This window comes from Lampetra fluviatilis, chromosome 3 (genome assembly GCF_964198595.1).
Source record: "Lampetra fluviatilis chromosome 3, kcLamFluv1.1, whole genome shotgun sequence".
In the NCBI taxonomy this organism is placed as follows: domain Eukaryota; kingdom Metazoa; phylum Chordata; class Hyperoartia; order Petromyzontiformes; family Petromyzontidae; genus Lampetra; species Lampetra fluviatilis.
The window spans coordinates 22,827,617-23,114,615 of NC_136277.1; the positions used below are offsets into that span (position 1 = coordinate 22,827,617).

Below are 286,999 nucleotides of genomic sequence, written 5' to 3' on the forward strand. Positions count from 1 at the left end.
CACACACAGTACACACACACGCAGTACACACACACGCAGTACACACACACATACACACAGAGACACACGCAGTACACACACACAGACACACAGACACCCGCAGTACACACACACACAGACACACGCAGTACACACACACAGTACACACACACAGACACCCACAGCACACACACACACGCAGTACACACACACACGCAGTACACACAGACACACACAGACACACGCGCGCGCGCTGCCCGCATCAATCTTTAATATCCACATTAGAGTCGGTATCGAACCGCTCCGCGCGAGTAATAAGGCTCCATGGATTTTATCGAGAACGAGTCGCGTCAATAGCGCGACTCGTGAATAATTTACATGCGCGTGTGTGTGTGTGTGCCTGGATGTGTGTGTGTGTGTGTGCCTGGATGTGTGTGTGTGTGTGCCTGGATGTGTGTGTGTGTGCCTGAATGTGTGTGTGTGTGCCTGAATGTGTGTGTGTGTGCCTGGATGTGTGTGTGTGTGCCTGGATGTGTGTGTGTGTGCCTGGATGTGTGTGTGCCTGGATGTGTGTGTGTGTGTGCCTGGATGTTTGTGTGTGTGTGCCTGGATGTGTGTGTGTGTGTATGTGTGGGGGGCAGTAGCGTAGTTGTTAGAGCGTTGCGCTACGAACTCTGCCAACCGAGTTCGATTCCCGCTCACGGCCAACACCAGCGACGATTATGTGAACCGGATCTGGGCCTCCTCGGGGTTAATTCAACCTCAAATAAGTAGCTGGTGCGGTGTGGAGTAAACATCGCCACTGAAGAGGCAAAGGCGGTCGGGCGTGTTGCTGGTCACTCATCCCTCCGTGTGCCGTGCCAGCCTTCATAGGTGCTCGCTCACAGCACTTGCCCCAACATTCTGTTACGGCTATACGGGGGATCTTTGTTTTTTGGGGAACGGTGGTGTAGCTACGAACCCGGCCACCCGAGTTCGATTCCCGCTCACGGCCACCAACACCAGTGACGATTATCTGAACCGGTCCTGGGCCTCCCCTTGGTCGACTCAGCCTCAAATAGGTACCTTATGCGGTGTGGAGTAATCATTGCACCTCGGCCTTCAAAGGTGCTCGCTAACAGCACTTGGCCCAACAGTCTGTTAAGGTTATACGGGGGGGGGGGTCTATTTTTTGTACACGCATGTGCCAAACGACTGCATATATGACGTGTACCGTGTACACGTGGGTAAGGTTAACCACACTCCACTCTGGTAGCTGACCATGGCCTGACCCTCCAACAGTTCACATTCTTCACGCTCTCCCCTCTCCCCTCCCTTCTCTCCCCACGCTCTCCGACTCTCACTTCGGTGTCAAATACTTGAGCACACACTGACTCTCAGATATGTTCTTGTTTTTAGACTCAACAAAGAAACTCCTTTTAGTCACAAATCGCGTGAAATTAAAATAAACTATAAACGTTTAAAAATAGACACTTCCAAAGTTGGCTTAGACACTCATACTTCCCCGAACACTAACTGCAACACTGACACAGCTACCACACTGACACCAGCTACCACACTGCTGATGATGATTATAACTACGATCGTGGTGCTGCTGCTACTGTTGATGTTGCTGATTATGATGTTGGTGAAGACGATGCTGCTGGTGCTGTTGCTGATGATGGTGATGATGATGATGGTGATGATGGTGATGATGATGGTGATGATGGTGATGATGATGATGGTGCTGCTGCTGCTGATGATGATGATGACGGTGGTGATGATGATGGTGCTGATGATGGTGATGATGATGATGGTGATGATGATGATGCTGATGATGATGATGATGGTGCTGCTGATGATGGTGATGATGATGATGATGACGACGACGACGCTGTTCCCACCGCGTAGACGGAGCTATGAGACCCCCCCCGTGTGCAGCAGCGAGATGGGTGGATGACGAGGGCTCTTCATCCAGCAGTGGGTAGACCCTGGCTAATGTCGACGACGACGATGATTATTACAGTGACGATGCTCTTAGGGATAGTGCCCTTCGCATTCCCCATGGTGGTGTTGGGTGTTTAATGCGCGACTTAAAATCGCTGCCCGAGAAATTATCAGACACTCGAGGAATTTGGGACTGAGGAGACAAGAGGAGACGCGGGCAGGGGGAGACATGGGGGGGAGGAAGGAGACGGGGGGAGGGAGACACGGGGAGCGGTGGAGACACGAGGAGGAGGGGGGTGGGAGACACGGGAAGAATGGAGACACGAGGTGGAGGGTGGGAGACACGGGAAGAAGGGAAACACGAGGAGGAGGGAGGGGACGGGGGGAGGGAGACATGGGTAGAAGGATGGAGACACGGGGAGCGGGGAGACACGAGGAGGAGGAAGGAGACGGGGGGAGGGAGACACGGGTAGGAGGAGGAGGGTGGGAGACACGGGAAGAATGGAGACACGAGGAGGAGACGGGGGTAGGGAGACATGGGTAGAAGGATGGAGACACGGAGAGAAGCATGGAGACACTGGTGAGAGGAAGGAGACACTGGGAAGAAGGAGACACGGGGAGAAATCAGGAGACACGGAGGGTTGGGGGAGGCACACCGCGATGGGAGGCACGGGAGAAGTGAGACACGGACAGAAGGAAGGAGACGCTGAATGGGGTAAGGGAGACATGGGTAGGAGAAGCGGGGAGAAAATAGGGGAGACGATGGAAGTGAGACACGGGACAGACACGGGACAGAGAAGGGAGACACTGGGGGAGAAGGGATCTTTAGGGAGGTTGAGGCAGATACGGGGAACAAGGATGGAGACACTTGGATGAGAGGGGGGGGGGTGAGAATGGAGGCGGAGGGAGCATGGGGGTTTGGTGGGAAGTCTGAAACACGTGGCTCTCTTCCTCCCCGCGACTCTGGACAAGCGTGGGGTGGCGCTCGTGTGAGCCAGATGTGGAAATTCCACATTCCTCTGGCGGGGGCAAGTCTGTGCAGAAGTACGATCAGTGTATCCAACAAGTGCGTGCAACATCCGTATGTAATACCAATGGCACAATACGCTGTGAAAAACACTTGTCACAAAGCAATAGCATCTGTTACGCCTGTCTATAACAATCTTCGTATGCCAACTCTCTCTCTATGTATCAACAAAAACCCTCCCTAGTCGTTCACGTCCCCATCGCGGACCTCAAACAGTCCCGATCATCTCTGAGCAAACCACCCGAAATGAGCGGATTCAGTTTGTTCACCCAGGCGACTGAAGAGCAGCACAGACTCAGTGTTTCTGACCTGGCATCAACAACTAACAATCACATACTCTTTGGAGCTGTGGGTAAAGTCACGTAGGTATAAAATAAAATAAATCACGACGTTTCCCACCTGATGACGGACGCTTGTGTTGCGCCCGAAACGTCGTGATTTATTGTATCTTATATCTACGTGACTTTACCGAAAGAACCAATAAGTATGGATTCCTGCAGTCACGAAAGCTTCAAATTAACAATAACATATTAAGAATCATAGTTAAGAGAAAAACAACAAATATGCTATTCAAGACATGAATTAAAATAAGGGGGTTTTGTTACGTTAAAAACTCATCAAATGGTCCTCGGACTACCCGGGACACTTTTCCAGTGAGCCCGATCTCGACAGATCTCGGAAGCTAAGCCGGTTTGAGCCTGGATAACACCCGCCACTCGCTACGAAGTGACGGCGACGGCACCACGGCGCCTGTGCCAGGCTAGGTGCACTTTGAGGCTGCCACGTAGAGTGTCGAAGTGCTCGCTGCTGGCAGGAGGTCTCGGGACAGACCCAGCAGGTGCCATGGGTTGGCTGACTGAGATGACCGGTAGATGCATCAGCTGTGCCCCCTACTGTGCCAGGCTAGGTGCAGGAGGTCTCGGGACAGACCCAGCAGGTGCCATGGGTTGGCTGACTGAGATGACCGGTAGATGCATCAGCTGTGCCCCCTACTGTGCCAGGCTAGGTGCAGGAGGTCTCGGGACAGACCCAGCAGGTGCCATGGGTTGGCTGACTGAGATGACCGGTAGATGCATCAGCTGTACCTTCTACTGTGCCAGGCTAGGTGCAGGAGGTCTCGGGTTGGCTGACTGAGATGACTGGAAGATGCACCAGCTGTACCCCCTACTGTGCCAGGCTAGGTGCAGGAGATCTCGGGACAGACCCAGCAGGTGCCATGGGTTGGCTGACTGAGACGACTGGCAGATGCACCATCTTTGCCCACTACTGTACCAACTTGCTGCATTGTATCCGTCCGTTGTTGTGAGCGTCGCTCCTCTGCCCTCCGTTGTTGTCGGAGGGCGACTGCCTCCATCTGCCCAGTAGCAGCGTCCTTCACGAGCCTCCTCCTCCTCCACCACCGCCACCGTGCGTATTAAAAGGTTGCGGTGGGCATTGTGAGCAGTAGAGGGCGGTGATGCCAAGAGCCCATTGCTCTCGTGCACTCCCTCCAACCTCGGCCACTCCGCACTGGCCAGCCTGGTGAAGTATGGGGGTCTACTGCGGGGCACGGCCCGCGACATCATCCAGCAGTAGATCGACAAAGACGACGGGCTGTGCATATGTCTGCAGGATAACGCCTGTGCGCGGGCGCTCTTTAAAGTTTTCAAAACTCCTCGCATTGTGACACAAATGGATGTTGAACTTCCTTCGCACCGTACGTAGGCAACCGCGCTAATCGGAGGTGCAGCATCCATCTCTCACGCCCAGATCTGTCACGCCTCTCTCTCTAACACACTTCGCATATAACGACCGTCTCTATCATCTTGCCACATCCTTGCCCGTAACATCTCCCTCCTGTGTATATCTCCAGCTTTTCCGTTGTCCTTCCCCCGCACCTACGATTAGCACGGTTGGCTACGTACGGTACGAAAGAAAGTCAACATACGTGCATCTCTGCGTGTAATATCTCACTGTAAGATATCCCCACGTATCATATCTCTCTTCCCTCTGTAACTCTCCTCTCTGTAACATTTTTCATACGCGTCTCCGTCTGTAATATTTCTGTGTCATTTCGATGAGATGCATCGATTTCTCATATCGTGCTGTTCTATCTGTGCAGCATCTTTGTGAGAATCATTTCTCTCCGTGACTCTCACCGCGGTCTAACATCTTGATCACACGTCTCTACATCTCTCTAACACAGTGCAACATCTCTGCGCGTAAGATCCCCACCGTAAGATCTCTTCCCCCCGCATCATCTCTCTCCGTGAGTCTCATCTCTGCGACATCTTTATTACACGTCTCCACATCTCTCTATCATCTCTGTAGGATCTCGCCGCGCGTCATCTGTATCTCTTATCTCTCTCTCTCGGCTCTCCGTAACTCCGGCGTGTCTCTGGGGAGTCGCGGTTTCGCTAAAGCCCCAGTGTTTCCCCTAAATCATCGCGAGCTGCGACCTGGGAAAGATGAGGCACAGCGCCCCTGACTCTCGCTACAAATTATAGCGAGAGCGGGGGAGAGAGGAGAGAGACACGGGGACAGAGAGAGAGAGGGAGAGCGGGGAACAAAGACAATGACAGAGCGAGGCGAGAGGGACATCGAGGCCGAGAAGCGAGACACACAGCGACAGGCGGACACACACACAAACTCGCACAAATCGCATGGAGACTTTAAAAATAAATTGTGCACACATAACACGTGTAAAGAAATGTGTTTGAACGTATGGTCAGATATTAACAGAAATTATTACTAACTTCACATAGTGCATCATTACCACCATCGTTGTCGGCAAGACCATCGTTAATGACCTCGTTGATTCGTCACGGGCACCTTACACAAAATTTGTTCATCGTCATCACCGTCATCCATCACCAATTCAATGCTGGATGAAGGCCTCCTCCCCCCCCAAGCCACCGCTACCTCCCACGATCCTGCGGTATAAATAATAGAATCCGTCCAGCACCCGATTTCATCGAACTCGATGTTGAATTTCCTTTGCGCCGTACGTAGCCAACCCTGCTCATCGGCGGTGCGGACTAATTTCATCGCTCCATCTCGTCGGTGGACGCCGCTTCGAGACGAGTTCCGTGCTTTGGCTGCCACTCGGTCGTTACCCCTGGACCCATCGGCCACCATCCCTCCCGTCTTAGCCTCCTGCACAAACCCACACTTGCTTCTCTTAAGTTGACATGATGTAAGGTTAAAGCTGCAGTGTGTTCTCTGCTCCACGTGATCCTCTTTCTGCCTCGCAGTGGAACTCCGAGCATGCTACGTGCGTCCTCTCTCCGCGCTTCTGTGCCCACTTTTTAGTGTTGGTTGCCGTCACTGCTGGATTAAGCTCATGCGGGGCCTGTAGCATGATGTTATTAAGGGGCCCTAAAATTTAAAAAATAACACAATTAAAACACAATGTTTTTTACTTGCATTGTATTTGATCATTTGCTATACAGCCAGATAATACGATAAATCGCTAACCTTACACACCCAGTCGTTCATAAAAGTTGAAGGCAGTATAGTACTATTGTAATAGAGCAAGTGCAGAATCACTGAACCGGAATTGACAGGTTGAAAGCATTTAGCGCGGGGCCCTTGAGGGTGCGTTGCCCGTAGCTACTACATGTGTAGTGGTGATACGCGCTGGGTGTATACGTCGTGTGCCAGCGCGTATGTACGGGTGTGTGTGTGGTGACGCGCGCTGACGGGGAGGAGCAGGCGTCAGTGCGCGGGTGGGGGTAGTGCTGCTGATTGGCTGTGTGCCGGTGACGCGCTGAGAGGGAGTGATCGGGTGGCAGCGCGGTGTGATTGGTCGGGGAGTGGAAACACGCGCTGGGCGGAAACGGATCGTAGAGATAGCGCGTGGTGATTGGGTAACTGAGGAGCGGTGCCGACGTTGAGGTCCGCATCCGCTCCGTCTCCCGGGAAGAAGAGATATATAAGGTGATGCACAGAGGAGTAGGGGGGCAGAAGTGGAACCATCTAAGAATGAAGACGAAGGTGCAGAGATAGAGCCCGGAGAGGAGAGTAATGGAGAGTAGAGGAGAGTAAGGTATAAGTGTGTAGCCAGAGAGAGAGAACGGTCTACACGAGCTGAGTAATGTATAGTGTGTAGCCAGAGAGAGAGAACGGTCTACACGAGCTGAGTAATGTATAGTGTGTAGCCAGAGAGAGAGAACGGTCTACACGAGCTGAGTAATGTATAGTGTGTAGCCAGAGAGAGAGAACGGTCTACACGAGTTGAGTAATGTATAGTGTGTAGCCAGAGAGAGAGAAAGGTCTACACGAGCCGAGTATGCATACGGTGTAGCCAGAGAGAGAGAAAGGTCTACACGAGCCGAGTATGCATACGGTGTAGCCAGAGAGAGATGCAAAGTCTACACGAGGCGAGTGGAGAGTGTAGCAGAGGCGCAGAGTCTACACGAGACGAGAGAAGAGTGTAGCCGAGGCGCGGAGTCTACACGAGGCACAGAGAGCCAGCAGCACAGAATCTAAGAGAGTCAAGAGAAGCGTAGGGCGGAGAGAAGAGGTCACGAGTTGTACCGTTGTATGGTGACCGCATTGTGAAGAAGAGAGGCCACGCGTTGTATCGTTACAAGTCAAGATTTAATAAAAGAAGTGTGTTCCCGTCAAGGAGTTTCCTGCCGTCATTTTCCAATACTTCATCTGGCGTCAGAAGTGAAACGGGCTTCCAAGCATGGAGACAAGGAAGACCCGTAGGACCCACGGGATTGACCGCGAGGAAAACCTGGACGACTCGGGGCCGCTGGTGGCGGGGGGTGAGGAGGAGGACTTGCCCACGCTACAGGATCCGTCGACGGCGCCGGCCGAGCGACCGGGGACCGACGCCGGGCTTCGTGAGGCGCACTCCCGACTGGCGGAGCTGCTGCTCGCCGCCGCGTCCATCTTGGCGGAGATCAGCTCGTCGGGAGGAGCGGGGACGGTGGGGGACATTTTACAAGGTCGCCCCGAAGATTCACGCCAAAACGAATGGGGGATTCCCGCCATTGCGCCTGGGCCTACTTTTGGCGGGAACGGCGAGCGCCACGTGGTGGTGGGTTCCCAAGCGCGCGCATCGACGTCATCAGCGCGCGAGGGGGTCCGCCATTTTACGTCTGCTGCTGGAGCCACCATCTTACACACCGACGGAGAGGCGGAGAGGAACCACGAGGCGGATGACTTCATTTTTCAGCAGCGCCTGCCCACGTTGTCAGCCTTCAAGGCGGAAGGCGGAGACTGGGGCCAATTTCAGCGAAGGTTTTTGGCGCATCAAGAGATGTCAGCGTGGTCCGATGCTACGGCGCTGCGGGCGTTGCCCGCCATGCTGGACGACGATGCGCTCGCGGCCTTCAGGGCTGCACGGAAGTCGGACCGCTCCACGCTGAAGGATGCGCTGGGTTTGTTGGCCAGGGTCTACGGACCTCCCTCGGCGTGCCGCCATCATTTCTACGCAAGACGGAAAGCGGCCACGGAGACCGCGCTGGCCTATCGCACGGCGTTGCTGGCTCTTGCTGATGCTGCGTTCCCTCGGATGGACGAGGAGGGCCAAGACGCGATGGTTTTGGAGCAGCTGCTTAAGTTGGCGCAGGACCTGGGGGTCCCTATCAACACAGCTGACGAGATTGATATTTCTTCTTTGAGAGTCGCCACGAGTATTCAAGCGCACGAGGCCCTACAACGGAAACAAGGCGTTGGTTGCAACGCTGCTGTCGTCGCAGCCCCGGGTTTGGTGGTCGCCGAACCCCAAGTCGTCAGCCCACGAGAGGAGGCGTTCGCCACGGGACGACCAGGGGACTGGAGGCCGGGGGCCCGGTCGCTTATGCGATCGGGCCGAAAGTCGGAGCAACCAAGATCTACTCCGACCCTCGTCACGTGCTATAACTGCGGCCTCCGGGGCCACGTGGCGTCCGGGTGCCGCGCTCCGCGGCAGCGCGCCATGGGAGCTCGGCTGGACGACGACCGAGAGCCCAAGTCATCTCTACAATCCCCGGCAAGTCGCGGCACCTCACACGCTCGGCCTGTTTATTCGGCACACATGGGACGCCGCGTTGCGGCGGAGGAGGGCCGGTTAAGGTTCGGGGATTCGGTTCGGCGAGGGGGGTTCGGCCGGGACCAGGGAGACATTGAATGGGCGGAATTGGGGCATAGAATTGTGGCTGCTTCGGCGGGTTCGTCCGTTGTTACGGGATCTATTGATGGGATTGAGATTAGGGTGTTAGTGGACACGGGGGCATCGGCAACTATTATATCGGACCTCATTTATAATATTCTTCCAGTCCAATGTCGTCCGCTGCTTCCAGTGGATGTGCCATTTTACGCCGCTAATGGGGGATCGTTGGGCATTATCGGTCAGGTTAGGGCGTCCATTTGCATTGGAGATATCAAATTGTCGGGACCCGTTTTCGTTTCGTCTTCTTTGGCAGTTCCGTGTCTTTTGGGCACTGATTTTTTGGCTAAAATGCCTATTAAAATTCTTATCGATCAACGATGCATTGAACTGCCATCGGGTCGCCGGATTTCATTTTTGACGGGCCCTACTGACATTCGGACGGCGTGCGCTACGATACAAGCGGTGGCGACGCAGACCGTGCAAGTGCCCCCGGGTTCACAGATGTTGATTCCCCTCCGGTTGCGGAAACCATGGGTGAGGGAGGCTTCGGGACAAAGTATGCTTTTGGGTCCTTCTAACAAGGCTGTCGGGGGTCTTGATTTATCGGTGGCTCACACTTTGGTGCGGGCTGACAGGGATCCGTTTGTGATGGTTTTGAACGCGGGGTCGCGACCAGCTGTCATTCCGCAGGGCACCGTGCTGGCTCACGCGGCGCGGGTCCCTGTGGATGATGGGTTGGTTGCGCAGGTGGGCTCGAGCCCCGCGCGGAACGTTGAGCCAAGGGAAGACCTTGAGTGGGTCCATTCGCTATGCGCCGCCTCGGACGATTTGTCGGCGGCGCAGTTGGGTGCGCTGCGCGAGTTGCTCATTGAATTCTCTGATGTATTCAGTAAACATAAGTATGACATTGGGTGCACGGATTTGTTGCACCATCACATTGAAACGGGCGATGCGGCGCCGGTCAGGCTAAATCCCTTCCGACTGAGTCCCGTGGAGAAGGAACATGTTCAGTCGGCTGTTAACGAAATGCTAGAAGCCGATATTATTTCGCCCTCCTCTAGCCCGTGGGGAGCGCCTATTGTGCTGGTTAAGAAGCAGGACGGGTCCCTGCGATTCTGCGTTGATTTCCGTCGCCTGAATAAGATCTCTGTGGCTGACGCGTATCCGCTCCCCAGGATGGATGAGTCCCTCGATGCATTGTCTGGTGCGCGATATTTTTCGACTCTTGATTTGTTATCGGGGTTTTGGCAGTTGCCGCTCGACGAAGAGTCGAAACCTAAGACAGCATTTCGGACTCCAGGGGGGCTGTTCCAGTTTAACCGGTTACCCATGGGACTTCACTCCTCTCCAGCGACGTTTCAGCGACTTATGGAGCTGGTTTTGTCGGGCTTGCAGTGGGATACATGCTTGATTTATATGGACGATGTCATTGTTTTCAGTAAAACGTTTGAAGAACACCTCCAGCGATTGAGAGGGGTGTTCTTGCGAATGCGATCGGCTAAGTTGAAATTTAAACCGGCCAAATGTCACCTCCTTCGTAGGTCGGTTAGATACTTGGGTCACATTGTCGATTCTTCGGGGATCTCCACCGATCCCGCGAAGACGGATTGTGTCGGTTCGTGGCCGACACCTACGTCCGTTTCCGACGTGCGTAGTTTCATCGGGTTTGCTTCTTATTATCGGCGGTTCGTTGAGCACTTCGCCACTATTGCAAAACCCTTGCACGCTCTAACGGCGAAGGGAGTGAAGTTCAAATGGGGACCGGAGGAGGAGGCCGCGTTTCGCTCCCTCCGGGACGCCTTGGTGGGTGCCCCACCCTTGTGTTATCCCGATTTTGCCAGTCCCTTTTTGCTGGACACGGATGCTAGCAACACGGGCATTGGGGGGGGTGCTATCCCAAGTCGTTGGGGGTGTCGAAAGAGTTGTCGCCTACGGTAGTAGGGTGTTGTCTCCGGCGGAGCAGCGCTACTGCGTCACCCGTCGCGAGCTGCTTGCCATTGTCTTTTTTGTGCAGCAGTTTAGGCCATATCTCTATGGTCGTCACTTTACGGTCCGAACGGACCACGCGGCGCTACAGTATTCATTGAGGGTCGCCCAGCCCTCGGGCCAGTTGTCGCGTTGGTTGGAAGTCCTCCAGGACTATCAGTTTACGACTACGTACCGTAAGGGGTTGCGACACACAAATGCCGATTGCTTGTCGCGGTTGTTGCCTTGTGATGAATGCGCGTGTTTGTCGGGATCGGCGCGCTGTAAACCGACGCTTGCGGGGGAGATGGGGGCACTGGCTGCGACAGCGGGCGCACCGATCGTGGATGATTCCACTGCCTCTCAGGGTCGGGACTCGCTGCTCTCGCTGTCGCTCAGCGAATGGGGCCGCCTCCAGATGGCGGACAGCTCGCTGCTAGCATTGCGCCGCAAGGTTGGGGGTCCCGAGGGGGACCAGGAGCGTACCGGCTCCTATGTACTTGAGCAGGGCATGTTATTGAGATGGGACAGTTTGTCCCGGCGGAACGCACTCGTGGTGCCTTCCGCTGTGAGGGGGAGGGTTGTCTTGGCGGCACACGAACGCCTCTTGCACTTGGGAGTTAACAAGACGCTTGCCCTGCTTCAGCGTGACTATTACTGGCCGGGAATGGGAAGTGATGTGGTAAATATTCTGAAGGGGTGCGTTGAGTGCGCCAGGCGTAAACCACCGCCCGTGGCAGCTAATCCACCGCTGCAATCTATTCAGGTCTCGCGTACCAACGAGCTCGTTGCACTCGATATTTTGGGGCCCTTCCCAGTCACGCCGAGAGGGAATAAATATTTGTTAGTGGGGGTCGAATACTTTACCCGATGGCCTATGGCGTGGCCTCTCGCTAACCAGTCGGCAGCGGCTGTGACGGATGCCTTCGTCCAGGGCTATGTCCTGGACAAGCGGGCTCCCGAACGCCTGCTGACCGACCAAGGTAAAAAAAATTCGAGTAAATTGTTGCAAGAGGTGTGCGATCTGTTGGGTACCAAGAAGGTGCGTACCTCCCCGTACCACCCGCAGACAGACGGGATGGTGGAGAGACTCCACAAAACTTTGACTTCCATGCTGTGCCAGCAGGTGTGCGAGGCACATGTAGATTGGGACCTGCAGGTCCCGGGAGTCCTTGCCGCGTATAGAATGGCCCCCCATGCAGCTACGGGGTTTTCCCCATTCTATTTGATGTACGGTCGGGAAGCTGACCCGCCAATGGAAACGCAACTTGGCCTGTCCGCTCCACGAACTAATTCTAATTTGGCAGAACATATTAAGTTTAATATTCACAAGCTGACAGAGGCGAGGGAGGCCGCACGGCTTAATTCGCGGGCTCGCCAAATTGCTAATGAACGGTTGCGGGCACGGAAGGTGTCCATGCACGAATGGAAACCAGGTGACAGGGCCTGGCTGCATTGCCCTCAGGCACCCTTGGCTACGTCGCCTAAATTGTTGAGACCGTGGAGGGGACCCGTGGAGGTCGTGCGCGTTGCACGGCCCCAGTGCGTTCAGATAAAGTGGGGAAAGCGCCGTTGGTACGTTCACCCCTCCCGACTGAAACCGTTCTCGCCTCCATATGGCCTCCCCTTGTGTCGTGATGGCCGGGCGTGTGACGTGACCGGCGACCCAGAGGGGGAAATGTCTCTGCCTGATCCACACGTATTTTCGCCTGATCTGCTCCCAGGTGTCTCGGAACTGACAGCTGCCGATCACCGGCGGCCGGATTTCCGCGGCGGGGCCGGCCCTTTCAGGCCCGTTCCGCGCCGTCTGGAGCAGCCGGAACCGCCGGACGGTCGTCAGTGTCCCGCCCCATACGACGGACCAGCCAGACGGACTCGCGCCAGGTCGTGCTACTTTGCATGACCTGCCTCGTGAGGAGTCGGGGCAGTTGGAGCGCCTCGTCACTGCGTGTAGTCGCAGGGACGTGGGGCGCGTTCGTTTTTTGGAATTTGCTTGTATCGTGTTATTGTTGACTTTTCGTGTTCATTGTCAATCTGTACATAGTTATTCTTGTTGTTGTTGTTGTTATGTTACGGGGCACACTGGGGGGGTTACGGGTTTTTTTTTGTTGGTTGTCGTCTTATCGTTGTGGTTGGTTGTTGTTAGCAGCCGGGCCGGCTGCGAGCTATGTGGGAGGGGGTGATGTAGTGGTGATACGCGCTGGGTGTATACGTCGTGTGCCAGCGCGTATGTACGGGTGTGTGTGTGGTGACGCGCGCTGACGGGGAGGAGCAGGCGTCAGTGCGCGGGTGGGGGTAGTGCTGCTGATTGGCTGTGTGCCGGTGACGCGCTGAGAGGGAGTGATCGGGTGGCAGCGCGGTGTGATTGGTCGGGGAGTGGAAACACGCGCTGGGCGGAAACGGATCGTAGAGATAGCGCGTGGTGATTGGGTAACTGAGGAGCGGTGCCGACGTTGAGGTCCGCATCCGCTCCGTCTCCCGGGAAGAAGAGATATATAAGGTGATGCACAGAGGAGTAGGGGGGCAGAAGTGGAACCATCTAAGAATGAAGACGAAGGTGCAGAGATAGAGCCCGGAGAGGAGAGTAATGGAGAGTAGAGGAGAGTAAGGTATAAGTGTGTAGCCAGAGAGAGAGAACGGTCTACACGAGCTGAGTAATGTATAGTGTGTAGCCAGAGAGAGAGAACGGTCTACACGAGCTGAGTAATGTATAGTGTGTAGCCAGAGAGAGAGAACGGTCTACACGAGCTGAGTAATGTATAGTGTGTAGCCAGAGAGAGAGAACGGTCTACACGAGTTGAGTAATGTATAGTGTGTAGCCAGAGAGAGAGAAAGGTCTACACGAGCCGAGTATGCATACGGTGTAGCCAGAGAGAGAGAAAGGTCTACACGAGCCGAGTATGCATACGGTGTAGCCAGAGAGAGATGCAAAGTCTACACGAGGCGAGTGGAGAGTGTAGCAGAGGCGCAGAGTCTACACGAGACGAGAGAAGAGTGTAGCCGAGGCGCGGAGTCTACACGAGGCACAGAGAGCCAGCAGCACAGAATCTAAGAGAGTCAAGAGAAGCGTAGGGCGGAGAGAAGAGGTCACGAGTTGTACCGTTGTATGGTGACCGCATTGTGAAGAAGAGAGGCCACGCGTTGTATCGTTACAAGTCAAGATTTAATAAAAGAAGTGTGTTCCCGTCAAGGAGTTTCCTGCCGTCATTTTCCAATACTTCACATGTGTAGCTACTTGTGCTACTGGGATAATCCGGCACTAGTTTCCGAACCTTTCGCGAGCGGCCACGTTTCGGACTTCCAGCAAGTGAGTTGCCGGTCCACGCGTTCTAATTTTCATCATCAAGTCCAGTTCCCCCTAAATAACTCCAACCCGCTCTCGCCCACCTCTTTGAAGTTAATCATTGTTCCATACTGTCACTCTCATCAATAGTGTCGCGCGAGTTTATTCTTTGTTGACGTTACTCGCAGACCCGTCTCTAACTGGACGTCTTGTAGAAGAAAATAGCTTCATAGCTCATCGGATTCCTCCAGGATAAATATTCTGATTCTGTGGTGGCGGGTTTAACGACACATTTATATTTACGCGATCTAACCCCCCCAAAAAATAACCAATATCGTGGATTCTGATTCGAACGTGGATATAGGGGGCTCACAATTAAACTGCGACCCGAATCGCGATCCGCGACTCTCACATCCCCGCGGAAACCCGCGCCCCCTTGCGGTAACAACGCGTCGTCGTTACTTTGCATATCTTTCCTCGCGGCTGACACATTAACCACGTTAAATTGCATATATATTCTTGGTTCTTTCGGTAAAGTCACGTAGAAGGGAAATAATACAATAATAAAAATAAAACAATACAATTCTCACGACGTTTCGATTGCAACACCAGCAATCATCATCAGGTGTGAAATCCACAGCAAGAAAATTTGTACTTTTAATAACTTCATTAACATGACCACTGAGATGTATTATCTCAAGTGATTGGCGTCCTTTAAACTAAATCAAAAAAATAGTTTAGTTTAGTATAGCGGTAATGCAACGCGCTGCAAACCCGGCGACCGGAATGATTTGACCCCAGGTCACTCTGCGACTCGACTGGCCACTCGAGTTACTCCCCTGGTCATGAACTCAAACAAATCATCTTGACCGAGAGGTTTCGATTCCCACTCACGGCCAACACCATTGGCCAATACCTTCACCAATATCTGTTCGACTCGGTCTTATATGGGTACCCGGTGTGATATGTAAACATCAGCAACCGGGGAGACAAAGGCGGCCGGGCGTGGTGTTTGTCCACACCGCTGCCTCTTGCGCGCCGTCTCCTCTCCTTCATAGGTGCTCGCTAACTGCACTTGCCCCTGCACTCTGTTAAAGGCTATACGGGAGATCTTTATCTTTACCTGTGCTTTATGTATCTGTATTATGCTGTAGTCTGCTTGTATGTACCCCGTACGTGTCTGTATCTCAGTCTGGGTATGTATATAGCCGTGTGTATTATATATATTGTAATAAGGTCGATGGCGCATGTGTGTGTGTGGATATTTGTGAAAAACAAAATATTTGGTGATGCTGCTGCTGCTGCTGCGTTGGCAGTAAGCGCACAAAGCGCAGCTAACAAAACCCGACACATCTGTCAACAACACCGCGCGTGTGTGTGGCCTTACGTGCTATGGATAAGGGACATTTTCCGAAACGTCATCTATTGAAAAAAATTCTTCCTTTTAAGGCTACACACGGGGTTATTGACGAATGTGTTAAAATCAGCCCGTGTGCAGGAACGAGACGGATCGTTACATCACAGGACGGCCTGGGGGAGCCGTTCATCCAGCAGTAGATTTACCAGGGCTGATGATGAATATCTGTTAATACACCACGCCGACAAAATAAATGTATGTGCATGTCTATCTATACTGTATACATGCTATGTGTACGCGTGTGTTTTGTCTTTGTGTGCATCGATGTCGTGTTTACTGCACACCCGGTGCGGTGTGTAGTAAACATCGTCACTGGGGAGACAAAGGCGGCCGGGCGTGGTTGCTGGCCACCCACCCACTCCTGTGCCATGCCGGCCTTCATAGGTGCTGGCTAACAGCACTTGCCCCAACAGTCTGTTAAGGTTGTAAGGTTTTTTTTGTATCGTTCACGTGTGTGTATTGTGTCTACACGTGTGTGTGTGTATTGTGTGTGTGTGCGTACACGTGTGTGTGTATTGTGTGTGTAGTGTGTGTGTAGTGTGTGTGTGTTGTTCACGTGTGTGATGCCGTGTCTACACGTGTGTATATTGTATGTGTGTACATGTGTGTGTGTGTGTATTGTGTGTGTGTATTGTGTGTGTATTGTGTGTATGTGTATTGTTGGCGTGTGGTGCTGTGTGTGTACACGTGTGTGTGTAGTGTGTGTGTGTATTGTGTGTGTATTGTATGTGTGTATTGTATGTGTGTATTATGTGTGTGTGTGTATTGTGTGTGTGTATTGTTGGCGTGTGGTGCTGTGTGTGTACACGTGCGTGTCTGTAACACACACGATCCGTCTTGTGCCGTTTCCCAGTGATCGTGTTCATTATTGCCATTGTTATTGTATATTTATTTATGAGTATTTTTGATGTGGTTTTGTTATATCTACAGCGTTCAGCCTCATTAAACTTTTATATTCAATTTATGTGGCACGGGTGGGCGGCATGGTGCGTGTGTGCGTCCCCATGTGAATGTGCCACTGCGTGGGGGGGAGCGGTGGTGCAGTGGTTATCGCTGCGCTGCGCTACGAACCCGGCCACCCGAGTTCGATTCCCGCTTCACGGCTAACAACTCAGTGACGATTATACGGCCCTGGGCCTCCCCTAGGTCGACTCGGCCTCAAATGAGTACCTGGTGCGGTGTGTAATCGTCGCCACGAGGGAGACAAAGGCGACCGGGCGTGGTGCCGTTCTTCATAACAGCACTTGTCCCAGCAGCTTGTTGAGGCTACACGAGAGGGTTCTTTTTTGCACGTGGAGTGTTCGAGTGTGGGGGGTGGTGGGGGAGCGGTGGCGCCGTGGTTAGCGCACCGCGCTGCCAACACGACCGATGACCCGAGTTCGATTCCCGCTCGCGGTCAACATTGCTGACGAATGATCCGAACCGATTCTGAGCGTCCCACGTCGTCAAACTTTAGAGAAAAAAAATGTAAGTAAACATTAGCACTGGGTAGACAAAGGCGGCCGGGTGTTGTGGTTTCGTTGGCCAGACACCTCATCGTGTGCCGTGCCCCTCGTGTTTCAGGGTATTTCCCGTCGTCGATACACCGATGTAGATCATGGCGACACGAGTTAAGATTCTCGGCCAAGGGACGAGTGAGTTTATGGGTGTGTACGTGTGGATTGTGTACACATATATAAGCACTGTACAGTGTTTGTGTACAAGTAGCGCTGACAGCACTTGCCCCAACAGTATGTGAATCCTATACGGGGGATCTTTGTCTTTGTAAACGTGTGTAATGTGGCTTGTATTTGAGGTTGTGTATATACCGTGTGTGTGTGTGAGCATGTGGATGTGTTAGTATATGGCCGCTGGATTACCTGCACGTGAATGAGCATGTATACGTGGGCATGCTGATATACACGAGAGGTGTGACAAGGGGTCGTCCATAAATGACGTCACGCACTTAGGGAGGGGGGGGTCAGACATTTGTGACGTAGTGTGACGAGGGGGGGTGAGAAATGTGACGTCACATCAAAATGCGCAACTTTAAATAAATAGACAACACGTTCTACTTCATTAAATAGACTTTTTGATAAATGTTTTCTCCTACAACATCAGAGTGCAGCGCCACATTAAATACGCACTACAATGCCAATAGTTTAAAGCGATTTGGAACATGTTTAAATTTTTTTTGGGGTGGGGCAGAGCTTTGTGACGTCATATTTGAGGGGGGGGTGTCCTTTTTGTGACGCCGTGTGACAAAGGGGGGAGGGTCAAAAATCGTTCTAAATCGCGTGACGTCATTTATGGACGGCCCCAATGAGTCAAGAGACATTGCCTGTTCACCTTCAGCATGTGACAAGGGATGCCCTGTGGCTCCTACACTATTTTAACATATTTTTGTTTTACTACCTCGTTCGAGAAACCTTTCAAACAGAATGTCCATGTGATATCGATACCTGGGTCTGTCCTGCGACTGCCTGCCAATAAGCCCTCACCCATTGGACGTGACCTTGAGTTGCACCTCGCCTGCCACAAACCCCCATTGCGATGTCAACATCACTTAATGGTGAATGGCAATTGCTGTTGTTTAGCGTGGTTTTTAAACATGTGTAGTGACATAGAATGGGTCACGACGGCGCGTTGCGCTGGTTACTGACAGAGAGACGGAATTTTGGCGTAACGACCGACCTGCCGGCAGAGCCGGGTGTGGCAGCCATTCTGCCAGCAGAGCATTGCAATGCCACGGAGTGGGTCACTCGGGCGTGTGGCGCTGGCTGCTGGCAGAAGGGGGCATGTGAGCACGTGATAGGCCGGGGTAAAGGATGTGGGGCAAAGATGACCGAGGGGACACGTGAGGGAAAGACCTTCTGGTGGGTTCCCGAAGGGGGCGGAGCCAGGCAGGGGACACATGGAAGGTGGCCCAGAACCTTCTGGTGGGTTCCAGGAGGGGGCGTAGCCAGGCAGGGGACACGTGGAAGGTGGCCCAGGTCCTTCTGGTGGGTTCCAGAAGGGGGCGTGGTCAGGCAGGGGACACGTGGAAGGTGGCCCAGAACCTTCTGGTAGGTTCCAGAAGGGGGCGTGGTCAGGCAGGGGACACGTGGAAGGTGGCCCAGAACCTTCTGGTGGGTTCCAGAAGGGGGCGGAGCCAGGCAGGGGACACGTGGAAGGTGGCCCAAAACCTTATGGTGGGTTCCAGAAGGGGGCGTGGCCAGGCAGGGGACACGTGGAAGGTGGCCCAGAACCTTCTGGTAGGTTCCAGGAGGGGGCGTAACCGAGGGCGGAGACAGGCCACGTCGGGGGGCATAAAAGGGAAGTCCCGAGGCTGGATAGGGGCTGTGGGTGGAATGGAACCCAACGTGCGACGTCTTCGTCTCCGGCGTCGTGGGTCAGACAGCGTGCCGGCTGCTCTGACCCGTTTATAGTCATCCCGCGGTGTGGACAGTGTTTAGAGTGTAGAATAGACGTTTTGCCTCCTACTATCACTGTCTCCGAAGTGACTCACTACACATGTATAATTTATGCTACTTTTCTGGTTAAATGACATTCCCATTGGCCACTTAACATAACAATTCCCAGAAGTCTTCTTGGTTCTTTCGGTAAAGTCACGTAGAAGGGAAGTAATAAAATAATAAAAATAAAACATAATAAAATGAAATAATTCTCACGACGTTTCGGCTACAACGCAAGCAGCCGTCTTCAGGTGAAGAATGAGACACTACCAAGCTAGGAGCTTATATATAAACTGGGTTGGAGGTGGAAGAGCGCCTTAACAAAAAGAATGTGCATATGAAGAGGAATTTAGCATATTCATGGAAATGCGTAGGAGGTGGGCGGGGGGGGGGGTTTCAAAGTCATATTATGCCCATGCATTATGCAGGATCAGCAGCACCAAGGGGGGGTGCAGGGAGTAGCATTAACAAAGGAAAGGAATGTTATTGATATGTAGCTGCAGTTACTAAACAACCACGTAGAAAACTGAAGTATAAACTACATAAAAAAAAAGTATAAACTGCATAGCACCATCAGTATACTTACTATACTCTACAATAAGCTGAGTTACTAACAGCAAGTAAAACATTACAATTCTACGTCGTAAAAATTATATAATATGCTTCCATCTAAACTTTATTCTCTTACATCACACGAGCATATACCGTACTATATACTGCCATAGATAAACCCAACATTAAATTATATACTGTATTACTATAAACCACCCTATACCTTATACATTTCAACATAACACTATGTATTATTCTACCCACCCTAATGTGTATCGAAATGGTTTATCACGTCCTTCCAATGATTGCTAAGCCAGAATCCATCTTCTCGGTTAAAATTGTCTCTGTGTTTGTATATGTGGATCGCCTCATGAACGAATCTCTCATGATAGCCAGATGGCTTGCAGAGAACCTCTGTCTTGGAGAAGTCAATGTCATGTGAGCCAACTGAGTTGTAACAGTGATCTGCAGAGGTGTGGACTCGAGTCATGTGACTTGGACTCGAGTCAGACTCGAGTCATGAATTTGATGACTTGCGACTCGACTTGGACTTGCATAACAATGACTTTGTCCCACCTATGAGATGTGGACTCGAGTCATGTGACTTGGACTCGAGTCAGACTCGAGTCATGAATTTGATGACTTGCGACTCGACTTGGACTTGCATAACAATGACTTTGTCCCACCTCTGGTGATCTGCCACGGCTGAGGTGTTTGTCCTACCGTGTTTCAGGTCAGCTTTATGTTCACGGATGCGGTTCCAGGAGGGGGCAGTATATAGTACGGTATATGCTCGTGTGATGTAAGAGAATAAAGTTTAGATGGAAGCATATTATATAATTTTTACGACGTAGAATTGTAATGTTTTACTTGCTGTTAGTAACTCAGGTTATTGTAGAGTATAGTAAGTATACTGATGGTGCTATGCAGTTTATACTTTTTTTTATGTAGTTTATACTTCAGTTTTCTACGTGGTTGTTTAGTAACTGCAGCTACATATCAATAACATTCCTTTCCTTTGTTAATGCTACTCCCTGCACCCCCCCTTGGTGCTGCTGATCCTGCATAATGCATGGGCATAATATGACTTTGAAACCCCCCCCCCCCGCCCACCTCCTACGCATTTTCCATGAATATGCTAAATTCCTCTTCATATGCACATTCTTTTTGTTAAGGCGCTCTTCCACCTCCAACCCAGTTTATATATAAGCTCCAAGCTTGGTAGTGTCTCATTCTTCACCTGAAGACGGCTGCTTGCGTTGTAGCCGAAACGTCGTGAGAATTATTTCATTTTATTGTTTTATTTTTATTATTTTATTACTTCCCTTCTACGTGACTTTACCGAAAGAACCAAGAAGATGAATCCCTGCAGTCACGAAAGCTTTAAATCGAAAATTCCCAGAAGCCTTCACTTGTATTGCCCTTATAAACAAATTATCAGAATGCTGAGGCACCAATTACCCTGGGCTCAAACTCAGCTTCTCCAATACGACCATTATGAACCTCAAGAGAGGGGGACACCCAGACACGGGGCTCCAACCCAGGATTGTCTGCATTGCTAAAATGGCCATGATGAACAACACCCAACTCGAGGGCCACCAAGAAGTTAACTACATCGCCTGGTATACAGGTCGTGGGTTCGATCCCGACGCCTGTATATTTGGAGTGTGCATGTCTCTCCCCGTGGTCATGTGGCTTTATCTGCGGGTCCTCCGAGGTTTTACCTCCACATTTAGAATCACCATGCATTTAGAGTATTTGGCTGGTAGAAATGTCCACGTGATAAGCCACGTTGTTGCCCTATCACTTATGACCAGGTCACTTCTGAAAAAGAGCTATAGCTCAGTGGGCCTTACCTGGTAAAATAAAAAATGTTTTAGTTTGTTTGACCTTGGGACCATCCGTGGTGCTGACCAAGTGTCTGCAATCGCCTCTGTGCTCTTCCTTGCTAAGCAATATTTGTAGTCATAAGGGACAGAATTAAAGAATTATATCAACTCTTTCTTTGCTGGACACAAACGCAGCTTTATTTAAATAGTCTCGGTTCCAGATTGAACAACGTAACTTCATACATTCAAACGCATGTGTAGAAACTGTTCACGTACAAACTCCCACGCACAGATCATAGCGTTTGGGTGCATAACCTGCAAGCGTTATTGCGAGCACCTATTTATGAGGGGGTGGGGATATTCACACACCATACCAGACATTCGCTGAGGGCTAAGCCAACATACAGGGCTGCCTAGTCCAGGTGCAGATATCGCTTGCCACCAATGGCCTCCACGGCAGGGAATCAAACCCCATTACTGGGTTCATAGCCCAATGTGTGAGCCATTGTAATAAACAAAATACACCCCTTGTAGCCGTACAGGCGGTTGGGGCAAGTGCTGTTAGCGTGCACTGATTGTGGCCGGGACAGCGTACGAGGGGATGGTGTGGTCAACACCATGCCAAACCGCCTTTGCCTCCCCAGTGCTGATATTTACATGTGGCACCAGGTACTCATTTAAGGTTTAGTCAACCTCGGGGAGCTCCAGGATTGGTTCAGATATTGAGAGGGAATCGAACTCGGGTCGCAGGGTTCGTAGCGCAATACGCTAACCGCTACACCACTTCTCCCCACACATGCACTCACAGACACAACCCCACCCACATACTCTTAGGTTTTTTCGGTGGTCAACACCCACATACACGTTATTAACATACACGCACGCACATGCGCACACACAAGCCATCCTCTTCTTAAATATTATTGGCTGAAAGCACTTTGCTGGCTCTCACTCCTGACTGGCCGGCACCGCACCACCCATCTGCCCACCGATACCCAGGATGCCTTGCTGCCTGAGTGCAGCTAGGAGGGTCATGTGATCGAAGTCAGAGGGGTTCTGATTTAGGCGACGCACGAGGCTGAACTTTGACTCTGTGCCCGGGTCGGCATAGAATATCTGCACTTGTGATGCCAGACACCTTGCCTCCAGAGAGGACTGTGGAGAGATGTCACACAGAGACACACACGTTTAATCACATATACATACATAAGCAATCGGGGAACATCGCAATGGATAGTGGACTGAAAGTTGGGGGCAAAAAAAATAAGCAACTGGAGAATAAGCTATCTTTCACAACAAAAGGTATGATGCAGAAAATAGAGATAAAATAGAGATGAAACAGATGAAAATGCCAGACAAATGATAAGAGAGAATACACAAACTCTGCAAAAATGGTTTGGGGAAAAAAGGTGAAAATAGATGGAAGAACAAAACACATATACCAGGAAAACCCTAACAGCAAGCAGCAAGGGCATGAAAGCAGCAAAAGAGGAAGATGATTATTGGCAAATCACAAATGGCCACCCTTAGGGAGACAAACGCAATGGTAAATCGCGAGATATAATTTTTACATTGAAAGATGTTATGCAAATCTATACAGCATAAAAATGCACGTAGCCCAGAAATCCAACCGACTCAGTTAAAGACATCGACTCTGCCCTTCGCAGAATGAAAAGAGGGAAAACTCCTGGACCAGATAGGGTAATGGTGGATATCAAAAAAGCATGCAAGTAAAGTTGTTGGAATACATTTGGCAGATCTTTTACTAAATGCTTACACAGAAGTGAATTGCAATCATGGAATGATGCATACTTCTTCTATTAAAAATGGGTAATACATATGACTCGAGGAATTACAGAGCAGGCCTGTCACTGGATTGGAAGGCTGATTGAGACCGGGCCTCAGGATAGGGAGTCTCTATTGAGTCTGGGTTTTGGGAAACCGGATCTCAGGATTGCAGCCTCGATTGAGTCTCGGTTTTAGGAGACAAGATCCCAGAATCGAAGTGTCGATTGAGTCTGCGTTTCAGGAGACCGGGTCCTTGAATTGGGATCTCGAATCCAAGCTGGTCTCACCAGTGTCTCTCCCAAGGTCTCCGACACCATGAGAACGAGTCCCTTGCTCTCCCGGAGCTCTGTGTAGTGGTGGATCACGAGCTGACTCTCGGCCAAGTCCCCTCGGGTCTACACACCAACGCCATCACACACACACACGGAGACGCCACCGACAGCGGTTCGCGTGTCTGTCGCGCGAGCACACGGACGTGTCGCCCCAAACCTCCACTGGATCCAGCGTCACAGCCTTCGATGACGTACCCGGAAAATGGAGATACCCACAAGATGTATGTGTGTATGAATATGAACCTTATGGCGGTACCCCGGGGTTCCATAGTACCCTGGCTCTTGCATAATGTCTGTAATGCAGTTATTCTTAGTCTGTTGATGGTCGGAGATACGGCATTCGACTCATCTCGACGAGATGTATACGATGCACTATTCAAAGTTGATTTTTTTATGAAAATTATGCCACATTAAGATTCAGCACCCTTCAAAACATCCACATGCTAAGTTTCCTAGGCCCAGGTTCAAGAACAAAAGTTCACAAATTCTTCCCAAATTGTGGGAGTCCTAATCAAAACATTTCGAATAAACATTTTTTTGCACTTATGAGCATAGAGTCCACTGTATTTGTACCAAAATCATCTTTCTAGATCCTCTAGAACATCTATAGAATGCATGTCAGTCACTCGCTTAGTAACTTACTCACACTTGGCTATATATATTGGATGTACAGTAGAAATGCAGTGTGTAGGAACACGCCTTACAAATATTGCCTTTTTTCCAAGTTAAACTGAATTTGAAGACTTTTTCAAGAGGGTCCTACACATTGGAATATTTGGCCAATTAAATTATTGAGTGCTTAATATGTAGGAGAAAACCCATGGATCATATGAGGAGATTATACTCAAACGCACCACAAAGATGGATTTAGAAATCCATATGCTGTAATGCCATATGCCTGTCACTACGCAGCCCGTCATGTTTTCGAGTTTCATGAATGGACATGCTATGCTAAACCTTGCCTCTGAAGTTCTGAATTGCAGTTATCAAGGTGATGTAGGTGGTGGCGATATTGGTAATGATGTTCATGATGATACTAATGATGGCAATAATGGTGATAATGATGGCGGTGGGTATGATGATGATAAATGTCGTGGTGATGATTGTGGAAGTGATGATGATTGTGAAGGTGATGATGATTGTGGGTGATGATGGTGGCGATGATGATTGTCGTGGTGATGATGATTGTGGTGATGATGATGGTGATGATGATGATGATGACGATGATGATTGTGAGTGATGATGATAGTGGTGATGATAGTGGTGGTGATGATGGTGATGATGATAATGATGATTGTGGGTGATGATGATAGTGGTGGTGGTGATGATGATGATGACGATAGTGGTGATGATAGTGGTGGTGATGATGATTGTGGTGGTGATGATGGTGATGATGATGGTGATGATGATGATGACGATGTGCCTCGTCACCTGGAAGTTAATGAGGGAGGTGAAGTGAATCGAGCTGCTCGCCCACTGCCCCATGAACATTTCGTGTCCATGTTCACGGGGGACAGCGTAGACAAACTACACGCGGGGACACACGCGGAGACACACGCGGGGACGGTGAGAAGACGTGGAGCGAGATATCGGAAGTCACAGGGACAAACGGGGACACCGAGGAGGACAAGCATGTGCACATCGGGAGATATGGGCAGACACAAATGAAGGAGACGTAGAAAAACGCACAGTGAGAAAGTACGGAGTAACTGTATGACCATACGGGAGACGCAGAAACACAAGAGGAGGCATGAAGGGAAACCGAGACAATTAAAGTGAGACATTGAAAAACTTAGGGAGACAAGAAGAAACACAGTGTCAGGGATATACAAAGACATTGGGAGATGCAGACCAACACATTAACACACAGATACAGAGAAACACACAATTACAAAGACACAAGTAACAGACACTTGTGCACAGAAAGCGATATGAACAAAGACACACACAAACACAGAGACACACATGCACACAAATAGATACACAGGGACACAGATGCAGAAAAAGAACACAACAGACATACAACAACACGGAGACATAATATGAAACATGGAGAGAAAAACAAAGACACACAGATAGATACACAAAGACACAAGACTCATGGAGGCAGACATAAAAATGCCAAGACAGACAGCCATGTGGACAGACACGGAGACACAAACTCACCGTGGGACACTCCTTCCCGCGTGAGGACATGAGGTCGTACGTGTCCCCCTGGAGACAAGACACGCAGATACACAGCCGTTTGTCTCTACAATGACACTTGCTGCCCTTCACTGCACACAGCGACAACGATGCCCCGTATAGCTATAGGCCACGCAGACCAGGTTGCTTCCACACAGTGTTACGCAACCGATGAAAAGATAATGCCGCTCAAGTGATTCGGAGCGAGACCTCTGCTGTCAAACCGGAGCCGGTCATGAGCACAGTGCCCAGGTATGGGAAACTCTCCACTCCTGCCCCATCACCAATTGGGAGTTGTGGGGGTGGAGTGCCCGATGGTACAAAGTACCCAGGCAGGTGCTTCGTTTTGGTGGGGCTGATGGTAAGGCCCCACCTCTTAGTGGAAAGCTCCAGGTTCAGCAGCAGCACCTCCAACTCCTCCTCTGAGTGAGCAGCAATTACCAGATCATTCATAATGTGGTTGACCATAGGGAGCCATCCCTTGACCGCACCCAGGCATCGATCAGCCTCCCATTGTATCTGTACCAGATGGAAAATCCTCCGGTACAGCCATCGAATGCTTCACAAAATACGTGGTTGAAAAAGATGTTAAATAATGTGGGAGCCAGAGGACATCCCTGTCGCACTCCAAGGTGAACAGGGAATGGCTCCGACTCCCAGCCACGTAGTTTTACCTGGGCCCGCGCACCATAATGAAGGTCCTTAATGATCGTGAGCAGAGGGTCAGGGACTCCGAAAGCACAAAGAATAACCCAGAGCCCAGGCCTACTGATGGTATCATAGGCCTTGACCACGTCAATAAAGCAGATATGTAGGTTTTATTGGAATTCCCTACACCTCTGCTGTAATAGACGGACAGAAAATATGGCATCTGTGAAGGACTGTCCTTTCCTGAAACTGCATTGGGGCTCCGCAAGCCTCTCCTCAGCGTGCCTAGCAAGGCGATGTTGAATAATCCTTGGCAGGACAATTCCCGGCACACTGAGGAGTGAGATGCCCCTGTAGTTGTTAGTCTGTGCGGTCCCCCTTCTTAAAGAGGGGGACCACCAGGGCATCCTTCAAATCCTGCGGAACCCGTCGAGTGGTCCAGACTGTTGTTATGATGTCATGTAGGGCAGTCTGTGCACAAACGCCACCCTCCCTCAGCATTTCGCTTGGGAGATCATCTCTGCCCGGTGCCTTTCCTGGTCTCAAGAGTCTGGATCACCTTCAGTACTTCCTCAAAAGAGGGAGGTGACTTCTTCCAATATTTGAGACACCGCAGCCTCAGCAAGGTCATCCCCACTTTGTCCCACGTTGTTTTCCAGGATGAGGGATTTTCCCTCCCCCAGGACCTCACAGAAATGCTCAGCAAATCTGCAAACCTGTTCCTGGGGGTCAGAGATTGGATCCCGTTTTTTTCCCCTAATGATTGTAATAGGTGTGGTGCTGCAGGTTACTTTTTTATGGAGTTAAATAGTGATTTGTGATCGCGGGCCATTGAGGCAGACTCCATCTCCTCAGCAACCCGCGACCACCACCCATCCTTGCAGCGCCTCACGGCTCTCCTAACCTCCGAGCGAAGGCTGCAGTAAGCCCCATTCTCTGACGTGGGATGCTGTAGCCGATGAGAGTGGGCCTGTTGCTTTTTCTCAGCCAGCTTGAACACCTCCTCTGTCTGCCAGGGTCTCTGGGGAGGTCTGGACCATGTACCCAAAGCAGCCATTGCGGCTGCATGAGCCACAGTCCTAAACCTTGCCCATTTCCCCTCGACATCTGGAGGATGGGTTTGAATGGGGTCCTGGGTGTACACCCACCACCCGAGTGGAAGAATGGCAGGCGAATCTTACAGATGACAGTCGATGGTCAGTGGGCAGATCAGCTCCACGGTATGTCCTGGTATCAAGGACATGGGCCCGCATCCGCTGTTCCGTCACTATGTAGCCCAGCAGATGTTCTTGCTTGGACCCGGCATGCATCCATGATGTTGCGTGGATGCGCCGATGCTGGAACAGCGTGTTGGTAATTACAAGTCCATGGGCTGCACAAAAATCTAGCAGCCTCCTACCATTGTTACTGAGCTGATCTGGCCCATGCCTTCCAATCAGTCCAGACCAGGTGCCAGCATCATGACCAACTCGGGCATTGAAGTCACCCAATAAGATGACTCAATCCTGAGGGGCCACTTTAGCTAGCACCTGTGACAGGAGGTCATAGAAGGCATCCGACTCATCGGCCTTGCCTGAATCAGTCCACGGATGTTCGTCTTCGGTGGGGGCATAAGTAACCACGACCACGACTCTTCGCCTCCGATGGGAAACCGCCACGTTCCCACGCCCCCTTCATTATTTTGTTCAGAAGAGCCACTCCCTGTTGTTGGCAGTCTCCTTCCCCGAGTAGAGGACTGTCCACCCCTCATGGTGGCAGGAGCCAGAGCCGGTCCACCGGACCTCCCGAATACCGGTCCAGCTCCCAACAGAGGAGTGGCAGCCTCTCCTCCGCAGTGAGCGTTCGAACATTTCACGTGGCCACCAGGAGTGATTTTTGTTGTTGTTGTTTCTGGAGGAGCCCCGAGGGTAAGGATTCAGTCTCCTGGCTCCGCCAAATGGGGTTTTGGCCAGGAGACATCATAAATGCCTGTCCCCCCGGGGACATGGGTTTGTGGTAATTGAAGGTAAAGGGGTTACCACATAGATACACACGGTCACACACACGGTCACTTGCACCCTCTTGCATACTCACACTGACGTGAGTTGACTCACCGGGATCACAGCGGAGATGACATTTTTGTTGCTGAAGTAGAGAGTCCAGATCTGCACACGGAGACAAAGATCCCCCATGTGGCCGACATCGACTGTTGGGGCAATTTCTATTGGTGGGCGCTGAACAAGTCCGGCATGGCACTCGAGGGGGTGGAGTGTCCAGCACCTAAACCCCAGTGCCAATGTTTACGCAACAATTCTGCGATAATAGAATTATAACATAGGCCCAAGAACCTGGTTGGAAGAACATTTAATTGAAGTGCCATTCAGGCTTTCACGGTTTCTATTTGGACTTGCACAGCAGGTTGTAGTGTTGTGTGAAAGAGCTCAAGTTCATTGCCGAGTCCAATTCACCTGCACTGATCCTGCAATTCTGTAACCGTGGACGTGAGCGCGTAAATATTTGACCACTCGCCCTGGGACCACGGGCGGCCGGTGGGGACCAAGGCCTACAAATCCACTCGGGTTGTCCGACCACACTTCACTGTGCCAGTCATTGCGGGTTGGTGAAGGAAGCACAATCGTGTGTGTGCGTGTGTAATATAGGTGCGCGCAAAAGTGTGCACGTAAATATATGTTATAGGGGTAGAGGCAGGGCTGTGTTAGCGGTAGGCGTAGAGGTGGGGCTGTATTAGTTGTTGAGGTGAAAATGGACTTGTGTTAGTGGTCGGGGTTGAGGGCTACGCTCTTACCTCCTCAATTTCATGAGGCGTTTTATCTTGAATGAGTTCGATTTTTATGATGGAGTCCAGACCCTGATTCAGCAAAGACACACACACATATTTACACACATAAAACAAACATCCACACACATACATACATAAATACACAGGCGCATATACACACCTGCTATATACGGATATACACACATGGCTCTCTAGACCTCCGAATGAAGGTGAGAGTAGGCCTCCTTGTTCTTGGGCATGGACGTTGTAGACGGTAAGCATGGCCCTGCCTCTTTATTTCAGCTGGTTGGAACACCTTATCCACTAGCCAGTGTCAGACCTAGACTGGGTTACCCAGTGCAACCATAGGCACTGCATGAAGTGTATTACCATCAGCTACAGTCCAGAGCCTCGCTCATTTTCCTTGGGCATTGGGAGCAGGGTGGAATATGCCGACAAAAGCTACAAGCGGTTACTGCATTTTTGGTTGCAGCCTCTACCAGCTTGCTGCGAACAGGCTGATGCAGATTTTAATGGGGTCCTTGGTAGATGCCCTCACACACAGTGAAAGAAAAAATGCATTTTACAGATGACACAATTCAATGATCAAGGGACAGATCGGCTCTAAGATAGGTTACGGTGTCAAAGACGGGGGCTCGCATTCGCCATTCCACCACTAAACAGTGCAGCACATGTTGCCGCTTGAACCTGGTATGCACGTATGCTATTGCGTGGAAGCACCAGTGATGGAAGCGCGTGTAGGTGATAACAAACCCACGGACTCTACAGACATCCAGCTGCCTCCTTACATTGCTATTGAGCTGATCTGGCCCATGCCTTCCAATCGCTTCCACACAAGTACCAGCGTCAGGACCCGCTCGGCCATTACTGTCACCTGATGAAAAATATCTCCCTCCCGAGGGGCCACTTTAGCCACCGTCTGGGAAAGGAGGTCACAGAAGGCATCTGACTCATCAGCTTTGCCTGTGTCCCTCTACAGATGTTCATTTTCAATGAGGGCAGAGATCACCACCACCATACCTCACCTACCGTTGATGGGGAGGCTAACTCACAACAGCATGGCACCCGAAGCTTCACTTCATTCTTTTATTCAGAATAAGATTCACTCCACGTCGTTCAATGTTATCCTGACCTAAACAGGTGACTGTGCACCCCCTCACAGGGGCGAGATGTTAACTAACTCGGATTGTATACAGGAGGTTGTGGGTTTGATCGCGACCCTGACGCCTGTATATTTGGAGTTTGCATGTTCTCCCGGTGATCACGTGGATTTTTCTTCGGGCCGTCCGGTTTTTCCCTCCACATTTAGAAACATGCGTTGAGAGTACATTACTGCTATAAATTTCCACGTGACAAGCCACTTGGCTGAGCTATTATTTGTGGCCAGGTCGCTTCTGAAAAAGAGCTACATAGCTCAGTGGGCCTTACCAGGTAAAATAAAAATAGATAGTAAATAAGTAAGAGGTCCTGGCGGTTCCAGTCAAGCTTCTGAGGAATGGCAATCTCTCCTCGCCAGTAAGGTTTGGAAAGGTTCTTACATGGTCGGCTCTAGCAATTGGCTGTTATATTCTGGAAAACCGTTTGATCCGTCTCATTGTCTTGCTTATACCGTTGCATTTATTCCGTCTCATCCGTACTGCCAGTCTTGTTGTTTTACCATCTTATTTGTACCCTTGTTTGCCTGATGTATAACGACCTCATTTGTACTATTTTGTTTGTACTGTCATTGTGTCTCATTTGTACTGTCTTATTTGTTCTGTTTAACCTGTACTGCAAGTCTTGTGTGGACTGTATAATTCGTTCCATTAGCTTAAAAGTAACATTTGAATCTGATTTGCATGGATAATACATAATCAATTTCTAAGACATGCTACCATTCATTTTACAAATTCATATTACTTAGTAGATCGTAACATGCCTACAGGTTATCCTTTTTCTACCAACCTCTTCCCTCTCTTCCTCACTCCCTCTATGTGTGTTGAACTTCGTTCGCACCGTACATAGCCAACCGTGATAATGGGAAGTGCAGTCTAATAGATCATCTTTATCTACAACTCTGTTCAGAGCTAAATGTGTGAACAGATTAGAGAGGATGACCACCACAGAGATGGAGCAATGAGAATGGCTCATGTGCAGGAGATGGATTGTTGCATTGTGAGACTGCCCAGGATTTCATCTAGCAGTGGATATAACAGCTGATAACGATAAAATCCCTCACACACACTCCTTAGCGATATGTTCTATTTGCACACACACTCACATTCACACTCTCAAATCTCTCTCACACACGCACACACTCTCTCTCCTGTCCCTCACCTTTCCGCTGTGCGCTTTGCTCTCTCTGCTGAATTCATTCGACTGAGAAATGACAGCGCAGGGGGGTGAGCATGGGGTTAATGAACGCAGTAAAGCACACTTACACACACTTATACAAAGATCCCCCGTTTAGCCATGCAGACTGTCGGGGCAGATGCTGTAAGCGAACACCTATTAAAATAAAAATGCCATGCGACGGGACGTTATGGAAAATGCCTGGCTTGGCCGCCTTTTTCTCCCCAGTGCTGGTGGATACACATCGCACCAGGTACGCATTTACGGCGGAGTCTACCTAAAACGCCACTGATCATTAGCCGTGGCCAGGAGTCCAACTCGGGTTGTTTGGTTTACACTGCAGTGCACTAAACCACTAAACCACCACTCCACCCAATTTACATGGTTATATGTGCACTCGTATAATATTCACACACAATACATACGGTATAATAAGAGTATATACATACTGAAAGATGCACGTACAGATAATGCATGTGCAGACCCTCTTCTGAGGAGACTCAAATAACTCAAAACTGATACAAAAATACAGCTGTCAAATGTTGGTTCAGGAGGCTGATGAATGTGAATGTTATTTTATTTCTGAATGGCGAGATAAGCTACTTTTTTGCTTATGTATTAATTTAAAGAAGCACAGCTGCCTTTGTCTCCACATTGCTGTTGTTTACACAGCCTGGCAGGTACTCATTTTAAGGCTCAATTGACCTAGGGCAGGCCCAGGACCAGTTATGATAATCACCATTGGTTGGAACTATGGCCAGAAATCGAAGTCAGGTTTCCGGGTTCGTAGGGTATGCCCTAACCACTGGGCAACAACCCCTCCCCATCATGCCTCATACATACACAAAACACACACACATTGTTCCGAAGATTAGGAGTGAGATGGCGCCTCCTATTGGACGGAAATGGATACAGAGAGACAACAACACAAAAAAGTACAGCAATAATAACATATTGAACTGACGAAGAGACAAACACACAAATACCGACAGATTGATACAGAGACAAAGGCAAACGCAAGGATATGGAGAATGTGAAAAATATAAGGAGACACACTGATACTGTATATTAATAGAGACACAGTGACCCAAATACAGATACTTATCTGAGAGATAGACACAGATACAAAAAGGCACAGACCTGATATATTGCCTATGTTAACTATTGGGGCATGCACACACGTATGTCACTGATAGCAATGAAACAACAGTTGATGAATAACAGATGACGATTTATGACATTTGAGTCGTTGTTTACACAAATACTTATATACTATACATTATTTCTGTTTTTATTTAAGTGACTTATTTACTTTTCCTATACTTTGCACTACTATCATGTTTTTGTATTGTTTGCAACTTTCTGACCCACCCCTACCGGAAACCTGTGAAAAAGAACTTCATAGCTCTTCAGATTATTACAGGATACATAAAGGTTTCAGATTCATGTTTGAGTTATACTTGCAGTAGTTTTACAATGTTAACTGGAATATCATGTGACAGGAGTTTAAGACATGTACACATGCAGACCCGCGGATAGACAAAGACATAAGTAGACACTAATAAATAAATATGGACATACAATAAAATATATATATGCACGAAGACAAAGATCCTCCGAATAGCCAACACAGACTGTTGGTGCAAGTGCTATTAGCAAGCACCTATGAAGGCCAACACAGCACATGAAGATGTGGGTGGCCAGAACCACACACGGCTGCCTTTGTCTCCCAAGTGCAGATATTTACACACTGCAGCAATTACTCATTTCAGGCCGAGTCCACTTATGAGAGGCCCAGAACCAGTTTGGATATTCGTCACAAATGTTGGCTGTGAGCAGATATCGAACCTGGGTCGCCAGTTTCATTGCGTAGAGCGCTAACCACTACACTATTGCTCCCCAAATATATACAAGACAAAGATCCCCCGAATAGTCTGAACAAACTTTTGGGGCAATTGCTGTTAGCGAGCACCTATGAAGCTCGGCAACGGCACACGAGGGGGCGATTGGCCAGCACCACGCCCGGCCGCCTTTGTCTTCCTAACTCGGGGCGCTGCGTTCCGAGTGCAGCGTGGTCACCGCTACACTACCGCTCCGCACAACACCCACATTATATGCACACGAATATTAAGAGATACACGTGGACGCACATGCACTTTTCGACACACACCTTCTCTCCCCTCTGTGTAGTCCCCTCGTGTTTTGGCGCCTCTTCCTTGGCCTCCCGCATCTGCTCCAGCCTCTGTAGTCGAGCATTGAAATCATCCGGGCGATTTCTAAAAACCACACGCCACCGATTTATGAGATTCATAATGGCTGGGGTCACAGACACTCAGCCAACACTGCTGGCTGAGAACCTTAGTTTGATTGAGCCCTGGGTTTCTGTCACTCTATTAAGAGGTTCATAATGGCCATATCAGATAAGCAGGGGGATGTTGCCGATGTCATCCTTGAAAAATTAACCACTTCTTTTAGCAACATGAACAAAGGGAAATATCCCTGACAAGAATAAACAACTGCGTGGGACATGCTGTTAGATCCTCCTGGACATCTGTGAAAAAGAGATGGATAGCTCATTGAATTCCTCGAGTATAAACAAATATTATGATAAAATTTGCAGATCGATTTACACGGAAATTGTCAGTTGGAGAATTTTGCCTGCAACATTCTTCTATTCAGAGAAAGACAAAAACTGCTCTTAAAAATGACAAACCCATTGGCCTCTTATCACATGTAAATAATTACATTGTTCACCAAGATCACAGAGACCCAAATATCGGACATCACCGGTAGGAACGAAAGGCACTTGAGGAGATGGGTGATGTAATGGCAGCTACGAGAGAGAACACACCAGAGGAAACAACTATCTAGGAGACGTAGCACCTCCGATTTGTATGGTTGGCTAAGTACGGTGGGAAAGAAGTTCAACATACATACAGAGGGATGAGAGTAGCTCGTGTGTAGAAACGCGATGGATTGTTGATATCAGAGGCCCCCCCACGTAAAGGTCACAAGGTGGACAGGCCTTCATCAGTGGATATATTATACCACTGTGTAACCAAAATATGTTCCTGGGTAGTGTTATTTCCTAATTGAATATGCCTCAAAAGTACAGAAAATGGCTTTATTCCCCACAAACTTTGCTTTTGTAACCAGGGCAGTGATATATTGAAATGTACCTATTTTCAATGCGAAAACGTGTGCATGTGTCATTCCTTCACAAAGTCCTGGTCACAAAAGCAAAGTTTGTGGGGAATAGCCATTTTCTATACTTTTAGGCATGAGCAAATAAAGAATAACACTTACTACCCAGGGACAAAAATCGTGTTACATAGTGTTATGGATGAAGAATCGTTAATAATTTAAGTATTATAAGTATTGCGATAATTGTCAATGAGATTATGACTACAATTATGTCCGAGGTTGTGATTAGTATTGACGTTATTGAGATTTTTGTATTAATTAAATATGACTAGGATGATGGATATAATTGGCATTATAAGGTATACGAATGAGTTAACGATTGGGAATAAAGACATGTCATTGTTGACAAGATAATTAGTGTAACATTATTATTGGAAATACCGCATGATTACAGCTATAAATATCTACATTCTAACCGGTATCTTTGACATCGCTCTTGAGAGTTCACTATTATGTCTGTTATTGAGATTATAACCACTGGAGTCATCTCTAACAATTCTTGACATTTTAGATTCAAATTATAAGACGTCCCCCCAACTTTTGCTTTAAAATACAAGGGGAAAAAGCGTCTTGTCCTGAGAACCCAGTAATGGTCCTAACACACACATATATGTTATTTTAGGGTAATGCTATTGAGGAATTGAGGATTTATTTTGTTCATATTAAAGAGTAAATTAAAGTGAGGCCTAGCCATTGATGAAGCCTCCCGCTTCACCTGAGCAGCCCTGCCGGCCGCATCGCTCCTCACCTCCGCAGCGCCTCAATCCTAGCGGCGTACTTCCCGTAGAAGGGGTTCCCCTCTATCGACGAAGCGGAGTCATGGGGCTGGTTGTTGTTGTTGTTTGTCGGGAGGGAAGAGGCGCGGAGGTTGTTGCTGTTTGTGGGTGATGGGAGGAAGAAGCTTCGCACGGCCCCGCACGGGACTCCCAGGGCGAGGGGCGACGGCGAAGGCCGCAGCCTCACGCGGCACAAGCGACCGGGCGCCCAGCACAGAGACGAGGCCGCCATGGTCAAGGAATCGATTCTCCTGGAAGCGGACGATTATCTAATCGATACGGCTGCAAACAGGATTGAAATTATTGTCAATATTGAGAGACACGTTCATCGCGGCAATTAGATGCTACGTTTCGGTCAGATGCAGCCTATTTGATCGATCGCAGATTCATGAGCGTGATTCGATAATGTAGTTGTAGTGTCTTAATCGAATCACCAAAGAACGATGGAGGTTTAGGAATCGATTCACAAGCCCAAGTTCAGCACGAGGTTAAAACGAATCGAACACCACAACGCAAATCGAAGTTTCGATTAATCCCGGCTTTAATCGAAGTGTACAAACGATGTTTACAATGATAATGAATCGATTCCGCGTGCGATGACCACGTTGTAGGTTTAGCATTGGGAATTGCGTTTGAATACGTAATTTCAGATGAGCATACTCTCTGGTTCTTTCGGTAAAGTCATGTATATTTTTTTGAATTTTATTTTATTTTATACCTACGTGACTTCACCGAAAGAACAAGAGAGTATTGAAAAAATATAATACTCCGATTGATGCTCCTGCTGTTGTGGAGTGACTCATGCAGCCAGCTATGGCTGCAGGGTTTTGGTAGTACATTTTCTTTATGTCATTTATTGTGAAAATTCCGTCACAGTTCCTATGATCACTGTTTCATTTGCTTTCATGGCTTTATTTTGGTGATTTCGAAAAGTTTTTGGTTTGGCCATGTTTGTTGTAGTACGGAGTTAGACTGATGACCTTAATCTAAGTTGTCTTGTGGTTGTTGTTGTTTGACTTGCATCCCACTGGGATTTTTGCACACAGCGTTGGTGTACGGTGCTTTTTCTGCAATATTTTGCTGTCTTTTCTTGGATTTTCTGTTTGCACATAGTCACTTTAAGATGTTTTCTTGTTCATGATTTTTGTTTGTTGCGGTTGCACCCGATTCAAGAGCCGAATGGCTCACAGGGCTCTACCTAATACATGAACTTGAACTTGAGTATGGATCATTGCAGTCACGAAAACTTCACATTCCGATGAGCAATTGAGGCTCAAGCACATACCGTATTCAACAGCGTGATTAGAAGTGGCCGTTTGGCTCAGGTCAGAGCGCTGAACCGGCACGGCTGGGTTACTGGGTTTGAGCTCAAAAACCATTTCAGAAGTGTCCTGAAAGTCATTAAGACCAATGGTAATGAACTACAGGAAATCTAGAAAAAGTTAAGAACACTGTAACATCTTCTTGGTTCTTTCGGTAAAGTCACGTAGAAGGGAAATAATAAAATAAAATACTATAATATAATTTTATTATGTTTTATTATTTTTTTCCCTTCTACGTGACTTTACCGAAAGAACCAAGAAGATGAATCCCTGCAGTCACGAAAGCTTTAAATCGAAACACTAACAATCTGGATTTGAAGCTGTTTCAGCAGTTTCCCTGCTGTGGTTGTCTCACCTGATGACGGTCGCTTATGTTGCGATCGAAACGTCGTGATCTTTCATTATTTTTTCTACCTACGTGACTTTACTGAAAGAACCAAAGAGTATGGCACACTGTGACAATTACGATACTGGCCGTCCCCGACTTAAAACACAAGATGACACAGTGGGGAGCACAGGCCGTACATCTGCCATTTACCTCAGTCAGTTAACCCACAAGACCTGGGCCTGTCCCATGACCTCCTGCCTTCGAAACTCCACCATGGCCTCAATGGCACAAGCTATGTGGTGACATTACCACCAGTTAGTGGTGTAGTGGTGAATGGCGGCTGTTGTTTATTCTACAGATTTGTTTTCATTGCTGTACTTTCCATCACGTGTATAATGGGTTCGCTTGAGGTGCACACTCAACTTGGAGGCATCACTATTCACTAACGCATAACAACCAACGGGAACGTTATACACAGGGTGGTGACCACCGTTCCTAATCTCACTAACACTCGGGGAAGGAATACTACGTAACGTGACCAGGGCAAGTTAACGGGCTGCCTGGTCACGGACGAAGGCCGGAGTCTGGAGGAGTGTTGATGGCATCTTCACCCCGGGGTCGAACAGCCCCGTTCTCTGTTCACACCCCGCTTATAACCGCTGTGGTGTGGCCGGCTCCGCCCCAGGCCACGCCCCCCTTCTCGATCCTTCGATACAGCAATCGTGCTGTGACGGTTCCACCTGAAGACGGAAGCTTGTGTTGCCTCCGAAACGTCGTGATTTTTTTATTTTACTTTTATTAATTTAAATTTTTTACCTACGTGACTTGACCGGAAAAAACCTAAGAATATTGAGAAAGATTGCCGTTGTTTTACGTTCCAAGGTGCTGGTTGGGTCTCGTTTAATTTTAAGGTAGGTACCTTCATCGATAAATCTCTGATTTTATTATCAGTCCTCACAGGGCATCACAACAGTCGATTGGCCCTTATCAGCAGCAATAATTTTGATATCTTTATTTTCTCTCAATTCTCTTAAGGCTTTTGCTTCACTAAAGTTAATATTTGTTTTTGGCAACCTCGTGCCTAGTCATCTCAGCTTGATTATGAACGAGATGTCTAACTGCTGATTCCACTTCAGCAATGATCTCATCGACAGGGATTTTACATGAGGCAACAGCAAAGTTAAGACCTTTAGACAGGACTGAAACTATATCGCTGGATAATTCAACGTTAGTCATGTTGATGACCGTTTTGTTTATTTACTCGATCTAACCCAAAAACCTCTACAGTATTATGGATTATATTGGTCGCGAAAGCAAACGTGTTAAACTGAAACGAGTTTGTTTCAATCAGGTGCCGTTTTATTGGTTTATCACAGCAACACACTCCATAAGGCCTGATATGATAGACTTTCGCTAAAACAAGACGCCACTCAAACACCACAGCTCTTCTCTAGTAGCCACACATCCGAGCTGTGTGACCTGGGCTGTTGTGTATGAATTAGTGAGGGAAGAAGACGTTAAAGTAACTTCCAGGAGCACTATAGTGAAGTCAATCGGGCACAGCAGCCTGACTTTTCATCCGCCACCTCGGTGACATCAATAGACTGCGCTTGAAATGAAATTGAAAGCGTTTTCTCCCCACAAAAAAGGTTTCAGATGCATGCGGGGCAGTGGCGGCTCCTGCAAAATCTCTCAGGGGGGGCAAATGTCTGGATGATTGATAAGGATAAGGTCCACCCATGCAATGGATAAATTAACAGCTTAAGCATGTAAAGGCAACTTCACTACTTTAATATTAATGAAAAATAAAGTGACTCTTACAATACATCCCCTTGTTTGTTTTTATACTCACTATTATTACAATCCACTCAGTTTCTTTTATTAAAGATTCCACTCGGTGGCGACAAATAATATTGTTGACTGAAACGTGCTTACGTATGATGACGTAAGCACGTTAGTGCGAGCCCTCCCGGAAGCCATAGAGAATGCATTGCAGCGCCTGCCGTTCGAAAAAAAACATCTTTGAATGTAAGTCTATGGGAACACTCTTGGCGATTCTCAGCCAGAGTGAAATCGCCCAAAAAGAGGCGGTACTCCACAGAACGTGACATGACGCTGATTGGACTATATCCAGACGCACAGTAACGGCGAGCGTAACTCTGTGGTTGAATGAGATTTTGAATGTGATTGAAAAAGTCCCTTTCACACTTTGGTGGTGCGTCGCCCAATCGCCCTAATGAAGAAACCGCCCCTGATGCGGGGTATAGTCCAGGTGACACAACCCAAGGGAGTAAGTTCGAGACAAGAGCTGCAAGTGTGTTTGAGTTGCATCATCAGATATATAACTATTTGTGTTTCTTAATTATGTGTTTCAATGTGTGTCACTTAAAAGCCTAAGCTACTAGGTTGATTGCATGCAACGACATACTACAACACTCCACCATAAATTCAACCGTCAGTAAACCTTTAAAATCCGATACGCCATTACATTTGAAGAGGCTCATGTTGGAAGTTCACTGGTTTTGTATTCGGATGCGACGAAGGTTGTGATGTGATCCGTTGTGATGTTCCGTGTTGAATGAGATGAGACGGGTATTATGTAATGGACAAGTTAAAGCTTCTTCATTGGAAGAAACAAGGGTTCTGTATCAGCTTCGACATGATGATAGTTCTGTTTTGGATGAGATGAGTCTTCCATATCGAACAAGACAAGGGCATTGGATTTTCTAAGATAGGATGGGATTTCTCTATCTGATGAGATAAAACAAGGGTTATCAGATGAGTTATGAAACATCTGACATATTATCAATGATATTCTCAATAAAATAAAATCAATTTGGCATAAAAACTGAAATAAACTTTTAAGTCACCATTAGCAATTTGATTTTCAATTACTACCCACATTTGTTAAAATAAATAGTTATCTAAAAGCAGACTCGTTGATGAGCGACGCAACACAAAGCACACACAGGTCTGCTCCAGTAGCTATATGCCATGGCTGCGTGTACCGGGGCTCTCCCTCCTGAGTTCAAATTCTTAATTTGTGAGAAAAATACTTTAAATTTACTTAAAGGTTAGCATCAGTGACGCTTGATGACATGTTCTTCAGTTACATTGCAATGGCATCACAAGAGCGCTCATGAAGGTCACTTCGAAGTTTATTTTCCTCAATAACGCAGCTTCTGAAAGAATGTATGCTAGTTAGGAGACATCATATTTACTATTCTTGGTTCTTTCGGTAAAGTCACGTAGAAGGGAAAGAACCAAGAATATGAATCCCTGCAGTCACGAAAGCGTTAAATCAAAAATCATATTTACTGTTAAGAAAAGCAATTGGCCTTGGGCAGCACACACTGCTGGAGAATAACGACAAAGTGGCAGCCGAAGGAAGGGACATCCCCAAGACTTAGGTCCTATGCGGAGATGGAACAATGAAATCAGCTCGTGTGCAGGTGACTGAATGCATTGTTGCATTACGAGACCGTGAGATGTGGCGGCGACTTGATGAGGTCTTCATCCAGCAGTGGATGGATCATGGCTGCTACGAATGATGACGTTGCAGATTTGTGTGGGCAGACCCGAGGCACACAGCATGGATGAGTGGCTACTTGGGAAGAGCCGTATGGTGGTTTGGGGCTGGGTCTTTCTTTAAACGATCATTACAGGGGGGGAGCTAACATTTTATTTAGCAAGTTGAAAAGTGCTGAGTGGGCTACACATTTAATCTAAAATAGTTTTTTCCATTTAAAGTGAATTTTGTGCACTGATTTTGGTGGTACATTTTTTCACGTCATTTATTTCTTTAAACACACCATTGCAATATTATGTTGCTACACTCAATAGACTGAGCTATTTGCCTACTATTCCATTTATGTTTTTTAATTAACGGGCAATGCCCTGTGAAATGTGTTGACGCACCCTTTGAAATGTGTTTCAATGGGCCATGCCCCACTAATGCATTTAAATTGCCATGTCCTCTTGCAGTTCAATGGGCCATGTGGTTTGCAAGTGGTGCACTGCGATATACCCCTTTGTAATGTTTTTGAATGAGAAATGCCCTCTGTGAATTGGAAATGCCCTTCATGGTTCAATGAGCCCTCCTTCCCTGTAATGCTTCAATGGCCACGTGACACATGTGGCAATGGGCTATGCCTTTAATAGGACAGCCCTTAGCTGCTCTTGACCCTACTAAGGGCACAGCCTATGCAGCCATGCCCCCTCTAAAGCACCTCAATGAACGACGCCCATATAATGCATTTTAATAGGCCTTGCCCCTCTGATACATGACAATCAACCGTCCCTTTGTAATACACTTCAGTGGGCCAAGCCCCTTGCAATTGCCCACGATGGAGGGGCATCCGCTAAGCCACCTTGTTTCTGGTAATACACTTTAATGGGCCACGCCCCTCGCGAATGCACTTGAATCAGCCTTGCCAGTTGTGACAGGGGCATGCCTCGGTGGCCCAGCCTCCCAACGGAGGGCACGCCTAGGCGACCTAGGCATCCCTGCCCTCGTACAGAAGGCACGTCTATGCGACCATGCCCCCGGTGAGGGCATGCACGGCGTCGATGATGACGGCGTGGCTCCAGGCCTGGCTCTCGCAGCTGAATGGGCAGTGGCGGCCCGAGGCGTCGGTGAGCTCAGGGAGACCCTTCCAGGGGGACCTGTGACAGCGACATCATCATGCATCATCGTCGTGGATCATCTTCACCAGCATCGTGAGCAGGAGCATCGTTACGATGGGTAGAATCATCGGTAGCAACTTCAGGAGCAACGTTATCATCAGCATTATTACTGGAATCACAGTCAACATTATTATCGTCATAACAGTAGCAGCATCATTATAATCAGCAATATTATCATCATCAGAATTGTTATGATTAGTAGCAGCAGCAGCATCCACCCTATCATAATTAAAATGACCACCATTACTTCTTTCTCCACCACCACCACCTCTCCCTCACCTCTCAAGGTGAGTCTGGTGAGCTGCCAGTGTTTTCTTGACGAGAGCAATCGTCTCCTTCTGGATCTCCTCGCTCATGAAGCGACAGAAGAGAAGTTTTGCACGGAGGAAGTAGCCCACGGGCCAGAGCCACTCCTATCGGAGACACAGAGAGAGCCAAATGTCCAACGTTTGATATTTTAAAAATAAAGCATACCCATATTGATATATGTTAGGAATATGTTCCAGATTTTTGGAATGATCTTAAAAACCGTAAATCAACTTGAGAAACTAAAATTTGGATCATCTGTAAAAATGGTTTTGGGTTTATCTACCAAAGTGATGTCACTTCCATTTGCGAGAGGGGGGTGGGGAAGTGACATCATTGTGGTGTTATTTTTTTGTTCAAACATGGAACACCCGTGTGTGTAAGTGAAAGGGAGTGGTACCGCAGTGGTTATTGCACTGCGCCACGAACCCGGTGACCCCAGTTCCTGCTCAAAGCCTGGGCTTCCCCTAGGTCAACTCAACCTTAAATGAGCATCTGATGCAGTGTGTAAACATCACTTGGAAGCCAAAGGTGAATGGGTGTGGCGTTGGCCACCCATCCCCTTGTGTGTCGTGTCAGCCTTTAAAGGTCCATAATAGAGCCATCAAAGGTGCTCGCAAACAGCACTTGCCCCAACAATCTGTTAAAGGCGATATGGGGGATCTTTGTCTTTGTGTGAGCTCATGTACCGGTCCCTGGTGGTAGTTGAATCCCTTGGCTTTGTTGAAGTCGGTTCCATCATCGGCATTGTTATAGACTCCATTGTAAACCATATCACTGTGCATCAACGACAATACCATCAACACTATCAGCAACATCAGCACCACCAACAACGTCAACGTATTACATATCAAACCAGAATTTCACAAAGTTCAGTCTTACGCCAAAAAATAGTGACATTCTGGGGAATATTACATGTTGCATGCTTTGAACTAGCACTCTACCTTTGCTCATAGTCAGCTCCTACCTTGATGAACCATAATCAACTATTTTCACAAACCTTGCAAACTCCCTCATATTTGCAATACATCTATCATCAGGAGGTGGAACTGACCTCGGCTTCACCAAATCCCTCTAATGCAGCTGATGCTGATAATATTTCACTATTACTTTGAAGCTAAGTTATCCGGAGGAGAGAGAGAAGAACTGGATTGGCCGTACGCTGCGCGGGGACAGTTCAGCGGATCAGGACACTATCGCGGGAAGACTAGACGGGCAGAGAACGAGAGGAAGGCCGAGGATTGGGATGTTGGAGCAGCTGAAGGAAGGGGGCGTTTGGGGTAATGAAGCAGAGGAGAGACGGACAGAAACGAAGGCAGCCGAGGGCCTGTTCCGTTAAGGCAGGGCCCCAGAAAAAGGAGACTTTTGAAGTTAACGGTTTACTTTACTTAAATTTGAGATAGATTCCATTGTATACCGTAAAGCACTGGTTCTTAACCTAGAGTGCGCGCATTCCCTGGGGGTGCGAGATGCCCCTTCTGGAGGTGTGAGACATGCAGAGTTTTTTAGAAGGTAAATCAAAAGACAAATTAAGCTCGGGTCTGTAAGTACAACTACTTTGTTTCATTAAACCTGTGTATTTATTAACATTGTACATTGTTGGTACATTTGAGAACCAAAGGAATGTAAGGCTGCAGTAAAGGTTAAGAACCAGCGCCGTAACATAAACCGTATGTTGAACTTCTTTCACGCTGTACATCGCCAACCGTGCTAATCGGAGGTGCGTGGGTGTAAACTCTTGAGATCCCATCCCATTTAAAAACGGGGTCTTGGCAAGGTGGCAACGGTGGATAATTTTCACGTAAAATTTACCAAATTATGAACATTTATACACAAGATATACAAATATATAGCATAATAACATACGATGCATATTAATATTTCACAAATATTGATACTGCAATTCAAAAAGAATGTTACGTAACATTTTATTGTTATGAGATCTAATTCTTCTCCCTCCATCTCCTTAGATTTCCCCTGCTTTCCCGTGTCCTATTTCTCTGCACCATTTCTCCCATTATCACCTTGTGTCTCTCCCCCCTCTCCCCGTCTACCTCGCCTCCTAATATCTCATTTTCCCTCCCCGTGTCTCACTCTGGGTCCAGTGTCTTCATGCCGAGCGGGCCGAGAAGTTTTTTCTCGATAATTTCAAGTGTTTTCCAGGCTTTCTCTGGGGTGAAGAGTTCAGGAGCCTAAACACGGAGACAAGGGGACACATGGAAACATGGGAGATACAGGCAGAAGGGAGACACGGAAAAAAAAAGAGACGGAGAGAAACAATAACGGAGATATCGAGAGAAGGGACATGGGGACAACATGGGGAAGTGAAGAGAGACAGAGAGGAGAAACTAAATATCTTAATTGAATTGAAAGTCACCATTACGAACCGGATACGGCCATTATTAACCATTCACAACCATTATGAACCCGACTCAACCATTATGTATCCTTCACAACCATTATGAACCTGACATGGCCATTGAGAACCCATCGCTACAATGATGAACCCGACACAGCCATTATGAACCCTTCACGACCATTATGAAATTGACACGCCCATTATTAGCCCTTCACAACCATCAGTATCCCTTCACGATCATTATGAACTCAACACAGCCATTAAAAACCCTTCATGATCATTATAAACCCAACACTGCCATTATGAACCCTTCACGATCATTAGTATCCCTTCACAACCATTATGAACCCAACACAGCCATTATAAACCCTTCACGATCATTATAAACCCAACACTGCCATTATGAGCCCGACACGGCCATTACTAAACCGGATGCGACCATCGCAAGCATCTCACCACCACCATGGCGACGGTGAGGTTGGGCCTGAGCTGATAGTCGCACCAGGGCTGCGAGGCCCCATAGCTGTCCTTGTAGATGCCCGTCTTGTGCACGAGCTCGGGGTGGGGGTCCTGGCTCTGGGAATCGCTCTTGTCCTGGACGTAGAACTTGGGCTCAAAGGAGCGGAGGATCCGGTCCGCCCAGTCCGTGTAGGACAGGTGTGACACCGTACCTGGGGTGGGGGTTCAGGAAGAGAGTGGGGGTACGCCCTGAGTTGGGAGAGTCTCGCGACTCTTTTACAGGAGGGTCCTAGCAAGGTGTTGGCAGTAAAGGGAGATTATCGCAATGTATAATCTTAATTGAGTGATTTTCAGGTAATGTTTTCTGATTTGGACCACGACAACGGCACACAATGGGCCACTCTTGCGGATTGTCACGGGATCTTTAGCGTCAACTGTTAAAGCAGGCGGTGTATCGTATTATGGTTATCTCACCCGCAGTATTAACCAGGGCAGCCGCTGGATTTGAACCTTGAACCTCTGTAATAGGCGGCAAACGAGCTACTGCTGGGTCCCACGTCACCACAGGATAGAGAGAGCAGAGGTTGAGGACAGGGGAGGATGATACAAACTGCTGATGCTATTGCTGCTACAACTACTGCTACTAATGCTAACGATACTGCTAGTAGCAGTGCTATTACTACCATTATGGTATCTGCTGCTACTGTTGGTGATGTCAACCAATGTCAGCAACAGCACCAGTAGCAGTAGCAGCAGCAGCAGTGAGATCAGTAATACTATCAGTAATAGTAACAGCAGTAGTACCACTGAAATAGTAGCAGCAGCAGCAACAGTAGTAGTAGTAGCAGTCGCAGGAGTAGCAACGATACCAGCAGTAGCATCATCCGTATCATCATCACCATCATCATGAGTAGTAACAGAATCAAGGACAGACTGGACTCCAGCACAGGAATTTGAAATTCTTTAAATTCACACAGACAGAATCTGAGAGATGCCCAAACTCAGGGATGGAACCCATGACATAGGCGGGGCCGTCTCAGTGTCTCCGACACGGCGATCGTGAGCCTGTACCGTCGACGTCGATGCTGACGCCATCGTAGGGAAAGGCGCCCTTCCTGTGCAGCTCGGACAGCCACCGCACGGCCGAGCGGCACAGACCCACGATCTCCACCGCAGAGCCGTCCCTGTCAGACAACGGCACACCGGGGCAGGGCAAAGCGTTCACAACGCACCGCTCAGAACAATGGGGCCAGAGCACCACGTGTGATCAGTGCATCCACTGACTTCCTCCTCCTTCCTCTTCCCCCACGTATGTTACTCCTCCTCCCTGTCTCTCTCCTTGCACCCTGCATCCCTCCTGCAGCCTGTGCCTCCCACTCTTGCTCTGGTTCCCGTCCCCGTATCTCCTCCCCCTTCCGCCTCCTTCACCCTCCCACTTCTCTCCCTTATGTTTGCATCCTCCTCCCCATGTCTCCCTCCTCCTCCCCGTGTACCGTGGTGTGGCTGGCAGGCCCCGGTTTTCCGCCCGCTCACTCTCCCCCATCTTGTCCATCCATGTGCCACAGTTGTAGCGATTCCCGCCGTACACGAAGCCCGTCTTCAGGTCAACTCCCACAGAGACGTAGAACCCTACGCGGGGAGAAGGGAAAGACACGGTAAGAAGGGAGACAAATGGGGAGGGATAAAGGGAAGACAGGGAGAAGGGAGACACAGGAAGGCATATCGATGTGTGGCAATGCTGAGGAAGATGCTGGAGAGATGTTAAGGGTGGTGGGGATGTTGAGGGAGATGATGGACACGGCTGCACTCGTACCCTCCTCCTTCATGCAGCGGTCCAGGTTTGGCCCCGCGTTTCTCTCTCTGAACGCAATGCCCTGTGCGTGTCTCTGCATGGCCTCCTGGATCACCTCATACAGCGGCTGATCCTGCATCGACATCACCAACACCATCGTCAGCATCAGCAGCAGCAGCCGCAGGAAAATTATCAACATCGTGAACAAAAGTGGAGACAATATTACCATTTCTTTGTCACTGTTATCAGCAGTATCATTATCATCATCATCAACCCTGCCAACACCATCAACTCCACACCACCACCAACACTTCTGTCATCATTATCATCTTTAACTCCACCACCAACAGCAGTATCACCACCACCCCTACCCTCACCACCCTCACCATCATCATCACCACCACCCCCACCATCAACATCAAAGACAAAGATCCCCCCTATAGCCTTAACAAACTTGGGGCAAGTGCTGTTAGCAAGCACCTATGAAGGCCAGCATGGTACACGAGGGGATGGGTGACCAACACCATGCCTGGCCGCCTTTCTCTCCCCAGTGGCAATGTTTACACATCGCACCAGGTACTTATTTGAGGCTGAGTCGACCTCGGGGAGGCCCAGGACCCGTTCAGATAATCGTCACTGGTGTTGGCCGTAAGCAGGAATTGAACTCGGGTCGCCGGGTTCGTAGCGCAGCGCGCTAACAGTTGCACTCCACCACATCACCATCATTATCATCAGCATCATTTCCATCATGACCAACATCACACCCAGCAACACCACAACTGCCATCCTTCATGCTCTTACCACAGCTCCTGGCGGCTGTGGGTCGGATTCATCCGTGGGAAATATCCGTGAGACGGGCAGAGCCAGGATCTCCTTCCCCTTGTCGGCCAGCACACAGTAATCCTGGCGGTAACAGCAGCAGCAGCAACATGGAGAGCGGAGAGCAAAAGGCCCCGTTGGTGTTAAGCCACTCCGCCAACCATCAAACCAATGCCCTCAACTTACAGCCACAGCAGATAACACATTTCTGCTGCAGGGCAGAGCTGGGATGTGAACACAAGGTAAAGGTGCAATAAAGGGTTTTTTTGGGTTAGATTGCGTAAATGTAAATGTGTCGTTAACCCAGCAGCAGACAGCGCTGTGCGTCCCCACCTGCACACACTGCAGCCACCACCACACGGCGTCGCGGCAGTTGTAGCGCGCGTGCACTCCCTGGCCCAGGAGGTTGGGGATGAGGCCGTGTCTCAGGGTCCCGGCAAAAGCGAGAATGATGTTCCTTCACGCGCGCACGCGTCCACATGTATGGGTTACCGCTTGAGGGAACCTGCTACGGGATGGTCCCAGTGTAACAATACAAGAATTATGGCCCTTAATCTCACAAAAAATAATAAAGGCAAAGATCCCCCATCCAGCCCATAACAGACTGTTGGGGCAAGTGCTGTTGGCGAGCACCTATTAAGGCCGGCACGGCACAGGCGGAGATGGGGGGGTCAACAACACGCATGTACACATAAACACACGCATACGTGCACACAGACACACAACAACAACAACAGCAGCCGCTATTTACCAGGAACTGTCCGTCGGAGCCAACCTAGATGTTGGACAGTACCTGGCCTCAATGAATCTCCCCGTGAGCAGCAGGAGTCCCCTGAGAGCGATGAACGTGTCTCTGCCCCAGCAGCGGAAAATCCCCGTTGTGAAGTGAGGAAGACCTGGCAGGCGAAGACACAGGGAGGAGGGAGACACGGGGAGGAGGAGAGAGACACGGGGGGGGGGGGGAGGGAGACACGGGGGGGGAGGGAGACACGGGGGGAGGAGGGAGACACGGGAGGGGAGGGAGACACAGGGAGGAGGAGGGAGACACGGGGAGGAGGAGGGAGACACGGGGAGGAGGAGGGAGACACAGGGAGGAGGAGGGAGACACAGGGAGGAGGGAGACACGGGGGGAGGAGGGAGACACGGGGGGGGGGGTAGGGAGACATGGCAGGTGTGGGGGGAGAGTCGGGAGACACAGGGAGACACGGAGGGAGAACAAGAAGACACGGGGGGAGGAGGGAGACGTAATAATAGATGAGGACAGAGACATCAGGATCTTTATTCAGACTGGAGGAATCCGGTGAGCTATAAAGCTCTTTTTTCACAGATGTCCATGGGGAGATACATACAGGGAGATGACTCCGTGTCCACCTATTGATCAGTCCGTCTCTCTGTTGCACGTAACAATGTATCCAAATGTCTGTGACCCCCTGCTTGTCTCCCCCATCCCGACCCCATGTCTCCGTGCATCTCACCTGCGGCAATGGAGATGCAGCACTGCTCCCGTCTCCCCGTGTCCGCCTGCGTGCGCGTGGGGACGTCCCCGAGCAGCGGGGACAGCGGCGGCAGCGCGGGGACGCGGCCAATGCCGCAGAGCTGCACCGAGCCCAGGGCGAGCTCCCGCACGAACGACGAGCCCTGCTTCACGAAGCTGCACGTGCACGCACCATGGTACCACTCAGCTGTATCATAGCCGGGTCAGGTTAGTAATGGCTGTAAATGAGTGCGTGAGTGAGTATGTGAGTGAGTGTGTGTGTGAGTGTGTGAGTGTCTGCGTGAGTGAGTGTGTGAGTGAGTGTGTGAGTGTGTGAGTGAGTGTGTGAGTGTCTGCGTGAGTGAGTGAGTGAGTGTGTGAGTGTCTGCGTGAGTGTGTGGGTGAGTGTGTGAGTGTCTGCGTGAGTGTGTGAGTGAGTGTGTGAGTGAGTGTGTGAGTGTGTGAGTGAGTGTGTGAGTGAGTGTGTGAGTGAGTGTGTGAGTGTGTGAGTGTGTGCGTGAGTGAGTGTCTGCGTGAGTGTCTGTATGTCAGGATGGGGAGCGGTGGCGGAGTGTTAAACATGCTGTGTTACGAACCACGGGCAACCTGAGTTCGATTGCCACTCATGGCCAACACCAGTGAAGATTATCCGAATCGTTTCTGACTCAGCTTCAAATGAGTACTTGATGTGTGTTGGCGAGTAGCACATATGAAGGTCAGCCGTGCTGACCTTTATATGTGCTACTCGCTAACAGCCCTTTCCCCAACAGAATGTTTCGGCTGTGGAGGGATCTTTGTCTCTGTGTGCGAGTATCTGTGTGATCCGTACGGAGACATCTTCTCCCACACGATGTCCAGCGTTGTGGTGTAGGCCCCCAGCATGATGGCGTCAAAGTAGCATGGGACCAGGTACCGCGGGATCCTCCTCAGCAGCGCAAACATCGACTGGAACCAGCGTCCCACCTAGCAGAGACACGCAGAGACACGCAGAGACATGTAACTATGTATGTTGGCGACCGTACATAGCTAACCATGCTAGTCGGAGGTGCGGGGAAAGGATAACAAACTACGCACAAAAAGCAGTTCTTAAAAAAAATAGTTTTCAATTTAAAATACGGGGGGGACAAGGTGAGACACGGACACCCTGAGACACGCAGAGACATAGTGACGCAGAGTCACACAGGGACACACAGCGAGACATGAAGTGTGCAGTGACATGGAGATATACACAGAAACACAGGGAAACAAGAGGGCAAAGGTCACTGAAGAAGGGGGCGGCAGTCAATATCGGAGTTCCCGATTGGCCACAGATGAACCAATCAGTGCCCGCTCATTCACCTCGACGAGGGGCCCGTCCTTGGACAGGAGTCGTCCACTGATGTAGTCCAGCATCCAGTCACCCGCACGGAGGTTGTCACAGAATGGGTGGCCGAGGTCGTTCCGCGAACGAATCTCAGACAGGACGGACATAAAGCCTGGGGGGACACGGAGAGATAGAGAGCAGCGTTAACACAGTGTGATGGTGGTGGTGATAAAGATAATGGTGATGAAGGCAATATTGGTGATGATGGTGGCGTCAGCAGCAGTAATGGCAATGATAGTGGTGGTAGTGATCGTGATGCTGTTAGTGGTGAGCGTGTGGGTAGTGGCAATGACAGTGGTAATGGTTACTGACCTCTGGGTGCAACTCCAATGCCAGGTACCGTGGAAACCTAACCCTACCCAATTTTGCACAAGTGTCCACACATCACAACTTACTCTTCCTGATACATCTACTCAAGACTTTCCTTCCCGTCACTTTCTATTCCAAACATACGAATTGCTTATCCTATTCCGCTCGCATGCTTACCACAATATAAAACATGACATATATATTATAAAAAATCTGCACCCCCTAACCTTGCAGGCCAGAGTAGGTGAGGCCCCCAATCCCGGGGACGTTGTAGACGCCGCCTCCATCCTCCTTCTCCTCGGCGTCACAGCGGTACAGGAGGATGTTCATGTCGGCCAGGGACAGCTGAGACACGAGGCTTAAGACGTGCACGGGGAAGATGGGGGAGGGGAGACAGGAAAACATTCGTAAGATCGAAACTTGGCTCCGCGACGATGGGTCTCGGTACCAAAGACTCTGAGACTGAGACTCGGCTGCAGAAGATCTGGACTTAAGGACTGGAGTCGTGATTGAGATTCAACTCAATTACAATTAGGGGGGGGGGGTTTGGGGGGGACTGGTGGCCAGATGGCTCAGAGGTGAGAGTGCTGAAATAGCACTACTGACTACCTTGGGTTCAAATCCAGGCAACCACATGTGATTAAACTGGGTGCTCGACTGTAGTGCGTTGATGATGGTCTCAGTCCAGACAACGGTGCACAAGAAACCGTCATTTTCGTTTTGCTTCAGTTTTGATTTGGCTAATTTCCAGCTCTGAGAAATTACAAATATTGGGTTTGACTTTGGCAGGGCAGCTAGGGTTTGTGTTGTTGTCCCCTAATGGTCAATCAAAGAGATCTCTGATATGAGGGGGGCACACTCATCATGCCATCAGGATGCCGATAGCGACCACAGAATCGAAATGAAATTGAGAAACGTTTTTAAAAAGTGCCTAGTCAAGTCATAGTGTCATTGCTGCAGCGCGCATGAAAGTGGCTTTAAAGTATTTTTGTTCTTGTTAGCAAAGCCTTAGACTTGCGTGGCGGAGACCAGAAACCACACGGACTCTGCGTGCACCTCCCTAAACTAAAAAAAATAAACTCTGTTTTATTTTACTAGGTAAGGCTCACTGAGCTACATAGCTCTTTTTCAAAAGTGTTTTTTTTTTATATGGGGGAGGGGGGGAAGCCGGAAGACCCGGAGAAAAATACACGTGATCATGGGGAGAACATGCAAACTCCAAATATACAGGTATCAGGGTCGGGATCGAACCCACAACCTCCCGTATACCAGACGAGGTAGTTAACATCTCGCCACCGTGGGAGTCATTCACGTGCAATGTGCAGACTCACGCGCTGAAGTTCATGGCCGTCAAGGGTGGGTGACCTTCAACGGGACTGGAACTCCCCTTGCGGAAGTGCGGGCTGAACTGCACGAGGTGAGCGCGCAGAGACGAGACGGCCGCCTGGGCCTCGGGGTCCAGACTCACCCTGAAGGGTGAGATGGGTAAGAGGTGAGGAGTCGGGGGGTGGGGGGTGTAAGGTTCAATTACACTCGTATACACACTCTCTTTCCGTCTCTCAATGTCTCTATGTGAATTCTCATGTATCTCCCTCCCTGTTTCTCTATCTTTGTGACTGTCCCTGTGTGTCTCTCTCTCTCCATGTCTCCCGGTTTCTCTTCATGTCTCTATCTATGATTCGCTTTCTCTCTGTCTTCCATAATGACTGTGTCCTCTGTCACCCTCCAAGTTTCTGTTATCTCCACCGATCTCTCTCTTGGTGATTCTCCCTCTAGCACCTGCTCTCCCTGTGTTTCTCTCTCTCCCTCACTGTATCTTCCTGCGTATATGTCTCCCTCTCCCCCATATCTGTGTGTGTCTCTCTCCATATTTCTCTGCATCTATGTCTCCCTCTCTCTCTTCCCCATGTCTCTCTCTCACACTACGTCTCCCCCGTGTCTCTCCTCACGTCTCACAGTTTCAGTCACTCTCCATGTTTAACACGTTGGCTTTCACGACTAATATTATCCATAATAGAGGGGTTTTTTTTGGGTTAGAGAGCGTAAATATAAATGTGTCGTTAATCCCACCACCACGCGACACAGCCAATTAGTAAGGTCTGTCACGTGAACAAAACATGCCAATTCGTTAATAGTTCAGCACGCCAGTGTGTTGGAGAGTAAATCCGCAACATGTACTCTCCATGTGTTTCTTTCCCCGCGTCTCTCTGTCTCTCTGTCTCTCTCCATACCTCCCTGTGTCTGTCTCCTTCCCCCCCCCCCCTCCACTCCTCCCTCCTTTGTAAATCTCTCTCTACTCCGAAGCTTCTCTCTATCTCTTTCTCCGTGTCTCCCCGCGGCTGTGTCTCCCACTCCCTGTAGGTTCCCGCCCCACCCCCACCCCCCCCCGTGTCCCCACCGAACCTGAAAACGATGACGCTGCCGGGAGGGAAGGTGACGAACTCTATCTCCTGCACGTAGGCGCCACCCTTGCCCGAGCCAGCCTGGGAGAGCTCCACCATCTCGCTCTCCTTGAGCTGCTCGCCCATGGGACATGGGTCAGGGGGGGGATAATCATAATTACAAAATAAAATAATGTCGATGATGACGTAATCATTCATTCTCATAATCCGCTCCACATGTCAACCGACCCTCAGGGCGGGTTACGGAATGACGGCAAATCAGAAGCCTGCATGTATGTAGAATTCCTTTCCCCACATACGTAGCCAAGCATGCTCATAGGAGGTGCGGGATGAAGGCGGCGATGCAGGCAGCGCGGTCCGGAGTCTCGGCGAAGCGCATTTACACGACGCGACACCACCTCACCGTGGCGGGCTCCCTGGAGCCGCTGGCTTCACGCGGGGTTTTTAGCGGAGGGCTCCTGATTGGTTCGTGTAGCTTCAGCAGATCTTAGATGAATGAAGCCAATAAAACCATTGAGAGCCATGTTAAGTGGTCATGGCAACCCAGTAGAATATCTGGAGGCAGCAAGCTTGGAACACACAAAGACCTCCTGGAGACCCTCCTATACCTTTTGGTGGATATTCTTTACCTCCTGGACCACTGGAGGACATCCAATTGTACCTGGATGACCTTGAGGCCACTATGAGCCTGCTGGTTATACTCCAGGAGGCAAAAGTGGATAAAGTTCTCTGAAAAGAAAACTTAAGGAGCCATTAGATCTACTGAAGGACTCCCGAGGGCCCTATACGTCTCTAGATCACTCAAGGAATATATCCTCGACTTCCTGTAGAACAATGAGGTCCTCCTGGATCTGCTGGATGGCTTTGAGAATAGCCTACATCTACAAAGGAACCTGTAGTCCTCCACAAAGAGCATAAAGGACCAATGGACCTAATCAAAGACTTGGATGACCCAGTCGATGTACTAAAGAACCTCGAGTTACTTGTGATCCTCCCTATACCTCTTCTTGGTTCTTTTGGTAAAGTCACGTAGAAGGGAAATAATGAAATAATAAAAATAAAACATAATAAAATACAATTCTCATGACGTTTCGGCCACAACGCAAGCAGCCGTCCTCAGGTGAAGAACCGGTTTGTCGGAAAGAGGCACTTTTGAGACTAATGCAAGACCTAAAAGACCAACTGGAAAAGCACCGGAGAACCTCCCTCATCTTCTTGGTTCTTTTGGTAAAGTCACGTAGAATGGAAATAATAAAATAATAATAAAACATCATAATTATTATTTCCATTCTACGTGACTTTACCGAAAGAACCAAGAAGATGAATCCCTGCAGTCACGAAAGCTTTAAATCGAAATTTAACCTCCCTCGTCTCAATCTGTGTCTCCTTGCGGGGCACCGAGGACCCTGACCTCGTGCGCCGTGCCGTGGAGCCGTCACCTGGATGTGCTGGGTGATGTCCACCGTGTAGCGGAGGAGGCCATTGATGAATTTGTTGCTCTTAACGAACTCGGAGCCCTTGCGAGTGACGGTGCGAGCCTCCAGCACGATCTCCTCGATCTTACCTGCTCCCAGGAACCCCCCCCACCCGGCAACGCCATCATCAGTATCAGCAGCACCGTCGTTGACAACAGAAGCAGCAGTAGCATAAATATCAGCGGCAGTATAATCATAAATATCTACAGCACAATCATAAGCAGCAGCATCATAGACATCAGCAGCAATATCATAATCATGACCATTTGCAGCAGCAACACATCATAAACAGCAGCCTCAACAGCAGCAGTACCATTATGAACACAATAACACCAACATTATTGTCACCACAATCAATATCAACATGACCATTAGCACCACGATAATTATCATCATCATCATCACCATCCTTACTATCACCACCACAATCACCATCATCATTATCATTATTCACATAAACACCATAATCATGATCATCATTGTCATCATACAGAGGAGCAGGGTGGCTCACCCGGGATGCACATGGAGGGCACGTCGCGGGGGTAGTGCGCACTCTCAGGGTCGCGGAACGCCGTGCGCGCCACTGACACCACCGACTGGTGCGTGTGCGGACAGTGCCGCGTCACCGAAACGATGTCCGCATCCACCTGGTCTACGTATACCTGGGGGAGGAGACACGCGGACACACGTGGAGGAGGATGAGGGGGAGACACATGGGGAGGGGAAGGAGAGACACGAAGACACACGTTGAGGAGAACAGGGAGACACATGGGGAGGGGTAGAAGAGACACGAAGACACACGGGGAGGAGGAGAGGGAGACACATGGGGACAGATACGGAGAGGAGAAGGCCGATGGTTTCTGCGTAATCCACAGCGGCTGCGCGTGCGTGCGCTCTTGACGTGTGTTTGCGTGTTGTTTGAAACTTAAGCCCCCAATCCACATTTTCTCCGAGAGGTCGCTCATTCTCCATTGGCTATCCCCAGTTGTCCGGATGGAACTCCCTTACCACAGGAAGTCCAGGCATGGGAAGCCCTTCACCCAGTGTTGGACGTTCACAGGGGCCATGAACACACTGCACGCAGTGGCTGAGCGCGCGCAGTACCTGGGAGAAGCTGTGAAGCCCGAGCTGGTTGTGTAGCTGATTCAGAGCCAGCTTCCCAGCCAGGATCCCCGAGTGAAAGCCCACAGTCCCAGGGGAGCAGGGGTCACACCCGGCCTCCCACGACGCGTACAGCCGCTCCTCCGACACCACCGACACCTGCACTCACCACGCAACGAAGACAATGACCACCCGTACAGCTTTAACATACTGTAGAAGCAAGTGCTGTTCGCAATAATCTATGAAGGCCGGCACAACAAACTAGGGGGTGGGTGGGTGGCCAGCGTCACGCCCGCTGCCTTATCCCAGGATCCGGTTCATATCTTCGCCGCCAATATCAGCCGTGAGCGAGAATCAAACTCAGGTCACCGGGTTTGTAGTGCAGCGTACTCACCACTGAGCCACCGCTCCCTACAAACACACATATGTGCGTATCTCGGGCAGGTTCACAATGGCCATGTTGGACGTGCCCAGGGACAATCATGAACTTTATAGTTCATCGGATTCCTCCAATATGAATAAATATTCTGATTCTGATTCAATCAGAAAACTCAATCGACATTTTTACCCGTAGCGCGTATTCAAACATTTTCAAACATTGACAACTCATTGCTGTTCAGTGAGTCCACCAACCCGCCCAGCCGAGACTATATACGACGTCGTCTCTGCGAAACGCAACGGTTCCCGCAGATGGGCGATCTTCTGATCTCAGTGAGAGTTGAAATAAAGCTGTTAGTTTATGTATGTATGTACAACGATGCTATAAGTTAGCTTTGATACATAATAGTGTTCTTCTTGGTTCTTTCGGTAAAGTCACGTATTTCCCTTCTACGTGACTTTACCGAAAGAACCAAGAAGATGAATATTCTTAGGTTTTTTCGGTAAAGTCACGTAGGTAAAACATCAAAATTAATGAAAATAAAATAAAACAAAAATCACGACGTTTCGGAGGCAACACAAGTCTCCGTCATCAGGTGGGACCGTCACAGCCGAATTAGCTGCATCAAGTGAGGCAATGATTCAAGAAGTAATCCCTTATAAGCAAGTTGAAGGGGGGAGGAGAAGGGGGGGGAGCTCATCAGAATGTGGTAGCCAATGAAAAACAATGGACTACGGCTTGGACGAGGTTGCTGCTGTACACGCCAACACAATGGACAGAGAGGGGGGAGGGGAGGTCTGATACACATGATAGACAAAAGAACGAAAATGCCCATGTTTATACCAATGCTGGCTGAACAATGAAGAGAGCACTGCCAAAAAATAACTGGGGATGTTAACACTCGGTAAAGTAAAGTAAAATAGTGCCTGTCAAATAAGATGGTCCAAAAAAGTGTAATTAAGTCTTTTTTGCGTGGTTGATAACATCTTTCCAATGATTACTAAGTTTGTACCCATCATCACGGTTGAAATTATGTCTGTGTTTGTATATTTGTATGGCTTCGTGTACAAACCTTTGATGGTAGCCGGGAGGTTTGCAGAGAACCTTGGTCTCGGAAAAGACTTAATTACACTTTTTTGGACCATCTTATTTGACAGGCACTATTTTACTTTACTTTACCGAGTGTTAACATCCCCAGTTATTTTTTGGCAGTGCTCTCTTCATTGTTCAGCCAGCATTGGTATAAACATGGGCATTTTCGTTCTTTTGTCTATCATGTGTATCATACCTCCCCTCCCCCCTCTCTGTCCATTGTGTTGGCGTGTACAGCAGCAACCTCGTCCAAGCCGTAGTCCATTGTTTTTCATTGGCTACCACATTCTGATGAGGTCCCCCCCCCTTCTCCTCCCCCCTTCAACTTGCTTATAAGGGATTACTTCTTGAATCATTGCCTCACTTGATGCAGCTAATTCGGCTGTGACGGTCCCACCTGATGACGGAGACTTGTGTTGCCTCCGAAACGTCGTGATTTTTGTTTTATTTTATTTTCATTAATTTTGATGTTTTACCTACGTGACTTTACCGAAAAAACCTAAGAATATGATTCCTTGCAGTCACGAAAGCTTAAAATCTAGAAAGAAGATGAATCCCTGCAGTCACGAAAGCTTTAAATCGAAACATAATAGTGTTTTTTTGGGGTTAGATCGCATAAATATATAAATGTGTCGTTAAACCCTCCACCACCGACACAGCCAACTAGTCAGGGTTGTCACGTAAACAGAACGTGCCAATTCGTCCCTAGTACAGCACAGCCAAATCTTGCTGTTGCCTGATGAAGCTAGTTGTAATTACTGGCGAAACGTGGTACTCAGATTGTAAAAGTTGTGGCTTGGCTCTCCAACACACCGGTTAGTGCTGTACTAGTGACGAATTGGCCACGTTCTGTTTACGTGACAACCCTTACTAGTTGGCTGTGTCGGGTGGTGGCGGGTTTTAACGACACATTTATATATTTACGCGATCTAACCCAAAAAAACCCTCTTATGGATGATATTGGTCGAGAAAGCCTACGTGTTAAGTTAGCTTCGAGTTCGTTTATATACCACGACATTTTAGTTAGTTGACATACAAGTTCAACGAAGCAGCAACTTGACATGAATGAAAGCAGAGCACCGTCTCTCTCCGTTCCCTGTGGGAGCAATCGGGAGTGCTCGGAGAAAGCCCACCGTGTATAGCAAGAGGGGAAAACACGTTTGACACATTCTAGATTTGAAGCTTTCGTGACTGCAAGGATTCATACTCTTAGTTCTTTCGGTAAAGTCACATAGGTAAAAAATGAAATTAAAATTTATAAAAATAAAATAATAAAAAATAACGACGTTTCGGAGGCAACACAAGTCTCTGATACGGTCCCACCTGATGACGGAGACTGGTGTTGCCTCCGAAACGTCGTGATTTTTATGATTTTATTTTTATTAATTTTTATTTCATTTTTTACCTACGTGACTTTAGCGAAAGAACTAAGAGTACGTTTGACACAGGCAGATGCTCGTAGGCAACATCCTACTTGCTGTGCTGCCCACTCGCTCACCTGGTGGGGGATCAGCTCGTCGTAGCCCCTCGTGCTCCCAGTGGCACAGTTGGCCATGGCGACAATGGCAGCGCTGGCAAACGAGTCGTAGACGGAGCGCAGCTGTGTCGCAGACGCGCACGGGGACGCGCACGGGGACACGTGGGGATACACCGGAGCAGGGAAGGACACAAGGGGTTACACATGGGCACACAGGAAGATACGAGGAGACACATAAGGACATACATATGGTGACACGTCCAAATCAAGACTCCAATATTTAAGCCTGGGAGTCTCAATAACGACTGATGATGAAACCTGGTTTTTAAGAGTCTCAAAAAGACTGACATTTCAGCCCAGTCTGAGTCTTCTTCTTGGTTCTTTTGGTAAAGTCACGTAGAATGGAAATAATAAAATAATAAAAATAAAACATAATAAAATAATTCTCACGACGTTTCGGCCACAACGCAAGCAGCCGTCCTCAGGTGGAGAACAGGTCTGTCGAGAAGACAGAGTCTGTCAGAGTCTGTCTGTCTTCTCGACAGACCTGTTCTCCACCTGAGGACGGCTGCTTGCGTTGTGGCCGAAATGTCGCGAGAATAATTTAATAATGTTTTATTTGTATTATTTTATTATTTCCATTCTACGTGACTTTACCGAAAGAACCAAGAAGATGAATCCCTGCAGTCACGAAAGCTTTAAATCGAAATTCAGTCTCAGTCTCATAGAAAAGTCTCAATGGAGACTCTGACCCCGAATCCCGGTCTTGGTCTGGCTGGAGGGACGTGGGAGCCCGGGCACCTGGATGGGGCACTCGTTGTCGTGGGTGATGTCCATGAAGACGGCGTGGGCAATGCCGGGGGTGAGCGGGCGGAACCCCGGCTGGATGAAGGAACCCACGGGGTCGCCGCCGTAGCGGTAGACGAGGCGGCCCTCCTCGTGGCTGTTGCCGGCGCTCAAGGCCTCTGTGTCGACACATAATGCACGGGCATAACATGAGTTTAAAACCCCCCGCCCACCTCCTACGCATTTCACAAGTAGTACCAATCGCATATCTGCATTTCCCATAAATATGCTAAATTCCTTTTGATATGCACATTCTTTTGTCAAGGCGCTCTTCCCCCCTCCATCCCAGCTTAAATATACGCTCCAAGCCTGGGGTGTGTCATTCAGACGCTGTCTTCTCGACAGACCTGTTCTTCACCTGAGGACGGCTGCTTGCGTTGTGGCCGAAACGTCGTGAGAATTATTTTATTATGTTTGATTTTTATTATTTTATTATTTCCATTCTACGTGACTTTACCGAAAGAACCAAGAAGAGGCATCTCAGTGACTCGCGTAACGGTGGCACCGTTAAAGTCCACGGGGCTCCCCTCTCCTCCGCGTGTCTCTCAGCCTGGCCGATAACCTCCCCCGCATCTCTCACTTGCCCAAGAGTCCTTTGACATGCCGAGTTGTCCTACATTCCTTTTGTCTTTCCTTTTGTCATTCCTTTTGTCATTCACATCTCATCTCCCATGAATTTGTGTTCACGGTTACCTCGCCGTGTCCCCCTTTAACTTTCTGTCTCCTACAAGTATCTCGCTTAATCTTCATTAGTCGTCCATTGTCTCCCTTCTCCACATGCTTCCCTTACTCCTCCTTGTGTCTCTCTTTACCTTACCGTGTTGCCATTCACCTTCCCACGTCTCCATTATTCTCCCAGTGTCACCTTTCTCCTCTCCTGTGTTTCCCTCCTCCTCCTCTCCATGTGTCCCTCCTCCCTCCCATGTTTGTCCTTCCTCCCCCATGTGCCCCCCCCTCCTGCCCGAGTGTCCCTTCACCTCCCCTTGTGTCTTGACTTAAAGCTTTCGTGACTGCAGGGATTCATACTCTCTGAGTCTTTCGGTGAAGTCACGTAGATAGGTTTATTATTTTCTTTGAACCTATCTACGTGAGTAAAAAATAAAAAATAAATTAATTAAAGTTGATTAGAAATCACGACGTTTCGGAGGCAACACAAGCTTCCGTCTTCAGGTGGAACCGTCACAGCACGCTTGCTGTATCAAGTAAGCAATCGTGCTGTGATGGTTCCACCTGAAGACAGAAGCTTGTGTTGCCTCCGAAACGTCGTGATTTTTATTGTACTTTTATTCACTTTTTTTTACCTACGTGACTTTACCAAAAAAAAAAACCTAAGAGTATGAATCCTTGCAGTCACGAAAGCTTCAAATCTAGAACTATCTACGTGACTTTACCGAAAAACCCAGAGAGTATGGATCTCCGTGTGTCCCTCCTCCCCCACGTGTGTCCCTCGTCCTCCCCCACATGTCTCTCCCCCTCCCCGCGTGTCTCTCCTCCCCCTCCCCCACGTGCGTCTCTCCCCCTCCCCGCGTGTCTCTCCTCCCCCACGTGTGTCCCTCCCCCTCCCCGTGTGTCCCTTCACCTCGGACAAGGGATGTGATGCCGAGTCTCGTGACGAAGACGTTATCGAGGTCCTCACTGCCGGTGAAGAGCTCGGCCAGGAGGAAGAGGTCCGAGCGGACGGTGCGGGCCGCGTCCATCATGTACTGAGTCGCACACAGACGTGGGGAGACATGGTGAGACACAAGAAGACACGAGGAGACAAGCGCGGAGACACGTGCAGACACATGGGGAAACGGGTAGGGTCAAAGTCTCAGCATACATCCATTATACACTGAGACGTAAGAACAACACATTTAGATAAATGTACCTCCCTTCTACACTCCGTGTCTTCCTTTGCCTCCATGCATTTCCTTTCACCTCCTTGTGTCTCTGCTTCTCTTTTATAGTCTTTTGCCATGCTCATAATTTCTCCTCCTTATGTTGCTTTTCTCTGGATGCCTCTTCCTCTTCCCCCTATCTCCCTCGTCCATCGCTTCACCTCTCCGTCTCCCTCCTACTCCCTATGTATCAATTCTCTTCATGTCTCTGTTCTAGTCAGTTTCTCCCATCACTTCTTCATGTCTCCCTCCTCCTTCCCATGTCTCCTTCTTTCTTGGGTCCCCTTTTCCTCTCCATTTCTCCCTTCTCTAAATGTTTACCTTCACTGCCTTGGATAACCCCTCCCCACTCTCCTCATTCTTGCCTGCCTCCCACCTCGTCATTATGTCTTCATTCAACTCCCTTCTCTCTTTCTGCTCCTAATGTATCCATTCAATTCCCTGTGTGTCACTTCACCTCCCTGTTTACCTCCACCTCCCTGTATCTCTATTCACCTCTCTTCTCCTACTCGCTTCCTCTTCCCCCATGCGTCCCTGGTCCTCCCTGCGCCTCCTTGCTCCCCCTCACCTCTGCGACATGTAGGGGTGTCGAGTGGCAGTTGTCGAGCCTCATGCCATGGAAGATTTTGGCCGTGAGCTCCGTGTACGCGCGCATGTGTGCCCACAGGAAGGGGCAGTCGCTGGGGCCGCGTCCGTAGCGCAGCTTCACGCTGTCACCCCAGCAGACAAGCTCCCGTCTGATGTACACGTTAGAGCCTGGGGGTGACGGACCCGCGGCAAGAGGAGGGACACAAGGGGAGGATGAGGGATGCACGGGGGGGGGGGGGAGAATGGAGATACAGTGAAGAGAAAGGAGATGTAGGGTGGTCTGTTCGTTTGTGTGCAGACGATCAGTCTGTGTCTCTGTCTGTGTCTGTTCATCTTCCTGTCTGCCCGTGTGTCTATCAGTGTGTTTATCTATTTTTGTCTCTCTGCTTACCTGGTTTAGCAAAATACCTGAGTGGGTCCACACTCATGTCCGTCTGTCTTTCGGTTTATCCGTCTTGTCTGTAGCATAGCGGATTAACGCACTGCGCTACGAACTTGGCTATCCTGGTTCGATTCCCGCTCATGGCCAAAATTACTGACGATTATCTGAACCAGTCCTGGGCCTCCCCTAGGTCGATTCAGCCTCAAATGAGTACGTGGTGCGGTGTGTAAACTTCTCCACTCAGGAGACAAAGGTGGCCATGCACGGTGTTGGCCCACCCACCCCCTCATGTGCCATGCTGGCATTCATAGGTGCTCGCTAACAGCACGTGCTCTAACAGTCTGTTTGAGGCTATGCAGGGGATCTTTGTCTTTCTTGTCTCCCCTTACCTGGCTCAGCAAAGTTGCGGAGGGGGTCGTCGCCCATGACCCAGCCGTTGAAGGCGAGGAAGCGGCACGATTTTTTGGGGTCGAACATCATCTCCTCCTCCTCCCCCAGCAGAAACTCGTCCTTCATCGGGAACATGAAGTATCTGCAGCACAGGTCATAGGAACGTGGAATTTCCAGCAGCCACCGAGGTGCCTCCGAAAAACACCCAAACTAGCGCTGCCCCGCGCCACTCCTCCAACTTTAGAATTTGACGAGGGTCGGATGAAAACCAACGCAACAACGTGGCGAAAGAAGGAATTTACGAGGCAGTGGGTAACACCTGATGTATAAATGTATGTAGAACTTCTTTCACACTTTGCATAGCCAACCGGGCTGATCGGAGGTGCAGGGTAAGGACAACAAACTAAGCACAAAAATCAGTTGTCAAGAAATGAGTTTTCAATCTAGATGATTTAAGTGCAAGGCTCCAGTGGCTTCCGATGATTGGAACAAAGTGCGTTCCAAACGGCCACAGAAGAGCACCTGAAAGGGTTCAATGGCTCGCCAAGAGCCACTGCGAGGATGACCAGAGTTTGCGTGATGGTTTATACAACGTGGATCAGAAACACATGGGCACCACCAAAGAAAATGGAATGAAAACTTGAAAAGTGCGCAAAGAAGCCAGGGGGGGAGAGATGCATGCTTGGAACTGCACAGAGAGACAGGATTACGAGAACATACGAAGGATAAAGAGGTAATGTTTAACTGTTAAACAAAGTGAGTGTGGTGGCTTGGGTAGGACGATGGCCGGCGGGCGAGACGAATGACGGAGTGGCAGATGAAGGACGGAAATATGCCCGAGGTGAGACGTCCCCCGGCCGAGATGGAGCGAAGAGATCGCCTTGTGTCCAGGTGCTGGACAGATCATTGCATTGAGGGGGCCACGAGGGATGGCGGTGGTGGCGACAGCTTCATCCAGCAGCAGATAGATCATCACTGGCTGATGGTGATGGTTAAAGAGCAGGATAAAGAATAAATTAAAGAACTGATTAGAGGGCTGATTGAAGGGTTGATTTACCGGCTGATTAAAAGATCGGTGGGGGGGGGGAGAGGCAGGGTAGAGGGCTCGTTAAGAGGCTGCCAAGGAGCAGGCCGAGTAGGGGACTCACTGGGTCACGAGCGGGTGCTTGCGTGTGATGGCTCCGAGCTTGGGGCCCTGCTCCGCAATTCGCTCGTACCGAACGGTTCCCAAGATGCAGTTCACCGCCTGGGCGGGAGGGTGGGGAGGGATGCGAACATGCACACACACACAGAGACACACGTACATATGTCTTCAGCAGTGGATAGACCATAACTAATGATGACAATACACACACACTCATCAATATATACACTTCATGTAAACACGCACACGCATAATGCATGCCCATGGAAAAGACAAAGACACAGACCCCCACCCCCCCAGTATAGCCAGGACATATGAAGATAGGCATGGAGCACGAGGCGGTGGTGTGGTCAGGACCATGCCCGGCTGGCTTTGTCTCCACAGTGCTGAGGTTTACACACTGCACCAGGTACTTATTTAAGGCCGAGTCGACCTAGGGGAGACGCCAGGACCTATTTAGACACCACTGGCCGCTGACGTTAGCCGTGACCAGGAATCCAACTCGGGAAGTGACACCGGCACGGCAGCTGCGTTGACTAAAACTACACGGCAGTCCCGCCGCAATACCAATTCTGAAGTGCGTAAGAAAGTCACTTGAGTATTTTTATTACAATTCCCAAAGCTACAGATTTGTGTCAGAGAGTGGAAATGGTTGAGCAACGTCACCAGTTGTTCTAACAAGTTTTCGTGACTGCAAGGATTCATACTCTTTGCTTTTTTTCGGGAAGGTCACGTAGGTAAAACATTAAAATAAATTAAATCACGACGTTTCGGGCGCAACACAAGTGTCCTTCTTCAGGTGGGACAACTTAGCGAAAAGCACACCGCTTATGTGACTTAAGCGGTGTGCTTTCGCTAAGTGACTTAAGTGGAGTGCTTTCGCTAAGTTGTCCCCACCTGAAGAAGGACGCTTGTGTTGCACCCGAAACGTCGTGATTTAATTTATAAAAAATGTTTACCTACGTGACTTTACCGAAAAAACCAAAGAGTATAAATATATAAATGTGTCGTTAAACCCGCAGGGAAAGACGGAGGAGCGTCAGAGAGGGAGAATTCGAGAGAGACATGGAGAGGTAGGGAGGGAGAGGGTCACCTGTGCTTGATGATTTTCCACGAGAATCCGAGCCTCAGAGTTCAATGCCTCGAGGCGAGATCTCAGCCAACGGCATCCGTCATCACTCACAGTACCATCACTGTCATAAAAAAATCAACACCACCATCATCATGATAATTAACATCAGCATCACAATCAACACCATAATTACAAAAATTACATCATTATTTTCCGACCAGTTTTCATCGCCTACATCAACATGAGCATCGCATCAACATCATCATTAATATTACCAGGGTAATTTAAATCAATCTTCTCAATCAAGATTTCCGTTCTTAGAAAACAACCTCAATTGAGACGTGTTTGATATTTGATCTGATGACCCATTGAGAAGTTGACCCCCCTGACCTTCTCCGAGGGCAGAGTTTGAGCGCCAGGTTGAGGTCGACTGTGCAGCTGAGGCGGCGGAACGCAGGGTCCTGGATGATCTTCAGCTCCTCCGCAGAATGATCTCCACCCGCCTTCATGCCCTTGTCTGATAGCGGGCAGGGAACAGGGCAGTGTCAGTTAAACTACAAACTACAAACAATTTTTTATATTACCAGGAAAGGCCCACTGAGCTATATATCTCTTTTTCAAAAGCGAGCTGGCCACAAATGAGAGCCCAATGAAGTGGCTTATCACGTGGCAATTTACAACAGACAAATACTCTAAGTGCATGTTGATTCTAAATGTGGAGGAAAAATCCTGAGGATCCGGAGAAAGATCCGCGCAACCATGGGGAGAACATACAAACTCCCAAATATACAGGCGTCAGGGTCGGAATCGAACCCACGACCTCTTGTATACTCGGCAGGATAGTTAACATTTCTCAGGGTCAGGATCGAACCCACGACCTCCTGCATACCAGGCGAGGAAGTTAACATCTCGCGACCACGGCACGAGGAGATCGGTCAAACATCACCTGTTGACGTGACGACATCGAGACACATGGTGCATTGTGGGAGCCGGCACTGCAGCCAACGTCACCGCGCACGGCGCACGCTGGCAGTCGGCCATGCTGAGCCAATGTAGGTCGGGGCACAGTGCCTGCGGCACACTTGGGGGTTTTCATAATAGAAATAGCGGTGCTCGCTCTGGGAACCAATTAAACAAGTTTGTGGGGCGAGTGATAACGTTATTTATTTATTCATTTTTACAAGCGCACATTGTTTTTAAAGCTGGTGGCACAGTGGTTAATGTGCTACACCCTTGAGTCCGGCGATCCAAGTTCAATTACCGGCCATGGCTAACGTCAATGGCGAGGGGTATCTGAACCGGTCCTGGGCCCATCCCCTTTACTGTAACCCGCGCTGACCAGCACGGTGAAGTACGGTAAAACACCGCCATAACCAGCCTGCATCCAGCAGTAGATTGTGGCTGTGAAGTATTTAAAGGAAGATGAAGCCCAAACATGGCACACAGCTTCTGTAGATTCATAGCTAGGCTCTCCAACGAGGAGTTTCAAGCTTCATTAATGATTTTTTTTTTAAATTACAGCTCACCGCATCATCATGGCTCACTGCAGCGTAACTCTCATGAGTTTTAACGCAACGTAAATGCAGTGATGTCTTTAGAGCGCTATGGTAGCACCTGCCTCGCTATTACGTGAACATCTTTATTTATCATTAACAAAGCATTACATCATGTTGGATAGCCCAGGACAACACAGCCCGGGTGTGTAGCTGTTGATTCTAAATATCGAGGGAAAAACCAGAGGACCCGGAGAAAAATCCACACGACCACCAGGAGAGAGACATCGCAAACTCCAAATATAGAGGCGTCAGGATCAGGATCAAACCCACGACCTCCTATAGACCAGGCAAGGTAGTTAACATTCGCTACCACGGCACCAGTTGACGGGAAGGTGCAAGCATCACCACGGGGCGCCTGTTGCAGACGTTCACGGTTCGAATCCGGCAACTGCCCGGGGTGTGTTAACCATAACAGAGCTACGCTGCACAGCAGATGTTAGAATATCCTGTGACGTAATTTGCAAGAGTGGGCCCTTGTGTGCTGGCATCAGGGTCCAAACTTTACCAAATTCTAAACTTATGCCGCAAATTACTCAATACTCAATTGGGATTAAACAAAGCAATTGTTGCCGCCCCCTTCTGTGAAAACTTGTAAATGGTGGTGTGCATGGTCACGATGGTAATGGTGGAAACCATGGTACTGATGGTTATGGTGAAGTTACCTGCGCTGATTTTCTTGGCGAATGCCTCCAGTGCAGTGGTGTAGTCGACTTGGAAAAATTCCCACAGCTTAATCCGCGGATACACGTCCTCGTAGATTACCTCCCGTATGGCCTACATACCACCAACACCATCAACACCATCATCATTGTCATCATCGTCACCATGAATACTATCACCAAAAAAATCGTCTCACCAACCACCATCAACAACCCCTTCCCTTCAACACACTGTCAACATCATCAATACATACTAGGATCATCGTAATCATCACAAAAACTAACATCACAAAAAAATTATCAACACCATCACTACCATCAACAATATTACCATCATCGTCATAATCACTAAAATAATCAACACCATCATCAGTAGCAGCACGCAGACCTATTGTTTAAACCCAGTTCTTCAACAGTGCTGCCTCAGTGTCTCCTGAAACCGACCTCTATGAACCTGACATGGCCATTATGAACCCAGACAGAAAAACACAGGGACACACACACAAAATCCAGGCCCATGGCTCAAACCCCGGCCTCTCATCGCCTCCACTGATGCCATCTCGACTCGGCCATTATGAGCATGACGACGCGACCGTTATGAGGGCCGCACTCACATGCAGGTGTGCATCGGTGGTGATGGAGGGCGGCAGGCCTTTCCTGGTCCAGGCCCCGGCGGCCACCTCGACGGAGAGGTGCCAGAGCGCGCGGTCCAGCACAAAGGCCGGGCGCAGGTGTGGGGAGTTTAAAAGGTTGTATCCGCACTCCGGATGATCTTGGATCCAGTCACTGTTACTGGCTGAGGGCGGAGAGGAAGAGGAGGAGCAGAGAGAGAGAAACCCAGAGAGGGGGCTTGAACCTAGCACCGTCTACAGCACTGTCTTAGGGGCTGCAAGCCTTACACAGTCATGATGAATCTTCTGAGAGAGACACACACTCAGAAAATAAGACACTCAGACCCAGGGCTGGAACCCAGGTTCCTCCATGGCACTGTCTTAGGGGCTAAGAGCCTGACACAATAATAATGAGAGAGATAGGGCAATGGAGAGGGAGCGACACCGGGAGAGGAAGAAATACTGCAAGAATGACAAACAAAAAAACTCCCAAATAGCCTTTAGCAGACTGTGAAGTGCTGTTAACGAGCACCTATGAAAGCCGGCACGGCACACGAGGAGGTGGGTGGCCAGCACAACGCTCGGCCGCCTTTATCTCCCCAGTGGTGATGTTTCCACACCACACCGGGTACTGATTTGAGGCTGAGTCGACCTAGGGGAAGCCCAGAACCAGTTCAAATAATCGTCACTGGTGTTGGCTGTGAGCGGGCATCGAACTCGGGTTGTCGGGTTCGATGCGCCTTGCACGTGCTCGCTCTACTTGGTACCAATGAATTCCTGCCAGCCATTGTGCACACGAACAAGCTCACTAATGTTTGTGAAAGAGAGCCCGCTACTTTTTATTACTATATTGATGTCACCAATACTAACATGTAATATTAATAGTGTTTCTATAATGATTACTAGTTACTAATGCTTGAGGCAATGCTTATATCTTCTTGGTTCTTTCGGTAAAGTCACGTAGAAGGGAAGTAATAAAATAATAAAAATAAAACATAATAAAATAATTCTCACGACGTTTCGGCCACAACGCAAGCAGCCGTCCTCAGGTGAAAACCAGGTCTGTCGTGGAGACAGCGTCTGAACGGTTGGTTGCGTTGTGGCCGAAACGTCGTGAGAATTATTTTATTAAGTTTTATTTTTATTATTTTATTACTTCCCTTCTACGTGACTTTACCGAAAGAACCAAGAAGATGAATCCCTGCAGTCACGAAAGCTTTAAATCGCAATGCTTATATTTACGCAAGCGCTAACTTGTGCTCCAAAAAACCATCCCCATGCTTCTCCTTTCTTCCTCCGTCTCCGTTTTACTTTGCGTCTCTCCGCTCCCCTTCCACACCTCCCTCCTAACAGTGCGTACAATTGCCAATGCTTACCAAAGTGCTTAACAAGGTGTAACTGCAGCGCTTAAGTAAATAGCTTGTGTTGTGCTGACTCGCTCTTACTCGTGAGTGCTTCTGCAGTGAGCTCAAGTACCCAGTGTAAGTTCGCCAAACTCTAGATTTGAAGCTTTCGTGACTGCAAGGATTCATACTCTTAGGTTTTTTTCGGTAAAGTCACGTAGGTAAAAAAGGAAAAAAATAATAGATTTATTATTTTATTTCTATTATTATTTCTTTTATTTTTATTATTTATTTTTATTTTTTACCTACGTGACTTTACCGAACCTAAGAGTATTCACCAAACTCATTTATGTTTGTGTGCACTCACGCTTTTTAACGAGCATGTGTGTGTGCCATTTATTCATAAATCATTTACATTATCATCATTATCAATTTCAAAATTCCACCAGTTGCCTGTGGCACCACTAACAGCACTGCCAGCTATTTCCCTAGTCACCCGCACGTGTCCGATACAGAGATAGGCGTGAAGTTCCACCTCCTGCTGCTGCACCACACGCTGGAGTTCTTATGCCTAACTAAGGGGGCACTTTTCGATTTAAAGCTTTCGTGACTGCAGGGATTCATCTTCTTGATTCTTTCGGTAAAGTCACGTAGAAGGGAAATAATAAAATAATAAAAAAATATTCTCATATAATAAATTTATAAACATTTTTATTTTTATATAAGATAAACATTATTTTTCTTATTTTATTATTTCCCTTCTACGTGACTTTACCGAAAGAACCAAGAAGGGGGCACTGTTCACATTATTCCAGTCTGCCCAATGCTGCCCCCACGTTTTCTTCACATGCACGCATTGTAGCAGCATTAAAAGCGAATAGAAAAACGGCCAGGGGCACATCAAGTAAGGTACATATGCACGGACAAACAGACAAACTTACACAAAGATATAGAAAAAGATCCCCTGCAATAGCCTACACGGACTGTTGTGGAAAGTGCTGTTAGCGGGCAACAATAAAGGCCAACATGGAACGTGAGAGGGTGGTGTGGCTAGAACCCCGCTCAGCTGACTTTTGTACCCCCCACCAAGTGGTGATGTCTTTACACACAGTATTAGGTACTAATTTAAGGCTGAGACGACCTAGGGAAGGCCCCAGACTGATTCAGGTATTTGTCGCTGATGTTGGCCGTGAGCAGGAATCGAATTCATGTAGCCGAGTTTGTAGCGCAACGCACTAAGCGCTGCACACAAAGACACTCTCACACACACACACACAAGTGCTCACACGTACACAAGACATCCATGCATGCAGACAAGCACAGCCAGATACTTGCACGCAAATACAGTGCACTCATACATCCACACACACTCTAGCAACTTCACACACTACGCACTCACACACAGACGCAGCCGCGCACGCACGCACGCCCTCTCACAGATCCGTGCTATCTTTAAACGCTGGTAATTTTAGCTCAAGCATAGTCTAGAGTGACATTTTCACGGCTATTTTAAATCGTGGGTCAAATCTCAGGTGCTTCGCAAATGTCAGTCTTCAAACCATGTCTCTAATGTGTCTAAATTTTCTCTTCGCTTCTCTCTGTGCCTCCCCTCTCCCTCCACGTATCCACACCTCCACATGCTTCCCCATGTCTCCCTGCTCCTCTCCTTGACACCTTTCTCCTCTCCTCGTCGCCCTTCTAATTCCTGTGTCTCTCTTTGTCTCCCTTTCTCCATGCATCTCTCGTTTTCTCATGTCTTCTACTTCACGTATCTCTGCTTCTCTGCTTCTCTCCCTCCTCCTGTGCCTCCTCTCTCCCCATGGGTCTCTTCTACTCCGTTTGCCTACCTTCCGCTACGTGCGCCCCCTCCGCCCTGCGTCTCCCCCACTATTTTCTCCTCTCTGCTCACCATCGAGTCTCTCTCGCCGTGTCTCCCCTCTCCGTCTCCCCGTCTCTTCCCACGTGTCCACATCTCCTTCCTGTGTCTTCTCCTCCTGCTTTGTTCTCCCCTTCCCGCTTCTCCCCCCTCCCCGCCATGTCGCCATCTCTCCCTGCTCATCCCCGTGCCTTCCCCTCTCCTCCCTTTTGCTCTCATTTACTCTCCGTGTCTCTCCATGCCTTCCCTCTGTGTCTCCTCCTTCCCATGTATTTCCCTTTTCTCCACGTGTCTCCCTCTCATGTCTCCCGTATCACCCGGCATCCCACTGTGTCTCCCCCTCTCCCCCACCCATGCCTGCGACTCTTGGTCCCGTGTCCCCTGCTCCCTGTACGTCCCCATGGCATCCCCATCTCCCTCCACCCCCCCCCCCACGTGCGTGCCCCGGCGGACCTGTGTGGTTGTAGACGACGTCGCTGATGCTCAAGACACCCCAGTCTCTCCTCATGGCCTCCACAAGCGTCCCTACATCATCCCAGCTGGGTGCGTGCCCCTTGGCCGCTGACCCTGGTGACCCAGGTAATCCTGGTGTCGCCGCGAGTTCCGTGAAGTCGGGGTTCAGGCGGAGCTGGTTGGCGAGCGAGTAGCACGAGCGCGACTCGCCTAGCTCCTGCAGTGGCGTAAAGTGGATCATGTTGTAGCCTGGGGGAGAGGGGCAGCAGCAGAGTGGATGGGCAGTGAGGGGCAGCAAGCAGTAGGAAAGGTAATTTAATTGCAGACTTGTAATCATTCACCAATGCTCACATTTCAATAGGATGCGGCCTCTAGAGGCTGCAGACGCCATGTGACCTCCATTGGACACAACAGACACAAGTGAAACATAATCGATTCTTACACACGCACGAATCAATGCGCTCATGGTGAGCCTAAGAATGGATGCTAATGGATGAACTGATGCATCGTTAGGTGTCGACTGGAGAGACATTGGAGGGAGAGGGAGGGTAGAAATGGGGCACCGGAGCGCACTGAAGAGTCGAGCACTGAAGGACATTGGACAGGGGGAAAAGATATGGGAGGGCACCAGAGAAAATTGAGTATAGAACAGTGAATAACAAAGCTGGGCATTGGAGTGCATTTAGAGGACAGGCCTAGAAGAAAATGGAGGGCAGTGAAGGCCACTTAAGGCAATGGAGTGCGGAGATAGAAACAGGAGGGCATTTTAAGAAACTGAACAGAAGACAGACAATGAAGAGCAGTGGAAAAGATTAAAGGAAGACATGCCCCAACCATCACACGGCTCTTCGCTAGTAACCACACACTTAGCCTGCGCATCCTGGACTCATAATATTAATAAAATACTTTAAAAGTGACCTTCGGACATGTTCCAGTGGCTTTACGCAAATGCATATTACGAGAGGGCACCTTAAAATAAATTTGAAAGGTTTTTTTTTCACCGAAGAGCTGCAAACTCATGTAATGGCTACAAGAGAAGATCCGTATGTTTGAGATGAGTCTACCTTTAAATGCTCATCATGACCTCTTGAACCATGGGGACCCTCTATGAACCCTGACTTCACCTGTCTCCTTGGCGACCTGCAGCCTGCGCTCCCATTGGCTGAAGGGGCCCAGGCACTTGGCGAGAACGGTGTGGAGGGCGATGCAGTCGAGGGGCAGGGTGCGCTGAGAGTCGCTAGGCCCCACCGCAAGCTCGGGGTCGACGATGAGGTAACCGCGCGCTTTCACGCCCGCCCTGGAAGGAACGAGCACGGAATGCAGACTCCGTCGAGACTCCGTTCCCAAAACCCAGTTTCAAGACTCCGATCCGCAAACCCAGTCTCAATTAAGGCTCTGATCCTCTATCTATACTCAAATCCCAAAACCCAGTCTCAAGACTTCGATCCTTAAATCCACTCTCTCTTGGGGAAAATTCTCAATTAAGACTCCTAAAAACTGGTCTCAAGACTCTTATAATGAAATATGGTCTCCCCTGCAGTCAATTCTCAATGAAGACTCTGATTCAGAAACCAAATGTCTTGGATCTAAGTCTTGGTCGCCTCTCTACCGAGGCAGCTGCTCCGCGTGTCTCACCCGTAGACGTAGTGGAACTCGTAGGTTCCGGACATGTGGGGCTTGATGGAGCAGAATGCGTCCGACTGTCCCACAACTCCCGTGTGCTTCCATGGCAGCTCACGGAAGCGGGCCCTCTCAAACGCGGCCCCCTCCTCGGGGTAGTTTGTGTAGACGGTCACAGGGAAGGCCTGCAGGCTTGGGCCCAGCCGGAACTGCAGCTCAAAGCCTGGAAGGAAAAACAAGCTCAATGGGGATGAAGCCAAGGATGAAACAGAACTATCCTAGACCAGGCCAAGGATGAACGCAGGCTAAAATAAACTAGTGTGAGGCTAAAGGTCTGAGAACAGACTAGGTTAAACTAGGCCAAGGCTTTGAAAATGCAATAACAGTTAGCAGAAATAAATTAATGTCTTCCATCCTCATACAATTGTATGAATTTTCACAATCCAGGGTCAAAAGTTGATTGAAAGGATTTCATATTTTTTGTCTGCTTTTTACTGTCTCATTTGCATTGTCTATTTTCTGTACCATTTGCATTACATTCACACCATTAGCCTAAATTAAATATGAATATAATTTAAATTATTCATTAATAATACATTCTTGCACACATAATTTGACCCGTGAAATTATGCGCCTGATATGAATGGATCTTTCATACAAAAATCTATGAATCGCTGCATGCCCTCAAATCAGAAATAATTAATGGGGTGGCACTCTCCTAGTCTTGGCCAAAGCTGAAACTGCATCATTCTAGACTTAACCAAGGCTAATTCCTCACCAAGGTGGCAGTGGTTGAAACCTGATCTCAAAACTCGGATCCTGAAACCCGGCCTTAAGACTCAGATCCTGAAACCTGATCTCAAGACTTGGATTCTGAAACCCGGCCTCAAGACTCAGATCCTGAAACCTGATCTCAAGACTCGGATTCTGAAACCCGGCCTCAAGACTCGGATCCTGAAACCTGATCTCAAGACTCGGATTCTGAAACCCGGCCTCAAGACTTGGATCCTGAAAACCGGCCTCAAGACTCGGATCCTGAAACAAGGCCTCAAGACTCCGGTCCTAAAACCAGTCTCCTGGAGTCAAGTCTCAATCAATACACTGATCTCAAAACCTGGTCTCAAGACTGTCATCCTAAAACCCGGTTTCCTGGAGAAAATATATTTTATAGTAAATATAAGAAGTATGCTACATGGATTTCACATCAGTGGCATATTCAAAGGTACAGCTCTGGAAAACATCACAGAATGTTTTTCTTTATTTCTCATAAATATATCTTTAAACTAGGATCACAATGAGCATAATTTCTAGAGTGCCTCACATCTGTGTGGCTGCTCAGTGTCTGAACATTACACAGCCGTTATGAACCCGACCCGGCCATTATGAACCTGACATGGCCGTTATGAACCCGACATCCGTTATGAACCCGAAGCTGCAGAGCCGTCTACGTGCTCCTGCTCACCCTTCTTGACGCGGTAGAGCGTGCGCTCCAGGTTGTCCATGGCGTTGAGGGTGAGGACGCGTGTCTGCCGTACAGATGCCATCTTTTCACAGGCCAAGGAGGGTGGTGCTGACATCAGCACCACTCAGGAGGGCCCTATGGGGGGGGGGGGGTGGTCAGGGTTAATAAGGATGCCCAGAGGATTAAGGTGATAGCCCGAGACCAGGCGAACGCATGCAAATGGATAAGTTATGGGTCTAAGGATACGAGTTTGAGCCCATGAGTCTAGGGTTGAAGTTCGTGTGTCTGTGTGTCCGGGTCAGGGGTGGGGAAGCTACGATCCATGACTGCAATTCATATGTCCCGTGGCCACATGTGACTTACCACTTCGAAACAGACCACAAATTATACTTATCCATCACTGCAAGGATCTTAGCTGCACTAATCGGGTACTAGAGGGTAGAATATTTTTGACCTGGAAAAAATATCTTTCTAATTTGGGCACACTCAGTCTCTTCTGTCACTGCAATGGCCTCTTGCAGTGACAGTGACTGAGGTGTGAGGTGGTGTGTGGCCTGCCACCAAACATATTTGAAAGCCCTATTTGGCTCTGAAAAATAAAAAAAAGTTTCCCAACTTTGTTCTAAGTGTATGGGTTGAGGCCCATGGGTCAAATTCTTGAATTAAGGCTGTGGGGCTAAATCCTGTATCTAAGTGTACTTGTTAAATCCATGGGTCTACGTGGATAAATGTTTATATCTAAATCATGGGTTTAGGTTCAAGTCCGTGAGTCAAGAAGTTCCTATCTAAGGGTCAAAATCCGCGAGTTGAAGTAACAATTCTAAGTCTATGTGTTTAAGTCCAAGGATATAATTCGTGGTTTAAGTTTAATCATTTAATATTGAGGTATTTAGATTGATTTGATTCCAAGGATCTAAGTTACAGTGGGTACAATTACTGTAAACTCGGCATATATGAACAAAACAATAAATAAATTTGCGGCAATATTAGGGCCTGTTGCAGAAAATAGGAAAATGTCACTTTGTTGCAAATACATTGGTGAATGTTGACAGTATTGTGTCAGGTTTTTTGTAACGTTACAAACAAATTTGCTTACACGCAGATATATGGGTGCTTCCGAAACTGCCACTAATAAAATCTTAACAAAGCACTAGCAATGTGCACTTTTGTTTTTGTTCACCAAAATACATATGGCCACAAGAAGCGTTCCAAGATGTTTACTCTTCATGTATTTTCTTTATTATTCTACATAACGCTACGCAATCCTAACTGTGAGTTGTTGATTGTTAATCGCAAGTGTGTAACTATTTATCGATTACAACAAATTCTTACGCTCATGACACGTCCATCGGTTGTTCACGTAGGAATTGATCACTTAGAATGTATTCACATCAAGCACAAACGTTACCTTTAAGCTACTTATCAAATGAGACAGAACACGAGTTTTAAACAGCACACAAACATGTGTCAAAAAAACAATGGGCTTTTGTCCATTATGCAAAAATCAACGCACAATGCACAGAGGCTGAGTGCTTTGTACACATTTATGTGTTTTGTTTGAAACTCACGGTATTCGGGCCTGCACTATTTTTTATTTTTATGTTATGATCATGGGTTTTGTCTCGTCATTTACAGATGTGACAGAGCAAGAGACAGTATAAGACAGAAAGGAAATCGAAACTTAAGTCAGACCACGACTCACAATCGTGACAGTGTATTGAATAATTAAGGGACTGGCTGGTGGAGTGAATCATTACACGCTTAGTGAATAGATTACGTTTGCCTGCATTCAGAGGTCTCATTAATAGTCATGATGACCATGCCATGAATATTAATAAGCTCACGAACAGAGAGGTCATCTACGGTTATTGGTTGGCCCTACTCCCAGGCTTACGCAGACGTGAATGGCTGCTGGTGCACGTGCATGTGTGCGTGTGTGGTTGCGATTCACCAGGATAAGAGCAGATTGTTTAAAATTCGCTGCGACGTTACCAATGCGTAACTGTATACGTTTACACAATTGTGCTTTTTCGCTCCACATGCTCCATGGTCAAGTGAAGTTTCCCACTTCAAAACTGACCGCAAGTCATATTTATCCTCCGATTAGCACGTACGATGCGAAAAAAGTTCATACGTACATACATCCGTCACTGCAAGCATCTCAGCCACACTAATCAGGTACTCGAGCGGAACATTTTATCCCTGAAAAAAGACGTCTCTTTAATTTCAGCACACTCAGTCACTGACCTCAATGAACTGAAGATGCACATGGAGAAAAACGTCGGATATTGTGCCAAACAACACGTGGTACAATGCGAAGACGCATTTGGGAGATAGAATCGCTATTTTATTTTGTTATATCCAAACACCGCCGACATCCACGGCAGTGCAGGGACTCAAAGGAAGACCCCAAACAAACAGTGGCTCTTCTCTAGCAGCTACGCAGCACCTGGGGTGTGTTGTCCTGGGCTATCCAACATGATGTAATGCTTTGTTTACGATAAATCAAGACTTTAATGGCATAGCGAGGCAGGTGCTACCATAGCGCTCCAGAGACATCAATGCATGGACGTGGCGTTAAAACGCATGGAAGTAACACTGCAGTGAGCCACCATGATGATACGCCTAGCCATCACTTTAAAATTATTTTTTTAATCATTAGCGAAGCTTGAAACTCCTCGTTGTACAGCCTAGCTATGCATCTACAGCAGCCGTTTGCCGTGTTTGGGTTTAATTTCCTTTAAATACTTCACAGCCACTGGTAAATCGACTGCTGGATGCAGGTCATGGGAGTGTTTGACCATATTTCACCGCGGTCTTCAGCGAGGGTCATAGTGAAGGGGACGGGACCAGGACCGGGACACGTTCGGATACCCCTCGCCGTGACGTTAGCCGTGGCCGGGAATTGAACTCGGGTGACCGGCGGGCTCAAAGAGTGCAGCGCATTAACTACCGTGCCACCGGCTGAAACCCCCCTGGCTTTAAAAACAATGTGTGCTTGTAAAAGTAAATAAATAATGATCTGGATCTCCCCGAAAACTTGCCTAATTGGTTCCCAGAGCGAGCACCGCTATTTCTATAACGACCCCCTCCCCCCCAAGTGTGCCCCGACCTACATTGGGTCCGCATGGACGACTGCCAGCGTGCCGCTGACGTGCGCCGTGACGTTGGCTGCAGTGGCGGCTGCCACAATGCACCTCGATGTAGTCGCGTCAACAGGTCACGTCCGACCCGAACTCCTCGTGCCGTGGTGGCAAGATGTTAACTATCTCGCCTGGTCTACAGGAGTTCGTGGGTTCTATTGTAACCCTGAGAGATGTTAACTACCTCGCCTGGTGTACAGGGGGTCGTGGGTTCGATCCTGACCCTGATAAGATATTAACTATCTTGCGTGGTATACAGGAGTTCGTGGGTTCGATTCTGACCCTGGGAGATGTTAACTACCTCGCCTGGTCTACAGGGGGTCGTGGGTTCGATCTTGATCCTGAGAGATGTTAACTCCCTCACCTGGTATGCAGGCATTCGTGGGTTCGATCCTGATCCTGAGAGATGTTAACTACCTCGCCGAGTATATGGGAGGTCATGGGTTCGATTCTGACCCTGACGCCTGTGTATTTGGGAGTTTGCATGTTCTCCACATTATCTACAGAGACACCCACCAACACTCACGTGTATAATGAACATGCACTTCGAGGGTATTTTGCTGCTATACATTTCCACATGATAAGCCACTCCGTTGAGCTATCATTTGTTGCCAGGTCGCTTCTGTAAAATAGCTATATAGCTCAGTAGGCCTTACCTGGTAAAATAAAAAGTTTAGTTTATCATCGGACCTTTTTTGGCAGTATCAAATTATGAAAAATAATCAAGTCTGCATTAACCACACGTACTTTTGGTGAACATACAAACAAAAAATGCTCCGATAATATGTGAATTGTCTTTGAAACGGATTGGCCTACACCAGAGACAGCCTGTTTGCATGTTCACCACAAGCACTTGATTAATTGTTAAAGGTATCTACATTAATTGACATTTAAACATCTTGACAACTGTTTTATATCCAGAAAGGGTAAAACCTGTTCTTATTTTTCACAAGTTCAGTTCTTGCCAGCAGCAAGCCCCTCGACATTTCACGCAGCCTCACAATGTGCACCTAGCCTGGCACAAGCATCGTGGTGATGACATCGCTGTTGCTGTTGGTGCTCTTAATAGGTAACGGTAGTTGCACCACAGAGAACTCACTGGATGATGCCATGGCGCTATGCCAGAGGGTAACTTTCTAGTATTTGTTTTTTTTCTCACGAATGAAGCTTAAACTATCGTCGGACAGATCAGGGCACTTCCTAGGTGAGTTGCTACAAAATAAGAGCCGTTTGCTCTTGGGATTGCATCTTCCTTTTAAACGTAACTTGAATCATGCGATAAACATGCCACTGCAAACATTTCATTCTAATTCATCACAAAATATGACTAAAATTTAACTCCTAAAACTTTAAATAAGCTTGACTCGAATGGCATTTTTTAAAATAAATTATCCAAGTAAAAAAACATTGTTCCAAAGGCCCACTGGCTCATGGACAAACATTATTCTATTTTATTTTGATGATACAAACAGACCCTTTAAACTATAAAAGTGGCAATTAAACAAATACATTAAAAAACGAATTATACAGTATGACATGAGGCCTGGAAGAGTAGGCCAAATACATTGTAGAGTGGTTCTCTAGAGCTCCCTCTGCTGGAAGCACTTTCATCCAGCAGCAGTGCCGTGATCCAGTCATTGCAGGGCTGTGCCTTTATCAGATATATACCTTTTAGAATGGTTACACTTTACAAAATAAATTGCTACACAGTCAAAGAGGTGTACACACAGTATTCACATTTGAACTCATAAACGTTTAACTGCATTGCACAATTCTAGATTTGAAGCTTTCGTGACTGCAAGGATTCATATTCTTGGGTTTTTTCGGTAAAGTCACGTGGGTAAAAAATTTAAATTAATACAAATAAAAATTAAATAAAAATCACGACGTTTCGGAGGCAACACAAGCTTTCGTCTTCAGGTGGAACCGTCACAGGTGGAACCGTCACAGCGTGCTGTGACGGTTCCACCTGAAGACGGAAGCTTTTGTTGCCTCCGAAACGTCGTGATTTTTATTTTATTTTACTTTTATTAATTAAAAATTTTTACCTACGTGACTTTACCGAAAAAACCCAATAATATGCATGGCACAAATGTGAATGTTGCACATTAGGGCCCTTCAACTCACATTTTCTCAAGACGACCGCGAAACCGCAACGTGAAGACGAAGTTAAACACCGACAGCACCCACGCTGAGAGCGATTCACTTGGCGGTGGAGCGCAAAATAAATATTCTAATCAAATATAAAAAATGTATTTTTTTAAAAACTTGTCCACTTTAACGTGTTGCGAAAAGTATTAAAAAAAAATTACACCACCTAACGCCGGCCAAAGAAAACGAGTTAAGTAAGCGGCCGATATTTTTCAACGTTTAACCTTTAACAATTCACAGTGCCTCCTCGCTCGAGTGCTCACACAAGCGAGCTTGCGTGTGCTGCCGTGGTCACGTAGGCAGAAAATATCCACACGCGCACACACCACAGCGCGGAGGCGTCGGCACTTATGTATGCTCAGGCAGGGGCATTCGAATGTCCTGGACCTTGCCCCTGTCCTAACAATGCCCTTGCCCACGTCTCACGTGCCCTGAAAGAGCCCTGCCCCGTTGGGAGTGTGAGCTATGCAAAGACCCCGTCTACAGTTACTGTCACAGAATGGGCATTGAGTGAGTGCGTGCACGTGTGAGGGTGTGCACGTGTGAGTGTGTGGGCGTGCACGTGTGAGCGTGTGCACGTGTGAGTGTGTGCACGTGTTAATGTGTGCACGTGTGTGAGTGTGTGCACGTGTGAGTGCGTGCGCGTGTGAGTGTGTGCACGTGTGTGAGTGTGTGCACGTGTGTGAGTGTGTGCACGTGTGTGAGTGTGTGCACGTGTGAGTGTGTGCACGTGTGAGTGTGTGGGCGTGCACGTGTGAGTGTGTGCGTGTGCACGTGTGTGTGCACGTGTGTGTGCACGTGTGTGTGCACGTGTGTGTGTGCGTGCACGTGAGTGCGCGTGTGAGTGTGTGCACGTGTGTGAGTGTGTGCACGTGTGAGTGTGTGCACGTGTGTGAGTGTGTGCACGTGTGTGAGTGTGCACGTGTGTGAGTGTGTGCACGTGTGAGTGTGTGGGCGTGCACGTGTGAGTGTGTGCGTGTGTGTGCACGTGTGAGCGTGTGCACGTGTGAGTGTGCGCGTGTGTGTGTGCACGTGTGAGTGAGTGCGCGTGCACGTGAGTGCACGTGTGAATGTGTGCACCTGTGAGTGAGTGCACGTGTGAGTGTGTGCACGTGTGAGTGTGTGCGCGTGTGTGGCGTGGCCACCCACACCCCCTCATGTGCCGTGCTGGCCTTCATAGGTGCTCCCTAAGCACTTGCCCCAAGCCTATTCAGGCTACTACAGTCCGGGATCTTTGTCTTTGTGCATGTGTGAGTGTTGGTGGGTGTCTGTGTAGATAATGCAAGTTCATATCAATGTGTGTGTATAACCTGTACCTCATAGCTCATATAACTGCATGTGGGTATGTGTATCGAATACAATGTAAATGCATAATGGTGTAAGCATAATCGAGCGTGTGTGTGTGTGTGAGAAGGCGTGCATGTGTGTATGTATGCTGAACTTCTTTCGCACCGTACATAGCCAACCGTGCTAATCGGAGGTGCGGGGAAAGGACAACAAACTGAACATAAAACGCCGTTTTATTTCAATGAGTTTTCGATCCAGATGAAAAAGTGCATTGCTCCAGTGTCTTCCTAACAATGTGTATGCGTGCACGTCTACATGCGTGTCCACGTGTGCATGCGTATGCGAACAGGCACATGCTTATGTTCGTGTCACAGTGGTTCAACACCCCTTTAGCGAACCCGGTGACCCTGAATTAGATTACCCAGCCGCGAATGACATCAGTGAAGCAAGTGGCAAACCCGTGCCTACCCTAGGTCCACCGAGCCTTAATTAAGCCACTGACCCGAATTCGATTCCCACTCACAACCAAAAACAGCCGCGATTATCTGAACCGGTCCTGGGCCTCCAGTGGGTCGACTTAGCCTTAAACGAGTACCTGTTGCAGTGTGTAAACACGAGAAACCAAGTGGCGGGTGGTAGTACGGGCTACTGATGAAGGCCACGATGGCCTTAACGGGTGCTCGCGAAGGGTACTTGCCCCAATAGTCCACTGGGCACTGCGTGTATAACTCTACGTAGCTACGATTCTAGATGCCAATTCAGCCGGGACAGCGACACCAAATATATTTCCACACCCAGCACACCACCACATCCAGCACCACTCTTCACGATGGCCGTGCCCACCAGTTCACGTACCAGCGGCCTGAATCATATCAGCAGTGAGAAATCAATCAATCGATCATTCTCGATTGTACGTGCCGAAATCGCCATCAATAAAGCAGGCATCGGTGGACATTACAGCAGAACGCGAATGGTATAAGGGGCCGTCCATAAATGACGTCACGCACCTAGGGGGGGGGGGGTCAGACATTTGTGACGATGCGTGACGAGAGGGGAGGGGGGGTTTGAGAAATGTGACGTCACATCAAAATGCGCAACTTTAAATAAATATAGACAACACGTTCTACTTGATTAAATAGACGTTTTGATGTTTTCTCCTACAACATCAGAGTGCAGCGCCACATTAAATACGCACTACAATGCAATAGTTTAAAGCGATTTGAAGCATGTTTTATTTTCAAAATGGAAATATGCTTTTGCGGGGGGGGGGGGGGGCAGAGCTTTGTGACGTCATATTTGAGGGGGGGTCTGACTTTTTGTGACGCCGTGTGACGAGGGGGGGGGGGGGTAAAAAATCGTCCAAAATCGCGTGACGTCATTTATGAAAGGCCCCTAAGGGGCATAGAGCAACTAGGAATGAAGCCATAATGCAGATCAATAACCTGGGCTGTGAATGGCAAAGCTCTTCTGGAAGACACAAGGCGGATCAATAACCTGGATTGTGAAAGGCAAAGCTCTTTTGGAAGACATAAGGCAGATCGATAACCTGGATTGTGAAGGGCAGAGCCCTTCTGGAAGACACAAGAATGATCAATAACCTGGGCTGTGAAAGGCAAAGCTCTTTTGGAAGACACAAGGTGGATCAATAACCTGGATTGTGAAAGGCAAAGCTCTTCTGGAAGACACAAGGTGGATCAATAACCTGGATTGTGAAAGGCAAAGCTCTTTTGGAAGACACAAGGTGGATCAATAACCTGGACTGTGAAGGGCAGAGCTCTTCTGGAAGACACAAGGCAGATCAATAACCTGGATTGTGAAAGGCAAAGCTCTTCTGGAAGACACAAGGTGGATCAATAACCTGGGCTGTGAAAGGCAAAGCTCTTCTGGAAGACACAAGGTGGATCAATAACCTGGATTGTGAAAGGCAAAATTCTTCTGAAAGACATAAGGCGGATCAATAACCTAGATTGTGAAAGGCAAAGCTCTTCTGGAAGACACAAGGCAGATCAATAACCTGGATTGTGAAGGGCAGAGCTCTTCTGGAAGACATAAGGCGGATCAATAACCTTGGCTGTGAAGGGCAAAGCTCTTCTGGAAGACACAAGACGGATCAATAACCTTGATTGTGAAGGGCAGAGCTCTTCTGGAAGACACAAGGATGATCAATAACCTGGGCTGTAAAAGGCAGAGCTCTTCTGAAAGACATAAGGCGGATCAATAACCTGGACTGTGAAAGGCAAAGCTCTTCTGGAAGACACAAGGCGGATCAATAACCTGGATTGTGAAGGGCAGAGCTCTTCTGGAAGACAGAATGTGGATCAATAAATGATGTGAAAGCTACTTCCACAGTAGCCCTTTATTCGGAAACTCGTCTGACTCCTCTTACTCGTGTTTGTTTGATCTCATCGCCTTTGGAAGATTTTCGCCGCCAATCGGCGACAACCTTCCGCTTCCAGGAGAAGGCTGCCGTGGCAGGTCGCGGTCTCTTCCTTCTCTGGAAGATGCATTTTGATCATCTTCAAGAAGCTACTGAATTACAATGTTTGTAAAATGTTTTCTATGTTAATGGTGTTTGACAAACTGGTGGAAATCACAGAACCTGGCTGTCACGAGCTGTCAACTGTCGTCTATCCTTCATACCTAACAGATGGTGAGCCATGATGGAATACACATATAGATAAATATAGTGAGTGTATAAATATGTCGCGTAGAGTAGTGTGTCTGTACAGCCATACCATGCAATGTACATGCAAGTGCGCAGGGCAGACTAGCGACGCTCACAACAACGAGTTGAGCGCCGGGCGGATAAAATACAAAAAGTTGACACAGTTGGTGCATCTCATGGCTCCTGGGTCTGTCCCGTGACGTTCCAGCGAGCCTTCGACACTTCACTTGGCCTCAAAGTGCACCCAGCCTTCCACAAGCGCCATACCACCGGTCGTTGTGCGTTAATGCATGCCTCAAGATATGCTATAGTATCTATTATAATGTAAAAAAAAAATTACTATAGTAGCGTCATTTGGGGCCGTCCATAAATGACGTCACGCGATTTTGGACGATTTTTTACCCCCCCCCCCTCGTCACACGGCGTCACAAAAAGTCAGACCCCCCCTCAAATATGACGTCACAAAGCTCTGCCCCCCCCCCCAAAACCATAAAAATGCTTAAAACCGCTTTAAACTATTGTCATTGTAGTGCGTATTGCGTATTTAATGTGGCGCTCTGATGCTGTAGGAGAAAACATGTATTAAAAAGTATATTTAATTAAGTAGAACGTGTTGTCCATATTTATTTAAAGTTGCGCATTTTGATGTGACGTCACATTTCTCAAACCCCACCCCCCTTCGTCACACATCGTCACAAATGTCTGACCCCCCCACCCCCCAGGTGCGTGACGTCATTTATGGACGGCCCCTTTATGCAACTGCATCACACACAACCCTGCGCAAATATGCTTTGTGTTTTCTTGTTCATGTTTTTGTTTTATTTTTGTTGCGGTTGCACCCGATTCAAGAGCTGAATGGCTCACAGGGCTACACCTAATAAATGAAACTTGAAACACGGAGGTGCATAAATTAAGATGCTTTCAGCCAATAAGTAGTTCGTGTTTATAAATGTGGGAGGAAACCGGAGCAACTGGAGGAAGCCCACGTGTGCAATGCAGCAAACCTCTATTCCAGTCGAAAGGGGACAGATAAGAAATAATAAAACAATAACAATAAACCAATAAAATTCTCACGACGTTTCGAAAGACCCAAGAATACGAATCCCTGCAGTCACGAAAGCCTTACATCGAAATTTAAGGGGCAGATGAGTTTAGTCCGCACTTCACCGTACCGCCTTCTCCTGGCGAGCCAGGGTATGGCACCTTGACGCCCACACAATGTGTGTGTGTGCGCTATCCACCCAACCCTCCCTCCACAGCGCTGGGCAAGAAGTGGCTAACACCACGAGAGGTCGCCCAGAACTCCGATTGCGAAAACGTCCGCAGGTGCGACCTGAGCACCTTCGACGTCAACGCCGACACATGAGAGGCTTGTGGCGAGATGAAGGGGAAACTGCCCGCAAACTCACTCTGGTTTGGCTCATTGAGACCGTGCCGTTAAAACAGCTTCAGTGGCTCTGGAATAAAATCGCGAACGCGCAGAGAATGGAGCCGGCCACGACCCATTCGCAGAGCGGACCACGAGCACGCGTGGAGCCGCGGCAGGCTCCGTCTGTCCAGGGTCGCCCTTGACAGCCATCGTAAGGAAATGTAAATCAAACCAAGTCAAGTCGTTCGTATCATTATTATTAGGAAACGCAAAGTTGCAAATTCCATCGTCTGCTGTTGACGGAAGGATGCCAATGTTTCTGCAGGATGCGTAGTGTTACTGCAGTAGATGTGTTGAGGGTATTCCTCCAGCACTGCAGGAACCGAGCTGCCGCCAGTGTAATCGTAGACTGGACTTGCGATGCTGAGGTCACCGGTTCGATTCCATGTCCCAGTGCGGCAGTGGAAACAACGGTGCAAGTTTCCTGTATCCCCCCCCCACCACCACCGCCCATCAGCAAGTCGTGTGTGATGGGGTAAAGTGTGGGTCCTCCCACCCTCCAGAGGAGCTCTATCTCTCTCTTGAGTGCAGAGGGCAGAAGAGCGATGCTCACAACAATGAGTAGAGCGCCGGGCGGATAAAACATCGAAAGTTGGTACAGTTGGGGCCTCAGGTGGTGTACCTTGCCAGTAATCTCAGTCAGTCAACCCATGGCACCTGGCTCTGTCCCGTGACCTGCCAGCGAGCCTTCGACACAACACTTGGCCTCAAAGTGCACCTAGCCTGGCACAAGCGCCGTGGTGACGTCACCGCCACTTAGTGGGGAATGGCAATTGTGCGTTTATGCATGCCTCGACATATGCAATAGTCTATGATAATAATGTAAAAAATATTGAGTTTTTATATAGTAGCGTCATTTATTAAACTGCATCACACAACCCTGCGTATATCTGCAAACACGGAGGTGCATAGATTAAGATGCTTTCAGCCAAACAATTTTAGCCAATCAAAATTTTTATTTCTAAAAAAGCACTCTTCAAGAAAATGTATCTACGCGCTTGTACACAAAATAAATATCTGAAATGAAATCTGACATGTTTTACGAAATATCAGCTTAGCCAACATGGAGATAAGCTAAAAAAAACATGGTTTAAAAGTAGCATCCTGAGTAAAGATTAAAAATGTTCCACTACTGGAGGAGGCTGTGAACAAGCCAATTGCAGGCCCAAACTTTGGGGCAGTCGTTCCAGAATCGCTGCAGTAACTAGTCATCCCATAGAGCAGGGCTGGCCAAATTCCCTGACCCTATAAACCTCAAACCAAAATCTTCACGTGGCAGGGAGCCACACAATTGGAATGCAGCACTTGACAACTCAGCAGATACTCTCCCAGCCCAGGAGATTCGATCCGTATTCAAACCATGAAAATGTCAAAAATGAATTGTTGTTTGTTTTATTAGTGCGCTAGTTTGCCCACGAATGCCTCACTGATTTTCATGCCACTTTTTCACGAGGGTACAAAATAGTTTTCGCAGTAGGGGGAGATGATTTCTACGTGCATTCGAATTGTGTACTTTGCTGGTAATTTTTTTATTTGGACCATGATGCCGGCACAAAGTGCCCTCATCTTGCGTATTTTAATGAGACAAAACAAAGACCTCAGCGTAACCTTAACAGAATGTTGGGGCAAGTGCTGCACGAGTGAGCACCTATGATGGCCGGAACGGCACATGAAGGGGCTAGGGTGGGCAGAACCACGCCCAGCCACCTTTGTCTCCTCAGTGGCGATGTTTGCACATGGCACCAGGTACTCATATGAGGCTGAGTCGACCTCGGGGAGGCCCATAACCGATTCAGATAATCGTCAACGGTGTTGGCCGTGAGCAGGAATCACACTCGGGTCACCGGGTCTGTAGCGCGGTGCACTAACCGCTACACCACCACTCCCCACAATATGAAAAAACACTTTAGGACGCGTCGGAGAAAAGACGATGGAAATAGCACTCTGCGAGATTCCTCTGCAGTGGCAAATGCAGCGGCCTGCCGGCCAACCAGCAGGCCAGTTGGCCAGCCTTTCCCACTGCATAAGCGTCTCGCAGCGTATTAATCACGGTGGCCACTGGTTTCGAACACGGTGAGCATCTGCAACAAGCGGCTGGGCCACGTCACCACCGGCTGTGTCACCGTCACAGAGCAACCTGAAAATACGATTTGACGACGCCGGCCGCAGAGTGAAGACCACTTGAGAGCACGTTCACGCGGTCGGTTCATTCGCGCCGGTCGGCTCTGCGGAAGCTTTGAATTTCAAAATGTGCGCGCCAGTGCCCTGGGAGTAGCCGTGTCTGCCGGGGGGGCAATCGCTTCCGCGGCTATTTTTTGGTTGGTGTTCCCTGCTACAGCTTAGAGTGTCTCTCGTCACGTAGCACTGGTCTGTAATCAAGAAAGCACCGCAGCAATTCCAGTGTTACAATTGAAACACTGTGGGGGGGGGGGGGTAACGCTCGTCGAACTCATATCTGGCATTACCCAAGCGCTGCAGTTGCTGTATTACTGCAAGTAACTCGAGAGTACCGGTGGCAGTAATGGTGTCTGGATTGACCACAGTACTGTAGTAATCTATGGGTAAACCTGACCGCACTACACGACGATATTAAAACCGTTTATTTATAGAGACTATTAATCAAAGTTTACACCGGCACACACGATTTGTATTCATAGTGCACAAGCGGCACCCCCCTCATTACATAAAGCCCTTATTTATGAGGATACTGAATTCATAGTAAAGATTGGTACAAGTGTTCATAGCATGTGTAAGTTCGATTTAACGGTACAAACTACTGCCTTATGGTTGCATAGAACAAAATCCAAAGAGGCTTGAGGCCATGCCAAAGTTTTCCTTTCATACGTATACATTAACCTTTTAAGTCAAGAGTTGAAAGCCACTTTCTAAACTTAAATCTATTTCAAAAGTTGCATAAGCGGAAGGGGATTTGTTTTCAGAATGCACGTTAAAAACCTTCCACGGGAAAGAACACAAATAACTGTACGATGTGCATGACACACAACGCGTTATTTAGTGTGCATCTATGCGATTAAATGTTTCACAGTTTGCATCAGCAATTGATTTCCAAATTCCGATGAAGGGTTATTCAGCAATATATTACCCCATGGCCTTCATAACCCTGGGTGTTGATTTCATACTCTGCATAAACATTAGCCGGTGCTTTTTTTATAGTTCACCTCATCCCAAAGCTGCTAGTTTGTTTTATTTCATAGTGCACTTAAGCACACACACAACAAGCATGTATTCACCATTGCTAATGAGCATACCACAGGGAATTGCAGAGAGCAAATGAGCATGACATTCAGTAGAATTCAGATTTCCGAGTCTAAATATATCAGAAACAGTAGCTTATAGGCTGCTCATGGATGCACAATGCCTTGCGTTTACAGTATTTGGCTGAATTTCGATTTAAAGCTTTCGTGACTGCAGGGATTCATCTTCTTGGTTCTTTCGGTAAAGTCACGTAGAATGGAAATAATAAAATAATAAAATAATAAAATAAAACATAATAAAATAATTCTCACGACGTTTCGGCCACATACTGTCTCCCCGACAGACCTGTTCTTCACCTGAGGACGGCTGCTTGCGTTGTGGCCGAAACGTCGTGAGAATTATCTTATTATGTTTTATTTTATTATTTTATTATTTCCATTCTACGTGACTTTACCGAAAGAACCAAGAAGAGTATTTGGCTGCTATCATTTTCCACGTGATAAGCAATTTCGTTGAGCTGTCATTTGTGGCCAAGTCGCTTCTGAAAAAAATAGCCGTATAGCTCAGTGGGCCTTACCTGGTAAAATAAAAAAAAGTTTAGTTCAATTGTTTAGTTTAAGTTCAAATTTGTTTCATCGAGTGAGCACTTAAGAGGCCAGGATAGTCTTGTTTGCAAGCGTGACCTGGGGTCATCAAAATAATGAAAGAAAAACAAATAAAGCACAGCAATGAAGCTAATAGAAATCTGCACAAAAATAACGGTGCGGCATGAGAAATCGAAAATATAGCACAAATGGTAAATCTAAAAAAGAAATAGCTGATTTTTTTTTCTACCTACGTGACTTTACCGAAAGAACCAAAGAGTAATGATACCTGCAGTCACGAAAGCTTCAAATCAAGATTGGTAAATCAATGTTCAATAATAAATTCCCATCTCGCGTGGGTTGACCAATCATAGCATATTCATACATTAAGTGACATTAACATCGCCAAGATAATATCATAAACATAGCTGAGGAATGTGACGCAGATCTCTATAGCAAAAAATACAGAAACAATATGCCCAAGTACAGATGATGTTTTGATCCATATATCAGAGAAAGTGATTTGGTGATCCTGTGTTGGCAGTGATGCACAAGTACAAACAACATCGAACTCAACACATTTGTCAATAACACTGTCGCCTTAAAAGGAATATTATTTAATAGGTGACGTTTCAGGCAATGACCCTTCTTCATAGGTCAAGTGAATTCGTTTATTTAGTAGTAATAAACACATTCCTGCGGAGGGAGCTGGTAGGAACGTTGGGTTGCTCGGTCAATGGCCAGGGTCAACGGCGGCGTGGTGTATTCCGCAAATATGGCCGACTGTGAGGGCGGGCACAAGCCGGCGTGAGTAGTTTAAAAGTTGAGTTTTATAAGGGTACCACGGGGTGACCAGCCCCTCCCCACCCAGCCCCACCCCTCCCACCCTCCACCCAGCCCCCCCCCCTCCCCACCCACCCTCACCTCCCCTCCCCACCCAGCCCCTCCCTCCCCACCCAGCCCCTCCCTGCACGACAGACACAATAATCCCCTGTGGGCTGGTGTAACCAGGAGGTTCCTACCAGTAAAATATATATTGAAGGGGTTGTCTATTACAGCTACTAATAGGTAACTATTCCCATGCCAATTTAAAAACTGCTCATCATTTAACATTTTAAAAAAATGTATTCCTATAAGGCCCCATGGTGTAAAGCGCAGTCTCCAACTCCTATCCATTCTGGCCTCTTATGTCGTATGAAGAAGCGACATTGCTCGAATGTCGCCCATTGTGTTTTTCGCTTTACGTTGAACTTCTTTCACACTGTACGTAGCCAACTGCGCAAATCAGAGGTGCGTTATTGACAAATGTTTTGAATTTTTTTGTTATTTGTGCTCTCACACCACTGCCTAAGCAGTGCCACCAGATCTTCTGTGAAGTAGGGATCAGAAGATTAGATGCAGACAAATTAAGTTGAAAGGAAAGAAGCTTTGAGAAATTCGTGTTGGGAATGACACCGAGACATGTGCATGCAGAGGAACACTTTTACCGAGGAACAAACAAAAATCAGAGACACGATATTGACTGTTAAGCAACGTTAGTGGTCTGCGATAGGGCAACTGCTCGAAGGGATGGATGAGACTGGTGACAGAATGGCAGCCAAAGGATGGAAGCACACTGAGAGCACTACCGCCACAGACTCAGGATGATGCCATCAGCTCACGCGCAGCACCGAGATGGATCGCAGCCTCATAAGACTGCGAGGGATTGTGCCGGTGTGGCGAGGTCGTCATCCAGCAGTGGATAGATCATGCTTGTTGATGATTGCGTAACCATACTGTAAAAGGTACTATGCTAAAACATTGAAGAACTCAGGGCATGTGTGTTAGGTAATCTAATTATACATGCTCAAACAGACTATAAAATCAACATGCATATGGTGTGTGAAACTTAATCCAACATGTTGAATTTGCACTTTGAAATTGAGCTACAGATGCCTGGATACAACAACAACAACCGCACAATATTAAACAACTCGTTACAGAATGTGCATGCCGATGTGCATTTTGGAACTGACGCATCACGTTGAAATGATGCAAATTGCATTACCAACATCTTTGCAAACTGTTAAAGTAAAAACAGTTTATATATAAGTTCTGGCAAACACAGTGTTCATTTTTAGATGTTTAACCAATGATCAAATCAGCCAGAATGCACCCAATCTCATCAAATCTCAGAGGCTAACGAAGTGAGAGTCTGCACAGTCCTTGGATGGGCAATCACCATTACTAGCAGGTGCTATAGGCTGCAGCGTTATGTTGTCGAAAGCAGAGAGCAGTGCAGAAAAAAACCACGTTGTCGTACCGCACATCTAAACTCCCTGCCTCCACCAACCCGCAATGACCAACGGGGTGAGGAATGGCTAAACAACCCCCACGACAGTACAAGACATGGCGTAAGGAGGCATTCATCCAGCAGTGGATTGGCAGTGTGCAATGCAACTGAACAGAATATTCGAGCAAACGTTCCTACGCGGATGCGCTCTATCGATTGGATTACATCTTGTCCACGATGCTATTGATTGACCTATGTTTATAAAGACAACATGAACAGTGCAAATAAAAGTCAACAAATTCGTCAATAACATAAATATATGCATTTATTTATTTATTTAAGGCAGTGTTATTTCATCTCAAGGCAGTGTTATTGACTAATGTGTGCACTGCGTGTTGATTGTGTGCAGCATCAAGACAAATATATTGGAGAACATCTTGCAGATACTCCAGCCTACATAAGCAGATATGTATGACAGATGTTCATAAATAATTATCATGTGCACTCCAGTATTGAATTGCATACCGATTGTATATATGACAATTAGAGCATCGTTACAGTGTGAAAAGCCCCCACACGAAGAAGTGCCCTGCAGTATCTAATGCACCATACTCTTTGGTTTTTTCGGTAAAGTCACGTAGGTAAAAATAAATAAATGAAAAAACTCAATTAAATTACGACGTTTCGGAGGCAACACAAGCTCATTACAGTGAATTTGGCTGTAACGGTTCCACCTGAAGAAGGAGGCTTGTGTTGCCTCCGAAACGTCGTGATTTAATTGAGTTGTTTATGCATTTATTTATTTTCATCTACGTGACTTTACCGAAAAAACCAAAGAGTACGAATCCTTGCAGTCACGAAAACTTCAAATCTAGAACTAATGCACCACGTGAACATGTACTATGAATTTCACTCACATGGGCTTATATAGTCGATGACAGGGATCGGCAATCTGCGGCTCTTTAAGGACTGCTTGGTGACGTTGTTGATTCAGGACCACGTCTCGTATCCACGTCCAGTGCAGGCTCTTTAAAAAAAAGTTTGTTTTTAATCGAATTCCAAAAAATGGCTCTTCTTGTTATTTTGGTTGCCGACAACTGTTCTATGACAACAAGTGACAAAAAAAAATGTGCACTACGGAGATCTTTTGAGACCGGGCGCTTAAGATCTCCGTTTGGATGGATGCCCAGCATGCGTGGTGCGTTGTTAACGGCTGGGCACCCATGCAGCGGGCAACAGGAGTCAATGTAGTGAAATCCCTTGTCGTACTGCGATTATCGTGCTCCCCGCCTTTACCACCCCACACTGACCAGCACGGGGACGTATGGACAAACAACCCCCGCTACCGAAACGGCACAGGGGGTGGGGGGAGTCTCTCATCCAGCAGTGAATTGAGCGAAAGCAACGCACTATGTTTTGTGAACTAGGAAGCAGTTATACTGTATGCCTTTGCAAACTTATTTATTAAACAAAGACTAAACTATCTTCTTGGTTCTTTCGGTAAAGTCACGTAGAAGGGAAATAATAAAATTATATTAAAATTCCTTCCCTTTATTACTGCTAACCCTACCTCCTACCTTTGTTGCTGCTAATCCTACATAATGCACGGGCATAATATGACTTTGAGACCCCCCCCACCTCCTACGCATTCCACAAGTAGTGACTAATCCCATATCTGCATTTTCCATAAATAAGCTAAATTCCTCTTGATATGCAAATTCCTTTGTCAAGGCGCCCTTCCTCCCCTAACCCAGCTTAAATATACGCTGCCAAGCTTGGTGGTGTTCATTCAGACGCTGTCTTTCCGATAGCCCTGTTCTTCACCTGAGGACGGCTGCTTGCGTTGTGGCCGAAGCGTCGTGAGAATTGTATTTTCTGTTTTATGTTTATTATTTTATTATTTCCCTTCTACGTGACTTTACCGAAAGAACCAAGAAGATTAATCCCTGCAGTCACGAAAGCTTTAAATCGAAAAGACTAAACTAAACCACTAAACATTTTTTTGTTTTACCGGAAAAGGCCCCCTGAGCTATTTAGCTCTTTTCGAGAAGCAACTTGGCCACAAATGATAACTCAACGAACTGGCTTATCACTTGGCAATTTATAGCAACCAAGTGGTATTCTAAAAGCATGTTTCCAAATGCGGAGGGAAAAAAAACGGAGGACCTGGAGAAAAATGCACGCAACCAGGGGGCGAACATAGAAACTTCAAATATACAGGCCTCCAGATGCTCTAAAAATAGGTGATAAAATATGAACATGTGAATGTTTGCTATGGAATCTAATACACCGCGGTTATGTGCACTATGAAATTACATACACCATGTGCTACTAAAAATGAACTCTTGCGTAATTGACTTATAATCTTCGTAATCCAAAATATATTTAAAGGCTGTGATGGTGCTAGGCTTTCACACTAGAACATTGATAAACGTGCAATTAAACCGCCAGTTAACGATTAGGATTGTGTTAATGCAGGCACTACCACCATCATCCATTATCTATCCACTGCCAGGTGAAAGCCTCCCCAATCCATCAGCACCCTCTCACGGTCTCACAATGAGCTGCATAACTCCTGCGCACGAGCTGATTTCACGCGGTTTTTTTGCAAACTTCGTAGCAAGCCCACACAAGTAAAACAATGTCAATGGGTAATTTGATCACGAAAAAGCAACATGCCAATCTATACTCTTTGGGTCTTTCGGTAAAGGCACGTAGATATAAAAAATATTTACAAATCACGACATTTCGATCGCAACACAAGCACCTGTTGCGATCGAAACGTCGTGATTTTTTGTATTATTTTTCTATCTACGTGACTTTACCGATAGACCCAAAGAGTATGAATTCCTGCAGTCACGAAAGCTTTAAGTCAAGATTATGCCAATCAATGTCCTGAAAAAATAAAATGTCAACTAATGCATATGACGCACAATGAGATATGGATCAGAAACGTGGACAAGAAAAGTGACAGTCACTGAAGTATTTATTTCACCACGTAAGAGATGCGGAATGGATGTCGGACAGCCCGGACATACAGCCTAGTTGGCGCAGCCACTCTACATGTAACGGTACATCCAACGATCCATTCTTTCGCTTACAATACTCACGCATCCGTTCAAACGCGTAACAATTTTTTTTTTGTAACATACGTAATTTGTACCGAATTTACGAAGCCGTGACCTTTGGGTTGTAATGAGAGTGTACAAAACCTCACAAGAGTGAAAATAATTCAAACGAGAAAAAAAATCTATCCTCGAATTGAATCGCACGGACCATTCGTGAAAACTCCTTGAATGGCCAGAGGGGTCCAACGTTCCATGTGCAGGGGCTACTTAAGAGGAGCCGTGTCTGCGGGTCACGGCTGTCATTTTACTCAGAGAAATATGGGATCAAAATCATCAACGATCATACTTTCACTTTGCTTATAATATGCTATTGAGGAGATCTAATCCAGCAATGAAAATTCCTTATTAACATGGCAGAGGCCATTCTCTCCATTGGATGACCACTATTTATTTCAAATAGAGTTGTGCTCATTATTTTAGTCCTGCAGTAAGCGCTGATGATAATGATGGTAAACGATGATGATGGCAATGGTGTCGTGATGGTGGTGTTAATAATGATATTGATAATGTTAGTGATAATGGTGATGTTAAGGCTGATGATGGTAAAGGTGATGGCAGTGGGAGTGGTGATCATGGTGTTGATGCTAAATTTGGTTAAAGTGGAGATGTTGATCATCAAAATCAGAATTTTTATTTATCCTGGAGAAATCCGATGTTCTGTGAAGTTCTTTTCCAAAGGTTGAGTCGGGGCGGGTAAGAAAGTTACAACAACAAACAATACAAAAAACGATAGGAGTGCAAAGTGTAGGAAAGGTAAGCAAACCACTGAAAATAAATAAAATAGGTAAAGTTTATCAGTTCAAATTGCATAAGTACACAAACTTCCAAGCTTGAGCAAAGCAACAAGACAACAGCAAAAACAGTCGCAGACCACAGCAAGACAACACGCAGTCCCTCATGATGGTGATCACACTGATGTTGATGATGTAAACAGTGATGAGGGTGATGACAATGACCTTAATGATGGTGATGATGATAGTGAGTGGTGGTGATGACAATTACCTTGATGCTGACAAGTATAATGCTTAAGAGTAATCATGCAGCTGTGTTGATTCCCGGCCGGGATTTGAACTCGGGCACGTACAAATTGAGAGTCGAGAACCCTGACTGCAGCGCAACACACGGGATGATCAAAATAATAACCTCCCCACAGGTGCAGACTCACAGCCACACACAAGGTAAACCGATAACATGCCTCCTGCGCCCATGGCCAACCCACCCGGTAAACGCGTCCGATTTCATCGCACCTCGGAAGCTAAGCGGAGGTTGAGTCTGGACAGTGCTTGGATGGGCAACCACCACCATGCACAACACACACGTGTAGTGGGCGTTGTAGGCAGCAGAGGGCAGTGCAGCAAACCCTATTGATGTTCTCACCTCCCCCGACCTTCACGATACCGCACTGACCAGCGTGGTGAGGCATGGTCACATACTCCTCACTGCCTGCACGGCACGGACGAGGCCGTCATCCAACAAATGGGCTTCACGTGTTTTACGTAGACATTCGAACGACATTTTTATCACCATTAGCATCAGCATATTAATCATGATTATCATCATTATTATCATCGTTATCATCATTGTCATCCTCCTGCAGTGGTCGATATAACGAGCATCGCAACTTTGAGCGAAGTCGGCAGCATGGGAACGTGCAATTTCTACCCCCACTGGCTCAGGGCAGCTGGAAGAAATGAGCGTCGCCCCACTCTCGTTTCACCAACGAGGCACGCAGACTTTTCCTTCTCATGCCCCATTAACACGGCCAGGATCACCACAGTCATGCAGTTATACAGTCAAGCTGTGCTGCAGCGTGTACACAAGGCTCACAATGGCCTACCGGGTTGAGGTCAGGTCTCCACGCACCACCAAGCTCCTGGCTTCAGCTGCTTGCCTCTCTCTCCTCTCTCTCTCCCCCTGCTCCCTCTCTCCTGCCTGCCCCTTCTCTCTCCTTTCCTCTCCTCCCTCTTTTCAGGCCCAGCCCTCCTATCCCCTTTCCTCTTCTCTCTCTCTCCTCCCTCTCTCTCATCTCTCTCCCTCTTGACTCCCCTCCCTTCTCTCAATTCATGGAAACATTTCTAGACGATAGTGACGATCGACACGTACACACACACCCACACACCCACACATGCCTATTCACACATACACTAAGAATATACGCACAAGCATAGAGATGCGTACAAACAACAAAGACAAATATTTCCAGTATAGCTACAAAATACTGTTGGGGTAAGTGCTATTAGCAAGCACCAATGAAGGCCGGTACAGCACATGAGAGAGTGGGTGGCCATCACCACACCCGGCCGCCTTTGTCTCCCGAGTGGCGATGATTACACACCGCACCATTTAAGGCAGAGTCGACCTAGGGATGGTCCAGGACTGGTTCAGATCATCATCACTGGTGTTGGCCGTGAGCGGGAATCGAATTAGGGTCATCAGGTTCGTAGCGCAGCGCGCTAACCGCTGCGCCATGGATCCCCTACAAAGACAAATACATGGACACACGTGTATGCATATACATGTACACATATGCACACACAAACACATCATGCATAACTCCAGTTGGAACAAGCCCCAGGAAAAAGGAGTTGCAATCCAAGACATATACATTGCAGTGAGGGAGTGTCTTCCTCACTGCAAAGCACACCAACCAAGAGGTTTTCCCTGGTGTGATTACCAAACAAATGTAAAATATCCACTCATGGCCTGACTTATGAAGCCATCATCACACAACGTCAGGGTTTGCAGTCAAACCTGAACCCTGCATACTTATTTGGGTCCAGAGGTGAAGAGCGAATAGAGCGAGCGCCGTCTTACCGCGAGGTGGGCTCCGAAGGGAGAGAGGCTGCCCTGTGAATTGAGTTCTGTGTGAGAGACGGGAAGGGAGATGGGGCAATACACAGAGACTGGGATCAATTAGCACGATAAACAAACTCTCACATTCACTCACCCACACACCCACCACTCACCTCATCCTCGTTCACTCACCCACATCCGCCAAAACTCTCTCACCCACCTCACTCGCACACCAAGCACTCACCCTCACTCTCTCCCTCATTCACCCACCACTCACTCACCCTCACTCCCCTAATCATCCACCCACTACTCACCCTCATGCTCACTCAATCATTTACCAACCCACCACTCACCCAACCTATCACTCACCTGCCATTCTCTCAACCTCTCCACTGCCTAACCCACTCACTCACATTCACAAACTATTAACCCACTCACTCTGTCATTCTTATGCTCACTCACTCACCCACACACTACCTCACCCACTCTCACCCACCACTCACCCACACACTACCTCACCCACACACTAGCACACACTCACTGTTCCTCACCGCCACTCACCTACTCTCACTCACTCAATTGCTCCCTCATACACAATCACTTTCTGTCCAAGCCCACGCCACATCTTATTCTCTGCTCTCAATTTCCACCCTATCATCTCTCTCACTCCCCCTCTCTCTCCTCTCCGCATCTCTTTACACAAGGTTCTTTCTCAGTGTGGTGTCGCAAGCAGTGATGTAATAATTGTGTTACTTCTCTATTACACGACTCCATTGCATGTGTATTTTACGTGTCTACATGACCACACAAAAACAAACGTCTAAATTACATTGCTCCGTATATATGATTATTATGAGGCTTATTTACCCAGGCGAGCCTCGCTGATTTTCATGGCTCTTTTTCAGGAGGGGTCTGTCAGGTTTTCGCAGTAGGGGAGCACTGTTGTCCCAATTCAGTGACTTGTGGTATCATTTTCCAAATCTGGTACATTTCAACCGTGATGCCAGCACACAATGGCCTTAAGTCCACGCGAATGGCGTCAAGGGATCACTGTGATTGAGTGAAGCAGACGGTGCGTCGTGTTTTTATAGTCAATATACACTACAGAGTATTAACCATGGCGACCTGCAAGATTTAAACCACGAACCTCTGCAACAAGGGGCGAACGTGCTGTAAGGGTTCATCGAATAAAAGAGATCCTTACTCTCACGATGCACTAATTGCATCGTGCACATGAATATCATTACTTTCCATTGATGGCATCCACTGATCAATGAAGCCCTCTCCAAGCCATTGCGGTCTCGCAAAATCTCTCACGGTCTCGCTTAAAAACTCGCACACGACACGTGCACACAATTCGATATGATCGCTCCATCTAAGCGGTGGGCGTCCTCTTAGCCGTGTTCCTTCTTTTGGCTGCCACTTCGCCGTTTGCTTCGACCAAGTCCACTAATACCAACACTCACCGTTGGCCACGAAGTAACGGTGAAGTAAACACGGCGCCTGTGCCAGGCCAGGTGCACTTTTAGGCCACGTGAAGTGTAGAAGGCTCGCTGACAGGTCACGGGACGGACCCAGGTGCCAAATACACTACACTACCACTCACATACGCGTGTATGTTGAACTTCTTTCGCACCGTACGTTGCCAACCATGCTAATCAGAGGTGCGAGGGAAGGACAACAAAAAAACTGTCCTAAAAAAAGAGTTTTCAATCTATATTTAAAAGTGCATAGCTCCAGTTGCTTCCTAATATCGGAAGGGAGAATGTACAAGACGGCCACAAAAGCGCATCTGAAAGTGCGCGATGACCGTCTATGTTTGATGGTTAGTCACTGCACAAGCACAGAACAACAGCCGACATCTCCCATTAAGTGGCGGTGACATTTCCACGGCGCTTGTGCCGGGTTAGGTGCTTGCTGGCAGGTCACAGGACAAACCCAGGTGTTGCGGGTTGATTGACTTAGATGACTGCCAGATGCACCACTTGTGCTCCGCACTGTGCACAAAGACAAATATCCCATGAATAGGCTGCACAGGCTGTTGGGGCAAGTGCTGTTTGGGAACACGATGAAGGCTAACACGGCACATGAGGGGGTGGGTGGCCAGCACCACACTCGGCCGCCTTTGTGTCCCCACTGATGATGTTTACAAACTGCACCAGGCACTTTTGGGGCTGAGTCGACCTAGGCTCGTAAGTGGGAATCGAACTCAAGTCACCGGGTTCATAGCGCAGTGCGCGAACCCCTACACTACCGCTTCCCACACATACTGTGATACAAACCCTTACAAGAAAAAAATGATAATAGTTTGGGGGTCCTTTAAAAAACGATAAATGGATCGTCCCTTATCTGGAGATACTGACACAGTGGTGGAATGGTTTGCACACTGGACTTGTTACCCAGAGGTCAAAAATCCGATCCCCCGAGTGCAACTTTATTAATTTTCCCTCCCTCACCACCCAGCCTCTGTCCGCCCAGCACAGTACAAATGGGTACACTACAGTTAAAGTAGCAGGTCACGTCCGGTGGGGTAAAGTGTGGGTAGCCCCATTCCATCGCCAATCTCATTCATCAACTATCACCTCTTTTTTAAATCCTTTATATTAAGTTTGCTTGCTTGCTTACGACCGTGCAAATCTTTCGGTCGTTTTTTAACCCACTTCCCGTGATCCAATCGAGCTGACATTTTCCACACAGACTCGTTGTGCGTGACAATTAATGTTCGTGAAAAAAAGATTTCCAAAATTTTACACTTTTTAGGACAAAAATATAATATTTAATTACCAATTGCTTAATGGTGCAATGCAATCATCTGACCCATAGGTGGCAACTATCTCAAGCCAGAGGATGAGAGGACTCTAGCCGCCACGCATATAAAGGATTTATAGTGAAAAACTTAGTTTTTACGGGTTATACTTTTTAGCAATGTGCCTTTCCCAAGGACACTTTTCCTATCAGAAAAAAAATCGATATTATATGCTGAATTTACATATGAATGTGCCTGGAGCACGATTTCAATCAGTGCAAGGTTGGGGCTAAGTACTGTGCGAAAGAAGTTATACATACTGTGCACATTGGCAGCTATGACACACGATTAAGAAACACGTTAGATGCATTACGTGGATATTATGAGTTTGTAATAATATCTTAAACTAGCCTTTTGCCCGTCCAAGGACGGGTGTATTACAGTAAATCTGAAACTAGCAAGTGAAAAGCAGACCACGACGTGATATATCCATTGCATCAATTCGTGTGCAATTTGTAAGGCCGCGGTGACACAGAGCTATTTCATTTAAAGGTTATAATCCCTTGTTCATCATGACGTCCTTTTTACTTTGATGTCTCAACAGCGTTATGGAGATCGTGTGACGTGAGGGTTCTGCCTTTGTAGTGAGGGTTGTGAGTTGACGCCGAGGAGGGGGGAGGCGCCTCGCCCCCCCCCTCATGTGGAGTGACGTCAGCCGCTAATTATTATTAATGAAGGGGGTGTCCATTTGGAGGACGTCACCTGTTCATGATTATTAATGAGGGGGACTGTTCGATGTGGAGTGACGTCACCTGCTCATGATTATTAATGATGGGGGGTGTTACATGTGGAGTGACGTCACCCGCTCATGATTATTAATGAGGGGGGGTCCATGTGGAGGATGTAACCTGTTAATGATATTTAATGAGGGGGGCTCGTCGACATGGGGTGACGTCACGCGCGGGACACAGACCTTCTTGGCTCTTTATAGTAGTAAATGGCGAAGTGAGATTTATTTAATTATATCCCTAATACTTTTAAATTTGAAGTGGGCTATAATCCTTGCCGATTTATGGTCAGCTGGCTGAAAAAAGACTCAATACATTGTAAAAAAAATAATAGGCTTTACCCCTCTGGCAATAAAACAGGTGTTAAGACGTTGAAACACCAAATGTATACTTTTTGCAAGACATCAAGTCTGCATTAACCACACATACTTGTGGCAAAACATGCAAACAGAAAATGGTAAAGCTTATTGTTATTTTTCTTCATCATTTTGATACTGGCAAAAAGGTCCCAATGATAGAATTAATGTAAATATATTTATTTAATTGTATTTCTTTTTACACGTTGAAATTGCATCTCGTCTCAGGTCTCGCTGTTATGTTTGAGCTTGTCCCTTCTCATCTAAAACGGTAAAGGTCACACGCACCAATAAACACCGGAGGAGACTTTTCCTGCCCGTGCTCTCTCAGCACACGCAGTGGCGCACACAGCGACGAGGCCCTGGGTAGCCTGGCCCTCCCGCTGTTGTGTCCGGGAGCCAGCAGCTGGATTCCTAGTTGGATTTAGAGTTGCCACTCCATTCAATACCCATTACGAATTAAGGAGCGCGCCTTTAAATAGGGTGCAGGGTTTCGGTGACCCAACCCAAACGTCGCGGCGCGCCTTTAAGGGGATGTTTTCAGCCCTTCCTGAAGCGGTCGACGATGCCCCTTTAATTAAAGGTTACATCCGCACGCGCATCGAGAGGATGCAATACTGCACTGTCCACTACATTCCTCAATGAATGTGTTAGGAGGTTTTTTCTTCCCGTTGTTGACTGTGCGTGTGCACCAATTTCAACGCAGCAGTATCGCCAAATAATGTGTAGATAGTAATATGGTTTTTCCCCTTTTTTTCTGGCAACAAAACTGAAACCTTTTTACAAGGAATCATGTGCGCATTAACCACAATACTTGTGATCAAAATGCAAACAAAAAACACACTGATAATATATGCATTGTCCTTGAAACTGATTGGTCCACACCAGGGACGGCTTTCTTTTGAGCCTCGTCTCAATTGGTGCTAGACCAGAGGACGCCAAAAGGCGTACAGCTCAAAGACAATGCACTATCAAAGTAATGAGGGCTTGGGGTAAGCATCTACATCATTAGACCTCCTTTGCTAGTACCAAAATATAATGTTTTTCCCCTTTTTTTCTGGCAACAAAACTGACACCTTTTTACAATGAATCAGATGTGCATTGACCACAATACTTGTGGTCAAAATATTATTATACTTTGGTGCTGGCAAAGGATGTCTAATGATGTAGATGCCGTCTCTGGTGTGGACCAATCAGTTTCAAGGACAATGCAAATATTATCAGATATATTATCAGAGTGTGTTTTTTTTTTTGCATTTTGACCACCACAAGTATTGTGGTTAATGCAGACATGATTCCTTGTAAAAAAATCAGTTTTGTTGCTAAAAAAGAAGGGGAAACCCACTATTATTATACAGTACTTTGGTACTGGCAAATGAGGTCTAATGATGTAAATGTGTAGATAGGTTCCAGTAGCTCACCCAAAACCCCAATGACAATGGTTTCACCCGCCCCCCTTTAATAAGGCAGCAGCATTTCCGTAGCTCAGCCCAAACACCGCCACACACCAGGCGCCTTTAATTGCGTACGTGACGGGTGCCCTCAACGCAACTCCTGGGCGTTTCGGTGGCTCCGCATCAACCAACACGCAGCGGATGCCTTGAACGGGCCGATGTGCGGCACGAGAGTTGCCTCGGGGCCGAATGCTTAGTTTCGGTGGCTCCGCCTGAACCCCGCGAAACAACACCGGGCGCCTTTAAGGGCGCATCGGCCGCTGTGTTGACGCGAACATTGTGAACGCGTCAACACAGAAACTCGCAGCGTGTCCATGACAGCAATGTGCGTGTAAAGTGTGCGAAGTGTAGATTGTGTAAACGCCGCACGCAGAAACACACACGGACAACGAGCGGCAGCTTCCATGGCTCCTCTCCTACCTGCAAGGAGACGAGCCGGTGCCGCGAATTCGCACTCCCGACACTGGCCCACTGCCGCCACCGGAAGACTTCTACCGCCACCGGAAGACATCTACCACCACCGGAAGAGATCTACCACCACCGGAAGATGACTTCTACCGCGACCGGAAGATCTCTCCCGCACACCGTGATGTTAATTCTAGATTTGAAACTTTCGTGACTGCAAGGATTCATACTCTTAGGTTTTTTCGGTAAAGTCACGTAGGTAAAAAATAAAAACAAATACAAATAATAGAAATAATAATAGAAATGAAATAAAAAATATTGTATTTATGTTATTAAAAAAATTAATAAAGTTTGCTTCTTTTATTGTTTATATAATTTTTCTTATTTACCTACGTGACTTTACCGTGATGTTAACTACCTCGCCTGGTGTGCAGGAGGTCGTGGGTTCGATCTCGAACTACCTCGCCTGGTGTGCAGGAGGTCGTGGGTTCGATCCCAAACGACCTCGCCTGGTGTGCAGGAGGTCGTGGGTTCGATCCCAAACGACCTCGCCTGTTGTGCAGGAGGTCGTGGGTTCGATCCCGACCCTGATGCCTGCTGCTGTATATTTGAGAGTTTGCGGTGTCTCTCTCTCTCTCTACCCCCTGGCCGCGTGGATTTTTTTCTCCGGGGTCCTCCGGGATTTCCCCCCTGCACACTTAGAATCAACATCCCGCGTTAAGAGTTATTTGGCTGCTGTCAATTTCCATGTGATGTTGATTATAAGAGCCACTTCGTTGCGCTATCATTTGTGGCCAGGTCGCTTCTGAAAAAAACGAGCTATACAGCTCAGTTGGCCTTACCTGGTAAGATAAAAACAATTATTTATAGTTTGTAATGAAAGATTCCACTGCCACCGTCAGATCTCTACTGCAGCCAGATGATCCAAATAACTACCGACCTATCTCAATTTTGTCCCCGTTGATGAAAATTTTGGAAAAATTATTGAACTACCAAATTAGCAGTTTCCTGTCCGACAACAATCTATTACATCGAAAACAATCTGGGTTCCGAAAAAAATACAGCACCACATCTGGTGCTTTTTATGGAAGACTGCTGTTTTTTCCTGGATTTTTCTGTTTGCGCGTAGTCACTTTAAGATGTTTTTTGTTCATGTTTTTGTTTGTTGCGGTTGCACCCGAGTCAAGAGCCGCATGGCTCACAGGGCTATACCAAATACATAAAACAGAAACTGAAAACTGAAACATCCTCTACCGCCAAGACTTATACCGCCACTGGAAGAACTACTTCCACCAGAAGTCATCATCTACCATAATCGGAAGATGTCTACCGCCATTTGGATGATGTCTACCGCCACCGGAAGATGTCTACCGCCACCGGAAGATGTCTACCGTTCGTTCGGTTGGGACCGTCCGGAAGATTCCCACTATTTATTTATTTATTTATCTGCGCGCGCCTCTCGGTTCGGTGGAAGGTAACGGGGACACCCGGGCGGGTGGGGGGGCTCCTGATTGGTTGATTGGCGCACGTGAGACGCTTTGACCAATCGGGCGACGGGGAGTTGGGCCGCAGCCCCCCCAATGTTAAAAATCTCAGTGTCGCTTTAACCTTGAGCTATTTCGCTGTAATTAAATGTACGAGTTTAAATTCGATCAACGTTTCGTAATGATTTAGATTGCTGGAGTTCAATAACGTTTCGTGTTGTATGCTGAAATTGAAATAGTTTGTAAAAAATTGTATTTCTCAAATTTCCTTAACGTTGACGTCATTTGGAGGGGAAATGTAAAGTTATTAAATCTATTAAATTGCACTTTAATGAGTTCTAAATTACTGACAGGGTTACAGCGTTCATGTTTATTATGATGCTATTACCAGATCTACCAATTCAAACGCTGCACATATTTGTCCTTGCGTGAACTCTAATTTAGAATTGTTACTGTCTTATCAAGTCGATACGTTAAAGGGGCCGTCCATAAATGACGTCACGCGATTTTGGACGATTTTTGACCCCCCCCCCCTTCGTCACACGACGTCACAAAAAGTCAGACCCCCCCCCTCAAATATGACGTCACAAAGCTCTGCCCCCCCCGCCCCCCAAAAATTAAACATGCTTCAAATCACTTTAAACTATTGTCATTGTAGTGCGTATTTAATGTGGCGCTGCACTCTGATGTTGTAGGAGAAAACATTTATTAAAAAGTCTATTTAATCAAGTAGAACGTGTTGTCTATATTTATTCAAAGTTGTGCATTTTGATGTGACGTCACATTTCTCACCCCCCCCCTCGTCACACATCGTTACAAATGTCTGAACCCCCCCACCAAGGTGCGTGACGTCATTTATGGCCGGCCCCATATTACAAAATAAACAAGCAGACAATATGCCCCGTTAACATACCCGTCCCTCCAAATAAACGAATAATATTATTTACACATCCAATCATAATTATTGTTTCAACATTCGCTCTGCACCTGTTTCCACATTCATTGTCTCACCAGCAGAGCCAGGCTCGCTTCATCCACTGCTGGTGAAGCTGCCAGATGTTAATAATGATTATTATTATTGCAGCAATGTTTGGTTTCACCATTTCTGGAAATACAACAAGTGTCAAGATATTCTTGGTTCTTTCGGTAAAGTCACGTAGAAGGGAAATAATAAAATAGTCTAAATGTATATAATAAAATATTATAGATGTATTCTTTTATTATTTCCCTTCTACGTGACTTTACCGAAAGAACCAAGAATATGAATCCCTGCAGTCACGAAAGCTTTAAATAAAAATTTAAGTGTCAAGATGTTCAAAACACCAAATAGAAACCTTTTACATTAACCACACGTATCTGTGGCAAAGCATGCAAACCAATCGTGCTCTGATGACACGAATTGTCCTCGAAACTGACTGACCTACACCAGACACAGCCTTCTTTGTGGCCTTTTTCTCACCAGTTGTCAGACCAGAGAACGTCAATAGGTGAACAGTTGTTTTTGATACTGGCAAAAATGTCCCAGAGATTCTAGATTTGAAGCTTTCGTGACTGCAAGGATGCATATTCTTAGGTTTTTTCGGTAAAGTCACGTAGGTAAAAATTTAAAATTAATAAAAGTAAAATAAAATAAAAAATCACGACGTTTCGGAGGCAACACAAGCTTCCGTCTTCAGGTGGAACCGTCACAGCACGATTGCTGTATCAAGTAAGAGAAATTCCAAGAAAACCGTATCTCGGCATCTCTTGAAGTCCAGCGTCTCGAGAAGCTGTGACTTCTTGTCTCGTTGTCTGTTAAAAACTCGAACAGATAGGTGGATTCCTCCCCGTAGAGGCTATTAATTCTAGATTTGAAGCTTTCGTGACTGCAATGATTCATATTCTTAGGTTTTTCCGGTAAAGTCATGTAGGTAAAAAATTAAAATTTATAAAAGTAAAATAAAAAATAAAATAAAAATCACAACGTTTCGGAGGCAACACAAGCTTCCGTCTTCAGGAGGAACCGCCACAGCACGATTGCTGTATAAATGTTGTGGGTTTACTCTCCAACACACCGTTGTGCTGAACTCGTAATGAATTGGCACGTTTTGTTTAAGTGACAAACCTTACTCATTGGCTTTGTCGCGTAGTGGCGAATTGAATGACGCGTTTATATTTATGCGATCTAACCCCTAAAAAACCTCTACTGTATTACGGATAATATTGGTCCCGAAAGCCGACATGTTAAACGCTACTAGTTGTTTGAAATTGTACATTTCCCTGGTCAGGATGTAATTTTACTTCTTCTTTTCCATGGATCCCACTAGGGAGACTGCGGACCACAGGTTGAGGAACCGCTGAGCTCGGGAAACGTGTGGAGTGTTTACTTGCGGACAACAACCTGACGGCAGGACCACCAACGAGATGGTGGGGCGGTAGGTGGCAATGTTGCCCCATAAATAACCGACGCATTCTCAACCACGACTACAGGACGTTGTGAACGGCAGTCCTATCGTCAATCCACGCTTTGTAGGTCGTGGGTTTATTTTTTTAAACCATACTTTATCACACTAGTCGGCGAGTGTTAAGTATAAACAATGGATTGTATTGCACGGCCCATGACATAGCTCTGAAACCCTATAAAAATGTACTCTTCGGTTTTTCGGTAAAGTCACGTAGGTGAAAATTTTAAATGAAATCACGACGTTTCGGGCGCAACACAAGCGTCCTTCTTCAGGTGGGGACAACTTAGTGAAAGCACAACCGCTTAAGTGGGTCCCCATCTGAAGAAGGAGGCTTGTGTTACGCCCGAAACGTCGTGATTTTATTTATTTTAATTTTTACCTACGTGACTTTACCGAAAAAACCAAAGAGTATGAATCCTTGCAGTCACGAAAACTTCAAATCTAGAACCTATTAAAAATGTGTATGCATGGTAGTCGCCTATCGAAGCGTTTTCCAAGCTCGACCATGCTGCACTTCCAAAATCTGACGAGATCGGGCACATTGCGGGTGATTTGGTTGCCCCAGGTCAGAGGTTGCAACCGGGTACCCGATACCCGTACCCTACCCGATACCCGGCTACCTGTACCCAACCGGGTATGGGTACCCGTTTGCGACCCTGGTGCGGCCGAGTACGGGTACGGGTAGGCCGTGAGTCACTGGTGAGTAACCGTTTGTCACTCATTTCCCAACGTCTTGTCTCTTCTCACAATTCAAGTTCATAGAATCAACCCACCCGCGCCTGCAACATGGCTTCATCCCAGAGGTCGCAATCAGGTACCCGATACCCGTACCCTACCCGGCCGGGTACGGGTAGGGTACGGGTACGGCCGGGTACGGGTACCCGTTTGCGACCCTGGTGCGGCCGGGTACGGGTACGGGTAAGGAATCAACACCCGTTTGCGACCTCTGCCCCACGTGTGGGACACACGACTGTGCTGTTGGAAGGAACTCTGTGATAGGCGGATGAACCCGAAGGGGTCAAAGGCATTCGCTCGGAGATGGAACTCCGAACTCAAACCTGTACCTGCAGCTTCTGCACTGGCATGGCAGATGGCCTGCACAGACGATTGCGTGGGACTGGCAACGCACGCACCTCACCAACTTATAATCCACTCGCTTTGCAGGTGATTGAGCAATAATTTACTATCTGGTTGAGTCGTGTTGCGGTGGGGGGTGTGGCGATAGGGAGATGGGAGGAGGCTTCTGCTGCAACTTCTGAATCATCACCGTGCACACAGGGCTCCCTCTAGGGACAAATTGTATGGCGATGCTGCGAAAGAAAAACATAATACCGTACAGTATATAGTCGTCAACATTTTTTGGCGTTGACTCTTATGGCACAGAGGCCAGCAAGATATAGTTAAAGCGAGTTGGAGTCTGCACTTAACCCCGTGGAGCCAGATGAGAAATACATTGAAGACGTATTATGAAGACCAGTTTTTAAACAGGCATATAAATAGTTACCTCATAGCTGTTGAGTACCAGACACACCCTTCAATAAACAAACGTATTAGTGCACTCATTTGTATGAAAGTACAATTATAGATTGTTGCTGACAACGCATTATGGGAAGTTTTGTTCTTGTGAGGACAGACAACTTACAACCTTGGAGCACTGCCAGTGCATTCCTGGGTCCAATTACCTTTTCAATAATAGGAATTTTACCTGCCCTGCAATTTTAGGGGCAGGTTTACTTCAAATAATAGGAAAATATCCCGAGATTTTGCCTGCTCCACCCTACCTGGTTGAGAACATGTGTCTGATCATTCAGCTTCTGGTTGAAATACAAGGAAAACCAAAGCAGAATTTCCCTCTGCTACATAATCTTCAATGGATGTTGAGACAGGGCTGGACACTGCAAATCAGAACAACTGTTCAGTTCTCAACTTCATTAAGATAAAAAAAAATCTGCTTTGATGAAAACAATCTTGTGATATGCCATTTCTTTAATCCACAAATGTACGACCCATCGAGTCGATTTGGCAGCTAGCAAAGCTCTATATCATTGAGCAAAAGAGACTTCAGAAATAAAATAAATAAAACCGTGGGGGGGAAGGAATTGTGGCCGAGTTACATCTGGCAGCACACCGCAGACACACCCAGCGGTTTGTTCTTTTGCTGGTTTTCACGCGGCGTATGGCCGCAGGTGCAACAGGATGACAACCCCTGGTGGATGACGAGGGCAGACCCATTTGGGATCTGGACAAGTTTGTCGTTTTGAGATCCTCATGAAACAACCAAGCATGTAAAGCCCAACCGAGCACAGAATGGAACCCTGTAGGTGTTTGGGCAGGCCTCTCTTCCTCATTGGGACCGCAGTTTGTGCCCAGTCGTCCAACTCGTCAGTCTGCCACTGCTGGATGTACATTGCTTCCGAACCAACAACAATAAAAAAAAAACACTTGACCACCCCGAGGAAGACATTGGTGCTTATATAAAATGTTAAAAGAGTTTGCAGTGAACCGCCATCTTGCACGGAATCATCATGAATAACAAGACACACGTATCAAGGGAGCACCTGGCCTAGAGGGAATCCCAGTCGAGCTGCCACACTGCCAAGCAGCCCACATGGCTGTTCTGTAATGTTTGGTAGCCAGAGTCATGCCACGGGGTATTAAGGATATCGTTAACATTAAAATTGACTTCTCACGGACACACACCAGATTGTCTGAGCTGATTTTCCTCAGCAAATGTAACAGAAGGTGATCACAGGCTGGTGGACTGCAACTTCTACTTCAACTTTGCCAAAGAGAGTAGAAAGATAATTACAAGAATGTTCACGTACACAATATAGTTCAAGAGATAGGTAGGTTTAGACTTATTCTAAGCCACAGATTCAAATCCCTCGATATGTAAAGTGACTGTGATGGTGCCATCTTGCCATGGGCATAACCGTGTCACCACAGCCCACAACACTCCATGCCCCCCGAGCTAACATCACTGGTTATTGGTTAAATAATATAATAATCATTGCGGTCACCGCTTAGAACTACCTAGTATTTCACAGGAGTGGTTAAGATCATTACAATAAAAACAAAGAGTTATTTTCATGCACTCTATACCAAAATGCACAGCACACGCGCAGCACACGCGCAGCACACGCGCAGCACACGCGCAGCACACGCGCAGCACACGCGCAGCACACGCGCAGCACACGCGCAGCACACGCGCAGCACACGCGCAGCACACGCGCAGCACACGCGCAGCACACGCGCAGCACACGCGCAGCACACGCGCAGCACACGCGCAGCACACGCGCAGCACACGCGCAGCACACGCGCAGCACACGCGCAGCACACGCGCAGCACACGCGCAGCACACGCGCAGCACACGCGCAGCACACGCGCAGCACACGCGCAGCACACGCGCAGCACACGCGCAGCACACGCGCAGCACACGCGCAGCACACGCGCAGCACACGCGCAGCACACGCGCAGGCCTTTGGCTGCCACCTTGCAGCTCTTTGGCTGGCACGTTGCGGGCAGCCGTAAAAAAAACGTAAATCTTAAACATAATTTAACGTAAAGATAATTGATTAAATATAGCAGGGAATGGGTTGCTATGGAAGGTCTTGGTGGCAACAAAATGTACAGTCAAACTTTATTGTTAAAGAATAAAGGGGGAAAACGAAAGACGCAGTTTATTCCATCACCTATCTTGTGTATTTATGTCAGAATGTGTGTTGTCATCTGCTGTATACCGACTGTGTTGCGTACGTGTAAAAGTGGATCTGCGTGTGATGCGGCTCTCGAACTAGTTTAACACACACACAAAAACATTTATTTCGTATGGGAGTTATAGGCCATACATATTATCATCATCTTACAATTGCCATCAAATCTCTCTATGTATATCGCTGTTTACACCAACGACACAGAGAGTAAATGCATCCCAAACATCAGTTTATTGTAGTATTAGCTGGCTTCTCTGCCTAGTTGCTGAGTGCCCCCCAGATTATCAGTTTAACTTATTTTAATATTGCATAACGCTGTAATTGCCCAAAAATCCAGGCACGCTAAACCCTCCAATGATGTCGCTCATATATGCATGGGCCTCGAATTAACCACCACTGACTGAAAAACAATTCTTAAGTGGGATGACAACACACAACCACCGTCAATGATGGTGTCACATCAGGCTGGCAATTCCACATTCCACATAATATTTAACAATTATATTCTTAGCCAAAGTAATACCACGAATCTTATTGGCACAATCGTCTAATCTGACCTGTTATGGAATGACATTACTAATTTGGCCAAGGAAGATGTTTGTTTCTGGTCACTTAACGTGTTTGGCCTTTGGGCCCCCATGCTCAGAGCACAAGTAGGACAAATAATTATAAGATATTAATATATAATTACTCATATGGGTCGGCACCCTCAGCCACTCTCACAACCACTCCCCCATCCCTGGAAGCCAAACCAGTTTGTCTTGACATGATGGGACGTGCCTGTCTCACCTTAAAACAAGAGACCATACCTTTAAATAATATACATATTGAAAAAAAACGTACTTTATTTTACCACCAAACACAACTCCTCAATTAGAAACACCACCATTTGCATTACAGCTAAGCACAATCCTAATACCGTGTTAAGGATTGCGCAGAGATCAATTCAAATGTCGACACAAGAAAATGTGACCATTACCGGGATGGAAACCTGTTTTCACAGTCCAATAACCAGTGATAAAAAACACCCCGAGGCTAGCAGACCGGTGCTTGTCCTTACTGCTTCCTGGAGGACCCTGTTTTACTTCTTAGCAGTGATGAAATGGATGTCACTGCTCTTAATAATGAAATAACTACCAATGTAATGAATGGACACTGAAAGTGGGTGACAGTAAAATTTAAGTCAACAGAGCAAAAGAGCGCGACACTAAATGGGCTGGCAAGACGGATGAGTATGCCAAACAAAAAACAGATACATAGAACTCTGTAAAGCCAATAGGAAAAGAATGAGAATGGAAATCAAAGAGCAACAAAAGTGAAGGAAGATATAATAATGGAAGCATGAAACAATATATGGCTATGATTTGTAAATCAAGTTATAGCTCTTAGCTAGATGGAAGTATATTTTACGCAGATCACTTCGGTACAAAAACCATATAGCCCAAAAAACATAACTTTTCTGATGAACAGCATATCACATCTGAAGAAGTAAACTCTGCCCTTTCACAGTATGACAGATTAACTGTGGACATACTCAAAGAAACGGGGCCAACTATTAAATAAACACTCACAGTATTTACGGAATATATGAGAGCTTTTTCAGGAGAAGAAACCACGAGGAGAAAGCTATCAGCACGTGGAGAAAATTTGAAAATAAATCGCAACGTAACAATGTCGTGAAATAGTACAGTTTTCAATCAGGGAATATGTGCGCGCTGTTGCCTATGTATCGGAAAGATGGCCAAGTAACAGATGAAATGAAACAGAATCTCTAAAGTATGCAAAGCGTTGACAGATACATACTTGGAATGACACTGAGAAACAGCAAATTGAACACATGGGTCAAAACAAAGGAAAATTAGAGACATCAAATTGACTGTTCAGCAAAATAAGTGTGCTTGTGTGGGACACATTAAAAAGATAAAATATCTTCTTGGTTCTTTCGGTAAAGTCACGTAGAATGGAAATAATAACATAATAAAAAGAAAACATATGTTTGTTTTATTTATTTTATTTTATTATTTCCATTCTACGTGACTTTAAAAGAAAACATATGTTTGTTTTATTTTTATTCTTTTATTATTTTCATTCTACGTGACTTTACCGAAAGAACCAAGAAGATGAATCCCTGCAGTCACGAAAGCTTTAAATCGAAAGATAGAATGATAGTCGATGGCCGTGGCCTGTAACGGACTGGCAGCCAAAGATAACCCGCCTGAGAGCAGCGACCGCTATGGAGATGGAGAGACAAGGTTGGCTCGTGTGCAGATGCAAGATGGATTGTGGTATCACAGGGTCGTGAGCGGAGGGCAATGGCATGGAGAGGCCTTCATCCAGCAGTAGATCGACCACGATTTATGATGTTACGTGCATGCTCATACTGTGGAGCGAAGAAGACTGTACACAAATGAGAAACGCTACAAATGAGAGGGTTAAAACGAAACTAAAATAATATTTGAGGCTTTATTTGGACTGTGATGCCAAATCAATCACTCACTTGGGTGGTGAATTGTTACGTGTTAAGTCCAAGACAAAGCAAAAAATCGCCCTGTATAACCTTAAAAGACTTTTGGCGCATGTTCTGTAAGCGAGCACCTATGAAGGCTGGCACGGCACACGAGGGGGTGGGTGGCCAACACCACGCCCGGCCGCCTTTGTCTCCCTAGTGGCGATGTTTACACATCGCACCAGGTACTCACTTGAGGCTGAGTCAACGTAGGAGAGGCCCGGGACCGGTGCAGATAATCGTCACTGGTGGTATTGGCCGTGAGCGGGAATCGAACCCGGGTCGCCAGGTTCATAGCGCAGCGCGCTAACCACGACACTACCGCTCCCCACATCCATACACACACACATGCACACTTGATTCGGGTTTTGAGGCTACTTAAGCAGAGAGATGAGGGCTTAGCCATAGTGCACGTATCCAATCATAACCCACACGGCTCGGGAATTAATGCTTTACAATCAATGTTCAAGGCGAGCTCTGGTGAGGCGTGATTCATAGGGATGAATTGAGCCATCCACAGAGATGTTGGCGTCACGCTGTTTTCACACTTACACCATCTGGTTACCCGTAGCCAAGTCGCGACTTTTTATATTTTATTTCTCCCTCCAATATTGCATCGTTTACAAATGTGTGTGTTCTATTTTTAAGTCTTCCGTGAACATATTTTACATTATTGAGATACCCCCTTTGCGTTGTGGTAAGGACAGACCTTTATATTGAGGAGACGTCGCAGGTTCAGTGGCAATTCATCTGCAATGTAGTGGAACTTGGTATAGCTTTAAGATGTGAACTAATTAAAAAAAAGTCGCCTGAGAAGTACATTGAATATTTTGGGCTTCCCAATAAGTATGCTCATTTAAATGTGCAATATTTAATAGGAATTTCTAATTAACGACCAGATTGTTTAACGAAGACATTTTTTGCAAGTTTTATATTAAGTTTGCAAAAATGGTTTGCCGTTTTGAATGACCAAAGAGTTGGTTATCAGTTAAAATAACAGTTTAATTAAAGATACAAATTTTGGCTATCAATCTCTAGGCTTTCTGAACCAATGTTTTTTCGCAGCATTCGTTGCGGGGATATTGCTATTGGGTAACCCGGCCTCATTGGTCTTTAATCAAGGACACGCTCTGCTGATAAAAATTAGAAAAGTCGAATCTGGTACAGACTTTATTACTTCGTTAAATGCTGCTGGAAAACGTTGATTCAGAAGGCCCATTCGCTGATCCATCCTCAACGATAGCGTATACAATGGTTTTTCCATACATACAGATATACCCTACAACAACCGCCATTCGTTACTACGTGACGGTGACGTCACCACGACGCTTGTGCCAGGCTATGTGCACGTTAAGGCCACGTGAAGTGTCAAACGCCCGCTGGCAGGAGGTCACGGGGCAGACCCAGGTGCCACTGACAAACTACTGGATACTTAACAGCAATCTTGCTAATAGGCACCCTTTGAATACAAAGACAAAGATCCTCCGTACAGCCTGAAACCGACTGTTGGGGCAAGTGCTGTTAGCAGCACATATGAAGGCAGACACGGCACACGAGGGGGTGGGTGGGTGGGGCCTGCACCATGGCCGACCGCATTTGTCTCCCAAGTGGCGATGTTTACACATTTCACCAGGTACTTATTCGAGGCTGAGTCGGCCTAGGGCAGGCCCAGGACCGACTCAAAAAATCGTCACTGACGTTGGCCATAAGCGGGAATCGAACTCGGGTGGCCGAGTTCGTATGGCAGCACGCTAAAGTCTGCGTCACCGTTCCCCACATACAGACAGACAGACACACATAGATATGCTATAAACCAGGTAGGTCTCTTGAAAAATATACGTTTTGTCTCAGTAGGGTAAGTATCGTAAGAGGGCACCTATAAAGGCTAGCAGAACGCACTAGAGGGTGGTGTGGCCACCATCATGATCTGCTGCTGCCTTTATCTCCACACAGTGATGATGTTGACACAATGAACCAGGTGAACATGTATGGATGAATCGACCTAGGCGGGGGGGGGGGGGCATTTTCTTCTCGCCCCACTGATGCCATCTATGTCCAAAATTATCCTTCTCAATTCTGTCTTCAGTCCGACACGTTTTGATCTTCCAGACGGAGCAAATATGAAGTGGAGGCGTCCTGTTTTCACCCAGTAATTCTAACCATACCCTACTCCTCCACATACTCTGCTTGCTCGTGTGGTTGGTTGGCCCTGACGTTTCCCCGTAATTCTGTCCTCAATGAACCTTGTACACAATTTAAAGATGTACAATCTGAGCCTGATGCGTAATCCTTTAAGTCCGTTTCAACACCGTGTTTCAATAGAAGAACGAGTGAGGCATCATTTCACAACTGAGGTATTTCATTTCTTCGTAAACAGTCAATCCAACAGTTGGTCCCGCTTCTTGGATGACGCATGAGGCAATGGTTACTTCATGAAATGTAACATCTGGGACCTCCGCATTCTCACTTGAAATTGTCTTAGGTCTTGAGCTATTTAATGTTTTTTGTAGCTTTAGAAACCTGTCTATAATTCCTCTACTCCTGTAGTTGTTTGATTCCGTTTCTAGCATTTACCATGGTTCTTCTATTTGCAATTTACCAATCACCTTCCTTTTGCCTGTGATCATACTCCTATTATTGTGACACCTTCAATCACCCTTTGTGTTGCTTTCTCTGTACAGAGTTCAGTGTTTGCTGTGCTTTGTTGATTTTTTCGTTCTATTTCATCTCACCGTTTCGTCAACATGTCTTTGCTGTGGGTTCAGGCGACCAGTTCTCAAGTTCTCTGCCTTTTAAATGCTCCCCTTCCCCTCCCCTACCCACTTCCAGTTGCACTGCCTGTACCAATATTAGTTTTCTCATTACATAAAGTGGTGGTCTCCATTTCGATTTAAAGCTTTCGTGGCTGCAGGGATTCATCTTCTTGGTTCTTTCGGTAAAGTCACGTAGAAGGGAAGTAATAAAATAATAAAAATAAAACGTAATAAAATACAATTCTCACGACGTTTCGACCACAACGCAAGCAGCCGTCCTCAGGTGAAGAACAGGTCTGTCGAGAAGACAGATGGTGGTCTCCATTTAATCACAAGATAAATACGCGGACAACGCCTCCTTCCCATGACCGTCTTTTCACATTGCAAAAAAGGAATAAACTATTTCTCACACAACCCATCAGCCGCTCGGCCTTGTGGGAGTGCATCATTCCAGCCGGCACTGTTTCAAGACAAGCACATTCTGGACCACGTTTCGACAGTGACTCAGCAGTCAGACTTTGCTTGAATCTATGCCGGTCAAACGCCGATCGTTACAAGCGGTAACCCCTCCCCCCCCACATTTGGCTTCTACGGGCATTTTAATCTGTTGCGGTAAAACCAGTCTAACTTCGCACATCCCCTCTGAGCTGGGTTTCCAATGTAAACTCTCTTTGTTCTTGTCCGCAATCAGCTCTGACCTCTGCCAAGTGAAACGTGCATCTCACCAGCCTGCATTTTCTAAAGATAAGAGACATCTCAAGACTTCAATGACAACGCGAGGTTTGTTTCTTCGCTCCAATCAAGTCAATTTCATTTTACATTTCTCCATTTTGGGCTCCGTGTCCCATTTTTTTTTAGAAACACAAATACACACAAAACACAAATACATATACGTTAATCGGCCGAAAACATCTTAATATAAAGAGGACTACGAAGCTTGGGCAATTGTTGGCGCCGTCTCACCCCGTAGCTGCCTTCCCGCTTGTCTGTGATTCCTCAACGATTATGAGAATGCAATATGCACGGACGACGCTATAAAAAACAGAACCACATACACACACAATCTATACAAATACACCGTGCATACGTAAACACACGCTGTACATACACATACCGATATATAAATACCCACACACTCACTCACAGTACATACATATAAGTAATCATCCAGCCATGGTCAATACACTGCTGGATGAAGTCCTCCCCAATCCGTCACACACACGCACGCAACGCGCACACAAAAGAAACGACGCGCAGGCAGGCCGGCATTCTGTTTGGGTTGTTAGGGTGGCACACCCTCCACAACACGCGCTGCTTCGCGAGCAGCGTGCCTCCTCCGTGACGTCGGAGCCGACCTACGGGAAGGGGTCAGCTCCACCTCCCCCTCTGACGCACGTGCGCAGGTGTCAGTGACGTGCCATCCCCCGCACATGTGCAGTTAGACGCGGAGTTGTCCGTGTTTTTTAACGCAAGGCTTGCTGCTGTAGTAACAGCTGAGCCAAACTTAGCCAAGGGTTCATATACGTTGTTCTTCTCGGTAAAGTCACGTAGAAGGGAAACGATGAAATAATAAAAAGATTACAAAAATTATCACGACTTTTCGATTGCAAAACAAGCAGTCATTATCATCAGGTGTGAAAACCACAGCAACAAAAAAACGCCACTTTTTTCAAATTTTCTTGCTGTGGTTTTCACACCTGATGATGATTGCTTGTGTTGCAATGGAAACGTCGTGAGAATTGTATTGTTTCATCTTTTAATTATTTTGTTGTTTTCCTTCTACGTGACTTTACCGAAAGAACCAAGAATATGAATCCCTGCAGGCACAAAAGCTTTAAATCAAAATTTAAGGGTGTTTTTTTTTTCACGTGGCGAGTGTTTCAAACAACACAGCAGTCAATAGAGACTGGTTGTACCGACCGCCTATTCTGTTATAGACTTTGTAATGTGTCTCTGCAATACACGTACTCTAGTCTGTACAGAGTGAACTTTTTGGACCGCTGCCACCACCACCCGGGTCTGACAGATCCACCTCTAGTCCATATAGACCCATGTAGTGAAGTGTCTGTGTAAAACATGCAGTAATAAAAGTTTTTTTGTTTTACCAGGTAAGGCCCACTGAGCTATATGGCTGCTTTTCAGAAGCGACCTGGCCACAAATGGTAGCTCAAAGAAGTGGCTTATCGTCATGTGGAAAGCTATAGCAGCCAAATACTCTAAACGCGTGTTTCTAAATGTGGAGGGGAAAACCGGAGGACCCAGAAAAAAATCCACGCAATCAAGGGGAGAGTGACATGAAAACGCCAAATATAGAGGCATCAGGGTTGGGATCGAACTCACAGCCTCTTGTATACCAAGCGAGATAGTTAACATCTCGCTACCGTGGCACCCAGAATGTCCACATAGACTGCGTGTGATGTGTCTCCCCGATCAAACGGGCATGGGGTGGTGGCGTTCATTTTCTCTGTCGGCCTTGATACAAATGTGGAAATTCCACATTCCTATGGCGAGATCTCTTTTAGAACAACCGCTAATGCCCCAGACAGTGGTACCATCAACTTTAACGACACTGCAATCTTGATTTATTATCGAGAGCTTTAAGCTTTGGCTCAATGTTTGGCGCAGTGTGTATGATATAAACCCCATAAGGGAGAGAGGGAGAGAGACAGAGATCAAAACTCAAATCTGAAATCTCAGCAATGCTGGCTCCGTGTCTCTGAAGTGGGCATTGTCAACTCTCTGATATATAGACATCCAGACTCAGGGCTCCGATGTAGGTCTTCAGTAATGCTGACTCAATGGCTCTGACATTTCCATTATGAAGTCAACATGGCCTCTAATGAACCGCGCCTTGTAGAAAAATACCGAGACTCAGGCAGGCCTCGAACCCAGGTTATAAGTGTTGCTGGCTCAATATCTCGGACGTGACCGTTGCGTGCCTGCCGTAGCCAACACACACTTGCCACATAGAGACGCGTGCGCACGCAGATATGTAGCCGCGTTAAGCCACGAAGTATTTCAAAAAAATAAATGAATAAGTGGGATGCGCCTTCTTGAATGTGAGTGCGACAGCGAGCCCCAGGGTTGGAACGGAGGCCCTGAGCATTGCTGGACTCAAGAGTCCGGCTCCCGAGAGACGGACGCGTAAACAGAAGCACACAAGTCGCATTCAAACACCGCAAAGTATGTCAGAAAATATGACAAATGGACGGCAGTTCTTCACATTTTGTGCTTGCACAGACCTCCCAGCCCCCAAGGCTCAAAGCCAGGGTCTCCACAGTGCTCGCTCGGCGTCCCCAACATAGCCACGCTGAAGCTGATACGGCCATTACGAACCTTTTGCAAGAAATACATGAAAAGAAAGACGTCACTTTGTCGAACACTCAATGTTTTTAATGACAACATCGATGAACACTCATGGATCAGAATGAAATCATCGATGCGTGTTATATGTTTTCAAAGATTTTTTTAATAGAAAAATTGAAATTGCAGTATATGAATACGATAGCAAACAATCGAATAATCAACAGGCACAAGGCTGTGTGTTGCAGGATGAACAATGGACAGTAAACTTATGCATAGTGTTCAGAATGTGAACTTTAATAAGCCTATCTGTAATATATAGACTGCACCTGTCAATGTGTTTCATCAATGAGTTTTGAAATTATTGTGGCCACGGGATATTCCGTATAATTTGCCCTTTTTCGGCGTGAAAAGAACAACATCTAGAGGAAAAAAAATCGATGTTCCGACGTTATCGGGGAATAAACATCGATGTCAAAACATCAATGTATCGGAACCAAAGCATCGATGTTTCCGATGTATACATGTTTTTTTTTTGCTCATCCTTAAGAGGGAGCATGAAAAACAAGCCCATCTCCTTCACGCCATGAAAACGAGGAAACTGCAAAGGCTTGGCTATAACATTAGGATGAGGGGCGCCACGGTGGCTAGATGTTACCTCCCTCACCTGGTATACAGGAGGTCATGGGTTCGATCCCGACCGTGACGCCTGCTGTATATTTGGAGTTTTAACCTCTCTCTCCTCGTGGTCCCGTGGATTTTTCTCTGGGTCCTGCGGATTTTCCCTCCACATTTAGAAACGTGCGTTTAGAGTATTTGGCTGATATAAGTTTCCACATGATAAGCCAATTTGTTGGGCTGTCATTTGTGGCGAGGTCGTTTCTGAAAAACGCCATATATCTCAGTGGTCCTTACCTCGTAAAGTAGTTTAAATAAAAAAAAAATCTAGTTTAAATACGAGCAAGCACCCTCTCTAATACGAGATGTACTTCAGGGAGCTGTCAAATAAAACAGGATGAGAGGGAGGAAATAGAAAAGAAGACCTGGTTCGAAAACATCAAGCAATTGGGATTGGAACAACAACTCCCGCAGGTCACAGAACAACAGCGCACGTGGTGGAGGATGCTGATGGCTGAGTACATCCTGAAGGGCAGTAGCACCCCGACCATCGAATCAGCCACTGCAATGGTAATTAGCAGCAGCAGTTAAATAGAGAGAGAGACAGCAGCGCAAGACAACCTCAATCACAGGACTCGAATTCAGGCCCCTCAAACAGTTTTGTTGGAGCAGTGTCCCTCTGACACGGCCATTGTGAACCGTGTGTGAGAGTGAACGACAGAAGCACCGTCGTGAATAGACATGATATTTCAGAAAAAATGTGCGGAGTGTATTGACGCGTTTCTGTAAATGAAGCACATTCTTACCAAGCCCTTTTGCCCGTGGCATAAGAAACGCGACCTTTAAGCCAGTGTTAAACATTTTCACCCTGGTAAGGTGCTTATTTTGAGCTAGGTCAGCTTGCAAGGGCCTCAACTTCAGTCATGAAATGTGCACACAGCGATGGTTTTGTGCATCCATGCATTCCTACCTCGTGAAATACATATGTATTTTTGTTTACGCACGCAATACGCGGATGCGCGCTTGCACGTGTACAGGTGTACACCCATGTACACGTTTACGTACTCTACACGAATATTCACGCACAAAGACATATCCCCTATCTAGCCTTAACATACTGTTGGGCTAGTCCTGTTAGCGAAATTCAATTAAGGCCCGCACGGCACACGAGGGGGTGGGTTGCCACCACCACGCCTGGCTGCCTTTTTCTCCCCATTGGCAATGTTTACACACCACACCAGGTACACATTTAAGGCTGAGTTGACCGATGGGAGGCCCAGGACTGGTTTAGATAATCGTCACAGGTGTTGGCCGTGAGTGGGAATTTATATGCTTTGTCAGACTACGTTTTTTGTTTGCATTCTGACCACAAGTATTGTGGTTAATGTAGACATGATTCCTTGTAAAAGTTTCAGTTTGGTGTTTTAACATCTTAACACCTGTTTTGTTGCCAGCAAAACGGGGAAAACCTATTCTCATGTTTTGGTACTGGCAAAGAAGTTCCCATGATGAATAACTCTAATGTTACATGAGCCTTTCATATGGCCAATCATGGGAAACTGTTGGAGATTCAGTTCTAAGCGATTTAGGTATATTTTGGGGCAGTGGGAAATTATAGGGTCCGTGATTTGGTGTTTGTAATAATGTTATAATAGCTATATTATCATTACTATGCCATTATAAGGGAAGTCAGACAAGGAGACGTGCTTTCGCAAAAGTGCCTCAGCCAGATTGGCACCACGGTGGCGAGACGTTAACTACCTCGCCTGGTGTACAGGAGTTGTGGGTTCAATCCCGAACCTTGACACCTGACGCCTGTATATTTGGAGTTTACATGTTCTCCCTCTGGTCGCGTGGATTTTTCTCCCTGTCCAACGTTTTCCCCGATCATTTAGAAACATGCGTTTAGAGCATTTGGCTGCTATAATTTTCCACTTGATAAGCCACTTCATTGGGCTATAATTTTTGGCCAGGTCAATAATGAAAAAGTGCTATATAGCTCAGTGGGCCTTACCTGTTAAAATGAAAGTTTAGTTTAAATAGTTTTAGTTTATAGATGTGAAGTTGCCACGCAAGGCCATTCTCACACAATTGCCACCCTCGCTCTCAGGCTCCGAATCGCTCTTCGCAACTCGTCAGCAGATGGCAGATCAGCCAGCCACTCACAAGGGATGGCTACTTTCATCTTCTTGGTTCTTTCGGTAAAGTCACGTAGAAAAAAAAAAACATTTTTATTTTTTATTAATAATAAAAATAAAACATTATTTTTTATTATTTTTTATTACTTCCCTTCTACGTGACTTTACCGAAAGAACCAAGAAGATGAATCCCTGCAGTCACGAAAGCTTTAAATAGATGGCTACTTTGTACAATCACTGAGGCTGCATAACCCTCGCAAAGTCAGCCACCCCTTGCCCCCATGTAATTTGGGCTAAAGGTGCTCCACTGACCCCAAGACCTCACAAATATACTCAGTAAATCTGCAAATCTAACCCTGGGTATTTGAGATCAGGTTGTTGATTTTTCCACCGGATGACAATAGGGACGACACTGGGAGAAACTCTTTTGATGATGTTAAAACGTCTTCTGTTCTCGTGGGCTACTGAAGTAGTTTACCGTCTCTTCAGCAACCGACGACGACCACTCATCCTTGCAGCGCTGAACGGCTCTCTTGACATACGAGCAAAGGTTACAGAAATTATCCTAATTTCAGAGTGTGGGAAGGGAAGGTTGTATTTGGTCAAAGGGGCCCTGTAACTTTTATCAACTAGCTGGAACGCCGAGTCTATTAGCCAGGGTCCCTTGCCTGGTCCGAGTACCTATGGCAGCTGCTTGTGCAACAGCCCTAAAATCTCATTCATTTCCCCTCAATATCAGGAGCAGAGGGTAGTTTCCAAGGCCATCTGCAAATGAACAAATTATTGCTTACAACCTTCAGTATACATCTGAAAATAGGCTTTGTGGATTTCAATTGCGTCATAGGTGGATGCCTGCTGCTACAATGAAAGAATGGCAGGCTCAGGTGACCAGTTAACAGTCAGTGGACAGATCAGCTCCACAGGAGGGTTGAGTTTCAAGGACAGGGCTTCATATGTGCTGCTCAGCCGCTACATACGTGTATAGTCCAGTCGATGATTGTATACACACACACACACCTGTCTAGTTATACATATGCAGGAGAAGTAGTAGAGCTTAATTGCCAGGAAAGAGATCAATCAGACCCAGAAGTCTCGTTTGTAAAAGGAGACCTGGTTTAAACAAACAACACAAAGCGACACTATTTCAAAATGTTTAAACAAAACTCAATAATACGCAAGCACGCACGCACCTACACACATACGTATTTACACCCACACACACACAGCTAAACAAGCACACACGCGCCGATTATTCGAAATAAGTACGTACACACTCTATGAATCCACACGTCAGTAGATATATAATCTTGATTTGAAGCTTTCGTGACTGCAGGAATCCATACTTTTTGGTTCTTTCGGTAAAGTCGCTTAGGTAGAAAAATCAAATAAAGCAAATATTTTAGTTTATTTTATTTCTACCTGCGTGACTTTACCGAAAGAACCAAAGAGTATGAATAGATATAAAATGTACATATTCACACACACACACACCTATATTCACACATTTGTCACACACATAACCCAGATGGCCCATACGGTAGAGGCAATGGTGTTTGACTTATCTCAAAGGGTTTATTTCACCTGCTGGTTAAATAAAGAATTCTGACGGACTGACGAATAGGTAATGGTTCATATGACAATTTAATAACGGTTTATATTTAAAAAAAATCATCAAGTTAATTATGATCAGTCCCCACCCATGGTGTAGAGTAACAGTCCGGTCTCCATCTCTTATCATCCACTCCGTCTCTCGAACTGCCCTATCTAGTCACGTGCTATGAAGGCCCATTGCCCGAAACGTTGCCAAACAAATATTGTTTTTCCCTTTTAAGGCCACAGTGCTAATGACGACTAACTTGAGTTTGTTTGCTCCTCTGACACATACAGTATATACACAGTACAAATACTGCATACTTCACACATATTCCTCTATTCACATGTACATTACACCCCCATGCGCACACATACCTGCCATCTACGTACTTGACACACGCACGAGCACACTCCCTGACCGCCTCTGGGTGTTACCCAAACCAACACTGTCACCATCACCACCACCACTCCCTTTTAAACTCTACTCCTCCCCATCATTTTGCTCAACGCACACGTTACAAAACACAGAGGTCTCCGGCGGACTCGAGGGCACACGGAGAGACGCGCGCAGAGACACGGAGAGCGAGCAAAGGAGACAGGAGGAGGAACTTTGCCGAGGAACAGAGAGACAAACGAGAGATACAAATCAGGCGGAGAGGGGGGCACAGGAGTACACACACAGTGTGTGTGAACTTGTCCGTGCTCGTGATGGTGATGCCGACGCAGCGACGATGCCTCGTGGTGGTGGTGGTGATGATGGTGATGATGTGCAGGACAGGTAAGGAGACCTTGACATGATTCCTATGTATGTTGAAGTTCGTTCGCACCGCACGCAACCAACCGTGCTAATCGGAGGTGCTGGTGTTGGTGAAGTTCGGTTCAGTGAATCTGAGTTAAATCCGTGGCTTTACATTATTGTAAAAAAAATGAAAGCTGCTTTTAAGTTAAAATAGAAGCAGAGAGTGACTGCCGAAGATATTACACAGCCTTTACCCAGAAAGAGGAGTCACCTCTCAGGCAGGCACTTGTAGGCTTCTGTTTCTTATCAGCGGCGTTTAGAGTTTTACTTCAGTGACGCTCGTGCAAGGAGGCCGCGTCTCCCTCCCTGCACCCCCCACACCACCGTGGAGTGCCACGCTCTGGATCAGTGGTGGACATTCCACATTCCCACGACTGTGGGAGCATTTGTACTTTCTTCACTAGAGCGACCACACTCTTGACTTCCCACAAGGTGGCACTATTTAGTTTAATGTGCCCCAGCGGGATGATTATGATAGTAACGATGGGCTGAGCTGAGACGACCTCCCCGGCAGGGATTTGAACTCGCATCCTTGTGTGTAGTGTGCATGTGCCATGATCATAATGTGCGTATGTATTCTGTCTATGTGTGACATTGCAATGTCCCACGAATGAGTGTTCATTATGAGATATTTTCTTGCACTTTGAAGTTCACAATCTTGGTGTAATCTTTGACTCAGAACGTACACCCCGCGTGGAGCCCTGCCCTGACCTTTATTTCATGGCCACGCTGTTGTTACATTTCATAAGCGACGACTGATATTGCTTTCCTTATAGATCGTCTGATAATCGTACAGGGCCATGCGGGTCACGATACTGCTGCAGCCTGTGCTTACAGTCCCTTTGTCAGTCCACTGCTGGATGAATGCCTCATCAGCCTTTCGAGCATCCACGGGTTTCATCTTGCATTCCTGGTTGCTCTACGCCCCCTGTACCCTTTCCGTTCTGCTTCTAATGCGCACTGATGTCTACTTTATCGAGGGCGACATTGGCACGTAAAATAAATATTGATTGATGAACTGGGGTTTATAGTGCAGTGCACGCAGCCGCCCGCTTACTCACACTAAACTGTGCAGAGTCAATTGAAAAGTTCCCCTCTGAATGCGCAAGGGATAAATTATCTTGGCATCATCTAATCTCACGGAAGTGCTTTCAGTTTTCGCTACCTTTGATTTTAATGTATCAGATGCCACAGCTATACTTGTCTCTCGAGTTAGAATTAAGCCTCAGGTACTTCCTATTTTTTTCTTTTGAGCAGCATTCCGCATGTTCCTTTCCTCCACATTATAATCCGACTGCTCTTTCAGCGTGGTCATGTCGAGAGATGAGGACATTGCAATTTACAACTCGCAGAAAGCAGTTTAACATCACCTCGTGTAAGAAAATGGCCACTGGAAAGTGAAATCATAGAACTACTTCTGAGGTCTCTACGATCTTTCAGTTGCCGTATATCCACACGAGGTGGTGCAACCTCTCACAAGGCCTCCTCAAACTAAACATTGTGTAATCTTCAGAGCTGGAAACATGCTGAATTAAGTCAAATATATACCATTGGATTTTTTTTTCGCTGCAGTTATTTATGACCGGGCTGACACCACCAACAATCCCTACGCTTGAGAACCCAACTTAATCACAGGTGGCTGAAACACGAATCCGAGCCAAGGCTCTCGTCAGTACTAGCTCAGAGTGTCACGTGATATCAGTCCCCAGAGACCATCCTACAATTTGAAGACCTTCCTGTTTTTTGGTCCCCAAGCTATGGAACCGAGTCGCAAAGCCAACCAGTGTGACCGTCGATTATTTATATTGCATCTGAAGACATATTTTAAATTATCATCATGAACCATTGTCTGTTCGGAGACAGGAAGAGGAACACGTGGATTAGAGAAGTTGCGCAAATGAGAGTAGCCACTTTGACTGTCAAAAAAAAGAGGGCTTAACCAAAGGATGAGACTGATGCGGGAATGGCAACCAAAGAGAGAGGTCACGATATGAGAGGGCGACAGTTGCAGAGCTGGAGCCATGACATCAGCTCGTGCGCAGGAGCGTGCAAATGTGTGCACTAATTTATTTACGTGTAATCTATAATAATGCCATTTAGTTTTCCAATAAAGTCCCACTGAGACTGAAGGTTATTTTCCAGGTGGGTTCTGCATTGAGATGTGTGGTAAATCCCATTAGCGTTTGGCACTTGGGACAGAGCCACCTTCCATATAGTCAATATCAAGGAATTGGCACGTGAGATGAAGCCAGAGTACCTGGACAAAAGCCATGCATACATTGGCATAACACTCAAAGTCTACACGGGCAGTTAATGCACCTACTTAGTGTCCTCAAATCCCCTGGCCGTCTGTACGAGATGTACCAACCATTGCCTCCAAGCCACTGGATTGTAGGCGTACAACCTCCACGCCCAGCTCAATGTCATCTATACAAGCGATCGCGACTGGATTCTTTTATAGAAGGGCTAAACAATATTAAATTCGCAACATAGGCAAGTCTAGGCTTACAACTACTGTATAATAATTATTTCAAAACCACAGAATTGACATATTTTAAACCTTTTTAAACCGAGGTCTATGAAAGTTTGTAGTGTATCTGGCGATGTTTTTATGGCTCCTGAATCCAAATATGCAAAACAATTTTTTGATTAAATATACAATCCCCAGCATCAGTGAACAAAGTAAATTACCTATCGTGGAGTGTGACGCTCAAGCCTATTGAAAGTTACTAGTACAGTAATTTACTGTATTTGTAGTGTCCTATATTGCCATGGTGTGGTGGTTGGTAGCCGGTATGACATTGAACAGGGGCCCATTATCTCTCAATGCCCTCTGAGCAACAACACAAACCACTCTGCAATAGTAGCGAAGCCAACCTAAGTCGTAAATAGTTTTAGGCAGAAATAAAAAAAATTTAACCAGCGAGCTGGAAGAAAAGCGACAGAGCAGAAGCATTCTGACCTTTGAATACAAGTGCATTCGTGTCGTCAGGCAGAGAAGATTGCGATGGGTGGGTCACATGCAAGATGGAGGAGGGCAGTTTAACGAGACGGGCATTGGAGACACACCCAGAGGTGTGGGGCCAAGGGGAATACTCAAAGATGGTGGTGGTGGTGGTGATGATGGTGATGATGATCAGGAGACTGATATGCTAGACCTTGGAGGTCAGCTGCTGACTGCAACAGCTTAGGGTCTGGCAAAAGGCAGTGGTGTAATGGTGCACCTATGTGTATTAAGGGTTTGATTAAGATATTACATTGATGCTCATACTCTTAGGTTTTTTCGGTAAAGTCACGTAGGTAAAAATAAATAATAAAAATAAAAATAATAGAAATAAAACAATAAATCACGACGTTTCGGAGGCAACACAAGTCTCCGTCATCAGGTGGGACCGTCACAGCTAAATTTACTGTATCAAGTGAGGCAAAATTCCAAGAGACAAGCTCTTAAATACAAGTTAAGGGGGGAGGAAGGGGGAGGAGCTTCAAATCTAGATTAAATTGATTTTTACAGTCATGTTACATGGATCGGACTAACTGTCATGAATCAGGTATTTACAATGCATGCAAATCATATGCTATGCCTATGGACTATAGAATGTTCAAGACAGGGGATACTAAACACACAATACCAAATGAAACCGCAATTTTTTTTTTATTCCGGTTGAATTGAATCGTGGCCACGAATAACCAAGGTGATGTGTACTTTATATGTGTACAGTACAGTGGTGTGTATGTACATGTTTAATAAAGGTGTGTGCGTGTAGACTCCAACAGTCTTTTTAGACTGCACATGGGATATTTGCCTTGGGCTGGTATCGTGGTTAACGCACTGCTCTGTGAACCCAAAAGTGACCCGAGTTTGATTCCCGGTCACGGCTGACATCAGTGACGATTTCCTTCACCCGGACCAGCCGGGCCTCCCCCCGAGGTCGACTCAACCTTAAATCAGGCCCTTTGGTGGTGTAAACATCAGTAATGGGTGTGGTTCTGACCACACCACCTCGTCCTTGTGTGCTCGCTTACAACACTTGCCCCCAACAGGATGTGTACAGCTATGGGGGAATCTTTGTATGCATATGTAAATAATTGTGTGTGTGTGTTCACTCTAGATGGGCTGGTCTGCGTGTGGTGTAACCTGGGGATGGACTGCAAACAACTCATCAACTGCGAAGGCGTTTGCTACATTTCATCCGGCAACATAGGTGAGATGTCTGCTGGATGATAGCCTTCCCACACCGTGCGGGTCACGGGGGTTATTTTCAAAAACAGGACTTCACGCTGATCAGTGTGGGTTGGTGAATGCAAGGATGAACATAGACATGGGAGCATATTACAGTACAACTATTTATGTATTTTGCTACACTGCCCCCTCCTGACAAAGTAACCCAATAACAAGTGTTTTATGCATGGCGGTCCCTCCATCCGAGAAGCACTATCCGGGCTTAACATTGGTTAGCTTCTCAAATTTGACAATATCAGGCGTATTTCTAGTAGAACATCGCATGCCTAGTCGATTAAGTCTATTAATCAACAAAAATACAAAAACCGTGTCATAGACTATTTCTGTAGCCGATTTCTCGGGCCCCTTTAAAAATAGCTAACACCCCGACATCCTACTTCCCGACGGCTGGAAACCCCTACAAACCAAGCACAGTGTGATGCGGTTGATGATGATGATGATGCCGATGAGATGCAGCAAGCACCACCCGCCACCTCCCGTGCACCAGGCACACGTGGGAACAGAGGTGAACACTTTCTCCCCCAAACTATTGAGCCATTATCTGATCAATCAGTCGAATTTGATCGAATCGATGAACGGTGGCGTAATCAAATACTTAAACAATCGGATAGGCCAGCTCCGGTTCTGGCCAGCTCGGTTTTCCGATGGACCAACGGCGTCGTTTACAAGCTGAATGAATAATCATAACACGTCTCCTCTGTGGCTTCTCCCTCTCTATTTCATCCTCCGTCCAGCGAACCGCACGGGAGTGGTGCGCGGCTGCGCCCCGCACCAGTGCGACCGCCCCAACCTCTTCCTGCCCTCGGATGCCACACTCCGCTGCTGCGACACCGACTTGTGCAATCGCCTGTCCATCCTCGACGTTGTGCAGGGCAGCGTCAACCTGGAAGTGGGCTCGCAGGGCTTCTCGTATTCAGACTCCGGCAACTCGGCTCCTAGGACGGCGGCGTTCGGCGGATGGTCGTGGCTGGGGATGTCCGCGTTAATTGGCCTCGCCTCGACCTTCCAAGGAGTCTGAGAATGAAAGCGGTCGGGCGTGGTGTTGAATGATTTTTAAGTCGAGACGAAACTGAACACGCAACTCTTTCTCTAGTAGCTAGCAACACACCTCGAGGTCGTATGGCTTGGGCTGTTTGGAAAACATCTCAATCTTAGATGATTATATTTTAAAAAGTAATTTTTTGTGATGTCACTGTGCTAAGACTGCCACTTTTAAAATAAATCAAACAAGTCTGTGGCGTCACCTGTAATGCACCTGAAAGTCACTTTAAAGTCATGCCTTTAATTTAGAAAGTCCAAATTTGTGCCGGGCATCTCAGGACATACAGCCTCTGGGTCTTTATCTCGAAGCGATATTTGTTTTGTGGGTTACATCTTTTATGAGATCAACAATTGCTTCAATGGAAACAAAAAAGGAACTTTTATTTCAATGTATAAATTCCCACATAGCTCTGGGATTGCTGCTACCTTATTGATCTCTGCTCCAGGTAAATGACGCAGAACACTCAACTCTCGATTGTCCCAGGTAATAGGCAGGAGGGATTTCCCCGATAAAACAAAAACACAGATAATGTAAAACATAAGTAAATTTGGCCATAACGCGTATTTATTCGGGCATTTTTTTATCGGTTTATTTGCCAACGTGTTTGAGTTTACGTGGGTACTGACCCTCGACAATCAGCTGATAAATCAGCCAGCATAAATATATTTTTGCAAGCATAGTTAATCTGCAACCCGATAATCAGCCCATGGATAATCGAGTGTTAACTGTAGTTCTGTATCCGTACCAATTTACAGCTATTGCACGAATAAATTTATTATATATTGACACGTTTACATCCAATGCCCTGTGTATACTTAGCTGTTTGCTGCTGGCTAGCTGACTGCTTTCTGCTCTCAGACTGACTTATGGACTTCAATTAAATCAAGGACTTTTGCTGTGCACAGATTTGCCTATAAATGCGCACGTAAACCTACATAAACATACATATGAAATACATGGGCATAAACAACTCTACAAATGTGTTATTAACACTGCCTTGTAACAGAATTAGCTGACACTGAGTAATCGCCCTTCTGCAGAGGGCAGAGATACCCATATTATAGTTGGAGATAGCACTTTAACCTTTTATTCCCGAAGTTGGGAAAATGTTTTATAAAATATCCCAATGAACAGTTTTGAATTTACATATAAACTATTTTTTCCATTCATAGGCACTGAGTAGCAAACAAACTCTTAAAAAGTCAAACATTTATTCGTACCCCAATAATACATAAAGTCAAGTCTATTTCACATCATTGCCACCTGACCAGGTGTGAATTAGCCTATGCTTTTGCAATTACCCAAGCTGTCACTTGCGCAACACGTCTTAACACTGCTTTGATAGTTTTTGAAAACCTCACTTATATAATTTACACAAACACCACCAGCATGGAAGACCTGCAGGACACTTGCTGTTGTGTTGCTGACTCAAGAAGGGCTTCAATTCGAGGACTTAAAAAAATGTTGTCCATGAACGCTGCTGTTAGATGACTCTAAGATTTCTCACTGCTTGCTTTTCTCTGGCTGACTGGGGCTTTGAGTAAAATTACATATTTACTATTTCAGAGTATAACATTTAATATGAATGCTTACTCGGGTGGCACTAGTCTGCACTGGTTTAGGAAAAAATAAATAACAATTATTTGTGCTTGTGCACCACTGCCAACGCAGCACCCCAAATTAATCTGCTTGTTCTATACGAGGCTGAGGCTAAACTGCTATAAAATATAAACGGGTCTAGATTTGACCTAGACTGAGTGTAAACAGAAATGATAACTGGAGCCGTGCTAGTCTAGGCTGGTTGAGAAGCTACTGTGTAGAATAGATATACAAACAAGGTTGAGAACAAACATGAATGCTGACTAAACCAGATTAGGATTATATTGAGACTAGACCATCCTGGACTGGGTGCCACGGTGGCGAGATGTCAATTCCCTCGTCTGGTATACGGGAGGTCGTGGGTTCGATCCCGATCCCGACCCTGACGCCTGTATATTTGGAGTTTGCATGTTCTCCCCCGTGGTCGCATGGATTTTTCTCTGGGTCCTCCGGTTTTTCCCTCCACAATTAGAATCAACATTACCCATGTTGAGTATTTGGCTGCTATAAATTTCCACATAAGCCACTTCGTTGAGCTATTATTTGTGACCAGGACACTTCTGAAAAATAGCTTTCTAGCTTACCAAGTAAAATAAAAAGGTTTAGTTTAAAAGTTTAGGTTACCTGGTCTAGAGTGGCCTGAAAATGAACATGCCTATAATAAGCTGAGGCTAATATGGCCCAGACAAGGTTGAGGGCGAACTGGTCTAGAATAGGTTTCTGTAAATCGTTTAGACCAGGCCAGGGCTTAATTGGTCCAAACTGGTCTATGTCATCCTGAGTATGACCTGCTCTTGACCAGGCCAATTATAGCTTGGATTAAATCAGTCTTAGGCTATGTAGAGTCTGAACTGGTCTGGAATACACTAGGATGAGCTGCAATATAGATTCTGAGTGGGTGTCTTTTTACAATTTACTGTTGAGTAAACCTTTGAACTCTTCTGCATGCTCATAAGCTTTAGTCCGAAACGTTGAGTTTGTTGTAGCATTTTAAAACAATTTCAACAAAAAACTTTGGTAAAAATTTACATCTTGAGGAAACAATGCTCTGTGTTTTTTCTTAAACATTTCACACCCATTCACACAACTATTTGAAACTGTATCGTTGAATTAAACTATGACATATTTATTAATTAAATAATAATACAAACAACCCTACGTGTTTATTTTTTCCAATTAGATTTCTGCCAAAAGTTGTTTTTTTATGTTTTGGAGTCTTGCCATGGAGTAGACCCTGCCAAGGCCCTTCCCCAATGATCTTGGGAAATTAACCACAAGGCCCTCGTATTTGTTGCCCTCCGAGTGTCTTGACACGACGATTATGAACCCAATCAAAGGTGTTAATCGGTTATCCCGAAATGGGCGCTGTGAAATAGTGGCAAGGTAAAACTTTAAACTACTAAAGTTTGATTGTCGTTCTTGACCGGGCTACCATTTGCAAAGAGCACAACCCAAATACCACGCGCCTATCCGTGCTACGAATTTCCAACACCCTGCCCCCCTCCCCCCCACGTGACCAACCAACGGCCAATCCCAGCGCGCACGCTTTCGGCGGTGATGACGTCAACGCAACCGCCGCCAACGCCCGTGCGTGACGTCATCGCACAATCCGCGCGCGTCACCGCTGGCGGGCGTGACGGTAAATGACGTCATCGCCACACGGACGTCGCCGTGGCGACGGGGTGGGTGCGTGGCAGCATTCACATGCGACGCAAGGGCGGGGGGGGGGCGGGGGGGGCGGGGCGAGTGGTTGCTTCCCTTTAAGGGGCCATCCATTGAGTCGGTTCAGTAGCAAAAATCTGTCAAAACTTGACCCCTCACCCCCTATCTGTACGCACGCTTGACGCACCCCCCCCCCATAATCTTATAGAACGTCCGATATTTAATCCACGCAGAAACGATCAAGGATAGACAAATTATTATCAAGGCTTCACCCCCACCCCCCACCCCGTTTCCTATGCGTACATTGACAGTATAATCCTCCCCCCCATACGCAAGCTACACATTTGCTACACATTTGGGTTACCCCCCCCCCACTACCCGCTCCATGCGTCCGCACTGAGTGGATGACACAGAGGCGAGGCAGCTTTTATAATTCCGCGGTGCATTCTCGCTCGGCCAGTCCCGCACCCCTTCTCGCCCCGCCCCTCTCCCCCGCTGCCCCCGCCCCTCCCCCAGTGACGTCAATTAAATTACCCGGAAAAGTAAATTAATTAATGAAAGCGGCGTTCCTCTGTGGCGAGGCGCGGACACGACCAAGAGAAGTCCCCCTCCCTCCCTCTCGTCTCTCTCGTCATTCACAAAGACTTTAGACTCTTTTTTTTTACTCTTTTACCCCCCCCCTGCCCCCCTTGCCCCTGCCGCCGACTCTCTCTCTGTTTGTTTTCTGACCGAACGGTGAATCGTTGACGGGACGGGGGCACTTTTGTTGTTGTTGTTGGGTTATTCGGCGATGGTTTTGATGGTGATGATGATGGTGGTGGGGCCAGTTTGACATCGACATCCCAGCTTCTTCTTCTTCCTCTCCCCCCACCACCGAGTCCATGTGTCGAGAGCGAGGCTCTGAATCGTCGTAATTCGCTCTTAAGTTTACTCGGCAGTTATCCGTCGATTACTTAATGAAATACCGGTCGGTCATTTGAGTTTTGTACACCGAACAAGTCCTTTAATTGGCGCCGCGTCCGACCAGCGCAGCTGCGTAATCGATACCGACTCCGATGAGCTCGTTAGCGTATTGATTCTATCATCGAATGGTCAAACATTGATCGATCTAAAGTTCAGCGCAGACTTTAAAGTTGACGAGGTAGCCTCTGGGTAGTGGTCACTGGCGCAGTTGAGGTTTGTTCCATTGTGTAATTGACTTTGCGTAATTATTATTGATTATTAATCGTTAACGTTGAAATGTTCAACTTTGTTTAGCGTCGTCCTGTTCGTGGCGTTGTTACTATGTAACTCGAGTTGTCTTTATTAGACACGGAATCGTCTTTATATATTTTTGTAATCGCGAGGCAACGAGACTCACCGTCGTCGGTGTTTTTTTAAATCGCTTTCAACAAGTTTAAGATGAATTACAATGTAAAGTTTTTTTTGTAGACGTGGTGGGTGAATTATCGCAATAACTGTGATTTTGAGCAGGAGTTTGGAGGCATAATAAACATGGAAAAAGCACAGATTTAACGAATATATTGCAGCACAATTTACTGAATTATAATCTGTGTCATTCATATATTTGTGTGTAGTGTATATAATCTCATCGACTTGGAACTAACACGTTATAACCTACTTTTTACTGCGTTACCAAAAATAGTTTACTTAAACGTAAAGTAAAATTGTGGTAAGAATAAAGCAATAACACAAACTTTCCATTAACTTATTACCAACTCGATATTGAGTTGACCCCAGTACTCAATCAACGTCCTCGCAGACCGGTGTGGAGGTGTAGAGTCCCGCGGGGATAGGAAGAAGTCCCATAGCGGTGACCTGCGGGACCCCCACTCGACCGCTTGCTTGCTAAGAGCCACAGTGGTGGCCCAGGACAGAGACGAGGCCACAACTGGAGGAGCCACTCCGCCTGTCACGAGAAGGACCTCCCCATGGACCCCCCGGCCCATGACCCCTCGCCTCCCCCTCCCACCACTCCCCTCCCGCCGTCCCCCCCGTTCTTCCCCCACGGGAGATCTCTCCTTGATGAGGAGGCCGAGGGCTTCGCCCTGGGTTTCGTCAGGGCCTTGGAGGCCATGCACACGGCGGGCTCTGGGCCGTGCCCGGGACAAGGCTCGGCAGGGCACGGCGCCGGGCACGGGCAGCCCTGCACTGCCCACAGCGGGGGCAGCAATGGCCTCGCGGCAGGACCGGTGGCGATGGGACTGCCCCTGGCTGTCATTGACTTTGACTCCCAGGTGAGAGTTGCGTTGTGGCATGCGGCGTTCGGCTCTTTCTCCCCCACCACCACCCTCGCAGATCCACGCCAAGGCTGATGGAGACCCAGAGTCAAAACTCGGGTCTGGGTGGCTCTGGCACTGACATTGCGGACCTCCTGAGCCACCCGGGGGAAAGCGGACTCATCGGAGCGTGGGATTGCAGAGGCCGTGTGTCTCCCGTGCTTAGCAGAGCATGGGTGTGGATGCGTGTGTCTCTGTTGACGGTCCCGAGTCGGTCGTGTAACTCCATGTTATCACGAGCAGGGGCCCAGTCTCTGTTCCCTCGACGCGGTGCTGGTACCTTAGTGGGGGTTCCCTGCTGTGGATCCACAGTCGAACCTGGGGCTGTTGATCTGACCCTGAGAGACGGCCGGGTGGCCCAGTCAATTGGTAATGGCCATATCATGGACACTTTGCTTCCTGGAGGTGCTGGGTTTCTATCTGGGTTTAATGTGACCATGTAGCGAGTTGATTGTCTCCGTCCAGGTTAATAATGACTGCTCAAACCAAACTCCATGAAGACTTTAGATGAATGCTTGTCTCCGTGACTCCCCAAGTCTTAAGCAGGTATTAAGGTGGAGAGGAAATTACAAGAATTGTCTACGTCACTGTCTTTCCCTTCAACTGTGTCTGCACGACAAAGGATAATCTCAAAGTTGACTGTGTTGTCTCTCTATTTCAGTGTCTCCCTGTGTCTCCGTGTGTCTCGCTGTGTCTCTGTCTGGAGAGCATTTCTAAGTGAAGTGTAAGGGGCAGATGAATCATACGTACCTCGGGGCAGATGAATCATCCGTACCTCACAGTGTCTCTGAATCTTCGTGTCCCGGAGTGTCTTCTCAAGTCTACTAACCCCCATGTGTTTTCACATGTCTCGGCAGCATCTCAGCGTCGACAGACAGAAACAGAGGAAGTGTCACTACCATACAGCATCTCTCTGATAGTCTCTCTCTGTGTCTCAGTGTTTCCTCGTGTCTGTTCATCTCCGTGTGTCTCTCTGTACATCTGTCCATGTCTGATGAGCGTCTCAAAGCATAGAGGATGGGGCAGAGGAATTATCTCTACCTGACCGTTTCTCTATTAATCACATTGCCTGTGTGTCTCCTTGTGTCCGTATTCATCTCCACGTGTCTCTTGTGTCTCCACGTGGCTCCGTGTCTCTATTATCTCCGTGTGTCTATAGTAATCTCCCTGCCGCCCATGTGTCTGTGTCTCCGTGTGTATGTCTCAGGAGCGTCTCAAAGCGGAGAGGAAGAGGCAGAGGAACCGGCTGGCCGCCTCGCGCTGTCGACACCGGAAGCTGGAGAGGATCTCTCGCCTCGAGGAGAGGGTGCAGGCGCTCAGAGGGGAGAACTCTGCTCTGCAGGTCTTTTACATCCCCTTAGCGGGCCCACAGCCTGCACTTATGTCCACTCAGACTGAAATTACTATTGATTCAACGCGTACGTTTACACACGCATAATGTACGCATAGACACGTTTTGTCCACCCTTCACCAATCCGCACTGACCAGCGCAGTGAATTGTGGTCAACCATAAACACTGTCGGGGAGCAAGTGCTGTAAGCAAGCACCTGATCGTGCTGATCGTGCTGATCGTGCTGATCGTGCTGATCGTGCATGAGGGGGTTGTGGCCGGCACCATCCGCGGTTGTGTCCGTCTTCCCAGGGCTAATGTTCACATACCACATCAGGTACCCATTTAAGGCTGAGATCACCTAGGGGAAGGAGGCCCGGGACAAGTGCTGATATCACATGCCACTGGTGTTGTTTGTGGCTGGGAATCGAACTGGGATCGCCAGTTTTTTAGCTTTAGTCCCCTGATCACTGGGAGGCCAATCGCTCCGTGCCAATGCCTCCACTTGGCTGGTTCCACCTTCACGGCAACACTTTTGGATTCAGTTTACCCTCAACTTAAAACAAGCAGCGCATTGCACTCTTAAGTGTTTTAGTTATGGATTTTTTTTTCTAATTTTACGGTAGATATTGGTTAATTGTTCATGAAACATTCGATAACGTTATGATATTTGTTTTAATTGGCTCCAACAGAGGTGCTTTTCTGTCCTCTGGATTTAGTCCTCCGCCCATTGGCGTTGTCTTTGGCTGCAACTCCCTCCATGCTGTCCAATCTTGAGCTTTCTTCCTCGTTTCACTGTGCGCGCCCCCTCCTCGCCCCCACCACTCCCATTGCTTCAAGTCATCTCGAAGCATCTCTCTCTGCCTCCTGGCCTCTTTCCCAACGTCCGCCCCTCTAAAACTTCCTTCGTCGAGCCTTCACCTCTGAGATCGTGCCCAATCAAAATCGTTTGCCTCATGTGGATTGTTCAAATTTGACTTCTCACTTCCTGTCCCCGCTCGAGAACTTCCGCATTACTCATTCTCTGTATGCAACATACAACACTCCACTCTACACTCGAACTACACAACACTCTACACTCGAACTACACAACACTCCACGCTACACTCATACAACACTCCACTCTACACTCGAACTACACAACACTCCACGCTATACTCATACCACACTCCACTCTACACTCGAACTACACAACACTCCACGCTACACAACCACACGCTCAACTCCACGCTTCACTCATACAACACTCCACTCTACACTGGTACGACACAACACTCCACGCTACACAACCACACTACACTCAACTCCACACTACACTCATACAACACTCCACTCTACACTCGAACTACACAACACTCCACGCTACACAACCACACTACACAACCACACTACACTCAACTCCACACTACACTCAACTCCACGCTTCACTCATACAACACTCCACTCTACACTCGTACTACACAACACTCCATGCTACACAACCACACTACACTCAACTCCACGCTTCACTCATACAACACTCCACTCTACACTCGTACTACACAACAGTCCACACTACACTCAACTCCACACTACACTCAACTGCACACTTCACTCATACAACACTCCACTCTACACTCGTACTACACAACACTACACTCAACTCCACACGACACTCTACACTCGTACTACACTATACTCTTGTGGCTCTCTGCTCATTTGTCTAGTCGCAGCATTCTTATCTTATGTAGATGTTCTAGCGCCTTTATTTAAGGCGCCTTTATTTAAGGCGCTTCACAACAATCATAATGATGATAGTGGTTGAAATAAAGAGGGGTTGTTATTAGAAGTGATGGTGTAGCTATGGTGATAGGACAGGTGGGGGAGTGGTTAGGGGGGGGGGATTAGGGTAGTGATAGGGGCTGGAGTAGTGGTAGGGGTTGGGGTAGTGGTAGGGGTAGTGATGATAGGGGTTGAGGAAGTGATAAGGGTTGGGGTAGTGAAAGGGGTAGTGATAGGGGTTGGGGTAGGCCTGGTCGTAGCTAGGGGGCAGGGAGTAGCAGTAGCAGGATGAGCAAGGGAGAAGAGATGGGGGGGTTGTTTTAAGGGATAAGCGCAAGCAGATTGTAGTGAAGACGATTGTTGTGCAGTGGGTGTTTGTTCGAGTGAAGGTGAGCAAGAAGGGAAAATAAACAAAATCGTGATTTGGCGCAAGGCGAAGGAGGCCGAGTGCTGATTTTCCCATGGAAATCCTGACTCTAATCTCCATTACGCATCCAATACATTAGTATTACTACTACGCTTGCTTACCCAGAAAAGCCTCACCAAGTCTCAAGACTCTCTCTCAGGAGGGTTTTGCCAAGGTGTCAGAGTCTGGGGCCATCTTCTGTGACAATACTGCCCATATACTCTAATGGACTCACTTTTATTGACTTGATAAGTGTCAATTTATGAGCTGCTTCAACTATACTTACCACCATACTCTTAGGTTTTTCGGTAAAGTCACGTAAGTAAAAAATAAATATTAAAATTGAAAAAATAATAGAAATACAAGTCTCCGTCATCAGGTGGGACTGTTTCAAGACAGTAAATCTGGCTGTGACGGTCCCACCTGATGACAGAGACTTGTGTTGCCTCCGAAACGTCGTGATTTATTATTTTATTTCTATTATTATTTCAATTATATCATTTATTTTTCCCCTACGTGACTTTACCGAAAAACCTAAAAGTATGAATCCTTGCAGTAACGAAAGCTTCAAATCTAGAATTATACTTACCACCACCTGTGGATCCACCACCCACGGCATTTGACATTGCTGTTGGAAGTGAGGCCAGCACCCCACCTCCGTGCGAGTCAAAGCAAGGTGTGGCCGGCAAAGTGATATCGTTGGCTCTGCCTGATTGGCCTCTTGATCACTTGACTGGAGGAGGCCTCTTGTCACATTGTGACTCTGTGATTTGGCCAGCAGTACATTTCACATGTCAGGCAGTGCATTGGCTGGGAACCTGAGAATCCCTGATGAATGTATCTGTATTCAACTTCTTTACCACCATATGTAGCCAACCGTGTTAAATGGAGGTACTCAATAGCTGCATATATCGATATAAACCAATCCGCTCACCCCAATTGTGGCCGAAACAAAGCTGGCTTAGCTGAGAAAAAAATAAATGGTAGATATAGTTTGATTGTTGGAAAATACTTTTAAATTTTTTAAACTGTACAGGGTGTGTAAACCGCAGCCCGGCCACTGAAATGCATTGGAAACATTTTTGATGTGTATCCTCCTACTTCTGATGCAATTGTGTGTGTGTGTGTTTGTATAATTTGGGGCGTGACAGTGCAGTGGTTAGCGCATAGCACTACGAGTTTGATTCCCGCTCACAGCCAACATCAACAAATATCTTGACCGGTCCTGTGCCTCCCATAGTTCAACTCTGCCTTAAAAGAGTACCCATTTTCGGTGTGTGAAAGTGGCCAAGCTTGATGTTGGCCACACCACCGTGCCAGCCTCAATAGGTGCTCGCTAACAACCCCTTACCCATCTGTCTGTGTAGGCTACGTGGGGTATCTGTGTATAACTTGTGTGTATGTGTGTGTGTGCGCATATATACAGGCGGCTGCCGGTTCCCTGAGGCGCCAGGTCGCCGGCCTGCGTCGTCGTGTCCTCTCTCACCTGCATGGCGGATGCAGCATCACAGCTCCCCGTGGCACCGGTGGGGGCACGGGCGGAGGGGGCCCTGCCCAAGAGGCCTGCTGAGGGGACTGGGGGGGGGACGTGGGGGTGGGAAGGGGGGGTGCAGACTCCCATCCCTGCTCCACGCACGCGCTTATACACCCACCCGCTTATACACCCACTCTCAACATGCCTCGCGCACTCATTCCCAAAATGTCTCTCGCTTATACACCCATTCCCATAATGCGTCGCTCGTTCTCAAAATGACTTGCTCACTTGTACACCCACTCCCACGATGCCTTGCTCACTCTCATCATGCCCCATTCACGGATACACACTCCCACAATGCCTTACTCTCATGACTAATTGCTCATGCACCCACTTCCAAAATGCCTCACTCATTGACCCCACGTGACCTCACTCATTCACTCTCATGTCTCGCTCACTCCGATAATGCTTCACTCTCATACATTATGTACACACCCGTACATATGTACATACACACACAAATATGCACTTGCATATGTATATATACACACATATATACGGCCTCATATGCACACACATGTATATACACTTACACACTTTACATATATTCAATTATACATAAGTATACACAATATGTATATATACATGCAAATATATCTACACTGTAAGCTGTAATATTCACGAGTCAAATCTGCATTCGGGAACTGTTAATGCATCCGATACGAAAACCTCACCTCATCCAACACAGAACTCATCCGATGACTACAATGAATTTTCATCAAATTTTTATTACAAAAACTGCTGGCGCATCCGATTCAGAGCCCTGATTTCATCCGATGCAGAACCTCCGTCTCATCCAATACAGAACCCTGGTCTTAATCATTACAGAACACGTTTGTGTAATCTGATACAGAACCCTTGTCTTGTTTGGGTGCCTTTGTCTAAAGTCAAAAGTTTATACACTAAGTATTATAACTGACAAAGATATTGAGAAATGATCCTTTATTAATATGTTAACAAAGTATGTCTTAAGAATATTGCTCAGTTAAATATATATTCTGATTAAAAAATAATTTAATCAAAGATTGGTATGTGGACATTGTCATTAAAGTTTTTTAAGTGGTAAATTTTTGCGAATTATTTGTCAATGCTGGGTTCATGTCTGAGACGAAGCCAAACCTTTGATTTTATAACTGCCCTAAAACACAGCTCCACCTCTTAACACTATCACGGCTCCGCATCTACCCCTGAACACAACCTCTGATTTGCTAACCCTTCTGAAACTTTGCACTCTGGTCGGTTTTTTTTGTATTGTTGTAACTTGGACCCGCCCCCTTCTGGATATCTGAAAAAGAGCTTCATAGCTCATCGGATTTCTCCAGGATAAATAAAGATTGATTCTGACGGCCTCGCCTCGAGCCCAGCCTCACCCCTACCACAGCCCCCACCCCTACCCCTCACACAGCCCCCACCTGTACCCCTCAGCCCCTACCCCTCACACAGCCCCCACCTGTACCCCTCAGCCCCCACCCCTACCCCTCACACAGCCCCCACCTGTACCCCTCAGCCCCCACCCCTACCCCTCACTCAGCCCCTACCTCTTCCCCTCACACAGCCCCCACCTCTACCCCTCACAGCCCCCACCTCTACCCCTCACACAGCCCCCACCTCTACCCCTCACACAGCCCCCACCTCTACCCTTCACACAGCCCCCACCTCTACCCCTAACAGCCCCCACCTCTACCCCTCACACAGCCCCCACCTCTACCCCTCACAGCCCCCACCTCTACCCCTCACACAGCCCCCACCTCTACCCCTCACAGCCCCCACCTCTACCCCTCACAGCCCCCACCTCTACCCCTCACAGCCCCCACCTCTACCCCTCACACAGCCCCCACCTCTACCCCTAACAGCCCCCACCTCTACCCCTCACAGCCCCCACCTCTACCCCTCACAGCCCCCACCTCTACCCCTCACACAGCCCCCACCTCTACCCCTCACCCAGCCCCCACCTCTACCCCTCACAGCCCCCACCTCTACCCCTCACACAGCCCCCACCTCTACCCCTAACCCAGCCCCCACCTCTACCCCTAACCCAGCCCCCACCTCTACCCCTCACAGCCCCCACCTCTACCCCTCACACAGCCCCCACCTCTACCCCTCACACAGCCCCCACCTCTACCCTTCACACAGCCCCCACCTCTACCCCTAACAGCCCCCACCTCTACCCCTCACACAGCCCCCACCTCTACCCCTCACAGCCCCCACCTCTACCCCTCACACAGCCCCCACCTCTACCCGTAACAGCCCCCACCTCTACCCCTCACAGCCCCCACCTCTACCCCTCACAGCCCCCACCTCTACCCCTCACAGCCCCCACCTCTACCCCTCACACAGCCCCCACCTCTACCCCTAACAGCCCCCACCTCTACCCCTCACAGCCCCCACCTCTACCCCTCACAGCCCCCACCTCTACCCCTCACACAGCCCCCACCTCTACCCCTCACCCAGCCCCCACCTCTACCCCTCACAGCCCCCACCTCTACCCCTCACACAGCCCCCACCTCTACCCCTAACCCAGCCCCCACCTCTACCCCTAACCCAGCCCCCACCTCTACCCCTCACAGCCCCCACCTCTACCCCTAACCCAGCCCCCACCTCTACCCCTCACAGCCCCCACCTCTACCCCTAACCCAGCCCCCACCTCTACCCCTCACAGCCCCCACCTCTACCCCTAACCCAGCCCCCACCTCTACCCCTCACAGCCCCCACCTCTACCCCTCACACAGCCCCCACCTCTACCCCTAACCCAGCCCCCACCTCTACCCCTCACCCAGCCCCCACCTCTACCCCTAACCCAGCCCCCACCTCTACCCCTCACAGCCCCCACCTCTACCCCTCACACAGCCCCCACCTCTACCCCTCACCCAGCCCCCACCTCTACCCCTCACAGCCCCCACCTCTACCCCTCACACAGCCCCCACCTCTACCCCTAACCCAGCCCCCACCTCTACCCCTAACCCAGCCCCCACCTCTCGCCCTACCGCGGCTCCACCACCGCCACTGCCCTCATAGTGATGACAGATTCCTCTGCTGCCCGAGGTCGCGTGGGGGAGGGGGGTCTGTGTGCAGCAGGGGGTGCGGGTGGAACGTGAAGTGCTGCGTCCCCTCGGACCCCCACGGCTTCTTCGGGGCCTCGGCCGCCGAGCGGCCCCCAGGCTCGTCCTAGGACAGAAACAACCGCGGATCATTTCTAGACGAGGGTCGTCATTTGCGGGGTTTGGTCCAGAAAAAAAACGTGATGAGCCACAATATCTTCTTGGTTCTTTCGGTAAAGTCACGTAGAATGGAAATAATAAAAATAAAACATGATAAAATAATTCTCAGACTCCACCTGAGGACGGCTGCTTGCGTTGTGGCCGAAACGTCGTGAGAATTATTTTATGTTAAATTTGTATTATTTTATTATTTCCATTCTACGTGACTTTACCGAAAGAACCAAGAAGATGAATCCCTGCAGTCACGAAAGCTTTAAATCGAAAGAGCCAAAATATGTTGTATTGTTAGATAACCAATCGTGGCTCTCCCATTTGTTTTTTGGGTTTCACCGCGCGTTGTTTGGCACGGCCTCCGACGTTTGGCTCCACGCGCCGAGAGTTTCTTCAGCAATGGGGTTATACCAACATTGTGCTGAACGACGTGCGGGTACAACCCGAAAATACATTCAGGCTGTTTGTCCACGAGCCCAGAGGAGATATTTCACATGCGGTTACCACCTGAGGTGGCATCACTTTAGCGGTTCCAATGTCTAAATGTGGACAATGACAGTGAATGATGTGATCTTACCAAGTCATTCACTCGTATTAGCCGTGTAAATCGGTACTATTAAAGTGTTGATTCCTGAGGTGGTACAGACTTTTCCTCTGGCCGACGGACTACGATCCTCCACAGTCAGTGACCTCCAAGGGTTTCATCGATGCATTTAACCACATTTAAAATAAACATGCGTTTTCCGACAAAGGTGTAATGTGCACATGCATTAGTTGCATCTGTTCATATAGAACGCGTGTGGCCAAGTAACTCGTGAATATGAAAAAAAAAACGAACAAAACTTTTAACGTGAAGTGCTATTACTATTTAGGGACTTCTTACTTTTTTAAAATAGAAAAAGCAGAAGATGTCGTTATCAGAATGAGCTGTGGTATCCTAAATTTGATCTTCATGGAAATAATGTGGTTTTGTTAAGGAGGCATGGATGGGGTCCCCTACCCCTGAGTTTGTCCATTATTGAGGGCGACACGCCTTTTATGTAGACACATTGTATGTACCAGGGACTGGTAGTGGAAGAACTGTGTGTATGTGCGAGTACTATGGACTAGTGGGACTGTGTGTGAGTGGGGCGTGATAGTGTAGCGGTTAGTACCCTGCGCTACGAACCTGGCGACCCAAATTCGATTCTCGCTCATGGCGAACACCAGTGAGAATTATCTGAACTAGTCCTGGGCCTCCCCTAGGTCGACTTATCCTCAAATAAGTACTGGTGCTTTCGTGACTGCAGGGATTCATCTTCTTGGTTCTTTCGGTAATGTCACGTAGAATGGACATAATAAAATAATAAAAATAAAACATAATAAAATAATTCTCACGACGTTTCGGCCACAACGCAAGCAGCCGTCCTCAGGTGAATTATGTCGAGAAGACAGAGTCTGAATGCGTGAATATCAGGGGCTGGTAGTGATAGGACTGTGTGTATGTGTGTGTACCAGGGGCTGGTAGTAGTATAACTTTGTGTATCTGTGTGCATGTGTGTGTACCAGGGGCTGGTAGTGGTAGGACTGTGTGTATGTGTGTGTACCAGGGGCTGGTAGTGGTAGGATTGAGCGTTGCTGGGGTCCACCGGTGCCAGAGACTGCAGCTCAGCGTCGCGCGCATTCACGAGTCTCAGGAACACCTCTGCCCTGCCCAGCTACACGCGCTCACACACACACAAAGATCCCCCGTGTAGCCTTCGCAGACTGCACCAGGAACTCACTCTTTCATTGAAGGCTGAGTTAACCTAGGAGAGGTCCAATATCTGCTCAAGTATCACTCTCCACTGATGTTAGCCGCAGCCAGGAGTCAAACTTGTTCGAAGCATTGTGCGCCAACCGCTGTACCACCGCTCCCCAAACCCACGTTTATATCTCGACACACAACGCAGAAATGGCCCCGATGACATTAACTCACGTGCAGGAGCCAGACGGACTTACGGCATCGCAAGTCCGCGAGAGGGACAGCGATGGCATGGAGAGCCCTTCATCCAGCAGTGGATGGACAATGACGATCGATGATTGATGATGACTTAAACTAAACTCTTAACTAAACTCTATTTATTTTACCAGGTAAGGCCCACTTCGCTATTTAGCTCTTTTTCAGAAGCTACCAGTCCACAAATGAGAGCTCAACGCAGTGGCTTATCACGTGGAAATTTAAAGCAACCAAATACCCTAAACGATGTTTCTAGATGTGGAGGGGAAAAACTGGAGGACCCGAAGAAAAATCCACACCACCACAGGGAGAAAGAGAGAGGGAGACAATGCAAACTCCAAATACACAGCAGGCGTCAGGGTCGGAATCGAACCCTGCATACCAGGCAAGGGAGTTAACATCTCGCCACCGCGGCGCCCACGACAATGACGACACGTGGTGTCTCACCTGCGGCACGGCATTGACCTGACCCGGAGTGAGGCCCGGCCTCACGGGAGTCAGCCGCAGCGGCACCCTCCAGCGCCCACTCGTCAGGCGGTTGTGCCGGTCAAAGAGGTGCACGGGCGCCCATCCCCGCGACACCAACCTCGACCCGGCGGCCCCCGCGCCAGCTCCCCACGGCTGCTGCCCGCCCCCGGCCGAGGCCACCTGCAGCTCAAGCAGCAGCTGAGTGTGCGTGGACGGGGCCAATCTGACTCGGGCAAAGCGAGAGAACGGGACGACGCGGCCGGAGTTACTGCTGCTGCTGCCACCGCTCGATGTCACCGCGCTCGTCGGTGGTAGCAGCAGCAGCAGCAGCGTCAGGAGCACCAATGTCAACCATCGGCAACAGCAGCATCAGGAGCAGAATCATCAGCAGTAGCAGCATCGGCAGCATCGTCAGCAGTACCAGCAGTAGCAGCATCAGCAGCATCGGCAGCATTAGCAGTGTCAGCATCGTCGGCATCTCCCACATCAACAGCATCAGGAGCAGAATCATCATCAGCAATAGCAGCATCGGCAGCATCATCAGCAGTACCAGCAGTAGCAGCATCAGCAGCATCAGCAGCATCGGCAGCATTAGCAGTGTCAGCATCGTCGGCATCTCCCACATCAACAGCATCAGGAGCAGAATCATCATCAGCAATAGCAGCATCGGCAGCATCATCAGCAGTACCAGCAGTAGCAGCATCAGCAGCATCATCAGCAGTACCAGCAGTAGCAGCATCAGCAGCATCAGCAGCATCGGCAGCATTAGCAGTGTCAGCATCGTCGGCATCTCCCACATCAACAGCATCAGGAGCAGAATCATCATCAGCAATAGCAGCATCGGCAGCATCATCAGCAGTACCAGCATCAGCAGTAGCAGCATCAGCAGCATCGGCAGCATTAGCAGTGTCAGCATCGTCGGCATCTTCCACATCAACAGCATCAGGAGCAGAATCATCATCAGCAATAGCAGCATCGACAGCATCATCAGCAGTACCAACATCAGCAGTAGCAGCATCAGCAGCATCGGCAGCATTAGCAGTGTCAGCATCGTCGGCATCTCCCACATCAACAGCATCAGGAGCAGAATCATCATCAGCAATAGCAGCATCGGCAGCATCATCAGCAGTACCAGCAGTAGCAGCATCAGCAGCATCGGCAGCATTAGCAGTGTCAGCATCGTCGGCATCTCCCACATCAACAGCATCAGCAGGAGCCGACCTCAGGTGAAGACGGGTGCTTGCGTTGTGGCCAAAACGTCGTGAGAATTATTTTATTATGTTTTATTTTTATTATTTTATTATTTCCCTTCTACGTGACTTTACCGAAAGAACCAAGAAGATGGATCCCTGCAGTCACGAAAGCTTTAAATCGAAATCGTTTGTGTATTGTCGGGTGCCGCACGTCGGGTGCCGCACTAAAGGCCCCCATGGGTTGCCAGCGGCCCGCGGGCCTTGCAGTGAAGAACACTTAACTAGATCGTGAACTTCCGGATTTGAAGCTTTCGTGACTGCAAGGATTCATACTCTTAGGATTTTTGGGTAAAGTCACATAGGTAAAAAATAAAATTAAAAGTTAATAAAAGTAATAATGGAAATAAAATAAAATAATAAATCACGACGTTTCGGAGGCAACACAAGTCTCCGTCATCAGGTGGGACCGTCACAGCTAAAATTACCCCACTTGATGCAGTAAATTTAGCTGTGACGTTCCCACCTGATGACGGAGACTTGTGTTGCCTCCGAAACGTCGTGATTTATTATTTCATTTTATTTCCATTATTACTTTTATTAACCTTTAATTTTTACCTACGTGACTTTACTGAAAAAACCTAAGAGTATAGATCGTGAACCTACTTTAAAATATCATAAGGATGAAGGAATTTCAAAGAGTTATTATAGACATCATCCAGCAGTGGACAGACCACGGCTGACTAAAGGGATGAATGAATGACTGAGCGGGGGGGGGGGACGCGGAGGGACACCTGTGCACGGGTTGTCTGGTAGCAAGGGTGGCGGTGAGGCCGGCGCTGGGGCCGGGCCAGCCCAAGTGGCACGCGACGGGGGGCAGCGGTGACGGCACCCCCATCTCCTGGCCCTGGTGGTAGAGTCCGACCACCAGGCGAGCCGAGCGTGAGCCGGGGTCCAGACCCGAGATGAAGTCGTAGAAGACGATGAAGCCAGAGCTGAGAGATCATCGGGATGCGGGGGGGGGTAAGAGAGACAGTTAGGGAATAGCAGTCCATGTTCACATATTTTTGGTATTTTTCCACAATTTTATCTTGATTGTGCTGTCGGTGTCATGTCATGAGATAAATAATCCGTTAAAATCTCTCTGAGAGCAGGAGATAGTTCTAGAAACTTCCCAAGGGGGAGGGGCAGGAGTCCTGAAATTCCAAGCTTTCTGACGATGATCCTCGATTAACACAAATAAACATTTAATGGTAAATATCAACAAGATACCAATGTTCAGGGTCACATTTTGCTTGGTTTCGCCACTGAGCAGAGCAGTGCTATAACCTGTGTTAGAGAACGGTCCGTGGAACTGCGCATCACAGAGCCCTTGAAGTGACCTCTGATTCACACACGAGGGGGCAGCACTTTCCCACCCGCCCTGCTACAGTTCAACGTTTGTCGAGTGCCAGTCAAACCAATACCCCTACCTTTATATTCTCAGAGCTGAATTTAGACAAATGAAGTGTAGGAGCGAATTCTAATGTGATGGGTTTATTTGTGTGGTCATTGGTGACCGGAAGTGAGAGATGGAAGAAGACACAGGAAGAAGAGAAAGGAGATGAGAGAGTGAAGACGCAACACAATCACAATAAAAATATAATAATGTTTATACCGGAGGAAGCCGATGAACTATAAATCTCTTTTTCACAGATGTACAGTCGGGGTGGGTAAGAACGTTACATCAACAAACACTACGACAGAGAGGGAAAGAGAGAAACAGGAAGCGAGAAACACGAAGAGCCAGAAAACAGGAAGAGATATACGACACGAGAGATGGGCAATCACCTTCAGTTTGGTTTTAGGGTTCAAGGGTTCAAAGTTGGGAGACTCACGAGGGGTCGTATGGCGATGGTCCCATGGCCTCAGCGGGGTCGAGGAAATGGCGAGCGAGGGTCGGAGTTTGAGCTCTGATCCCATCCTGGCACAGGCAGCGGGGAGTGTGGGTGGAGAGGTGATGAGTCTCACTAAACCTCACAGTGAGACAGGCGAGTGTGGGTGGAGAGGTGATGAGTCTCACTAAACCTCACAGCGAGACAGGCGAGTGTGGGTGGAGAGGTGATGAGTCTCACTAAACCTCACAGCGAGACAGGCGAGTGTGGGTGGAGAGGGGACGAGTCTCACTAAACCTCACAGCGAGACAGGCGAGTGTGGGTGGAGAGGTGATGAGTCTCACTAAACCTCACAGCGAGACAGGCGAGTGTGGGTGGAGAGGTGATGAGTCTCACTAAACCTCACAGCGAGACAGGCGAGTGTGGGTGGAGAGGTGATGAGTCTCACTAAACCGCACAGCGAGACAGGCGAGTGTGGGTGGAGAGGTGATGAGTCTCACTAAACCTCACAGCGAGACAGGCGAGTGTGGGTGGAGAGGTGATGAGTCTCACTAAACCTCACAGTCAGACAGGCGAGTGTGGGTGGAGAGGTGATGAGTCTCACTAAACCTCACAGCGAGACAGGCGAGTGTGGGTGGAGAGGTGATGAGTCTCACTAAACCTCACAGCGAGACAGGCGAGTGTGGGTGGAGAGGTGATGAGTCTCACTAAACCTCACAGTGAGACAGGCGAGTGTGGGTGGAGAGGTGATGAGTCTCACTAAACCGCACAGCGAGACAGGCGAGTGTGGGTGGAGAGGTGATGAGTCTCACTAAACCTCACAGCGAGACAGGCGAGTGTGGGTGGAGAGGTGATGAGTCTCACTAAACCTCACAGTGAGACAGGCGAGTGTGGGTGGAGAGGGGACGAGTCTCACTAAACCTCACAGCGAGACAGGCGAGTGTGGGTGGAGAGGGGACGAGTCTCACTAAACCTCACAGCGAGACAGGCGAGTGTGGGTGGAGAGGTGATGAGTCTCACTAAACCTCACAGTGAGACAGGCGAGTGTGGGTGGAGAGGGGACGAGTCTCACTAAACCTCACAGCGAGACAGGCGAGTGTGGGTGGAGAGGTGATGAGTCTCACTAAACCTCACAGCGAGACAGGCGAGTGTGGGTGGAGAGGGGACGAGTCTCACTAAACCTCACAGCGAGACAGGCGAGTGTGGGTGGAGAGGTGATGAGTCTCACTAAACCTCACAGCGAGACAGGCGAGTGTGGGTGGAGAGGTGATGAGTCTCACTAAACCTCACAGTGAGACAGGCGAGTGTGGGTGGAGAGGGGACGAGTCTCACTAAACCTCACAGCGAGACAGGCGAGTGTGGGTGGAGAGGTGATGAGTCTCACTAAACCTCACAGCAAGACAGGCGAGTGTGGGTGGAGAGGTGATGAGTCTCACTAAACCTCACAGTGAGACAGGCGAGTGTGGGTGGAGAGGTGATGAGTCTCACTAAACCTCACAGTGAGACAGGCGAGTGTGGGTGGAGAGGTGATGAGTCTCACTAAACCTCACAGCGAGACAGGCGAGTGTGGGTGGAGAGGGGACGAGTCTCACTAAACCTCACAGCGAGACAGGCGAGTGTGGGTGGAGAGGTGATGAGTCTCACTAAACCTCGCAGTGAGACAGGCGAGTGTGGGTGGAGAGGGGACGAGTCTCACTAAACCTCACAGCGAGACAGGCGAGTGTGGGTGGAGAGGTGATGAGTCTCACTAAACCTCACAGCGAGACAGGCGAGTGTGGGTGGAGAGGTGATGAGTCTCACTAAACCTCACAGCGAGACAGGCGAGTGTGGGTGGAGAGGTGATGAGTCTCACTAAACCTCACAGCGAGACAGGCGAGTGTGGGTGGAGAGGTGACGAGTCTCACTAAACCTCACAGCGAGACAGGCGAGTGTGGGTGGAGAGGTGATGAGTCTCACTAAACCTCACAGTGAGACAGGCGAGTGTGGGTGGAGAGGTGATGAGTCTCACTAAACCTCACAGTGAGACAGGCGAGTGTGGGTGGAGAGGTGATGAGTCTCACTAAACCTCACAGCGAGACAGGCGAGTGTGGGTGGAGAGGTGATGAGTCTCACTAAACCTCACAGTGAGACAGGCGAGTGTGGGTGGAGAGGTGATGAGTCTCACTAAACCTCACAGTGAGACAGGCGAGTGTGGGTGGAGAGGGGACGAGTCTCACTAAACCTCACAGTGAGACAGGCGAGTGTGGATGGAGAGGTGACCAGTCTCACTAAACCTCACAGTGAGACAGACAAGTGTGGGTGGAGAGGGGACGAGTCCCACTAAACCTCACAGTGAGACAGGCGAGTGTGGGTGGTGAGGGGACATGTCTCACTAAACCTCACAGTGAGACAGGCGAGTGTGGGTGGAGAGGTGACACGTCTCGCAGTGAGACAGACTCAGGTGATTGTGTGTGCGAGTCTGTCTCCTGTTGAGACCTGCACACGCACACGCTCACATGTGGAAGTGGTGGAGTTAGCGGTGGCTGCGGCTGCTGATGTTGCATCAGTGACTGATTCCGAGCGCCTCCGCCCGACTGCTGCATCTGCTGTCTCAGCAGATCCATCTCGGCCTCCAGCTCCGCCATCTTCATCATGTGCTCCCGCTGCAGCAGCTGGAGCTCCTTGCTCAGCTCGTCTGTGATGGGACAAGCCGCATGCCGGGTCAACCCAAACCTCGAGGCAAAACCCAATCTCCTGGAGCCCAGATCCTCCTGGAGCCCAGTTTCAATTGAGACTGATCTGAGACCTGGTCTCTTCGAAGCGAAGGAGGTGGTCAACGTGACTCTGGTGGATTTATCATGTCTGTCTGAGTAACTGAACTGCAAATTCTTTTGTCAAGGCGCTCTTCCCCCTCCAACCTAGCTTAAATATACGCTGCCAAGCCTGGTGGTGTTCATTCAGACGCTGTCTTTCCAACAGACCTGTTCTTCACCTGAGGACGGCTGCTTGCGTTGTGGCCGAAACGTCGTGAGAATTATTTTATGATGTTTTATTTGTATTATTTTATTATTTCCCTTCTACGTGACTTTACCGAAAGAACCAAGAAGATGAATCCCTGCAGTCACGAAAGCTTTAGATCGAAATTGAACTGGCACCGTTGAGATTCTGGGTTCTATTCAGCATTGAGCCACCTGTGATTAAACTGGGATCTCAAGTGTCGTACGAGCCGACGGTCTCAAAGCAATCATCAATGACTGCAAATTTCAGCTTTAAGAACCAAATTCGTTCATTGGCCATGAGACGAAACACACGTTCAGGACCACCTAGTGTGGATAAGGAGGAATTTAATGGAATTCAAAAATGGTTCTGTGATGTCACCTTCCACAGCCCGTTGTCTGATACAATGTGGGGTGCACCACTCATTGTGTTTATCCCATTGTCAAGAGTTCACAATGGGAATGTCTTGCTCTCGTGACGACGTGAAGCTGATAGTAGTACAAGAAGAGGAATACGGTCGGCGGTGGGGGTGAATTCAAGCGACATCGTACCATCGCTTCCGTGCCTCTTCCTGTCTCCCCGGATCTTGAGGCGGAAAATCTCATCCTCCAGGCGCTGGTTCTCCAACTCCACGGCCAAAAGTTCAGCGTCCAGGCTTCGTCTGAGGGCCTCTCCACGTTCTGCGAAAACCACAAAGCAGATCGTCCTGAACTCACAGGAGGTGGTTGGGAACGCAATCGCTCATGTCTAGGAAACGGAGTGTGCGCCAGTAGCCTCTGCCTTGGCTGCTGCTGATGACCGATGGTATGAAACATTGATGACGCTAAAACATGATAATGTTGTTGATGTCGTTATTACTGATGATAATTATGATGACGGCATTGATGAGAATGATGATGGTGTTGGGAAAATTATAATGTTGCTGATGATGATGATGCAACTGCTGATGAAGTTGATGCTTCTGCTAATAATGTTACTGATGATGATATATTTACGACTGTTGCTGAAATTGATGCATGATGTTGATAAGCCTCATGCTGATAATGATGAAGACGATGACAATGTTCACCGACAATACTGAAGATGATTATGACGTTAATACAGAAGATGCCGCTTAGGATGTTGTTGATAATGTTGGCTATGATGACAACGATGATGATATTACTGTATTGATGTTGCCAATGATGATGCTGCTTCACCCACTGTGGCCCTTGTGTCGAGGCTTCTCCTGCCTTGGTGCCCGTGCAGGTCGAGGCTTCTCCAGGGCCTCCGCCTCTGCCTGCAGAGCCTGCATGTGGCCGAGGAGCACGGGGTCCCGACCCCCGCTGTGCAGGTAATGCATACGCACAGCACTGCGGGCACACACGGGGACGCATGCGACACACGGGGAGGAGAGGGGAACCCACAATGGGGAGAGGGGAGACACGGAGTAAATAATAGAGACGCAAAGAGGAAAGGAGAGATGCGGGGATGAGAGAGGAGACAGGAAGGAGAGGAAAGAAATGGGGAGAAGGAAGACGAAGCTCGCGTTCACATGACAGTGGTTTTGTGGTCGTTCGTAAATGAGGCCTCGTGACCACAGATATAAGGTGCCGACTGTGCAAGAACTATTGGATCTAGCAGGAGGAAGGAAGCAATGCCGAAGTGCAGTGGAATCTACGGAATTGGTCATCGAATGTATCATGACCAACTTTAGAAGGTGTTTTCTAAACTTATAGAAAGATGACCTTATAAATCCAAGAAAGGCAGGAAATGACAAATACAAGACTGACGTCTTGACATTGTCTCTCACCTGATCTCTGCAGAAAGGCTTCCGCCTCCTAGGTAAGGAATAAACGGGGCCATGTTTTGATTGGACTGAGGTTCAGTCGTTCCTTCTGCAGGATTGGACCTGGATAGAGACGCAAAGAGAAATGTGTCCACGTGGATATGTACACACATAAATACAAGGATGCCCTGTTGATTAATATACCATAGACTATCAGCAAGTGCCGTGATAGAGCACCTATTAAGCTTAACATCGTACACTCAGGGGTGGTGTGGTCAGAACCACATCCGGCCACCTTTTTTACCTGCTGCTGTTGTTTACACATCACAAAAGATTCTCATTTAAGGCTGAGTCGACCTAGGGGAGGCTCAGGACAAGTTCTAATCATAAATGGCACTCAAGTTAGGCATGAATGGAAATTAAACTCAAGCAATAGAGCTCATGGTGCAGTGTCCATCATTACATGTGTGACACATACGTGCATGCACACAAGGACATGCACAGACATGCACATTCACTCACAAACACACACACAGACATAATTTAACATCCCATATACAGGGATCAAACCCGAGACTGCAGTGGTCAGTGATATTGAACCTAACACAAACATTATACAGCTGACACAACCATAATGAACGTGACCCGGCCATTATTAATCTGAGTTGGCCATTATGAATCTCACACGGCCATTATGGACCTGACATAACGATATGAACCTGACAAGGCCATTATGAATCTGACATAAACATTATGAACTCCGACTTAAAGCTTTCGTGACTGTAGGAATTCAAATTCTCTGGGTATTTCGGTAAAGTCACGTAGATAGGTTCAAAGAAACCTATCTACGTGACTTTACCGAAAGACCCGAAGAATATTATGAACTCCCTAAGAGAAAAAACACGCCCAGCCCCGATGGTTGGACCCAGGACCAGGATGCAGGGTAATCAGTGGGGTCACAGGTCACCAAGGTCCAACTCACGAGGCTTTGCCTTGCAGCTGCTGGAGCTGCTGAGTGAGGAGGCCCAGCGAGGCCTGGTTGCGCTGCTCCTGCTCGCGCAATTCCCGGATAAGTCTCGACACGGAGTTGTCTTCTGCCACACCCTCTCCTCCTCCTCCACCTCCGCCTTGTTTTCGTGAAGACAGCTCCTCCATTTTCCTGCGTATGTCTGCGCATAAATCGCCGATTAAAAAAAACTTGCAAACACTATCACAAGCTTCTCTAATCCGTGGCCTTCTTGTCTGTGATGCGTAAAAACGATCATATATATTTTGTCCTTTTCTCCAATTTTATTGAGATTATGCTACGAACGTCATGCCATGAGACGAAGAGCCCAATTGGGATCACTCACAGAGGAATGCAACCCAATGTGTTAGAAAAGTGGATACCACAGAGCTACCTTCAAAATCCCTTCAAGTGAATTCTGGTCCAGGCAGTAGCGGGCAGAATTTTCCCACTCGTTCTGCCACTGATAGCAATGTTCGCCACATGACAATCAAACCAGTGCGTTTAATTCTCAGAGCTAAACTTTTGTCAAGTGCAGAGCCTAGCTTTACGTGATGGGATTTTGTGCGGTCATCGGTGATCAAGCCGAGGCCATCGGACTCGCTACACTTGGGAACTTGGTTTATTATTTTGGTTCACGATGACCATGTGAGAGACGCCGAGCTAGAACGTGGCCTCAGCGATCACCTCTCACCTTCAATTTCGATTTAAAGCTTTCGTGACTGCAGGGATTCATCTTCTTGGTTCTTTCAGTAAAGTCACGGAGAATGGAAATAGTAAAATAATAAAAATAAAACATTATAAAATAATTCTCACGACGTTTCGGCCACAACGCAAGCAGCCGTCCTCAGGTGAATGATTCAGACTCTGTCTTCTCGACAGACCTGTTCTCCACCTGAGAACGGCTGCTTGCGTTGTGGCCGAAACGTCGTGATAATTATTTTATAATGTTTTATTTTTATTATTTTATTATTTCCATTCTACGTGACTTTACCGAAAGAACCAATTAGGCTTCTCACCTTCTCTCTGATGCTCCAGCTCAGAATTCCGGGCCTGGATTTCGGCGAGCTGCCTCCCATGAGCCTCTGCCAAGGTCCTCAGCTGCATATTTTTGGTGTTGATGTCCTGCCACCACAGAGTCAGGGTCAGGGTTAGAGTCAGGGTCTGGGTTAGAGTTAGAGTCAGTGTTAAAGTCATGGTCAGGGTTAGAGTTGGGATGAGAGTCAGCATCATGTTTAGAGTCAGTGTTACAGCCAGGGTCAGGGTTAGAGTCAAGGTCATGGTTAGAATCAGGGTCTGGGTTAGGGTTCGAGTCAGGGTTAGAGTCATGGTCAGGGTTAGAGTTTGGGTTAGAGTTATTAAATAATGTCAGGCAGAGCGTTAGATGTAGAGTTATGGTAAGGAAAAGGGTTTAGTTTCGAGTCAGAGTTACCTCTTAGGATTATGGTTAATGTTAACGTAAGGGGTTGGGTTAAAATGTATGGTTAAGCATATGGTTAGTGTTCATGTTTGGCTTAGAGTTAGTGTTGGGGTCAGGGCTTGTGTTAAACTTAGTGTTTGATTAAGGTTTAGGGTTAGGATCAGAATTTGGGAAAAAAGCTGCTTAAAGTTGGCAGGTCCAATTAAAGTCGTGTGTCTCCGACTCGGCCAACTGGAGCCGACTGATTTCAAGTACTCACTTCTTCATTGCCTCTCCAGGAGCGGTTGGTGGCAATGTTCGCCTCAATGGACGCACGCAGTTTGTGAAACTACAGGGCAGAGCGTGCAGCGACATCTCAGACAACAACCTTTGACCCCCAGTTAATCACCGCAGTGGCGCGATGTTAACTACATCGCCTGGTGTCAGAGCCGGCCCAGCCACTAAGCGACCCTTGCAATTGCAAAGGGCCCCGTGGCCAGCAGAGGGCCCCCTAGAGTCACTGCTAGCTAGTGGGTGAAAAAAATCATACATCAAAGGGGCCTCCAACCAAATTTTGCTTAGGGCCCCCAAAGGTCTAGGGCCGGTTCTGCCTGGTATACAGGAGGTCCAGGGTTCGATCACGACCCTGACGCCTGTATATGTGGAGTTTGCGTGTTCTACTCGTGGTCGTGTGGTTTTTATCCGGGTCCTCCGGTTTTTCCCTCCACATTTAGAAGCATGCATTTCGAGTATTTAGCTGCTATAAATGTACACACGATAAGCCACTTAGTTGAGCTATCATTACGACCAGGTCACCTCTGGAAAAGGGCTAGACAGCTAGTGGGTCTTACCTGGTAAAATAAAAATAGTTTAGTTTTAGTTTAGTCTGAACAAATCAACGCACAGCTAGAGACGCCACGACGAAACAGAACTCTGCACTGCATCAGCACTAGTATAAATTGGGCTGAAGTTAAACCAGCCTAGATTAGGCGGGGTATAATCTGGTCGAGGCTGGGTTCATGCTCAGCTACTTCAGATCAGTGGATCCCAGCCTGTGCTCCGTAGACCCTGGTGGTCCACAGGACCGTGGAAAGTGGTCCACGAAACTGTTGCAGATGCAACACATTTTTTCAGGTTTATTACTAAAGCGACAAATTAGTTTTTAATTGTTATTTAATGAACATTTGGCAGCATTTTTAGAGGACTGCATTTTTTGTTTAATAGTTGATTCGTGCATGGTGGTCCGCAAAATAAGGTGATCGTTGACAGCGGATGGCGGGTCCAGAAAGGTTTGGAACGGCTGCCCCCAGACTATTTTGAGACTAAACTGATATAAGTTTCAAGCAGCTCACAAATAAATGGTTAAAAAAGCACTCGGGTTTTGTGTATTAGTCAAATTCAATCAGCATTTCCTGAAGAAGTGCATTGTGGTCCTCTTGTTTGAGGTCACCATGAAATTTGAGCAAACGAGACTAACTCACAGGCTGGTATACAGTACGTCTAAATCAGCTCAAGTCTCCCATAAATCACTTGACTTCTGTGTGGCCACCCCCACTCTGAATGCCTCCTCTGAAAACACACTCCGCTCCGTGCAGCTCACTGCTGCTCGCTCCTCATCTCTTCCCCCCTCTTCCCTCCTCTCATCATCACTGTCATCCCTGATATCTTGGCCTCGTCATTCCTTCTCCCCCTCCTCCCCTTCCCTTTCTACATGGTGCTCATTTTGGGGCATGCCCTCTTTGTCTGTCATGTGGACTTCCATCCCGGCATCCCGTCCCTTCCCCAGTCGTTACAAAGCTTGGGATATTTCCGGGTGGTGGAGGGAGACTGAACCGGTTTACAGCAGACTAGGCGAGGGGGGCAGGGGGCAGCACCTCTTGCGCGAGGTGGCCAAGGGCTTGTTCGTCTCCATCATCGTCCCCACTGCCCTCCCGTCTCAGGATGCCCCTCTCTCTCTCCAGGAGAAGCTTCTCCTCCATGTCTCGCCGTGTCCTCATCTCCTCGCGACGTTTCTTAAACGACATCAGCTGCGACGCCTGTTGCACACAGAGCAAGACGCGACCCACACGAGCAACATGACGTGGATTTCAATCGCTTACACATTCGACCGCATCTCAAGATTGCTGTACAGAACAGCGGAACATGGGCATCTCGGGGAAAGGAGACGTATTTATTTATAGAGAGAAAAAGGCCATCAGTCATAAAGCAGAGAGAGACAGAGAGAAAAAAGTCTTGAGACTGAACTTGAACAGGGGCAGGAAGCCAACTGCATGGATGGTTGGGAACAGGAAAATCCAGACTATTTGGGCAGCAGATGACAATGAAACGACCTGCCACTGAGTGGAGGTTGACTGGGGGCTGACATGATGTTTTGGTTACTGGAGTAGAGAGCGATTGGAGAGTAGGTTGAAATCAACGGGTCGGCTGGGGTGGGTCTATGGATGATCTTGACGATAGTGAGAGGATTGTTGACATTGAAACGGGACTGGATGAAGGGGGATGGAAGTAGTGTGGTGATGTGGTCTCGTTAACGGGTGCGATTGAGGAGTCGGGCAGTGGCAGTTGGATCATCTTGAGTTTGGAGGGACAAGAGAAGATCACAGGGCAGTCGCAGTAGTCGAGTTGAGATGTTATCAAGGCATAGATGAAGTTCTCATCAGTAACTGTGGAAGATGCGGCCCAGATGGAGGTGTGAGATCCTGAACATTTTGTGATCTGTGGCAAGAAAACGAGATGTCACGATCAATGACATCTCCCAGGTTTCGCACACTGTGCACCAGTGTGGTGTCAGAGTTCAGGAGGTGCCAGACTCAAACTGGTGTTTATCGCAAAAAGGAGTGCTTCAACTTTGGAGAAACTTATCTGTAGGAGGCTAGAGCCAATCTAAGGCTGCACCAGGGCAGGGTGCGTGAGAGCGGCAGCGAGATTGAATTCACGGAGTCGGTGACGGTGCAGATGTGGGCGTCATCTGCGTAGAAGCGATGGTCGACGATTCAAATTGATGAAGATTTTGCCTAGAAGCAAAATCATCTCTCTCACCAGGTGAGAGGGAGTGATGCTCCACTCTCTTCTAATCCCTCCTCTCTCTCTCTCGGCGATCTCACCAGGTGAGAGTGTTTCTACTCTCTCTTCTAATCCCTCCTCACTCTCTCTCTTGGCTCTCTCACCAGGTGAGAGGGAGTGTTGCTCCTCTCCCCGTGCACGTCTCCGATGCAGAACCTATCCCTGTGTTTGTTCTTCAGCTGCTGGGAGCGGAATCCCATCCCACATCGCTCACAGCGCCACGCCATCTCCAACACACAGGGCCTGCATACATCACCATCATCATTAACAGCATCAGCAACCACGAAACTTCATTATTATCAACATCAACAGCATCATAAGCAAAACAATTGTTATTAAGATTTTTTTTCGTACGAGTTGGTGTGTATGAGTTTGTGTACGGTACGAGTCGGTGTACGAGTCGGTATGTATGACTCGGTGTGTATGAGTCGGTGTGTATGAGTCGGTGTGTACGAGTTTGTGTACGAGTTGGTGTGTGTATACGAGTACAGTATACCAGTATGCATAGTGCGTACATTACGTGTATGAGTGTGACCTGTACAGCATTCGTCTATATGAGTACCGTTCTGTATATATCTTCATGAACACTACACAGTGTATACACACACGAGTCGGCGTATAAGAGGCAAGAGAGTGTACGTTTGTATTTTAGATGTAGGAGTGCAGTAGTGATGATGATAATGATGCACTCACAGAATCTGGCCTCAAGTCTCCTGGATTCCGCGTCCAACACTCAACGCCCGCTCGCCATGGCAACGGGCGCGTTGTTTGTTTACAGGTGAGTAACAGTGTGGGCAGTTGTGGGCAGGTGTGTGGGAGTGTGGGAGTGTGTGGTGTGTGTGGGTGTGTGTGGGTGTGTGGGAGTGTGTGGGAGTGTGTGTGTGGACGTGTGTGACCAGGTGTGTGGGAGTGTGTGTGGACGTGTGTGTACAGGTGTGTGGGAGTGTGTGGGCAGGTGTGTGGGAGTGTGTGTGTGTGGTGTGTGATAGTGTGTGTGCGTGTCAGTAGGTGTGTGTGTGTGAATAGGTGTGTGTGTGAACAGGTGTGTGGCAGTGTGTGTGAGCAGGTGTGTGTGTGGTGTGTGTGTGTACAGGTGTGTGTGAGTGTGTGTGGACGTGTGTGACCAGGTGTGTGGGAGTGTGTGTGGACGTGTGTGTGTACAGGTGTGTGGGAGTGTGTGGGCAGGTGTGTGGGAGTGTGTGTGTGTGGTGTGTGAGAGTGTGTGTGTGTGTCAGTAGGTGTGTGTGTGTGTGTGAACAGGTGTGTGTGAACAGGTGTGTGGCAGTGTGTGTGAGCAGGTGTGTGTGGGTGTGTGGTGTGTGGGAGTGTGTGTGGGCAGGTGTGTGGGAGTGTGGGCAGGTGTGTGGGAGTGTGTGTGTGTGTGGGGAGCGGTAGTGTAGTGGTTAGCGCGCTGCGCTACGAACCCGGCGACCCGAGTTTGATTCCCGCTCACGGCCAACCCCAGTGACGATTATCTAAACCGGTGTGTAAACATCGCCACTGGGGAGACAAAGGTGGTCGGGCGTGGTGCTTGCCACCCACCCCCTCGTGTACCGTTCCGGCCTTCATAGGCGCTCGCTAACAGCACTTGCCCCTACAATCTGTTAAGGCTATAGGGGGATCTTTGTGTGTGTGTGAGCAGGTGTGTGTGTGGGATTGTGTGTGTGTGTGGGATTGTGTGTGTGGGTGTGTGTGTGTGGGAGTGTGTGTGTGTGCGTGGGAGTGTGAGCGGGTGTGTGAGAGTCTGTTAAAGCTATACGTAGGATCTTTGTCTTCGTGTCAGTTTGTATGTCTCGGAGTGTTTGTGTGTGTAGGAGTGTTTGTGTGTGTAGGAGTGTTTGTGTGTGTAGGAGTGTGAGAGTTTGTGGGGAATGGTAGTGTAGTACTTAACGGGCTGCGCTACGAACCCGGCGACCCGAGTTCGATTCCCACTCATGGCCAACACCAGTGACAATTATCTGAACCGGTCCTGGGCCTCCCCGAGGTTGACTCAAATTAGTACCTGGTGCGATAAACATCGACACTGGGGAGACAAAAACGGCCAGGAGTTGTGTCACCCACCCACCCCCTCGTGTGCCGTTCGTCCTTCATAGGTGCTCGCTAACAGCGCCTTGCCCCAGGAGTCTGTGTAGTCTTTGCCGACAGGGCAAAAACACCAACCGCCAATGCAATTTAACCTTTGCGCAAAAGACTGATCATATAGTATTGCCACTATAATTCAGGTCACATTTTCAATTCGGCCAACGATAGAAAAGGCCCGCCCAGAACCAGTTCAGATAATCGTCACTGGTGTTGGCCGTGTGCAGGAACCGCAAAATCTGGAATTCCATCGACCAAAACACCACTACAAAAGTATATGCAGTTGAGGTACAAGGTCGCCCTTACAAAAAAATGTAGGTCCAAAGAAAGCAGATATCACCTTTAAAATTGTGAGCTTGAGAAAACCATCTCACGGTCCGAGAGGGTTCCGTGCAACGTACTGCGGGAAACGAGCAAAAGAAGATTCCTGGAGATGGTGGCCTCTTGAGACGTTAACGACCGCGGAAGACTCAAAGCAATAATTTGGTATAAAACATTTTAAAGTGTGTCAAAGCAGTCGCAAAACACTGCAAGGTACCCGCATGAACAGATCCGCAGTTAGGACTGCAAGCTAAAATAGAATTACTCCCTCTAGCAGTGGAGATTCTCAACGGCAAATTAGTCACATTCAGCCCGACGGCACAGAAACAAGAAATACTCAAATCACTGTGCCTAACACTATTGGGAGTGTATTCTTCCTTTGAGGAGCAAGTGTCCACCTCACAGCACACCGATCAACTCCCAATGTAAGATTCGGACAGCTTCCATCTTTACAGCGGGGGAAAGACAAGTGGCAGATGAAAGAGATGATTTCGTGAAAGTGGAAAGCTGATACCAACAGAAAATAACATTATAAACCGGAATAAAAAAAACATGTTTATATGCAGAAGAGATTTGCAGATGTTACCACTGTCCTTTGCAGTGCTTGTGGTGGCAACAATGAGCTTTCAATTGCTGAGATCCTGATATTGATTCATGTTTTAGCCAACCGTGTTCTCAAGTGTGGCAAGTTGGTCAAACTCAGTCCAGTTATGAATTACTTCATAAAAAACATGTTTTTGGTTTGTCACTTAATTTAATATATTTCCCACTCTGCAGACTAAGCAAAACATGTTGAGGCTTTATTGCCATACAGCAACTACCTCGGTAGCCTGCGTGCCCCGCGTGTAGACAAGATGAAACAAAAAGCGCTTTCAGCAGTAGTTCTGTGACATTAACTTGAGGGCATTGACCGACAGTGGCCATTGCGGAGCTGACCATGGGAGTTTCCCAATGCCAAGTGCTTCATCTTATGGCAACACAATACAAGCAGCAGCACAAGCAGAGCATAATTAGAGCAGGAAAGATTAAACACAATTTAAAGGACTTTTATGGAAAAACAGTATTTACAAAAGCCACACCACTTTAATGCACAAAAAAACAACCCACATCGGTTATTTAACCAGGCGACTTTAAATCAAAAATTAAAATGTAAATGTAAGGACTTTCAACTGGAATCTTGCAAATAAATTAATATCTCATTTGGGGACAGGCTCAGCCCATCCCTCCACGGCGTATTAATCGGGAATACTTTGTCTCGATTTTTCAATCACGTTTGTGTTCTCATTTTTTCAGCTTCGTATTTCGTGTTCAGCCTAAATGTAACAGCACATCACTTGCATATTATTTGCATAAATTGTAAATATATTCTCTCGTACGCACAATTCGACGCATGTATCGCGAGTGTAAAAGACAATTACACACCTTGTGGTAGTTCCCTGTAAAGATTGGCCCATTCATGGTTGTGGAGTTTCCACTGCTGGCTATGAGTCATCAGCAGATATGAGCACCATCCTTGTTTCAGTAAGGAGACACTTTAATGTGTCATTTTAGTAAAAAAAATCATAAAAATGTGAAAATAAATACTTCCTCGTATGGCTGAAGTTCATGTAGAGCCACAAGTACAATTTTACATTGAGGTGGTGGAGCCAGATAATTGCATCAGGAATAGTGGAGTGTTTAGCTGTGATGAGGCCTCCTTTGTATTTGTGAAACAAAACTGACCCGACACTTATAAAAAAAAGATGACAATAGATGATGATAAATGGGTTATCACCTGATTAAATAAAGGTGATAAATAAATCATATTTTGGAAATGTACAAAATGTACATATTCTTTGGGTCTTTCGGTAAAGCCACTTAGATAGAAAATGAATAATAACAAATAAAAATATCACGACGTTTCGATCGCAACACAAGCAATCGTCATCAGCTGAAAAAATATAGCGGGAGAGCTGCTGAGGCAGGATGTTATAAAGGTTTGAGATGGGTGTAGCCCAAGGGTCATAAGCGAAGTGGGAGGGGCTTGAGATGAAATTTGCATGTCAATGTAAGATGGGTGAGCTGGGCTCAGAGGTCGCAACCGTGTACCCGATACCCGTACCCTACCCATACCCGGCTACCCGTACCCGGCCATTTGCGACCCTGGTGCGGCCGGGTACGGGTACGGGTAAGGAATCAAAACCCGTTTGCGACCTCTGGCTGGGCTACCTCCACGACGACGAAGCTGTGGAGGTGGCCATTGCATTGTGAGAGAATACTTGTTCCGAAAGGCCCCGGGGGAAGGCCGCCTGTTATTTGAGGTATGGCCTGAAGTGGCTCCCGAGGAGGCTTGGGATGACCCAATTGCCGAGGGGTACACCCTCGGCCTGGCCACAGGGCTGACTCAACACGGTGGTGGGGGACGACATAAATGAGTATGGTTTGATATTCTTAGGTTTTTTTCGGTAAAGTCACGTAGGTAACAAATTATTAAAATTAAAAGTAAAAGTAAAATAAAAATCAGTGAAATAAAAATAAAATAAAAATCAGTGATTTTTATTTTATATTTATTAATTTTAATCATTTTTTACCTACGTGACTTTACCGAAAAAACCTAAGAATATGAATCCTTGCAGTCACGAAAGCTTCAAATCTAGTATGGGTTGAGCCAGAGAGGGGGACCGTGGAACCCCATGAAGGTGACGGCCGAAATGGACGAAGGGGAGGCCTGCAAGGGGGTGGTGGGAGCGAAGAGGGCTGTGCACCGACAAGTGTGCAGGAACACTTCATCAACTGGGCTCACAAAGGAGCAGAGGGACCTGTCCTGGTTGGCGGTGCGGGATAGATTGGGGACGAGGAGCTTCATGTTTTCCCGCCAATTGGCACGCTCCCCCAAATGCCCGAGGGGCTGCGGCACAGATGAGGTCGCGGTGCACGTCATGGTGAAGTGGCCCTTCGCACAGGAGGTGTGGAGACGGAGCGGTCCGCTGTTGTCCCGGTTTTACCCGGCGCAGGTGTCAATGCGGGACATTATGTGGAGGGTCTTAAGGGGCATGGGGGGGGGGGACGACAGAGATCGGGCGTGGGCCATAATAGGTGCGACGAAGGCGGCCTTGTGGGGGGCGCGAAGAAAGGAGCTGAATGGGTCTCCTGTGACGCCTTTGGGGGGGTGTTACTGGCCGAGGAGGCTGCTGGACAGGGTGATGGGAGTGGACCGGGTTGCGCTGGGATACAAGGCTGCGGGTATGAAGTGGAAGTGGCCCCTACCCGGGGTGGGGTAGGGAGGGGTCGGGGGTATGGGGAAGGGACGGGGGGGGGGGACATGCGCGATCTTGCCGGCCTGCTGAGTGGTGCGGGCGAGGGATGTCCGTGTTCGGTCGAGGGAAGGCGATGTGGTGAAATGGTGATGGGGACGGTGGTTGTGGGGGTGCGGGGCGGTGGGCGTTGCGGTGGCAGGGTTTTTGCATTGTATATGGGGGGGGGGGGGTGCCCGCGGATGTGACAGAGATCGGAATGGGCCCGTCGTGGTGCCCAGGATGGAGTGCTGTTTCTTGTGTTTTCTTGGGTTCTCTTTGTATGCGCTGAGAAATTAATAAAACCCTTTAAATTGAAATTGAGAGAATACTTGTGTTGCGATCGAAACGTCGTGATTTTGTATTTATAATTTTTCTATCTACGTGGCTTTACCGAAATACCCAAAGAATATGAATTCCTGCAGTCACGAAAGCTTTAAGTCAAAATGTACATACTTTATATTACATAACTAATGACATAGAACTGCCTAAATCCACACATTCCCATATACCCAAATGGGTAACACTATAGCAGAGCTACGACCTTCAATCCAACTCTAACCCTATCAGCCTGCGTGACTCAATGGTCACAGCGTGTGATGCCTGGTCAAAATGTCTTAAATTCAAAGTCTCGCCTGGGTTTGACGAGGCTCATGATCATCCCTCTCGGGTAAATAACATGAATACTGGCCTGGCTGTGCAGAGCCATGCCTTACAAGGCCTAATTGGGACTAAACAGGTCCTACCTTGAAGTCAAGCGTGGTTGTCCTACAGTGATACTTGTCTCTGTCATGGAAATATATCATTTCTAACCCAGGCGGCTTGTGATTGTCAACCGAGATGAGTGCAACTCCATGTTCAATTGAGTAAGCAAACACACTGACCTCCGCTAACACTCAATCTTAACCTCCAGTCTCATTAGGAATCTTTCTCAGGCCCACTTAGACCTGGTCTTGCCTGTTAAGGCCTAACTGGCAGAGGTGGGACAAAGTCATTGTTATGCAAGTCCAAGTCGAGTCGCAAGTCATCAAATTCATGACTCGAGTCTGACTCGAGTCCAAGTCACATGACTCGAGTCCACATCTCAGAGGTGGGACAAAGTCATTGTTATGCAAGTCCAAGTCGAGTCGCAAGTCATCAAATTCATGACTCGAGTCTGACTCGAGTCCAAGTCACATGACTCGAGTCCACACCTCTGCTAACTGGGCCCGATCAGGATTTTGCTGGACCCGTTAAACTCCAGTTCGGCCTTATAAAGCCTGGCACCTTCCTGCATGATCCTCGACCTAAACGGATCTGATAGGGGTTTCGTTAGGCACTTCTTGTTCCCAAAGAGGCCTAATAATATCTGGCCAAACCAGTTCAGATCTAGCCCGTATTTGGTCATGATATCGTGGGACCAGTTCAGGCCTAATCATGCCAGGCAATTCCTGGTGATGCCTCTCCAGGTCTAATATGGCTCAGTCAGGGTCCAGTTGGGTCCGCTAAGGTCTGCCTCAAGCCTGCTCGGCCCCTGCGCGAGTTTAGATCGCGGCAAGGCCGGCCTCCGTGCGGCTCGTCACGAGCCTTCCGAGCGTCTGCCACGTGCCGCTGGTCGGGTCGAACATCTCCGTGCTGTCGAGCGTCACGGGGGGCGCCGTCCCCCACAAGGAGCCCTCTGCGCCTGGCAACGCCATGGAGGAGAAGAGCCCACCCCCCGGGGGGGCTATGCGGCCCCCCGTCACGTACAGGCGGCCCCCGACGGCCACCGCGGCGCAACCGGCACGGGCGCAGGGCATGGGCGGGGCTTCCTGCCAACATTCCTGGTGGCCACATGGAGGAGGGAGAGGCAGCAACAAGGAAGGGGAAGAGAGGGGAAGGCAGAGGAGGAATCGGATTATTGGTTGATCCAACAAGGCTAACTGCTGAAATGAACTCATCACGGTCTGGCTTATAGCTCTTGTTGTAATGCATTCAGCTCATTGTTCATGGGCTCTGCTTTTCATCTCATCACCATCTGGTTTTCTCCATTGTTACAGTCAACACATCCTTCAAGGATTTCTCTTAATAATAAAGAACTCTTGATAGAGCGACCTTTGCGCCGGAGGCATCTCAGAAAGCTTTACACGCCAAAGCGACTTACAAAACCTCTCATCTCAAACACTTGAAAGGGCACCCCCAGTGGCAGCTGCCCCTGTGCAGCACTAGGTGACTCAGTGCCTAGCCTGTGAGCGGGCATTAGTCTGCAAGTAGGGGGAGATGACTGCTATGGGTAATCTATTTAGAGTAATTTGTGGGCAAATTTTGACTATTATGCTGACACACAATGGACTGCTCTTGCAAATTACGTCAGGGGATCTCATGGTTAGTACACCCACAGTAATAACCAGAGTGCCCAAAGTAATAACCAGGGTGGCCTGCCAGATTCCAACCATAAACCTCTGCAACAAGCGGAGATCCCGCTACCAATGGGTCATGTTCTGCGACTTTCTATTGCACCTCAGTGACGTTGCTGCATTGACATTGTATGGGACAGACATCGCAGTGACATCAATAAATAGTTGTTATAATGCTGTGATTGAGACTGAGATTGAAGTATTGTTTCTCTTGGGAAAGGTTTTAAACTTATAGGGGAATTCCCATGACACACAGCCTAGGTGTGCAGTTACTAGAGAAGAGCCACTGTGTCTCTTGGTTTGTCTTCTCTTTTATATATATACCAACAAAAAATTGTGAACCAAATATTCAAATTATCAGTCACTCAGGAACCTCTTCATCGTTTTTCACACTAAGCCATGGAGCCAGCCATTACAACTATGAAAACTATAAACATTTTATTATTTCACCACGTAAGGCCCACTGAGTTATATCGCTCTTTTCAGAAGCAAACCGGCCACAGATGATAGCTCAACGAAGTGGCTTATCATGTGAAAATGTATACCAGTCAAATACTCTAAACGCATGTTTCTAAATGTGGAGGGGAAAAACCGGAGGACCCGGGGAAATATCCATGCGACCACGGGGAGACTTGCCTCATCGGGCGAGTACACCTCCACGGAGTCGAGGGCGCCCAGCGCGTCGTCCCAGCCTCCGAGCGCGTAGATGCGACCGCCCAGTGCGCACAGCGCCACGTGGGAGCGCGCGCGCTGCAGCGCAGGCAGCCACGTCCAGCGCTGCCTCCGCGGATCGAACGACGCCGTTGACGAGAGCTCCGAGCTGCCCACGCCCAGCCCACCCGCCACGTAGATCAGGCCTGGCAAGCGCGCCGGCAGCGGAAGTGGAGAGAGAAGCAGAAGAAAGCGGATACAACGAGGAGAGGAGACGTTAAAGGGAGAAGGCAGACATGCAGAGAAGGGAGATATGGGGTTGAATAAAGAGAGGCAAGGAGATAAGGGAGATATAGGAAGCAGGGAGATATGGGGATTAAGGAGGGATACATGCGGAGAAGAGAAACAGTGAAAAGGGAGACGCAATGTGAAACCAGACAAGAAGGGAGACATTGGGGAAAATAGGAGATATTTTAAAGGTGACACAGGGAAAACGATGGAGACACAGAGGATAAAGGAGTTATGGGGACGAGGGAGACATCGGCAGGAGGGAGACATCGGGAGAAGGGAGACAGGGAAGGGAAGCATATGTTGAAGCGATATGAGAAACAGGGAGTTGGGAGGCATACAGATACACCGACACATTCAGAGACATGGAGACACAGTGACTTGGTTGTATATTTTATGAGCAAATGCAAATTGTATTCCTCCGCTAAGCAGAAAAACGTAAAGAATAAATTGTATTGGGGTAACAGGCGCATTAGATACAGGACACAGAGGCATTGACTGGGGGGTGGGGGGCAGTGGTGCTGCCTGCAGAGAAAATGGAACGAACCGTCCATGTGGCAGCAGCCAAAGCTGTGACGAGGAGGTTCCATGCTGTCCAGAGCCACCCAGCGATTCTCGGCCGCATCATAACGCTCCACCGATGAGCCTATGTCGGCACCCACCCAGCCTCCTACAGCAGCAGCACAGGCCAGGCAGTCAAACCCACTGGGGAACCCAGCCTCCTAGAAAATGAGACTCAATCAAGACTCGGATCCATAGATTGTCTTAAGAGAGACTGCGATCATAAAACCCAGTCTCAATCGAGACTTTTATTCCAAACATGATCTAAATTCATCCTTTCCTATTCCGGTAACTTACACATACATCTTTCGATTTAAAGCTTTCGTGACTGCAGGGACTCATATTCTTGTTTCTTTCGGTAAAGTCACGTAGAAGGGAAATAATAGTGTTTTATTTATTTTAATATTTCCCTTCTACGTGACTTTACCGAAAAATCCACGGATATTACATGTACATCATCAGTTCCGATGACGTACACATACAGAAAAGGCCATATCGGGAGAACGTGTGGCACAGATTGGCACAAGCTATCACAGGGTGCGGGTCGTGTCGCTACAGTTCTCTGTGGCGAGTACAATGTCTATAAAAACAGCGGCGTCATGCCTCTAAATACAATTTATGCTAACCGCTTGCGGACCCAGAACCCACCCTGCAACTTGCTGTCGTCTCGGAATGGGACGTCTGCAAGTTGCAAGGGTTAAGTGGCGACTCTTACAAAGACTCCGACCCAGAATCCCAATCTCAATCAATACTCAAATCCTGAAACCCATTCTCGATGGCTCTCCATGAAGACAAAAACCGCATACCATGTTTCCTGGAGCCAACAACACTCAATCAAGATTCTGATCCTGAAGCTCAGTGTCAATCAAAACTGTTCCGCCAAAACCCAGAGTGTTGCAACTCTACAGTAAGTGCTTACCCATGACGTAAATGGCTCCATTGCAGACACAGGCTCCAAAGCTGCATCGAGGGGAGAGCATGGATGCTACGGGAGCCCACTGCCGACACACCGGGTCGAACCTCTCCACAAATGCGAAGATCATTGATTCGCTCTCTCCTGAAACAAGATCATCACACAAGACAATTCAGGTGCCCTTGCCAGTCCCAAAATTCAGGCTCATGGATCAGATTACAAGACTAAACTGATGCGATCCCCAAATAACCAAGACACTGATTTTGAGAACAGGTGTCAAATACACTGATCCTAAAACCCAGATTTAATAAAGACTCTGAATCTTGAATGCAGTCCCCATAGAGACTCTGATGCAAAAAAAAGTCTCAATTAAGACTCTAATCTTAAAACCCATCCTCAATCAATACTTTGATCCTGAAACCCAGTCTCAATCAACACTCTTATCATGGCATCGAATCTCAATCAAGATTCTGATCCTAAATCCCAGTCCCCTGGAGCCGATTTTGTAAACTAACCTCCAATCGCGTAAATGAATCCATCGAGCGTGACCACACAGTGACCACTCCGGGCCTGGTGGAGAGATGGTTCCAATGTCCAGTAGAGTGAGATGGTGTCCATACGCTCCACACAGCTCAGAGCGCGGCTGTCTCCCCATCGACCCCCCTGCTGCCTTGTGTATCCTCCTAGGGGCGGCAGGGGGAGGTGGGGAACAGAGGGGGATAAGGAGCTATGACCATGCCCCATGAGCTCCGTTGTACAGTACCCATTAATGCTTTTTATTTCATATATTATTATAGACATAGGTTAACCAGACAGGACTTACAAATGTGGCTTCCAGGTTTCAATATAAAACCTGGTCAATGTAAAAAAAAACTCTGTACCTGAAACCAGTTGGGTGTCAAATCAATGATTTTGATCCTCATACCCAGTCTCTCTGAGTCTCAGACTCTGATGCTGAAACTCAGGTTCCTGGAACCGGGTCTCAATCAACAGACTCTGATCCTGAAACCCAATGTCAATCAAAGCTCGAGTCGTGAATCCTGGTCTCCCGAATCCCGAGTCTCACCGATGACGTAGAGGTATTTGCGAGCTTTTCTCCGCGGCTTGGCTCGACGAGAAAAGTCAGAGGTGGAGACGGCGGTTGGTCGGGAGGACTTGCTCAGTCGAGGGACCTGGTACTCATCCAGCAAAACCTGCAGGGCCACTCGAACGCTGAGATCTTCAATGGCTGAGACACAAGCACATGAGAAAGTGCCGATTGTTTGCGGGACGACGGAACACAGCTCTCATCTTGCGTTGTTTTGTTTTTCTGAATTGGGCTGCATGGGACCCATGATTATTTTGTGCAGAAATCTTGGCTAAATTAATACTGCTAGAGAACCATGCTTCACAAGCTCATAGGCTAATAGACCTGAATATAATTATATTTTAACATTGTGAAATACAGCCTTGTCTATACCATTGGAACCTCATTTGCCAGTAAAAAAAATATGATAATTGTTTTTTTACCCTTCTATCTGGCAACAAAACTGACGCCTTTTGGCGTCATCTGGTCCAACCCATATGAGACTAGGCTCTAAGGAAAGCTGTCTCGGGTGTGGACCAATCAACTTCAAGGACAGTGCATATATTATCAGAGTTATGTTTTTTGTTTGTATTATGGCTGCAGGTATTGTGGTCTATGCAAACATGACTCCTTGTAAAAAAAGGTGTCAGTTTTGTTGCCAGATAGAAGGGTAAAAAAACAATTATCAGCCTTGTCCATACTTTAAAATCTTATTTTGTATATGTGTACCTAGTAGGATGCACGTATTATTTCACTCATGAGACATGAATTAATCATGGGCATGAGAAAATAACATTTATCATTTATGCCAATTATACACTTACATTTAAGCTAATAGAACTGTACAAAAACATTATTTTAAGGAATGATAGAAATGGGATGGTCAGAATGAGAAAAATACAATAAGATATTGAATCGAACTACGACCAGAATTGTAACAGTTACACTCGAGAATACAATTTTTCTTTATAAACAATATAAATGTGACATCTCATTTCGCCACACATAAACAGTGGCCATATGGATTGAAAGCTTTCGTGACTGCAGGGATTCATCTTCTTGGTTCTTTCAGTAAAGTCACGTAGAAGGGAAATAATAAAATATGTTACATTTTTATTATTTCCCTTCTACGTGACTTTACCGAAAGAACCAAGAAGTAGTGGCCATATGTATTACATATAAAGAGAAACAGTCATCGGCAAAGAAAAACAGGAATGTCTTGAGCTTGAACTTGAACAGGAGGTTGTCAGCACCAATGGCTGGGGGAAGGGGGTTCATGAAATTACCATGGGGTGGATTAATCCTTGCATATCGAGTATCTAGGCTACGTGCCGTTTTCAATTTCTGCTCGTCAGAAAATAAGCATTGCAAGTCTAATGACACCACAGCCGCAACTAACGTCCACCTCCCAACACCATCGCTGCCACCACCACCCCCTCACCGTCGATGGTGGAGGTGACGGTGGTGGGCGGGATCAGTGGGAGCCGCACGGCTTTGATGATGTGGAGGAGGTGGAGGCGGCGCGAGGCCGGAGCGTGCAGCAACCAGCGCATCGCCGCTGTCAGCACCTGCTCCTCACGCTCCACGCGCAGCTCCTCGCTGCCCAGGGCATTCAGCACCAGGGCTGGGGGGAGCGACAAGAACTCCACCTCCTGCTGGCAGCAGCAGAGACACTCATTACTCCTGACGTATGTATGAACTCTTTTCGCACCATACGTAGCCAACCGTGCTAATTGGAGGTGTGACAATGACTGATTGAGTGGCGACAACAACTCATTGCTACATGGCCATTATGAACCTTGTGAGAAACCGGACAGCAGGCCCAGGAACCTGACCTCAGACACGGGAACGAAGTTGTCATAGAAGAACTGGCAGGCATGGGCCTCCAGGTCGGGACAGGAGATGGCGGTGGCGAACATCATCACCCCCAGGCAGTTCTCAGCCGATATGTGCTCCCGCAGGAAGTCACTGCAGATCCTAACGACGCCGGCCAAGCTAAGCATGTCGGCAGCAATGGCGACGTCCTGGACGTTTGATTCGGACAACTTGAGAGAGCCTGGGGGATGGATAGGGACAGAGACAGGTTGTTTCAAAAAGATGGAGAGACAGAACGAAATACAGACACATTCATTGATATACAAAACGAGACAGATATAAACAATAGACAAAAGTATACAGACACAACCAAACACAAGGAAACATCCATGGGTATGTGTTGCTATGACTCATAACGAATTCGTCGTGAATTGCAATCACAGTATAATTGTAATTTCAGCAAAGCTGCTGTCATTTCCATTATAATTTAGCCTACGGCTGATCGGCTGCCAGTTAAAATCACAATCACGAGATGACTCACCCCATCACTATCAGGATTATCATCTCTCCGACTAAATGAGTAGCACTAAACATGTGGGAAGTCAATAGGGGTTGTTCCATCGAAATTTGCCTCCATTGCGGTAATGTGGATTCCAACTCTAGCTCGAGGCTTGAATTCAAATCATCTCTCCCTGGGGTCGCACTCATCTCAATCGACAGCCTCATATCGGCAATATAAATTGCATACTCCCATGGCGGCGAACAATTTTTCCATGGAAAAACCACAGATGACTTCCCACAAATTGTTGCCACTCATTTTATCAACCTTGAAGGGATGATAATGGTGCTCGTGATGATGCTGCTACTAATGACGAAGCTAATGGTGATAAGGAAAATACAAATTTACATGTATTTGTAAGGCGCCTTCCACTAATATCTCAAGGCACCTTGATGATGATCATGAACGATGATGGTGTTACAAGATAGTGTTACAAGACTATGAAAAAGGGTCATTTCCCAAAATGTCTCCCAGTATAGATATTTTTTTTATTTCAAGGTCACACTCTTATGAACGAATGTGTTCATTGTTTTTGTAAATTGTGCTTATGCACCACTGCAAACACTGTATCATCAAATAATTTGTTTAGTTTACAAGGCAATAACGTTATTTCAAGCTTCACCCTTGTTAGTGATCATCACCCACTCACCTGTGTACACGTAGTTCAGCAAAATCTCAAAGGTCTCCGCATCAATGCCTCCTATTTGAACCAAAGGCTCAGACTCGACCACCTTGCTTGCCTTGTCGGAGTCACCATCTACTTTCGCGTGACTCCCACTGTCAACACCACCACCGTCGTCACCACCACCGTCGTCACCACCACCGTCGTCACCACCACCGTCGTCACCACCACCGTCGTCACAACCGCCGTCGACAGCGCCATCGGCGGGGACCCCACCAGTAGTTGCTGTGGCAACGGACAACGGTCCGGCGAACATAGCTTGAAAGTAGGGGCTCGCCGCCGCCAAAACAGCCGAATGGGCGCAAAACTGCGCTCCGCCCACAGAAAGGCGGGCGTCGCACAGCGTGGCGTCCTTGCGGAGGGCGTTGAGTGACCGCAGCAGGCGCACCGCGTGCGTCTCGTCCTGATAGCAGCGCTGATCGGTGGTGGCCCCTCCTGGGTGAAGGGTTGAGGAAGGAGTCGCTTCCGAGTCGGGAGTAGAATCCGGCGTGGAACCAGGGACGACGTCCGGGTCGAAGGTCGAGCGCGAATAGTTGGGAGTGGCCATTTTTTGGGTGGCGGTTTTGTTGGGTTTTTTGTCGATTTAATTTTAGTTTTGAAGTAAATTTGTTGCATGTATTCTCATAATAGCATTTTTAATACAATAAAATTAATTTAATCAGGTTTTTCAACTTGACTTTTTTCATAAAATGCTCTTCAGTACTTTGATCATATTAAAATATGATGTTATTACTTCCGAGAAACCTGAAATACAAACACAAAAACACTTGTTTAACAGTTTATACTTCATGAATTTGTTTCTTGACTTAAAGCTTTCGCGACTGCAGGAATGTATATTCTTGGCTCTTTCGGTAAAGTCACGTAGATAGGTTCAAAGACGTGACTTTACCGAAAGACCCAAGAATATGAATTTGTTTCTCTCGAGGAATAGATAAGTTATGTCAAACATTGACCCTGCAATCTCTTAGACCCTAAGTTTAGGTTCTGGAGTTGGGTGTCTGTCTCAATGTATTACAATGGCCGTTAGGTCCATAATGGCCATGTCAGGTTTAAGAATGGTACACTATCAGCAAACATCTGAGAGCCTGCGTAAAATCCATGGGTCTGGGTGTCTCAAAGATTTATAATGGCCAATTTGGGGACACAATTACCCCTTGTCGAATGGCACATTCGGGCCAAATCAGCACAAAACCCTCACAGTATGGGTGGGTTTCCACTGGCTATTTGGTGTGCCGAGCTGGAACCAAAACGTGATACAATGGCCTCACGAGGCATCTGAACCTGGCCCAGGGCAACAGAGCGGGTGGAGCCAATGCATTGTGTATAATGTAGCCATCAACACGCGCCCCTTCGACTCCTTCGTTGCATGTGATGGCGCCACCAGCAGGGCTCAGCTTCTGCAATGGAAAACAACCTGGCGGCGCCGCCCCGGGCTGGCTCGGCGTGGCCCCAGCGCGGCTCGATTGTGCAGTGGGAAAAAGAGGTGCAGTACAAGCCAACAGTCGCAGAAGGTTGTGGATTAAAGCCACCGGGGTTTGTGTCTCTGTCTCACGATGGTTGGATGGCCTTGCGCCAGCAATCACTGATGTCCTGGGTTTAAGCCCTGGAACTAGGTGTATTTCTCAATGCGTTGAGAATGGCCATGTAAGCATTACAATCACAATGAGCCAGCAACCTCTGGGGGTGGGCGGTGGGGATTTGGGGTGGTGGGGGGCTGGTGGGGGTGGTGGGGGGCTGGTGGGGGGGGGTGGGGGGCTGGTGGGGGGGGGGGGTGGGGGGCTGGTGGGGGTGGTGGGGGCTGGTGGGGGCTGGTGGGGAGCCGGTGGGGAGCCGGTGGGGGGGGGGGTCGGTGGGGAGCCGGTGAGGGGCTGGTGGGGGCCCCGTGGGGGGGGTGGGGGGCCCGTGGGGGGGGGGGGGGAGATCTTTGTCTTAACGCCGTCAAGACCGTCACAGCGCAGTTAACCAGCACGTCCCTTCATGTACACGGAGACGATCCCCCACCCACCCACCCGAACACACTGAGCTCAGCGCGTTGAGAAGTTGCCGTGACAGAGTGTTGCAGAGACAACCAACAAGCAGGCCGAGGGAGTGGAGGGAGTGCACGGGCCCGCGCTGGGGACCCAACCCGGACCTCGCCAGCGGTCGCCGCCCCGTCCGCAGGATTAAACAGCCAGGCTGGAAGTAGTTGACCGCCGTGTAACAAGCACCGCAATAAAGTGTGGGGGTTTTGTTTGTTGTTACGTTGAAAGCAATGGCAACGTCGTACGCCGGCTCGGCCCCAAGCGGCGGTTGTGGAATGAGGGGAACCTGTCACCATTTTTCCCGCAGGGAGATTAATGCAAGCGTGGAGGCTTCGTCAAGGCCTACTCAATGCCCGACTCGCTGTAAAATAATCGCTGTTTGTAAGTAACTTCACTTGCAGTGCAATTAAAGTTTTTTTTCAATACTTTCCCATCGTTATCAGAACTTAAGAGGTGGCTATGCAAAAAAAATGTGTAATCGCCAATGTACAATATCCCCGCCCTCACCTTGATCGATGTTGTTACTCGGCATCACAGGCGGGCCGCTCTGAGGTGGACGGGGGGTGGGGAGCTCCTCTCGAGGGGCGCCCCCAGCGGCAGCAGCAGCGCGGTGCAGCTGAACTCCGATTGAATATCGCCTGACGAAGCTGGTTTGCGATCGCACGCGAAACGTCGTACTCGAATTGTAAATGTGGGTGGGGTTAACTCTCCAATCCACCGTTTGTGTTAATTATATTAGCCATATTCTTAGGTTTTTTTTTGTAAAGTCACGTAGGTAAAACATTAAAATTAATAAAAGTAAAATAAAATAAAAATCACGTTTCGGAGGCAACACAAGCGTCCGTCTGTGTGTTGCCACCGAAACGTCGTGATTTTTATTTTATTTTACTTTTATTAATTTTAATGTTTTACCTACGTGACTTTACCGAAAATACCTAAGAATATGAATCATTGCAGTCACGAAAGCTTCAAATCTAGAATATATTAGCCATCACCACCGCCTTTCATAATACAGGTGTTTTTGGGTTAGATCGTGTAAATATATCAATGTGGTTAAACCCGCCACGACCCGACACAGCCAATTAGTGAGGGTTGTCGCGTAAACAGAACATGCCAACTCATCACTAGTACAGCACACCGGTGTGTTGGAGAGCCAAGCAAGCCACAATATTTATAATCTGAGTATGATGTTTCACCTGTAATTACAACTAGCCGTTGTGGCTTGGCTCTCCAACACACCGGTGTGCTGTACTAGTGATAAATTGGCATGTTCTGTTCACGCGACAAACCTTACCGATTGACTGTGTCGATGGTGGCGGGGTTAAAGACACGCTTATATTTAGGCGATCTAACCAAAATTTGTTTTATGGATATTGGTCGCGAAAGCCTACGTGTTAAACTAACTGCAGTTTCTTGTGCAAAATAGGCAATTATGGCAGCAACGCCCTTATTTTGAAAGACTTGAAAATTGACAATATATGTTTCACTATTCTATTATTACATATGACAGCAATGTGATCAGCAGCTGAATTTTCCAATGTCGAGGTCTGCTAGCCACGACGAGAGGGCTTCAGGCACAAGTTAACATAGTTTTGATATTCCTTCTCTGAAGGAGCACATACTTCAGTGGTTAACTGCCGTTTATATCCGTAGTTTGGGTTGCATGACCACACTACTGTGGCTTGTCTTTATTTTTCCACTTATGAAGGATATTTTTACAACGGCCTGTTAGTGTTCTGATGCGCTTGATGGTTCCACCGGTGTCTTCAAGGAATGTCAAATCCAGGAGGTGCGATGGAAATTAGGTATGAAACGATGCGTGGATTCGTCACGAAAAAAAAATATGACACACAAGGTACACGAATGAGAGGGTGATAATTTATTTAAATGTAAGCACATTACGTGGTAAATGTTAATTTTACTTTTAGGTTAATGGGGCCACAAAACTCTACAAATGGCACAGAAAAAAATAAAAACATGGATGGAAATTAGGTATGAAACGATGCGTGGATTCGTCACAAAAAAATCTATGACACACAAGGTACACCAGTGAGAGGGTGATAATTTATTTAAATGTAAGCACATTACGTGGTAAATGTTAATTTTACTTTTAGGTTAATGGGGCCACAAAACTCTACAAATGGCACAGAAAAAAATTAAAACATGGATGTGCTCATACGGTAACAAATTATTCTTGAATGAAATGGAATCACGACCGCAAATTATGACAAGAGCATCGCTGGGGAGGAGTGAATCATTGCATGCGCAGCAGTGATGCGCATACAGTTCCCCATCGTCTTTAATGGGCTTAAAGAAGCACAGCAGGTTTTGATTGGGCCATACAAGTCAGAGCATCAGTACCATCATTTCCCCGTATAAAGTGTGTGAACCTGCAGGCTAGCAATTGAAATGTGCACGTTCTTGGGTCAGATTGTAGACCGAGCTGCGTGCACAACTAATTAAATAAGCAATGTCTCCATCACATATCTGTATCTCCACATCAAAGTACTTTTTATACAACCCATCAGCCGCGCGGCCTTCTGCAGCTAATGGGTTCTGTAACAAATACTTTTATATATAAGACTGGAGACGGATATGTGAAGGAGACAGACTCCTTATTTATTTTCAACGCAATAACGCTCATGATTATTTAGACTTCTCTGTTCATAACTGCAGTGCCGGCCCGAGCCTCTTGGGGGCCCTAAGCAGAATTTGATTTGGGGGCCCCCCTCCCACCACGCAGACTCATCTGTGCTAGAAGATTATTGACACAAATGTCACACTATAATGTTATAGCGAATATTATAAACGAATACAGTGAGGTTATGTATTAATAAAAAATAAAAACAACACTTAAAATACTTCACTCTTTTATTAAAACTTCTGAATACAAACGGTCACAAAAAACATATTAAATAAATTATTTGCAAATGTGCATTAAATGTGCAATCTTTTAAATAAAACCAAAATAGACAAACATTAATCTAATCAAAAATAGAATGTTACAAAAAAAAAGATACTTAAATAATGAAAGCAAACATAAGAACAGCAAGGGTTCAACAATGTCAACTGTACAACAATGACCTCAAAATCGTTCCTTCCTAGCTTTTCTGGAGGCAAAGTCACTAATGACATCATTGTATGGTATTGCTTGGCCAACTTTGTTATTAATACTAATGACTGCAAGTCCACTTAGTCTTTCCTGGGCCATTGATGATCTCAAATATGTTTTTATCAATTTGAGCTTGGAAAAGCTCCTCTCTGCTGAGGCAACTGACACAGGCAGAGTGCAGGCTATCCTGAGAGCTACCCAAAGATTTGGGTAAAGCTCACACATCTCATTTTGTGAGAGGTATGTGAGAAGCTCAAAGGCAGTCATCATAGTTTGGGGAAGTTCAGGAAGACTCTCTATCTCTACTGCCAGTGCGCTACCATCAATATCAGCCTCCTCTCCACAAGAGAGTTTTTCCCCAAGAAGCTCACATTGTTCCCTCCGGACCTTTTGATCTAGCTCCCTAAAATTGAGCAGCACTCCAAAGTTCTCTTTAACCTCACTTAGAGACTTAAATCTATCCTCCAATGACAGAATACTACGGTCCACTACAGCATTAAAAAATGACACTTCCAGCCTCTTCATAGCGTCCACTATCGGCTCATCTGCAGCCTCATAGGCAAAGTGCCTTTTTGTAGAACGCAATCGCTTCTCTTTCAGCACTGCTTCTGTGTTCATCCGCTCACAAATTTCTTTAGCAGATGTCTGTGCATCACAGAAGCCTGTTTTTCGGTAACTGATAAGTTCGCCTTTGTTCTTTTTTACAAGGTTAACCGCTACATCAAGCTGCATGTTGGTTGACTGTAGAAGCTTGCTCGTGATGTTAATTTTAGACAAAATGTCACACCAGACAACACAACAAATCTGAAACCTAAATGAACCTATCTCTTCCGCAAGGGAGTTGGCTTCAACAGCCACTACAGGGTCAGTCGCTTTACTTCTCAGTTCTAGCAGGGCTTCCCTCACCTTCTCTGACTGGTAGCGCAAAGCTTCAATACTTTTTATCCGGCTTTCCCAGCGTGTCTCACTCCAGGACTTGAGGGTGATGTCAACAAACTTCCGTAAGATGGCCCACCTTTGAGTGGACCCAGCGAACAAATTGTACAGCTTCTCCACATTTCCAAAAAAACAAGAAGCATCCGTTGATGCTTTAGCCGCATCTGAAACGGTCAGATTTAGTGTATGAGAACTGCAAGGCACATAAAAAGCTCTTGGATTCTTAACTAATAGCCTAGCCTGCACACCTTTGTTTATTATCGTGACGTACAATTGCGCGCACCTGCCCGCGCCCGCGCCCGCGCCCACGCGAATTGTCAATGAGCCGTGACATCCGTGAGCCGTGACAAAGCAGCAGTTGTCGACAGAATTTTCTTGTCTTGAATCATTTATTCATTCATTCATTAATTCATTTATATCACTTGTTTAAGTTATTTAATTGTAAAAAAAAAAAAAAAACGATTCGGGGGCCCCCTGGTGGCCAGGGGGCCCCAAGCAGCCGCTTAGTTCGCTTATGCCTCGGGCCGGCCCTGCATAACTGTCTGCCCTGATTCCTCTCTCCCATCCCCACAATGGGTGCTGTGTCTATTTAAGCCTATTGCGATGGTGGAACATTTTCATCCTGATGATGCCTATAGACTGCTTGCTGTAGTTGAAGCATATGACTTGTCAAACTAAAAGTTGATGTGCCCGAACTTATCTTGGATATTTATATTCATTATGTCTATTCACAACACGTATTACAATTGATTTAACTTTCCAACACATTCAAAACTGATTTTGTCTATATCAGCGGTTCTCAACCCTTTCAAGTGTGAGGACCCCTTTTTCAACCTCCAAACATTTCGCAGGCCACCACATGCTACTGCAGTAGTTATTTGAAATTGTGCATTGCCTTGGTGAGGATGTGATTATATTATTTGTATTTTCCAAGGACCCCCTGTAGTAGCCTCGTGGACCACCAGGGATCCGCGGAACACAGATTTGGAACCGCTGGTCTATATAGTAATGGAGGCACTCTGGAAGGATGGAGATAAAAGAGATTCATGCTCTGAAGAGATGTTTATGTCGGACATACAGGAGATAAGTGTCAGTAGAATAACCTTGGTGGAAACCAGATTTGACTGGCCCATGGAAACCATGGAGAGACAGGAATTTGCAGACTTGGGAAAAGATAACCCTTTATCGGAATTTTACATGGGACGTTTGAGACGGGATATAACTTCGCAGGCATGTTGCGGTTCATTGTGGGTTAATTCATGATTGTAGTAAGAGCAGCAGTATTGGAGGCATTAATGATGCTGGTAATATGGACAGCGTGGATAGGCAGTAGCACGTTTCGAGGGCAGAGGATGGAAGACGTTTTTAGGTTCGAGATTATTGTATTCATGCTGTTTAGGTTGACAGGCTGCAGGTTGTGAAGCGTAGGTGGTGCAGAGACAGAAGAATGGGCAATAGGAGGTCCAGTCAGATACCAGAATGCCATTCGTCATTTACTCAACCTACACAGAGCAATAGGAGGCAAGTTGGAAATTGACAAAGTAATAATTATTTAAAGCTTTCATGACTGCAGGGATTCATATTCTTGGTTCTTTCGGTAAAGTCACGTAGAAGGGGAATAATAAAATAATATGTATATTATTTTATTATTTCCCTTCTACATTATTTGAATGGGAGAAGTAAAAAGCATAATTATTCCAGGAGTCTGGGACTCAATGCTCGAGTCCATTCCACGAGTTCATCCGCTTCTGCCTCCCAGTTCACATGGTCAGGTTCGATCTGAGGCCGTGGCGTAGGCCGAACCCTTGGGGCTTGCCTAGTCACCCCTACCAGCCTAGGGCTCTGGTCCTGGGTAGAGGTGGAAGCTTGGGTGCCTGAATCATCGTTTGGGTAGAAAAAAGACGCACAGAAAAAACAAGAATTAAAACGAATAATAATTAAAATAATTGTCCTTTTAACTGGTGACAGCTTACTCAGATTAATTATTTTTGTCATTAAATACTATGTCCTTTAAACTGGTGCAAGGCTACGGAGCTATTATCCCTTGAGTCTAACGTTCTTTAACCAGGTGAGAGCCCGTTGAGATTAATTATCTATTGTGAATGTGGCCTTTTATTTATAAAGGCTCTTCAAGACCATTATCCCTTGCGATTGATGTCCTTTATTGACCAGTAGAGAACTACAGAAATTAATTACCTAATGCCAGTGACATCCTTTATGAAAATGAGGGTCGATTGAGAAGTATTATTTGAGTGATGACCATCCTTTAACCAGGCGAGGTCCACTGGGATTCAGTCACACTTTATACACTTTATACAAAACACATTTGTCCTTAAATTGTAAATACTTATTACCTTTATATATCATTCTGGAGAGCCTCATCCAGTCTTTAAAATATTTTTAGGAGAGTCGTTGCATATGATTGGCAAATTCTTTATTGATGGGATACAGCTTTAAAACACATCAGCTATAAATATACCGTAAGTCAATGACAACCTACTTGCTATCCTGACTGGTAAGACTCACCGGGGTTTTGAGTGGTGGCGGTTTGGGACCAGTGGCTGAGATAATCGCTGAAGGGAATAACTTTAACCCTAAAAACACACACACAAATATACACACTGTTTCACTATACCCAAAGATCAACATGTCACCTATTGGGGCAAATGATGTTGTTCATCATCAACAGCCACGATCAATCCACGGCTGTTTGAAGGCCTCAGAAAGCCACCGCCAACCCTTCTAGCACCTGCCCAGCAGCTGATTGTCTGGGAGATGCTCTCATTTGGCTGCCACTCCACATTAGTCCCGACGACCCGTCATCATGCCTTCTGGGGACATGTCCTGCCCAAGCCCACTGTCTTAATAGTCAATATACGAGGGGGTGGTATGGCCAGAACCAAGCTCGGTTGCTGATTTCCTCACTTATTGTACGGTACTCGTTTGAAGCTGAGTCGACTTAGGGGAGGACCAGGATGGGTTCAGGTTCATACTGCAGTGTGTGAACCACTGCACCACAGACACAAATATAAATATCTCTCTTATAGCCTTAACCGACTTGGGGCCAGTGATGTTTGCGAGCACCTACGAAAGCTAGCACGGCACGCGTGGTGGCGAATGGCCATCTGCATGCTCAACCGCCTTAAACAAAGACACATGTCCATTATGTATATTTATAAAGATACATTGCGGTTATCATACTGGTGCTGCTGTTGATGATGGTAATAACACTGATAATGATAATACTGCTGCTGCTGATGACAATATATGGTTGATCCTAATTTTGATCCTGCCACTGCTGTGACTGATGTTGCTTCTGATATTGATGACAATGAAGCCGCTGACGCTGTTGTTGATGATAATTCTGTTGCTGATAAGGGTGCTGATGATGTTGCTGTTCATGATTATGCTGCTGATGTCAATTACGATGATACCTCGAGCAGCTGTTCTTCACAACCGTGTCCACTCTTTGCTTGATGTCACCCTTGACGCGTGGCTCCATTCACGTTCATCCCCGATCAATATCTCCGCACCGTTCCCTGAGGGCAATCAACGCAACACTCCATCAATAATTGTCACCTCTTAACGAGGCCCGGCATCGTCACCTTCTCCAGGAGCTACACACCGAGGCTTCGTTCACGAGTAAAAAACAAACTTTGAAGTAACTTTCTTCAGTGCTTCCGTGATTGTAATGCAGTCACTGTGTTTAAAAAACATGATACAGTTAGTCACAACGAAGAGGTGAAATAAGGGGAGTCGTTTACAAGAGGTTAATTGTCCTCTAATGTATTCTCACCTGGTTAAATAAAGGATGTCAATCACGAAAAACACTCAATCTCAATGGGCTCCTCACACCTGGTTAAATAAAGGATGTCAATCACGAGACACACTCAATCTCAATGGGCTCTCTCTCACACATGGTTAAATAAAGGACATCAACCATGAGAGACAACCTCAATGAGCCCTTCTGGTTGAATAAAGGACGTCAATCACGAGATCATCTTAATGGGCTCCTCACCTGGTTAAATAAAGGACGCCAATCACGAGATCATCTTAATGGGCTCCTCACCTGGTTGAATAAAGGACGTCAATCACGATGTCATCTTAATGGGCTCCTCACCTGGTTAAATAAAGGACGTCAATCACGATGTCATCTTAATGGGCTCCTCACCTGGTTGAATAAAGGACGTCAATCACGATGTCATCTTAATGGGCTCCTCACCTGGTTAAATAAAGGACGTCAATCACGATGTCATCTCAATGGGCTCCTCACCTGGTTAAACGAAGGACGTCAATCACGATGTCATCTTAATGGTCTCCTCACCTGGTTAAATAAAGGACGTCAATCACGATGTCATCTCAATGGGCTCCTCACCTGGTTAAACGAAGGACGTCAATCACGATGTCATCTTAATGGTCTCCTCACCTGGTTAAATAAAGGACGGCAATCACGATGTCATCTCAATGGGCTCCTCACCTGGTTAAACGAAGGACGTCAATCACGATGTCATCTTAATGGTCTCCTCACCTGGTTAAACGAAGGACGTCAATCACGATGTCATCTTAATGGGCTCCTCACCTGGTTAAACGAAGGACGTCAATCACGATGTCATCTTAATGGGCTCCTCACCTGGTTAAACGAAGGACGTCAATCACGACGGAGTGAAACTCGCCTGGTGACGCTGAGCGCCACGCGTGTTTGTACAGTTTCGCGATGACGTCACCACCTCGGCGTCCCCTCGCGGTTGCTGCGGATACCCCGAAACGACGTCACTTGGCAGCCTTGCGGCTACGTCACCTCACTGGTAGGATGACGTCACAGGCACACTGGCGGCGCTGTCGGCGTGACGTCGTGTTGGCTGACAAGAGGCGCGTGCGATTCAGGTCCCGAATTGTGACGTCGGCGTCTTGGCAGAATAACGTCATAAAGGGGTTCAGTGTAAGGAATGACGCAATATATACTTTATTGTGAAAAGGGCCATTGCCCGAAACGTCGCCTATTTTATATATTTTTTTCATTTTTAGGCCATAGCTTTATTGACGATTGTGTTGAGTAGGTTTTGTTGTTATTTGTGCTTTTGCACTACAGCCAACGCAACAGCAGCATCACCAAGTAGGCAAATACTATGAACTTTAAATGGGCAATGTGCAGATAAGGTGTTGATTTTTACAATTGTAAACCAATTGAATAAATAATTGTTATATTATTTAAATTTAGCGTAGACTTGGTATAATCATCATTAGGTAATGTAGTCACTTCACTACATTTACTAATGTTAGTATCAAATTATATTAAAAATGATTTTACTTCAATTTTTTTAGTTATATTAATGGTACTTCAGTATTTTAAAGTAATGTTTACATCAGCTATGGCTCCTTGCTGATCTCCAATGACAGCCCCGAGTCAGCGGTGGAAATTCCACGTTGACATGGTGGGGCCCAGTCTCTCCATACTACAAAAAACACAAATTTTGACTAAAATTGTTGTAACCACATTTTTTTTATATCGACACAAAGAAAATAAAAAAACATGTTTTGACACGAACTTTGTTCCGACAACCAATTATTTATTTTGTGTAAAATTTGACAATCTCACATATTAGCAGCAGAAGTAATACATTAATCACAAAATATCCAACTCATTTACAAAACCTTACTCACAAGCCACAACTATTATGATACATGTGTACGCACACACAGAGATATTGAGCTAAATAACGGTTCCCACCCCCCTTATAGCTTCATAAAGGAACACTTAACGTGTATGCTTACATCTTAAAACCCTGGTGTCTCCCAGCCAAGTAGCCTACTTGCTGTACTACCTTCTATAGGCACAACAATGTTATCATGTGGCTGGAGAAAACATGGTGTCTCATTCTTCATCATGATCATTATGACTTGGCCCTTGTGAACGCACTGTGGGAAGGACGAGACACCCAGTCCCCTATGCAGGGCTTGAACTCAGGATTTCCAACAGTCCCAGCTCAGTGTCACTGACACAGCCATTACGGACCTCCTTTATGAGATGGATACCCAGACCCAGGGCTTAAACCCAGGTCCTCAGTGATGCTTGGCTCGGTGTTCCTGACACAGCCATCATGAACCTCCTTCATGAGATGGACACGCAGACCCAGGGCTTGAACTCATTCTCCCATGTTTATAATACTAACATGTCACATGTCCCATATTGAGTGACGCTAGTGCCATTTAGCGTTAAATACTGCTCTGTCCATATTAATTCACAAATAGTGTAACAGTCTACATTTGCTGTATATAAAGTACCACATATACACACGTCATTTAAACGAAGATATACCCAAGAAACAGCTCTTCTCTTATAGCCACACACCTCGGCTGTGTGTCCCAGGCACACAGGAGTTCTGAGCTTAATTGATCATCAGTCAAGGTCAATTAGCTGCTGGATGAAGGCCTCCCCAAGTCGCCACCACCAGCTCTCACAATCCTGTGATGTTACAACGTAATCCATCTAGCATCGAGCTGATGTCATCACTCATTATCATAGCAAGTTCAATCATACATTATCTATTAACTCTGTAGACCATCTTTAAGTTTATTTCTATTACCCTTCATTCAAAAAAGCTGATAAGCGACAAATGCAGTCATGGTTACGGGATGTCTTCAGAATAAAAACTACCCACAAATATGTCAACGGTAATTTTAAATGCTTTGTAAAATACATTTGGTCCAAGTTTTGGAGTCGCGACATGGCAATCCAGTCCCAGTGACAGTTGGGTTTGAATTTTCAACACACTCATCAACAACACTGTCTTAAGCGGTGTATGTGCTATGAAGAAGGGCCATTGCCTCAAACGTCGCCGATTGTACGTTTTATTTTAACGCCACAGTAATGTTGACAATGTGTTGGGTTTGCATTTTTTGTGCTTGTGCACCACTGCCAATGCTGCAGTAGCAGCATCACAAAATAATTATTTTCATTTTTTAAAGTTTACTCTAAAAGCCACACCGTAAAAAGAAAAGTAGTAATCACTCGCTATTCTGTACCTTCCTTAAGACCGTTAATCCAATGCAAGTTTTGTTCCTGCCCTAGAAAGGGATAATAGTGATCAAATGATAAAACGTTGCCAATTAGACTGGGAGTCATAATTTAGGAACTTGCCAATCGCTCCGCAAAGTGGTTAAGCTTGCAAGGGCCGTGGCTAGTGCGAATCTGTGAACGTACGTTTGTGCAGTGGAGCGTCAAAAATCTGAACGCTGGTAATCCAGAACATTTGTAAATCCACTCTATAAGCACCTTCCAAAGAGCTGTCAGCAGAGCCACGATAATCACGAGTGGTAGTGTACCCATACTGATTAGGATTCCATATTGCTCACAGTCCCCATTCGTTCATATTTATGAGTTTCCACAGTTTTTTTTTTAGCAAAATAGCAAAATGCATCTGTACTGAACGAAAATGCATCCTGCATTGACTGATTTTTGTCCCCAAATTAAAATGCATATTTAAGTGTTATGAAGAAGAGCAATTGCCTAGAAATATGGCCTATTATATATGAAAAAAATATTTTAAGGTCTCACATAGTGTTGTTCACGAATTTGTCGAGTTTTTTTTTAAACATTTCATGACATATTTGTTGACACTTGAGAAGTACCGTATCAAAAAAATGTCATTATTATAATCTTCAACATGACTTTTATGGACAACGCATATGACCTTTAAGTCAACGATAACAATATGTTTAGCGGGTTGAATACAATGTTATCAATAATATATATACTATAATATTACAACGATTTACGACTGCGTAGGTTTCCGCGCATGTATTGCGTTTTCGTGCTGAACCGTGCGTTGTTTGGCATCACAAAACCGACGTTCTGGCAGCTTCTTCAGTTCAGCTTCTTCAGCACGTGCAAAGAAACGTCGACATCACACCAAACAACACGCGGTGCACCCTGAAAACACATCGGAGAGCTGTCAGAGCTGCTTAGCGATCCCAGAATATCTTTCTAAGGTTTATTTTTTTCACCCGGCAGCGTTATTGTGCTTCTTGAAACGGTGACAATAAGGTTGAAATGTTGTAAACAGTTTGTTTATATCGCCAAATTAAAACCAGGACAGACACTTTAGTGATGCCATTAATGTCCCACGTGGGTCACTAACGAATCTTCGGACCCACGAGGGACAGTCCGTGTCACACAGCCGAGGTACGTAGCTACGAGTAAAGAGCCGTGTGGTGTTTGGGTTCGTAAATGATTTAAGTAACAACCGTTGATAGTTGCGGGACAGAACACTGAGCAGATGTATATCAAGAACAATAGTTATTATATGTGTATGTATATGACTGTATATGTCTAAGCGTACGGTAAATGTGGAGTAGTTTGCGTGTAAGTGTGTGAATATGAAGGACTTAATCTCACCAGGGTCTCTGCCCAGGTTTAGCTACCCAGATATTATGTCTGCACCCAGCACACCAAATCCAATAGAGCTCTCACTACAGCTGTGGCTACTAGCCAGGTGCATGCTCCAGTCTACCAGCGACCTGGAAAATATTCATTGATAAATTAAGCCCTCGTGTGCGTGTGATAGATATATATTTATGATAATTATCAGATGAAAACATTTTGTATTGTATTTTAAATCATTGTTCATATTTTTGGACCATTTACATGACGTTATATATATATGTCTGCATGCTAACAACAGTGGTGTCAACTCAATGCCTTGTGACACCATTCAGTGATTTCAAATTAGATATGTCACTTCCGGTTCATCCGGTCAAACATAAACAAACCTTTTTATTGGATCTTCAGAAATTTCAAATCTACGCTTGATTTAACACATCCAAAACTCGGGAACCCGTCCCGAGTATACAAGCATACATATTCTGTATATGTACGTATATCTATCTATATGTATGTAGGTATATGTGTACAGGTATGTGTATTGCATGTATATCTGTACGTGTATCTATGTAAGTATAATATTTGTGCCATTACTTCAGTGCACGGCTATCACAAAGGTGCTATGTTTTACAGATATATCTTGCAGTAGGTTCCCACTGAGGGGCGATGTTGCTATGTGTAATCCTAATTGAGTAATTGGCAAGTTTTTTTTCTTAGAATTTTGGCATACTTCGACGTTGACACCGGCACACAATGGCCTACTCATTTTTAATAACATCAGGGGATATTTATCATCGACTGCGCTATTTGTTTTGGTAAATACACCCGCAGTAATAACCACGGCAGCCTGCCGCATCGAACCGTAAACCTCTGCAACAAGCAGCAAACACTTTACCATTAGGCCATGCCACTGCCCAAATATATGTGTGTGTGTGTAGGTATGTAGGTATATGTATTGTGTGTGTATGCGGGGGGGATCAAACTGTGCTGCTGGGATCTTGTCTGGAAGCGTAGCCGGACTCGTAGGAGGCCTGATCATTGGCTGCGTACATTGCTACACACACACACAACAAAGACAAAGATCCCCCGTATAGCCTTTAGAAAACTGTTGGGGCAAGTCCTGTTAGCGGTCACCTATGAAGGCCGGCACGGTTCACAAGGGGCTGGGTGGCCAGCATCACGCCCGGCCGCCTTTGTCTCCCCAGTGGCGATGTTTACCCATCGTACCAGCTACTCTTTGAGGCTCAGCTAACCTAGGGGAGGACCAGTTTAGATAATTGTCGACGCTAGCAGTCCATACACAAATATTCAAATGCATAAATTAGGATTTCAGCAGAAGGGGTAGGAGAATCATGGATACAAGGGATATGGAACAGATGAAATAAAGACATCCTACAAAGTTGAGAGACGTATGAAAAAGTTCTAGATCACAAAAAACAAATAATTTAATTTGATCATTGTATGTGCTATGAAGAAGGGTTATGACCCTAAACGTCACCTATTGTGTATTTATATTCCTTTCGGGGCAGAGTTGTTGACGGGTGTGTTAAGATTTGTATTGACTTGGCCAACATCAAAGATAGTGCCAAGGTTACTTATATTTGTCGTAGGTGTATTTCCATAATTTATTTCCAATAAAGACGTTGGTTTTAAAGAAGAAAATAAGTCGGAGAAATGTTTAACAAATCCAGGTTTAGACAGGGTTTAGGAAATAATAGCGAATTAAAATCATCAGAGCCAACGGCATCTCACAGTACGGTATCATCGACATATCATTGATGGCTAATGTTATAAAAATTACATTTCGAAATCTTGACTTAAAGCTTTCGTGACTGCAGGAATTCATATTCTTGGGTCTTTCGGTAAAGTCACGTAGATAGGTTCAAATAAAATAACCAAAATATAACAAAAAACTACGACGTTTCAATCGCAACACAAGCAGTCGTCTTCAGGGTCTAAGTAAAATCATTTCCTGCTCAAGTGAGTGAGCATTGATGCAGCACAGATGGTGGTGGACGTTCCACATTCATATGGAGGGGGTGAGTCCATCCAAAGGACCACTTTTGACGGAAGTAGGTAATTATGAGAGCAGACAGAGGATACAGCCTCAAGGGACGCTGTGGCACTGGCATTTTGTCGAGGAGGAAATGTACCCCCCCATACCCCCAGTAAACATGCAGACGTGGGGCCAAACAAGAGGAGGGGAGTGGGCCACATATGCAAACATAGATGATGATGATGTGATGAGGAAAATTATGAAGATGATGATGATGGCGACGCCTATGCTAGGGATGGTGCTGCTGCTACAGCAGCTATTGATGTTATTGCTGCTACAGCTGCTGCTGTGAATACGAATACAGCTGCTAACGATTATATTGTTGTTACTGCTACAGCTGCCAATGATGATACTGCTGCTGTTGCTCCAGCTGTTCATGATAATGGTGATCCTGTCTGCTGTTACTGCTGCGGATGATGATGATACTGCTGCTGATGAGGATGATGATGATACTGCTGACGATGTTGATGATGTTGAAGTTATCATCTCACCTGCCGGCTGATATCTGGGCAGGCTCGCCATCCTCCCTCCACCTCCTCCCGTTGCTGCTCCTCCACCTCCTCCTCCACCCACTCCGCCAGACCCCACAGGGGGCGGGGGGAGCATGGGGGGCAGGGACGGCAGCGGAGGGCTGGGGAGGCTCCCTTCCCTCGTGGGCACCGAGCTGTACACAGGGTAGGGCCCCCCCATTCGGGGGGGGGCTGCCCCCCCAGGACCCCCCATGCCGCCCCCTCCCCCCGGACACATTGCCATGGAGTGAGAGAGCACTGGAAGAAGAGAAGGGAGGGGAAGAAGAGGTTAGAGGTAGAGGTGGGGGCTGGGTCAGGAGTAGAGGTGGTGGCTGGGTTAGAGGTGGGGGCTGTGTGAGGGGTAGAGGTGGGGGCTGGGTTAGGGGTGGGGGCTGTGTTAGGGGTAGAGGTGGGGGCTGTGTTAGGGGTGGAGGTGGTGGCTGGGTTAGAGGTGGGGGCTGTGTGAGGGGTAGAGGTGGGGGCTGTGTTAGGGGTGGGGGCTGTGTGAGGGTTAGAGGTGGGGGCTGTGTCAGGGGTAGAGGTGGGGGCTGTGTTAGGGGTGGAGGTGGGGGCTGGGTTAGAGGTGGGGGCTGTGTGAGGGGTAGAGGTGGGGGCTGTGTGAGGGGTAGAGGTGGTGGCTGGGTCAGGAGTAGAAGTGGTGGCTGGGTTAGAGGTGGGGGCTGTGTGAGGGGTAGAGGTGGGGGCTGTGTTAGGGGTGGGGGCTGTGTGAGGGTTAGAGGTGGGGGCTGTGTTAGGGGTAGAGGTGGGGGCTGTGTTAGGGGTGGAGGTGGGGGCTGGGTTAGAGGTGGGGGCTGTGTGAGGGGTAGAGGTGGGGGCTGTGTTAGGGGTGGGGGCTGTGTGAGGGTTAGAGGTGGGGGCTGTGTTAGGGGTAGAGGTGGGGGCTGTGTTAGGGGTGGAGGTGGGGGCTGGGTTAGAGGTGGGGGCTGTGTTAGGGGTAGAGGTGGGGGCTGTGTTAGGGGTGGAGGTGGGGGCTGGGTTAGAGGTGGGGGCTGTGTTAGGGGTAGAGGTGGGGGCTGGGTCAGGGGTAGAGGTGGGGGCTGTGTGAGGAGTAGAGGTGGGGGCTGTGTGAGGGGTAGAGGTGGGGGCTGGGTTAGGGGTAGAGGTGGGGGCTGTGTGAGGGGTAGAGGTGGGGGCTGTGTGAGGGGTAGAGGTGGGGGCTGGGTTAGGGGTAGAGGTGGGGGCTGGGTTAGGGGTAGAGGTGGGGGCTGTGTGAGGGGTAGAGGTGGGGGCTGTGTGAGGGGTAGAGGTGACGAGGCTGTATCTGTAATAAAGTTATTTACTGAATGTGTTCGCATTCTGCTGCCTTTCTGTGGCCACTGGGGGAGCGAGCCGGCTTGGTTTGTGAACCCGGCCACTCACTCACACTTATGATGTCGACCCGCTCTCTCGCTCGCTTTCATTAGGGAGCCACGACTCTCTTCCACCGAGCCTCCATCCAATCAATGGCGAGGTCGTGGTGTCCGTACAGAATGACAGACGCGCGGTCAATAGCGTCTCTTCGCTCAGGTCCGATTTAGGTGCTTCACGAATCACTTAACAGTCGACCGAACGATGGCATCAGGATCCGTGTCATTGCCCGTTTCACAAATCGAGACGTGCTATGAAGAGAGGCCATTGCCCCAAAACGTTGCCGATGATATATTTTTAAAAATCCATTTAAACGTAGCATTGTTGACTAATGTGTAGCGTGTTTTGTTATTTGTGCTTTGTGCACCACACGCCTATGCAGGTGTCAGTATCACATTGGCAGCGGTCGGGGTGTCCTACTCAATTACCTTTGTTGTAAGAGAAAAAAAAACCACGGTGATAAAACTTTATCGACTCGCCGAAAGCGTTCATAAAAAATATCCGCGTTTACGATCACTTCCCTCTGGCCGGGAAAGGGGTAGCCGGGAGGAGGACACTGATGTGGCACGGGTGGGGCATGAAGGGCCGAGTCCACGGAGAGGCGTCGCAGATGTAGCATTGGGGACACGATTCGAATTGTTCTCGAACAAGGCAGCACCGTTCCTCATTGCCAGTGGCCATGGGAACGCAGCATTAACTTGACTGTGGATTGGTATTCATATTCTTAGGTTTTTTCGGTAAAGTCACGTAGGTAAAAAATTAAAATGTATATACAATTAATAAAAGTAAAAGTACTTAATAAAAGTTAAATTTTAATTTTTTACCTACGTGACTTTACCGAAAAAACCTAAGAATATGAATCCTTGCAGTCACGAAAGCTTCAAATCTAGAATTGTGGATTGGTAGTCAATGTAGAGCTCGTATCAGGGGCTGTGAGAGAGTGAATGAGTGAGTGGGTGAGTGAATAATTGAGCAGGATGGTTAGTGCAAGAGAGATGGTGATTCGTTGGGGTGAGCGTGTGAGTGCGTGAGTGTGTGAGTGCGTGGGTGAATAAGTCAATGAGTGAGTGAGCAGTGGGTCACCGGGTCCGTATGAGATGTTCATCATCTGTCGGATGACGCAGCAGGAGCAGGAGAAGCAGCAGACCACGACACAGATCGCCACGAACAACAGCACCCCCGCCACCACGCCCGCTATAGTGGAGGGGCTGTCGCATCAACATCAATACCATTAGTAGCGTCGTCCTCATCATCCCTTCACCTTTCCATTGATCTCTTCTTCCCCTTGCATCTCATCACCTCCCCGTATTATTTCTCATCATTGTATCTTGATTCTCCTCCCTGTCTCTACCCCCACAATCAACTTTGTGCAACCCCAGGCTGTTTAACACGTAGTAGGCTTTCGTGACCAATATTATTCATAATAAAGGCTTTAATTTTCGATTCAAAGCTTTCGTGACTGCAGGGATTCATCTTCTTGGTTCTTTCGGTAAAGTCACGTAGAATGGAAATAATAAAATAAAACATTATAAAATAATTCTCACGACGTTTCGGCCACAACGCAAGCAGCCGTCCTCAGGTGAAGACCTGGTCTTCACCTGAGAACGGCTGCTTGCGTTGTCTTCACCTGAGGACGGCTGCTTGCGTTGTGACCGAAACGTCGTGAGAATTATCTTATTATGTTTTATTTTATTATTTTATTATTTCCATTCTACGTGCCTTTACCGAAAGAACCAAGAAAAATAAAGGCTTTTTTAGGTAAGATCGCGTAAGTATCAATGTGTCGTAAACCTCCACCACCCGACACAGCCAATCAGTAAGGGATTTGTCGCTTAAACAAAACGCGCCAATTAGTCACTAATTAAGCCCACCGGTGTGTTGGAGAGTAAATCCACAACATTCACAATTTGAGTAGTACGACGTTTCGCTGGTAATTACAACCGGCATCATCGGGCGATATGCCAGAATAGTGAAGCAATCCACCTGCTTCCGGTTTTAAATAGAACAAGATAACGTCATCACTGAACCTGTCTCTTTATCTCTATCCCTTTAGGGGCCGTCCATAAATGACGTCACGCGATTTTGGACTATTTTTGACCCCCCCCTCGTCACACGGCGTCACAAAAAGTCAGACCCCCCTCAAATATGACGTCACAAAGCTCTGCCCCTCCCCCCCAAATAAAACATGCTTCAAATCGCTTTAAACTATTGTCATTGTAGTGCGTATTTAATGTGGCGCTGCACTCTGACGTTGTAGGAGAAAACATAAAAAGTCTATTTAATTAAGTAGAACGTGCTTATATTTATTTAAAGTTGCGCATTTTGATGTGACGTCACATTTCTCAAACCTCACCCCCTCGTAACACATCGTCACAAATGTCTGACCCCCCCCCTAGGTGGGTGACGTCATTTATGGACGGCCCCTTACATGCATTCACATCTTGTTTCCCTTCACCCCCCACGCCTTATCGCCATTCACCTCCTTGTGTTTTCCTGTGTTTCCCTTCACCTCCCGATCACTCCCCTGCGTCTCCCTTCTCCCCCTGTGCCTCGTCTCACCATCCCTTCCCTGTACCTCCCATCAGCTCCCTGTATCTCATATTCTTAGGTTTTTTCGGTAAAGGCACGTAGGTAAAAAATTAAAATTAATAAAAGTAAAATAAAATAAAAATCACGACGTTTCGGAGGCAACACAAGCTTCCGCCTTTCTGCATCTCCCATCTCCTTTCCATGTGAACCGTCGCCTTCCTGTGCCTCCACGTCTCCACGTGTCACGTGTATGTGTGTGTGTGTTGAACTTCTTTTGCACCGTACGTAGCCAATCGTGCTAATCTGGGGTCACATTACTTCTCGTTATTTCCCATCACCTCCTCATGACTTCTCATGTATCTCCGTCCCTCCCCGTCTCCTCTCAACTCCGTGTTTCTATCCACGCGCCTCCGATAGGCATAGTTGGCTACACACCATGCGAAAGATGTTCAACATACATAAAGAGATAACGCCTCAATCTTGATTTGAATAACGCCTCCTCCAGCCTCACCGTGCCTCTCCTCGCCCTCATCTCATACTTCCCCTTGACGTGCCCTCGCCACCACGTGCCTCCCCGTGTCTCTACCTGAGGCCCAGGATCTTGCACCAGCCCTGCTCGTGCCCATCGAGCTTCTGGATGTTGGCGGAGCAGCACATCCTGTCGTTGCACTCTCCGCAGCAGAACTCCTCCTGCGGGCACTCGATGGGCTCCACCCACAGCTCGGTGGAGTCGTAGTAGCCCAGGCATCCCTGCTCGGGGTCAACCACCTTCGGGGCACCTGCAGGACGGAGGAGAGAGTTCGAGGGGTCACGACAAGGTTCGGGGTTTTTTGTCTTTTCACACAGTTTTCTGAGCCCAGGTGCCCAAAGACCCGAAACGTCAAACGGTCGGCAAACAAATGTAACTATCGAACGTGACACGGTCTGAACGGGAGAGGTTTTGAACAAATCAGTACGTAGCCTAACCCGAAATATTAATTATGTAACCGCTATCAAAGTTGCAATATATAAGCGACATTATTATGAGAGCTTGGGAAAAGTAGACGGTGGGAGGAGGTTCACAGTGGAGCTGTGCGATTTAAGCGGAGAGGAAAGTAGTGCGACCTACTGTGGGGTGGTTGAAGAGTGTGGACGAGATGAAACAGCATGATTAGACCAAGTTCCCAACGTGGGTGGAAGGATCGGTGAGTGAAGGGTGCGCAGCCATTCCAATTGCTCACCCACACCACTTTTGGTAGAAGGGCCTCCACCAGAGGAAGATCTAGAGAACCCCTCTAGAGAGTAGTTGGCCTACTCTTCCACGCTGTCCAGACATCTCGGTAACAGGCAGGAGTAGCCACACTTTACCCCAAGGCCGTAGCCATGGAGTCAACATTGGGGGGGACCAAATCTTCCAGGGGGTCTGGGGGTCCCCCCTCCAGAAAAAAATAATCTAAATTTGCAAACTAATTTCTTGCCTAAAATATAAAAAAAAATCACTAACACATAGGATGGACGTTTTTTTTTTTACAATAATGTCTAATAGTGTATTGTATTACATTGCTCTGTTTTTCTTCTTTACCATTTCTTGTTTCATTGTTTTTAATGGCAGAGATTAAGGATTAATAAAGTACAACCATAACCACAATAAGAAAAAAGTCCAAATATTGTGGCCAAGGTTTAGCAAATTGTTGTTTTTATTTACATAGCATAGCAATGATTATTTTTAAATATTTTTGATAGCAATATACTGGGGGGGAAATTTTGAGCATATTTGAATATTGGGGGGGGGGGTGTGTGTGTGTGTGTCCCCCAATATATATTATAATTACGGCCTTGCTTTACCCCAGCATACGCGGCCTGCCAATCGACTGGTTCTTGAGTGCGGGTGTTCGTAAATCGGGAGTTCGTAAGTCGAGGACTGCACGTGCACGTGGACACGAAGCGGGAGATTTTAGGAACTTGACAGACGTGATGATGATTATACAAAGCGGATTCTTCTACGATATTCTAAATAATAACGCAAAGCCATTTGTCAATCGCGTTGGGGCATGGGTTCTTTTTCGTGACCATACTTCACCACACTGGTCAGTGTCGGTTTGGTAAAGGCAGGGGGTTGCATGGAGTGGGGAGGGTTCAACTGGGCCGGTTCAGATATCACTCGTCACTGATGTTAGCCGTTGCTAGAACTCAAAGTCAAGTCGCTGGATTCATAGCGCAGTGGGTGAACCACTGTAGAATACTCTGTTTAACAGAGTATTCTACAGTGGGTGAACCACTGTAGAATACTCTGTTAAACAGAGTAGCCAATACGCTTGGCTTTATGCATTGAACAGGGCCCCATCGTGAAAATGGAGTGCTCTTGCAAATAACATCTGGCACACCTGCAGAATTTGTTTAACAAACATCACCCTGCTGACTAGGGAATCAAGTCAAATTAAACCAGTCTAGGGTATGCTCGCTTAAACGTCTGCTGAATAGCATTGCTCCAAATTGCACTAAATCTAACAGATTTAGAATTATATCTATTTTATTTTACATTTCTGTACGTGGAGAGCCAAACGTCTGCTTACCGTGTACTATGAAGCAGGGCCATTGTCTGAAACGTCGTCCAATATATATTTTAAAATGTTTTCCTTTTCGGGGCACAGTGTTCTTGACGAATGTGTTGCGTTTTAGTTGATAGGCTATTGGGTCATTGGGAGGGTCAGGAGGTGTTGGAGAGTCGGCAAAGAGGTTGAAATAGGGAAGCATTAAGGGTGGCGCTGAACGTGGTCTTGGCGGTGGTGATGGAGGTATTAGGAATTACGATTGTGATGGAGGTGATAGTGACGAGACAATGGTAAGTATTACAATTGTGGTGGCGGTAGTGACGATTCAAGTATTACCAATGATGGTGGTGGTAGTGGTGGTATTGTTGTTGGTACCAGCGGTATCAAGATCGGCCTCTATCGAGGAGGCTCGTGAAGGACGCTACTCTGGGCACTTGGACGCAGTCGCCCTCCAACAACAGCGGAGGGCAGAGGAGCGATGCTCACAACAACGAGCGGAGTGCTGGGCGACTAAAATACAGCCAGTTGGTACAGCAGGGGGTACAGGTGGTGCATCTGCCAGTCGTCTCAGTCAGTCAAACCATGGCACCTGGGTCTGTCCCGTGACCTTCTGTCAGCGAGAATGTCCACACTGCACGTGGCTTCGGAGTGCACCTAGCCTGGTACAAGCGCCATGGGGACGTCACCCCTACTTAGTGTCAAATGACCGCTGTTGTTGGTGAGACGATGATGATGGTGGTGGTGATTATTTTCGATGATGATGATAAAGCTAGTGGTTGGTGATAGTAGTGATGGTGGTGAGTGGGGGAGATTATTGTTTTAAAAATATGGCATAACGTATTGAAATTATTATTTATATCACGAAAACAATACCCTGTGTTATCATCGTGCGATCTTAGCCTGTCCAGGATTGTTGCAAATTATTTGAAAACGTGTGTATACAATGGATTACATGACTGTGCACACAATGAATTATATGAACGTGTGTACACAATGGATTACATGACTATATCTACACAATGTATCGTCTGAACGTGTATATACACAATACATTATATGGAAGTCTGCACAGAACGCATTCCGTGAATGTGTATTTGTGTGTATCTGCACAGGACATTGCGTGCACATAATGCATTATGAACGTATGCATGTGCACAATGCATTGTGTATGCGTGTATACAATGCGTTGTGTATCTGTGTAAACACAATGCATTGTATGTGTACAAAGTGCATTCTGTGTGCACAATTCGTTATGGTGAGGGTGTGTGTACGCAATATATTGTATGTGTGCACACAATACAATGCGTATGTGTGCACACAATGTATTGCGCATGTGTACACACTGCAATGTGAGTATACACAATGCATTGTGTGTGCATACAAACAATGCATTGTGTATGCATATATACAAACAATGCATTGTCTGTGAATATGATGCATTGTGCGTGTGCGCACACAACGCATTGTGTGTACACAATGCATTGTGTGCGCACACTATGCATTGTGTGTGTGTACTCAATGCATTATGTTTGTGTACACAAAGCATTGTGTGTGTGTGTGTACACAATGTGTGCAGTGTTGTGGGCGACAGTGGAGACGGAAACGTTTCTTACCAGACACGAGTCCTGCCAGAGACGAGACGAGGAGAGTAGCAGAGGCCAGCAGCAGCAGCAGCGGCCTCCCAGCCATGTGGATACGGGGAGAGACGGGGAGGAGAGAGGGATGAATGCGTGTATGGGGGGAGATGTGAGAGAGACGGGGAAAGAGGGATGCGTGGGTATGGGGAGATGTGAGAGAGACGGGGAAAGAGGGATGCGTGTGTGTGGGGAGATGTGAGAGAGACGGGGGGAGAGGGATGCGTGGGTATGGGGAGATGTGAGAGGGGAAGGAGGGATGTATGTGTGTGTAAAAGATGTGAGAGATACGGGAAGGAGAGAATGATGTGTGTGAGTGATGTGAGAGAGACGGGGAGGAGAGGGATGGGTGTGTGAGTATTGTGAGAGAGACGGGGATGGAAAGAGATGCGTGTGTGTGTGTGAGTGATGTGAGAGAGACGGGGAGGAGAGAGATGTGTACTAGCGATGGGGAGAGAAGGACGCGTGTGTGGGAGATGAGAGCGAGAGAGACGGGGAGGTGGATGTGTGTTGGGAAGATGTAAGACAGATACGCGGCGAGAGGGGATGCGTTCGGCAGATGAGAGAGAGAGAGAGAGATGGACAGGAGGGTTGCTTTGGGAGGTGTTAGAAAGAAACGGGGAGAGCAGGAATATTTTGGTGTGAGAGATGCTGGGAGGTTGTGTGTGTGAGAAATAGTAGAAAGAGAGTGATGAAGGGCTGTGTGTGTGCAGAGTAGAGAAGATGTAAGAGACGATAAGAGGGAGACGTGTGCGGGAGACTGGAAGAGACGAAGCTGGAGACATATGTGTATGTGTGTGAGAGATTTCTCTCTCTGTGTGTAGAGTGCAGCGGTTAGCGCGCTGCGCTAAGAACCTGGCGACCCGGGTTCGATTCTCGCTCACGGCCAACACCTAGTGCGGTGTGTGGTAAACATCGCCACTGGGGAAACAAAGGCGGTCAGGCGTGGTGCTGACCACCCAATCTCTCGTGTGGCCGTGCTCGCCTTCATAGGTGCTCGCTGACAGCACTTGCCCTGATAGTCGAATCTCCAGCGTGGTTCCAGATGTCTTGTGACCCCCATTTAATTCTCTAAAACGTAATCTTTATTTAAGGTAAGGTTGATTTAAAACAAAAATGAATATGCAAAGGAAAGAAATGGTAGGGGTCCATTATTTGGGGGGGTCACAAGCCGTCTGAACCACCCTATATAATGTCTTCTCCGCAGCATTAGCTACACAATCATTATAACTTTAATATCTGTTGAGTAGACTCAGCGGAGTTGTATTGTTTTTGTTAGAATTACTTCGACTGTATTTCTCGATCCTTTTTTTAATTCTTCTTCAAGGTTGTATTTGTGGATTGTGTTACACTCTATCACATTATCTCTACTTTTAATATTTCTCACCTGGTATAAACTCATAATTATTTTCCCAATACCGTTGGTTATTCACCAATCTTAATCGAAGATGTGTGGCAAGAAAAATCAATGGTAAAATAAATATATGCGGGAACAGTACTCTACTTACATCTTCATATCATACCTATATGTAGTGGAGGGATTTTATTTGCGTGTATGTTTGTACATGTATGTGTATGTACATTTGGTTCAACCACTGCTGGATGAGGGCATCCCCTGCAGTGTGGGTCGTGGGGGTTATTCAACCACTTTTGGCACATTTGGGGAGCATAGTGTAGTGCATTTGCCAGTCATCCCAGTCAGTCAATCCATGGCACCTGGGTCTGTCCCTTGACCTTCCTGGCAGCAGCGAGCCTTCGACACTTCACGTGGCCTCAAAGTGCACCTAGCCTGGCACAAGCGCCATGGTCACATCACCGCCACATAGTGGTGGACGGCGGTTGTTGTTGTTGATCTATTTCAGCACGCTGGACAGCGCGCATTCACGAAGGTGGTGTGGTGGTGGGGGGGGGGAGCATGATCATGGGAGCCATAGCGCTGTACAACAATGCATCTTGCTGCACTCCCCTCTGCTGTTAACGTAGCTCCCCAGCAGCCGCCTACAACGACCTGTTTCAGTCACCGTCGGTCACACGTCCAAGCGATATCAGATCTACTTTAACTTAGTTTCTGAGATCTGACAAAGATTGGGTGTGCACACATTGGTTGATGTGGTCATGTATGTGTTTAGTTGTATACATTATGTATGTGTCGGGATATACAGTGTATCTATGTATGCACATGTAAACATGGATGTGATGGTGTGTAAAGTATATCGGGGGAGCGGTAGGATAGTCGTAAACACGCTGTGCTACAAATCCGGCAACCCAAGTTCGATTCCCGCTCACAGCTAACACCAGTGACAGTCATGGGCTTTCCGGAGGTCGACTCAGCCTCAAATGAGTACCTAGTGCGATGTGTAAACATCGCCACAAGGGAGACAAAGGCGGCCGGGAGTGGTGCTGGCCACCCACCCCTCGTGTGTCTTGTCAGCCTTCACAGATACTCGCTAACAGAACTTGCCCCTACAGTCGATTCAAAACTCTACGGGATACCTTTGTCTCTGCTGTGTGTGTATAGGTGTGTAATGTGATTTAGTTGGGTTACTGCGGTGCAGTGATTCACAAAAGACACGATGAACCCGGCACCTGAGTTCGGATCACAACGGTGGAAAGTGAAATCTGATCCTTTGCTGCGCCACCTAAGTGATTTTCACGTGGTGTGAACATCACACCACCACCCCATGTGGAAGGGACTTTCTCGTCTGAATAGGCAACACGGCAGAACCATTAGCGTTGTCGTGGAGAATACAGTATAAGTAACAAACCAAGCGCACAATATGCTGCTGAAATTATGTACTCCCAATGGTGTTGTGTGTCGATGATGAGATTTTATTTGTATGTTATCTTATCAGGTGGCGAGATGTGGCGCCATGGTGGCGAGATGTTAACTACCTCGCCTGGTACGAGGAAGTAGTGGGTTCGATCCCAACCCTGACGCCTGATGTATGTTTGGAGTTTGCGGTGTCTCTTTCCCAATGGTCGCGTTATTTTTTCTCCGGGTCCTCCGTTTTTTCCCTCCACGTTTAGAATCAACATGAGTTTAGATTCTTTGGCTGCTGTACATTTACACGTGATAAGCCACTTCGTTCAGCTATCATTTGTGTGGCCAGGTCGCTTCTGAAAAAGAGATATACAGTATAGCTCAATGGGCCTTACCTGGTAAAATAAATAGTGTAGTTTTGTTTATGTTGAGGGACAGATGCATGTAGGAGGAATAGTCTGCTTATACTTAGTAAAAGATAATGACAATGGATTCTTACTTTATATAAGGTCAATCCAAAAGATAATGAATCTCAATCGGCTGTAACATGGTAAAAAAATAAAGGACGTCAGCCCCAAGAAATTATATCGATGAGCTCTCACATGCTCGAATAAAGAAACACCTTTAATGGCCAGGGTGAATTTAACTCAATTGTCTCATAGTTAAAAGTGGTGAGTCATTTGAAAACTAACTTATTTAGAAATGGTTTTTTTTTGTGTGTGCTGAGTTTGTTCCCCCGCACCTAGGATTGGCTACATACGGTCTGCAAAGAGGAGTGGGACAAAATCCCTCCTGAGATGTGTGCAAACCTGGTGGCCAACTACAAGAAACGTCTGACCTCTGTGATTGCCAACAAGGGTTTTGCCACCAAGTACTAAGTCATGTTTTGCAGAGGGGTCAAATACTTATTTCCCTCATTAAAATGCAAATCAATTTATAACATTTCGATTTAAAGCTTTCGTGACTGCAGGGATTCATCTTCTTGATTATTTCGGTAAAGTCTACGTGACTTTACCGAAAGAACCAAGAAGAAAAATTTATAACCTTTTTGACATGCGTTTTTCTGGATTTTGTTGTTGTTATTCTGTCTCTCACTGTTCAAATAACCCTACCATTAAAATTATAGAATGATCTTTTCTTTGTCAGTGGGCAAACGTACAAAATCAGCAGGGGATCAAATACTTTTTTCCCTCACTGTACATGCAATCACAATACATAAGCAATGGGCTTTCATACTATGGGAACGTGGTCACCCAGTTAACATGCCGTTGGCCCAATCGTTAGCACGTGGTTGGAAACTGTTGAGCCATCGTGAGTCGAACGTTCCATGTTTACTGGAGCAGTCAGAATATATTTAACTCCAAATGGGGCACTCGCCTGATCGATTTATTAATGTAGTACATACCTCTTCTTGGTTCTTTCGGAAAAGTCACGTAGAATGGAAATAATAAAATAATAAAATAAAACATTATAAAATAATTCTCACGACGTTTCGGCCACAACGCAAGCAGCCGTCCTCAGGTGAAGACCAGGTCTGTCGGGGAGACAGCGTCAGACGCTGTCTCCCCGAAACGTCGTCAGAATTGTATTTGATTATGTTAAATTTTTTTATTTTTTTATTTCCATTCTACGTGACGTTACCGAAAGAACCAAGAAGATGAATCCCTGCAGTCACGAAAGCATTCAATCGAAATTTAGTATATACCTGTCAACCCATACGGTTTACCCCGTATTCTTGTACATGGAAAGTTGAGTTTTCAGGTTCATACGGCGTAACAGCCGTTTCAATACGCGAAACAAAAACAATGTTTGTCTGTTTGTTTGTGTTTCTCTCTTGTGATGGGACTTTTTAGGGTGAACTTGAGATTTGCAAGGGCACGGGGTGACCAATGAGGTTTGAATTGGTCTGTAATGAGGTAGTACCCCAATACAATAACGCATTAATATGAAGTTGACGTGCGCACTTTCGTTTTAATTATCAATGTGAGGGGCCGTCCATAAATGACGTCACGCACCTGGGGGGGGGGGGTCAGATATTTGTGACGATGTGTGACGAGGGGGGGGGGGTGTTGAGAAACGTGACGTCACATCAAAATGCACAACTTTAAATCAATCTAGACAACACGTTCTACTTAATTAAGTCGACTTTTTAATGTTTTCTCCTACAACATCAGAGTGCAGCGCCACATTAAATACGCACTACAATGACAATATTTTAAAGCGATTTGAAGTATGTTTTATTTGGGGGGGGGGGGGCAGAGCATTGTGACGTCATATTTTAGGGGGGGGGTCTGACTTTTTGTGACGTCGTGTGACAAAGGGGGGGGGGTCAAAAATCGTCCAAAATCGTCCAAAATCGCGTGACGTCATTTATGGAAGGCCCCTGACCGGTTTTCATCAATCGTGGAAAGCACCAATTACATAGCAACACAACTCTCCCTTCAAGTTGTGTTTGTATTGATCTATTCATCCATATATCCAAGTTATTTCGCGTGCGTCCCAGTAAAACAAGCAGACGGATGGACAGACGTTCATTTTACCCGTTGAACCTTATTTGGGAAACGTTTAAAAAGGACGCAGATTTAAATTACTCGTGTAGTTCTTCCTTTGGACCACGTGCCCGGTCGCAATCGGATCTCGGGTGCCGAGATGTAAATGATGAGCATGGATGGGTGGACACCGTGATTAACAGGTGTTATAGGCTGGCGGGCAGCACGGGCCACTGCAACAACACCCCATTGTATTGTACAACAATACTCGCCACCTTCAGGGCATCCCGTTTTGTTTGATTTGTTTAACCATGTGGGAACTCAATGTGAAGAGCGCGCCATGGGTGACCGAAACGAAACTAACTAAAAGTACAAAATCAGAGCAAAGTAAACCAAATAAAGTCAGCGGCGTGACAGCTCCCGGGCCAAAACAATGCCCACGACCCCTTCCAAAATTGTGGGGGAAATCCCTCATCCAGCAGTGGAGAGACAACGCGTTGCTGCACTGTACACGTACAGTACACCCCGAGCAATATGGCGCCTCTCAAGTCCCCTACACAAGATGGCGTCCAACCGGGTGGTGACGTCGCTCCACCGTGACGTCACGGGGTTAAGAGGTCAGCGGCGTTGCCGTGGGCGACGGTGAGCGCTGGGTCACGTGACGAGGATTCGCCCCGCCCCTTTGCCCCCCCCCCCTTGCCCCGACACGTGGGGCGGGGGGATCATCGCCTCCAGCCGCTCTTACAGCTGCTGCTGCTACAGCTGCAGGTAGAGACGCTGCTGCTGCTGCTACAGCTGCAGGTAGAGACGCTGCTGCTGCTGCTACAGCTGCAGGTAGAGACGCTGCTGCTGCTGCTGTGGTGGTGACAGCTGCTGGTAGAGACGCTGCTGCTGCTGCTGTGGTGGTGACAGCTGCTGGTAGAGACGCTGCTGCTGCTGCTGTGGTGGTGACAGCTGCAGGTAGAGACGCTGCTGCTGCTGCTGCTGTGGTGGTGACAGCTGCTGGTAGAGACGCTGCTGCTGCTGCTGTGGTGGTGACAGCTGCTGGTAGAGACGCTGCTGCTGCTGCTGTGGTGGTGACAGCTGCTGGTAGAGACGCTGCTGCTGCTGCTGCTGTGGTGGTGACAGCTGCTGGTAGAGACGCTGCTGCTGCTGCTGTGGTGGTGACAGCTGCTGGTAGAGACGCTGCTGCTGTGGTGGTGACAGCTGCTGGTAGAGACGCTGCTGCTGCTGCTGTGGTGGTGACAGCTGCTGGTAGAGACGCTGCTACTGCTGCTGCTGTGGTGGTGACAGCTGCAGGTAGAGACGCTGCTGCTGCTGCTGTGGTGGTGACAGCTGCTGGTAGAGACGCTGCTGCTGCTGCTGCTGTGGTGGTGACAGCTGCAGGTAGAGACGCTGCTGCTGCTGCTATGGTGGTGACAGCTGCTGGTAGAGTCGCCTGCTGCTGCTGTGGTGGTGACAGCTACAGCTGCAGTTAGAGACGCTGCTGCTGTTCCAGCTACAGCTACAGCTGCTGCTGTTCCGTCTGCTGTTCAGTGACCCTGCTATGTGACACCACTGCATCACCGTGCTACGTCTGCTGCTGTCACACTGCCCTCGACTTCTCGGACTGCCGCCCAGAGCTGCCGTTCATGATTAGCGCGACCATTTGCTGCGACTGATGTGAGTTGTAGCCGAGTTATGATTCAAGCTGCTGCTGCCCCCACTACTGCTGCTGCTGCTACAGCTGCTACAGCTGCTGCCCCCACTACTGCTGCTGCTACAGCTGCTACAGCTGTTGCCCCAACTACTGCTGCTGCTACAGCTGCCCCAACTACTGCTGCTGCTACAGCTGCTACAGCTGCTGCCCCCACTACTGCTGCTGCTACAGCTGCTACAGCTGCTGCCCCCACTACTGCTGCTGCTACAGCTGCTACAGCTGTTGCCCCCACTACTGCTGCTGCTACAGCTGCTACAGCTGTTGCCCCAACTACTGCTGCTGCTACAGCTGCTACAGCTGCTGCCCCCACTACTGCTGCTGCTACTGCTGCCCCAACTACTGCTGCTGCTACAGCTGCTACAGCTGCTGCCCCCACTACTGCTGCTGCTACAGCTGCTACAGCTGTTGCCCCCACTACTGCTGCTGCTACAGCTGCTACAGCTGTTGCCCCAACTACTGCTGCTGCTACAGCTGCTACAGCTGTTGCCCCTACTACTGCTGCTGCTACTGCTGCCCCAACTACTGCTGCTGCTACAGCTGCTATAGCTGCTGCCCCCACTACTGCTGCTGCTACAGCTGCTACAGCTGCTGCCCCCACTACTGCTGCTGCTACAGCTGCTACAGCTGTTGCCCCCACTACTGCTGCTGCTACAGCTGCTACAGCTGTTGCCCCAACTACTGCTGCTGCTACAGCTGCTACAGCTGCTGCCCCCACTACTGCTGCTGCTACTGCTGCCCCAACTACTGCTGCTGCTACAGCTGCTACAGCTGCTGCCCCCACTACTGCTGCTGCTACAGCTGCTACAGCTGTTGCCCCCACTACTGCTGCTGCTACAGCTGCTACAGCTGTTGCCCCAACTACTGCTGCTGCTACAGCTGCTACAGCTGTTGCCCCCACTACTGCTGCTGCTACTGCTGCCCCAACTACTGCTGCTGCTACAGCTGCTATAGCTGCTGCCCCCACTACTGCTGCTGCTACAGCTGCTACAGCTGTTGCCCCAACTACTGTTGCTGCTACAGCTGCTACAGCTGCTGCCCCCACTACTGCTGCTGCTGCTACAGCTGTTGCCCCCACTGCTGCTGGTACTGCTGCTGCTACAGCTGTTGCCCCCACTACAGCTGCTGCTACTGCTGCTGCTACAGCTGCTGCTGTCACGGCCGTGGTTCAGCAGCGACAGCTCCCGAGGATCCGCTCGTCAATTGCCGGTAAAGTGTCAAACCCCGTGACTGACCTGCCACACACAATACTGAACCTGCAACATACCACATTGTATATCCTGTACACTACATGATACACACAGTATACATACAGCATGCACGTACTTCACACACACACACACTCTCTACATACAACGTGCACATAGACACACATACTATACCCACACCATACACATGTATGTACACATGCTATACCTACAAAGATCCGCCCGTATAGCCTGAACAGACTGTTGGGGCAAGTGCTGTAAGCGAGTAGCAGCGCCTATGAAGGCCGGCGTTGTGGCACACGAGGGGGTGGGTGGCCAACACCACGCCCGGCCGTCTTTGTCTTACCCTGTCTTACCCCATTGGCCGCACTCATCCCCGTCTCGACTCACTTGCCTGTCTCCGTGCCCTCCACTGGCTACACATCGCCAGCAGGGTCACATGCAAGATCGCCTGCCTCTGCCACATGTGCCTGCACCCCGTACCTCTCTTCACTATTGACGACTTGCAGCGCAGCGCACTGCAGATGCCTTCGCAGGGTGACTCACGACCTCCTCTTGATACCAAGATCCAGGATGGTCACGTCTGTGCGCCGCTTCTCGGTGGCTGCCGCAACAGTCTGGAGCGCCATCATCCCTCTGCACATTCGCAGCATCACCTCAATCGCCTCCTTCAAGAGACACTTAAAAACTCACCTCTGCAACCACGTGCTTTTGAGTGACTCTGAGCTTGGCTCCGCGACTCTGAGTTGCGGCTGGCAGGTCCGCAAATTTGGGCGCGTTATAAATTGCATTATTATTATTAGTGTCGATGTTTACACACACCGCACCAGATGTACTCATTTTGAGGCTGAGTCGACCTAGGGGATGCCCAGGGCCGGTAATCGTCACTGGTGTTGGTGGCCGCGAGCGGGAGTCGAACCCGGGTCCGCCGGGTTCGGTGCGCAGTGTGCTCGCCACGCGTAGGGCGCATGACTTCACGCGGAGTTGGGATCGTGTTGAGAGATGTTTCTATTCTCGCCGTGGTGAGGTCGAGACGGGTTAGAACAAGGGAGATTAAGACGGCAGAGGTGGAGGGGGGGTCCTGTGATCCTGGACGTGAGCATGGGGGTGGGCAGAATCCTCCAGCGGAGGCTTCATCCAGAGGAAGAGAAGTCTAGAAATCTGGAGCCAGCAGCAGCAGAGAGGGAGAGACCCCCAGTTGAGTTGACTTTAAAACCAAATAATAAGTGGAAAATTAATACATCGCCTTCACATATCTGTCCCTCCACAATTCAATTTTTTGAAATTATGTTTTATGCAGCTCATTAGAAATACGGTCTTCTGGGAGTGTATTATTTCAGAAGCACTGGCTCAAAACATGCACCCTCTTGGACGGTTTCAACATACGATGTATCATCAGCAGTCAGCCTTGCTTGAATTCACGCTCGTAAACTGATTTAGTTTTATAAGCAATAACTTTCTTTTTTAAATATGGATCGTAGTTCGACGTAATAGTATATACAACACAACGACGAACATCTCATGTTCTCCATATAAGTTACATTCTTATATTCTTCACAACGAGACTATAAGTAACTTTTATTAAATAAAATAATTAAATTATATTCTCCACTGAGTGGAGGTTGACACAAGTGGAGTTGAGTGAGTTGAAATGGGAGAGGTAAGGGCATTGGCAAGTCCTTGCAGTGAGGACTTCAATTTTGGAAGTGTTTAGCTGCAGACCACTATCAAGGCCGGATGTGAAAGCAGGCCATGGGATTGGGTTTGTGTAATCGATGCAAACGAAGACTTAGTAGGAGTCACCAGCATAGCAATCGTGGTTGGTGTGAACCTGGGGATGACTGCCACGTTGGAGGAGATGGATTGAGAAAAGCTACGGTGGGAATCTTGTGGAAAAACTTAACAACGTCTTGGTTCTTTCGGTAAAGTCACGTAGAAAGGAAATAATAAAATAATACAAAATAAAACGTAATAAAATAATTCTCACGACGTTTTGGCCACAACGCAAGCAGCCGTCCTCAGGTGAAGAACAGGTCTGTCGGAAAGACAGGTGAAGAACAGGTCTGTCGGAAAGACAGCTGTCTTTCCGACAGACCTGTTCTTCACCTGAGGACGGCTGCTTGCGTTGTGGCCGAAACGTCGTGAGAATTGTATTTTATTATGTTTTATTTTTATTATTTTATTATTTCCCTTCTACGTGACTTTACCGAAAGAATCAAGAAGATGAATCCTTGCAGTCACGAAAGCTTTACATCGAAACTTAATAACGATTTCTGAGAAGCAAATAGTCCATGTATGAAAGCACAGTTTTAAGAGATGAGAGCAGAACCAGGGGAGAAGTGTGCCTGCTGGAGACACGCACATAGCTAGGGAGGTGCTCAAGAGGTATGGAGTTGTCGATGGTGTCAAAAGCAGTAGTTGAGAAGGGAGAGAACTCCATGGTCACAAGAGAGTAGATCACTCATCATACACTGAAGGGCAGTCTTTGTAGAATGGTCTTGGCAGACATCAGATTGGGCTGGGCCGTTAAGACCGTGGAGATATTTGTAAAGGAATACAATATAACACCCTCGCTGTATTCTACAAGGCAGTGGCAGGTAAAGATTCGGGGGGAAATTCAGACAGAGGTTTGGATCCGGTGAGGATTTTATTTTCAGGATTAGAATGACAGTAGCAGGTCTTGAGAGCCAAGGGGAGAACATCCCCAGAGGAGATTAAGGTATCGACAAAGTCTGTGATGTACGGTGGGAAGGGTGGCCATGTAGTAAGGGAAGCATTTAGTGGACAGGAGATCAAGGGTGGAAGAATATTGCTTTAAGTGGGAGATAATGGCAATGATGTTGTGGAAGTTGACATGTTGGGGCATGTCGAGTGGAAGTCATGGGTGGAAAAAACCCGATTTTTCCAGCGGCAGGCATCGGGTTTTTTCTTTAATACAATTAAACCCAGATTGTAAAAAACCCGACTGTGCCACCCTTGGTGGGGGTGGTGGGGGGAGACAGGAGGCAGACATAAAATAGGAGAAGCAGAATCAGAACCCGGAACACCGCTTCTGATTTTATTGGTATTATGGACGGGTTCATGGAGATAGCTGGGTGGATGAGATATAGGTGATAATGTGGTGCTGAAAGAGTCGTTTTTGGTTACCAGTGCATCATGCCATCGTGTTTGAGTTTAACTCTAATTGACTAATGAGATTTGATAAGAGCCTTTCAGATCTAGTATTGAACTTCCAAACTGGATTTGTGTCAGAGGCTTTCCAATGACTCAATTTGGGGAAGGCAGGGTTGAACCAGCAGGGACGTGGGGGTTTGAGAATGAGTCTTCAGAGGGGCGAGATCAATCAGAGCCAGTGGATGGGATAGTGTTCGAGTGCTCAACAGAGCCGTTCTATGGATACATGAAACAGGTGGGCATAATGTGGGAGCAGGGTGGTAGAATATCCGAGACCACACACGAACAACGACACGTACATAAGGTATACGTGCACACGCTTGTATATTCGGTATCTATGTACCTACCGTACATACACAGATACACAAAGACGAATGCACAAACTTATGTGAACACGTACACACAGCACACGGTCATTAAGTGTTGAGTCAACACAAAGACAAAGATCCCCCGTATAGCCTAAACAGACTTTTAGGGAAAGTTCTGTTAGCGAGCATCTATGGAGGCCGGCACGGCACACGTCAACATACACACACACGTGGAGTCTGGGAGGGGATCCCACCGACCATGTTCATGAATGTCAACGGATGACCCTGGCAGATAAAATCCCAGTGGCGGGTTTGTCGATCTGCCGAAAAACCTGCCACGCCCATGAATCGACCGCTGATCTCCCGACATACAAGATCAAATCTGTGGATTAGCCGAGCTTATTTGTGAGGTCTTGGGGGAGGGGAACCCCTACCCCCACGCAACATAAAGCGGGCGGGCAAGAAAGAAACTGAACAGCAGAAGTTGTGGCGACTTAAAAGTATGGAAGAAGTATGAGTGGCTGGCTGATGTTGCCCTCTGCAGACGAGATGCAAGGAGTATATCTGGAGTCTGAGATCAAGTAAAGTATCGGAGCATGGATGACCTCAAAAGCGAACTGCTGAGGCTGGAGAATGTGTGTAGGTTGCCTTACATGACCTCACCACAACTGCTTGGACCACATGGCAGGTTCTCTCTCCTCTGTGTACCGAGAAAGGTGCTGGCTTAGAATAATTCAACATCGTGTAGCCAGGCACAATGAGAGGTTTGTGAGTTCAAGCAAGGATGGTTCTGCATGAATGCCATCTTTTCTCCCTTGTAGAAGTGTAAGGAATTTTAAAATCTACAGACACACACACACACGTACAGTTGATTTGTACGTATGTTGAACTCTTTTCGCGCCGTAGGTGGCCAACCGTGCTAATCGGAGGTGCGATATGCACAGACCAAGGTGGGGTTGTTGTAGGTTGTTGGGGTAAGTGCTGTTCGCGAGCACATACGAAGGCTTTCCAGCACGGTGCACAAAGGGGTGGTTTGTTCGGCACCACGCCCGGCCGCTTTTGTCTTCCTCGTGCTGATATGTACACACTGCACCGAATACTCATTTAAGGCTGAGTCAGTCTAAGGGAGGTCCAGAACCGGTTAAGATAATAACTTTTTTACCGTGGCAGGGAATCGAACTCAGGTCGCCAGGTTCGAAGCGCACTGCTTCGACCACTACACTACACACACGAACAATAACGGCCACGAAGCGGCGGTGGCGTTTGTGCCAGGAGAGGTGTACTTTTAGGCCACGTGAAGTGTCAAAGGTTCGCTGACAGGAGGTGGTCACGGGACAGACTCAGGTGCCACGGGTTGACTGATTGGGAAGACTCGCAGATGCACCACCTTGTGCTCCACACATCAACGTACACATACATTCAGACACACACACACGCTCACTTTAACATATACAGGATTAACGCTACATAGAGGTCACCCCAAGACATTCATAATCCTCACTGTTAACCACTCCTGGGGCTGTTTTAATTGGGTACGGCCAATTACAAGGAGCCAATTAAACGACTAAGTTCTCCATTGACTCATACATCACTCCTTACCAATTGCATCATTTAAAATTATTTTCTGTAAAGGTTGCTCTTACGATTTAATTTAACGTCCGTTAGAAACGCTTATATAACGTATCACCATAAATGGCAGTATTTAAATTGTGGCTTAATAACGGATGACGCAATGTCCACCAAGTGTCCAGTGCAAGTTGTAAAAGCTAAGGCCATGGTTTGGTCACGGTCACGTTCAGTACAAATCACTGCCAGGGTGCGTGAATAACCCCAAACATTCACGGAAAGGTCACAGATAAGGAGGTCGCATCTCCGTGTGTGCGTGTACTGTGGGGAGCGGTAGTGTAGCGGTTAGCGCGCTGCGCTACGAACTAAGCCACTCGAGTTCGATTCCCACTCACGTCCAATAACACCAGTGACCATTATCTGAACCGGTCGCGGGCCTCTCCTAGGTCGACTCAGCCTCAAATGAGTGCCTGGTGCGGTGTGTAAAAATGATCTCTACTGGGGAAACAAAGGCGGCCGGGCGTGGTGCCGGCCACCTTTTGCGCTGTACCAGGTTTCATCAGTACTCGCTAACAACACTTGGCTCAATAGTCTGTTAAACGGTTATACGGGGGATCTTTGTCTTTGTGTGTCCTGTATCTCCGTGTCTCTTTCTCTATATGTAGCTCTGTTATTATGTGCTCCTGAAATGTGACGACGAATATCGAAGCGACGTAAATCAAAGCAATTTACAAGGGAGGTGAAGTCGAAGGCTGAGGCGACGGATATGAGAAAGGACGGACGATGCTGTCAGCGATTTAAGTGTGGCTTGAGGCGACGCAAATCAGGTCGTGGTGTTAATAGAGTGACGACGTATTTGCGAAAGGATGAAAAAGGGGGAGACGTAAATCGGGGTATGACTAGCTGCATTTATTTATGTTAGTCTGTATGTATATTTGTGTTCGTGTGTGTGTATATTTGTGTCTCAGTGTCTGTATGTGTATCTCAGTGTGTATCCGCCCATGTATCTCGGGCCGGATTGCTCGTGGTTGCCATGGCCAGTTTGTTAACCAGTCCAGCTCTGCAAGTGGACAGTATCATCTGTGTCAACAGCCATCTCCTACATCTTACTTTAGACTTCCTTCAAATTCACGATTCTCATGACCACCATGATGTCTGTGACAAAATCATAGCTTTTATTTTCTCCAATTACATTTTTCAAAAATTGTCCCCTTCACAATTTTTTTTAAATGCAATTTATAGCGCGCACAATGTGTCACGGACATAGATGACCGTGACTCCGGGACGCGGAGCCAAACTCGGTGTTACTGGAAAGTCAGGCGAAAGAAGTGGGGGCCTTTAAGAAAGAGGTGGGCTTTTAAGAGTAGGTGTAGCATACCTGTCAACCCTTATCAGTGCCCGACCTTATTACAGACCTCATTGGTCACCCCGTGCCCTTACAAATCTCAACGTTCATCGTACAAAATCCTAACAATAGGGAGAAACACAAATAAATAGACACTTTTTTTTGCCCGTATTGAAACGGCTGTACGCCGTATGGACCTGAAAACGAAATTTCCCTGCACAAGAATACGTGGTAAACCGTATGGGTTGACAGATATGGTGTGGGTTGAATGCTGCGAATGTGATGCATGACGGCGTTCCAGATACTGGGGGCTTCCACAGAGAAACGGTGCCTGGCAGTGACGTTCCAAAAAGGCCTACTCTTGCGAAAGACATCACAGGATTGTACGTCCGCTCATGGTGAATACACCCGCAGCATTAATCAGAGTGGCCACTAGGTTCAAACCGTGAACCTCTGCGGAAAGAGGTGATCGCACTTCCGGGAGGCCTTGTCCACCGCTGGGCCTCCGATTAGCGCGGTTGGCTACATTCGGTGCGAAAGAAGTTCAATATACATCCATACAGGCCAAGTGCCAGAGAGGAGCTCGCAAAAGGACTCAGTTTGTGAAACGTTTCTGAATAGTATTTTGCTAAAGCTCAAAAAGAGCCCAGTTGTGCCTAACATTGCCCTGTGCAGTAGCCCAAGCGAGTGATGGTTACTCTGTTTATGCCCAAGGTGCGTAGAGCCAGACTATGAGGCAGGATTCTACAGGGCCATTGTGAATGCCCTCAGCTCAAAGAACCAGACACAGATCCAAATTCACACACAGTCATTTTTTAAAAAGTATAATCTTAATATAATTAATATACTGATGATGACAATGATTATATTGCTGATGGTGACGAAATTATAATAGTGGTGATAACACTGCCGGTAATATGATGCAGCTGCTGCTGATGATGATGCAGTTGCTGCTGATGATAATGATATGCAGGTGATTTTAATAATGCTGTAGATGCTGGTGATAATGACGATAGTGTTTTTTCAATGCTGATGATGGTCATGACGCGTTTTCGTGTGTGTGCAGGAGTTTACAAGCGAAAGGAATCCACGCAGGAAGCAATGGCCTGAAGTCTAGTTGCTAAGCAGAGCGTTCTTATCCAGATAGCAGAGCCTCATCCCCAGGGCGTTAGGGGATTTGCTGCTGCTGTGCTTAGCCTTCTGTCTGGGCTCTGGCCATAGAGCCGTCATGCCTATGGGAGGCACCTGGTCACCAGGGGACAGAGCTTAGTCTTCAGTGGCAGGAGTCTCGTTGCCAGGGGGTGGGGGAAAGACGAGTGGAGTCTGGCAGGGGTCACGGGGCAGCGGGGTCACATGACTCCGTTTGAGAGGCTCACGTGGGAGGCGCGCACGGATGAGGTGGCGGTGAGGGAGTCGGTGCTGGGGAAGAGGATCAGCTTCTACCGCATCCGCGGAGAGATCGGCTCCGGCAACTTCTCCCAGGTCAAGCTGGGGGTGCACCTTCTCACACGAGGCAAGGGCCTGCACTGTCATCATCGTCATCAGTAGCAGAAATATCACCGACAGAATCATTTGTCTCAATCCCATTCACCACCTCGACTTGCTTGGCACATTCTTCTTACCCGCCACCAACTCTGGCTCCTCTACCTAATGCTCAACCTCATTTTCTCTCTCCTGGGTCTCTCCCATCCCACCCCTCCCTCCTCTACCTCCTCCTCCACCCGTCATACTCAACCTCCCTACATTTCTCACTCAGTACTTCTGACCCCAATCTTCTTCTCACGATTTTATTCAAATCTCTCCCTCCTCCTTTTCCCCTCTTTCTTACCCCCCCCCCCCCCCCGCTCTTCAGAGACATAGTCTCTGTGTTCAGAGCATCAGTTAGTTGATTGCTTCGCGTTTCAATTTCATTGCCGTTATCGTGGCCAACCATGGAATATTATTTATTATTATTTAGCCTGGCCAACTTAAGGTGTGGCTTTCTTGGACAAATCAAGATTATTATTGTTATCATTATTCTCGTGCATGGAGGTACGGTAATACCCTGGTTTACGTTGGGGATGCAGTCCGGCAAATGTGTGACGACGAATATCGAAACGATGTGAATTAAAGCAATTTACAGGGTCGGTGGAGGTGATGGCCAAGGCCACAGATACAAAAAAAAAGGATGGACGATGCTGCCAGCGACATAAGTGTGGGGTTGAAGCGACGCAAATCAGGCAGTGGTAATAATACTAAAGTGGCGACGTATTTGCGAAACGACGTAAAGGGGGAAACGTAAATGCTGTACTTCGTTTTTTTTACTTTTGAATACTGTAACTTTCAAGATGAAAGGAACTTCTAGCGCAACGTCGTGTTGCTGTTCCGAGGCTGGCGCTATCGGGAACCGCAGACGTTGATCAAATAATTTACAAAACCAAGCGCTAAAAGGAAGCGTCCCCCCTCCATCCCCTAGCGATGACGCCATTGTTTGTGACGTCACGTCACATAGTGCATATTGAAAACGTCGCATCATCGCTCATCAAAGACACTTCCCCCCCATGTCGGAAAGCGTTACGGAATGTGTGTGCACACGCAAGATCAGTTCCTCCTTGTGTGTACATGCGCGGCGCTTTCACCACGCGGTGCTCAGATTGGGTGCTCTTCACCCGCCTATTTGTCCAAGACGACTCGCGGGCAGTTTGCGCACAAGATGTTCACGCGCAGGGGGCCGGGTTTACGGGTAAAACGAGTCCCTTGCTCGCAGTGGAGTCGATGTTACAGGGCAGCTTGGAGGCTCAGTCTCTGCTGCCTGACGTGAAATGAAGGGGTCTACAAACATTACATTGGTGACATACTGAGATAGTAACAGGCACGCGCTTATTGCCCGCGCTCCACCCAGTTACTGAGGGGTTGCGCAATCAGAGGGGAGGCTGAGCTCGTCGCTGCCTCACCTCTCGTCTCTTCCTGTACTTGCAGCGGAGCTCCGCAAATTTGGCGATTTTGACTATAAAAATCATTGGAATCGTACAGAAATGACATTTTTAACACAAATAATTGATTGTTCTTTTTTTTACTTTTCGTAACAGCTATTTTTATTGGAGTATGACAGGTGAGGCTCTGCCTCCCCTGCCTCCCCTGACCGCACGTCCCTGCCGTATAGCCTTAACGGACTTGGGGCAAATGCGAGCACCGATGAAGGTCGGCACGCCAGACGAGGGGGTGGGTGTCCAACACCACGCCCGGCCGTCTTTCTTTCCCCAACAGCGATGTTTACACACCTCGCCAGGTACTCACTTGAGGCTGAGTCGACCTAGAGGAGCCCCAGAACCGGTTCAGACAATCATCGCTGGTGTTGATGGCCGTGAGCGGGAATCGAACTGGGTTTGCCGGGTTGGTAGCGCAACGCGCTAAATGCTCCACCACCGCTCTCTCACTTTCACTCTGACTCGCGCGCGCGCAGAGAAAGTCGCCATCAAACTCCTGGACAAGTCGCGCATGGACGAGCGCACGCTGCGCCTCCTGTCGTGCGAGATCCTGGCCATGGAGCTGCTGCGCCACCCCAACGTGGTGCGCCTCTACGAGGTGGTGGACACCCCGTCGCGCCTGCACCTCGTCATGGAGTACGCGCCGGGCGGGGAGCTCTTCACGCGCGTCTCCACCGTGGGGGCGCTGCCGCACGACGAGGCCAAGCTCGTCTTTGCCCAAATCGCGGCCGCCGTCAAGCACATGGTGAGGAGGGGAGGGGGTGACGGTGATCGTGGCGGGGAGCGCTAGTGTCGTGGTGAGCGCGCTGCGCTACGAACCAGGAGATCCGAGTTCGATTCTCGCTCACGGCCAACACCGGTGGTGATTATCTGAGACCGGCTTGGGTCTTCCCTTGGTCGACTCAGCCTCAAATGAGTGCCTGGTACGATATGTGAACATAACCACTAGGTTTGGCTGCCTTCTCATACTGGCTTGGTCTAGCATCGCCCAATCACGAGATGCCTCTAATCGCTTCAGCATGCTAAATCCATATAGTTGTCCATTTCCTCATGGAGGTACTCCGTCAAGTAACCACCCACCCAGCTGGTAACCTGATCATTCAATAACGTAATCGAGCAGCTTTGGCCATTAAAATACTCTTGCTCACGTCCAGATAAACTCGTTTCGTCCATGTTTATCCGTGAGTGTGTATATTGCGAGCTAGAGCAGGTAAAGTACGGGGCTGAAATGACCCCCGAAACTAATTTTTTGAGAGAGGAAGGCAATTGAGTGCATGATGTGACATCACTGGAATTGCTTGGAAACACATTTTTCTCTTGTATGATGGATTGTCGGTCTCTCACGCTGACTGGGGTCTACACCCAGATGTGTGGGCGCTTTCCAGACATCCTTTGTTTCACCTTGTAACAAAATAATTTCTTATACACACACAGTACAGCCAGCCGGCTTCAATAGGCGCTTGCTAACAACCCTTGCCCCCCCGCCCTGTGTGTGTGTGTTTGTGCAGCACGAGTGTGGGGTGGTGCACAGGGACCTGAAGGCTGAGAACGTGTTCTACGCTGGCAACTGCTGGGTCAAGGTGGGAGACTTTGGCTTCAGCACCACGGTCACCCCCAATGAGAGGCTCAGCACCTTCTGCGGGTCCCCTCCGTACGCCGCCCCCGAGCTCTTCCGAGGTTTGTGAAGAGTTCAGCACCCTGTGTGACTCTGGGTTTGTGTGACTGTGGGTTTGTGTGTCGGAGTGGGGAGTGGGCAGCGTAGGAGTTAGCGCTACCAGCGACCTGAGTTCGATTCCCGCTCACGGCCACCAACACTAAGTGACTGTTATTTGAATGGGTCCTGGGCCTCCTCTAGATGAGTACCTGGTGCAGTGTGTAAAAGCATCGCCACTGGGGAGACAAAGGCAGTCAGGCATGGTGCTGGCCACCCACTCCCTCGTGTGCCGTGCCGGCCTTCATAGGTGCTATTCGCTAACAGCACTTGCCCCAACAGTCTGTTAAGGCTATATGAGGGATCGTTGTCGTTGGTGTGAGTACCTGTGTGTGTGTGCAATTGTGGTTGCTTCCCTTCCAACAAGCAAGCCAGCATCAGGACTCAAGGTAAGTGAAAATGTTTATGTACAAAACAGTATTTATTACATGCTTCCCATTTTTGTTCAACCTTAAACACATTTCATTATATTGACCGTATGGGCATTGTGTTCTGACTTACGAACCGTTCGACTTATGAACGGGTGTCAGGAACAAAGTATGTTCGTAAGTCGAGGCTTGCTTGTACTCATTTAAGGCTGAGTCGACCTAGGACTGCTTCAGATAATCGCCACTGTTAGCCGTGTAGAATCAAACTGTTTTACCGCTCCGTACACACACACTCGTACAAAAGACGCGAGCGCGCGCACACTCACGCGTGCGCCACTAATCGCTTCGCTCTCCCATGCTCTGTAGACCAAAGTTACCTCGGCCCCCAGGTGGACGTGTGGGCATTGGGCGTCCTCCTCTTCTTCATCGCGTCCGGGACTCTCCCGTTCCGCGCCGACACGGTCGGGAAACTTAAGCTCAGTATTCTCGACGGCTGCTTCTCCGTGCCCCTGCGGGTGCCTGCCTCCTGCTGCAACCTCATCACCACCATCTTGAGGCCCTTGCCGGATGAGAGGCCCACGGCCGCCCAGATCCTACGCAGTGAATGGCTTCGGGGCGTCCACGCCCCCGAGCCCTACCCGCCTTACCCACTGGGGCCCAGATACCTCTTACAGGAGGACCCGGAATGCATAAGGGGGGCGGCAGCAATGGCTACTGAAGAGGTGGTCTCAGTGGATGCTGAGAGGGTGGCAGAAGATCATCGAGCCGTGGAAGTAATGGCGGACGACTCTAGGGTGGCGGCAACGATGGTTGACGATGCAAGGGGAGCAGCAGTAATGACCGGTAAAAGGGCGGCCAAAACAGAAGTTAGGAGGACGTTAGTAATGCCTGGAGATACAAGACAGAGAGGAGTAATGGCCGCTGAAGGTCCAGACACAAAAGACACTGTGAGAGCTGCAGTCATCGCGACAGACACGAGAGGAGCGGCACAAATGACTACCAGAGAGGCGGCCGTGACAGACTCAGGAGTGGCGGCACCAACGCCTACCACTGACACAGTGGCTACAGAAACAAGACTGGGGGTCACGGCAGGCTCCGAAAGAACCGTGCCTTCCCCCTCATCCTCCTCTCTGCCGCCCTCCTGTTCTCTCCTCACGGAGGAGCTGCTCGAGGTGCGTGAGCTGCTCGAAGAGCTGGGGATAACGAGCGACGTCGTGAGGAATAACGGCGATGATGGCGACGCCCGCAGCTGCGTGACGGGGACGTACCGCATCGTGCTGCACCGCGTGCAGCGCCGCCGTCGCCCCGAGGGCCCGGTGTTCCCCGTCCTCGCCGAGGAAAGCCGCCGGACCTTGCCCAACGGCATTGGCGGCGACGGGGCGGCAGGCGGTGGCGTGGCCGGCGGGGTGGCGATGGCGGCAGGGATCGCGTTGGCAGCAGCGAGGGCCGGGGGACGGCGGCTTTACCGCGACACCCGTGACCGCGTGGCCGTAGCCCAGCGGTCAAAACTGTGCGCTATTTTGTAGTGCGGGGGGGGGGTAATGGCGAGATGGAGAGGAGATGGAGGAGAGCCTGGGTGGCACAGCTGCGAGTTGGAAAGGGCTCCGGGTTTAAATCGTGAATGGAAGTGGAATCGTTTTACTCATTGAGGATGTTGCTAGTAGTGGTTGTGGTCATTTTGAAAATGATGAAAGGATGCTGCAACTGAAGATGGTACCGATGATGATTCTGCTACTGCTGGCGGTGGTGGTGACACAATGGGTCGAGATCTCTGACCAGAATTATATTTTGTGACCTGCCGATTGTGAGTCAAGCACTTGGACCAGAGCAACACTAGGGCAGACATTGCTACTAAAGAGATTATACGTTGCTATATACATCAATACTTGTCAATTGTTGTCCAAGTACACAACTTTGCTTGTAACAGCATTTACAGGAGCAGTCTTCATTGTTCGGGGTCAAGTGAGGACTTATTCTGTTAGAATTCAGAGACTTATTGGATTGCATTTCTAATATATGCAACCTTTTTTGACCTCGGTAAAAAAAAACATGGCTGCCCACTAATTGCAACATTAAATGCGTCAGTTGTAGGTGAGGAGCGAATGTGTTCGGCGAGTGACTGTAGGTGTGGAAGGGTGTCCAGTATCATGGACTGCTAGCCGTCTTAGGTGAGTGTTGAGTGGGGACTGTTGTGAGTGGAGCGCGTTTAGTCGTGTGGTGTTTAACGAGGCTCAGGTGAGTGGTATTTGGTGAGTAGTAGCATCAGCAGCACAGGGGGCCAGACTAGCACAGGGGTTGGACCAAATGGGGTGGGGGAAACACGAAAGGAGCAGGGCTGGGAGAGGGGTGGATCTAATGGGGAAGAATCACCCCATTTGTAGGACAGGCTTCCACCGAGTTATTACAAGAGATTATATATTCTTTGGGTAAAGCCATGTAGATAGAAGAAATAATAAAAATAATATCACGACGTTTCGATCGCAACACATGCAATCGTCACCAGGTGAAAATATAGCGGGAGAGCTGCTGAGAATATATGGTGGGAGCACTGCTAAGGCAGGGAGTTAAAGGTTTGAGATGGGTGTCAGTGGGCGGGGCTAGAGAGGGGCCGTCCATATATGACGTCACGCACCTAGGGGGGGGGGTCAGACATTTGTGACGATGTGTGACGAGGGAGGGGGGTTGAGAAATGTGAAGTCGCATCTAAATGCGCAACTTTAAATAAATATAGACAACACGTTCTACTTAATGAAGTAGACTTTTTAATAAATATTTTCTCCTACAACAGAGTGCAGCGGCACATTAAATACGCACTACAATGACAATAGTTTAAAGCGATTTGAAGCATGTTTTATTTTGGGGGGGGGAGGGCAGCTTTGTGACGTCATATTTGAGGGGGGGGTCTGACTTTTTGTGACGTCGTGTGACGATGGGGGGGGGGGGGGCAAAAATCGTCCAAAATCGCGTGACGTCATTTATGGACGGCCCCAGATAAAATTTGATTTGCATGTAAATGTTAGATCAGAGAAATTTTGACAAACGAAGCTGTGGGGGTGGCCATTGTATTGTGAGAGATTAGCATGTCAATGTAAGATATTTTATTGTAAATGTAAGTTCGGAATGATTATAAGGACATTAACCATGATGTTCCCTCCCTATGTTAGCAGTTCTTTTTAACTCTCCGAGTTACATTCACTAACACAGCCACCGTTAGCTGTATGTATTAGTAAATGGCGGCTTGCCATCCTTTTCCACCTCCATGTGGCGATGGCTCTTGCCGAGCTCTCAAAGCTTACATTTACAAGCAAATCTCTTACATTGGCATGCTAATCTCTCACAATACAATGGCCACACCCACAGCTTCATGTCAAGATTTCTCCGATCTTACATTTACATGCAAATTTAATCTCTAGCCCCGCCCACTGACCCTTGGGCTACACCCATCTCAAACCTTTATAACTCCCTGCCTTACTAGGGCTCCCACCACATTCTCAGCAGCTCTCCCGCTATTTTTTCACCTGATGACGATTGCTTGCGTTGCGATCGAAACGTCGTGATATTGTTATTATTTTTATCATTCGTTCTATCTACGTGTCTTTACCGATAGACCCAAAGAATATGAATTCCTGCAGTCACGAAAGCTTTAAGTCAAGAGATTATATGTTAAATATACATTTTACAATGCAGCATTTATAACGTCATGAATATCGTCATCTATTTATGGTTATGATTTAGTCGTGCTCATAACACTTGATTCACAATTAGGCAACCACCATCCCAATGTGGGAAATCAACAGTGGTTGTCCTCAAGGGAGATTGACTCCCACCATAGCAATGTGGAATGTCTACTGATGGCTAAAGGCAACCGTTTATCAGCCAAACGAGGAAGTGCTTGTCCACTTCGGCCTAAAATAGGCGATAACAATCACCTGATGTTTTAACAAATTGTTTTAAGAGATTGTATTAAGTGTTAAATATTAACACGACTTTTTAGAACGTATATATTGTATAGCTGAAAGCTCATTAAGAAAAAAATCAAAAGTTTTGCAAATTTATAAGTATTTTAAATATGAATGTTAATCTGTAATGTTCATTAATAGCAATTACATGAAATATGCCAAAGATCTGGATTTCTCTTCCGATGAAAAAACCCCGTCATCCTATACAGAACCCCCATCTTGTCCGATAGACCCATCATGTTTGATACAGAAGCATAATTTCATCTAATATTGAACTCGCATTTGCACCCGATACAAAACCGTACATCTCATTCAACGCAGAAAACCTTTATCCAATACGGTGACCGCTCATCTCATCCGTGAGAAAACTTGTCTCATCCTATACAGGACTACAACACATTCGCTTGAATAAAAAAATATAACTTTATTTTCAATATTGTGGATTTTTTGCCTTAATGGAATATTCAAAAAGGCACACAAAAAAACGCCCATTCACCAACACATGACAGCCCCACACCTCAATAGCCCTGTGCTCTTCCAAAGGTCAAACAATGCCCACAAGGGGTTGGTGCAGCACACCAAGATCATAAGTAGTGAGCCTCGTAACTGGATGCGATCCAAGGTGGCTGGAAGGTGTCGGAACAACAAGGTGGGTCTGTGAAATAATCTGTGCATTCCTCCAAGTGTTATCATCTCAAATGCTTGCTGGGTTCTCTCTGGGAACTCCGGTTTTCTTCCACACATAGGAGAAAATGTACTCAAACATGGAATTCGTCACATTGTACGTACGACCAGCTAAAAAAGTCCTCATACTTGGGCTTTGCCGGTTAAATTAACATTTTATATTCACTATCCAAGTGGGTTTTGTCCATGCACAGTGTTGGCTTCATGAGTGCTTGGAGCTGGGATTGCCAAGATTCTCATTAAATCGGAAACCACATGAATGATCTATTTTATTCTGTGCCATCATCAACCTCGCAACACATGGATTCATCACATGTTGCCGAGACTCGTATCGAGCAGCGCTGGCGTGGTGTCGCTGACATGGCCATTATAAATTCACTGAGAGACGAAATCCAGGGCTTGAACTCCAGACCTGTGTGCCTCAACCTGGCTATTTTTTCTGTTACTTTTCTCTGTACAAGGTCTATAATGGCTGTACCTAAGACAATTCATCGGCATCATTGGGGTGCTGGGTTTGAGCCCTGTCTCTAAGGAGGACTCAATGGCTTTGTCAGACACTGAACCAGCACTTCTCCAATTCATTTCATTTGATCGGCATTAAATATTTAAGTTTTCTGGTTGAACTTCACTGCCTACTCCGTCTCTACCCCACGGCCTGCCCCTTTTTCCACCCCTTACCCTTACTCGACCCCTGCCACTGCCCCTCGTCCTTGGCCTTCCCCTGCCTCTAATTCCAACGCCTCTCACTGCTTCTACACTTTGGTCAATGTTAACAACACTTTCACCTTCATGCTTACCACTACTGCCCCCATCACCCCCAAGACTATCTTCATCCTCTCCACAACGAATATCACCACCCATAACATGAACACCATCACGACCATGACCACAATCAGGACTATGACCAGCAGCACCATGGCGACCACCATCTCCATTCACCTCAGCACCATCAACACCTCTACTTACATCAACATTGCTACCCCCATCATCCATGCTGCTCCGCTCTACAGCCTTCCTCCTACCTCTACCCCTGCCCTTTCCCCTGCCTCGGCCCCTTCCCCGAATGCTGCTCTCTCCTCCTCCATCGCTTGGCCTGGTCCCACGCCTGAAGAATTCTGAATCCTGGCACAGTAACGGAGTCGTCGCCAGAATGGCCGGAACCGTGAACGTCGCCAAGAAGCGACGACGCAGGCACGCGTAGGAAATGTCCTCCTCCCTCCTCCACTGCCGGTCTCTGGGGCCCAGCGGGCCCTGGGATTGGTGGCGGTCGAGGCAGTGGTCAGTCTGTCTCAAATTCTGTGCAGAATCCACAGCCCCGAGAGAAAATGGCAACGAATTCCCAGCACTGACACCACCCTCAATTCCTACAATGGGTGACTTTTCCTTGATAAGTGGCGCCATCGGCGACGGTGAGGAAACATGCACACGGTTGTTGTCAACATTGTTGCTGCTGCTTATGATGGCGGTTGTGGTGGTGTTGCCATTAACGTTGCTCAGTTCTCCTAGAGGAGGTTGCTGTTGTGCATGTGGTTGCTGTTGCTGCTTCTGCTGCTGGAGGAGCAGAGTTTGTCGGCGTTGGAGGAGAGTTTTGAGGGCACGGAGAGTGACGGCACAAGGTGGCAGGTAAGAACACGGAGGAGGAGTGGAAGAACGAGGCGGAAGAGGTGCAGAAAATGGAGGAGGAAACGAAAGTGGAGGGAGTGATGAGGACAGCGATGAAGTGATTGAAGACACGAGTGAAGATGTGACTGAAGGCAGTGGGTAGGATGGAGAGGGCAGCGAAGAAGCAGCCATCGAAGTGAACGAAGGTGGTGGAGAACTGACGGAAGATGGCAAAGGAGTGGCCACCAATGGCAACGAGGAAGTGACCGAGGGGAGCAATGAAGACGCCGAAGCGAGATCCGGTGAAACCAGTGAACGGCTGATTGAAGAAACGACCGCACAAGGTAGAGATGAACTCGGTGAAGAATCAACCACAGAAGACAGCAAGTTACTGGCAAAAGAAGGAGCCGCTGTAGAAGCCATCGAGGCAGTGACTGGAGAAGCCACCGAAGTAGCAAGCGGGAAACTTTCTGTGCAAGCGACTCCAGCGGTTAGTGAAGAGTCAGACGATGAGCCGTGCATGTTCAGCCGGGCCATCCAGGTTTCTATGCTGCGTTCATCACCACCATCTTCCTCATCCTCGTCATCAGCATCAGCATCATCATCATCAAGGGATGGGACCCTACCCCAACTCCACACGGAACCAGGTGTCTCGGACCGCTCGTCCCTCCCTCCAAAAAGCAACCACGCCTCCTTCAGAGCACTGGCGGCAGAGGGGGTGATGGATGCGACGGTCCTGCTGGTTGTGGAGGCGCTTCCAGATACGTGGATTGCACTGGTAGCGGGGGTTCCGGATATGAGGGTCATGCTGGCTGGGGAGGGGATTCCGAACATGCAGGCTGTACTGGATGAGGAGGATCTGGATGTGAGGGATGTGATTGCCGGAGTAGTTCCGGATATGTGGGTTTTGCAGGCAGGAGTGGTTCCAGACGCGAGGGTTGTGACTGCAGTAGTGGTTCCGGATGTGTTTGTTGCGATTGCCGGAGTGATTTCGGACGGGAGGGTTGTGGTTGCAGGAGTAGTTCTGGATATCAGGGTTGTATTGGCAGCAGTGGGGGTTGGAATAGGTGTAACTATTGGTCCGGTAGTAACCAGTGGTTTAACTGCTAGTCCTGTAGTTAGTGGTGGTGCAACTAGCAATTCTGCATTGAGTAATGAAGTAACCAGTGCCCGGGTATCGACTACCCGTGTGACTGCTGATCCTGCGGTAGCTGGTGAATAAACTAGCGGTCGGGTACCAGCCGGTGGCGTGGTAACTATCGTAGTAAATACCGCAGTAACTGATGGGCCTGGACAAACTGGTTGTCCTGATGTAATGGCTGGTCTCATAACCACCGACCTTGGGGGAACTAGAGTGATGCCACTTGCGTGTGGTATAGATCTTGCGGCAACTAGCGGCTTAACCACTGATTCTGCCGGAACATTAGACGCATTGCCTCGAGAAGAAATTACCGGTTTCCCACCAACCAACGAGAAGACCATTGTTCCTGGTTTAACCGGTGATCTAGCACTTGAAGTCGGCTTAACCACTGTTGACCCACCGCTAACTACGGACCTTAGGGGCGTGCCGTCGCTAACTAGCGAAGGAACCAGCGGCCTGGGTAGAAATAAGGTGAAGGGATGATTTGATGAATTCCCAGCGCCTAGAGAAAGAGGTTTTGGTGACCCTCCTTGTCCAATCCTGAGCGATGTAGGGGCTATAGGGGTCAGAATCACAGGCAGTGGCTGTTGGGAGATGGAGGTGGCCCGGGCAAGAAGAGCCCTCACCGACTGCCTTTGTGGGAAGCATCGCACACCGGCTGCAAAGAGACGCACAGACAAACGTGAACATTTCAGTGGAGACAAGATCTGGCCTCCTCGTGGAGCCAAGTCTCAATCAAGACTGTGATCTTGAGACCCAGTCTCCCCTCATTCAAGACTTTTGCGACCAATATAATCCATGAGAGGTGTTTTGGGCGAGATCGTGTAAATATAAAAGTGCCTGATGAGGCTGGATGTAATTCCCGGCGAAACGTCATACTCGAATTGTAAATGTTGTGGGTTTACTCTCCAACACACTGGTGTGCTGAACTAGTAACTAATTGTTATAGTTTGATTACGTGACAAACCTAATTAATTGGCTGTCGGGTGGTGACGAGTTTGACGACACATTTTTACTTACCAAATCTGACCCATAAAACCTCTATTATGGATCATTCAAGAATCTCATCCAAAAACCCCATTCTCCAGGCCGAGAGTCTCAATGAAGACTCTGGTCCTGAGAATCGGTCTCATAGCGTGGAGTCTCAATTAAGACTGCAGTTCTGAAACCCAGATTGCTAAATAGTTGAGTTCATTCAAATATATATTTGTAAAAGGCTTACCTTGTGTCAAGGTAGCTTTTGCAGTTCTCTGTGAGAAAAAATAATCATAATTAGAAATGTGTCTAGACAAGATGAACACAACTAACACTGTTATTGAAGTAAATGGCTCTTGAAATCTTACCAGGCATGGCAGCTTTGTCATTTTGAGCCCCAATTGTTTTTCATTAATCATCCGAAGGCAGCCGACACGGTCTATTGCAAAAACCTGACACGACATTGAGAAAACAAAAAAAACACAAAAGTCAAAGTCTCTGCTCGAATGAGCACTGGTGGTGTGCGATCATTACGGCCAGTGGACAAAACATTCTCTTATATGTGTTCTCAAAGGGGGCAGAGCCATACAGAGAAATGCTGAGAAGCGCCGATCTGCACGGCTGGACCCCACCCAGAGGAAGAAACCGATTTGTGGTGGCAGTGGGTGCTGCCTGGCTGTGATATTTGACGACGATGTTATCGATGATAATGATGATGCTTGTACTGATCATGATGCTACTGGTGATCACTCTGCAGCTAATGTACCTAATGAGATGCTGCTATCTATGGTTCTGTTAATGATGAGAATTGGTCCACAACCCAGATTTAAACTCGTGACCTCATTGAGCCCCATCCAACTTAAGTGAAAACTGGCCTCACAAAGCAATGATCTCCAAACAATGCTTTTAACACAACTGCCTTTGTACTTCTGTAAGAACGGCCATTATTATCAATGAGTTGCCTTACTTCTAGGTCCACTTAGCCATGAATACCTGAAGCAGCAGCTCAAAGATGGACTTTGTATTCAGGTTGAGACGGCCCATCTTCTCTCCCAGCACGTCAGCTGTAAAGACAAGACACGATGATGATGGTGGTTGTGGTGAAAAAGGAAATTGTGGTGATTGAAATGGTTGTAATTGTGGTGATGGTGGTGATTGAAGTGGTAGTAATTGTGGTGGTAGTGGTAGCAGTGATGATTAATGAGCAATTTAAACTTCTCACCAAGGCTCCTTGACGATGTTGCTAGCTTGTGAGATTTACACACAACCGTAGCGGTCTTGCCTTTAGCAGCGGTTGCTTCCGGAGCAGCTGCTGTCTCTTCAACACTTGCCATTTCTTCAATGGTTGTTCGTTTGGCTGCTGTTTCCTGCGATTCAAATGTTGTCTGCGATTCAGGCTGTGTGTGGGAAACGGTTGCTGCCAAGTGCTTCCATTGCTTCATCTCCAGAGAGATCTTGTGATCAAGGCTGCACCCTCGACCCCTAGGACCCCGTGAACCCCGACCCCGACCGGGACCACGAGGCTCAGAAATCTGCCAGGACAAAAGGTCAAGAGTTCAAATGAACAAATATATGTCAGCCAGCAAATGAGTGTGTGAGAGAGAGTATACGAGTGACTCTTTGGTTCTTTCGGTAAAGTCACGGAGAAAGAAAATAAATCAAATAATTCCTGCCATCACGAAAGCTTTGAATCTAGTTCGTATACGAGTGAGTTAATGAGTAATTGAATTATACAACTGAGAAGATAGTTACGTTGTTTAGGCGAGCCGGTGAACGAGTGAAAAATGTATTACATGACTGAGTGAGTAAATTAATAAGTGGGGGAATTATTTAGAGTGCAAGTGAATATTTGGGCAGGGTGAGTGGGTGAGTAGCGGGCATGAGTTATTCTCACCTCTCTCAGTTGAGTCCCTTCATCGTTCTCTTGAAACGCTGATCAAACAGACAACAATCACTTAATTATTAAGCAGCGACACCCTTCACACTAAACAGGAAACATTGCAATAATTTAAAACACAATAATAATATTCACAATTAACACGTACACATTACATTTCAATCTTGACTTAAAGCTTTCGTGACTGCAGGAATTTCTAATTCTTGGGTCTGTCGGTGAAATCACGTAGATAGATTCAAGGAAAATAACAAAAAATAACAAAATACTACGACGTTTCGATCGCAACACAAACAGTCGTAGTTTTTTTGTTATTTTCTTTGAACCTATCTACGTGACTTTACCGTAAGACCCAATAATATGACATTTCAAGTTACACAAAGGTTTAAAAAGTAAATGCAAACACCGCTCAATTGATTAAACATCAAGTTTAAACATTAAAATAAAAAACTAAACAAAGTATTGTTTTTTAAGTTTAATTTTCATTAAGATATGAACACATTACTTTATCTCATGACCACATTTCACATCACATTCAAGCAGGTGGGAACCTGGATGATGTGTGGACGGGTGACTCCAAACGCAGGCCAGGAATAGGGCTGATCGGTGGCCAGAAGGCAAGCCGAGTGTAACCCCATGTACACAAGCCAAACACTCATTTACGGAACTGGCCAAACATCCCAGGATAAAGAGTATTGAGACCTCCGCAAAGCTTTCCTGGGTAGATAGCTAGCACTTGTTATTTAGCCTTTGACCTCACCGGCAGGGTCGGAGGTGGTTGGCATCACCCAAGGGTTGGGATGCAGCCACAGATCGATGCTCGGGACGCAGAGCGTCGTTTTCCTGGTTGAACTCCCCGCCGCTCCGCCCAGCAGCAGCTTTGCACGTTCATCCTGAACAAACAGAATCCACTTTTTTTAACACAACAGTCCCAAGTGATTTCCTGCTCAAGCGAGCATGGAGGTGGTATTCATCAACCGGTTTACAGCCCTGAGCCAGTGGTGGAAATTCCACGTTCCTATGGTGGGGGGAGAGTCTATCTGTAGGACAACTGTTGACTTACCCACAGTAAATAAACTCATTTATCAATAGCACTACCGTAAAATAAAATAGATGACGTTTCAGGTAATGGGCCTTTTTCACAAGAAATTTAAAGAGCAGATTGGTACTATTTTATCGACCCAGGAGGAATGGGCTGTGGTTCCTCATCACACGAGGATACACAGGCAAGCAGGAAGGCAGCCACGTGATGAGCCTGCGCCAAAAAATTGCCCAATCTCTGCGGTTCTCTATATATTAAGGTGTTATCGGCCAATTAATTAACTCGCATGTGGAAGGAAACCGGAGCACCTGAAGAAAAACCATGTGCTTTAGGAGGAAACACGATGCCATCCAGACGGAACAGGTGGAGTCCACATTTCGCTGTGCCGCCTTCTCCTGGCGGGCCAGGGTATGGCACCTTCTCGACAACGACGGCAAAGGAGTTTCACATTTGGGAGTGTTATCTCCTTATTTGTAAGCATGGGTGTTCTCCAGGTACTCTGGTCTCATGCAACGCAAAACAAAACACTAAATAAAAACTAAATTAGTGGAACATCCCAGTGTAGGTCACTCCTGAAGGAGTCTTGAGACTCAGTGAGGCTCTCCTGAACAAAGGACATCGTGTTGCATTACGACGACCACCACTAACGTTATGAACACAACATACGCAACCGCGGATAGGTGTACCTCGTGGTGTCGCGATGCACTTTTTCGTTTGTTCGAAGCATCCACCACGTCGTCAACCTCTTCAGCATCAACATCGCTGTCGGACCGCATTTCAACAGATGATGATGGCGATAACGGTGGCGATAGCGAGGATGACAGCGAAGACGGTGGTGGAGATGGTGGCGGAGTGGAGATTGTGTAGGCGCTTCGATGCCTCTTCCACCGTGTTTTCCGCCCTCCTGCTCGGCGTATTTTGACTGCAGGTATCTCCTCCCCGTCCAGACTCGGCGAAGCGGAATTCTTGCGCTTCCTCGACGATGGATCAACTCTGAGAGACTGAGATACACGCAAGGAGACAGGGAGCTTTGATGGCTAGGATTGGTGGATCACACAGATCTATAAAACTCCCCGATGTGCTTGGGCAATAAGGTGGATATGGGATGGCGGCACAAGTGGGCTGATGAACAGAGACACAGATACAGACTTATCTCGAATTCTTTATATTTAAGTGTACGGCTGATTTTGTTTGATCTATAAGCATATATAAAAATAAATAAGCTTACAACATGTCAGCTTCCCATATTTGTCTCTCCACATAAAATATAAAAGGCTTACTTACATACTCCATCGGCCCAACAGCCTTCTGGGAATGCTCAACTTCAGCAGCATTGATTTAGTACAAGCAAACTCGGTTTCGACATACAGTGTATCATCAGCAGAGCCAGGCTTGCTTGAAACAAATGCTAGTGAACTGCCAGCAGTGGTTCCCAGAAGGCCGTTGGGCCAATGAATTGTGCAAGGAATACTTTAATTTGTTAGTGGAGATACAGATGTATGAAGGAGAATCGTCCCCTAATCTGGATTCTCCACAACAAACGCGTATTATTATTTTGTGTTACGCAAGTATATTTGTGTTTGTGTACGTGCGGTGTGATGCAAGTAACACTTCAACGAGATAACAAAGCTCATGAAAGGCAAGAACAAGATGTTAACTACCTTGCTTGGTATACAGGCCATGGGTTCGATTCCGACCCTAACATCTGTATATTGGAGTTTGCATTTTATCCCTGTGGTCACGTGGATTCTTCTCCAGGTCATCCGGATATTCCCTCCACATTTAGAAACATGCATTTTAGAGTATTTGACTGCTATACATCTACACATGATAAGCCACTTCGTTGAGCTATCATTTGTGGCTAGGTCGCTTCTGAAGAAGAGCTGCGCTATAAACATGGTGGCCCGAACTCGATTCCCGCTCACGGCCAACACCAGTGACAACTGTCTGAACCAGTTCTGGGCCTCCCCTAGGTCAACTCTGCCTCAAATGAGTACCTGGTATGGCATGTAAACATCGCCACTAAGGTGACAATGGCGGCCGGGCGTGGTGCTGGCCACCCACCCCTTCTTGTGCCTTACCAGCCTTCATTAGGTGCTCGCTTGCAGCACTTGCCCCAAGTCTGTTCAAGGCTATATACGTGTATATTTGTATGTGTAGCTTGCGACCCGCACTTGTTTCTCGTTCAGTCTCTTCCACCTCTTGGAGCACTGACTGTTGCTGCGTGTCCCTAAGGCCTTTGCGACGGCAGACCACTGACCTAAAGACGCGCACACAACCAACACACACACACACGACATAAAACTCGCTCGGTATTAAACAAAATAACAAATACTTAAACAGGGCACAATGTGTTCTTGGAATCTCGTGATCATCGTCAAAGTGATTTCCTGCTCAAATGAGCGTCTGGGAGGCGCTCATCTCCTGTTTACAGCCCTGAGCCAACGGCAGATCCTCCACATTCCTATGCCAGGGACGAGTATTTCCAAAGGACAATCGCTGTTGAATTCCACGCCAAGCGGTACAAATTTGATCGACGCTCGAGGAAAGATGGGCCCAGTCAACCCCCATTTAGAATGTTTTATTAAAACCTCAGGATTTCTAGCCACCGACTCTACCGCTGAGCTAATTGGGCAGCAGGGCGCATAAGAACAAATATCGTAACACACAACAAACATAACATCACGATAAGATTTGGCAAGGGGTCTCAGGGGTCAAATTTCCAGACTGGCACCACAGAGATCCTGGATATTTTCATTGTTTTACGTCTAACTGTACAATCGGTGTAATGTCACGAAAGAGATGATTAATCTGGAAGAATAGCGCAATCCCCACCGTGACAGACACTGGCTCGTTGAAGAACATCTCACAAAACTACTTCTGAAATTCCTTCAAGTGACTTTGCATCCACACTTGGAAGGGGAAGGGAGGGCATCACTTTTCCAAATGCCATGTTATCGAGTAAAGTTTCATGTTTCTGCAACTTAATTTGTAATTGTACTATGATTAGTTTCGGGATAATCTGCCCGAGCCGACTTTGGTTGCAGAGAGTTCATTATTTGACTTGCGTTTGTGCAGTGTTTTTTTGACTTCTCATGTGAGACGGTTGTTTTTTCTTTACGTTCTGATTTCCAATTGCTTCGTTGCTGTACTTTATTTTGTTTGTGTTGCTTTTGTCATCGTGGTGACCCAGGTTACTCTTGCAAGCGAGACTCAATCTGGTCGCTTGAGTTCTCACCTGGTTAAACAGATTAAACTTGAAAACAACTGTTCCTTAGTCTGTAGCGGGTGATACGCTGCTACCCTGTGGCAGTTCTGAATGAACACAGAGTTGTCCTGTGGTGCTGAATGCAAATTTGAGGGTATATAAAGAAATGGCACGATAATTACAACAAACACATAAACATGACAAAACCATAAGCACATAAATAGTTAGAAAACACAAAACAAATGTCACAGGGTGAACATAAATGCAACACAATAATCATAAACACAACAATACAAACAAAAACAAAATATGGAAAATGTAAATAACACAGCAAATACACACACAGCACAGGAAACATAAACAAAGTCCACTAAACATAAATACATCGCTATACACAAAGAGGACTCAATAAACAAAAACACAACACAGCAAGCAAGCAAACAACACGGTTGACATGAACCAGAATACGTAAAACACAGAAATAAACACAAATACACCACAGTAAAGATAAAAACAACAAGACAACCCCAACATCCGCGCAGCACTTCACCACGCGTAACCATGGCAAGCCCTCACCGGGTCCATGAATGTTGACAAGGCTCTGCAGGTTCTTATCTTCAACGGTGCTCCACATACCCTTGGCAAGACCGTTGGCGAGGCAGTTCACGTATCTAACATCATCACCACCACAATGTCATCATCGTCATCATCAAAAACTGCAACAGCAGCAGTTTCACCAAAACCACTTTCATTTTCAGCAACAGCAGCAACTTCATCACGAACAACATCATCAATTTTGAACGCAATTGTTTAAATCAGCGGCACCGTAAACATTACCATCAACATCATCAGCAACAGCATCATTCACAGTGTAATCAGTATTGTAATAAACTTAAAAACGAGGTGGATGATGAGGTGGACAATTATGAGATGATTCTGTAAATAACGTAGCTGCGGCTGCTGGTGGTGATGATGGTGATGATGGTGAATTGTCATCACCTCTCTCTGCATTGCACATCCGTGCGTTCAGGAACTTCTTGGGCAACGAGACACCAACGATCGCCGAAACGCTCGACGGCACGCAGCAGCAGCTGTCACCAACAGCACAGGGTCGAGCACACCACAGAGTAAACCAAACTGTAATCAACTACACTGCAGGGTCAACCACACTGCTGGCAAAACCACACTACAGGGTCAAAGACTCCGTGGGTCAACCACACAATAATTAACCACATCACAGAATCAACGACACCACAGGGCCAACCACACCACAGGGTCAACCACACCACAGGGTCAACCACACCTGAAAGGGGTTCAACACACACCACAAAGAGTCATCCACATGACCGTGGGTTAACCGCACCATAGGTCAACCACTCACATCGTCCTCAGGCGAGCTCCAGGTCCCCTGGCGGCGCCCAGGCTTCAGCACGTTATTCCAGTGACCGCTGAGCTGAGCGGGGCTTCTGCCATCCATGAAGAACGCAACTGGAAAAACCACAAGCACACACCCATACGTACACCCATACGTACACCCTACGTGCAGACTACACATGGACAGCCCCAACACACTGTTGGGCTAAGTGTTGTTAGCGAGCACCTATGAAGACCAACGTGGTGCACGAGGGGGCGGTATGCCCAGCACCAGGCCTGGCCGCCTTTGTCTCTCCAGTGCTGATGTTCACTCACCGCATTAGATACTCATTTAAAGCTGAGTCGACCGAGGTAAGGCCTATGGCGGGTTCATATATTCATCACTGATCTTGGCCGTGAGCGGGAATTGAACTCGGACTGGATTCGTAGCCCTATGTGCTAACCACTGTGCCACCTCTGACGAGTACAGGAACACGCACACACAGACTGCATACGCACAGACCAGGCGACAGGACTCGTGAGTGGCTCATAATTGGAATATTGCGAGTTCAAATCCTGGTTGGGGGCCTATCAAATTCGTACCAAAATGTGGGGAAGTCAACAGTGGTTGCCCTATGATAAAAGTTGCTGCCCCTGCTATAGGAATGTGGAATTTCAACCACTGGTTCAAGGTTACAAACGGAGGATAAGCGCTGGAGCCTTAACTCTCATTTGAGCAGGAAATTACTTTGACGGTGTATTCATACAACTAGGCAGTTTCGAATTCATAACAATATGATTTTGGATTTCCAAGGACAATAACCGATTTTATTTCCCTCCAGAACTTTGAATAATTTACCTGTGAATGGTCAAGTGAACAGTTCAGTGAGTGGGCGAGTGAGTAAGTGTGTGAGTGAGTGGGTGACTGTGCGAGTGATTGAGAGAGTGAGCGAGCAAGTCTCACAGCGGGTGGATGAGTGGGTGAGTGTGCGAGTGGTTGAGAGTGAGCAAACGACTCTCGCTGTGGGTGAAGGGGATCTGTACCCCTATCGGCATGAGTGTGTGAATGCGAGTGGATGAGAGTGTGCGAGCGAATCTCACTGCGGGTGAAGGGGATGTGTTCCCCGATCCGCATGGCCTCAACCAGCTGGGTGAGCGCTTCGTTCTCTCCCTCGGTCCACTCCTTGCGTCGGAACGCGTGGTTCGTCGTCTGAAACCGACTCAAGCACTGGAACGCCGTGCGATTGGTCTGAAAGGAAGAGGAGAGACGGGGAGAACGTGATGAGAAAAGGGTGGGGGGGGGGAAAGTCCTAGATACAGCCCTTGTGAATCTCTTGAAAGAGAGATACCAGGACCTAGGGCTTGAATACAGAACCTCTGTGGTGCGAGCTCAGTGACTCTGACAACTATTTTGATGTTCTCGTGTGAGACATCAACATAGATACACCCTAACCAAGGGCTTGACAAAGAAACACCCATAACTCGGTCTTGAACCCAGAATCTCAGAAGTGCTGGCTCATCAGAATCTGAATATTGATTTATACTGGAGGAATCCGAAGAGCTGTAAATCTCTTTTTCACAGCTATCCAATAACTAGTTCTTGAACCTAGGACCTCCACAGAACAGGTTCAGCGTATCTAACACACCCATAATGACTTTTAACCCCCGACCCCCCTGCTCCGTCGAGTGTTCATGGCTACCCCGAGCCTGCTTGCGATGTCGCCCCATGCGTTGTGCCCGTGCTGCGTGACGAGCTTGTGCAGGGCCTTGTCCTCGTGGCTCTGCCAACTCGTCGCGTTCACGCCCGGGTGCAGAGAGTACCTCCAGAACTTCTCCACCTCCGTGGGGCTGCGCTTGCCTGCCATCTGTTCTGCCCCGCGGGGTCAAACACACACATCATCATTCGCTCAAAATACTGTCTCTGAAAGGTCCACAGGGCTGGTAGATGTGAACGTGGTTTTTGTGTTTGATTTTTTTGTGTGTGACAAAACTGAATTTGTGTGTGCGCTCGTTCTTGGCATAATTAAGGAATATAAAAACTCACGTCAAAATTTGCGATTTTGAGCCAATCGTGGCGGTCGTCCTTGGCGCCCAGAAGTTCATTTTCAGGGAGGTTTCTGCAACGAAGAGGAAATAATCATCACCGTCATCATTAGCCACATTACCATCATCATCAGTAGAAACATCGTCATAAGCAGCAGCACCAGAAACAACATCATCATCACTATGAGCAGCATCTTTAGAATTCCATGGTTGCTAAGTATGCGCACAATGATCGTGAAAAACACTGAACTAGCACCTATAATAACATATGTTCAAGCACTGGGGTACGGGTCTCTTTCTCTCTTTCTGGATTAATAACGGCCATGTTAGGTTTCTAATAGTCATGGAAGAGACACTGAGCGAGCAAAATTGAGATCCTGATTTCAAGCCCTGGGTCCGAGTGTCTCTCTTTCTCTCTTACTGGGTTAATAATGGTCATGTCAGGTTAGTACAAGCCACGTCAAACACTGAGTCAGCACCACTAAGATTCAGGCTTTTGACTCTGGGTATGGGTGCTTCTCTGTCTTTATGAGTAAATAATGGTTGTGTGAGATATGAAGTCAGAATCGCTGAAGCTCTGAAATTAAGCCCTCGTTTTTGGTATCTCTCTCTCTCTCTGAGGGACTTCAACATTGGCTGTATCAGGTTCTCAGTGGTGTCACACATGCCAATAAGACAAAGGTCCTCAGTTCAAGCCCTGAATGTGGTTGTCTGTTGAGGTGCTCATCACGGGTGTGTCAGGTGCATAATGGACATGCAAGAGAAACAAAATAAGCACTGCTGAGGTCCAAAGTCAAGCCGTGAATCTGGGTGTTTCTCTCCCTCCGCGGGTTCATTACAGATGTTAGGTCCATAATGGCCGTGCCACGCAGACATTGAATAACTCGATGTCTCTGTCCCACTCACTTCACTCTGTTTATATCCTGTTTCATGAGGTCGATGGAGCTGATAATCGCCGACTTGTCTTCATCTTCCCCCATTCTCTCCATTTTCACCTCTGTGGTGTTGAGCCTGAGCATAAGCAGATGCAGAAAGACATATACATTGTATGCCAAGTCGACTTAGTGTATGTGCTTATTTCATTTGGCATCAACGTAGGGTACTTTGCATCACACAACTCTCTACGCTTTGTCAATCCGTCAATCAACTGGCAGATAAACGCCTTCCCTTGCTGTATCAGTCAGAGGAGTTTGTTTGATTAGACTTCACCACACTGTGCAGTGCTGTTAATGAAGGGGAAGGCCCAAGATTGATTGAGATACCACCAGCCATTGATGTGAGTCGTGGCCAGAAATCAAACTCAGGCAGTGGAGTTATTAGCACAGTGCACCAACCACTGTACCACCACTCCCCCAGCTTCACATAGTATTTCGAACATAGGTCAAGGTCAAAAAGCCATCAGGGCCAATGTTATCAATCCACCACATCTTGCCATCAATTAATTCCTTCTGCCAGATTCTGCAGCTGTTACGAAGTCGAGATCTGTGTTCCATGCATCGCTCTACCATCTCACTACCACCATCTGGCTTTAGTTTATACCTTAAGCAGTTAATGCATCCTTCAAAGACTTATCTTAGCAGGCATCACCACGAACATCTGGTTTAAACGCTATAGGGTTATTGCTACATCATGGTATTCAATGTTGAAACAAAATGTATATCAGTGACAACACGAGCGCTCCACAATGATGCACATGACTGTGTTTTATTGATGTCTCTTTCTTAAAACCAAAGCTTCAAACCCATGTGACACAGCCTAAGATGGGCAACCTAGATGAGTAGCTAATAGAAAAGAGTCATATGCTGTTTCGGTGCAGTATGTGTATATAAAAATATATTGAACTTCTTTCGCACTGTACATATCCAGCCGTGCTAATCGGAGGTGCAGGGGAAGGACAACAAACTAAACATAAAAAGCAGTTCGAGTTGACAAGAAAGGGTACCTCACCTGGTAACCAAGGGCTGTAATCGGCGCTGCAGTGAATCCATCAGCACTGCTTGTTTTAAAGACTCCTTCTCTCGTTCAGTCCCTGAGGATGATAAAGACAAACATCATGCAAAGCCTGAGACCCAGTCATCTACACCTGAGCTTCAAAAAGTTCTGAAAGCCAGTTGTAAGATATTGATGCTGCAATTTAGTCTCAATCAAAACTCATTCAGAAACTTGCTCTCAAGATACTGATCCTGAAAGTCTGTCTCAATAAATTATTCCTGAAACCTGATCTTTTGGGAGTCAAACCCAGTCTTAAGACACCGATTTGGAAACTCTGTCTCAAAACACAGATACTCAAGCCAAGTCTCTAAAAGCTGAGTCTCACTTGAGACTTCGAACCCGAGTCCCTGTCTCAAGACACTGTATCGTGAATTTAATTACATCGACGGAGATCATAAGCATTGAAGTCCTTGTGTCCGCAGGAAGTCATGTTTTTCGTCTCAGGATTATCTGGAGGCCCCAGTCCGGAAGTAGCATCCCGGAAGTAAGGTTTCAGAAAACTGCCAAGGCGGATGTGTTTTTGGGCTGAGCGGACCATTCCGCTGGCAAGGTCCCTGTCCAAGGATTCACGCTTTAGCGCCTCCTGTGTTGATTTTAAACAAACACAAGCGCATACACATGTGGACATACACATGTATACAAACATTCAGCACCATGATCATCAGTATCATCATTATTACTATCACTATCACCCTCATGTCTCATTGTAGGCCGACTCACACTAAAATTATGTCCAACTCCAAGCTGACTCTCACCACCAGTGTCAGACCAGCTTATTAACACCATGCATTTTACAATGTCTGTCTCGTTTGTAATATATCTTGTGTTTTTTCTTTCTCATTTGTACTGTATAATTGGTAGTCCTGTTTATTCGACCTTGTGTGTAGTCCATATTATTTGTACGGTCTTGTCTGCACTGCCTCTGTCAGCTGTGCTGTTTTATCAGATGCCTTAAATATTTTTTCAAAAAAAATTTGCATGGACTATTATTGAGTTTCACACGCCCAATCCATTGTATGTATTTGGAACACAATACATTCCAATAAATGTACTAATTACGACAAGCCTTGCTAAACATCTATAGCTGTATAATAACAATAGTCTTATTTAATACTGATAAATATTTATTCTCACCCGTAAACTCAACGCACAAATGTGTAACCCACTCACTACTTGCTCACTCTCTCCGCTGCGGACTGGCCAACCTCACGGTAGACTCAAATGCAAACCTGCTGGTCCCAGTTCTGCTGCAAGAGCCCATCAAGGTCCTGGAGTCGCTCCTGCAAAAGCTGCTGGTAGAGGAGGTTGATGGAGAGGCACGTGGGTGCATCCTGGGATAGCAAACCATCATCCTCGTCACTTGAGTCAGAGCCTGCATCCACTTCCTGCAGGAGACACGCCAACTTTATATAAGAGGCCACGACACTTCTTGCATCAAGCCACATCCATTTTGAATCTGTCTTTCATCTTTCTGCCAGTATCTGAAAATATCATGGAGGCTCAATAGGGGGGATCATCTACATCTGGTGTCCCAAGATACCATGCATGGGACCACTGGGTTAGCCTTCTGGGAGGGCAGGTTCTGTTTCCAGATTGGTGAAGTCTGTGACATCATGTAGCAGGCTGAGGATGAGGTATGATGGCTGGTGAACAGAATATAAAAAATATTCTGGCCTCCATTACATCCATGACAGCGATGTGATAAAAGTCCTGTGCACAGCTTTGTTTAGATGATTGTTAGTGTCGATGAGAGACGTGCTGGCCAGGTCAGCCTTGTTTACAGTCTGGGTTTGTCAGTTTCGACACTAGCGAGTCATGTAAACACAGCTCTATAGTCCATCCTTGATCAACCATGTCCATGTTTTTCTTAAATAAAATCACAATCTGAAAACACACAACTCTTCTCGAGAAGTTATATACATTGGCTGTGTAAAAACGTCAGATGCTTATACATCGCAATAGTACGCTTTGCAGCGATGTCAAATCGACACACTTGACCGTACCTATAAAGTCTTTCCTCATGCACTAAGCTTTTAGCCTGTACTCTTTGGTTCTTTCGGTAAAGTCACGTAGGTAGAAATAAAATAAAACAAATTACGACGTTTCGATCGCAACACAAGCAATCTTCATCAGGTGAGACAACCACAGCAAGACAACTGCTGAAGTGGGCGAGACAGCTGCCGTGGCAAGAGGTCAAATAGGCAAGAAAGGGGGAGGCAAGGGGGGAGAGATAGGGAGGGGGAAGCTGCGCGCTAGGAGGAGAAGTGCGGCTGGGGGGGGGCCTGTGTTAGCCTGTGTTAGAAAGCCCAGGACACGCAGCCTAGGTACGCTGCGATTGGAGAATATCACCGTTTTCCTTTAAAGACTCACCCCCACCTGCAGTTGATGCAGAGTGACATTTGTGGCATCAAAATCGGAAATCCTTTGCAGGAAATCTGGAAAAAAACATTGGCATGTAATTATTCATGATACAAGGATGTTCATAATGGCCTTAAGATAAATACTCAGCCAGCACTCCTGAGCTCCTAGGATGAGCTCCTAAGTATTACGTATGGGTATCTCCAACTTTCATAATGGCTTCAATACGGATCTTAGTCACCCAAAACTAACCCAGCTGGTATTGTGTTTAATGTCTCAGTATGGTTACCAATTCTTTACAAAATAAGCTCTTAAATCAGGGACATCAAAGACAACAAATGAAAATAAAATCGGTTCTTGCATGTATAAATAATTTCAGTGACAAGAGAATTAATCTTAATACAATTGTTCTTTGTTAAACGATGTCTATCTAGCGATGATTATCAATGGCCAACAATTGTTTAAATAAATGACATCTATCATAAGAGGAGACCAATGTTAATATGCTCCCTCGTAGTTGAAGCCTCAACCAAATGGAGGTAAATGTTCTCAATTAGCTCTCACCTGGTTCGGATATTTTCACAAATTATACAACCTCCAGTTAAATTCATCGTAATAACACATACGGGGTAGGGTATCATTTTGTAGGTAAGTACGAACCGTTTTCAAAAGTATAACTTCATTAAGGAGTAAGTCATTGGTTTGACACATACACAACATTGAATGCACCTATATCCCAGCATGGATAAAGGTCAGTTAAACTGGAACGGTGATCTTTAATTAACATTTACCCCTTATCACGAAAGGCCGACACGTCATTTTCTACCTGAATTACTGTTCTAATCGGTTTACATACTGTGCCCAAATGTACAGATTCATTTTAACGATTATACGAATGATTAACCACAACTTTAAAATGTCTGAAATCTACGTCCACACTCGTTAAACTGTCCTTACACCATAGGCGACGAGGATAACGGGAAATGAATCACAGTGGGATCTTACCTGGTTAACGGAGCTAAATCGTTGAAAAGGGGCCCCACATACGATACACACACATATCTTTAAAAGCACGACTTTTTCATCCCATACAAAAAAAGCACCACATAGCAACCGAATACAACTTTAAATGTACGTGTAAGCGCTCACCCCGGTTATACAAACAATAATCTACTGTTTTTAAATATCCGGGTTAAAAAAAAAAAGACCGTAGATCCACACCCGACTGGGCCTACCTGTTCCGCCGCCCTCCTCGCGCGTTTCCTCGCAGGAGTCACTAGTCGAGCCCGGCTCGCTCCCCGAGCTGTCGATACGGACGCCTCTCTCGAGCAGCGACCGCTCGATGGCCTCGATCTCGCGCCTGATCCGCTCCCTCTCCTCGGCTGCCTGCTGGTAAGACATTTCGTTTACCACGGCGGAGGGGGAAATGTCGAAGTTGTTGTTGTTGTTGTCGCTCTTCGCTATCGGCAAAGCAGCGAGCGCCGCTGGCCGCTGAGCCGGCCCGGGTCGCCTCGAGGCCGCCGCCCTCCGCTGTGGATGGGGGTAGGGGGGGGCGGTGTTGGCAGTGGCACGCGATTTTAATTTTGTTCAAGCTTGTGTCTATAGTATGAAACTTTTTTCGTGATTTATTATTTAATTTATATTATTTATTTTTAGTTATTTTTTTTACGTGACTTTACCGAAACAAACTAATGGGACCTTTTTGTTGCTCTTGCTGCTGCTGCCAGTATCAATGTATGAACAAAATGAAATAAGAATACAACAAGATTTTGATTTAAAGCTTTCGTGACTGCAGGGATTCGTATTATTGGTTCTTTCGGTAAAGTCACGTAGAAGGGAAATAATTAATAGTAAAAATATAAAATAATAAAAATTCTCACGTTTCGACTGCAACACAAGCAATCATCATCAGGTGTGAAATCCACAGCAAGAAAATTGTGGATTTCACACCTGATGATGATTGCTTGTGTTGCAGTCGAAACGTTGTGGGAAATAATAAATAGTAAAAATATAAAACAATAAAAATTCTCACGACGTTTCGACTGCAACACAAGCAATCATCATCAGGTGTGAAATCCACAGCAAGAAAATTGTGGATTTCACACCTGATGATGATTGCTTGTGTTGCAGTCAAACGTTGTGGGAATTTTTATTGTTTATTATTTTTATTATTTTATTATTTCCCTTCTACGTGACTTTACCGAAAGAAACAAGAATATAATACAACAAGGTTTTTAAGATGCATTAAGCACACACAGGCACTTGTGGTGAACGTGCAAACAAGCATGCTCTGGTAATTCTAGATTTGCAGTTTTCGTGACTGCAAGGATTCATCCTCTTTGGTTTTTTCAGTAAAGTCACGTAGGTGAAAAATTGAAATAAATTAAATCACGAAACGTCGTTTAAATTAAAATAAATTAAATCACGAAACGAATTTTAAATAAAATAAATTAAATCACGAAACGTCGTTTAAATTCAAATAAATCACGACGTTTCGTGAAAGTTGTTTAAATTAAAATAAATTAAATCACGACGTTTCGTGATTTAATTTATTTTAAAAATTACCTACGTGACTTTACCGAAAAAGCCAAAGAGTATGCTCTGGTAATATATGGCATTGTCTTAGATACTGATTGGTCAACACCAGATTCTTTATGGCCTCGTCTCACCGCCAGTGTCACACCAGAGAAGGCGAAAAGGCGACCAGTACAAGGACAATGCCAGGGCATTTTACGCTCGGGGTGAGCAGTTACAAAATGAGAATTTGTTTGGCCAATATCAAAGTATGAAACATTAAGAATAGGTTCTTTGGTTCTTTTCGGTTAAGTCACGTCTAAAAATAAAATAATAAATCAAAATAAAACAACACATTACGACGTTTCGATTGCAACACAAGCAATCATCATCAGGCATAAAAGAAAATAGCAACAAAAATCTAACTAGAAAACTATAGACCGACATACAAGCAGACAGACATCACAACGGCACACATAGAGAGGAGTATACAGGCACACGAAAATTAAATAACCTAGTAAAATATTGAGATGTGATGTAATACAACACAGAGAGTCGGTTAACACACAATTAACGCATGGCCTGGTTGACTACGTGTTTCAAAATTTGCTAAGTTAGAATTTTAAGTGTGAGCAACAAATATCTAACTAGAAAACTATAGACAGACATACAAGCAGACAGACATCACAACGGCACACAGAGAGAGGACACAAATCGGCTGTGTGAGCGACAAACATCTAACTAGAAAACTATAGACAGACATACAAGCAGACAGACATCACAACGGCACACAGAGAGAGGACACAAATCGGCACAAAGAGATGGTCGTTTCTGTGACGGTCCCTTAAATATAGAGAGGAGGGGGAGGGGACGGGGGGAGGGAGAGGGCGGGGAGATCAATGAGTGCACGCCAACGTACTACCATTGTAAGTGAGATGATAGACGCGGCACGGGAGGCAAACCTGAAAATTAGGACAAACGCGGCACGGGAGGCAAGCCTGAAAATTAGGAGACAAGCACACGAAAATTAAATAACCTAGTAAATTATCGAAATGTGATGTAATACAACACAGAGAGTCGGTTAACACACAATTAACGCATAGCCTGGTTTATTACGTGTTTCAAAATTTGCTAAGTTAGAATTTTAAGTGTGAAATTTCAAGGAGAGGACACAGGCAGAGAGAACAAATAGCCAGAAAGAAAAAAGGATAAGTTTAAAACTTCCCCGTAGAAGTGGTTCAATCTTAATAAGATTGAACCACTTCTACGGGGAAGTTTTTTTAAAAATAGCCAGAAAGAAAAAAGGATAAGTTTAATCTTATTAAGATTGAACCACTTCTACGGGGAAGTTTTAAACTTAATAAGATTGAACCACTTCTACGGGGAAGTTTTAAACTTATCCTTTTTTCTTTCTGGCTATTTGTTCTCTCTGCCTGTGTCCTCTCCTTGAAATTTCACACTTAAAATTCTAACTTAGCAAATTTTGAAACACGTAATAAACCAGGCTATGCGTTAATTGTGTGTTAACCGACTCTCTGTGTTGTATTACATCACATTTCGATAATTTACTAGGCTATTTAATTTTCGTGTGCTTGTCTCCTAATTTTCAGGCTTGCCTCCCGTGCCGCGTTTGTCCTAATTTTCAGGTTTGCCTCCCGTGCCGCGTCTATCATCTCACTTACAATGGTAGTACGTTGGCGTGCACTCATTGATCTCCCCGCCCTCTCCCTCCCCCCCGTCCCCTCCCCCTCCTCTCTATATTTAAGGGACCGTCACAGAAACGACCATCTCTTTGTGCCGATTTGTGTCCTCTCTCTGTGTGCCGTTGTGATGTCTGTCTGCTTGTATGTCTGTCTATAGTTTTCTAGTTAGATATTTGTTGCTCACACTTAAAATTCTAACTTAGCAAATTTTGAAACACGTAGTCAACCAGGCCATGCGTTAATTGTGTGTTAACCGACTCTCTGTGTTGTATTACATCACATCTCAATATTTTACTAGGTTATTTAATTTTCGTGTGCCTGTATACTCCTCTCTATGTGTGCCGTTGTGATGTCTGTCTGCTTGTATGTCGGTCTATAGTTTTCTAGTTAGATTTTTGTTGCTATTTTCTTTTATGCCTGATGATGATTGCTTGTGTTGCAATCGAAACGTCGTAATGTGTTGTTTTATTTTGATTTATTATTTTATTTTTAGACGTGACTTAACCGAAAAGAACCAAAGAATAATTCCTGCAGTCACGAAAGCTCCCAAATTAAGATTAAGAATAGGTTTTATCCTATCTGGCAATAAAACAAGTGGTGTTAATATTATTTGGGTCTTTCGGTAAAGCCACGTCGATAGAAAAATAATACAATATCACGACGTTTCGATCGCAACACAAGCAATCGTCATCAGGTGAAAAATATATCAGGGGACCTGCTGAGGCAGGAAAAAATATGGTGATGTTCAAACACCAAACAAAAACATTGTTATTGATAAAGTCACGTAGAAAGAAATAGATTCAATAATAAGATTTTTTTTTCATATTTAATTTATTTTCTTTCTACGTGATTTTACCGAAAGAACCAAAGAGTAATTCCTGCAGTCACGAAAGCTTCAAATCAACATTGTTATTGAGATCTAGATTCAAATCAACATTGTTATTGAGTTTGACAACGAATTGATGACGATGGTGATACGCCCGCGCGCCATCTTGCTAAGGGAAGCGGCTCTTGCGGGGCGGGGGAAGCAGCCACCGGCGCGACGTCACCAAGACGCGACCCTAGAACCGGCGACGTCATCCCCCCCCTCCACCCGCAAAGGTATAACCCTACCCAACATGGCCGCCGTTCTACTCGCGTCGCTTGTTGATGGCCGCCACCGTCGCTGCCGAGACATTTGGCGGGAAAAGGGCGGCCCGCGCTGTCGCAAAAGTCGAAGGCGGATTTCTGATCAATAACAAATAAACGACCGTGGGGGTTCTTTTATTTATTTAGATTCCTTCGATTGTCCGATGGATCTGAGCGCATTCGAGTCGGACAACACCGGCAGCTGCCGCGTCTCGTCCCCCGTGCCGGTGTCCTGCCTCAAGGAGCCCGTGGCGCTCGGCGTGGACGAGGCGGGACGGGGGCCCGTGCTGGGTCAGTCAGTCAGGCAGTCAGTGTGAGGCTCACAGAGCCAGGCAGTCAGTGGGGCTCACAGAGCCAGGCAGTCAGTGAGGCTCACAGAGCCAGGCAGTGTGTGTGTGTGCGAGGCTCACAGAGCCAGGCAGTGTGTGTGTGTGAGGCTCACAGAGCCAGGCAGTGTGTGTGTGTGTGAGGCTCACAGAGCCAGGCAGTGTGTGTGTGTGTGAGGCTCACAGAGCCAGGCAGTGTGTGTATGTGAGGCTCACAGAGCCAAGCAATGTGTGAGGCTCATAGAGCCAGGGAGTCAGTGAGGCTCACAGAGCCAGACAGTGTGTGAGGCTCACAGAGCCAGGCAGTCAGTGAGGCTCACAGAGCCAGACAGTGTGTATGAGGCTCACAGAGCCAGGCAGTGTGTGAGGCTCACAGAGCCAGGCAGTCAGTGAGGCTCACAGATTCAGTCAGTCAGTGAGGCTCACAGAGTCAGTCAGTCAGTGAGGCTGACAGAGTCAGTCAGTGAGGCTCACCAAGCCAGGCAGTCAGTGAGGCTCACATAGCCAGACAAGGGGTCCAGTGTGTGTGTGTGGCTCACAGAACCAGACAGTCTGTGTGAGGCTCACAGAGCCAGGCAGTCAGTGAGGCTCACAGAGCCAGCGGCAGTGTGTGTAAGGCTCATAGAGCCAGGCAGTGTGTCTAAGGCTCACAGAGCCAGGCAGTGTGTGAGGCTCACAGAGGCAGGCAGTGTGTGTGTGTGGCTCACAGAGCCAGGCAGTGTGTGTGTGTGAGGCTCACAGAGCCAGGCAGTGTGTGTGTGTGGGGCTCACAGAGCCAGGCAGTGTGTGTGTGTGGTGCTCACAGAGCCAGGTAGTGTGTGAGTGTGGCTCACAGAGCCAGACAGTGTGTGTGTGTGAGGCTCAGAGCCAGGCAGTGTGTGTGTGAGGCTCATAGAGCCAGGCAGTGTGTGTGTGTGGCTCACAGAGCCAGACAAGGGCTCTCTGGGGTCCAGTGTGTGTGTGTGGCTCACAGAGCCAGACCTGGGGTCCAGTGTGAGGCTCAGAGCCAGATCTGGGGTTCAGTGTGTGGCTCACAGAGCCAGGCTGTGAGTGTCCAGTGTGAGGCTCACAGAGCCAGACCTGGGGTCCAGTGTGTGGATTAGTCAGGACAGCTAACAGGCTGCCTGACTAACAACGCCGAGGAGGTGAAGATGGTGACTAAGACTCCAGCAGCATGACGGGTTCCACTCCAAACAACAGCCCCGAACCTTGCTCAGGGTCCCCCTTTATCCACCCAGCGTGGCCTCGCTCTGCCTTTGGCCACGCACCCCTTTTCGAACCTACTAGAAGGTTCCCGGGCATTACCTCACGTGCCTCCTCTATCACCTTTGCCCCAAATCCCTTTCTCCGGCTTATCACGTGACCTGCCGGCAGACAGGGCTGCTCCAACAGCAGATCCCCTTCTCTGCCAGCAACCAGCGCTGCGCGCCATAGTGACCCATTCCAGGTCACTACATCTATATGAAAAATAAATAAAAAAATGTCCTTGTATATGTGTACTGAATGTATATTTCAATGTGCGTATCTTTTTGTGTGTTCAGGACCCATGGTTTATGGAATATGCTACTGTCTTGTCTCTAAGAAGTCTGCACTTGAAAAGATCAAAGTTGCAGGTAAGTCATGACCATACAATTCACCAACAGGAGGTTAATCATTTCCATGGTTATAACACTTAGTCCCTGAAATCAGATTCCTCATTACCCTGTGTCTCTCTTTATCTCCCTGCATCTCCATGCCTCTCCCTGTGTCTCTTCATTTCTCCCTTCATGTATCTCCCTGCACATCTGTCCCCTTTGTCCCCCTGTGTCTGTCTGCACCTCCCCGTTATCTCCCGTGTCCCATCCAGACTCTAAGACATTGTCCGAGAAAGAGAGGGAGCAACTCTTTGAGCAACTGAATGGGGAGGCGAGCAGTTTCGTCGGTTGGGCCCTTCAGATTCTCTCTCCAAACTACATCTCAACGTGCATGCAGAGACGGTAATAGTGGTGGTGGTGATGGTGGTTGTGGTGATGAGACGATGGTGATAATGGGTCTGCCGCTGCTTTGAATGACGATGATGCTGATCACGCTGCTAATGTTGATTCATGCAGCTGCCAATGATGATGCTAATGCTACCGACTACGATGATGTTTTTCAGGACTAAATACAACCTCAATGCTCTGTCTCACGACGCGGCCATCGACCTGATCCAACACGCGATTGACACGGGAGTCAATGTGCAGGAGGTGACCATCAACAACGTCACCACCACATCGACACAATCACCAGTACAATCACCACCATCAAAACCAGACCAGTGTACTGGCATCATGCTCCAAATAAAAAAAAATACTCACAAATTGCTTAATTGGGAAACAGCAATCATCTCCCCCATACTTAGAAAACTTAGCAGGATCCTCCTGAAATTTTTTTGAAGCTTAGTGATGCTTTCCTGGGTAAACAAGCATCATAATAATCTGCAACATTAACATCATCAACACTGGTACCAACATAAAAACCACCAAGATCAGTTTTGGTCCCATCAATACCATAGCTGCAGCAGGATCATGAATATCATAATCACCATGGGTAATATTAGCAACATATATTCCACCATCATCCCTAATTCCATCACCACCAATGTGTCCTTGTATCTTACCATCTGTGGCTCTTTTTAAATCCTTTATATTAAGTTCACTTGCTTGCTTGCTTGCACGCTTACGACCGTGCAAATCTTTCGGTCGTTTTTTAACCCACTTCCCGTGATCCAATTGAGCTGACATTTTGCACACAGACTCGTTGTGCGTGACAATTTATTTTCGTGAAATTTTTTTTCCAAAATTTTACACTTTTTAGGAAAAAAATAATTAGATTTAATTACCAATTGCTTAATGGTGGCAGGCAATCATCTGACCCATAGGTGGAAGCCATCTCAAGCCAGAGGACGAGAGGACTCTAGCCGCCACGCATATAAAGGATTTATAGTGAAAAACTTTTTTTTTAAATCCTTTATATTAAGTTCGCATGCTTGCTTGCTTGCGTGCTTGCTTGCTTACGACCGTGCAAATCTTTCGGTCGTTTTTTAACCCACTTCCCGTGATCCAATCGAGCTGACATTTTCCACACAGACTCGTTGTGACAGACAATTAATGTTCGTGAAAAAAATTCCCAAAATTTTACACTTTTTAGGCAAAAAAAATTTATTTTACATATATTCAAATAGAACTCATTCTTGGCTTTGGCTGAACGTCACAGTATAAGAGCCCAGAGCGTAACCCCTCCACAGGCCGTGGCGGAGTAGCACAGTTGGTAGTGCCCTCGCTTCCCATGCCAAAGGTCGCGGGATCGATCCCCGCGTCCTCCACAGGCGAATATATTTTAAATCCTTTATATTAAGTTCGCTTGCTTGCTTAGGACCGTGCAAATCTTTCGCTCGTTTTTTAACCCACTTCCCGTGATCCAATCGAGCTGACATTTTCCACACAGACTCGTTGTGTGTGACAATTAATTTTTGTGAAATTTTTTTTCCAAAATTTTACACTGTTTAGGGAAAACAAATTAAATATTTAATTACCAATTGCTTAATCCTGGCAGACAATCATCTGACCCATAGATTGCAGCCATCTCAAGCCAGAGGACGAGAGGACTCTAGCCGCCACGCATATAAAGGATTTAGAGTGAAAAACTTTGTTTTTACGGGTTTACTTGTTACGGGTTAATTTTTTCTTCCCATGCGATTATCGTTCTCTACCTTAACTGTATTTTGGGTTTAGTTAAATCCTTTTCAAGACACTTAATTGCAATAGACGGGGTTAAAAATGGAATGCACCGTGTAAAATGTTTCCTTAAGTGAGTTTTACCTGTTCCCCAATTGTATTTCCACCTATTCACGTGATTAAGAAAGGTAATTGCACAAGCCAACACTTTCCTTATGTAGCATACAGCAGCCTCCATGAAAGGATGTGTAAAACTCACGATCAAAGGAGCTCATGTTGAAGGCTTTGAAGACGTTGTAGCCAATACAATGAGGCAACCCAAAGACATTCATCTGATGACGCCCAAAACCGCTGCCAGAAGCTGAGAACTATGCATCAATGCAATAGGACCCACATGAGAAACTCGGAGCGTAAGCATTGGGGACATAATACATTCCCTACACTTTTTAACTGGACCTTTTCTGTCACGTGCACCTCGGTGTGTCTCACTGTGAATCTGCCCATGTGCCCTAGGTGTTTGTGGACACAGTAGGCCCTGCTGACAAATACCAGCAGAAGCTGTCTGCTCGTTTTCCAGGCATCTCCGTCACAGTCTCTGCCAAAGCGGACGCCCTCTTCCCTGTGGTCAGCGCGGCCAGCATCTGTGCCAAGGTGCGAAGATGATGTCAACATCCTCATCATTAAAGCATAAACATAACCATACCACCACCGTCGTGATCGTCACCACAACCACTGAGTAAAAGCTCGCTCTTACAAAATTCAACGAGGGTTCTTTTCTCCTTTGTTTTATTGTATTTTTGTTAAAACACTCAAATAGAAACGTATATGGACTGTAACTCTTCTAGTACAGTGATTAAAATGTCAAACATCTGCCAGAAAATTGTATCAGCAAAATTATGGATGCAATTTAACTGAAAGTATCTCACTCTGACTTGAACAAACTAACAGATTCAAAATGGCTCGGTCAGATTGTGTTAAATAATATTTAATGAAATACTTAAAACAAACTGAATCTGGTGTTTGGGATAGAAAAATCCAGTTCAGTTTTCTATACTACCAGTTGAGTCATAAATTATTAGTAAAACAAAATACTCTACACACAACTGCTTTAAAAGAGAAAAAAATATATATAACAGGTGACTTGGCATGAAGAAGGGCTAATGTCCAAGACATTCTTTAATGGCTGTAATATTGGCAAATGTGTTGAATTTTTGTTACCAGTTGACTACATTAATGCATTCACTCATATAATTAAAATGTGTTTATTCAAGCACTCCTTTTCTAAACATTTTGTCACAAGCAAAGTAATATCGAAATACGTAAACAAACCATCACAATTTACCGCTACCACAATTACCAACATCATCATTGCGAGAACAATTAGGATAATTGCTCCAATCACGACCGCTGCCACCAACCGCCATCACCCACCCCACCACTCCCTTCTCTGGTCGCTCCACCCCAGGTGGCCCGCGATCGCTGCATCTCGCGCTGGAAGTTTGTAGAGAATCTTGATGACGCGGCTGCTTCTGTGGCTGCCGATGTGGGGTCCGGCTACCCCAACGACCCCAAGACCAAGTCGTGGCTGCGTTCGTACTGCGACCCCGTGTTCGGCTTCCCTCAGCTCGTGCGATTCAGTTGGAGCACAGCCACCACCCTCCTGCAGGAACTCGCCACTCCGGTCACTTGGTGAGCAAACTAGCCCCGAGCTGTGGCCCAGCTCATAATGGTCATGTTGAAGACACCGAGTTGGTGTGACATTCAAGACCTGGGTCTACGTGTCTCTAACCGTGTTGTGTCTTTCAAAGGGGTTCAGAATGGTTGTCAGAGATACTGAGTCCAGCACCGCTGGTATCTAGGGTTCAGTCTCCGAGTTTGGGAGTTTTACTTTCAAGGGGTTCACAATGGCTGTGTTGGCGATAACGAGCCAACACTGTTGAGGTGATGGAATCGATTCCTGAATATGGGCGTCAGGTGGCTCGGAATAGCCGTGTCAGGTTCATAACAGCATTGGGTGATGTACACTCAATTGGCAATGTTGAGCTCCTGGGTTTGAGTGCCTCTTCCTAAGGAGGTACATAATGGTGATGTTGAGGACATTGATCCCTGCATCTGGATGTTTCACTCTCAAGGGACGCATAACGGCTCTGTCAGACACTGAGCCAACAACACTGAGATCCTGATTTTTTTTGATAGTCGCTGCCTCTTTCTAACACTGTTTCCATCTCTCAGGGACGACGATGAAGACGGTGAAGGTGGAGATTTATCCACGCCTTCTGTGATGTCGTTTTTTTCAAAAAAGAATCAAGCGTCAACGCCAGAAACCCATCGATACTTCCGAGACCGAAGCCTTGTTCCGTTCAGCGACATTTAACAGAGCCGACAAAACATCCAATTCAAGTTTCTTTATTTGACCAAACGAGAGCCCATTCAAGATCCCTTTTCACTTGAAATTGATATGCTTCACTCAATTGACAGCCTATTTAGATTTACTATTTACACACACACATAAATGTGAATAACAAAGTGTCCCCCTGCTCAAACAAGTGTAGGCTGTCGCTCATCTCAATTTGGAGGCCTGAACCACAGGTGAACATTCCACATTCTCATGGCAGGGGCCAGTATCTACACCGGATGACCACTGTTGACTTGACACTTGGGAGTAATCATCTAGAGTCAGTCATCAACACCAAAGACTGGAGTCCAACCTCTGACTGCTTCTTAAGCAATTGGGAGGTGACTGACCGGGCTGGCCAACCTTTTGGTCCATCGAGTAAAAAATGTGTAGTGCTCAATTATTTAAAGTGGAGGACTCTGGTGATAAATGAGAGAGGGAGAATGAGAATTGTAGAATTTGTAAAAGAACAATAAAATGTATCATGAAAATAAGATTGCGTGTGAATCTGTGCAAGCAAGTAAAACCGTATATGATCTGCTTGTAATAATCATTTCGACTTGTAATGCACACAATATTCACTCACTGAAAGATAATGATTCGAAGGCGGGAGGATCCACAGGTGGCAAGGCAGCCACTCGGGTTAGCCGGCACCAACAATTGCATTTCCGTGCGTTCACCGTGTCCCCTGTATGTTTCGCCATGCCCCCAGTGTCTCTCTGCGTGTTGCAGTGCACCATCTCACTGTGTCCGCACGCGTTTCTGGGTGTCCTCGCATTTCTGGGTGTCCCCGCGTGTCCCCACAGTCCGCACGTGCCACGCAGTGAAGACGGCCAGGAACACGAGGAAGTGGAAACAGGAAGTCGCCGAGATGAGCACGGGGAAGAGGTCGGGGTAGCGAGCAGGCGCAGACACGAGGCAGCTCCCGGCAAGCAGCGTCGCCATGGAGACTAACGAAGCAACCAGCTGACGGGGCGGGGACAACGGAGCGCAGAGTGAATACAAGACACCCCCGTATAGCCTTAAACTTTTGGGGCAAGTGCTGTTCGTGAGCACCTATAACGGCAAAGTAAACACGGTTACCTGCGTGCACACAATTACACACTGGTATATACACTTACAAAGGCAAATATCCCTAGTGTAGCCTGCATGGGTTGTTTGTGCCAAGTGCTGCTTTGGAGCTTTTATTTAAGCTGGCATGAAACGCCACCACCACGAGCAATGACTTGCCCTTCAGCAATTTGACGAACCGTCACAATTTGAGGCTGCTATCTAATTCAAGAATATTTGTGTTCATCTTATAATTACCATCTAATTTGTTTTATCATTTCTCATAGTTGATTCATCGGTAGTGTTGCTCCATTAGCCTGAATGTGACAGCACTATAATCGCATGTAATTTACATTAAATGTGAATAAGCAAATCTCATGCGTACAATTCGGTGCACTTATGAGTGGAGGAATGAGCTTTGGTAAATTAATCGAAGAATTGTTACAAACCTAACCACCATCAACACTACCACTGCTACCTGACGCCGCCGCCCCATGTTCTCACCACTGCCCGCGAGAGCCGAGTTAGCCTTGGGGTCAGGAGGCCCCATGAAGCGACCATGAATCCCAGCGTCATCGTCACGGTGGGAAGCAGCAGCCCGTCTCTCTGCAGCAAGGGTAGCATGCTGAAACACACGGGGGATACATGGCGATATGTGTGGGCATGCACACACATGGATACAGTTATTGACACATGGAGACACGGTGAGGCGCACGCACAATTTGAATTGGCTCGGGGAGCCGTGTCACGAGACGTTGAACCAGCACTGCTGAAATCATGCATCCTGGCTCTTGGTTTGGGTCTCTCTCTCGTGGACTCTAAAATCATTCAAGAGATCTGATACAAAAGCATAGATAGCACTGAGAAATGAAATTAAGCATGAGGAACAGAAGCATTTTGTTTTGACTGGTCTTTAAAGCAGATCTGACTCGACTTCAGTTCGCAGACTGTTTCAGATCACAGGGGCTGCAGATTAAAAGCTCCGTTCTGCTGTCCAAAGTCGAGTGGATGTCACACAGCAGCAGCAGGTCCATACCCGGACGAGCGTAGATTTTGTGGCCGTGTAAGAGAGACTCATCCAGCACCAGTGGAATCGTGGTTTCAAACTCAAAGTTTGGTTGTCTCTGAAGAGGTTCGCAATTGCCATTCGAGGTTCAGTCAGCACCACCGCTGAAATCCTGTGTTAATAGCCCTGGGTATCCCTCTCAGGAGATCTTTGTACCTGAACGTTGAAACCACGAGGAACCAAGTGACAGCCAGGGGGAACTCGGAGAGGAGTAGGCAGGCTGGGCTGTGAACACAAAGAAAAAGATCCCCCATGTTGCCTTAACATTGTTGGGGCAAGTGCTGTTAGCAAGCACCTATGAAGGCCGGCACAGCACACTACGTGGTGGGTGGCCAGCACCACGCCTGGCCGCCCCTGAGCACAGGCATACATTAATATACACATGCTGTGAATGCATAACAACCGATATCTGCCACGAAGTGGAGGTGATGTCACAACGGCACTTGTGCCAGGCTGGATGCACTGAGGCCACGCAAAGAGTGGAAGGCTCACTGGCAGATGATAAAGGAACAGACCCAAGTGTTATGAGTTGACTGAGATGACTGGCAGATGCACCACCAGTGCTTCCCACTGTCCCGAATTTCTGCGCACATACATTAATTTGTATACACATGCTGTGCATACACACACACACGTACATTAATTTACACATGCTGTGCATACACACACACATACCTTAATATACACTGTGCCACTGCTCCCAGATATTACGCGCACATAAACACATGCACATAAACACATGCACATCTATTATTGCTTGGCTGTTGTGAGTTAATTCCTGGTGTTGTTGATGTTACGGTTGCTGTTTTTGTGGCTGCTGTTCTTGTTGTCTCACATAGCGGCCAGGAGGATGGATTTTTCGTGAACTTGAAAGGAGAAGAGGAAGAACGAGAGAGATGAAATAATCTGGAGATACACGGAGACACACGAAGACAACGGTGTTAGCGTAATGACCTGTTCGAGCAGACCTAAATGTTGACCAGTTCACAGTCACTCGTCAGAGTTTAAATCCCGGTCGCAGAGCAACTCCATAGGACCGCCACTGTTGACGTCCCCCACGAAGTGATACTCGTTTTATCTACTCGGGTCAATCCCATTCAATGCCACAACCAGGAGTTCAACGTACAACCTTGCTGATCTCGTCAAGGACCATGAACTCCGGTCATCCTCGCAGCGGCTTTTGGCTGGCCATCGAACAAAAACGGTCACTGCATCGTGCACTTCAGATGTGCTGCTGCGGCCATCTGGAAAGCTCTTCCGATATTAGGCAGCCACTGGAGCTGTGCACATTTAAATCTAAATTGAAAACGAATTCCTTTAGAACTGCTTTTTGTGTTTAGTTTGTTGTCCTTTCCCCACACCTCCGATGATCACAATCGGCTACGTACGGAGCGAAAGAACTTCAACATACACACATACTTGCTCGCTCTACCGATGAGCCACCAAGCCGCAATACAATTGGGAGAGGGGGGGGGGGAAGGAATCAATAATAATATTAATAAATACAGTGAAGTGCGAATCTATCAATAGGGACTCCTCGATGGGTCAAGGGCAAATGGGGACTCACCAGGCACAGTTTGAATCCGAGGAGAGACGGGGATCGCAGGAGGAGGAAACACGACGGCGAGAGAGACAGTAGCGTCGACAGCAGACTGGGGACAGTGCGGACACAAGTGTGCACGAGAGAGGGTGTATATCGGTGTACAGTTGCAAATAAAAAAAAGTTTTCTTTTTGCGTTTTATTCCTATGTAGTTGTGTGTGTGGCGGTTAGCGCACTGTGCTACGAGCCCGGTGACCCGCGTTCCATTCCTGCTCACGGACAACAGCAATGATGAAAATATTAACCGGGTTTGGGCCTCCCCTCGGTAGACTCAGCCTTAAATGGGTACCTGGTGCAGTTTGTAAAACATAAGCACTTGGAGAGACAATGGCGGCCAGACGTGGTGCTGGCTACCCACCCCATTGTGTACCGTGTTGACCTTGATAGGTGCTCGCTACCAGCACTTGCCCCAAAAGGCTGTTAAAGTCTAGATGGGAGACACCTGTTTTGTATGTAATTCTGAGTGTATGTAAGCATGTATGTGTATGTATGCTGAATTCATTTTGTACCCGTACATTGCCAACCATGCTAATCGCATATGTATGGGACTTCTCGCAAGATGTCTGACCAGTGCAGAAGAGTAGGCCAAACTTCCCTCGAGAGGGGCTCTCTCCTAGTGGAGGCCCTTCTGCCAGCAATGGCATGAGCAAGTAAATTACAGAGCTGCACCTTTACTTTGTATTGTACATGTACGTGATAGTGCGTTGTCTGCAAACACACCTCACGAACAGCTGTGCTTCTTGGCTCAAAATATTTCGGATCTTGAAAACCACTGAGAGACTGCACCACACGTTAGCGACCTTATCCTGGCAACACAATCACCACCATCGTCATCACAACCGTAACACTCATCAGCATTTAACATTGTCAATCAATGTTCAGTTCATTAACATAGTGGCCCTGTCAGAAATAATGATTCCACACCGTTGAGAACCTTGGTTTAAGGCCTGGGTCTTGGGAGTCTCACTCTTTCATGTGCTTTTAAATGGCCGTCTCACACTCAGCCAGGATCACTGAGACTCCGGGGTTTGAGTGTGGATTTCAGCTGTCTGTGATTATACCAGCTTCTCGAGTACAGTAAGGTGATGGTCTCAGCCCAGTCACAAATGAATGCACATCAATGTTTTATAACATCTAAAATCAAAGCGTGTGCCTCCCCGTCTCTTCTCAGATTTATTCCGTGTTCTCTTTTCATCCTCTGGCTTCCCCTGTTCGTGTTGCCTTTGCTCCCTGTCTCTCTTCTCCCAATACCATCTTTCAGGTATGTGCCACCCTCCATATCTCTCTTCTCTCTTTCGTGTCTGCCTTCCCCTCCCTGTGTTTGCCTCCTCCCAACTTCCCCCAAGCCAAGCCTCTGCTTTCGATGTCTCAGCTCCGCTCCCTGTGTCTCTTCACCTCGTAGAGACCGCGAGACACGGGGAAGATGCGGGCGAGGATCTGGAGCAGCTGCTGAGGATCGCTCAGGAAGGGAGCGGAGCACACGGCAAGGGTGGCGATCACGGTGATGGCCAGACGCAGCAGCAGCAACAACCTGGAGGCAAACAGCAACAGCAGAGGTACAGTCCCCATGTCTGCCACGGCCTCCGTCTTCCTCCCCGCATCTCTGCCTCCTCCATGTGTCGCCTTTCTCCATCTATGTTACTCTCTTCTTGCCTTTCTCCTCCCTGTCTCTCTCCATATCTTCCTTCTCCACCCCATGTCTTCTTCCTCCTCCCATCTGCCTGTGCCTCACCTCTCCTTCCACACCTCCGTGACTCCCCTCTCCTCCCTGTCTCCGTGACTAATTTACTCCGTTTTCCCCCGCAACTCAACCGCACCTCCCTGCACCTCTCCGCACTTCCCCCTCTCCCTCGGTGTGCTTCCCCTCTCCTTCCCTCTCCTCCCCTTGTTCCCGCATACCCGCGTGTGCGTGGCCGTGAGTGGATGCAGCGTGCCAGCAGGAAGCAGAAGAAGGCGGGCGCGTGATAGAGTTGCATCTGCTTGTAGGCGAGCGAGAGGCAGAACGCGACCGAGGCGAGCAGCGGGCGGCCATGGAGGAGAGCGAGGCTTGCCCAGAGAGACAGACCCAGGCTCACGCCGTTATACCTAGGCTGGAGTCAAGGGCTTTCTCGCTCGCAGGAATGCACGGCCACACGGGTGCCGGCCACAGTGGCATAGACACACACACATAGAAATACCTACACAGGGACCAGGCAATTAATCGAATCGCGATGAAGTGAGAAAATGAACTGTCATGATTCAGGGTCAGTAGCGAATTGGCAAGTTCTGTTTACGTGACAAACCTTACTAATTGTGTCAGGTGGTGGCGGGTTTAATGACACATTTATATATTTACGCGATCTAACCCAAAAAAAACCTGTATTCAGGGTCATGGTTGAATTTATCAACGGATTCTTTATTTTGCAACTGTAGTGTGTGTAGAATCCGCACTGGGTGCACGGTTTACATGTACCCATTACATACAACATATACGAATGTAAAGTGTTTGCTTCTTACGTGCATCTTGTAAAAAATGGGTTGTGAAATGAAGTATTTTACTTGAACTGATAGATTGTTTCATGAATAACAGGGACAAAGGTGGCATATTGGCAAAAAGCGATTTTCTGCTATTCATGAGAAATATGTCCATCCGTCTGATAACACTTTGTAAGTTTTTCATAAAAGCTACCAAAACTCACCGCACAGCTTGCCAATAGCAGTTCCTGTGCGCATGATTCGGTCAAATCCCATAATCAAATGGAGGACCCCTTAATGGTTTTCAACACGGATATTTATTTATTTATTACTGATTAAACAGATGCTTATATGGGAAAATGTGTGTGCATTAATATTATTCACGAGTTGATGTGGGTTTCCTCCAGGTGCTCGGGGTTCCCCTTACCTGTATAAACCTCATGAAACGGCTGAACATTTTTTTAAATATATATATGCATCACTGTATTGTGGATTGTGAGATGGCGTTTGCATGATGGACGCTAAATATAAACGCCCGTGGCAGCATCTAAATGCGACCGCATCTCAAGATGCTGTGCAAAGGGTACGGGCATATTCATCTTGTAGTTTTTAAAGAGAGGTAGTAAGCAATAGGCAGAGGAATAAGGAACAGTCCTGAGTCTTGAGTTGAGACAGCGATTACAATTGTCTGTAAAGGATACTGAAAATGCCCATGGTCGATGAGAATGATTCCTGGATAGAGAAGCGTGCACACACATACTGACATCTACACACAAACACACGAACACAGATACAGACAACACAAAGACACAAACACACAGACATGGACACACACTCATAGATGCACAGATAAATACATACTCAGATGCATACACAAGCAAAGAAACACATACAAGCAAATTAGTAATACAATTAAGTTAAATGATGTACATATATTTAAACGAGAATTCATCTCAATAGGCTCACAGGGATAAGTGTACGCTTCTGGTTAAAATCAAGGCTCGGTATTGCTGTGGTCAGAGGGCTCAACTCACGGCCAGAGTTGTGAGTTCAATTCCGAGTCAGAGGTAGGCTCAGCCCACCCATCACCACCATCAACAATAGCATCATCACCACCACCATCACCATAAACATATTCACCATCACCAGTAGCATAATCATCATCCCTTCAGTGTTGATAAAAATTATTGGGAACGTTTTGTGAAAAAGTCATCAGCTGTCATCCTGATAATTGGTTCTTTACCCTTTCTATCCGGCAACAAAAAGGTGTCAGTTTTGTTGCCAGATAGAAGGGTAAAGAACCAATTATCATATTTTTACTGGCAAATGAGGTTCCCATAGCTGTCATCCTATGAATGGTCTGGCCCCCACCATGTCAATGTGGAATTACACCACTGGTTCATGTCCCATACCCATTTGAACAGATGGACACTGTGGCTCGAGTTGGTAATGAATTGGCAATACCGGTGTAATAATTTAAATATTTTAGGCCTCGGCAAAGCACTTTTCCTTTTTTGTTGTATTATTTGTTCTTGAAACTTGCTGGGCCAGCCCTACTGGACATTTTTGAACAAGAGCTTCATAGGCCATCGGATTCCTCCAGGATAAATAAATACAATAAAAATTCGGATTATTTCAAATTGGCCAAACATCCCCAGGAGGGCACTCGTGGACACGAGTCTTGAAACTCGGAGAGGTGTCAACTTGCACAGACCCATGCCTCACTCGCATGGGCAGCAGCATCAGCAGCTGCCACCACCACCAACACGCACCTTGCGACGCCATGAGTCACGCGCCCCCCACAGGCAGCAGAGCACGACAGCGGGGATAAACACGAACACATCTGCCAGCATGACTGTCGGGGAGACACGGGGTAGGTGGGAGGAGAGGAGAGATATGGTGAGAAGAGGGAATACACGAGGAAGAAAGGGTAAATATGGGGTGTGGAGGAGACATGGGGAGGACAGGGGAAACACAATGATGAGAGAGGAACACACAGGGAAGAGACTAGAAATATAAAGGGTAGAGAGAATACATGGGGAGAAGATATGGGTAGAGAGACAGGAAGGAGAGGGGAGACAGAAAGATATGCACTTAACAATGTAATGACGTGTGAAGTGCATTACAAATATTAAACGGTGATGAAGAGAACGGGGGAAAACTCGAGGAGGAGCGCAGAGATACAGGGAGACTTGGGAGAGACACGGAGAAGAGAAACACAAAGAAAACAGGAAAATGTACAGAGACACTGGGAGATTCGTGACTTTATGTGATTCACGGCGCACCGCTCATCCTTGTACTACTGTTATTTGTAAAGTCATAATTTTAATAACGGCCACACTTTTCAATAAATCAAGTGTTGTGTTTGTGTGTGTGTATGCGTGTGTACCGGTCGCCCTCATGAACATCTTGTGCTCCATCCCTTCATGTCCCCTGGACTCCCCCAGCTCCACCCAGCGCCGGTCAAACCACCGTGCCCTGGCAGAAGGGGGGGGGGGGGATGTGGCCATTATGAACGAGACATTATGAATGTACAGAGACAGTGAGGAACCCAGACCTCAGAACTTAGAACTCAGGTGTTGCTGCTTCTGCATCTCTGACATAACCATTTTGAAACCCCTAATATTCCCCGACCCAGGGCTTGGGGTGCCACGGTGGCGAGATGTTAACTACTTTGCTGTTATACAGAAGATCATGGGTTCAATCCCGACCCTGACGCCTGTATATTTGGACTTTGCATGTTTATCCCTCTACGTTTAGAAACATGCACTTCTGAAAAATAGCTATATAGCTCAGTGGGCTTTACCTGGTAAAATAAAACTAGTTTATAGCTTGAACTTTAACGCCAAGAATTCAGTGGTGCTGTCTCGATACCTTGGGATACAGCCATCATGAGACCGCGTGAGCGCTCTGTCTAGTGAGGGTACTCACACATATCCGCACAGCAGGCTGTGGTAGGCGGTGAGCGGAGGGTAGTCGAGGCCCCAGTAGAGGAGGTCATTACGCGTACTGTTAAAATACCTGAGCACAGACAGGTCCACGGATAGGCAGACACAAATAATGAGGGAAAAACAGGCATGCAGACATCATGTCGTATTGAAATGAGAAAGGGACATCGGCACAGCAGCAAGGAACATTATTCAGGCAGTCAGCCAAGGTCGATAGACATCATGTTAGACATGTAAACAACATGAAAGAGATACATAGCATGTTACAAAGTGCATATATAGTAGGATAACAGCCATACTGAGACAGACGGAGATAATGTTCTACACCGACTGTAATACAGACAGGCAAACAAAATAAACAGACGTGTCTGACAAAGAGGCAGGCAGACATGCATTAGAGAGACAGCTCAAGACAGCAGTTGGCTACATACAGTGCGAAAGAAGTTCAATATACATACATTCATAGATACAGATGGTATAATAAACAGAGAAAGTTAAAATATGTATAGTTACAAATGCTTAATGTGCAATGTCTATATATTCAGAGGCGCAGGAAACAAGACAAGCGACAAGACAGAAAAAACCGGCACCAACAATTGCCCAAGCTCTCTGGCCCTAAATAGTGATATATGGCAAACTCCTTTAATGTGAGAGGAAACTCTGCTTGTTTCGTGCTTGCGTATAAGTCCATTCTTTCCTCCGGCTGCTATGGGCAGGAATTCCACACAACTCCCTCTCTGCCCCCTCCTCTCTCTGTACTTAAGGCCTCGACACAGAAAGGTTGTATTTCTGTGTGTGCCTATGTGTGTCTCTCTCTGCTTGTGTGTCTGTTAGTGTGTCTCCGTGTCTATGTTTTGTCTCTCTCTCAAATTTTGCAATCTTTGTAAGAACGTAATCAACTAGGTGGGGTGTTGACTGTGGTGTTGGCCGACTCTCTGTGTTGTACTGCATTATATTTCCAAGTTTACTATGTTTGTTTTCTCATTCATTTGTACCTGATGATGGTTGATTGTGTTGCAATCGAAACGTCGTATTCTATTATTATTACATTTATTTCTACGTGACTTTACCGAAAGAACCAAAGAGTAATTCCTGCAGTCACAAAAGCTTTGAATCTAGTTTGCAACACCCAGTGAAAAGCAACGCGTATCAGGGAGAAACACTACGTTCCACACTTTGCTGTCCCGCCTTCTCCTGACAAGCCAGGCTATGTGACAGACAGGCACATATAAAGACAAAGACATAAACATAATAGACAGTTACTAACAGATACAAGGTATATCAGATACAGAAAGAATGAGACGGACATATGTAAATGCAAAATACGAAGATCCACCATAGAGCCTTAACATACTGTTGGGGAAAGTACTGTTAGCGAGCACGTATGAAGGCCGGAATGGCAAACGAGGGGGTGGGTGGCCAGCACCATGCCCGCGACCACCTTTGTCTCCCTAGTGGCGATGTTTACACACCGCACTCGGTTATCACTTGAGGCTGAGTCGACCGAAGGGAGGCCCAGGACTGGTTAAATTAATCGTCACTTGTGTTGGTGGCAGTGAGCAGAAATCGAACTCGGGTTGCTGGGTTCACAGCGCAGCGCGCTAACCGCTACACTACCGCCCCCCACAATGTATATGCAGACAGAGAAACAAGCGGACAGGGTTAGACCATTGTTACCACTCGCGGACGGGCAGGTTCAGGGTGATTTCTTGCCAGTGTCTCTGTGCCTCATAATCCCCAAACATGGGCGGCTTTCCAGCACCTACACACAGACGCACACAAACATAAACAGCCGGCATACGCCACCAAGTCACGGTGATGTCACCACGGCGCCTGTGCCAGAAGAGGTGCACTTTGAGGTCACGTGATGTGTCAAAAACCCGCTGGCAGGAAGCTATGGGACAAACCCAGTTACCATCGGTTGATTGCCTGGGAAGATTGGCAGATACACGACCCGTGCTCCAGTGTAGCAAAAACACACAAAAACAAAGATTCTTCATGTAGCCGATACAGACTGGTGGGGCAAGTGGTCAGCTGTTCGCGAGCACCTATTTAAGGCCTTCACGGCAAATGACGGGGTGGTATGTTCAGCACCACGTCCGCCTTTGTCTCCCCATTGCTAATGCTGACACACCGGAACATGGAACTCACTTAAGGTTGAGTCTGCCGAGGTGAGACCAACGGCATATGTTAAATTAGGTGCCACTCAAGGCCAACTTGCCAGGTGGCATTGGCGAACCACGTTGAGATTTGTGAGACGAACCCAACGGGATGCGCGTTCGCCAGGTAGATGGCAGTGTTAGTAAGTCCGTGAATCCGTCTGTGCGGACCTTGAGTGTTACCCCCTCGGACACCACAGGTTTCCGCCCGTTTCTTCCCCCCAAGGAGCCAAACTGACACTCATGGAAATGGCCAAACATCCCAGCGAGGCGGTCCTGCGTAAACGACGATTAATGTAGCGTAGGCTGGACAATTTCACCGAAACATTTAGCTACCACATGGCGTCATAGGTCGTTGTGGGCAAGGGCTACGTGGTGGGCAGCAAGAGGTTTGAGCGGCAAATTCCCGCTGCCCTGCACCGCTTTCACCGACCCTCTCTGGCAAGCGTGGTGCAGTGTCGCCACCCAAGGGGCAGACCGATGACAACTTTGCGCCGCACAGGGGCAGCTGCCACAAGGGGGGGTCCCCGCACCCCCCCCCCCCCTCGAATGGAGATGGGAGCTGCTGGTGGGGGGGGGAGGCTCTCATCCAGCAGTGGATTGTGGCAAAGGGGGGCTGCGTCTACCCCACGCGGATCGCACGTGGGTGCCAAGACTCAATGCGAGATTCAGAAAAAATTAACCCGTAAAAACAAAGTTTTTCACTATAAATCCTTTATATGCGTGGCGGCTAGAGTCCTCTCGTCCTCTGGCGTGAGATGGCTGCCACCTATGGGTCAAATGATTGCCTGCCACCATTAACAATTGGTAATTAAATATAATTTATTTTTTCCTAAAAAGTGTAAAAATTTGGAAAAATGTTTTCACGAAAATGAATTGTCACGCACAACGAGTCTGTGTGCAAAATGTCAGCTCGATTGGATCACGGGAAGTGGGTTAAAAAAACGACCGAAAAATTTGCACGGTCGTAAGCGCGCAAGCAAGCAAGCAAGTGAACTTAATATAAAGGATTTAAAAAAACCCTCAACGTCAGTAACACTGTAGCCTTAAAAAATGGGGCGGGGGACATAGACATAGAAGCGACGTTTCGGGCAACGGCCCTTCTTTTTCGCACGTGGAGAAGACAGGGATGGATAATGGATTCGAAACACCACCGGTTAGTTTCAATCCAAGGCGATGTTCTGTCTGTTACTAATTTGTCGTGTGGTCGTGTGCTGTTTCTCATGCTTCATGTCTCCTCTGTTCGATCGATTAATTCGCTCCATCAAGCTCAATTATTTGCATAAAAGGTAAATCGAATCTTATACCCGCCATTCAATCAAACGTTACGTGTTTTAAAAATATTCTTTGGTGATCGAAACGTCGTAGTTTTTTTTTATTTGAACATAGGGACCGTCCATAAATGACGTCACGCGATTTTGGACGATTTTTGACCCCCCTCGTCACAGTCAGACCCCCCTCAAATATGACGTCACAAAGCTCTGCTCCCCCCCCCCAAAATAAAACATGCTTTAAATCGCTTTAAACTATTGTCATTGTAGTGCGTATTTAATGTAACGCTGCACTCAGATGTTGTAGGAGAAACATTTGTTAAAAACTCGAATTAAGTAGAACCTGTTGTCTATATTTATTTAAAGTTGCGCATTTTGATGTGACGTCACATTTCTCAAATACCCTCCCCTCGTCACACATCGTCACAAATGTCTGAGCCGCCCCCCCCTAGGTGCGTGACGTCATTTATGGACGGCCCCCTATCTACGTGACTTTACCGAAAGACCCAACGAATATGAATTCCTGCAGCCACGAAAGCTTTGAGTCAAGAGGTAGCGGCGTGTTTTATTAAGTTGTACTCTAACAGAACCTTTATACCGGAGAAATCCGATGAGCCGTAAAGCTCCCTTTTTGACATCTACGCAATGCGTACGCATCATCGGATACGCTCAACACAAAAATAGTCAAGAGCCCCCTATTTGGCGACACGCGGTGATCGATTAATCGACGATGTGGAATAATGATCGACTCGCCTGAATATCCATTCAGGGCCACGCACCAGCGGACCACGATGGCCAGCAGCACGGCCAGGGCCGCGCACGTGCACCTGCGCATCGCTCCGATGAGATTAATCGCTTATCAATCGCACCAATGATATTGACGATAGCGATAATCGATCAAGCCCCAGCAGTGTACAAAAAGCGCGGGAGTTCCTTGGGGAGGAACTCGCGCGGACGCGGAAGCTGAGCGCGCGGTGCGGTGGCCTCTGCTGATTCGCGGTGGCGAGGCGAAGGCGCGCGATCGGGGAGCCGCTGATTCGCAATTTAAAGGATTTAAAGGGACGAGTTCAGACTGGAGCACATGTGGGTGGGTGGGTAAAATCTGAATATTTATTTTGGAGGAATTCGATGAGATCTAAAGCTCTTTTTCAGAACGTTACAACAAGCAGTACAAAACCACGGAGTGTAAAAATTAACTAATCACTTAAAAGACATGCAAATAAAACTAAACTGTGTTTTATTACCAGGTAAAGCCCGGAGCTATTCACTTATTTTTCACAAATAATAGCTCAACAAAGTGGCTTATGTGGACAATTATAGCAGCTATATCCGACCCGCGACCGCATTTCGTACAGCCTGTACCTAAATGAGTGAAGAAGCTTGACACATTCATCAATGGGTCTAACCACTGCTGAAGGCCTCCCCAAACTGTCGCCATCTGTCACCGATCCTGCGACGTAACGACCCACCCAGCACCTGCACACGAGCGAATGTCATCGCTTCATCTTCCCGACAGCCGTGGTCTCGGGAACGTTCACTCCTTTGGGTGCTACTCCGCCATTATTGTCGACCACCAGCCATCATCGTTTCTATCATATTCTGACCAATACAACTTTTATTAGCAATGTTACATCGGTAACTTGATGTGTTTGACATGTTGCATGTGTTCCTCTTTGTGACTCCCAGTGTCATTCCAAGGATGCATATCCATTATTCTTTGCTCACTTATTAGCTTATGTTCCATTTTCTATCAAGTGTCCATGTTTTGATCTATGGCATAGCAGGTAATAAATACTCACTGAATGAAAACGTTCCTCTCTCGACACATTGCTGTTGCTTTTCACCATCAATTTAGGTTTTTCAAAATAACTTTCACTTGTCTCCTCCATTTCATTTTCATCCCAGTCTGCCTTTAATAACCATTCTCAATATACATATTCAAGCATGTTCTTTCAACAGATATCAGCAATTGTTGATCAAACTTGAGTATGAATGGGCATTCAGGCTAAATGTAATTCATACATACTTGCCTGAAGGTGGTCACTGTTGCAACTGTGTCCAGATCTATCAAATCTGTGAGCTGGCTAAACCAGGCTGGATTGTAGGCAGGCCAGCCCAAATGTATGAAGCTAGCGCAGGTGTTCATATAAAGGGGTCCATGTTCTGAAGCATAGGTGACATTTCTATAAAGACCCCTTCAATCTTTTGTTCATAAGAACCACTCCCAATTTTGTATCTGCCCCAATGACTGACCACCCCATATGCCCACACACACACATATACAAACACGCAAAGGGTCCAAGTCTTATTTTCTTTCACTTTATTTGTATGTATTTTCTAAAACATCTGAGCAAGATCACTCCTCTTTTTAAACAGAGTTTACAGCCAATAAGCAAAATATGAACCCAACTGTCAGTCAAGTTAACGAACAGTATTTGGTTCAATGCATGTCCGTCATCCTATTTATTTACATAATTTCAGACCTCAGCAAATTGCTGACCTGAATTGAATAAAAATGAAAAAAATTATTCAATATTAAGGTGTTGCTTTGTGGAGCCATTTGAAATCAGGTTGAGACATTCAATGAAAACAATCTGGTTTAACTACCAGTGGAAGAAACCTGGATTCAGTGACAAATCATTATGAACCATCTGCGAGACAGACCAAGAACTTGATTCTAGGACCTCAGCAGTGGTGGCTCAGTGTCTCTGACATGGCCATTCGTACAGTTGGCTATGTATGGTGCAAAAGAGGTTCAACATACATACATACATACATGAACCTGACATGCCCATAACTAACTTAAAATAGAGAATGGAATGACTATCGTTGGTAAGGGTGGACGTTTGAAGCGGACTTGATGTTGGTTTTGATGGAACTTGGCATTTTACCTGCACACAGACACACAAATATATGGATATGCACATACACACACATGCAGAAAGATAAATATCCCCCGTAAAGACATACAGACCACTGGGACAAGTACTGTTAGTGAATACCTACTAAGATTGGCCTTGGACATGAGAGGGCCATATTTCAGCACAATGTTCCATCTCTCTAGTGCTGATGTTCACAGAGCATTTGGTATTTGTTGAAGGCCAAATCCACCAAGAGAAGGCCCAGGACAGGTTCAGGTATTACTTGCAACTGTTATTATCCGTGGCCAGAATTGAACTCAGGTCTCTGGGTCCATAGCAGTGTGTACAGTACTGCACTACCACTCCCAAAAACAAAGATCTCTCATATAGCCTGTAATGGACTGTTGGGGCAAGTGCTGTTAGTGAGCAAATATGAAGGCTGGCACTGCACACGAGACGGTAGGGGGCTAACACCACGCCCGGATACTCGTCTCCCTAGTGTTGATGTTTGCGCACCACACCAGGTACTCATTTGAGGCCGAGTCTACCTAGGGGTGGCCCAGGACCGCCTCAAATATATGCCACTGTTATATACACGCACCCACATACATGGATATAACTGTAATAAATGCAATATATGCAGATGCTACTGTTGCTGCTGATGCTAATGCTGCACCCTCCACACACCAACTATACACTTGCATGACTCTTCATCTATTGCTGTAACTTTTTCTGTGGTTGTTGCTGCTACTGTGACACCTGGTAATGTTTTTGTCGCTATTGATACAACTGCTGCTGCTCTTGATGCTTTTGCTGCTTCTATTGCAACTGCCTTTGTTGCTGCTGCACACATCACACACGTATACACAACACAAACCTGCATGACTCTGCATCTGTTGCTGCTGTTGTTGCTGCTGTTGCTGAACCATTGCCCCGCTGGGACCCCCCTGCCCAACATTCGAACATCCCACAGGCCCTCCTTGCCCGGAGAGGCCGGGTTGGACCGTGCCACCCTGGGATGGGGGTCGTCCAGGCCGGCTGAGACCCTTGCCAAACCCCACCGCTGCCACTAATGCGTTGGTGTCGGCTGGGTTGAAGGTGTGCTTGGAGTGACGCAGAGCTGGTAATGAGGGGGGGGGGGGAATAGGAGGTGAACAGAGGGGAGAGGTGTTAAGTGATGAAGATAGTGGTAATGATAATGCTGCTAATGCTAGTGTTGATAATGCTTCTTCAGATGTTAACCCGTTCCGATGACGTATGTGTACTTCGTAACTTTATCAGTACTGAGGCTCCCATAAGGCCATGCGGGATAGTGTGTTGCACAGCTATCATAGAGTGCGGTCGTGTCGCTACAGTGTAGTATCATATATATTACATGTTTTACGATCTGGACCTATCCGGGTCACACCATAAGGCTCTCTAATCCACAAATAAGACATTTAAAGAACGTAATGAGGGAAATCTGTGCAAGTAATTACAAAGAATAAGAATGAGTCTACTTGAGGCCCCTGCTACTTATGTTGATTAGCATACTGGGAAGTGAGATGCAGGGTTGACTTGAAACGCCAGGCTCTAAAGGTGATGCCGCTGATGTTGAAAACGCTGCTGCAGAGGATGGACGAGGATGATATGAGTGCTGCTAATGACAATGATGATGAAACTGCTACTCATAATGCTGTTGATGATATTGATGCAAATCAACTGACTGGAGGAATCTCCGTCCCTGTCATCACGAGTGCTGTTGAGGCGGTCCAGCAGCGAGTTGCACATCTTATTCATAGATGCCATGTGTTTCTGTAAAACAAAGACAGAGATAATTGTTTAAGGACAATGACCTTCGTGACTGAGTAACACATCACCTCTCCGCCCATACTAAAGTTGTAATTTTCAAAGTATACCCACCTTAGGCTTGAATGCATCACAAATCCCATAGAGCAGTGGTTCTTAACCGGAGGTGCATGCACCCCCCTTAGGGCAGGGGTGGGGAACCTTTTTTCTGCCAAGGGCCATTTTGACATTTATAAAATCATTTGCGGGCCATACAAAATTATCAACTTAAAAATTAGCCTGTTATATTTGGTCAAACATTTAATTAACTCGCCCCTAATGTGATGGCTGGAACTGCCAATTGATTTCGCGAGCCTTATACGGCCCACGGGCCGGACGTTCCCCACCCCTGCCTTAGGGGATGCAAGATGCCCTTTGCACCCAACACACACGCACACATCACTGTGCATCTGCTCCTGCTACTGTTGCCACTCCTGTTGCTCTTCCTTTCACACAACACACCTCAGTGACTGAATTATGCTGCTGTTTCTGCAACCACTGATAATATTACCGCTACTATTGCATTCTCCAAAACACGCAACACACCCCTGTATGACTCTGGATCTGCTGCTGTCCCTGCCTGCTATCACTGCTGCTACAATTTCTACAACTGCACCACCCGGAGCTCTTCTTGGTCTTGTCTCATGCTGCTATTGCTGCTACTTCTGCCCCCTGCACACACCCAACACCTACTGCTACTCTTATTGCTGCCGTACATTTCATACAGCCAACACCTGTATAACTGGTACATCTGTTACTGCTACTGATGCCACTACTGCTGCTACTGCTCAATTCTTGCCTCTTAACTATATTCTTGTGCCTTCTCCACCCGCACTCAATCTGTACCTTTCTGCTGTAAGTGGTGCTTCACCATGCCACTCTCAGCTGCCCCCTGGCCCATCTCCCTGCGATTCCCTGGAGTTCTCCCCTCGACACATTCCATCCTCGGCTGTGTGCATACCTGTGCCATGTCCGGTGTGAGGCGAGCGGCGTCGAGTGACATCTGCTTCTCCTGCTCCTCCACAGCCGGGTCTGGCTTAGTGCGCAGGTGATCCGGCACCACGTCGTGGCTGAACACTGGCACGCGGCCCTCGGTCATTTTCTGCGTCACACGCGCAAAACACGCAGATCCCCGGAGCCTTATAGACTAACTGTTGGGGTGTTATTAGCAAACACCTATTGGATCCAGTACGGATAAAATGTGGTGTGGATAGCACCGACGAACCTTTGTCCCTTCAGTAGGGATATTAACCAATCTATTCATCATAATTTGCTTTCATACATTTTGCTTTTACCTAATTCACGTATCACAGATTCGCGCATTACTTCTCATCTATGTTAGTCACCTCATCTCCACCATTACATTCATATGTACCATTCTTACTTCTCTGTAAAGCGCTTCGGTGAAGGCGCTATATAAATTACTCTAAGATAAGATTTTTACATACTGTATCAGGTAATCGTTTACAATTCAGACATCACTCGTCACTAATGGTAGCCATGCCTGGGAATTGAACCAAGTCAACGGGTTGTTAAGATCATGTGGGCTGACTACTGCACCACCGCTCCCCATATATATGCAGACACCGTTATATGCACACATGACAACATATACGCATGCACGTTCTCACTCACCATGAGCTCTTCGTCCCTGTCAGGTGACAGCAGGAGCGGCATGATGATCTGACCCCTCAGACACGGAGTCTTGTCGTTGCGGAGCAACTTGTTCAGCGAGTTCAGCTGCCCCGACAGCAGCGCAAAGCTGTCGAGCATGCTTGGCCTGATACGCACATATATATACACACACACACACGTCAATGAGCTATCGCACCGAGGAGGGATGAAACTCATTTGAAATTAAGAGCCCAGTTTGATTATTTATCTGGGTATCTCTCCTCTGCGTCTCGATTTCTGTATACAGTATTGTATTGTCCATCTCTTTGTGTCTCTCTAAATGTATGTCTGGCTGCATGCGGCTCCAATTGCACACTCCATGCCGCTTCAATTGCAAACTCCATGAATGTTTGTACCTGGAGGTATTTAAAAAAAAAAGTGTATTGAATCCACATATAAGGTGACTGTTTTTTTTCTTTTTTCGAAAAGTGTGCCGACACAGAACGTGAAGGAAGTTGCATACTTCAAACACAAATACAGTACTGTACACACAGGTAGATATACTGCAGCGTATGCACAATACACATACACACATACATGCACAACGCATTTTAGGACTCTGCTGACGATTTCATTTCTAAGCTGCTGGTGTTGATTTTGATATTGATGGTGCGATTGATTATGATGGCATCACCAGTTGAGAGTCTCGTATTGAGTCTCCAATTTTCGCATGAATCCCTCCAGGGAATTCTTGAGGTCGCTGACGCGCTGGGTCAGGGACTCCAGGCACAGCTCCAACACCTTCTCCTCGCGCTGGGGAATCAGAATGTTTTAATTAGACTGGAGGAACCCGATGAGATATGCAGCCCTTTTCCACAGACGTCCAGCGGGTAAGCAAGTGGCAATGTTAACACCAGCATCAATGTCATCATCATCATCACCACAACCGTCACGAGATTCAGTAAAACCACAATCAGCAATATCATCACTTATGACCAACATGACCAACATTAGCTTCATTGCCTTCACCATGACCGTCACTAATACCACTGCTCCTCTATACAGTACAGTGGTAACAAGTTGAAAAGGTTAATGTTAACTGTTTTTTTAACATGACCCATGCCATAACTATTACAAAAAACTATAATAATCACAACTACTACGAACCATTCACACCACGATCAACAACAACCACTGCATCATCACAACTACCACTAACCATTCACACCACGATCAACACAGCCACTGCAATTACCACCGCTACTATAACAGCACCACCACAATCACCACCGACGCTGCCTTTAACATCGCCAAAGTCTCAACGTAACAATGTTACAATCCCAATATTTCCTTAAAGAAATGGGAACTGCCATTGATATGCCGTATATCTTTATCGATTTAAAATGTAATCAAATCTAGGATGTAAGAGGCCTTGTCAAACCGACTGCTGGATGGAGGCCTGCCTCCGCACGCCGTGCTGGTCACGGAGGCTGTCTAAGTTATGATTTAATTTCGTTTAAATTACTCACCTGCATATTTCCGTATTCTACTTTTAAAAGTAAACGCCTTTACAAATACAATTAAAGATATTGACTCCAAGCCACGACCATGAAAGTGCGCGATGTGGATGACGTCACTTCCCACTGTGATGACATCACTCCGAATTTATTGTAACAGGATGACGTCATACTTTAATAAAGCCATAATTCAATGTACGGCTGTGTCTAAAAATAAATAAAGTTGTAAATATTTTTGTTTGCTTCTGCAATGCAACATACTCTATAAGGTTATTTAAAATAAGTTCAAGTAAAACAATATTGTAAAAAAGCCAGTCAAAGCATTGCAAAGCGAAACAAAAAGGGGCCGTCCATAAATGACGTCACATCAAAATGCGCACCTATAAATACATTTCGACAACACGTTCTACTTAATTAAATAGACTTTAATAAATGTTTTCTCCTACAACATTAGAGTGCAGCGGCACATTGTGACTCCGTGTGACGGGGGGAAGTCAAAAATCGTCCAAAATCGCGTGACGTCATTTATGGACGGTCCCTAACAGGATGTGACGTCCCCCAAAACAAGTTCGTGTATTATTTTCCGCGTGATTATTACCTTTAACAATACATATTTATTTTACTTTCTTAATAAACCCTTTCCAATTTAACATTCGCCTCGGAAATATTTACAACTTATATATATTAATTTTTTAAACAAACAATGACGTCATACGGTGCGCGAGACCTCCCCCCCTAGCCACAGCCCTCCCCCCCGCCCTTCGGCTCACATCCCCCTTCGCCGCCTTCCGATTGGTCCGCAGCGCTCGCGAACAGCGGGGGGGGGAGGTCGGAGGGGGATCTCCTGCGTTCTGATTGGTTGAAGCGCTCGCGAACAACGGGGACTCCCACGTTCCGATTGGCCGGAGCGCTCGCGAACAGCAACGGGGGGGGGGGGGGAAATTCCCGCGTTCTCATTGGTCGGAATGCTTACGAACAGCGGGGGGGAGGGGTGGTGGGTGGGGGACTCCCGCGTTCCAATTGGTCGGAGCGCTCGCGAACAACAGCGGGTGGGCGGGGTGGGGGGGCAACTCCCGCGTTCCGATTGGTCCGGATCCCGCTGCGCGTGCTCGACGATGACGTACGCGGGGGGGGGGGTGATGTGAGTGATTATTTAATTATTATTGTTGTTACTCTCCGCTCCCATTGGTCGATTGCCTCGTGTTGAGGAACCGAGGGAGTTGTGGGCGGCCTGTTGAGGAGGGAGGGGGCAAAGCAATGGACGAAGGTTCGCTCGTCTGTCCCCGGTGCCGTGGCGGTGCTTACAGAGCGAGGGATCATTGCGACGCCGTGTAAACAATAACAAGTTTAGCTGGCGACTGTGTTGTTACACGAGAACGAGACTCGATGGCGGCGTTTAGCGAGACGGCCGAGTTGGAGAATGAGGTATGAAGTGGGTTGTCAATAAATGTTTATTTTTGATTATTGCAATTCTGCTTCGGAGGGGTGTTCCGAGGGTGAATTAAACCTCGGGTTTAAAGTTTCGAGTGTATTAATGTACACGGATATGAATGTGATGTGCTTGGGATAAATGGTGAGACGTTAATTTGGATTGCGATGTTGGTATTGTTGGTCGTCTTACGAAAGAAGCGTCGCCCGGCCAGAGAAACGTGGAAGTTCCACCGGTTGGCTCGGACGCCGTGTCAACAGGAGATGGGGTACCGATGCCCTCGGACATCATCATCATCATCGTTGTTAGTTGCTGTGTGATCTGTGGTGTGAGGCGCACGTTTGTGTAGGCTGCAGAGGATTGCATTTTTGGTAAAACACGCGAACTTTTCTGGAGTCTTTTAACTGCTGATGGGCCCAACAAAGGGCGAAACCCGCCCGCCGCAGTTCCGACGAATGGTGATGCAGGGCCCAAGACATGTATTGAAATGACACGTTCACTCTGTGGCGATACACAGCAACAGTTTACGTTATAACATGTTTGTTGTTTTGTTTTCAAATGGGGACTATACACTACTTTAATGTACAGTGCGTAACGGTGTTACTAAATGCCAGCCTGTTGTGTGTGTATATATACATGGATATTTACGTGTTGCGGTGTACATTTAACACACTCGTAAAATACAACGATCTTAAAGGAAAGTGTAGGGTTATGGCAATGCTATCTTCATAGCACGTGCGTGTGCTAGGAATGCAGTATAATTGACGACTGTTGTGCCATGTGTGTTTGTGTGCACCACTGGCAGCACAGTATTATCACCAAAGCGTTAAATATTCGCGATATTCTTGTGACGATATATTCAAGTGTGCGGGGTATATTGTGAAATAACAGTGTGCCACCGATGTAGTTCTTTAGTCTGTTTAGTTACCCCAGCCACTGCCCTAAAACTCAACGCATTCGTCAACTGCTGACTATTTAAAGGGTTACACTTTTTGGCCAAACACGGGGTCAGTCGCTAAAGATATCCAACAGAGGTTGTTTAACCAGCGTGTGACCCTGCTGATGGAGACCCGGAGGTCCAAGGTTTGCTTTCTTTAAACATATGTCGCATGATATCGGTCTGGAGAGCCAATAGTAGGCTGTCTGTTGGACTATTTAATTGATTTATATGTGGACACAATGGGGAGTGTTTAGGGTATTGTTTTTGTTAACCAATGATGCCCCAAGGAAATGCATAATGAGTACGGTATTTCTAAACATTGTCGTGCATCTTATCTTATGGATATAATCAGCCCTGGCTAATATATAACGTCATGTGCATATGTGAAAATGAGTATCGGTTATAGGTCTCGAGAAATCGGCGGTCGTCATTGAAAGCATTGTTATTGTTTAAAACGTCAAGCATAGTAAACAAAGTATTATCTTTCACATGGGCACACTACTTCGTGCATATGAATATTAACGGTCTAAGTAGACTAGGTTTATTGCTAGAGTTTAAATCATTGATCTAAATATAAAATTACCGTTGTGTCCTTGTAAATAAGGTGCGCAGCTGCAAATAACATTATAGTATATCACCACTAGAGGGCAGCATACGATTTACCACTAAAAACACCTGCATTCACATTGCAGAGTGAATCCTGTCGCCCATTTCAACTGGACAGAGATATATTATTTGAAAAGTGAATTGTGCTGTTGGTGCCATATCACGAGATGTATCCGTAACTTTTCCAGAGCATTGTAAACTAATGTTTTAGAGCACGGTCCACAGATCTACTTCAAATATTCCTTGAAGTGATCTCATTTGACCACTGCAGAGAAAATGTTGCCAAATTAAGCGCAATACCAAATTTACCATGATGGGGTTTTTGTGGGTGTGCATCTCTGTTGTGCATCTCTGTTGTGTAGGTGCTGGAAGCTGGTCAAGTGTACCTGCTTATGAAGAAACAGTATCGCATCTCTCGGAACATGCGCTCAGCGTGGTTTTTTTCAAATCTCAACCGGATTGTAGCCCCGACACCCCTACACGAGCTGGTAACACATGAGTGCTTGCATGTATCTGGATTTATTTGTCGGTTCACTTCTCTGTCCCACCTCAGATTAGCATGGTTAGCTACGTATGGTGTGAAAGAGGTTCAACATACATACATATATGTATATCATGGAAATGCCTCTTTTAAACTTGAGTTGTCCATCAATTTGAGATCTTGGATTTATCCATTCAACCTGAGTCGACTTGAGTTCACTCGAGTTTGGGTGTTTAATGAAGCGGGGTGCATTTGGCTCTGGCTGCCTTGCTCCCAAACACGGGTTTCACCCCGTGCGGACCCTGGAGCCAGTCACGGCATCACACGGTCAACTCGGATACCACCGTTTCTGCAGTAGACTCAATATGGAAATGTTCTGTAAAGCCTACAGAGCATGGCCATGGTGCTTTCTTGATGACCATTGTATAAGACAGTGTGATATCACGAGCATAATCTACAGTTGCGTTTTTAAATGAAAAAGCCATTGCAAAATATTAAATTGCAGATTTGTATTTAATAGGACCTAACCTATCCAAAGTCTTTGCTTGATATTAAAACATTTTTCAAAATCTCATTCTGAAACCCACTCTCCAACTGTTAGATTTTATTGAGGAGCAGTGGACCCAAGCCTAGTTTCCATTGGTCGTAGAAATGTTGATTAGTCAACATTCTCTCCTGCCCTCCCTTCCTCAGGAGAGTGGTGATGGTGATCTACTCGTGCTGTCAGTGCTGCCCAAGGGCTGGCAGCCTGGTGACAGCCCTCCTTGTGGCTCAGCTACTGCTGATGATGATCGTGGAGGAGGAGTGACGCCCCCATGCCGTCTTGTCCCGTCGAGTCACGTGATCTTTCTCGCGTGCCGCTACCGCTTCGTTATCGCTCTCGACCTCAGCCCCTCCACAGCCGTTGTGGTGAGAGACCCGGGGGCGGGGAGTGAAGAGCAGTGGTCCTGTAGTAAGCATATGGAGAGAGTGGTTCTGTTATGGTTAGTACTCTCTTTATGATGAGTAGCTGGATGGTGGGGTTGCGGTGAATGCATTGTGGGGACAATGATTCTGGTCAAAACTGTTATGAGGGTTCTTTTGGAGTAAATACTGTAATGGTTACATTGTGCTAAGGCTAATACTGATTTGTAGTGAGTTGGCATGGTTAGCACTGTGCTGTGGGGAGTAATTTATTTAAAGTAGCTTTATGGTGAGGGCTTTGTGGTGGTGGTGTTTTATCCTGATGAGTTTTCAGTACCTCCACTACCATCCTTTATTACTACCCTCATCATCATCAATACAACCTTCATTTCTACCAACCTCATCACCAACACCACTACCAACAACATCACCATCCCCTTTAACCTAATGAGCTTTGCCTCGCTGGCCCTAATAGGTGATCGCTAATGTGGTGTCCTGCCTTCCTCCCCAACCAGGATGATTGGTGTGGAGAGATCGTGTTCGACCGTGTGTTCCGCACGTTGGCGCTGTGTCTGCGTCGTCTGGCACGTCCTTTCCTCGTCCCGGGAACGAGGAATTTGTTTCGGCCAGAGATCTTCATCACTGTGCTCGCCTACTCGCCCTTCATGGCGTCGGGATCGCAGCAGGTGCTGCTGATGCGAGTGGGCGTGGAGATTTGACATTGCTCCCACACACCGTGCCATTCAGTGTAATTGCACAATGTTAAGTGCTACGTCAAGTTAGTATTATAGAAGGATTGCAATGTAATTTTACAATGTAATAATGATTAGTTGAATAATTAGTTTTTGATCTTGTGTGCTTTATCAGAATCTTCATTTAGACTTGAGGAATCCGATGAGCTCTGAAGCTCTTTCACACATTCAGTATGGGCGAGTCAGAAAGTTACAAAAAACAATGCAAAAAAACGATAGGAGTGCAAAATAGAGAAAAAGGTAAACAAGTCACTAAATATAAATATATATGTTTTGTATTATATTAGTCTGATTAATTAAGCTACAATTTCATTGAACTCTGCCTTGGCGTCTCAGAGCACTTAACATGCAGTATGCGACTTTCATCATTTCTCAAACATTTCAAAGGGCACCCTCGGTCGCAGCTATCCCTGTGTGCCACAAGGTGACTTAGCACGTGGCCTGGGCAATAGTCCGCCAGTACAGGGGAGTAAATTATTTCTATGCATAATCCCAATAATATGCGGATAATATTTGGACCACGATAGACCACCTTATTTCGAAAGACGTCGGGGGATCTTTAACACCCACTGAAGAAGATTGTATTTCACGGTTAATACGTCCACAGCAATGACCAGGGCGGGCTGCCTGATTGAAACCTCTGCAACAAGTGGCGAACGTCTAAACTGCTGGGCCTTGTCACCGGCCCACATTGCGGTACAGTTGACGGCTCGTTTGTTGCGGCCCTCAGGTGCTGGTGCAGGGGTGCCGGCTGGACCGCGTGCACCTCCCCTCCTTCCTGCATGACGTGTGGGTGCAGCTGATGCAATTCGAGGGCCACGTCGCAGAGTTTTTGCAGAAGCAGCGGGAGCCCATGATGGCACAGGTGAGTGCGTCACTGTTTGCGTGTGTGCACGTTCCTCGTGGTTTTCTTTGATTTTCTTGGTGATGTCGCTCTTTATTTATCTTCACGCATGCGCAGATGACAACACCTTTGCAACGACGTCTCGTTCACAGGACGATGGCGACGCTCCCATCTCCCCACCGCCTTTCCCCTCCTCTCCCACTGGCCCCACCGCCCCAGCCCCTTTGGTCCGACCCCCACCCTCTGTGCCCCCACTTGGCGCCGGTGTGGAGCGGCACCTGGCAGAACCCGTGGTTATGGTGACGGCGGACGTGGGGCTTGTGAGCGTGCTACGCTATGGGGTGCTCGCCCTGCAGCTGCTGCCCGCCAACACGAGCTCTGGTGAGACGATCCAGCTTCACGTGCTGGCATTGAGTCGGCAACCCCTGAAGGGACCCTGGTTCGAGCACTGGGTCTCTCAGGGAGGGGGGGGGAGTCTTACAGGTTATATCAACTAGCCACCTACTTGTGAATATCTGAGACACTGGATTTGAGCCTTGGTCAGGGTGTCTTGCTTTCTTCCTGTTTCTAATAATGGTTGCGTCAATTTGTCTTTGTGTCTCCAGGCATCATCGTGATCACGGACGGGGTGACGAGCATACCTGACATCAACTACTGCGACATGCTGCTCACGCAGCTGCGCAATAGCACCGTTGCCTGCTCCTTCCTGCAGGCATGGCATACAGGACACCCAGCAATGGCACATAGGGCAGCAGCAGAATTTGACACAGCTGAGACACAGCAATGGGAACAGTCAACACAGCAGGGACAGCAAGGGGCATGCAAATACAGCGATGGGGATAGCAGAAATAGCATTGACAGCAGTCGGGGATAGCATGGGTGTAACAGCATTACCTAATGTTTGATTGGGTCTCGTTGCTGCTGGTTTCTACTGTAATTGAGCGTACTTTATCTGATTTTTTTTATTTTGTTTGCCTCTGAATTGTTTTTGAGTTGTTTGAATCACTGTTGATGTTACGGCACACTTTATTCTTTGGTTGAGCGATTTAAATTTTTACTTGCATTTTTTAAATTCATATCATCCACAATTGGCTTGTGAAAAACATCTGATTGAAATGACAGTTGTGTGTGTAACTGCAGTCATGGAATGGCTTTGGATTATATTTTTCACGATAATTTAAAAAAAATCCAATAGGTATCCTTTGTTTTCTTCACACAACATGGGTCGGAACTTCTGAATGCACTCTGCTGCGAGATTGTAAGATACCTGTCAAACTGATACATTTAATTTTTAGAGGTGGACTTTAGCCAAATGAATTGAAAAACCAAATGTTATGTTTTTTTATATAGTGCTTGTTGACCAGCCTGAGATTATTTCACTACACGAAGCTGGTTTAATCACAATTGGCTAGCCATACTCAAACTCTGGGTTTCAGCGGTGCTACCTCAGCACTCTGACCTCGAAGCTCCACGACCACCTCCACAATTGATGTTGTTTAGATGTCATCATTTTTTCCAAGTTATGGTTGTTGTTTATGTCATTCTTATTGGTTCAAAGTCGTTTTTGTTGTTGCTGCTGTTTGTTGTTGCTGTAAGGTGGGAGGTGTCTTCTCTTACGACTGCAACTTTGGCCACGTCCCGAATGTGGAGATGATGCGCTTCATCGCCACAGCGACGGGAGGCACCTATGCGGGACCTGAAGTCTTTCATGGTGACATTGATGACTACAGCCGTGAAGACGACGTTTATGAGGGCGGAGGGCAGGAGTGTGCACAGGAATGGCAGGGGAGGAGGGAGAGTGGGAGCTGCATTGTTAAAGAGGAGGTTGGGACATTAGGAGATGTGCTGCTGCATCAGCAGGAGGTGGTAGGAGCGGGAGCCAAGAGTGGTCGTCGGTCAACGGGTAGCTTGGCGATGACGGCCTACCACAGGGCTTTCCTGACGTACAGCTTCATGGAGGCAGCAAGAGGCGGTGGTGTCGGAGACATGTGCGGTGAGCAAGAACCCAGCTCACACTATACATTGATCACCTGTTCACTTGTTCGCTAAATTGACTTAGTTATCTACTCACCCATTAATTTGCTTAACTTCTCTCCATTACCGACTCGCTCACTCACTGGCTCACTCGGGTTAAAACATGTAATCGTTGCTAATGAGGTCTCGGGTTCGAGCACTTTGTCTGCGCGTCTTTCTGTCATTGCCTCATAATGGTCATGACAGGTTTGTAATGGCTATGTATGAGACACTGAACCAACTATGATGTAAAGTTCTAGGTTCAAGTCCCATGTCTGGGCAAATCTCTGTAGGTTCATAATGGCCAGCTGTCTCCATGTGTCCCACACTGCTACCAGGTGCGGAGCACCGGCTGTTTAATGAGCACCTGGCGTGGGCTAGCGCCAATCCTGCGCTGGCGACACGGCGGAAAAAGCACACCGAGCGTGAGGTTCACGCGGAGCTGGGCAGCATCGTGTCGGTGCGGCTCCGCGAGGGCTACAGCGTGAGGGATGTGGCTCTCACCAAGGGTAACTCTCGCACTGCACACTAACACAATACGCACACTATACACTCACACTATGTTCAGACTACACACTAGCACGATACACTCGCACTATAGATACACACTGTACGCTCGCGATACGATCACTATACATGAACACAGAACATATGCAAGCACTATTCACTTGCATAATACTCGCATTATACATTAACAATGAGCATAGGCGTACACTACTCTCGTTATACACCGACACAATACGTATGCAAGCATATCATCATGAACATACAGAAGTACTATACACTAACCTCTAATCTCCAACTTTTAACAGCAGCCTTCAGTCCTAACACTCCCGTCGCAAGCCCCGACCCCAGACCGTAAATCACTTTCACCTTCTCGCCCTTTGCACCAGGAGGTTCCCAGATCGAGGTGAAGCTCGTGTTGCCATGGAAACACAACCTTCGAATCGAGTACTGCGTGTCGGCTCCCTGGCCTCAGCACCGCTCTCCTCCGCCATCATCACCGCTGCTCGTCCCAACGACAGGAGCAGCAGCAGCAGCACATCCTCTCTCCCACTGCAGCTCAACCACTACCTCGTCAATATCGTCAACGTCCTCCTCATCATCAGCCCAAGCATCAACATCGTCATCGACCACCAACACATCAGCATCGCACTTTGTGTCAACTTCCACAGCAGCTTCCTTATCAGCTGTCACCTCTACCACTACTTCCACCGTCACCTCCACTTCTACCTCATCATCGAGTGCGGTTGCTGGGCACTCGAATTCAACAGTGTCGTCATCTTCATCATCTTCGTCGGCAACGGCGGGTGGAGCAGGGACTGCTCGTGGCGGTAAGCAGTTATCATACTACTATTAAAGCTAATCGATGCCTTGACTTTCCTGGCTGGCTGTTGGCTGGACTCCTCTGTACACGAAAAAAAACTATTATTAGTGGCAGTGGGCTGTTGCCACCGAAACTAGCTGGGTGACTGGCTAAATGAGATTTCCCTGAAAGCCTTTAAAAGCGGTCGCCTTCTGTGACCTTCCCCCTCTTTCCTCCTGAAGACGATCGCTTGTGTTGTGATCGAAACGTCGTGGTTTTTCCATTTTTTATTTTATTTTTATTTGATTATTATTTCTATCTACCTGACTTGACTGAAAGAATCAAAGAATATCAAAACAAATAAACATTCAATAAAATTGAAACAGCAGAAGAAGTTCGGGAGACGTATAATAGGTAGCAACACGGAAGAGGTGGGAGTAACGAATTCATAAGATTGACACGATTCATTTAATACTGCTCTAACTTTTCAATTTGTGCTCCTATTAATGTCATTCTTTCGGCAGAATATTATTTATATCCTATTGAATACAAAACAAATGTCACAATACGTATTATCTTAGCATTTTATAACATAAAAAAAATATTAATTTTAATGCTCCGAGTATAGACTTATAATAAGTGTGTGAAATGACAGCTGTCTCTTATTTTCCATTGCAGAGCAATGGGTTCTCTACTCGTAATTATTCAACTCGTAATATTTGGCTGGGTCTCGCCATTGTCAGCAGTTTTACTGATCTGTAAATTTATGAGTTCATAATCCAGTCGGGTAAATTCACTTCATCCGACCTGACTTCCAGTGCCTTCCACGTGCTTCCACATTTAAGTAATCACTCGTGATAATGAATGGATGCGTGCTGTGTCAGGAGGGACCCCAATTTGACCAAGTGCATTGCACTTTAACGGGCCTCTGTATAAAAATAAACACCGTCTTGTCAGATTCACTAATGGCTGGGTTAATCAGGCCGCAAACCATTTCATGAGTCCTCGCATCAACAAAACTACACCTCGTTCCTGGGTTGGGTCTTTTCTTTAGAGGGTAGAGGTTGGAGAGCACCACACCTGATGTGTCGTGAATGTCTCTGCCTGCCACAGGGTCCGCCGTGCAGCCTGTGTGCTTAACCGAGGTGACAATGGAGGGCGGGTATGAGGTGCTGCACGACATCACCTGCACCATGAGGAAGCCGATCGCCTCTCCCTATCGCATGGCTGTTGTTCGCAAATTCTGGCAGACGCTGCTCGGGTGGGTCCCGAGTTTATCCACCTTGCCGTCGTTTTCAGCGATATTGTCATCAGCCGCGGCAGCGTTCTCGTCATCATTTTTATTTTCAAAATCTTCATCAACTTGGGCAGCATTGTCATGTCTGTCAGCAGCAGCAGCATCGTCATTGTCTTCGTAGTCATGTTTGTCATCATCATTAGCAGCATCATTGCTTTCAGCAGCAGCATCACCATTGTCATGACTTCAGTCTACTTTATTTGTGTACACTGCATATGTGTGCGTGTCTATTTGGAAATGTGTTGTGCGCGTACATTTGCGTGCAAGTATACGTACACGTGACGTTTACTGTTTCTCCTTTCTAAACCTCTCATCCACCATTATATCGAGGGGCCCAGACCAATTTGGTTTTAACAAAAGCCATTCTACAGAGACTCCTCCTCTGCTGCACGTGGTCAGTTCGTGTCCTCTTGTGACCATGGATGTCTCTTGTTGTTGTCCGTGACCTCACTGCTGCTTCCGGTACCATCGATCACGCCATCCTCCTCGTTGGTGTACGGTGCTTTTTTTCTGAAAGACTTTGCAGTTTTTTCCTGGATTTTTCTGTTTGCGCATAGTCACTTTAAGATGTTTTCTTGTTCATGTTTTTATTTTTTTGTTTGTTGCGGTTGCACCCTATTCAAGAACGCCTTTGCAACTGTGGGAGTTTCTACAATCGTCCTCTTCTGGCTCTGCTCTTACCTCAGATAGTCTATCTTTTCAGAAACGCATAGTGTAGAGCACTATAGCATACATGGTTGTGTGTGTATGTATGTATATGTGTATGAATGTTTAAGTGTCATAGTTTGTGAAGACAAGTAATCCGTAGTTTTCTGTCAACTTGGCGTCTTTTGAGAGTCACACTCTTATAAAAAACATGAGTAATACTCTACTCGAATTTATCACCCTTAAAAACTACATTAATAAGTTTGTGTAAGCCTATGTTCAGAAACAAAACGTTATATTTTACTAATTATAATCATAGACTCTGCTGATTTGAATAAATATGAGCTTTCTGGCTTGTGTAAAGATCAATAGAATGTATTAAATAATAATTCACTACTGGATGAAGGAATCCCTGTGGTGTAATGGTCATGGGGGTCATTTGACCATACTTCACCTCGCTAGACAATGTGGGTTGGTGAAGGGCGAGGCCAAGCGCTGGTTATGATATTACTCTCTACTTAACCTTGGGAGAGAATGGAAATCAAATTCAGGTCCCCAGGTTCATAGTGCAGTGTGCTAACCAGTCCGCCACCGCTCGCTCCACTCTCAATATTAGATATGTGTTTGTGTGTGCCCCTTCAGCATTGCCCAGACCGACCAGCTGCTCGTTCACCTGCAGTCGTTCAGCAGTAACCCAGCATTCTACACCGTACCGGAGAGCACGCGGAATGGAGTGCCCCTCTTCTACCTCCCACCGGGCTCCAGCACACCTGTGAGACACGGCACTCATATTGACACTGACACGACACTGATGAATGTTCGTATGTCTTTTGAACTTCTTTTGCACCGTAGAAAGCAGTATAATAAAGCGCAAGCACATCTGTGAGGGAAGACGGAGACATGGCAATAACACTGATACTACACCATAGACCATAAACATGAGGTGAAATGTGTCTGTATGGTGACATGCAGACACATGCCACTAAAATGGCACAATATTGCACCTAAGACCTAACTGTAGATTAACTTGAGAAGATAGACCGAACATTTACCCCTAACCGTAACGCTTAATTCTAACCCGAACCCTAAACTTTACCATAATGCTAACCCTGACCTTAATCCTAAAAAAAAAACCAAACTTTAACCCAATGAATGAAAAATAAACCAATCGATCTTCTGCAAGATTTTGCGGTTATTCTTTGGTTCTTTCGGTTAAGTCACGTCTAAAGATAAAATAATGAATTAAAATAATAGCGACGTTTCGATTGCAACACAAGCAATCATCATCAGGCATAAGAGAAATAGCAACAAAAATCTAACTAGAAAACTATAGACAGACATACAAGCAGACAGACATCACAAGGACACACAGCGAGAGGACACATATCGGCACAGAGAGAGGGGTCGTTTCTGTGAAGGTCCCTTAAATATAGGGAGGGGGGGGGCGGGGACGGAGAGAGGGAGGGGGCAGAGAAAATTAGCATATCAATGAGTGGACGGCAACGTGTTGCTGCTGCGCAAGTAAGATGACGACGTGGCACGGCACGCAAGCTTGAAAATTAGGAGAAAGACATACTAAAATTAAATAACCTCGCAAAATATCGAAATGTGATGTAATGCAACACAGAGAGTCGGTCAACACACAATTAACGCATAGCCTGGTTGATTACGTATTTCAAAGATTGCTAAGTTAGAATTTAAGTGTGAAAATTCCAAAGAGAGGACACAGGCAGAGAGAACAAATAGCCAGAGAGAGCGGTTACCAGCGGGTCCAGTTAATTTGAGAAGTACCTTCCACCTGGTGCCTCCCTCTCCACACCGTCCCCCTCAAACCTCCCCCTCAAACCTTCCCCCTCAAACCTTCCCCCTCTGCTCCTCCGCATCCTGCAGGTGCTGTCCCTGCAGCAGAGTGGGCTGGGCAAGGACTCGAGCCATGGGCAGTTTTCAGGCTACTGGAAGCCCGTGTTCTCTCTCGATGTGGGCAAACTCCAGCGGTGGATGCACCTACATCGCATTGGTGTCCTGTTGCAACATGACATGTAAGAAAGAGAGAGGGAGAGAACCTGACTCATATTTATTTGCATGCAAAGTAGGGATTAGTTTCAGATTTTGGATTTTCAGAATTTAATTTAAAATGTTTTATTGTAATTGCAATAGTCACGGCACCCTCTCAACTAGCTCGCTCAAACCCACCAAACTACGCACCTAGCCTCCATCAGTCGCTCACTAAATCCCTCGCTCAACCACTGTCACTGACGGTGACATTGACTGACTCGCTCAACTCGCACAGGCACATCGACTTATACATTCATGCACGCATTCATTGTCATCAACTCTCCCACCCACACACTTGCCCACCTGCTCATTGAACCAATCGTTATCTTGCCACTCATTCTTTCACCCAGGCACTCGATGCAGAATGTGTGTATTATTGTAATTCTGGTTCTTTACATTGTATTTACATTGTTTCTGTTGTTGCTGTGTTAAGGCCTGTGCCACGTTTCATCCACACCCCCAATTCAAACGGCCGTTTTGCCACGGTGCAAAGTCGAGTGGCAATGTCGGCCCTCACCTCCCTCCTGCGTACGTGGAGCTCCTTTGTGCTGGTGGAGGCAAACTCATACGTGAAGCTCGTGTGAGTGGGTGCACCCGGCAGCTTCCTCGCACAGCACCACATCAAGCCCACCTCTAATTTACCACAGTGACCCCCAAGTGCATCCGAATGAGTTTTAATTCCTCCTCATGTCTCATTGTGTCTCTTTTTGAGCCTCCTGTTGTCTCCCTATTTTTATTTGCTTCTCTGTTCCCTCTTGCCCCCCCTTTGTGTCTCACCGTGTTTCTCCATGCCTTTTTGTACTTTATACTCTTAGGTTTTTTCGGTAAAGTCACGTAGGCAAAAAAACAAGTAAATGATAAAATAAATATTGAAACTCTCAATAATAATAGAAATATTATTTATATAAATTGTATTATTTCTTTATTTTTTACCTACGTGACTTTACCGAAAAAACCTAAGAGTATGAATCCTTGCAGTTAC

General features: G+C 47.3%; 13 protein-coding genes and 1 long non-coding RNA gene across 20 annotated transcripts in view; 5 read left to right on the top strand and 9 right to left on the bottom strand.

Moving 5' to 3' along the window:
* Window positions 1–21,678: 21,678 nt before the first annotated feature.
* Window positions 21,679–35,810, bottom strand: ATPAF1 (ATP synthase mitochondrial F1 complex assembly factor 1). The gene is made up of 9 exons (XM_078885214.1): window positions 35,512–35,810; window positions 33,730–33,835; window positions 31,545–31,586; window positions 29,235–29,297; window positions 28,543–28,593; window positions 25,784–25,831; window positions 25,049–25,144; window positions 23,573–23,680; window positions 21,679–22,652 (listed from the first exon to the last, which is right to left on the bottom strand). The coding sequence occupies exons 1-9, from the start codon at window positions 35,769–35,771 to the stop codon at window positions 22,446–22,448; spliced, it is 981 nt and encodes a 326-aa protein (XP_078741340.1). The 5' UTR covers window positions 35,772–35,810; the 3' UTR covers window positions 21,679–22,445.
* A 2,716-nt stretch (window positions 35,811–38,526) lies between these two features.
* AGL (amylo-alpha-1,6-glucosidase and 4-alpha-glucanotransferase) lies at window positions 38,527–103,080 on the bottom strand. Of its 5 annotated transcripts, none has more exons than XM_078885219.1 (36): window positions 102,994–103,080; window positions 97,251–97,297; window positions 74,562–74,696; window positions 73,115–73,322; window positions 72,604–72,776; window positions 71,480–71,728; window positions 67,811–67,992; window positions 67,200–67,311; window positions 65,372–65,498; window positions 65,003–65,102; window positions 63,914–64,011; window positions 62,765–62,907; window positions 61,974–62,161; window positions 61,108–61,231; window positions 59,484–59,647; window positions 58,704–58,805; window positions 55,738–55,893; window positions 55,145–55,295; window positions 54,598–54,722; window positions 53,160–53,272; window positions 52,088–52,225; window positions 50,984–51,114; window positions 50,423–50,559; window positions 49,914–50,047; window positions 49,086–49,261; window positions 48,404–48,506; window positions 47,944–48,067; window positions 47,593–47,694; window positions 46,813–46,924; window positions 46,493–46,628; window positions 46,071–46,183; window positions 44,997–45,211; window positions 44,276–44,373; window positions 42,871–42,958; window positions 42,155–42,288; window positions 38,527–41,854 (listed from the first exon to the last, which is right to left on the bottom strand). In XM_078885219.1, the coding sequence occupies exons 3-36, from the start codon at window positions 74,674–74,676 to the stop codon at window positions 41,719–41,721; spliced, it is 4,707 nt and encodes a 1,568-aa protein (XP_078741345.1). In that variant the 5' UTR covers window positions 74,677–74,696; window positions 97,251–97,297; window positions 102,994–103,080; the 3' UTR covers window positions 38,527–41,718. The 5 variants fall into 5 exon arrangements, with proteins under 5 accessions (XP_078741345.1, XP_078741349.1, XP_078741360.1 ...); XM_078885223.1 differs by having other exon boundaries at window positions 97,203–97,297; XM_078885234.1 differs by lacking the exon at window positions 97,251–97,297 and having other exon boundaries at window positions 102,994–103,064.
* Window positions 103,081–124,090: 21,010 nt separating this feature from the next.
* On the top strand, window positions 124,091–129,769 carry LOC144949303 (uncharacterized). Its single transcript, XM_078879257.1, has 3 exons — window positions 124,091–124,308; window positions 128,442–128,534; window positions 129,307–129,769. Exons 1-3 carry the CDS (start codon window positions 124,239–124,241, stop codon window positions 129,588–129,590), a joined length of 447 nt encoding a protein of 148 aa, XP_078735383.1. The 5' UTR covers window positions 124,091–124,238; the 3' UTR covers window positions 129,591–129,769.
* Window positions 129,770–133,435: 3,666 nt separating this feature from the next.
* Window positions 133,436–140,221, top strand: LOC144950096 (uncharacterized). Its single transcript, XM_078880148.1, has 4 exons — window positions 133,436–133,496; window positions 134,638–135,112; window positions 136,362–136,496; window positions 140,078–140,221. The coding sequence occupies exons 2-4, from the start codon at window positions 134,807–134,809 to the stop codon at window positions 140,219–140,221; spliced, it is 585 nt and encodes a 194-aa protein (XP_078736274.1). The 5' UTR covers window positions 133,436–133,496; window positions 134,638–134,806.
* Window positions 140,222–143,175: 2,954 nt separating this feature from the next.
* On the bottom strand, window positions 143,176–161,785 carry LOC144949311 (coiled-coil domain-containing protein 17-like). Its single transcript, XM_078879270.1, has 15 exons — window positions 161,536–161,785; window positions 159,221–159,359; window positions 157,928–158,089; window positions 156,334–156,402; window positions 155,674–155,779; window positions 154,631–154,817; window positions 153,673–153,771; window positions 153,084–153,232; window positions 152,432–152,560; window positions 151,400–151,578; window positions 148,908–148,993; window positions 147,825–148,025; window positions 145,820–146,063; window positions 144,981–145,091; window positions 143,176–143,350 (listed from the first exon to the last, which is right to left on the bottom strand). The coding sequence occupies exons 2-15, from the start codon at window positions 159,341–159,343 to the stop codon at window positions 143,195–143,197; spliced, it is 2,001 nt and encodes a 666-aa protein (XP_078735396.1). The 5' UTR covers window positions 159,344–159,359; window positions 161,536–161,785; the 3' UTR covers window positions 143,176–143,194.
* A 2,303-nt stretch (window positions 161,786–164,088) lies between these two features.
* IPP (intracisternal A particle-promoted polypeptide) lies at window positions 164,089–176,408 on the bottom strand. Its single transcript, XM_078885245.1, has 10 exons — window positions 176,227–176,408; window positions 173,666–174,442; window positions 172,478–172,698; window positions 172,084–172,294; window positions 170,643–170,804; window positions 170,092–170,259; window positions 169,583–169,720; window positions 168,650–168,772; window positions 167,800–168,020; window positions 164,089–166,590 (listed from the first exon to the last, which is right to left on the bottom strand). The coding sequence occupies exons 2-10, from the start codon at window positions 174,243–174,245 to the stop codon at window positions 166,312–166,314; spliced, it is 2,103 nt and encodes a 700-aa protein (XP_078741371.1). The 5' UTR covers window positions 174,246–174,442; window positions 176,227–176,408; the 3' UTR covers window positions 164,089–166,311.
* Window positions 176,409–180,217: 3,809 nt separating this feature from the next.
* LOC144954852 (uncharacterized) lies at window positions 180,218–184,522 on the bottom strand. Of its 2 annotated transcripts, none has more exons than XR_013641403.1 (4): window positions 184,398–184,522; window positions 183,202–183,306; window positions 182,294–182,361; window positions 180,218–181,641 (listed from the first exon to the last, which is right to left on the bottom strand). It is a non-coding gene; the product is annotated as an uncharacterized LOC144954852 (long non-coding RNA). The 2 variants fall into 2 exon arrangements; XR_013641405.1 differs by lacking the exon at window positions 184,398–184,522 and adding an exon at window positions 184,041–184,081.
* Window positions 184,523–185,313: 791 nt separating this feature from the next.
* Window positions 185,314–199,508, bottom strand: LOC144954863 (uncharacterized). The gene is made up of 5 exons (XM_078885263.1): window positions 198,754–199,508; window positions 195,196–195,388; window positions 193,164–193,288; window positions 190,695–190,970; window positions 185,314–189,201 (listed from the first exon to the last, which is right to left on the bottom strand). The coding sequence occupies exons 1-5, from the start codon at window positions 198,827–198,829 to the stop codon at window positions 189,125–189,127; spliced, it is 747 nt and encodes a 248-aa protein (XP_078741389.1). The 5' UTR covers window positions 198,830–199,508; the 3' UTR covers window positions 185,314–189,124.
* A 15,133-nt stretch (window positions 199,509–214,641) lies between these two features.
* On the top strand, window positions 214,642–220,397 carry NIM1K (NIM1 serine/threonine protein kinase). The gene is made up of 4 exons (XM_078879282.1): window positions 214,642–214,834; window positions 216,764–217,032; window positions 217,796–217,964; window positions 218,733–220,397. The coding sequence occupies exons 1-4, from the start codon at window positions 214,675–214,677 to the stop codon at window positions 219,890–219,892; spliced, it is 1,758 nt and encodes a 585-aa protein (XP_078735408.1). The 5' UTR covers window positions 214,642–214,674; the 3' UTR covers window positions 219,893–220,397.
* A 15,344-nt stretch (window positions 220,398–235,741) lies between these two features.
* On the bottom strand, window positions 235,742–242,143 carry SNAPC4 (small nuclear RNA activating complex polypeptide 4). Its single transcript, XM_078885271.1, has 8 exons — window positions 241,853–242,143; window positions 240,630–240,694; window positions 239,489–239,644; window positions 238,641–238,842; window positions 238,215–238,296; window positions 237,174–237,278; window positions 236,269–236,341; window positions 235,742–236,089 (listed from the first exon to the last, which is right to left on the bottom strand). Exons 1-8 carry the CDS (start codon window positions 242,016–242,018, stop codon window positions 235,883–235,885), a joined length of 1,056 nt encoding a protein of 351 aa, XP_078741397.1. The 5' UTR covers window positions 242,019–242,143; the 3' UTR covers window positions 235,742–235,882.
* Window positions 242,144–245,987: 3,844 nt separating this feature from the next.
* RNASEH2A (ribonuclease H2 subunit A) lies at window positions 245,988–252,357 on the top strand. The gene is made up of 7 exons (XM_078885288.1): window positions 245,988–246,253; window positions 247,830–247,901; window positions 248,135–248,264; window positions 248,426–248,513; window positions 250,497–250,634; window positions 251,449–251,672; window positions 252,216–252,357. Exons 1-7 carry the CDS (start codon window positions 246,127–246,129, stop codon window positions 252,355–252,357), a joined length of 921 nt encoding a protein of 306 aa, XP_078741414.1. The 5' UTR covers window positions 245,988–246,126.
* A 489-nt stretch (window positions 252,358–252,846) lies between these two features.
* ALG6 (ALG6 alpha-1,3-glucosyltransferase) lies at window positions 252,847–265,912 on the bottom strand. 2 transcript variants are annotated; one of them, XM_078885280.1, is made up of 14 exons: window positions 265,681–265,912; window positions 263,175–263,259; window positions 261,481–261,570; window positions 260,939–261,027; window positions 260,322–260,404; window positions 259,251–259,315; window positions 257,995–258,180; window positions 257,491–257,626; window positions 256,816–256,901; window positions 256,062–256,146; window positions 255,330–255,400; window positions 254,651–254,719; window positions 253,933–254,053; window positions 252,847–253,344 (listed from the first exon to the last, which is right to left on the bottom strand). In XM_078885280.1, the coding sequence occupies exons 1-14, from the start codon at window positions 265,760–265,762 to the stop codon at window positions 253,120–253,122; spliced, it is 1,473 nt and encodes a 490-aa protein (XP_078741406.1). In that variant the 5' UTR covers window positions 265,763–265,912; the 3' UTR covers window positions 252,847–253,119. The 2 variants fall into 2 exon arrangements, with proteins under 2 accessions (XP_078741406.1, XP_078741411.1); XM_078885285.1 differs by lacking the exon at window positions 256,816–256,901.
* A 1,334-nt stretch (window positions 265,913–267,246) lies between these two features.
* MED8 (mediator complex subunit 8) lies at window positions 267,247–272,870 on the bottom strand. The gene is made up of 7 exons (XM_078879293.1): window positions 272,759–272,870; window positions 271,924–272,042; window positions 271,251–271,395; window positions 270,577–270,717; window positions 269,495–269,582; window positions 268,666–268,908; window positions 267,247–267,818 (listed from the first exon to the last, which is right to left on the bottom strand). Exons 1-7 carry the CDS (start codon window positions 272,762–272,764, stop codon window positions 267,751–267,753), a joined length of 810 nt encoding a protein of 269 aa, XP_078735419.1. The 5' UTR covers window positions 272,765–272,870; the 3' UTR covers window positions 267,247–267,750.
* A 1,110-nt stretch (window positions 272,871–273,980) lies between these two features.
* The window catches only part of SZT2 (SZT2 subunit of KICSTOR complex), a 110,988-nt gene continuing 97,969 nt past the window's right edge, over window positions 273,981–286,999 (top strand). The window contains exons 1-14 of the mRNA XM_078885298.1: window positions 273,981–274,171; window positions 276,084–276,209; window positions 276,896–277,111; window positions 277,621–277,791; window positions 278,588–278,722; window positions 278,854–279,082; window positions 279,307–279,413; window positions 280,298–280,694; window positions 281,053–281,223; window positions 281,608–282,048; window positions 283,134–283,281; window positions 284,605–284,734; window positions 285,853–286,001; window positions 286,451–286,597. Coding sequence (XP_078741424.1) covers window positions 274,133–274,171; window positions 276,084–276,209; window positions 276,896–277,111; window positions 277,621–277,791; window positions 278,588–278,722; window positions 278,854–279,082; window positions 279,307–279,413; window positions 280,298–280,694; window positions 281,053–281,223; window positions 281,608–282,048; window positions 283,134–283,281; window positions 284,605–284,734; window positions 285,853–286,001; window positions 286,451–286,597 — 2,606 coding nt within the window. The 5' untranslated portion in view covers window positions 273,981–274,132. The remainder of the gene's footprint in view (window positions 274,172–276,083; window positions 276,210–276,895; window positions 277,112–277,620; window positions 277,792–278,587; window positions 278,723–278,853; window positions 279,083–279,306; window positions 279,414–280,297; window positions 280,695–281,052; window positions 281,224–281,607; window positions 282,049–283,133; window positions 283,282–284,604; window positions 284,735–285,852; window positions 286,002–286,450; window positions 286,598–286,999) is intronic.

What these genes read in the sequence shown, in the direction of transcription:
- ATPAF1 (XM_078885214.1), bottom strand. Translation starts at nt 35,771, where the DNA reads ATGGCGGCCTCGTCTCTGTGCTGGGCGCCCGGTCGCTTGTGCCGCGTG. An exon ending in CGCCTCATGAAATTGAGGAG is followed by an intron (nt 28,594 to 29,234) that starts GTAAGAGCGTAG and finishes CTCCGTGTGCAG; the next exon opens with ATCTGGACTCTCTACTTCAG. An exon ending in TCATCTCCGCTGTGATCCCG is followed by an intron (nt 25,832 to 28,542) that starts GTGAGTCAACTC and finishes TCTTGTCTCCAG; the next exon opens with GGGGACACGTACGACCTCAT.
- AGL (XM_078885219.1), bottom strand. Translation starts at nt 74,676, where the DNA reads ATGTCAGCACCACCCTCCTTGGCCTGTGAAAAGATGGCATCTGTACGG. An exon ending in CATCACATCCCTTGTCCGAG is followed by an intron (nt 59,648 to 61,107) that starts GTGAAGGGACAC and finishes GTGTCGACACAG; the next exon opens with AGGCCTTGAGCGCCGGCAAC. An exon ending in ACGAGCTGATCCCCCACCAG is followed by an intron (nt 55,894 to 58,703) that starts GTGAGCGAGTGG and finishes TGGTGAGTGCAG; the next exon opens with GTGTCGGTGGTGTCGGAGGA.
- LOC144949303 (XM_078879257.1), top strand. Translation starts at nt 124,239, where the DNA reads ATGGTGATGCCGACGCAGCGACGATGCCTCGTGGTGGTGGTGGTGATG. An exon ending in GGTGATGATGTGCAGGACAG is followed by an intron (nt 124,309 to 128,441) that starts GTAAGGAGACCT and finishes TGTTCACTCTAG; the next exon opens with ATGGGCTGGTCTGCGTGTGG. An exon ending in CATTTCATCCGGCAACATAG is followed by an intron (nt 128,535 to 129,306) that starts GTGAGATGTCTG and finishes TCCTCCGTCCAG; the next exon opens with CGAACCGCACGGGAGTGGTG.
- LOC144950096 (XM_078880148.1), top strand. Translation starts at nt 134,807, where the DNA reads ATGGACCCCCCGGCCCATGACCCCTCGCCTCCCCCTCCCACCACTCCC. An exon ending in TCATTGACTTTGACTCCCAG is followed by an intron (nt 135,113 to 136,361) that starts GTGAGAGTTGCG and finishes TGTATGTCTCAG; the next exon opens with GAGCGTCTCAAAGCGGAGAG. An exon ending in GGGAGAACTCTGCTCTGCAG is followed by an intron (nt 136,497 to 140,077) that starts GTCTTTTACATC and finishes GCATATATACAG; the next exon opens with GCGGCTGCCGGTTCCCTGAG.
- LOC144949311 (XM_078879270.1), bottom strand. Translation starts at nt 159,343, where the DNA reads ATGGCGTGGCGCTGTGAGCGATGTGGGATGGGATTCCGCTCCCAGCAG. An exon ending in CCTGGAGAGGCAATGAAGAA is followed by an intron (nt 155,780 to 156,333) that starts GTGAGTACTTGA and finishes CTGTGGTGGCAG; the next exon opens with GACATCAACACCAAAAATAT. An exon ending in CCTACCACTACCAGCCCCTG is followed by an intron (nt 143,351 to 144,980) that starts GTACACACACAT and finishes TTTCTGTCCTAG; the next exon opens with GACGAGCCTGGGGGCCGCTC.
- IPP (XM_078885245.1), bottom strand. Translation starts at nt 174,245, where the DNA reads ATGGCCACTCCCAACTATTCGCGCTCGACCTTCGACCCGGACGTCGTC. An exon ending in ACTTCGTTCCCGTGTCTGAG is followed by an intron (nt 172,295 to 172,477) that starts GTCAGGTTCCTG and finishes TGCTGCCAGCAG; the next exon opens with GAGGTGGAGTTCTTGTCGCT. An exon ending in CAAATACCTCTACGTCATCG is followed by an intron (nt 170,260 to 170,642) that starts GTGAGACTCGGG and finishes TGCCGCCCCTAG; the next exon opens with GAGGATACACAAGGCAGCAG.
- LOC144954863 (XM_078885263.1), bottom strand. Translation starts at nt 198,829, where the DNA reads ATGGCTGGGAGGCCGCTGCTGCTGCTGCTGGCCTCTGCTACTCTCCTC. An exon ending in GAACATCTCATACGGACCCG is followed by an intron (nt 190,971 to 193,163) that starts GTGACCCACTGC and finishes CTCTTCTTCCAG; the next exon opens with TGCTCTCTCACTCCATGGCA. An exon ending in GCCCAGATATCAGCCGGCAG is followed by an intron (nt 189,202 to 190,694) that starts GTGAGATGATAA and finishes GTGTGTGTGTAG; the next exon opens with CAATGTACGCAGCCAATGAT.
- NIM1K (XM_078879282.1), top strand. Translation starts at nt 214,675, where the DNA reads ATGACTCCGTTTGAGAGGCTCACGTGGGAGGCGCGCACGGATGAGGTG. An exon ending in CGGCCGCCGTCAAGCACATG is followed by an intron (nt 217,033 to 217,795) that starts GTGAGGAGGGGA and finishes GTGTTTGTGCAG; the next exon opens with CACGAGTGTGGGGTGGTGCA. An exon ending in CGCCCCCGAGCTCTTCCGAG is followed by an intron (nt 217,965 to 218,732) that starts GTTTGTGAAGAG and finishes CATGCTCTGTAG; the next exon opens with ACCAAAGTTACCTCGGCCCC.
- SNAPC4 (XM_078885271.1), bottom strand. Translation starts at nt 242,018, where the DNA reads ATGTCTTACCAGCAGGCAGCCGAGGAGAGGGAGCGGATCAGGCGCGAG. An exon ending in CGAGGAGGGCGGCGGAACAG is followed by an intron (nt 240,695 to 241,852) that starts GTAGGCCCAGTC and finishes GTTTTTTTCCAG; the next exon opens with ATTTCCTGCAAAGGATTTCC. An exon ending in TTACAGCCCTTGGTTACCAG is followed by an intron (nt 237,279 to 238,214) that starts GTGAGGTACCCT and finishes GCTTATGCTCAG; the next exon opens with GCTCAACACCACAGAGGTGA.
- RNASEH2A (XM_078885288.1), top strand. Translation starts at nt 246,127, where the DNA reads ATGGATCTGAGCGCATTCGAGTCGGACAACACCGGCAGCTGCCGCGTC. An exon ending in TCAACGTGCATGCAGAGACG is followed by an intron (nt 248,265 to 248,425) that starts GTAATAGTGGTG and finishes GATGTTTTTCAG; the next exon opens with GACTAAATACAACCTCAATG. An exon ending in CTCGCCACTCCGGTCACTTG is followed by an intron (nt 251,673 to 252,215) that starts GTGAGCAAACTA and finishes TCCATCTCTCAG; the next exon opens with GGACGACGATGAAGACGGTG.
- ALG6 (XM_078885280.1), bottom strand. Translation starts at nt 265,762, where the DNA reads ATGCGCAGGTGCACGTGCGCGGCCCTGGCCGTGCTGCTGGCCATCGTG. An exon ending in ATCGACCATGGGCATTTTCA is followed by an intron (nt 258,181 to 259,250) that starts GTATCCTTTACA and finishes ACTCCAGCCTAG; the next exon opens with GTATAACGGCGTGAGCCTGG. An exon ending in TCACGGCCACGCACACGCGG is followed by an intron (nt 257,627 to 257,994) that starts GTATGCGGGAAC and finishes GTTTGCCTCCAG; the next exon opens with GTTGTTGCTGCTGCTGCGTC.
- MED8 (XM_078879293.1), bottom strand. An exon ending in CAATACGAGACTCTCAACTG is followed by an intron (nt 271,396 to 271,923) that starts GTGATGCCATCA and finishes TGTGCGTATCAG; the next exon opens with GCCAAGCATGCTCGACAGCT. An exon ending in CAGGGACGGAGATTCCTCCA is followed by an intron (nt 268,909 to 269,494) that starts GTCAGTTGATTT and finishes CCTCATTACCAG; the next exon opens with CTCTGCGTCACTCCAAGCAC.